This window comes from Dasypus novemcinctus, chromosome 18, assembly GCF_030445035.2.
Source record: "Dasypus novemcinctus isolate mDasNov1 chromosome 18, mDasNov1.1.hap2, whole genome shotgun sequence".
Classification (NCBI taxonomy): Eukaryota; Metazoa; Chordata; class Mammalia; order Cingulata; family Dasypodidae; genus Dasypus; species Dasypus novemcinctus.
The window spans coordinates 39,930,219-40,179,530 of record NC_080690.1 but is presented as its reverse complement, the minus strand read 5'-3'; the positions used below and the strand labels follow the sequence as shown (position 1 = coordinate 40,179,530).

Here is a 249,312-nt window from a genome sequence, read left to right as displayed (position 1 = left end):
CCAACCTGAGCTAAGTCCTGAGTCTGCCACTGACCCAAGCTCTCTGTGCCTCAATTTCCTTCTCTGTCGTGTGGGGGCTAATCAGCTCCCAACCGGTACCCAGCTCACCTACCTGTTGTAAGGATCAGATTAACTGATCTGACGGATGTCAAGTGCTCAGCACTGAGGCTGGTTCATAGTAGACCCTCAATGGCAGCCGTGGTTTTGAGAATCTGACCCCCCTAGGGCTTATGGGGAGGTGGTGCATGGCTGATGAAGGCTGCCAGGCCCCCGCCCCGGCTGCAGAACTCCCCTGCGGCAGCTGCCGCTGCTGGCAACTCACTCTACCCAGCCTGTTGCTTTTCCCTTCCAAGTTTGAAGGGGCCTCCATTCCTTCTAGACCTCACTCGTGGTGTGAACTTGGGTAAGTTCCGGCCCCTCACTGGGCCTCCAGTTCCATCTTTATCTAATGAGATTGCCTCTGGCTCTGCCAAGCTGTGCTTTAGGGTGGCAGCTCTGTGCCCTGAAAGAATGGGGCAGCGGGTGGGGTCCGGCAGCTTGCTAGCCTTCCCTGGGGTAGGGGTGGTGGATGAGCCGTGAATAACCTGCATCTGGGTCTGTCCTTGCCCCAAAGAATCCAACCCAGCCCCTGAACCCCAGGTTTGCTGAGGTGTCTCAACCACCATTTATGGACCATTTATGGACCACCTACTGTATGCTCCACCTCCCTCCGTAGAACAGCCCTGTACAGTTCAGTTATGTAGTTAAGTGACTTACCAAGGTCATGGTGGGGATAGAAACAAGTGACACCGGATCACGGGGCCAGCTGGGGAGGAATGCCTCCCTTTCCAGGAGCCTGTAGGCATTGCCCCATCCCACCCCATGACCCCAGGTAAGTTCAGGAAATGTGAGCAAAGTTGGGCTCTGGGAGACAGGCTATGGCCTGGCCCGAGGCCCCACATGCCTTGCCAGTTCCATTCACAGTGCTGATCACGTTTGTAATTATATACTCCTTATGCCTTTGATTATTTCATTAACATCTGTTTCTCCAAAGCACTATCTTGTTCACCAAAGATGATCTTGTAGTCCCAAAGGCCTAGTAGAGTACCCGATATGTTCTTGTCGTATTTGTTGAATGACTAAACAGCATATTCCTGTCTTCCCTCCACCCCACCCCAAGCTAGACTTCGTGTATCACCAGCTGTCAGCACCCAGTACGTCTTTGTGGATGGGATCTCCATAAACATGAAAGGGCAACGGAGCATCTCCTCTCAGGGGGCCCTGGACTCAGGCTCATTAGCAAGTTGATTCTGTCGCCAGAGTTGGGTAGCAGCAGTGGGGATGCTCAGGTGGTACAGAAGAAAGCGGCAGTGCCAACCTGGCCTGTGGGCTCCCGGCACGCTCCAGGAACAGAGGCCCTAAGTGACTGTGAGTGAGAGGCTCGGGTCTGCTGGCCACTTTAGCCACGGTCACCTGATTCCATTTCCTCTGACTCTGTCCTCAAAAAGTAGCATCTGATTGTGATTTGGCTCAGAAATTCCTGGCCGGCACATTCCAGCCTGGCCCATGTCTCTCTCCTTCCTTCCCTTCTCTTCCCTCTCTGAGCCTCAGTTTGCCTTTTGCTGGGGAGAAAGAATTTGGCATTTAAATATTTGACTCAGTCTTGCCGTACAATTTAATAACCAGAAGTCAGTGTCTGGGATCTGATCACCTCCAGGTGGCAGGTACCTGCCAAACTCAGTTTCTGGGCAAGATTTAGGCAGAGCAAAAGATGAGCCAAACTTGGCACTCCCACTCAGAGAGGTCTGCCCAAGCCCAGCTGGCCTTTCCTGGACCATGCCCATCCCACATCCTCCTCTGGATTCTTCATCCATCCTTTCTGATATTTGCTGAACTACGTGTCAGAAACCATGCTCAGACACAGTCCCTGTCCTCATGGACCTGTCTAGAGGGGGTCAGCTGTTACACAAAAATTACATTGTTGCCTACTGTGGTAATTTCTGGGGTAACAGGACAGGGAACAACAGGGGGCACATAACTGAGAGTAGGAGTCAGAGAGAGCGTCTCTAAGAAACCTCCCAACACGAGGAGTTAGCCAGGGGGAAAACTAGAGGGAACGGCTTGTGCAAAGGCCCTGAGGTGGGAGAGGGGCTGGTGGATGAGCCGGGGGAGGCCAGTGTGGCCGAGCACAGACAGCAAGGGGGAGGCTTGGGGGCCAGGCCGGAGAATGTGCTCCTTGCCCCCAGAGACACAACAGGCAGCTGGACGGGAAGCGGGGCAAGGATGGGATCTGGCTCTCTGACCTCTGTGTGAAAAAGGAATTGGAATCAGCAGCCCCGAGAGGGAGTTCTCCTGGAGGCCGTGAGGGTGGCCGGGCAGAGTAAAGCTTCCTGTGACCTCCTTACCCTGAAAAGTGCTAGAACCCACTTACTTGTCTACACCTGGGACCGGCCACACCTTCCGGGCTGCTGAATGACGTCTTCTGAAGCTGGGGAGGGAAGAGAAAGTAAAGCTGGGGAGAAGGAGAAGGAAAAGCCAGAGGGGGAGAGAGGCCTCAGCTTCCTGTCCTGGTAATTGGGGAGTTGGCGTGAGCAGAGGCGGAAGGAGTGGCTGATTATGTCCCTCTGCCGGCGGAGGGGAGAGACAGAGGCCCGAGCCTGACTTAAGTGGGGGGGATTTAAAAGGCCCCTATGTTCCCACTTTGTGCTTTGCTGCTAACAGACGGCCTGGGACCTTTGAAGTCGGGCTGGCCCAGTGGGGAGCACACTTCTGTGGAGACAAGATGCTAACGGGGGCGGGGGGCGGGGGGACAGGGGGGCGGCCGAAACTCTATTAGGCATGCTCTAGCAAAAAGAGAGGCAAATCCAATGATAATGTACATCTGTTTCAGGGAATTTATAAGCTTTGAACATTTTTTATGGGCAGATAAGTGGGTCCTTTTCTTACCATAACTTAGAACTTCAAAGCTGAGTGTGTGGATAATGCAAATTGCTGAAATATGAGATTCTCCCTACAAAGAGGTTTCCAAAAAAGACGAAGAAGAAGAAAGGAGGGGGAGAGAGAGAACGCAGGCTAATTGATGCCACAGTCTTTTATGTACATGGCAAAAACAGGACAGAAATTGATTTTTATGAAATAAGGAATTGATGGGAGAGATACAGAGGGGTGGGGGTGGGGAGGAAGCAGGTGGGGGAGGAGGGCGGGGGGCCGGGCAGGTCAGCCCCGGCTCTGGGGCAGGCCTGGGGAGCATGGCCCCCCCCCTCCAGGAGCCCTGATCCCTCATGGGGAAGAGAAGACAAATGGGCACAAGGGCACTCCAGAGTCACCCAGAGGTGTCAGTAAAGGTCTAGCCACGCTGGGGGAGTCAGGAAAGACTCCCCAAAGGAGGCGGGTGGAAAGGGGTGACCCAGTCGGCCGAAGGGAGGAGGAAGGGGCATTCCAGACGGCAGAACCTCTGGTTTAGGGAAAACCTGGAGCTGTGCCTTTGCCACCACCTCCCCCCCCCCCCCCCCCCCCCCCCCCCCCCCCCCCCCCCCCCCCGGCAACTAGCCTGTGAGCTGTCTGGGGCCAGGGACGTGGTAAGTGTGGAATAAATGCTTGCAGAATAGACAAGTGAATGAATGACGGTGAGAGTGTGAAAAGACAGCCAGATGGCATGGGGGCGCCATCGAAGTGGACAGTTCTAGTTACAAGGGAAGGTGGGCTGTTTCGGTCCTACTGGTTGACACCCAGCATTCTTTCTGCCCCCAGGTGTTTAGTCTAAGCCCATCGCAGGCAAGTCGTCCCCTTTCCCAACGATTGGTTCAGGAAAGGGCATGTGACCCTATTCTGGCCAAAGAGACCTAAGGCAAATCTGTTGAGGGGCTTCTTGAAAAAGTTCCCTTGCAAGACTGTGTCATGCCCTAGTGTGATGTCTGGTACAGTGACAGCCATATTGCTACCAGCCTGAGTTGAAGACAACTCCAAGAAGCAGAGCCCAGGCTCAGCAGTACCTGGCCCCGGGGGCAGTCATTGAGCTCCTACTGCGGGCACCTGACCACCGCCCCACACCTGCCCTCCAGTTGTTCGGCTTCTCTCAGGAGAAAATCCCCAGAGGATTTGAACGCTACTTGTTTCTTTCTTTCTATTTTTTTTAACATAGTGTTTTTTTTAAACCAAATCAATTTTATTGATACATATTAATAAAACATAATTTATCCAAAGTGTACAATCAGTGACATTTGATATAATCACATAGTTGTGCACTCATTATTTCAATTATTATTTTCATTATTTTCATAATAATAATGAACAAAAAACAGACAAGTAAATTCTTCACCTCTCAATCTGTTTCCCCTGCCTGTATATAGCTTAGTCGTTTCTTTTGAGGCCATCCTGGGAAACACTGGGGCAGTGAGACCCAGAAGGCAAGGAACAATGGGCAGTTGGAGGTTAATTCTGCTGGGAACGCTGGGGCCGAAGTGGCACACTCCTGAGAGCTCCCCCGTTGCCGAGCCGGTGAGCTGGGCTTACTCATTCTGCCCGTGGCAGGCACCGTGGAGGGCTGCTCCTGCACACAGCCAGAGCAAGCCCGGGGGCCGAGAGGGCTGCAGCAAAGAGTGGCAGGCACTGGCAGCTGGAAACTGGGCTGGTAGCGACAGAAAGGATTCATGCTGGGGCCACAGGGCGGGGGGGCTGGCAGCATATGCTCCTTGGGGGTTCCATTGCTGGCAGCTGAGAGCATCCTAATCCAGGCCAAGTGATCATGGGGGGCCATGAAGTGGAAGGAGAGGGGTTTGGACATTTTCTTGGGACTCCAGAAACTCTAAAGGTTTTGAGCAGGTGTTAAAATGACCATGAAACTGTTGAGGAGGTGCTTTTGGCAGCAGAATGCTGGGGAGGGGGTGGTTGTAGAGGGACACACCTGGGAAACTCACAGGAGGTCCAGGGCCTGCCTTCACCTGGCATTCTGCTGGTGTCTTGGGGGACTGCAGCACCTGCCCTGACCCTGGCCTCTGTTTCCTGACCCCTCCCATGCTGACACCTGCATCCTGATCACCTCTTTCTGCCCTACCCACGTGACAAAAGCCAACTCTGGAAAAAGTAGAGCGCTCAGGATTAAGGGCCCAATTCTCGCTATCCTCACCAAGCCATCGGTGATTTTCTTGTCCCTGAATCTGGTGGGCATTTCCAGAGCTCCCTTTCTTGACTGCTTACTGTTTTCATGGTGCTGACCACAGCCTCCCTTCCAGAACACCCTCCACCTTGGGTTCTGTGCACAGGCTGCTAATTGCATGTCTGTACTCATTCTGCCTTTCCTCCCTGGTAAAGAACATCTGGTTTTGAGTTCAAGAATAAAGACTCAGCCTAGGAAGTGCTATGCAGCAGCTTCTGGGAATCTTCCTTTAATGACAGCTTGTCTCTTCCCATCATCCTTTTTCTTTTCCAACCCTTCTTCCATTCTGCTACCTGGAAGGCAGATGTGCTAGCTGGAACTCTAGGCCCTTCTTGGACCATGAGGACAAGGACAACATGCTAGAGACGGTGGAGTACCTGAAGAAGCCTGTGTCCCCAAGAACTCAGAGGAAAGGGCCTCCATTCCAGGCTCGATGCCTACCTGTAGACAGTCCCACGAGGAAGAAATCAACACCTTGCTTGTTCCACCACTCCCACTTGCAGCCAAAGCCAATTCTAATAGAAATATAGTGAAGCTTCCTGACATCATACCCTGTGAGATTTTCTCTAGCCTCTCTGGACCAGTTTTAAGTCTGCTTTGCTTAATCCTCTTTTAAAAATGGTGACATGGAAACTGGATATCTGGGACCTCTCTGTGCTATCTTTGCCACTTCCTGTGGATCTGTAATTGTGGCATTGTTCAGATTTCAGTCCTGGCCCCCTGGTCTCCTCCATGGACCCCCTTCCTGGGGTCTCGTCCACCCACATGCCCCGATCACCACATCTAGGCTGCTGGCAAGGAGTTCCAACTACATTGCTGCCCAAACAAACTCATCAGTTCACCCCCCAAAGCTGGTGTCCAGCTGAGAAAGTGCAAGACGACCACCAAAAGCCCACGCCAGAAGCCCGGGAGCTGTCCTCGACTCCTTCCTCACCCCAAGGTCAATTACCCAGGCCCATCAGTTCTACATCCTAAATAGACTTCACCTCTGCCCGGCCCCTTCCTCCCAGCTGTCACTGCCCTAGAGGACAGTCCCTCAGCTATGCCTGACCTGGTGACAGTGCACCCTCACCCCCCGATCTGACCAGGCCACTTCCCTGCTGAAAACCCACCCCACTGCTCTCAGGACAGGGGCCAACTCCCAACCCAGGGTCCCAGGCCATCGGGGCTGCCTCTACCCCTCCCCGCCTCACCCCTTGTCACACCCTCCTTGCCTTAGTGCCCTGCTGCACTGCCCTCCCTGATGTGCCCTGGGCAGTGGAGGACTCCACTGGCCCTTACTTCCCAGAATGTTCCTTCTCGCTGCAAGGCCTGTTTGCACCCCCTCACCCTCTGACCCTAGGGCTTAGCCTCAGTTCCCCAGAGCAGAGCCTGAGATGCGGATTGGGCGAAGGTCACTGTTTGGTCAAACAATGCCAAGAAAAGGAGTCAGGGCCGGGGGATGGAGGCGCGAGGTGGCAAACCTACACAGGGGTGCACCGTCCACTCACGACTGGAGGCAGTGGGAACCAGTTCCTGGACCCTAGAGTGAGGCACAGAGCATCCTGGAGTGTCTGCCCACAGGACACGGGGCCTGGTCCACCTCTCAGGGGTGCCTGCGGGGGTGTTGCTGCCCCCTCGCCTCTGGGCTGCCCACTGCGCTCAGCAGGCTCCTGCGGGCCTGGGGAAGGCCCAGGGGCGGGTGGCAGGGGGCCGAGGGGCCATGGAGCTGCCGCTTCTGCCAGGATGAGGGGAGGCTGTGCTTGTGGCACTGTTTTGGCCTCCACGGCTGACAGCGCAGGGGGCCAGGGGATGTGGCTCACTGGCCACACACCTCCTCCCAGACCCGCTCCCCCAGGAGCCCACCTGAGCCCCGAGGTGGGGCCACGTGCCTGTCCTGGGCTTCAGCACGTGCCCACGTCACCATTCCTTGTCTGTCTTGCCCACTTGGCCGTAAACGTCTTTAAGTGATGGGGTGGTAGGGCTTAAACGAGACCATGGAAATAAAGTGGGAGCGGCAGGAAGAGAACTTATAGAGACGCTTTAAATTTATAGGGAGGTGGACCAGGACTTGAAGAGTCCAGACAGGCGTGTGGACCTGTGAGGCTGGGCGAGCAAGCCGCCGCTTCCTTGCTCTGGACCCTCTGAGACGCTTCGGCCCATATCCCACCTTCAGCCAAGTAACCCCGAAGCAAAGCACTGCCTCTTTAATCCTCACAGCAACTTACCAGGTGTGTTTTCCAGCCCGGTGAGGAAGCTAAGGCTCAGACGGGTTGTACACCTTGTTGAAGGCATTTGACTCAACTGGCTCCCAAAACTCGTGCCCTGCCACCTTCTCCCTCCTCCTCCCGCCCTCCCTCCCATTCCCCTCCTTCTTCCCTCCCTTCTCTGAGCATCTCCTGGACACCCCAGAAGCAGGGGAAGGGGTGAGCCTCTTATCCGCTCCCATTCCACTAGCCAAAGCGAGGCACTTGGCCAAGGCCAAAGGCAATGGGACAGGAGCACACTCCATGCCAGGGGCAAGGAAGGGAGAGAAAACGTGCTGGCCGGCAATGCCATCCGTCCTGTGTGGGTGCAGGGCGACGCCCACCCTCGGGGACTCAATCCAAGGCCCTATCGGGTTGCCCACTTGCTCTGCAGCCTTGAGGCAGTCCTTTCACCTTCCCGAGACTTGGCTTCCTCCCCCATATGACGGGGTTACTAAGAAATGCCCTAAGTCATTGATGGGCGTGAGCGCGAGAGTCATCTCCAAGGCCTTTGCTGGCAGCGGCAGCGAGTGGCGTGGAAGGCAATGACCGCCTTCGAGACCCAGCTCGATCCACTCTCAAGACAGCTGGACCAGGAGCAGTGGGCGGCGGCTGCCCAGCCTCACTTCCCCACCATCCCCAGGAACCACGAATGTTCTGACAACCCGGTGACTGCGAGCTCCTGAGGACTCTGGAGGTCCACAGGGACTCCTGCCTGACCGTGGGTGGGTGGGGGGCGTGGGGGAGGCCAGGCAGGCCATCCTGTAAACGGCCCGCCAAGCCCCACCCACCACCTGCCCCCCGCTACTGGGCGGCTTCAGGTGCAGGGATTATGAAAGGAGGGAATACAATTTCCCGTTAAAATAGAAGAGGCGATTAAGTTCACAAAGGAGCATTCTGCTGGTTTGAAAACTGTAATTAATAGGCATTAATTGTGTATGTGGAAGTTTAGCTTGGGCTCGGGAGCGGTCGTCACACAATGACCCTGCGCGCGCTGCCTGGCGAGGACGGAGCCCAGATGTTCCCCAAAGCCCCTAACGAGAGCGGTGCGAGGGGCTGCTGTCAGGATAAAAGATGCCACTTGCTGTTCTGCTCTTCCTTTAACGACATCCTTTCTGAGATGATGCTTATCATTTGGACTTTCATCTCCAGTTAAACAGCATATGGCCCCAGCTGATTAAAACCCCCTCCTGGTTTTAATCAGTGATTCAGGACCAGGTTTCTAATGGTGGCGGGGTGGCCTTGCAGGCCCCTTGGTGAGCTTTCCAACCACATCTAAGAAAGGGCAGGGTGGGAGCAGGGGGCAGAGGGGCTCGGAGCTGGCCCTGTCTCAGTAGCCGGTAGCAGGACATCTGCTACGGCCCTCCTGGAGCACCTGAGCAGGGAGGCAGCTCCAGGGGTGCCTCGGCGTCAGGTGGGGCTGACTCAAGGTGGTCGTCAGGGAACCAAGTTGGCTCAAGGCCAGGCCCAGCTCACCTTGGCCACGCTGGGAGGCGGGGCTCTCTGATGCCTTCCTTCTTGAGATGGTTCCTCCACCCTGGCAGAAAATGAGGGGCAGCTGAAGAGACTTGAGCACTACACGGACTGAGAGGGCTTGACTTCTGGCTCCACCCCTCACTGGCTGTGAGGTTTGGCAGCTTCACCAAGTCGACACTCACTTTTCTCATTATAAAATCAGGTGAACCCTGAGTCTACTATTATCCCATTGTACAGATGAGGAAACTAAGGCTGATTCCAGGGTCTAGGTCATTCTCTCTATCTTGCAAGCTCCTCAAAAGCCAGGATCATGCTTGTTCAGGTCACTGTGGTGGACCCAAGGCCGAGCCTCAGAGTCAACCGTCAGTAGGTGTTTGGTGAGGGAATAAGTGATTCCATGGGAGGTGGCAGGGAGGAGGCCAGGTAGGGAGCAGAGATTTCCACAGCTCACCAGCTCGCCAGGTGCTGCCCGCACGCCCCAGCCCTTCACAGCTCCATGGGCCCACGAGGCTGCAAGTGGAAGTGACCTTGGCAGAGGCATTTAAGAGCCAGCATCTGCCCTTCCTGTTCCTTTGCCCCAAAGCCCTGTGTTGAGATGGCAGAGCTGCCATCCAGAAGCAGCCTGCTGTGTTGAGATGCTGCATGGAAGGCAAATGCCCTGAGGTCACCCGGCTTTGTTTGGACTTTGTGAGACCAAGAAAGTGTTGTGTTAAGCCACTAAGCTTTCGGTCCTGATTGTCATCACCACACCACCCAGCCTAACCTGACTAATCCGACACAGAGTTATGGAACTGGAATTGGGGATCTGGAGGCATCCACACTTCATTGTCAGGCTAAAGTCACCTGGTCGGCCCCTGCCCATTACCCCCTTCCCTCCACATGCCAGGCCAGGCAGGCTGCTGGCTGGGGTCTCCTCGCGCAGGAAGGTGGGAGGAGGTGGAGGGTAGGTGTGGCTTGATGCAGGAGCTTCAGCTCACCGGACCCAGAGTCCATCCATTCCTCTCTCCCCGTTTTGGCTCCACTTCCTGATTCCTCTTGGGCCAGCTCCCTGGCAGCTCCCGGATGACCTCCCCACCTCACCGAGACCAGAGGGAAGGAGCGTCCTCTCTCGCCACAGGGCCCCATGATTGTTTCTCATTGGTTCTGACGGGGTCACATGCCCGTCTCTGAACCAATCACTGTGGCCAGGAGCACGCAAGCTTCCGATTGGCCAGGTTTGAGCCTCGCCCACCAGCGCCTTGGCGGGCGTCCACAGCTCCTGAACCACGTGGACGGAGGGTGGAGGAAGGGTGCATATCCTAAGGCAAAACTGGGGCGCTCCGCCCAGAAGATAGGGAAGTGCATGCTGGGAGGCCCACCCTACTGGTGTCGGCTGCGGGCGCCAAATTAGCAGCTTGCCTGGGGTCCCCTCCTCAGCCCCCGCCTCATCTCACAGCAACCCCCGGATCCTGAAGGCCGCCCAGCCCACGGCGCCCGAGATGCTCCTTCTTGCAGGGGAAGGGAAGGGGGCGCGGCCATGTCCTCATTAGTCTCTGACATCTCTTGTCACCTATCAGGGGAACAAGCAATTCCTTTGATCACAGCAAAAGGGGAAAGAGTATTTAAAACACGGCTTGTGAAGATTTGCTAAGCAGAAGGTGGGAAAGGCAGTCGGTGGCAGTTTTCAAAGCAGAAGCGTGATTCCAGTCACCCGGCTCGCCAGTCTGCCTGAGAACCGCTCGGAGGATGTTCTCTGAATGCCCGCGGCGTGGGCTTTTAAACAGGCGAGGAGCCTGGGGGTGGGCTGGTGGACTCCCGAGGGACCTGGGGGAAAGGGAGGGAAGCAGCAGCCCAGCCTTTGACTGAATCAGGCCTTTAAGGCTGAAGGCAGCCCTGGAAGGGCGCCCTGGGCTGGCAGTCCAGAAAACCGGCCTGATGCGTGACCCAGGCACCTGCCCTCCCTCTCCAGCCTCGGCATCCACTCTGCAGCTGAATTCTGGACCAGGATTCTGAACAGCCCTCCTTTCCTTTCCTCGGGACCGCCTTCACGATTTCTGCCGTATTCACTTCTGGCCAGGCTGTCATTTACCGAAAAAGCCTTTTTCCTAAGTTCAATGCATTTAATTTAAAAGGGAACATTTATGTCACCACCATAAAAAAAAGTGTCAGGTCCATAATAAGAAAAATAACCACACACTTAAAGACAAGCAACACTAAGTAGATACTACTGCCCCCTGTAAGCAGCAAGAGGAGGCCAGCACCCCCTTTGTTAGAAACAGAGTAGCAAGTGGGAGGTGTCAGGTTGAGCCAAGCACCCCTCCCAGCGCTGGCTGTGTGTGTGGGGGGGAAGGGGGCGGGTGGGAGCACTTTGCCCCCCAGGTGTGCCCTGGAGAGCGAGTGGGCTCCTCACACTGGTCCTGAGAGCAGGCCTGGAGTGAGGAGGGTGGCTGGGGCCTCACAGCCCCTCTTGGCTCCAGGAGTCTCCTGCTCCTGTCTCCAGCGTGTCTCCAGGGCCCCAGGGACAGCTGCAGGCCTCGCCGCCACTCCTCCTCCCTGCCAACCCCTCTCCTTAGGCTTGGGTGGGTCCTGGCCCCCCAGCTTCTAGGTGACTTGGTGGGGGAAGGACAGAGGGTCAGCTTCCTCCAAGGGGTGCCGGCACCATTCAGTGCTTGTCGATTGAGCTCCTTCAATCTCCCGGGTAGTAGGGCCTGCCTCATGATTTAGGAGGCCCAGTGCAAAACGAAAACGCGGGGCCCTCGTTAAAAAATCAAGCCGTTCAAGATGGTGGCGGTAGAGCGGTCAAGCAAGAGCCGTGACCTTCTGAGCAGTGGGTACTGTGCAGCTGTGCAGGCCACATGCCATGAAGCTGGCCCCACTGGACGCCCTTCCAGGGACCAAGGATGAGGCTGTGGATCAGTGTGTCGTGGGCCATGCCCAAAGGGCCTCGGCCTGGGCAGGGGAGACACAGTGAACAGACCCCAGACTCTTCTCTTAGTGGTAGGGGAAGAGGTGGGGTTTCGCCCCGAGGGGGAGACGTGTGGGGTGAGAAGGACCAGGCCACGGGAAGCGCTCCGAGCAGGCGGCCCAGTGCAAGCCTAGCCCTGGTGCCAGGGAGAGCTGAGATTTGGGGTGCTCGTGCCGCTGGAGGGGGCCCTGGGGCCTGAGGAGGTCTGTGCTGGCCAGTCTGCGGAGGAGAGCAGTTTGGGTTTTACGCCCCCCCGCCCCTGGGATCTGTGAGCTGGGAAGTGTGGGGTCCCAGTTATCGTTTTGGAGGGCCACTCTGGCTGCTGCGCGGCGAAGGGATTGAAGGAGACAAGTCGGGAGCAGGAGAGCAGTGAGGGAGACGTCACAGACACGGGGCGTCGGGGGGTCATGTGCTTGCAGCAGGTGGGATTGGGGAGGCTAAGAGAAGGGGTGGTGGGTGGCATTTGGTATTGTTTATGACTTCCAAAAATAGACATTGGGTTGTGTTTGTAAACTGGTCTGTTCCTCTGGGCGTATTAGCCTCAGAGCTTTCACTTTTACTTTATTAAATCAAGCGTAGGGCTTTTGTTTGACCACGTCTTTCTTTCGGGGGACTCAGTGTGAGTCCCCGCCTACAGCTAGCCTACAGCTGTGGCCTCTATAAACAGATGCTCAATCAAAGACAGGGAAGAAAACACACGGAGGGGAACACAGTTTAGTATGGACGCTGGAGCCCCGGGGAGAGAGCCGAGCCGTTTGCCTGATAGTTTGCAGCTGAAGAGACCAGAGCCCTGAGCAGCTGAGAAAGTCTGAGAAGGAACGAGCCCCGGGGAGAGATGAGCCCTATGCCAGCCTACAGCTGAGACCGGAAGGAGCGGGGACCACGGAGCGGGAGGAGGAAGAGGGAGGCTGAACCCTCACAGGCGCCGGCAGCCATCTTGCTCCAACATGTGGCAACAGACTTTGGTGAGGGAAGTAACTTATGCTTTATGCTTCTATCCCCGAATAAACACCCTTTGTAAACGCCAGCAGAGTCCTGGTAATTTGCATCAGCGCCCCTTTGGGTGACTAACACAGGTGGGATGTGGGGGCAGAACCAAAAGGATTCACAGAAGGACCCAGCTGTGGTGTCTGCTCATCATCCTCAGGTGGGGACCCACGTGCCCAGGGTGAGAGGAGGAAGCCCGCCCTTCTTGCCATCTAACGGGAAAGGATGCAGAAAGGGACCTACGCTCCAAGAGCGGCCAAGACGGGGGGCCACGGGACCCCTTGGCATGGGCAAGAGCTCGGCCACTGCGCATGAGGCTGGATAAACTGTTACTGGGTTCAAGTCCTGGAAACAGTGGTTATTTCACAAAATCCCAGGATGTCAAGTGGGCAAAGCGCCTTTGCATGCTACCTAGTACAACTCACTCACGTCCAAGGGGAGAAATCGAGGCCCTGTAAGTGGAGGGGCTGGCCCACGGGCAGCCAGGGCTTCAGTCCCACCCAAAATACATGGGCTGAGAGTCAGGGAGGCGAGGTTCCCCAAAGGAGAACTGGGGTGCTGTTCCCAGAAGGAAACAGGCAGGCAAAACCCAGAGGCTCCCAGTCCAGTGCTCCTTTCATGGCACCACCCTGCCTTTCCTTATTGCCCTGAGGAATGCTCTGGAGTATCTTACCACATCTGTAGACACCACAGCCTGCCCATCACCCCAGGAGGTGGAAGAGGTGTGAAGACATAGGAAAAGCTGCTTTAGGGATAGCTGCTCTGCAGGGAACTGGCCACACAAGGAAGAGAGAGGGAGGGCTGCACGGTGAGGTGAGGGTGAGGAGCCAAGGGAGGTGACCTTAGGAGGAAGGATCCAGGGTCCTAGTGGACCCCAAGCTATATGTGATAAGACCATAAAAGGGACCTTGAAATTTGATGACGAGACCGTTCTATCCTAGGAACTAGATGAGAAGCCAAGTGCACCATTTTGAAAAATGGATGCTAAACAAAAAACAAAACAAGATAGGTTTATGCCTGTCTTTTAGAATGAGTGTTTTTGTTGCTGAACATTGGGAACAGAAGAAAGAGCCTGGGCGTGGGGAAGGGGGAATGGTAGGCAGAAGATCTGAGTTCAAATCCTGGCTCTCCCACTCGTGTCCTGTAATCTTGAGATGCCTTCCCCATCAGCAGGGCTGTGCCACCACCGTGGTTCTCAAACAATGCTCCACAAACTCCGGGGGTGCCACCGAGGGCCTCAGGTGGGGTCCCCTGGCCTCCCAGCCAGAGCAGCATGGCTTTGGTCTCACTTAAGTGTTGGGTTTCTGTAGCAAATTACATTTGAAGAGAAGACTCTGTGGCTTAAAAAAAAAAGTCTTGGTCTGGATTAAGTCTGTGGTGCCCTCCAAACCAAGAATTCCAGGATTTTCCATCAGAACGCCAAACTCTGCCTGTTTAGAAGTTGTCACCAAGCATCCTTTCCACTGGTCGGTTCTTGTAAAGGGGCCTCTTGTTTATCCACGGGGACCACCCGTCTTCTGGGGCTTGATTGCTGCAGAGGATATCTTCACCCTGGGGCTGGGTGGCCCCAAGGGACAGGAGAGCCCAGAGGCTCGTGTCCTGAGGTTGAGGACAGTGCTCCGAGGGGCCACCTGGGGTGGGCAGGCAGGTTGGCACAGTGGGGGCAGTACTGGCTCTGAAGTCAGATTCCAGCTCTTCCTCTTCTAAGCCCTGACTGTGGCTGGTCAGCTCCCCTCTTTTCCTCCATTTCTTCACCTGTAAAATAGGAGCAAAAACAGCGTCCACTTTCTTGACCTTCAAGGATGACGGTGGACAGGATTGTAAAGTGCCGACCCTAGGGTGTGGCATGAGCACTCTGCAGACCAGGTGTTGGTAGCTTTGGTTGTCACGTGGATGTGGAAGCCGCTTGGAGCCTCAAAGAGAAACCATGGAAGGTGGATGTTTTGAGCAGCTTCTATTGAGCAGCTCCTTTCAGGAACCCTTCCAACCAGCCCCCAGACTCTGCAGCTGTCTGGGGTCTATGCATCAGTTAGCTATTTCTGTGTAACAAACAGCCCCAAAATTCAGTGGCTTTAAAACAACCATAATTTGTTATTACCGGTGTTCTTGAGTGCCGAGGCTGAGGGTTGGCTGGCTCACTGAGCTCTTGCATGTGTCTCATGCTGGCTGGCTGGCTGTCAGCTGATCTCAAGATTCTGCCCCATGGGCCTGTCACCCTCCAGCAGGATAGCCTGGGCGGGTTCTTCTCAGACCATCGGCAGTGCTCAAGAGCACGAGTATACATGCAGGCAGTCTCTTGAGGCCTGGGCTCTGAACCGGCACACTGTCCCCTCAGCCACATTGTATCCCCAAAGCAAGTGCTGCGGACAAGCCCAGACTCAAGGCACGGGGATGTGCACTCTGCCTCTCCAGGGAGAGGGGCTGCAAAGCTGCAAGGCAGACAGCATGGGCACAGGGAGGGCCGAAGAATGGGGGTCCCCTCCCAGTTGACCAGAGAACGAGGACTTTATCGAGGCACCTGGAAGGAGCTCCCCGCCCCGGTAGCTGATGGCTGCTCCTGATGATTCCTGGGGTCGGATCCCGATCGCCTTTTCTGATTTGTTCCTGGGATTAGGGAGAAAGTGTGGATTTGGAGCCAGAGCGCCATGCTACCGGGGTGAGGTCTTGCTCTGGGTTGTTCGCTCATCTGAGCCCTGGTGTCCTCCAAACGCCTCACCCCCACCCGGCGATCCCCTCACCCCCACCCCGCGATCCCCTCACCCCCACCCCGCGATCCTCTCCTGCGGGCTCAGCACCACCAGGCAGCACAGCCTGCCAGAAGCCTGGCGTTCGAAGTCTGGCCCTGAGTGCTGCAGAATAAATGTTGAATTCATATTTGCTGCATCCCTTCATTCTTACATTAAAATACTTCTATTTTGAAATATAACACATGCAGAAACGTGCATCACATACAAACAGCCCGGCTGAATAATTTATTACAAAAAATACCCCTGTAAACCATCACCCAAGAGTAAAAACTAGAGCATCCATCATCCATCTTCACTGGCCCCTGCCAATTCAACCCCTCTCCCTCCTCGAAGTAACACCCACTATCTGGACTTTCATAGATAAAAGTCTTTCCTTTTTTTTTTTTCACTGTTATCTAAATAAGCATCCTCGGGAAGCAGATGTGGCTCAAGCTACTGAACTCATGCCTACCACACTGGAGGTCCCAGGTTTGGGTCCCCAGTGTCCCCTAAAGAAGATAAGCAAGACAGCGAGCTGATGAGCCAGGCTGATGTAGCGAGATGAAGTAACAAGAGACACAAGGAGGAAAAACAGGAGAGACACAACAAAGCAGGGAGCGGAGGTGGCTCAAGCAATTAGGTATTTCCCTCCCACATGGGAGGTCCTGGGTTTGGTTCCCGATGCCTCCTAAAAAGAAAACGCACACACAGATAACAGACACAGCAAGTGCAAACAGCAAGGGGGTGGGGAGAATTAAATAAATTTTTTTTAAAAAGTGTCCCTAAACACTAGTTTCAGCTGTTCTTGAACTTCATTACATGGCCTCCTATGGGATGTACTCTTTTATATCTGGCTTCTTTCACTCAACCTTCTGCCTGTGAGATTCATCCACTTTGTAGTGTGCAAACGTAGCTTGTTTTCGTGACTGTATAATATTGTAACAGATGAAGCAACCACGATTTACCTCTCCATTTTCCTGCTGGTGCACCTGGGGTGGCTTCCAGCAGAGGCGTATTAAAGGGTATAGTCCTGGGAGTGGATGTGGCTCAAAGCTGTGGAACTCCTCCTTCCCACGTGGAAGGTCCCGGGTTCAATCCCTGGCCTGGTACGAAAAAAAAGGGAAAGTCCTACTCTGAATTCTGGGACACATCTTTTGGTGAAGGTGCTTGCATATCTATCTATCGCGGATACTCCTTAGAATGGGATTTTTGGGTCATCATAGGGTAGTTTATGTTCAGCTTTAACAGATGGTTCCTAACATTTTCCCAAGTGTTTTTACCAATTTACACGCTAACCGCAGGGGATGATATTTCTGTTTTCTTTGTCCTCCCACCCTACCTCCCTGGTTTCCTGGGCATCTGAGGTGAATTAAAAGGCAGTCAAGGGCGTGTCCACGGGATTCCTCCCCCTCCAATTCAGCCGGCACCTGGATGGGAACCCCAGCACCAAGCGGCCCCCAAGGATGGGAGGTGAGGCGCGTATCACCCAAACCTTCCCTCCTGGCAGGCCCCGCGGCAGGCCCCCCGCTGCCTTCTTCCCCAGGAGCCAGCCAGGTCAGCGTCTGACCAGAACGGGAGCAGTACCTGGTCCCACCCTGCTCCTGGGGGTTTGGGGTATCGTTTATTTTGGGGTGTCTTTATTTTTAAGAATCACGAGTTTCTCTTGCATGGAAGGGGGGGCAGGTGGCGGGCAGGTTTCCTTCCTCCCTTGTGGGGCCTCGGGGCTGCGGGAGGAGCAAGGGAGAGGGTGAGGTCCTGCACCCCAAGTGAGGGTCTCCCAGGGACCCCCAACAACTCTGAAGGGGGAAGGGCTATTAAAGAGGCAGCGAAGCCTCAGCCCTTTGCCAGCAAAGCTCTTTCTCCCCCCAGAATTATTTCAAACCCCTTTGTACGATTTTTCAACATCTTTTCATTTCACTCTTGGAGAAGTGCTTAATTTCCCTTCTGTTTCATTCCTTTCTCCTGCAAAATTGCCAAAAGATGGAAGGAGCCCAGGTGCCCATCAACTGATGAATGAATAAACAAATTGTGGTGTACATCCGCCATGGACTATCATGCAGCTGTAAGAAGAAATGAAGTCGTGAAGCATATGACAACATCGATGAATCTGGAGGACATTATGTTAAATGAAGCAAGCCAGACACAAAAGGACAAATACTGTATGATTGTGCTATTATGAAACAAATATATTGTGTGAACTCGTGGAGTTAATAATTAGAATACAGGTCTCGAGAAAATGGAATGAGAGTAGGGAATGGAAAGCTAAGGGTTAATCTGTGCAGAATTGTAAAAAGGTCGTAAATCTTTGGAAATGAATGGAAATGGTGAAAGCACACCACAGTGTTTGTAACTAGCAGAGCCATTACATGAGTATGACGGTGGTTGTAAGGGGAAGTGTAAGGACATGTATTTTACTAGAAGGAAAGCTGAAAAATGAAACTTGGGACCGTGTAATGTAGTGAAACTCAGGTGAAATATAAGTATGGGTAATATTGTATGTATGAGTCTGTTTTTACAAAATATAAATACAAATAAACTAGAGAGGTGGAAACAGAATAGCAGTTATGTATGGCAGGGGAAGCATAGAGAGATTGAGAGGTGATGAGGTTTTGTTTTTTGTTATTTGTTTATTATTATTACTGGAATAATGAAACTGCTCTAATAATTGAAGTGATGAATGCACAACTATGTGGTCACACCAAATACCATTGATTATACACTTTGGATGGATTTATGCTTTAATATGTATCAGTCAAATTGATTTGTTTAAAAAAAATTTAAATCTTATAATATGAAAAAAAAAAGCCGGCAAAGCTTTTAAAGCTGCCAATGCATCAGCGCCCTCCGGTGGCCACTTTTTTATTGCGCGAAGAGAACTTCCTAGCTGCCTCCTCCCTTCAGGAGCACCTGGGAAAAGGAAATAAGTATATCCATTATGTTCTTAATTATAGTAATAAAATATTAGAACCCAATAAAAACATAAAATTTTTGTTGGATTAAAATTATATTAGCCCTAAGACTATAATATATGTAGGCATACAAATTCTATATTGTAGAAATATATGAAACATGTTGTGGCATCTTCTTTTATATGCAAATCAAGTTAAAGGGGAATGGGAACAGAATGATCTCATCTTTGTAATGTACACATTTTTAGCACAGAAAAGTAAAGAATATGTTCAGGCCTTCATTATGACTTTCATGGTTTTGAGATATTTTTATATACATTTTATGACAGTTCTTTTAAAGTCAAATATATTATTGTTATATATTTTTTAAAAAGGGCAATAAAAATAGTCAATACAAATATTCGTCCTCATTAGTACTAAGGAAATGTACATGAAACAATGGGTAGCACTTTTCATCTACCACAATGGAAAATGTTTTAAAAATAAATGATGTGGAGAGTTCAAGGAAATGGGCAACTCTTTTAGCTGGAGAGAGAAAACTTCAATAATACGTATCAAAGCATTGAAAGCGTTCATAGCTTTTGATTCAGAAACCCCCTTGTTAGGAATCGACTTTAGAGTGCATAAAAAACCACCAAAAAGACATATGGATCAAAATGTTTTCTGCACTGTGGCCTATAATAAGGAAATTTTGGGTCTGCTAAAATAACTATGGCACTTACACCAGAACACAATGAAAGCATTAAAAATAACATGATTGAAGAATATTAACGTCATAAGCAAATGCTCATGATAGATAACTAAAATTTAAAGAGCGGATTACCAAGTAGTATGTTAAAGAACTATTTCTGTTGACGGCTGTCCTGGTGGATGAGTTAACTGTGGCTGCCTCGGTGAGGTGGAGGCTGCCCTCCCTGGGCTCTTCAGGAAGGAGATATGTGGATGTTTCTTACATAACCTACAGATCATGGCTGCTCACAAGAACCCAGGAGGAGGGTCTTCTAGGGTTGCCAAGAAGAGAATATATGAGCCTGGAACTGCTGCAGCCATCTTGTCACCATGAGGAGAGAAGACAAAGCAGAGCAAAGCCAAATTAAGAGTTGGAGGAAGTAAAGTATAGAAGAGAGCTACCCAAGGGTTGTCACCAAGGGTTTGAGTCTCTGGATCCAACTTTGCTTGAAGCTAGTCTCTTGCTGGACTTTTCAGTTCCCCCTTACCAGGTTAGCTTGGGTTTCTGTCACTTATAACCAAGAGGATCTGTATGCTCTAAAAACAAGCTTCCCAGCTCGTCCTCTTTAAAACAAACCCATTACTGGAGCTGGGCAATGACACAGATGTGGCATGCAAAGCATCTTACCATCAGGACCGTGGAGCCCTTCCCTTCAGAGGGCACAGCAGGGAGGGGGCATCCTGGACCTGGCCTCTTTCTGGGCCCAGACCTGTTCTGAGGGTCCCTGGGGACAGAGGAGATGGCTGCCTTTGACAAAGGCCATGTCAATCTCTTTCCTGCCTCAGGACTGCTCACCTCGGCCTGGAATGTTCTCCCATGGCCGGCTCCTTTGCATCCTCTGTGACTCTCTTAAACAGCACCTCCTCTGAGAAGAACCTCCCTCACCATCTGGCTGAGGAGATGGTTCTGCCCCAGGACCAGTCTCCAGTGAGTGACTCCCTTCTGCCTCACCATCTCTTCCAGGGCAGAGTCTGGTCTATCCCATTCATCGCCGTGCCCCCAGCCGTTTGCAGGGTCCGAGTGTTTTCATTTCCTCATTGCTAAAGCAAATACCATGCAATGGGTTGGCTCAACAACAGGTATTTATTGGCTCACAGTTTTGAGGTTAGGAGAAGTCCAAAATCAAGGTGTCACCAAGGTGATGATTTCTCCCAGAAGACCGTGGCACTCGGGGCTGCTTGTCAGCGATCCTTGGTTCTTGGCTTTTCTGTTGCGTGGCAGTGCACGCGGTGGCCTTCCCGGCTTCTCCTTCTCTTCCAGGCTCCGTTGACTTCCAGCTGCCGGCTGCTCCCTCCGTGTATCTCTGTGATTTTCACTCTGCTTACAAAGGACTCCCAGGATCCAGGTTAAAGCCCAACCTGCTTCATTTGAGCCCCCCTTAACTGAAGTAACATCTGGAAAAGATCTTATTTACAATGGATCCACACCCACAGGAATGGATTAAGTTTAAGGCCATGTTTTCTGGGGTACATAGCTCCAAGCAACCATTCTGGGACAGAGTAGAAGCATCATCAATATTTGCTTAATGAGAAAATGAGCTCAGGGATAGATAGATGGATAAGGCTGGTGTGAGGCCTCTTCTGGGTGCTGGCTGTGGGGAAGGGGCATTTCTTGCTCTCATTGGGAGGACACAGCTGGAGGGGATGGACACCCACCAGAGGACATGCAGCAGGTTAAGATTTTGATGGACCCAGAACATCCCTCCATCTGGGGGTCTTGCCTGATATCAGGGTGTGAAGTCAAGCACTCAAGCCTGTGTTACCACCTCCCAAAAGGGGTGCTGACAGCAAAGGAAGGTCCATCAAGGCCAGCACTAGGCCAGTAGCTCAGGAACTGGGGAGGGAGCAGGGCTTGAGGGATAAGCTCAGGAATATGGGGAGAGAGGACCATGGTGACAAAAGCAGGGAGCCAAGTTTCCAGCCTGTTTGGGGGAGACCCTGGAGGTCTGGGGTGATGCCCAGATGTCCTACCATATGGTCAGAAACTTATTTCCTTTGCAATATTTTGTAGTCCTTTTAAATCAAAGAGGTCTTGCCTTAATAAGAACAGGTCTCTGACACTTGTTTCTGTCTCTCTTCCCCTCTTTTTTTGTTTGTTGTTGCCAACTGATTTTTTTCAGTACTTTAGATTACATAAGTGTTACTTAAAAAATATGGGGGATTCCCATATGCCCCACTCCTTATCCCTCCCACACTTTCCCACATTAACAACACCCTTCATTAGCCTGGTACATTTGTTACAACTGAGGAACACATATTGGAGCATTGCTACTAAGCATGGATTATAGTTTACATTGTAGTTTACACTCTGTTCCACACAATTTTGTAACTTATGATAAAATATATAATGACCTGTATCCATTATTGCAACATCATTCAGGACAGTTCCAATGTCCTGAAAATGTCCCCATATTATACCTGTTTTTCCATTCCCTCCTCTAAGAACCTCCAGTGGCCACTGCCTCCACATCAATGATAAAAGTTCTTCCATTAGGGTGGCGGACTTGGCCCAGTGGTTAGGGTGTCCGTCTACCACATGGGAGGTCTGCAGTTCAAACCCTGGGCCTTCTTGACCAGTTTGGAGCTGGCCCATGCGCAGTGCTGATGCGCGCAAGGAGTGCCCTGCCATGCAGGGGTGTCCCCCGTGTAGGGGAGCCCCACGCGCAAGGATTGCGCCCCATAAGGAGAGCCACCCAACATGAAAGAAAGTGCAGCCTACCCAAGAATGGCACCGCACGCAAGGAGAGCTGACACAACAAAGAGAAACACAGATTCCTGTGCCACTCACAACAACAGAAGCGGACAAAGAAGACGCAGCAAATAGAAACAGAGAACAGACAACTAGGGTGGGGGGAGAAGGGAAGAGAAATAAATAAATAAATAAATCTTTAGAAAAAAGTTCTTCCATTGCTAGAATAACAATAAGTCTATTCTAGTCCATCGTTCATTCCCCAATCCTGAGACTTCTGGGATGGTGATGCCCACTCTGCTTCTAATTGAGAGGGGGCTTAGAAACCATAGGGCAGATGGATGTGACTATCTCATTTGCAGTTGCAGACTCTCTCTGTTCCTTGGGATGGGCATTGTCCATCCTCATCTTGTTAGTGAACCCAATGAACTGGAGAGTAGATATTTCATCTCTATTGAGATTTAGGGCCCAAGTGGCACATGGATAACCCAAAGATTTAATTCTCTTGGACATAAACCTACCAAGTCTAGTACTAGGTTCAAATAAAAGGGGCAGAAGAAACATGTGTAGGGAGTCCAACTCTGTCACATTGGGGAGCATTAACCTAGTATTATAAATTGCCTAAGAGTTATCTCTTGAGAACCTCCTTGTTACTCAAATGTGACCTCTCTCTAAGTCAAACTCGGCATATATGCAATTATCCTCCCCCAGCATGGGACACAACTCCTGGAGATGAGCCTCCCTGGCACCAAGGGATTATTACCAAGTGCCAACTAGCAATGCACCTGGAAAAAGACCTTGACCAAATGGGGAAAAGAGTAAATACAAGTGAGTTTTTATGGCTAAGAGATTTCAAAGTGAGTCAGGAGATCATTCCAGAGGTTACGCTTAGGCACATCTCAGCAGGATCTCATTGACTGCTATAGTAAATATTGCCCCAAATAGCATGGCTCCTGAGGGCTCTAAAGACATCTCTCTTCCTTTTAAAAAGGACCTGCAGGCACACACTCAGGCCTAACTCAGAGAAGATCTAGCAGGGATATAATGACAGCCAAGTTTTCCATGTGTTTATCTATATAGCTCCCTTCTAATCACAGCAAGGAATTCTGATTTTCCATTCGGGGTGGTAATATGAAATTTATTTTTCAAATAAATTTATATAATTAGGAGGAGATCCATAAAGGGAAAAGACAAGGAGGTGATAGAACAGACAGGCTCATGGTTGGACTCCCAAGGGAATAAGAGTGTGTGAATAAGAGTATGTGAGAAAGCAACTCTTTTGTTGCAAGAAGGGCAGGAAGTGTTAGGAGGAGTGCTTGGCTTACTTGGCTAGAGAGGCCCCATTGGGGACAAGTTGGGAGCCCACACACCTCCACTAGCAGGTGGAACTAGAACTTGTTTTGCTGCTCCAAGGCAGGGTCACAGTTAGGGTATGTCTGTCTGCTAGTGAGCACAGCTAAGAGCAGGCAAAATTCTGCCAGGCTGGCCAGCCCCTGCCCTGACCTCAACACTCACCCTGAACCTGAGCTGGGTGGCCTCTGAGCCTCCTGAAAATCAAACCCAGGATTTTCCCGCTTGCCCTGCTTACCAGAGCATGTTGCTGATTTTTTGTTTTTTGTTTTTTCTTTTTTGAGGTGGCTGGAGCTGGGGATTGAATGTGAGAACTTTTAAGTGGGAACCTGGTGCCCAACTATGGAACCATATCAGCTCCCCTGAGCTGACTTTTTCATTTGTTTGCTTGTTGTTTGTCTTTGTTTTCAGGAGGCACCAGGAACTGAGCCTGGGACCTTCCATGTGGGAAGCAGGTGCTCAACTACTTGAGCCACATCCACTCCCCACACGTTGCATTTTTGATATGGACGCCTTGGATCTGGTCCTGCTGCTGTCTGTCTCACTGGACAACGCTGAGCAAGTCACTGTCCCAGGCCTCAGTTTCCCCATCTGTAAACAGTGATGAGTGAAATGACCAGAGGACGAGGGACACTGTGGGGCTCAGGGAAGAAAATTTAGGCTCAGAGACAACCAGGTCTGGGCTTAATTTCATGCTCTGCCACTTGCTGAGCAAGCCACTTAACCTCTCGGGTACCTGCATCCTTGTCTAAAATGGAGTAGCAGCATCTCTGGAACTGAGCTGAACGGGCAGCAGTGAATTGAGCTCCCCCAACCCCACCAGTAGGTTCCAAAAGTACGGGGGGCTCTGATTCTTATCACACAGGTTGTTACAATATGGCTTTTCCGGTGTGGATGTGGAAGGTAAGAGATGCACCAGCATCTGTGGGTACAGGGCCCCATCCAAAGGGGAGGGAGGGCCACAGGATTCTGTGTCCAGCTGGCGGCAGGAAGTGGCAGCTGGGGCCGGGTTTCATTTGAACGAGCCCACCTTCACTCGGGTTGAGCTCCCAAGTGAGGTGACAGATGTGGCCATAACGCTGCACGGGACCCTGTGTGGGGGGTGGGGGGCACATGTGGAAGAGGGCTTCTGCGGGGAGAGGGGGAGGAACCCAGGGCAGCCTCTGGAATCGTCTCCAAGGCACATTCAAGTCAGCTTGACATAGGGCTTCTCGAACTTTAACCTGCAAAGCGGAATTGCCAGGGTGTGGGGGCTGGGATGCAGATCTTGCTAAAATGTAGATTCTGGTTCTGCTGGTCTGGGGTAAGACCCTGAATTCTGCATTTCTAAGGTCTGGGTGATGCAGATTCTTTGGTTCCTAGATCCCACTCCAAGCACCAAGGGCAGGTAGCCCAAACCTCTCCAAGGGCCCTGCTTTGGAGAAGTCAGGGCAAGAGGGTCCCAGTCCCAGCCATGCCCACCCCCAAGACCCCTGAAAACAGGGACTAAGTGATACAGGCAGGGTGGGATGGGGCCCAGGCAAGCAGGAAGGTGGGGCAGGCGGGGTGGGGCTGCAGTGGGCCACCAGGAAAGCTCCTGGAGGAGGGGGCTTGAGGAATTCAACGGCTTGCTCCAGAAATCTCAGAAAGGAGTGGGGCTCTTACGTGGGCAGCAAATGGGAGGAGCTAGGAGATGGCCATCATGGGTCACCCCAGGCCAGGGGAAGGGACACCATGTGCACGGCTGGAAGGAACACAGGCCAAGGCCATCCAAGGGGCTGGGCAGAGAGCTTTGAGTGGCATCTGGAAGAGGTGGGGTAGGCCCTAAAGCTGCCCTGGGTGGCCAGTCCTTTTCCAAGAAGCCAGAATAAGTTTATGACCTGGGCATTATGTGGGGAGCCAGCCCTTCTTCAGGGGGTGCTAACAGGTAACTCTCCAGGTGATTTTGTAGTCCCTTCCACCCAGATAGGTACTTTCTCCCTCCCTCCCCCCCACATACTAAACACAAACACACACACCATTATATATATGATTTTGAGACACGCATCTTTTTTGTGTGTTTTTTTCTCACATTTTGGTACCTCTGAACTCAGTGGCATCTTACAGTCCCCGCCGGCCTGGATGGATGGTGACTGCTTTCAGAGGGAATTGGCGTTTGTGGTGCCCAGCATCTGGGAGGCCTCCATTCAGGATCGCTTTAACACGACCTCTCTGCTTGAGGAGTTTGGAGCACACTGTATGTGTACAGACCCCAAGCCTGGGAGAGTACCAGCTTTGCAGAGCAAATACTCAGAGGAGATTTACCAGGCCTCTGCACAGTGTGTGGTGGGTTTATTCCTTGTTGGCCCTACCTTGAGGGGTCTAACAGTTTGGCGAACCAGCTTTTTGGTGGAATCTTCTGTTAAACTCCCCATCTTGGGCATTTGTTTTTATTTTCCCAGTGACTATTTTTGTTTGGTGCATCTTACAATTGATAGCATTTTAGATTTAACAAAATAGCTTGTTAAGTCAGTATGATCTGCTTCACCGGTACAAACAGAATCACAGCTTTTATTCTTCCATTGAACGCTTTAATTTCCCGTACATCCAATGTTTCAAGGAGTCCCAATCTCCCACCTGGGGTGTCCTTGTCCTGGAGTAAACTGAGAGACTTGAGGGCTCTCTCTGTCCGAAGGGTTCTAAACTCCTGTCCTGTTTCTAACCTCCAGGAGAGAGCTGACTAGGCCCTTCCTACACTTGCCACATGGTGCCACCACGGAACGGGTTCTGGTGCAGTTTGGTGAATGTTTGTTCACCGCTAGGGGTGGTCCCCTTGCTGAGCCCAAGATCCCTGCACAGGCCAAAGTGGGGCTCACATGAAGGTCCCAAGTTACAGCCTCTTTAGTTGACCTGATACGCTTGGCCACGTGGTCGGCATCGCAGTGGCTTGAGCCCCAACCAGCCTGTCCCGTCAGCTGCAGGTCGGGTGGTGAATTCAGGTCGCTGGGCCAGACTCCCCTTTGCCCTGCGGCCCTGCGTGTCCTGTCCCGACAGCAGACCTCACTGAAGGGCACCCTGGTCCTTCTGCGAGGTTCTATGAACACCGACCCTCAGAAGGCAAGGTGTCGTGGGTGCACTCTCCTCCCCAGAGGCCCCTCTGGGTACCCTGTTCCATCTCCTGCCAGGACTTTGTCTACATACCCAGGGAGGCCATTCAGGGGACAGTTCTCTTAGAAATGAACAGCTGCCCCTGGACAGTGTGCTATACGACCCTAACTAGAGAAATCACTGACAACCAGCTAAACATGCCTTGTACATAGACTCTTAGGCTATTACTGCTTGCTAGCCCAGGACCCTCCACCCTCCAAAGCATGAAGCAAAACCTCCACCCTGGGGCCCGGGGCAGGCTATCCTTGAGGAGCAATGTGAGAGCTTTGGTTTTGCCGAGTCGGGGGTGCATGCTGAACGGGAAGAGCTCAAGACTCAGGGTAATGGGTGAGGCTATTTGTTGGCAAAATGCAGGTGGCAGGAACAGAGAGGGAGAGTGGGAAAGGGGTGTCCCAGAGGAAGTGGAATTTGTTTTGTCGCTGAGGTGCAATGAAAACCTCTCCCCGCAGCTTCCCCCCAAAACACCAGTCAGATCAAGCGGGCTCTGCGGGGGTTCTGAGCGCTGGGTCTCTGGTCCTGCGGTATTGCACCAGTGCAAGCAGAGGTCCCCAAGGAGGCCCTGGCAGCACCCCGCCCACCACGGATAGGAAAACGGAGGAGCAGAGAAGGGGCTTGTCCACAATCACCCAGCAAGTGAGGGCCCCCAAAGGTTCGTCCTACTAAGAACGAAGCCCTAATGGCCCGCGGGGCAGGGGGCTTCCGCAGCGGGGCCGCCGCGCCCGCCAGGCGCGCTCAGTACAGGTATTCGCGGACCGTGAGCTCCTTCAGGGTGAAGCCCCGGGAGGCGGGCCTCTGCAGGCGGCTCTCCTCCAGTCTCTCCTGCAGCGACACGAAGTCCTTGCCCAGCGCGTAGGCCAGGCGCACCATGGCGTCCAGCAGCGGCGCGTAGTAGCGGTGGCCCTCCCGGGCCTGCAGGCGCTCCAGGGCGCGCTCGCCCGCCGCGAAGGCCTCCAGGGGGCGCTCGAGGTCGCGGTGGCACACCAGCATGGCGCACAGGGCCGGCACCACCGCCAGCGGGCAGTGGCGCGTCAGCTTCTCCTGCAGCGGCACCACGTGCCCCAGGCCGTCCAAGGCCTTGGCGTACTGCCCGGCCCGCAGGCAGCCGAAGGCCTCGCGCAGCTCGGGCCGCGTGAGGAAGTCGATGAACTCGCGCGAGCGGCGCACGCAGCGGATGGCGTAGAGCAGGCTCAGGTACTCCTTGAAGGCCAGCTTGCGCTCGCAGATCATCTCCTCCGTGAAGTTCCCCAGCAGGTGCTTCTTGGGGAAGACGATGTCTTCGATCTCTTCCCTGAAAGTCTTCAGGAGGCTCTTCTGGAGATTCTCGAAGTCTGAGTAGCGCCGTTCCAGCACGGCTTTGCTGTTGTCGAAGCTCCCGGTCTGGATGACGACGATTTGGTACAGCTAGGAGGCAAAGGGAGGGAGCCTTCGACTCCACCCTGACGGGCCCCGGCTGACAGAGGGCGCCCAGGCAGGTAAAGATAATGGTGATCATAGTTTAAAACAGACCCCGAAACTGGGTTATCGTTATCTGCAATTCTGTTTAAAATTGCTGTCAGAATCGGCTCAACTTTTAAAGACAAGTCATGATGAGTCAACCCGAGAATGACAAGCACAGTGGCTGGGAGGTGTCACTGGGGAGAGGGAGCCCACCACCGGAATGCAGGGAGATACACTTATATATAAATGTACACACACTCATTTGTTTTTGAAAGCATTAACAAGACAGAAAGAACAAGAGACAAGGTATGGAGCAGAAGATATGCCCCATAGTAGTGTTTGGTGGGGTTTTCGGTTTCTGGAATGAATGTTTAGTGTTTTTTATAAACAAAACAAAACAAAACAAAAAAACGGTTGAAAGTCCCCCAAAGACCACAGCTGTTCTGTTACAGCCCACCAAGACAAAAGGCATCCCAGGAAAGAACAGAAGAGGAAAAGCTAAAAGACTGGAGCCAGGTTTGGACAGGGGCAGTTTCCCCTATGATGGGTGCTCTTAGGATCATAGACAGCAAAAGGCTTTTTTTTTTTTTCTCCAGAAAATGTGGATGAGACTAGAAAGAAATGGAAGGAGGTAAGGAATTTTAACCCATAAAGGAAGGGAGAGAGGGTTGTGTGCACTCTTCTCCTACCCCATAGCCTCAGTATATAAGGAAAGAGGGGGAGAGGAGGATAAAGATTTTCAGTTGCATTGAATAGAGCTTTTAGATGAAGGGGAGGAGTAAAAGGCAAGTAAGGAAAAGGGTTTAAGAAACAACGACCCACATAGTAGCTGATTCCTGTAACCCAGCCTGCCAGTACGTGCTCACCTGAGGGAGGGCTGGGCAGCGTGGGGTTTGGGGTGGAGGGGAAGTGATGACTTCCCTAGAACCCTCAGAGGTGATGGTGAAATCTGGCAACTGAGGAGTAGAGAACCACCATCCACTCTTTCCACCAACCTGGGTCAGCTCTGTGCTTTGTAAGTGCTGAACACTTGGAAGATGGTTTTAGGGGATATCCTGGCAGGGATGCTCTACTGAAAGAAAATCATTCCTTTTCAATTCTCTTTTAACGGGGCTGAAGAAGACTGATTAAGGATGTGGACTGTGGAACCAGATGGCCTGGATATAATCGCAGCCCCACGGCTGAGCAACTGTGCGGTCCTGGATCCACAATTTCACCTCTCAGTTTTCTCATCTGTGAAATGAGGCTAGTTGTAGTTAGTATCCAATTGGGTGAGGATTGAATGAGTGAACGCACAGAAACTACTTGGACAGCCAGCCAGTGGCAGTGATTATTCTGTTCCTAATTAAGTGAGGGAGAATGGTCGAGTGTGGGCCTAATATAGTTTTGATGTGTTCCCCACACAACCTATAATTCCCTTCTTTTTATTTATTCCTTATCATTTTTTAAAAAGATACATGGATCACACAAAATGTTACATTAAAAAATATAAGTGGTTCTCATATACCCCACTCCCCACTCCTCCCACATCAACAACTTCTTTCATTGGTGTGGTACATTCATTGCATTTGATGAGTTCATTTTGGAGCACTGCTATACAGCGTGGATTATAGCTTATGTTGTAGTTTACACTCTCTCCCAGTCCATTCAGTGGGTTATGGCAGGATATATAATGTCCTGCATCTGTCCCTGCAATATCATTGAGGACAACTCCAAGTCCCGAAAATGCCCCCATATCACATCTCTTTTTCCCTCTCTCTGCCTTCAGCAAAGGAGTATAATTCCTTTCTAACAAAGAGAGCGGCCCATAGGCTCGGCTTTCCACCAGCCCTGGTAACCTGCTAGAATTTAAAAACAGCACTTAGCTTTCCTTGTGTTTAATTTTGTTGCCACCTTTTCTCTATGCCAGGTGATATTCGTTTTCCATGGAAGGGGTTTTTCTTTTAAATAAATAGAGTTAGTGTTTTGGTTTTTTTCCCCCAAAGTGATCCAATTTAAAGAAAAAAATTCAACAATAATGCAAATGGTATGGGGATATAACACGCGCTGTGGAGAAGGAACACAGGTGACTGACACTGAAAAACATGGGGTTAAATTATTTGTTGTTTCTTGAAGGTAGATTTTGTAGTCCCAACTGGCCTATTTCCTTTTTAGGATCGGGGACCATGACTTACAATCTTGAATCCCTAAGGTTCCTAGCCCAGTGCCAAGCACATGGTATGTGCTCAGGAAGTCTTGCTTTTTTGAGCATTTTCTCTAGAAGAACTCTATGAACCCATTTCACCACTGGGAAAGCTGAGCCCCGCACCCCCACCCCATCCCCACAAATTGCCCAGTGCCGGAAAAGAGGGGGCGAAAGGGGCTCCATCACTCCCAGTCTCAGCTCACCACAAACTTGGAGAGGTTTCTCTCCTCGATGCGGGCTGATGCAATCTCAAAGAGCAGTTTGACGTGCTTCCAGCGGCATTTCTCGTTCCGCCAGTACTCCTGCAGCTCCCGCGTGGTCATGCTGGAGTTGGGACTGGGACTGCTGGGGGCATCTGGAAAGACAGCAAGCTTAGGATCTGTACCAGGGCAGTGCCCTTTAGAGGCAAGGGCTTGGGAGATGGCTGGCTCTGCCTGGGGTGGGACATCAGGATCCCTGAAGAGTGGCGACTAACCCCCTAGGCCATCAGCCAGGCCTCTGTGTCCAAACTGGCTGAGTCTACCCCACCACTGACCACCCCGAATAGCCCATCATCGCAAAGTGGTTTCTTGGGTCTGAGGAGCAGTGCGGTTGTGCTGCATTGCCATTTACTGCCCACATATGGGCCACTGTGAAGCCCCAAGCTCCTGGTGGGCAGGGACGGTGGCTGGTTGGGCTCTGGTCCCCCGTAACACTGTCTTGGCGGTTATTGCAGAAACTCCTTGAGCATGCTCCAGGAGTGGAGGAGCCACAAGGATGTTCGTTCCTGGCCGGCCCCTGCCGACCTCTCTTTTCCCACCTACCCTGCTTTTTCTAGCCCGTCTTTTGCACAGGCCACTCTGTCTGCCTTGAATGCAACCCCATTCCCCTGCCTGGAAAACTCTAACACAGGGTTTCTTAAGCCTCTCTTGAGTGCGGAACACCTCTGGGACTTTTGGGACTCTTAGGATCCCTCCCTAGCAAAATGCACAAGTAATTTTGCCATTTTATTTAAAGGGCTGAGGGTACCAGAAGTCCTGCAAGGTCCAGCTATGTGCCACGTCTCTGGCCCCTTGGCATTCGAGTAAGAGCCTTCCATGTTGTTCCTGCAGCTTTCTTTGTGGCATTGCAACTCATTTTTCACTGATCTGTTTCCCCACCAAACTTGTTTTCCCAGTGCCCTCCATAGGATCTGGAACAGAGCAAGTACTCATGGGCACATCTTGAACGGCTCCAGGAGTGAACAAATGACAGAGTAGATTTGTTCCAGGAGATTCCGTCAGTGCCCAGCTATGCACTCTTGGCACTCACTGTTCCAGTACATGTGGCTGGCTTGGACCAGTACCTGCTACCCTCAGCCTGAGGACCTCAGCCATGGGAGCATCCCTTGGCCAATGAAGGATGGGACTTGGTGGGTAGGTAGCCTGGCTGCCTTGCTGCTTGGATGGCACAACCCAGAGATGTGCTATACAGTGTTGCAGTAATCTCTTCATCAACACCTTCACTGGCTTCCTGGCCTTCCCTTCCATGCTTCCCCACTCCTCTGACATGCCCCCTTGGATTATCTTCCAGATAATCAACTTGCACCCAAATCCTTATCTCATTGTTTCCTTTGGGTAACCCAAGTGAAGAGAGCTGCCCAGCTAAGACACAATTGCATGCATCGAAGTGACCCCCAGGTTTACTTCAAATGTCTTCAAACCTCTATCCCCTGACCATGCCCAGAGCCTCTGGCCCACCTAAGTGTCCTTCAGGTTCTGGAGGTGGGAGGTCTGGGCCAGCAGCTGAAGCTTCCTGCTGGGTCCATGCCGTGCACTGGGCTGGGGGACACTCCCTCCAGCAAGGGCTCCCAGGGTGCTCAGAACTTGCCATGATCCAAGGCTGCCAAGAGAGAGAGAAGTGAGTGCCCGTGCATGTTGGGACTCCAGGTGCTTCGTGGGGAGCTTAGGATCTATGTCCTACTCCCTGCTGGCAGGCAGAGGGGTGTGGCAACAGCTCCATGGCAGAGCCCTCCCTGCCGCCCAGCTGCTTGCCCAGCTGTTGGATTCTAAACGTGGATCTGCCCCTTTGCATCCAGCGTGGTGGGGAGAGCTGGCCGAGCACTCGACGACCAAGCAGAGCCTTGTTTTACTGTTAGGATCTTTATATTATCGGGTTGCTCCAAATTTTTTTTTGTTACATATTGTATGATTCCATTTATATAAATTGTAAGTATAAATCAGTTTATAAAGATGAAATTAGATTAGCAGTTATGGAGCGCTGGGGAAGGAATAAGGGGTATGGAGTTTTTTTTTTTTGGAGTAATGAAGTTGTTCTAAAATTTTTTGTGGTGATGAATGCAGAACATTGTGATTATACTAAAAGCCATTGATTATACACTTTGGATAGCTCATATGATATGTGAATATATCTCATTGATTATACACTTCTGATAGCTCATATGATATGTGAATATATCTTAATAAATAAGTAATAACCAGAACCAGCAGCTATGTACAGCAGAGAAAGCATAGATTGAGAGGTGAAGAATTTTCCTGTTTTTCTATTTTTTATTACTATTATTATTGAAATTTAAAAAATGCTCTAATGATTGAAGTGACAAATGCACAACTATGTGATTATACCAAATACCACTGATTGTACACTTTGGATGAACTGTGTGCTTTATTAATATGTATCAATAAAATTGATTGAAAAAAAGAAATATTTCTATTGAACCAAAAAGACAATTCTAGGAAATTACCAGAATATCTCATTAGATGGAAAGAAACTTTTCAGTAACTCTGTGTGTCTTCTTCAAGTCCCTTTTAAGGACTAAAATTTAACTGGATTGTTTAATTATTAAAAACAGAAGTACTACGTCACCTGTTTTTTGCCCCAGACTCTCCAAATGACAACATAAAGACACACCGAAAGGCTGATAATAGAGTTAGCTGGGACAATCAATGCAGCCACAGAACATCTAATACCTTTAAAATGTGGGCACAAGTATGATATCTGGAATTCTTGTCAAAGATCACACGTAGTCCAAGGGTTTTAGGCAAGGTTCTGCTCGTGCTGCTTTGAATTTATGAGGTCAATAAATCCTTTAGCATGAGCAGAAACCTGCTAGATACTGTTTCCACTGCCATTTACTATACAATTTAGACCTGGTTAGAGACTCTAGCAGCACCTGAAGCAGAGCTCCTGGCAGCCACTGTCCTTTACACCAAAGGCTATTTGGTTCCATTCTAGGATTGGCAAATCCTTGAGATATTTCACAATCCTAATGCATATTTCAGGTTATTAAACCAAGCAATATGCTGTCAAGGAACTAACTCCAAGTCAAAGCAAAAAAAGGCCTTATTGTGGAAAATAGAAAAAGCACTACTCAAAAAATTACTAAAAGAAATAAGATTATTCCCTCCCCCAGCCCCCTTTTCCCACTTGGTGGACCCAAGCTTGGTTTAATTTAATTTGTGGTTACCTCAGAATACAGCTAAAGGCTGAAATTATAAATCACAGCCCTACACAGATTATCTGAACACATCTTTAGAGGCATGTTCCAGTAAGTCTAATGTAGCCACAGCCTGCTACAGAGAGTGTCTTCAGGGTGGGGCACATAAATCTTTATCTTTTTTTAAAACATAGTTCCTCTGAATTTTAAGTGAGGTGATTTCAAACAAAGTTAATGGCTTCAGTGATTACTGGGAGAAAGATGTTGGCTTGTCCTAAAAAATGTCCCAAACCTCCATATTATATTAGATGTGTAGGTGAAATCTGTGTTTGGAGCAGGCAGAACATGGTATCATTCTTCTCTCCCTCTTTCTCTTTCTCCATCCATCCATCCATCCATCCATCCATCCATCCATCCATCCATCCATCCACCCACCCATGAACCCAGAGCTTAAAAGTCCAATTCCGCAGCCCAAGCCAGCTCCCTGCTGTTTTTCTCTGATGGGTTAGCTGGGAGCCACCCACTTAAAGAGGAGTGGGAGGGAGATAGTCATGCATGGGTGCATCCTTGGGGTCTTGGGCAGCTTCCTGCCCTTTTCCAGGCCTCAGTTTCCTCCTCTGTGACATGAGGAGAGCAATCCTGTCACTCTAAAAGCTCTTGGGGGACAACCATACATGGGTCCTGTGGACACCTCCCTGCCCTCTCCATGCCCTGCATGGCAAAGATTCTAGACTTTACAAGAGCTGAGTGCTGGTGCTCCCAGCCCCTCTCTCCCAGAGTTCTGTGTGCACGGACAGTCATTCTCCCACTCCTTCCCTCCTGGGGGCCCTGACCACAACCTCTCCTCCCAGGGCGCCGGCCATGCCTGGTCCTGCACTCTGAGCCCATGCTGCCATTCGCGGGAGGCTGGAGAGGACTTTGTCTCGGAGATGAGATTCCAAGAGAGTGGGGCAGAGCCCCCCGACTGCTCTGGGCGTCAGAAGACTCCAGATGGGCCTAGGATGAGCTGGTTGCCCCTGGTTGGGACAGGGATGCCCATCCCTGGACACTCTGAACCACCCCCCCCCACCCCCAAGGAATCCTTGCCAAGGGCGGGGCCTCTCGAGCACAAGTGGGTGTCAGAATCCCTTGGTGGAGGGCAATGGCAGGTGTGGGGAGGGAGTCTGGTTAAAAAGCAGGTTTCCTGCCTCCCGACACCAGAGAGTCTGCAGCTGGGCCCTGGATTCTGCATTTTTTTCACAAGTGCCCCAGGGCTTTGCTGGTACAGGGGTTCCCCATCACCACTTTTTGAGAAACACAGCCTGGTGGCTTATGCCCCAGGTCTAAGAGGGGTGGGAGATGTGTCTGGCATTTCAAAAGGAATGGAAGTGTTGGAAGGAAGATTCCTGCTCCCCCCTCTGCCCCCATGTCTAAGGAGACTCCCCCACCCCCAGGCTGTGACTGCCCTGCCACCAGCCTGCTCCGGCCTGCCCTGCGCCCACCAGGTAACGAGGGAGGGACACTGGCCACAGCTGACAGAGTCCAATGGAGCTGGGGAGTAAACACTGACCTGAGGTGCTGGGCCTTGCGCGTGTCCAGGGGTCTGGAAGGAGCATTACATGGCCCCTCAGCTCACCTTTCCAAGCTCCGGCAAGCAGTGGAGTAGCTGCCGCTTGGTTAAGTTCCCCGTTTGAAAACAGGAAATGGGCTGGCTGACGTGCTGCTGGCCGCTGAGCTTATTGGCTGGTGCGTGATGGTGGCTGGTCCCCGCTGGCAGGCAGCCCTGGGCACCCCTGCCTCCTGTGGCCGCCTGCAGGGGGGGCGGCCAGGCTGTCCTTCGGAGCCCGGGATAACGCCTGGCATTGGGGCAGCAGTCGCTAAAGCCATCAACATTCGTTATCCCACCTCTGAACTGTGTGAGATGGGGGCCATCACCCCCTATTGGCCGACGGGGAAACTGAGGCTAGGAGCACAGAGCTGGTGAGACTGAGAGCCGGTACCTGAAATGGAAGGGCAGTCAGACTCTCAGTTCTGTTTGGGTCTTTGCTCCGGTGAAGCTGGGTCCAACGCTACCTACAGGAAGTACCAGGGAAGCTGATCCCCTGGACAACGACATGATTTGCTGCCATCAGTATCCCTGACCTGTTGTTCAAGGGCAAGAGGCTGGGACAAGCAAAAGTCCCCACGTGTCTCTTCCCAACCACGATTTCGTCCTTCCCCATTGGGGGTGAAGAGAGTTCCGATTCTGGGGGTCTTTTCCTTGCTTTTCTTTATAAATGTATCACCTGTGACTACAGTCCCAAACAGGGGGGGTTATTTTGCTCCCTTTTGAATTTTATATAAATTGGGCCATACATACCGTTTGTATGCTTTGGTGTCTTGCTTCTTTCGTTCAATGTTATGTTTATAAGATTCACCAGCATTATCTGTGTAGCAAAGTTTGTTCATTTTTATTATGTAGCAGTCCATTGTTCGAATATATCACGATTTATACCCCCCGCCCTTTTTTTTCCCTCTTGATGCAAACATGGGTTGTTGCCGGGTTGGGCCGTCATAAGGAAAGCTGCTGGGAATGTCCTTCAGCACGGTCTTCTGAGGTGAAACTGCTGGGTCCTGAGTCTGAATGGCCTTGTCGGTACTAGAGTGTGCCAGGCCGTTTTCCCAGGTGACTGCCCCATCTTACGTTCCCACCAGCGGTGTGTGTACATCTGGGGGTTCCGTTTGCTCCACGTCCTCATCAACGCTTGGTTTTGCTGGCAATTTTAATTTTAGATGCTCTGCTGGGTATGTGGGTTTATCTCACTGGAGTTTTGATTTGCACTTCCCTAGTGACTAATGATGTGGAGTATCTTTTCATGTGTTTATTTGCCACCCTGATTTCCTCTTTTGTGAAGTGTCTAGTCAAGTTCATTGATCATTTTTGATTGGATTGTTTTCTTAATGATTTATAGGTGTCCTTGACATCTTCATTTGGGTTTTTATGCGTCTCAATATCCTATGATTTGGATTTGCACTCTCTCATGGGGTCTTTTTTTCCCCAAAGATTTATTTTTATTTATTTCTCTCCCCTTCTCCCCCATTGTCTGCTCTCTGTGTCCATTTGCTGTGTGTTCTTCTGTGTCTGCTTGCATTATCCAGTGGCACTGGGAAACTGCGTCTCTATTTGTTGTGTCATCTTGCTGCATTAGCCCTCCACCTGTGTGGCGCCACTCCTGGGCAGGCTGCGCTTTTTTCACGTGGTGCAGCTCTCCTTATGGGGCGCACTCCTTGCACATGGGGTACCCCTACTCCGGGTGCCCCTGCGTGGCATGACACTCCTTGCGCGCATCAGCACTGTGTGTGGGCCAGCTCACCACACGGGTCAGGAGGCCCCAGTGATTGAACCATGGACCCTCCATATGGTAGAGAGAGGGTGAGTAGAAGTTGTCACTGTAATGTATTCAGCTTTATGCACCTTTTCCTGTACAGTCAGTGCTGTACCTTGAGGTCATAGGAATTTCCCTTCACCTCTTTCTCTACAACCTCGTAGGAGGTTGCAAAGCTTAAGATGAATCAAGAGGTGAAAAGCATTTAGGACCATGCTGGTGCATAGCGAGCTCTGGACAAGTGCTCGTGATGAGTGTTTTTCTAAAACTTGGAGTGTTATGCCTTTCTCCTCTTGGGCTCTACAATGCACTGAGAGTGGGTTTTTGTATTGCGTGAGATTTATTTTTGTCCGCTGTGTTTACCTCTTGGCCGTATTTGTCAAAACCCTGCCCTCTCCTTAGCTCTGCAGGGCCTTCGATGTCCTCAGAAAAGAGTCCGGATATGAAAGCACGTGTTTAGGGGCAGAATCAAGGAGGATGACGAGAAGCGTGGGCCTCTGGGTGCTGGCCGGCGGGCCCCTCCACGGCAGGAGCTGGATGCGGTCAGCTTCTCATCGCATTGCCCCGCAGGGGCCCTGGCGTGGCGTGGAGGCGCGGGTTCGGCGAGCGGTGAGGCCGATCTCCCTCTCCGCTCTTCTCCTGGGCCATGCCCTTCAGCTTTCTGGTTTTCTCCTCCCCCCTTGGCCCTGGGACCCGGGAGATGCCAGGACAGACTCTGAGCCTTCTCTGCAGCCCTGGGCCTGGCGCGAGCCTCGGGCCCAGCGGACAGCGGCAAGGGGGGCAGTGCGTGGTCGCTGCCGCTTCCTCTTCTGCGGGCAGGAGACGCCCTGTGGAAAGCCCCTGCCGTGGAGAAGTCGTCTGGCCCGAATAGGAAGGACCGGGCCAGTGTGACTGGGAGACGCCGTGCTAGGCCGACTGCCAGGGGCCGCTCTGCTCCACAGCACAGAGCCCTCCACGGTGGCAGAGGGCAGGCGAGGGCGGGTGAGGGCCACTGCCACGGGGGTATGGGAGTGGGCAGGCCCCCGCTGCGCCCCTGGAACCAGGTCTTGAGGAGGGACAGTGAGGGCCACTGGGGAGTCAGGAAGGGGACACGCTGGCATCTCAGAGTCCCGGGCCTCTTCTAGCTTTCAAAATCAGAGCGTGTCTCCCCCTGCTGACCCAGTAGAGGCTTCCCACCCATTCAGAGTAAATCCCAACTCTAGCCTGGCCTGCGAGGCTCTGCGCGGCTCGCCTCCCTTCCTGGCCTCCTTTCTGCAGCTCTCCCAGCCTTGCTGCGCACCGGCCTTCCCGCACTGCTCTCTGTTGCTCAGATGTGCCTCAGGGCCTTTGCCCTTGCAGCTCCTTCAGCTGGGGAACCCTCCCCGTGGGCAGTCGTTTCTCTCCCTTCAGCTCGCAGCCTGTTGTCTCCACTCTGAGTGGCCTTCGCCCTGACACTCACTCTGTCAAGACCTATCATTGATCTGCTTATCGATTTATTGCCCGTCTACACACCATGATATCAGGGAGTACCTATTTTGGCATTCTATCTCCAGCACCTAGCACAGCCTGCTATGGAGTGGGAGCTCGGTAAGCATCTGCCGTGTGAGTGAGTGAATGAGTGGGTGTGTGGAGAGAAGGGGCCAGCCGAGTTTTGGCCCTGGCTAGTCCTGACTCGCTGTGTGATCTTGGGCTGGCCACTGACTCTCTCTGAATTTCTGTTTCCCTAATAGCAATAGGAGATTAAATGAAGGGCCTTCCTAGCACCAAAGCATGTGCTGACATGGAAGACCATCTGGGCTGATTCCACATGGGACTATGGGCATGCTTTTCCTTGGCAGCTCAAACATGGGGGCAGTGGTGGTCCAGGAAGGCTTCATGGAGGAGGAGGGCATTGAAGAATGGCTAAGGCCCCAACAAAAAGGGGTAGAGAAGCACCTGGGCTCAAGTCGAGCTCTATCATCTTGTAGCTGGGGACCTTAAGGAAATGATTAATCTCTTGGAACCTCAGTTTCCTCGTCTCAAGAGTGGTGGCAGGGAAGCAGACTTGGCCCAGTGGTTAGGGCGTCGGTCTACCACATGGGAGGTCTGTGGTTCAAACCCCGGGCCTCCTTGAACCATGTGCAGCTCGCCTATGTGCAGTGCTGATGCACGCAAGGAGTGCCGTGCCACGCAGGGGTGTCCCCACCCAGGGGAGCCCCACGCTCAAGGAGTGCGCCCCGTAAGAAGAGCCACCCAGCGGGAAAGAAAGTGCAGCCTGCCCAGGAATGGCACCGCCCACACGGAGAGCTGACACAACAAGATGACACAACAAAAAGAGATACAGATTCCCCTGCCGCTGACAACAACAGAAGCGGACAAAGAAGAAGATGCAGCAAATAGACACAGAGAACAGACAACCGGGGTGGGGGATGGGGGGGGAAGAGGAGATAAATAAATAAATAAATAAATAAATAAATAAATAAATGAAGAGTGTTGGCAAAGACTAGTACCTACTCCATAAAGGTGCTGCTAAGAATGGGTATACAGTGCCTGGCATACAGTAAGTGCTCAATATTTGCAAACTTATTCATATTGAGTTCCTGGTGCTTACTCTGTGCCAGGAATTGTGCCAAGTCCTCATCTATGTATCCCTTATGATGAGATCGAAGAAGCTGCCATTCCCACTTAACCATTAGGGAAACTGAGGCCAAGAGATGTTAAAAACTTGCCCAAGGGCATACAGTTAATAAGGGGCAGAGCTGGGGTTCAAATTTAGGGTGTCCTGTGTCCAAACCCCCTGCTGTTTCCCCTGTGGCCTCCCACCACGGCACACAGTGGGCAGAAGCACAGAGGTGGGGGGCCGAGCTGTCAGGGAGCTGGTGGAGCTGAGCGGGTGTGGAAGTAGGGGTGGTGGAGAAGCCATTCACTTATTCGCTCCTGGGGCCTGGTTGTGGAAGGGTTTGGGCTTTGGCCAGTGGGCGGCAAGGGAGAGGCCGGTTGAGAGCTGTGGAGAGCAGGGGACCAGCACGTCCAGGGCACCCACCTGTGTCAGCAGCAGGTGGCACCTCGCAGGGCCCTACTAGCCTGTGCCTGCAGGAGACAGTTCTAGCTCCTGAGACAGCCCTTGCGCATAGGCAGTGGGCAAACCTGTTCTTCCACCAGCCTCCCCACCCAGGAGAATTTTTAATGTCACAGCCGCCAAGAAGATGTCTCCCAAAGAGGAAAGTCTCAGGCCTGGGGACTCCTGGAGACTTTATCCCCTTGCCTCTCTGAGTGCTACCTGGCTGGTGCCCAGGCCAGGGCACTCAGGTACAGAAACGTCACCAGGGCGTCCCCATTGCCTGCCTTTGGCACAGGACCCTGCAGACAAGATTGAATAGCTGCTCCTTAACTTATTGAAAAGAAAGCTTTAAAAAAGTATTAGATAAGTAAGATATGCTTACTAGAAAATACAGGTTAGTAAAAGAGAATTTTAACAATCCACTTACAATCCAACCATACATTTTGAATGATAGTCTTTTGACTTTTCCAGTGCAGGTATTCACAGATTTTTATTACAGAAATAGGAGCATATCGCACAAAACACTTTTGCAACCAAACATTTTTGTATTCAGATAAAATTCATATGCTATAAAAGTCATCCTTTTAAAGTACACCATTCATTGTTTTGTAGTATATCCACAAGGCTGTGTAATCATCACCATTAACTCATTCCAAAACAATTCATCATCCCAAAAGAAACCCTGTACCCATTAGCAGTCACTCCCCCTTTCCCGCTCCCTCCAGCCTCATAGACTTTCTGGGTCATTTGTAAGTCTATGTTTAAGTTTTAGAGGAATTACCCAACTATTTTTCAAAAGAGGCTGCACCATTTGACATCCCACCAGCAATGTACGAGGTTTTTAATTTTTCCACATCATTGCCTACATCTATTATTGTCTGTGTTTTCACTACGGCCACCCAACTGGATGTGGACTGGCATTGCATGTACTTTTGATTTGTATTTCCCTAGTATCTAATGATGCTGAACATGTTTCCATGGGTTTATCGGCCATTTTTATATCTTTTTTGAGAATTTTCTATTCAAATCCTTTGCCAATTAAAAAAAATTGGGCTATTTGTCAAATATTGTTGAGTCATAAAAGTTCTTTATTCTAGCTATTAGACCTTTATCAGATATATGATTTGCAAATATTTTCTCTTATTCCATGGATGGTTATCTTTTGACTTTCTTGATAGTGTCTTTTGAAATACAAAGGTTTTTAGTTTTGATGAAGTCCAATTTGTCTATGTTTTTCTTTGGTTGCTTGTGCTTTAGGTGTCACATTGCCTAATCCAAGGTCACTAAGATTTACTCTTATTTTTTCTCCTAAGAATTTTGTAGTTTTGGCTCTTATATTTAAGTCCTCAATCCATATTAGTTAATTTCTATATGTGGTTTGAGGTGGGGGTCCAACTTCATTTTCTGGCATGTGGCTATCCAGTTATTCCAGCACCATGTAATGAAAAGACTACTCTTTCCCATTGAATATCTTGGCACCCTTTACAAAAACACATTTTAAAAAACTAACATTACATTATGGGCATCTTTCAGTGCTAATGAACGTATATCTATAACATCTTTAAAAAATAAACTTTTAAAAAAATAGAAATGATATAAAAGAAAATGCAAATATCATTAAATGTTTAGCTTGAAGGATTTTCACAAAGTTTTCACACCTGTGTAACTGCCACTCAGACCAAAATATAGAACATTCCTTGAACTCCCCAAGCCCCCTTCTCCTCTCAGTCACTGCCCCAGCACTAGCCTCTGTCCCGGCTCCTACCACTGGCTTAGGTCTGCCTGCTCTGACCTTTAAATAACTGGTATCAGATGGTGTGCATGCTTTCGTACATGGCTTCTTCTGCTCAACTTTATGTCTGTGAGAGTCATCCGTGTTTTTGCAGGTTGCAGTAGTTCATTCATTTGGCTTGGTTGTTAAAATTATAACATCAGTTTTAGGACATTCGCTCAAATACTTATTGCTTGCCAGGTCCCGTTCTAGGCCCTGGAATGAGGTAGTGAACAAGACAGAAAGGCCCCTATTCCCTTGGAGCTCAGGACCTAGTGGTGAGAGGCCAAGAAAATAAGTGGAATAAATAGTAGGTTATGTGGAGATAAGTGCTAGGGAGAAATATACCAAATAAAGCAGGAAAGGGTGGGGGGCTGGAGGGTGCGATTATGCCTAGGATAGCCAGGGAGGGCGTCACTGGGAAAGTCAGAGTTAAGCAAAGGCCTGAAAGAGGTGGAGGAGGGAGCCAGGTAGATTTTAGAGGAGGAGCATTCCAGGCAGGGAATGCAAAGGCCCAGAGGTGGTGGCAGGTCTGGCACATCCTGGGAACAGTCAGGAGGTCAGTGTGGCTGGAGCAGGGTAAGTGAGGATGGGAGGGGGGACTGGGAGGGCATAGGGGGCCAAATAGTGAAAGCAATTGGTTTTTACTCTAAAGGAGATGGCACCATTGGAAGGGTCTGAGTAGAGGAGGAACATAATTTGACTCTTACTCTTTAAAAAAAATTTTTTTAAATCTTCTCTTCCCTCCCCCTCCCCAGTTGTCTGCTCTCTGTGTCCATTCGCTGTGTGTTCTTCTGTGACCACTTCTATCCTTATCAGAGGCACCAGGAATCTGTGTTTCTTTTTGTTGCATCATCTTGTTGTGTCAGCTCTCTGTGTGGGCGGTGCCATTCCTGGGCAGGCTGAATGTCCTTTTGTGCTGGGCGGCTCTCCTTATGGGGTGCACTCCTTGCGCGTGGGGCTCCCCTATGTGAGGGACACCCCTGCATGGCAGGGCACTCCTTGCGCATGGGCCAGCTCCACACGGGTCAAGGAGGCCTGGGGTTTGAACTGCGGACCTCCCATGTGGTAGGCGGACGCCCTATCCATTGGGCCAAGTCCACTTCTCACTCTCACTCTTTTTAATGGACTCTGGCTGCTGTATTGAAGAAAGACTATAATTGGAATCATGGCACTCTTGCTTTAATCCAAATGATTTGGACCCAGGTGGTCACAATAGACATGATAAGAAGCAGTTGCCTTCTGGATAGACTTTGAGGTCAAGCTGAGCAATTTGCTCCTAGGTTGGAAGTAGGGGTATGAGAGAAGCCATGGCAATTGAGTTCTCCAGTTTCTGTCAATTTTCTTTTTTTTTTTTTAGAAATTTTTATTCTTGCCCCCATGGCTCCCTCATCTGTCTGCTTGTGGTCTCTATTCATTGTGTCTGCTCATTGGCTCGTTGTGCCAGCTTATTGTGTCAGCTCATCTTTAGGAGGCACTGGGAACTGAACCCGGGACCTCCCGTGAGGGAGGTGGGAGCCCAGCTGCTTGAACCACATCTGCTCCCCTCTGTCAGTTTTCTTAAGCCATCTCCTAGGACTGGACATTTAGGAGGTTTCCAGCCTTTCGCAGTTACAGGCAAGACTGGAATGAACATCCACGTGGGCAGATCTGCTCCCCGTCTGGAATGATTTCCTTGAGGGTAGATTCAATCCTTTGAAGGCAGCATTTCCCAGCCTCTGTGCTGTGCTCCACCTGTGCAGATATTTACCTGGGAGCAGTGCAGGCCAGTGGTTAGAACACACACGTTGGTGCCAGATACCTTGGTGGCAGATCCTGACTCTGCTGTCATCACTTTGAAATCTGGGACAGGGGAATGACCCTGTGCCTCAGTTTCCTCATCCGAAAATTAGGGATAATCATAGCCAATTCAGGGAAGTTGATGTGGCTCAACTGATAGAGTGTCCGTCTACCATATGGAGGGTCCAGGGTTCAATCCCCAGGGCCTTCTAACCTGTGTGGTGAGCTGGCCCATGCGCAGAGCTGCCCCACACAAGGAGTGCTGTGCCGTGCAGGGGCGCCTCTGTGTAGGGGTGCCACACGCGCAAGGAATGCTCCCCATAAGGAGAGTCACCCCGCGTGAAAAAAGCGCAGCCCGCCCGGGCGTGGCGCCCACACACTGAGAGCTGACGCAGCAAGATAATGCAACAAAAAAAAGGAGATGCAGTTTCCCAGTGCCACCAGATGATGCAAGCGGTCACAGAAGAGCACACAGCGAATGGACACAGAGAGCAGACAATGGGGGGGGGGGTAGGGGAGGGGAGAGAAATAAATAAAAATAAATCTTTTTTTAAAAAAAATAACCAATCACTCTTTGAACCTATGTAAAGCCCAGCACACAGTTCGTAAGATACAAATGTTTTCATTATTTTTCTTGAAATCAATTTCACATTAAAAACAAACAAACCCATATACAAGTGTTATAAAAGGAACATTTACAGGCATACCCAAAGTGGCAAAGCAGTGTCACTTGCTCTAAAGAATAGGAAATCAAAAAATAAATCTAATGAAAACGAAACGGCGCCATTCAGTTCTAGTTAGCTATTGCTGAGGCGCCAAGGAGATGCGCAGCGTTGGAGGGGGCGCTCTGATTGAGACTTCTCTCTTCAACCTGGAAGGATGGAGAGAAAGACCGAAACAGAAGAACTCAAAACACTGCCTTACTGGTTGTTACTCAACGCCCTGTACACCATCTAATGTGAAATCCATCACATTTCAGGGAACACCGTTGGTTCCCCGAAGAGGGCATTGCTTAACAAGGCACCAACAGTGTGCGTGTGTGTCTATGCTTGGGGGGGTGTGTCCCTGCTCAGCCCCTCCAGAGAGGGACACCCTCCGGGCCAGGGTCACCGGCCAAGGCCGTGCAGCCCAGCGGTGCGGGCAGCCCCGCCTCTGTCCTGCCGGCGCTCCCAGCGGGTCGCAGGCCTGGGCGAGCTCCTGCCCTCCCGGGGCGCGGGCGCTCGGGGCTGGCCGGGGGCGTGGCCAGCCGGGCAGGGGAGCGGCGCAGCGGGGCGGGGTGCCCGGCGGCGGGCCGGGGCGGGCCGGGGACACGGCGGGGCGGAGCGGGAGCGCGAGGTAGGCAGACCCGAGAGACGTGAACCCCGCCAGCGCCGCGATTCCGGGCGCCAGCGGCTCCGCGGTGAGTGCTTCCTCCGCGCGCGCAGACCCCCGGCGGCGGGGAGACCGTGGGCGACGAAGGCCCCGCCCCCGGCAGTCGGCCGCCAGACTTCACAGCCTTCTGACCAATCAGTTTGGGGAGGGTGTGCCTCGGTTTCCCCTGGGGGATCCCCGGGGCGTGTATTGGATACAGAAGAAAGGGGGAGTCTTGAGGTTGGGGAGCCCCTGGGGGTTGTGGCTACAGAGGATGGAGAGACTTGGGGGGCATGGGAAGGACTCAAGGGTCCTTCCCGAGGAACCCTTGAGATCCGGAGAAGGGAGGACTTGGGGGTCACAGGGGCACGGAGGCAGAACCTCCGGGCTGTGAGGTCCTGAGCCTCTGGGCTGGGAATTAAGAGACTAGACTTCTGGGGTCTCGGCAGGGGCCACTCCCTGCAGAGACCCTTCCTCCCTCTGGGCCTCAGTTTCCCCATCTTCACCATAACTGTGAGCGGGTGGGTGTATGTGAGAGAGTTGCCTGGCTGATCTCTAACCCCACCTTTGGCCCTGTCACTCTGATGGGAGCCCCCTGCTTCCAAGATTTCCCACTTCATCCCCCCCCCCCCCCCGCCCCCCAATTCGCTTGCTGGTTGAGCAGCTTTCTGGTCCTACATGCTCTCTGACAGACTCAAAAGGTGCCCCTAGACCACCTTGTGGTCTGGGAAGGAAGGAGATGTCAGGGCTCAGCACCGGGCTTGGGGACGAGCTTGACCTTCTACAAAGAAGTACCCTCTGCCCTTTCTTTTGCTCGGAGTTTTACCTTCCTTGAGAAGGGACAAGCTGGCTGAGGGCTGGCAGCTGGACCCTGGCTCTGAGCTGGCCCTTGCCTCTCTCCCCCTTTTAGGGCCCTTCGGCTTCTCCCTGCCTACGGCCTCAGTTTTCCCCAGGGGCTGTGGCCTGGCTTCTGGCAGTGCCCTTGTTCCATGGAGGGGAAAGCCCGCCCTGCCACCCCGCCCATGGCCCTTGGTGCAGACCAGGTGGCATCCCCACCGCCCCTGCTCCCCTGTCCCGATCACCTTGCTGTGGGGCTTCCCGGGGCACCCTGAGATTGCTGGATACTCAGGGCTCCTTTCCCTCGCTGCACATTGGGATCAGAGTCTGGAGGGACCCTCATCTAGCCCACCTCCCACCTAGTGCAGAATCCCTGCTAAGTGCTGGCCCGGCCTCTGCTGCATATGCCTGGTGACGGGGAGCTCATTACCTACAAGTCTGCCGCTTAATGTCCTGCCACTCTACACTTAGCTAAAATCTGTGGTCCCACTTCTGCAGAATAAATTTACTGCAGAGTAAATTCTTTTCTTTATTTGAAAAATCTTTATTGTTATGTTGGATGAGACACTGGGGATATAGCAATGAGGAAAACAGACAAAACTTCCTGCCCTCACAAGTTCAGATTCTAGAAAGGAGGCAGACAGCAATCAAATAATTGAATACAGAGTATGTGAGGTGGTGAGAAGTGCCACGAGAAGAATAAAGCTGGGAAGGGTGATGGGGGGCCTAGGGTGGGATATTGCACTTTTAAGTAGCAGAGTAAGGGAAGACCCCTCTGGCATAGGGACAACTAAGCAAAGCCTTGATGGAGTGAGAGGTGACCATGTCAATGTCTGGGGGAGGGAGAGTAGGTGCAAAGGTCCTGAGGCAGAAGCCAGTGTGGCTGGAGCAGGGGAATTCGTAGGAAGTGAATTTAGAGAGGTAAGGGGTGGGGAGGTGGGGTCCACTGTGTAGGGCCCTGAAGGCCACTGGGAGGGCTTTGGTTTTCGCAAAGTGCAATGGGAGCCCTTGGAGGGCCTTGCACAGAGGAGTCACTTGCTCTAACTTGGGATTTAACAAGCTCACCTGGTTGTGGGGTGGAGGAGAGATTGGGAGTGGGGGAGAAGGAAGGGACAAGTGAGGTCTATGGACCCACACTTGGACTTGGACCATGGCATAGAGATGATGAGCAATGATGAGAATTTCAGATTTGGGAGGTACTTTGAAGGTCAGGTGATAGGATTTGGGACGCGAGTAAAAGGGTGGGTTGGATCTGCTCCAAGGTTTTGGCCTGAGCATCTGGATGTTGGGAGGTGCTATCAGCTGAGATGGGAGCACCTGTGGAGGAGCTCTTTAGCCCCTCCTTTAGTTTGGTCTTGTACTTGGTAAGGTTGGGGTGCCTATTAGACACCCCATACCAAGATGTCCAGCAGGCCGCTGGGAAAAGTCAAGGTGGAAGGAGGAAGCAGGAAATGAAACGTGGGGTGTCATCATACACAGCAGCAGAGAAAGCCAGAAGAGTGGGGTGCTCGCTAAGAGAGGGAGTGATGGGAGGAGAGATGCGTGCCATGCTGCCCTCCTTCCCCCCGCCACCCGCCAGGCCCGGGGAAGAGCAGAGGGCTCTGAAGAGAAGGGGAAATAATGATGACAAATGCCTTTGGCAGAGGGAGCCAGACACTGCTGAGAACTGAGCAATGTAGAGTTGCTGATGACCTTGACAAAAGCAGTCAAGTGGTGGGGCAAAAGCCTGAGGCAGGGAAGGGGAGGTGGGACTGGGAGGCCACCTTGCAGGCAGCAGACAAGAATCTTGCTGTTAGAAGAGCCAAGAAACGGGATTGTAGCAGCAAGGGGATGGGGTCAAGAGAGGCTTTATTTTATTTTGTTTATTTTTTTGAGGTCCTGAGATTGAACCCAGGACCTCATGTGTGGGAGGCTGGCACTCAACCACTGAGCCGCATCGGCTCCTGAGTTGGCGCCCTCGCCTGTTTGCTTGTTGTTTGACTCATTGTTTGGCTCTTGTTTCCATGTTGTTTGTTTTATTCTTTAGGAGGCACTGGAACCGAACCTGGACCCTCCCACGTGGGAGGCAGGTGCTCAACTCCTTGGGTCACATCTGCTCCTGAGGCTTTATTTTTTTAAGAGGCGAGAAATGGCAGCGTGTCTGTGTGCTGATGGGAAATGGTGTCCTTGAGACAGAAACTTGGGGAAGGGCAGCGAGAATGGAGGGTGGCTGGGGGAGGGGATGGGGATGGCTGCAGCTTCCCTGGCCCTCCCTTCCTCTCCTGTCTGCACAAGCAGGGGCCCGGAGTGTCAACACGTCAGCACAGCAGTGGGCCCCAGGGAAAGCCGGGCCCACGCTGTGGTCTCTGGAAGGAAGGAGGTGCCAGGGCTCAGCACTGGGCTTGGGGACAAGCTTGATCTTCTGTTTCGGCAAAGAAGGACCCTCTGCCCTTCCCCTTGCACGGAGCTTCACCTTCCTTGAGGAAGAACAATAGAGACTCCAAAGTCATGTCTAAAGTAGATGAGCAAAGACAGTGGAGACAGACTGATTTAAGTCTGAGCAGGTGATAAAGTGCAAGGGGCAGGACTCTAGTGGTTATGAAATAGGTGAGGGATGAGCATCTGTTTTGTCTCTCTGTTTAAACTGAAGCAGGAGAAATCTAAGCTAACTGTCACAAGGAACTTCTCAAGCTGGTCAGTGAGGACAGCAAGGCCAGGTCCTCTTCCCTGGATGTTTGAGACGAGCCAGGATGCCTGCTTGAAGATGGCAGGATTCTCCCTCGGGGGTTTTCCCTGCCCTGAGGTTTCCAGAAGCTGGACTTTCCGGCTGCTGTGGGAGGACAGAGCAGCAGACTCATGGTTCAGGCCTGCCTCTGCCTCGTGGGCTCCGCGGAGCCCTGACCTCACTCGCCTGGGCATGTGTGGCTCAAGCCTCCATTGGGAAGGGCCCCTGCTTCCTCCTAGCGTGTTCCTAGGTGGGTGAGCCCATCTCTGGGTGTGCCTTGTGTCCCCAGTGGAGCTGCTGAGTGAGGGTCACGGCGCATACGCGACGTTTTGTGCCAGAACTGCCAAGAATGACCTGGCTCTGGGCGGCTGCTCGGCCAGCCCTGGCTTCCGGCCCATCTTGGCAGGCTTCCTCTGGAGGAGGGTCCATGGACAGATCCCGGCCTGCCTGTTCTGTGCCTCTTGGCCTCTGCCTTCCTGCTCGGGGCCTGCCCATGTGGGCCGGCCCTGCTTGCTCCACCAAGCCTAGTGCGCTTTGATGGTGGGCGGGGCGGTCCGGGCTCTCCCGATGCGGAGGAAAGAGCAGGTTTCCCTCCTCAGCCATCTTCTGGGTGCATGGAGCAGACGTCCTGCGCTTGCCCGCCAGGCCTGGGGCCGGATGGAGAGTGCTGCTCCCAAGGTGGGCAGACCTTCTCCCCGGGACGGAGCAGGGTCGTGGGCGGGGCTGGCGTTGCATCCTGCAGGTGTTTCCTTGGCTGTGAACCCGCAGCTCTTCCTACCCCTTCCCACCCTCTCCTGCCCCGTCCACACCCTCTTGACAGTGGGCACAGGGAGACCTGCCTGTCCAGGGAGAGCTATTTTAGCTTTTATGGCAGCCTCTGCAGTGGGGACGGCTTCCCTCCCAAGCTGTCAGACACACAGGCAGCCTTGCTGCCTCAGTTTCCCCATCTGGACAGCACCAGGCCTCTAGTCTGCATGTCAGCAGAGTTGGCGATTTTTCCTTTCTCTTACATTGGCTGGTGTATGCGGGAGGGCATGGAATGTTCCAGCCCCTCCCATCCCAGAGTGGCTTTTTGATTCGTGAACATTCCCACGGAACCTCCACTTTGGCTGGCTGTTGGCTGCCAGGATGGGTGAGACCCAGCTTCCTTCTGAGCCAAACAGGAAGAGAGACACATGTACAGCCAACAGGAAGGTGCAAACTCCCCAAGCCGCTGGCGTCTGGGGAGAAGGTGCAATTGTCTCAGAACATCCCTTTTGATAAAAGAAGCTGCTGTTCCTCTTGCTTTTTCCATCCCTACAGCTTTGCCTTTCCTTTTTTCTGGCCACTGCACTAGCCTCTTGTCCCCGGGGCCCCGTGGTAATCACACAATAAACCATGCTGAGATTTTCTCTGCTCTCTGGGGACCCTCCCAGGGCTTGAAGTTGGTCACTTTCCCTCAACTATCCAGAATCCTGAGCAAGCCAGGGACAGCAGCAGCAGCAGTGTAATGTGTAGTGGTGGGGGTGGGAGTGGAGTAAGGGCCTGAGGACGGGGCTGGGGGGCTGGAGGGCAGTGCTGACAGTGGACACTGCACCTGTAAGCTTCCAAACTGCTGAATTTGCATCATTCTTTTCCCTTTGCCTGGGTTGGATCTTTCTGGCTGCATTCTCGTCCAGCTTTGGGGTAACAGTGGTTTATGTGCACAGGAATGAACTGGGGGTTCATTCAGGGAATGCAAAGGTAAATCGTTAAAGGCATGCCTCGTGGAGTCACACTGCTTAAGCTCAGCGTCCTAGCTCCATCTCGTTGGGCTGAGTTCTTGAACAAGTCGCTCAGCTTCTCTGTGCCTCAGTTTCCTCATTCATAAAATGGGCTATGCATAGCATCTGGTCCAGAGTGGTTGGGAGGGCTAAAAGAATTCCCCCAGGAAAGCCCCTAGAATGGCTCCTGGCACGTCCTGGTGTGGACTTAACAAGTGTTAGCCACTGCTGGGTAGGGCTGCTCTGGCCAGGAACCAGTCGTCACGGAAGAACACTCTTGCCCTGCCTCAGAGAGAAGAGAACTTATTCCCACATCCCTTTGGGAGACTTTGTGCCTGATTTGATCTCAAGCCTTTTTTTTAAACTCCTTAAGCCAAGGATCAACCATGGTTATGGGAGTCTTGATTTAAATTCTGGTTACTTTGAATTCTCTCTGGGACTGGAAAGCGTCTGAGGGTGACTCAGGGCAGGTCTGAACTGCCCCCTGCCTGGCTTCTAGAGAAGTCTTTGAACTGACTTCACTTTCCTCCCCAGGATGTGCAATGTGCACCCAGGAGGGTTTCCAGGCACAGCGGAGCCAGCTGCTGGGACTACTGGTCTCAGGGTCCCTGGAGGGCTTTGAGAGCGTCCTGGACTGGCTGCTATCCTGGGAAGTACTCTCCCGAGAAGACTACGAGAGCCTCAGCCTTCTGGGCCAGCCCCTGTCCCTCTTGGCCAGGCGCCTCCTCGACACCGTCTGGAGCAAGGGTGCATGGGGCTGTGAGCAGCTCATCACAGCTGTCCAGGAGGCCCAGGCTGACAGCCGGAACCCTGAGCCACATGGCTGCTGGGACCCACACTCACCCCATGCAGCCCGTGAGCTGCAGAGTCACCGGCCAGCCATCATCAGGAGACTCTACGGCCACGTGGAAGGCGTGCTGGGCCTTGCCCAAGAGCAGGGCTTCATCAGCCAGTACGAGTGTGATGCAATCAGGCTGCCCATCTTTACATCATCCCAGCGGGTAAGGCAGTCCCACCTGGGGCAAATAATTCTCAGGAAGAGGGTGACTAGTCACAAGACTAGCCTTCCTACGGTCAGCCTTAAGGGTCAGGACAGGCCAGGGGATCACCCTAAAGAGCTACTGAGCAGGTAAAGGTTGCAACATCCCTCTTCTGATGAGAAGTGGCATCACGCAGTGGCTCAGGCTTTGGATTCTGGAGCCAGAATGATGTGGGTTTGTAGCCCACCCTGTGTAACTGAAGGCCTCTAGGCCACTTCTGCAACCCTGCTCTTGCCTGTCTCAATTTCCTCGATTGCGAAACATCGATAACAGTCATATCATAGCTGTCCTGTGTGGATTTGGGGAGAATCCACTGAGTTAATTGGTGTAATGCTCACATCGGAGCATGGCCCACGGTAAGCACTCATTAATATCACCATCTGCTGCTATCGTTCCTGTTGCAAGTGACCTTCAACACTTGCTCACTTTCATCACTGTCTGTTTTACATTAGCCACTCAACACATCATAACACTTTGTAATAGTAGATCTTCTTAACATTTAACATAGCACACCATGTACTAGTAGAGTATCAATGTCCACCTAGGATTTCTTATATGAAGTTGCATTTGTGTCAGTTCATGTAACTGCCCCTGAAACTGCAGAGATTACTTAGAGACCACAGGAACAGAAGAGTGTCTCTTGGGTGCTTTTTATACGTTGTTTTACTTTCCCCCAAACACATTTGATAAACATCAGTGATCCTCTGGCATCCTGTGATGCAGATGGAACAGGTATTAACATCCCACTTTAGATGGGCCCAGAGAAGTGGTTTAAGTTAGGTCACAGTATTAATGGAAGGGCTAGACTTGGACCTAGTGCCTCGATTCATTCATTCATCATAAATTTATTTGGCCAAACCCATGAGGGCCTACTATGTGCCAGGTTCTGTTTTAAAGCATTTTTGTACTCAGGGTGCCTGGCACATAGTAGGTACTTGATGAATATTTGTTCATTAAATAAATGACTCGTGAATGAATAAATGAATTGGAATTACATTGGAATATTAGAATGGGCTGGGTTTTTATTTTTATCTATTTTTTTAAAAATGTATTTTGTGTCCAAGTGAGTGGAGGTAAGCCTAAGTTGAGACTGCTAGAACAAACCAATTTATCATAAAGCCTGTTTGAAAGTTGGCTCAAGGTGGCTGTGTATTTACAGAGCAGATGTTGTATAGTCCCTGCTAATTGGTACACATGAAAACTACAGTTATTACTTGAGCACCATCCTCTAGCCTGTTAGAATCCTGACCTTGGTGTCTTTTATGATCTTTTGGAGGGATTGAATGAGCTCATGTGGGAAAGTTACAAGATTGTGTCTAGTTATTTTTGATCAGGTATTCAGCAGTGTGACCTGGTCCAGATACTCTGAAGGGGTTTAGAGAAGGTAGCCTAGATTCCTGGGGCCCAGAGGATACAGAATATGAATAGAGGAAGTATTTGAATGGGTGAAGAAAAGAAAATGAGAAAACTCATGGGGAAAATAGGAAATCATAATGAAAAACTGAGAATGTTCAGAACCAAACAATAAAGAGAACATAATTTATCAAAATGTATGGACTGCAGCTAAAGGAGTACAAAGAGGAAAATTTATAACCTTGGATGCTTATCTGAGAAAAAAGAAGAAAGGCTGAATTTTAGTGAGCTGAGAGTCCCCCTTAAGAAAGGGGGAAGTAGACAGAAAAAGCAAAGATTGAGAGCTGGGAGTAAGCTGAGTGGGTGGAAAGAATGGTGGACAAGAGCTCTGAGGACTGTAGGAGATTACAAGAGACTAGATTGCCTGAATTTGAATTTTTAGAATCCAGTTCTCTTTTGAGCTCTAGTATTCTGTGATTCTCTGATTTGTGGCCTTCCCTCTGTGGCTGAATTTCTGATTTAGTGGCTCTGCAGGTGACACTTGCGGTATATCCAACCAACATATCTTCCCAATCCAGAACTGCTTTGTACGTGCTCATAAATTGGCCTTTTAGTTTCCTATAAACAGGTGGGTGGCAAGAGCTGCAAGTTGGGGCTTGAAAACCATGGTGGAATGGAACAAAATGCAGGAGAAAGCACCAAATCCTAAAATACCCCTTGCTCCCATTTATTGAATGAGTGTCCACTAGGCACTGTTCAACCCAAACAGGCATGATCTCATTTAAGCTGCACAATGGTCTTCCCAGGTGTGTTCACTTAACAGTGAAGAACCTTCTCAAATCACCCATGCAGGGAGTAGCCCAGATAGAATTAGAGTCCAGGCCTGTTTGACTCCAAAGCTTGTGTTCCTCCCTCTCAGCCATGAAATGTGGGGCTTGGTGTGGTGATCTTGCTCAGTTGGTCCTAACAGTTGTTAGGAAACCCAAGGCTGGTAACACCAGCTGTAATACCAGCTGTCTGTCTGACTCATGCAATTGCTTAAGTTGATAGGGCTGGCATATCAGACTGAACTTAGAATTACTTGGCTTCCATCACAGTATAAACTTAAACATTTTTTAAAATTGGCAAATGTGCCAGGCCTACAGAAGAGTGTATTAATCTCATATGGATGGCTTAAACATATTCCCATTACCTGGGTTACCAGCACCAATGCCCTTCCTCTACTGACGCTGCTGGAGGTAAAAACTAGCCTGACTTTGGTGTTAATCATTCCTTTGCTTTTACGTTTTGTACCTTTTAAGATAAATTCCTAAACAATGAATTGTTTTATTTTGAAACACTCAGTAGCAAGGATAAACATAGCCTTGTAAGGACAGGGCAATCCAGCTGTTCTTAGATGCTGGTTCCCAGGCGCAGGAAAGCTGCCTCAGGGACATGGTCCTTCCTGGGAGTTTATAAGACCCCTTTCTGGAAGGTCAGTGGGCAAGGTCAGGAAACATAGGGCTCACGACAGTGGAGGATCTGGTAGGGCCAGTGTGAGTCAGAGGAGGTGGGCTGCTCTGTACATTCAGCTCTAAGCTTTCCAAAGGCTATTCCAGTATCCAGGAAGAGGTCAAGGCTAAACCCTTCTGTGGGGTGAAATGAGTGTCCTCAGCTGATCTAGGCAGCAAGTATTGAGAGAAGGAATGATTTTAGCCCTTGGTGAAGGTAAGTCCAATATAGATAAAAATCAGGGCCAGGATATCTGCCTGGATATCTAGAAGATAACCACCCTTACATGTCTGAGTCTTAAGTCACACTGTTCCCATCTGGACCAGTGACCCTTTTTTTGTGGTATTCAGCTATCATCTTGAGATTTCCCTTCATGGTCCTGTATACTGGATACTATGTCTTCCTCTTTCCTGGTTTTCTCCATTATGGGAAAGAATATTATCCAATAAATTCTTTAGAATGAGTCTAAGGAATTAAAATTTCTGAGCCCTTTTGTGTCTGAGAAGTTCCCTCATACTCGATTGATATTTTAGCTGGATATAGAATTCTGGGTTTTTGTGGAGCTGGCCCATGCACAGTGTTGATGCGCGCAAGGAGTGCCGTGCCACGTAGGAGTGTCACAGGGGAGCCCCACGCGCAAGGAGTGTGCCCCGTAAGGAGAGCCGCCCAGCACGAAATAAAGTGCAGCCTGCCCAGGGATGGTGCCGCACACACAGAGAGCTGACACAGCAAGATGATGCAACAAAAAGAAACACAGATACCCGTGCCGCTGACAACAACAGAAGCGGACAAAGAGGACGCAGCAAAATAGACACAGAGAACAGACAACTGGGGGCAGGGGAGAGAAATAAATAAATAAATAAATCTTAAAAAAAAAAAAAGGAATTCTGGGTTGGACAGCATTTTCCTCCATAATTTTGAGGGCATTACTCCATTATTTTCTCTCTTTCAGCATTGGTGCTGAGAATTCTGTAACCATTTTATATAAGTCTCTCTGGAAGCTTATAAAATTTTCTTTTGGTCTCTACACTTATGAAAGTTCACAATTATGTGCTTTGGTGCTCTTCCATTGTGCTGGGCACCCAATAGGCACTTTCAATCTGGAAACACATGTATATATGTTCTGGGAAATTTCCTTGATTAGTTTATTGATGATTTCTTCCTCTCCATTTTCTCTCCTCTCTCCTTATGGAACTATCATTGTTTGAATGTTAGTACTCCTGGACTCATCCTTTAATTTTCTTATGTTTCTCTATTTTTCATCTCTGTGTCTTTTTCGCTCTACTTTCTGTATGAACTTATCAACCTTATCTTTAAACTATTCTATTGAGTTTTTCATTTTTGCTCTCTTGCTTTTAATTTCCAAGAGCTATTTTTGAGTGTTCTTTTATTGCAGCATCCTTTCTTGTTTTATGTATGCAATGCCTCCTCTTAATTAAGGATTGAATTGTGAGGTTTTGGTTTTTTGGGTTTTTTTTTTTGTAATTTTTTTTTCACCATGCATAAACTTTTTGCCTATAAGTTGCTTCCCACTCCTCACACTTGCTTGGTCACTATCTCCTTTATTAGATGCTTTCTTTAGGTATGTGACAACCCTTGATTATCTTCTCATGATTGAAATCAAGACTTTAAGACTTTTTGGAAATGCTGATTCATAAACCGTTTTGACTCAGTACTGCTTATTTCCTTCAGAGGTATCTGATATGATGTCAAAGTCTTTTACAGATTCTGGAATGTACATTGTGTGATTTTTAGCTTTCTCCTTGCTGGGTTATGATTTGGTTTTCTGGGATCTTCTGAGTCCATTCTCATTCATACATTCTGCAAGTCCTCAAGCCATTTAGCAAGTCCTCTGTACCAGTCACTCTTCTAGGTGTAGGGGATACATCTGACAGGTGCTGGGATGCAACAAACAGAAATCCCTGTCCTGGAGAAGCTCACATTCCAGGGGGACAGGGGAGCGTAGACAATAAGCAAAAGGAAGCAAATTACAGAGCTGTTAAAAGGTGACAAGTGTTGTAGAGAATTAAAAAAGCAGGGCTTGAGGCTGGAGAGTTTGGGAGGGGATGGTAAGTGATTGCAATTTTAAATAGAGTGGTCAGTGTGATCTCACTGAGAAAGTGAAATCTGAGCAATGACTTGGAGGAGTTGAAGGGATTAGGTATCCAGAGAGCAGGGGGAAGGACATTCCAGATAGAGCAGGCAAAGGCCCAGGGGAGGGAGGGTCCCTGGTGTTTCCAAGAAGCAGGAGGCTGGTGAGCAAGGCTAATCAGAGAAGTGGCTGGAGTTCAGATGATTACACACAGGGGTTTCTGTCTGTCTTGGGCCTTGTGGGTTACAGCTGACCTTGAGCTTTTGCTCTGAGAAAATAAGGGAGGTGTTGGGATGCTTATAACATAAGGGTGGTATGATCTGACTTATTTTTAAAGGATTACATTGGCTGTGGTTTTGAGAATAGACTGTTGGGAATCAAGGAGCCCATTTAGGTGACCTTGGCAAGTTTTCCAGGTGAGCAGTCTAGGTGGCTCTACTCAGGATGGAAGTAGAGAAGGGGATGAGAAGTGGTGGGGCTCTGTAGCTGTGCCTCCAATGTGTTAGACACTGGCCACATGTGGCCATTGAGCATTTGGAACCTGGCTGGACCACATGGAAATTCTGTAAGTGCAAAATACGCACCAGATTTCAAAGACTTAGGTCAAAAGAATGTAAGATATCTCATTAACTTTTTATATGGATTACATGTCAAAATGATAATATTTCAGATAGATTGGGTTAAATAAAATATATGATATATGACAACACTATTTTGGATATACATTTGTGGATGGATTGCAGAGCAGGGACTTTACGGGTATCTCCAAAAACTGGGGACAGGGCAACTGAAAGAATGGGGTTGACATTAGCCAAGATGAAGAAGGCTGTAGCTTTAGGGGTGTGTGTGTATAGATTAGGAGTTTAGCTTTGGATATGTTAAGTTGGAGATGTTTATGAGACATCTAGTGGAGGTTGCAAGTAGGCAGTTATATGTACATGTTCAGAGGCACAGTCCCAGCTGGCAATGCAAATTTGAGAGTCATGAACAGAGATGGTATTTCAAACTGTGAGACTGGATGAAACCACTCCTCTTCCAGTTTCCAGCTTCCAGAATTGTGTTGCTGATTTCTCCTTTCTTGATCTCCCTGTCTTTGTAGGTTTATGTCCTTTTTTTTTTAACTTCACTGTTTCAGATTGGATGTGTGTTTGATGTACCATCTAATTCTGTACTAATTCTTTAAATTCATTTTGTTGTTCATCTGTTTTCCTACATTTTATCGAAGTAGAAGAGAGAGGTTTGTGAAACTGTATAACCAGTAGAAACCTTCATGCACTTTCCATCAGCCTTTCTGGAAAAATAATGGCTTTTGCTCTTCTCATAGGCAAGAAGGCTCCTCGATCTTGCCTCAGTGAAAGCCAATGGATTAGCTGCCTTTCTTCTCCGGCATGCTCAGGAGTTACCGGTCCCGACAGCCCTGCCTTTTGAAGGTATATGTGTGCTTTTCTCAATCAATCAGAAAGGGGGAAGAAGGCAGTGCAGAGTCACAGTTAAGAGCTAAAACTCCAGAGTGTGATGCACGTCAGGTAGAATCTGACTTACAGACTGCATGAGCCTCCTTGAAACCTGGTTTCCTCATTTTAAGGATATCACGACCTGCTTCACTGGGATGAATGTGGAAAATGCTAATTACTAGCTTTAGTTACTTTCTGCCCTACATAATGAGAATTGGAGCTACCCTGGACTGAGGGCTAACCATAGGTGTACTTTGCTATCCAAACCTGTTCTGAAAAGGTGTGGATATACTTTTTGAGATAAGGTGGTATCCCTTGACCTCCCCAGTTTAGCTACTCATTAGCAGAAACTCAAGAACCAAACGGATTTAGACAACAAGGTATTCCTCCGTGCTCACATCACCATCCACACTCAGGGCTGGGAGAGGCATGGATAGTGTATCACACTGGCACATAGCAAGCGTCCCTCCCTTTGCAACAACCCAGAAAGGTAGGTGCTGTTATCTCCACCTTATGATGTGGAAGCTGGGACAGGGGGTAAGTGATGAGATAAGGACTGACTTCAGACTGCCTGCACTCTGCTTTTCTCTTTTCTGGGGAGAAGAAATCTTCATTTGCAAAGAGAGGATGAAAACCTGGTGCTCTTTGAGTCTTGCTCCCAGCCACCCTGAGAAGGCTTACTCATGCATGGTCCTGGCCCATGAGTTTACCACCCAGGACCCTGTCCTCTGGACAGAGAGTGTGGCCGTGGGAGGGGTGCCCGTGGAAGGGGTGCCCGAGGAAGGGGTTCCTGTGAGAGGGGTGCCTAGGGAGGGGCCAGCTGGAAGCCTTGCTTGGTGCTTGGGCATGGGCAGGTGGAAGACATGCACTGTGCCCTCTAAGGACAGAGTGCGGGCTTCAGGACAGAATAGGGGGCACACAGCGCTGGGCACAGTGCCCGGCTTGGCCTTTGGTTAATGCAGCTGCTGATTTTACAGCACAGCTGGCCACTCGGGCATTGTAGCCTTGCACCATGGCACAAGTTTTCCCCACACTTCCAAAGGGGATGGTCGACGTGTGTTTATTTGTTTTTAAGATGAGAGATAATTGTTTTTTTTTTCCTGGAGAATGTTGGTGGTAGCTGGACAACCTGCATTGGAAATCAGAGTATTGGAGAGGAATGTAGGTATCTTATGATATCCTCCATTCAGTGTTCCTGGCATATCCAGGGGGAGCAGGAAAAGCAAAAATAATCATCAGCTCTCAGAACAAAAGAGGTGTTGCAAGTGGGGAGCATCTCCTTTTCATGACCCTAGAAATACAACTTCGATATGCTAACAGCACTATGTGAAAATTACCTGCTAGACTTAGGGATGGGAATTGACTTTGCCAGGTGTGCCCCAGATCAGTGCTTGGTTGGGGGCTGTAAGGCTGCGGGGGTGTCCCAGGCTCTGAGGTCTCACTACCCTGGGGCTCTGGACCAGTACTTCCCCATTTCCTGAAAGGGGAACTAAAGCCCAACACAGGAAGTGGTTTCCCCATGTTGGTATCAAGATGCTACAGCAAAAGCAGCAGCAGCCCTCCAGACACCCTGCCCTGGGTGCCTCTTGTGCAGAGGGCTGTGTGAAGCAGAATGGAACGTGGGAATGGGACCAGGACTCTCGCCCCAGGCCAGCCAGGGCTGGGCCAGTCACATGCCTAGCCTTCCTCAGTCCCAGCCCCTCTGGGGCCCCTTCTCTGTTCTGGGTGACTTGCAGGAGCTGCCGGGCTGCAGAGGGACCAACCCTAGGAGGACCCATAAGAGGCCAGCTGAGGGGGGAGCTCGAGAGCAAGGGGCTGGACTCTGTCCCTGCTCGCCCCCTCTCTGTGGGACTGTGGCGTCCCTTCACTCTCTGGGGATTCCTGAGAAGTCTCATGGCCCATTCCTGAGAAGTGAAGACTCAGCTAGATGTTGACGTCCTATCCGGGGGCCAGGCAGGCAGGGTAAATGGGTTGGGGCTGAGGTAAACAAGAGCGTTGGCAAACGGCGGTGACGCGCTCTGGGTGGAGGGGGGGGGGGTATGGCCAGAACTGACAATTTTTTTCCCCCAAGAGAAATTGAAATTAAGATTTTAAAAATAGGAAATCTCTAATTTTTTTAAAAGTTGCCCACTAATTGGAATTTTACAAAAATCCTATCTAGACCAAGTAAAGCCTGTCTCAGGATTGGAGTGGCCCATGGGCAGCCAGTTTGAGACCTGAGCTACCCAGCTTTCCTATTTGGCCTGTGCTTGGCAAGCTGGAACCTGCAGGAGACCTAGCACCTCTCAACCTGACATTGGAGACTCCTATTGCTGCTGTTGTTATGAGCTTAGTAATAGTATTTACTGCCTTGTTCTGATTACACTTACATTGATACTTAACCTTTAGATAATCCACCCACGTGCGTTCACTCCTGAATCTCCACTGTACTAGCTCTGTATTGCTGCTGTAACAAATGACCACAGACCGAGGGGCTTAAACACTGCAGACTTACCTCATGGTTCCGCAGGTGAGAGGCCCGACCCGGGTCTCACTGGGCTGAGATCAAGGTGGTGGCAGGCCTGTGATCTGGAGCTTTCTGGAAGCTCTGGAGCTTTCTGGAAGCTCTGTTTCCTTGCCCTTTCTGGCTTCTAAAGGTTGCCTGCTTTCCTTGACTTGTGTACTCCATTCCCATCTTCAAAGTCTGCATCCCATGGTGCCTCTTCCAAATTCACCTCTGCCTCTCGACTCCTGCCTCCCTCTTCCACTTTTAAGGACCCTTGTCTAACATCAGGCCCACTTGCATAAAGCAAGGTCACCTCTCCCCTCTTGAGGTCCATATTCCCAGGTTCTGGCATGATGATGGCATCTCTAAGAGGGGACAGTGTTCCACTAACCCCACCCACTGACAGTAAGGATAATAAACACCATCTCTTGGGAGCTTACCGCGTGTCAGAAGTTCTTCTAAGCTCTGTTTTACCTCATTTCCTCCTTCCAAGGCACGTACAGTCATTGTCCCCATTTTTCTAGAAAAGAAAACTGAAACGCAAAAATGTTAAGTGACTTTGCCCAAGCTGGTGGCAGAGCCAGGCTTCAAACTAAGGTGTGCGTGACTTCAGGAACAGGACTCATAAGCCCTTAACCCTGCCTCTTCCCTTTAGAAAGAGGCAGCTGAGGCTGAGCGGGGAAGGGACCTCTCTCAGATGCACGGTCAGGCCCCAGGCCCCAGGTCTTCTGACCCAAGCCTCCTCTTCTGCGGCAGTTCCTGATGTCGGCAACAAGAGCAGCCACAGCTAATGTCTTTTGAGCTCTTACTTCCTGTTGGACGCTGTGCAAAACGTTTGGCGTGCACCATCTGAGTAGTGAAAAAACCCTACGAGGTAGGCACCCACTTCTCCCACTTTACAGATGAGGAAACTGAGGCTCAGGAAGGCGCCATGACAGGCCTCCCCGTCCCACAGCTTGTGAGTGGAGAAGCACTCGCAGGCTGTCCTCCCCCAGGTTGCCTCACGATGCCCCAAGCAAGTCCCATCTTGACTCAGTTCCACCCTCATTTGCCTCTTCCTCTCTCCCCCAGCGGCCCCGTGTCAGAAGTACATGTCCAAGCTGAGGACCACAGTGGCGGCTCAGTCGCGCTTCCTGAGCACCTATGATGGGGCAGAGAATCTGTGCCTGGAGGACATATACACGGACAGTGTCCTGGGGGTCCGGACGGATGTCGGCTCGGCGGGCCCCCTGCAGAAGAGCCCTGCCACGCTGGGCCTGGGGGAGCTCTTCCACCCCCACGGCCACCTCAACGAAGACGCGGACACAGTGCTGGTGGTGGGCGAGGCGGGCAGCGGCAAGAGCACGCTCCTGCAGCGGCTGCACTCCCTGTGGGCTGCGGGTCGTGACTTCCAGGAATTTCTCTTCGTCTTCCCGTTCAGCTGCCGGCAGCTGCAGCGCCTGGACAGACCGCTCTCTGTCCGGACGCTGCTCTTTGAACACTGCTGCTCGCCTGACGTTGGCCAGCAGGACGTCTTGCGGTTCCTCCTCGACCACCCTGACCGTGTCCTGCTAACCTTCGACGGCTTGGACGAGTTCAGGTTCAGGTTCACTGATCGCGAGCGCCACTGCTCCCCCAACGACCCCACTTCCATCCAGAATCTGCTCTTCAACCTCCTGCAGGGCAACCTGCTCAAGGATGCCCGCAAGGTGCTGACGAGCCGGCCGGATGCGGTGTCGGCCCTGCTCAGGAGATACGTCCGTGCGGAGCTCAGCCTTGAGGGCTTCTCGGAGGAGGGCATTGAGATGTACATGCGGAAGCATCACCGGGAGCCCGGGGTGGCAGACTGCCTCCTCCGCCTGCTCAGAGCGACCTCAGCCCTGCGCGGCTTGTGCCGCCTTCCCGTCTTCTCGTGGATGGTGTCCAAATGCCACCGCGAACTGTTGCAGCCCGGCGGGGGCTCCCCCAAGACCACCACGGACATGTACCTGCTGATCCTACAGCATTTTCTGCTGCACTCCTCCTCGCCGGACCAGGCTGCCCATGGGCCGGGACCCGGCTTCCTTCGAGGCAGGCTCCCCTCCCTCCTGCACCTCGGCTGCCTGGCTCTCCGGGGCCTGGGCACGTGCTGCTATGTGTTCTCAGCCAAGCAGCTACAGGCAGCGCAGGTTGGCCCCGAAGACATTTCTCTTGGCTTCCTGGTGCCTGCCAAAGGCCAGGGTGTGCGGGGGGGCTCGGCGCCCCTGGAATTCTTGCACGTCACTTTCCAGTGCTTTTTTGCCGCCTTCTACCTCGTGCTAAGCGCTGACATGCCTCCCACCTCGCTCAGGCACCTCTTTGGTTGTCGCAGGCCCAGCAGCTCCCCACTGGCCAGACTGCTGCCCACGCTGTGCATCCAGCGCTCCGAGGGCCCAGAGGGCGGCGTGGCCGCTTGGCTGCGGGAGGCCGAGCCGCACAACCTGCAGATCACAGCGGCCTTCGTGGCCGGGCTGCTGTCCCGGGAGCACCGGAGCCTGCTGGCCGAGTGCCAGGCGTCTGGGAAGGCCCTGCTCCGGCGCCATGCTTGCGCCCGCTGGTATCTGGCCCGCAGCCTCCGCCAGCACTTCCACTCCATCCCACCGGCCGTGCCGGGGGAGGCCAAGAGCGTGCATGCCCTGCCAGGCTTCCTCTGGCTCATCCGGAGCCTGTACGAGATGCAGGAGGAACAGCTGGCCCGTGAAGCTGTGCGTGGGCTGAGTGTGGGGCACCTGAAGTTGACCTTCTGCGGCGTGGGCCCTGCCGAGTGCGCTGCCCTGGCCTTCGTGCTGCGGCACCTGCGGCGGCCCGTGGCCCTGCAGCTGGACTATAACTCCGTGGGCGACATCGGCGTGGAGCAGCTGCTGCCTTGCCTCGGGGTCTGCAAAGCTCTTTAGTGAGTGTTGCTGGGCGATGCCTGCTGTGCCTGCGGGAACACCCCTGTCGAGGTGCGGGCACGGGATCCCAAGTCTAGGAGCCAGCGGACCAGCCCAGGACCAGCTCAGCCACCCCCAACTCTGCGTCCCTTCCCCAGTCTGGGCCTTGGTTTCCCCATCTGTACCATATATAGTAACAAGGGCTAGAATTTACTGAACACATCTTATGTGCCAGCCACTGTGCTAATATGCCTCCCAGGCTTATCCCATTTAATCTCCACAGCCCTGGGTTATTATTATTCTCCCCCTTATACCCGATTTGAGGCTCAGAGAAGTGAAGTGTCTTGACCAGGGTCACACAGGAAATAGCAAAACTGGGACTCAAAAGCCACATCTTTCTGGTTAAAAGTTCCCCGCTCCCTACACACACGTAACCTGTGCTCTGTGGACGAGTTTCATAGAAGTCACATGCAAAGTTCTGTGTAACGCATATCCGTATTAGGATCCACCTGAAATCAGAGGTGATGTGTGCCTGATCAGAGGTATCAAAATTCCAATGAACTGGGGATCTCGGGACCCTGGGAGACAGGAAGCAGCTGCAGAGTTGCACCTGCCCTTGCCTTCCTTACGGGACACAGTGTCTGAACAAGATCTCGGCGGTCTGGCTGTTGTTTCCAGCCCCGTCTGACAATGTGTAGCTTGACCCTTTGGAATGTCTGCTGGGCCTCTCCTCACGTCTAGGGGCTGGCGAGGGCAGAGGGTGTGCCCAGGTCAGGCAACCAGCTCGCCACAGGCCCCCCCAGTTCCCTTCCAGCCCCTAAAGGGGATGTCCTGCTCCCTATTTATAAGCTCTGAGAAAGCAGAAGTTTTTGCTTAAAGTTAAAAATCTACTCAGTCTCCCAGGGTTTTGACCTTATTTGACCGTAAATAAGGGTCTTGCATTTCCTTAAATAAATTAGGATGTATACCTTCTCTGGGACAAAGTGGCAGGATTTTTTTCCTCCCTGGAGCAAACACTGAAAATCTTCTAGAAACTGCAGCAAACTTTGTAATCCCTGACGTAGAAATTGCCATCATGAGTCTGTAGATATAATATAATACATACAATACATTATATGTAGAATATTTTTTATAAGATATATAGCTAATATTATATGTAAGGTATTACATAATACATAACACAATATGACACAACATCACTCATCATATTATATCAAAGTCAGGATCTTGGAGGGAACAGATGACACACTGAAATTGGGTGATTTGAGGAGTTTTGTACAGGGACTGTTTCCAGAGATGTGGGCAGGAGTTAGAAGAGCAAAGAGGGAGGGGGCAGGGCCTGGGCTCATCACAGTGGGTGGGGTGGGGGGGGAGCACTTAGAATCCCGAGTGGAAGGTGTGGTGAGCTGGCCTTACGGGAGCTGTGGCTGTGGCAGCTGGCAGGGAGGGTCTTGGGGACACAGCCTGCCCTTACTCTTCTCCCCCGACTCCTGCCTCCTGCCAATGCCTTCCATGGGGCACCCGCTGATGTAGCCCCCTAATCAGTCTCCCAGCACAGCAAGCTATGACCAGAGCGCGGATCTGGGGGCAAACGGAAGTCACCGAGCACACGCTCAATTTCCCTGAGAACGAAGAGTCAGGATATTTTGACTTGAGAATCTTGAGACCTGTCTGTAGGGGCGGTTTTCCTGATAAAAATATGAATGTGCATTTTCCTGGGTAGTGGGAGTACTGCTTTTACCAGGTCCTCCAAGGGATCTTCAAAGCCCGAGAAGCCAGGATGAGCCTGGCAGGCCAGTCCATGCCTAGAATTCTTGGAAGGAGAATCTGTCTTGCCTGAGGCAGGTCACTTGACCCCGCAGTGTGCAGAAGGGGTGCACGGTGGAACCACAGGTCTGTATTTCAGAGCCGGGCGAGGATGGCTGGTTCTAGCTCATGGTGCTCAGATCAGAGTGTGTGCAAAGGGGCTTGAGGAAATGCAGATTCCTGGGCTTGCCCTCTGCAGTTCCTAGTCAGCCCAGGTTTGGGTGGGGGCCCAGGCATCTATTTTTAACAAACACCATTGAGTGGGTGAGGCTGCCACGAGTGGTCCAGAAGCCGTACTGTAAGAAGCAGTAGTCTGGGGGTCCCAGCTTGAGTTTCCATTAGCAGTTACAGTCCCTGACCACCTTCTATTGCTCAATTGCAACTGCAGTTGCCAACTCTGTGGCTGGGGAGAGGAGGATGCTATGTGGGTATTTCCTGTGTGCGTGACGGAGCATGGGGAGGGGGAGAGGGTGGGGAGAGAGCCTCTCCCCCAAGGCCAAGCTGCATCGTCACCACCTACACTGTTTCCATGCCAACCAAAATCCTCAGCCTCCAGGAAACCCCGTATGCAAGTGCCCCTGTATCGGTTTCTTTAGACCCTGCGTTTGGCTCTAGGGTGATGGCTACCCAGGTGTTTTGACTGCGACGCACAGTGGGTAGGAGAGAGAGAGAGAGAGGAGAGAGAGAGAAAGTAAGTGTGTGCGTGTGCATGTGTGCGAGTGCGTGTGCATGCGCGTGCACGCACATGTAGAACTGAAACCAAAGCATCAGGAAATGACTTTGGCTTATAAACGCTGATGTACTCAGCTCTGTTCTGTTGTTTCATTTCTTAAGACTCTGCCCAGGACCTTCAAAACTGATTTCTGACCCACGAATGGGTTACGGCCTGCAGTCTGGAAAACACTGCAATAGGGAGATGGGAAAAGACCATAAGGTTGACGGTGGGATTTGGAACCGGACCGCCTAGGCTCAAATCCCTCACCCACTGCAAAACCTTGGCAAAATCACTTCACTTGTCTGTGCCTCAGTTTCTCTCTTTGTAAAATGGACATCCAAATCATGGGATTGTTGGGAAGACTAAATAATGTGACTGCTTGTGATGTGCTTAGGACAGCTCGGGGCAGGTACAACGTTCCATAATGGCTGGTGATCTTGATGCTGGGTAGCTTTCCTCCTGTGCCAGGTGCTGACAGTGCTGTATGTGCGCTCTCTCTTTAAACCCTCTTTAGGCTACTGCTCTCTTAATATAGAGCAGGTTCCTAACGTTTTTTGTTCCATGGACCCCTTTGCCAATCAGGTGAAAACCATGGACCCCTTACTAAGTCCACATTATACTGTGTATTATTTAATAAATAAATTACACCTGCACCAACACATCCCCACAAGAATAAGGTTTTTTTTGAATTTCAATTCAAGCTTACCAACCTCTGGTTAAGAACCTCTGCTTTAGAGGCAGGGACCTGCAAATAGCTAGTAGGGAGTTGATCAGAATCAGCTTCCAGCTAAGGGTCTGCAGAACTGAGCTGTTGGCCTTCGAGCCAAGTCCTTCCAACCGAGGATCAGAATAATGTGGACAGTCATTAAAGAAATACAGGTCCCTGGACTCTACCCCACACATACTGAATTGCCATCTCCAGGAGATGGGCCTGAGAACCTGTATTTTAGAGAATGACCTTGCCATCAGGTGTGCTTTGGAAACTCTGGCCCAAGAGGAGTAGCAGAGGGGGCTTACCAGGCGGAGTCTGGCCCGCGGGAGTGATTTAAGGAGGGGTGCAGGGCTGGTCCCCGACCTGGTCTGCCATCTGCTCCCCTGGATGGGGTTACCACCATCCAGGGGTGGCCCTGACTAGTTCCTGCTGCACTTTTCCTATCATCAGCTCTCTCTAGTAAGTTCTCTTTTGCAGAGGTGGAGACAACTCCCAAGGAGTTCAGGGCTCCTCAGTAGGGGCTCTGGGTCTCCATGCCCTGGGCTGTCTCCACCAAGGTGTCCCAGCCCCGCACCCTGGCCGGGGACAGAGGGGGACCTCACTTCTCTGGGGTGCGTAGTCCTCGCAGCACTTCCCAGAAGCACACGGTGCTGGCACTTTGGGAAGGAGTGAAAGTTTCTTTGAGGTTTTATCTACTTTTTTCTCTTTCTGATCAGCAACATTTCATATTTACTTATTTTGTCTTTTTCAGCTTGCGAGATAACGATATCTCAGACCGAGGCATCTGCAAGCTCATCGAACATGCTCTTTCCTGCGAGCAGCTGCAGAAGTTGGCGTAAGTCAGACTGGCGTGGACAAGGGGCTCCGGGTCCCCCAGCCCCATCCAGGCCGCGCCCCCTGGGCATCTGTGGGTGAGTGATGGGTGGGGGAGGTTCAGTTTGCCTGGCGGGAGGGGGCAAAGTGATTCCCGTCCCGACAGAAGAAGCCGCTCTAGGTTTGGGCGGTCGCTGTCCTTTATGCTTTTCTTCATGTCTCTTGTCTTCTGGAACTTTCCAGTCTGTTCAACAACAGATTGACCGATGACTGTACACACTCCATGGCCAAGCTCCTTGCGTGCAAGAGGAACTTCCTGGCACTGAGGTGAGCCCAGGGCTGCCCTTGTTCCCTGGGAATGGCTCTCCCCACAGCTGAGTCAGTCTGGTCGAGTCTTGGCCCTGGCTTGGCCCGCCCTGGGCACTTGACTCCTCTGGAGCCACAAACCCTGGACTGGCTCTGCTGAGGGCCCCCTGCCCTTTGTCCTTTAGCCCCCAGGGCTGCAGAAGCATTTCCAGGCCCCCTTCCTTCCCTGGGCCTGGGGTGTCGCAAGCTCCTTGGGGTGACTGTGTTCCCTGGTGCACTTCAAGCCTTTGCCGCCGGGAGAGGCGCACACCAGTCACAACGGCTGTGACAGCCAGTTACTGGAACGCTCTCAAGGCCTTTCACTGCTGGGAGGGCGCTGGGTTTGCACCCCCGTGTGGGAAGTCTGCATTTCTGCTGCTCCAGAGCCTCCCAGCCTCCACTGCAATCTCTCTCCTACCTGAGACCATCAGATAGCGCTCAGGCTGCCCCTGGCTTGGTCTGGTTTCTCTTCCTGTCTGGGGTAGTCTTGCCTCCTGCAGTTTGCCAGGCAGGAAAAGAAGGCAGAGTGGAGACTTGCTTCCTCCCCTTCTTACCACCTACCGGGCTGGGGTTGGAAATACCATATTTAAATTGTTGGCCCAATAGCTCAGTCTCAGCTGGGGCTGCTAAGGCCAAGGCCCAAAGTGCGTTTTGTTCAAAGCACTCTATTCTGTCACCAAGTGTTCCCCTAGACTCAAAACCTGACAGAGGCTATGGCCAGACCTGGGCTGGACCATCCTCCCAGGGAGGCCCCTGTGGGACAGCAAGAGTGTCCTGGACCCAGAACCTGAGGCCTGAGTTTGAGGCTTATTTCAGTGTAGCCTTGTAGCTGAGAGAGAGCACAGGTTCAAGCCAGACTGCCTGAGGTTTGGGTCCTTTAGGTTTAAATCCAGGACCCCCCAGATCTTGGTTCAGGCAGCTTCTTAATGTCTCTGTGCCTCAATTTCCCTTGCTGTAAAATAGGGCTAGTAATAAATAGCTACCTCATAGGTTGTCGTGATGATTAAATGAGTTTAGATGCATAAAGAACTGGTGCAGTTCAGTCTAAACTTTATACAGTAGCTCAGGGGTTGACAGGGTGTGGGTAGTCTTGTAAGCTCTCTTGTTTGTGCTGGTGCCAAGCCACCCTCCAGGAAGCAGAGGCCAAGATGGGATGAGATGTGCAAGAGCTGTGTCGGGGAGAACAGGCGGGCAGCCGGGCTAGGGAAGCAGGGGTGGTGGGGGCTGGGAGTCCCATAAGACCAAGCGTGCTCTGACCCTTGTGAAGACAGGGGAGGAAGGAGGGTGGGGAGGAAGCACCTTGGGTTGAGCGCAGTTCTAAAGGGAGGGGAGCGCCGAGTCTCCCGGGAGTGGGCCTTCCCAGCCCTGTGTGCTCAGTCCCTGGCTGTGGGAAGCCTTGGGGAGCGGGCCTTGGGGCAAAGGCGGCCTTGGACTTCCCTTGCTGGGGTTGGAGGTCTGAGGGGGAGGCCTGTGGGGCACCTTCTGGTGGCTGTCATCCCGCTTCTCTAAGAGGATAATAATATCTGCCCTTTAGGTTTGCTGAGAGGCCGAAATGGCTTCAAGTCTGTGAAGCTCTTTGAAAAGATGAAAGGGGTTGTGGGTAAGAGTTCTGGGGACTTTTCTGAAGCTCTCCCAGAAGTCTGGATTTGGCTGCACCTGGTGCCACCCTCGCTGGGATTCCCCTGAGGGGGCTGCTTCCCTGTGGGGTGGCAGAGGGCCCTGCTGAAGGGCCCCGTGGGGCCCCTCCTCTCCTGTGGCCTGTCTGCCAGCTGCCCCGGGCTCTTTCCTGACAGGCCCCGGCTGCCTGCGTCCAGAAGAGGACCAGGCAGGCTGCTCTGCGGGGGGCATGCCGGGCTTGGCACCAGGAGGAAGGGGAGGGGGCACCGAGGGGCTGTGAGTCACCCTGACTCCCTGACCTCACCCTGCTGGGAAAGCCACCTCCCAGGACAGCTCCCTGCTGCACTCCAGCCGGAACCTGTCAAGCTGCTTTGCAAAACAGGCCCGCTCCCCTCTCCGGTCTGGTAAGCTTCCCTGAGCACAGCAGGCACGACACTGCCTGGTTAGATCTTGAGTCCTGGGAGGCCCTCTGTCCAGGACACCACCTCCCGCATCGCACCCCAGGCTCCGGAGCAGCGCGCCCTGGGCCTCCTGCCCTCAGCAGTGCTTTCCATCCTCTTCTGCCTTCCTTTCCAGGCTGGGCAATAACCACATCACGGCGGTGGGAGCCGCAGTGCTGGCCCAGGGCCTCAGAAGCAACTCCTCCCTCCAGTTCCTGGGGTAGGTTGGGCCCTGGGGCCCAGCAGGGAGGGATTTGGGGCTTTCCAGAACTTCCGGGCAGGTGGAACTCTCCAGACAGGAGCCCCCGGGGCTGCCTGGCATCCAGGGGGAGGGTGGGCCTGGGCTGCCTGTGCGCGCCTTCCCCTGGTAAGCAGGAAGTCAGGCTCGGGGAGGGCAGGACCCGTGAGCTGGTGACAGGGCGCCTCTGGTCCTCGGGGTGCCCAGGACGGGGCTTCTGGGTGTTGGCTGCACGCTGGAATCTCCTGGGGGAGTTTCTAAATGAGACCACTGCCTAGACCTCCCCTGGGGTGCAGGGCCCAGGCTTTGGTGGTTTTTTAAAAGCTCCCCAGAGATGTGCAGCCAAGCAGGAGAAGAGGAGAGGGAGCGGGCGGGACGGGGAACATCCCAAGACGGGAAGAGGCTCTCCCCAACCCTGCAGAGCCCTTGCTGGCTAGGCTGGGGCCTGGCGGGCGGGGGAGTGGGTCTGACCAGCGGAGAGGAGAGACCTCAGGGCCCCGGACCTCAGAGCGCCTGCCCCGTCCTGTCCTGACACACCTGGGTGTGATAAGAACTGGAGGTTTTCAAAGCCGAGGCTGCAGGAAGAGGGAATAACCTTAGGGTCCTAACCCATTTCACAGGCAGGCAAGTTGAGCCAGAAGCGAGTAGAAAGGTGCCCCAGAAACCGGCACCTTTTCAAGCTGCATTAGTCGCAGCAGAGCCTAGGATGAGGTGGCCACGCTCCCCGCTGAGGGCGCTCTCCTGCTGCAGTGCTCATCTTTCAAAACCCATTTATTAAGATACCTGCTGTGGAGCTCAAAACTCCAAACATTGCCATACACACTGTTCTGTAACTTGTTCTTGTAACTGATACAGGTTCTTGCAACTGATGCAAACTGTTTCATAATTTGCCCCCCCTTTTTTTTTTGGCTTAATATGAAATAAATATCTTGATGTCATTATGACATCACTAATTTATTATTTTTATTGTGGCGAAATATATATAACATAAAATTTACCATTTTAGCCCCTTTTAAGTGGTCACATCAGTGGCATTAATTACAGTAGCAATGTTGTGCAACCTTCACTGCTATCTATTTCCAAAACGTTTTCATCACCCAAACAGAACCTCTGTATCCATTAAGCAACCACTCCCCATTCCTCCCTCTTCTCGGCCCCTCATAACCTGTACTCTACTTTCTGTATCTATGAATGTGCTTAGTCTTGGTATTTCACCTAAGTGGAATCATACAATACTTGACCTTTCGTGTCTGGCTTCTTTCACTTTAGCATAATGTTTCAAGCCTCATCCACATCATAGCATTTATCAGAACTTCACTTTTTATGGCTGAATCATATTTCATTGTATGACTATGCCAGATTTTATTTATCCATTCATCTGTTGATGGACATTTGAGTTGCTCCCACTTTGTGGCTTTTGTGAATAATGTACGGTCCCATTTTTAAAAAGAATAACTGCATAGAATCCCACTGGTTGGATATCCATAATCTATTTAGCCAGTCCCCTGCTGATACACACTTACATTGTTTCCAGGACTTTTGCTATTATGATGTTGTATTTCCAGCACACAGAACAGTGTTGGTGTAGAGCAGGAGCTCAATAAATATTTACTGGGTGGGTGAAAGGGCAGTGACTATCCTTGCTCAGTTATCTTCACTCACCTGTGCACATACATGCCCAGGATAAATTCCTATGAGTAAAAGAGCTAAGTCAGGAGTCTGAGCTAGGTTCCACCTTTTTAAAAGGGATGTTTTTGTACTACAGCGGATCAGAGGGGAGCACCCAGAAGCTGAAGGAATTCGACACCAGGAAGGGATGGGTGATGCTAACTTCTTAAGTGAGAGATAAAGAACTAGCTTGTGGAAAAGAATAAGTCTTCTTCTGGGTGGTCCCAGAGGGTAGTTAAGGACTGGTGAGTGACAGTTACAGAAGGCAGATCTGAACTAAATGTCTGGAACAGTGTCTCCACCATCTGAGTTGCCACTAAGAGTGAGTTCCCCTGGGAGTATAGGCTGAGGTGGACCTCTGCTCTTCTCTAAGTATGTGATTTAAAGTCACAGAAAACTCTGAGTAAAGCTTGGCCATCCCACCAAAAAGATGGAGTCAGTTCCACTCTTCAGGGGGTACCACCTGCCTCTCAATATTACCCCCTAGCACTGGGTGGTCCTGCCCCTCTGGCTGGGGCTGCAGAAAGGAGGGGGCACAGTTAGCTCGTATCTAGAACAACCTTCACATATAGCAGGTTCTCTCTAACTAGCCTTTGACTCTGTTGGCCTTTTCAGGTTCTGGGGCAACAGGGTAGGTGACCAAGGAGCCCAGGCCTTGGCTGAAGTCTTGGGTGATCATCAGAGCTTGAAGTGGCTCAGGTAAGCTTCGGAGTCTGACCTGCGATCATCACAGGGGGAGCCAAGGGAGGGAGGGAGGAGCCTGGGCCAGGCTTGATGGTCTTTGAACTTCATTTTTCCTCCCTCTATGTTAGTCATCAGGAAGAGGAAAAAAGACCCCTGAGTCTTTCTGGATGACTTTGGAGATGGCCCTTTCCTTCTCAGGTTCTTGAGTCCTTATTTGTCAATTGAAGATATTGGGCTGAAGCAGATACATTTTATCTCAAGGACCCACTCCAATCCCTTAGTGGTGACTTCACAGTGCACCACGTTGGGAAGGATTCTGAGGCTGCATCTGGGCTCAACAAAGAAAGAGTTAATGAGTGATGGCTGAAATAGAGCAGGCTAGGAAAGTAGGATTATGGGTGCTATATGTTTTGCCACCCATAGGCTAGTTCATCTGTGAGTTCCTCTTGCTCTGACACCTTTTGTTCCATAATTATGTCCAGCCTGGTGGGAAACAACATTGGCAGCGTGGGTGCCCAAGCCTTAGCGCTGATGTTGGAAAGGAACATGGTGCTGGAGGAACTCTGGTGAGTACGGGCATTCCTTGCTCATGGCCTTTCCTGACTCTCTGACCTTATCCATGGGAGCAATTGTGTGGGTAAGGCAAAGGCGAGGGATCGATCAGTTGATTGTGTTTGGCTTTATATGTATTAGGTGGTGTGAAGGGCACGGTACCTGGCATATAGATGCAAGTTCTTTTTTATTTAATTGTACTTATTAGTTAGTTTGGTTACTGCCTCCATGTGTACCGACTCTGGGGTCAAGCAGATTAAGATGCATTCAAGTCCTGCCTGAGATTTTGGGCAGTTAAATAACCATCTCTGGATCTCAGGTTTCTCACTTGAAAAATGATGTAAGAATGCTTCCTCCTATGAAACGCTATTCTAAGAATTAAGCAAAGTGATGCCTATGAGGAACTGAGTATCTGCCAGTTTGTATAAGTCTCCATAAATGTTAAAGTAAAATAGTGGCAGTGTTACTAATGACTACTACTAAAGTAGCAGTAATAATAATGATGATGTTAGGTTTTTTGCAAGTGAATTTGAGTTTCTGGAAACACTGGGTATAAGAGTTGGGGTCACCTTGAAAGTTGGAATGACGTTTTGGGGGAGTTGAAAGATGAACCTTGAACTGTGCTTATGTTGACACAAGTTTTCCATCCTTCAGGCACTGCTAGTACAGTCTTCTTCTGGCATGTTCTGGGGAGTTCTAGATTATATCAGAAATATGAAATGCTGAATGCTTGATTTTTTCCAGGAAACAGAAAGGCACTGAAACATTTGAATGTTGCTGGTGAATGGATATGGTGAAGGGGCTTGGTGGTTGGCAGGGCTCCTGATTTGGCCAGCACATCATAAATCATATCTGGATTGTATTTTGCCATGTAGAATTCTCCTTGTTGTAAATCTATGAGTTAAGACTACATTAGGCTACAAGTGATAGAAAACCTCCATCTGCAGTGGTTTAAAACTGTACAGGGTTCACTTCTTTTGCGTGTAAGCATCTGAAGTAGGCAGCAGAGGGCTGGTATGGCAGCTACCCGAGGCCGGTTACCGCTTCTGTCTTTCTGTCTGTCCTGTCATCCTGTGGCCTTCATCCTCATGGTTAGTTGCCTCATGATCACAAGATGGCTGCCTACCTGCAGCACTACTTCTTAGTGTCCAGGAAGACAAAAGGCACAGGCCAGCTAGACCTTTCCCCTTTAAAGAGCATTCTAGCAGCCTCTTCTTTCAACTTCCCCTTATTTTTCAATGGCCTGGTTGCAGCAGAGGCTGGGAAATGTAGTTTTTCACCAGGCACTTGGCTTCTCCAAGCAGAACTGTCTTCCATTAATCAGGAAGAAAGGGAAATTGGATACTGGAAAGGAGGAAAGGAGGAGACTCATTATGTGGAGGAGCTCTGGGGTGAATTGTCTTGCAAGCAGTCCCTGGTATTAAGAACCCTCACACCCTACTTCGTATGATGCCTGAGTTTGGATTCTCAAATGTTGGAATTTCTATGTAGAGCAAGTGGGTTCATCTTAACTGTCGTCATCTTCCATAATGAATGTCATCGTATCAACCAGACTTTCTCTCTTGTTCTTGCCAGCCTGGAGGAGAACCATCTCCAAGATGAAGGTGTATGTTCCCTCGCCAAAGCACTTAAGAGAAATTCAAGCTTGAAAGTCCTGAAGTAAGGAGTTTGTAAGCAGAAGCCCACGAAGTAATGAATGGCCTTGGGAGCAAGTGGTTCTGAGTCAGAGATCTGGTTGGAGTCCCAGGCGGGGAAACTCACAGGCAAATCTTATATTGGTTTGGGTTCTCCCAAGTCCAGATCCTAAGACAGGGATTAAGTGCAAGGAATTTATTTCAAGGTGGTCCCAGGAACACTGGTGTGTTACGGGACCAGTTGTTATTGTGGATAACTGTGGCACAATCCTGGTGCGGACCTCTGGGAGCCAGAGGAGAGCATGAGGAAGCTGGGGTATTTCTCCTCCAACTGCCCTGCCATCATATGTTGAGGTGTGCCTGTAGGGACAGGAGCCCGGTGGCACTTCCAGCTTGCCCTGCCTGTGGCTGAGCATGCTCCTGTGGTCAGCAGGTGGAAAGGCCCTGGGGCAGAAACAAGCTTAGTGGTTTTCAGAACAGAAAGAGGACCTGTGTGGTTCAAAGGTGGTAGAGAGGGAGAGGGAGGGAAGCGGTATCTGGAGTGGGTCTTGGAGGCTTCTGAGCTAGGGGAAGCATTTGGGGTTTTATTCTAAGGGCATTGGGCTTTTTTGTTTATATATTTTTTATGAGCATTTATTTATTTTTTATTGTATTTTTTTGAAGATACATAGATCACAAAAAATGTTACCTTAAAAAATATAAGAGGTTCCCACATACCCCACACCTCACCCCTCCCACTCCTCCCATATCAACAACCTCTTTCATCATTGTGGCACATTCATTGCATTTAGTGAATACATTTTGGAGCACTGCTGTACCACACGGATAATAGTTTACATTGTAGTTTACACTTTCCTCCAGTACATTCAGTGGGTTATGGCAGGATATATAATGTCCAGCATCTGTCCCTGCAGTATCATTTAGGACAACTCCAAGTGCCAAAAATACCCCCACATCACATCTCTTGTTCCCTCTCCCTGCCCTTAGCAACTACCGTGGCTACTTTCTCCACCTCAATGCTACAGTTTCTTCCATTACTAGTCACAATAATTCTGTAGTAGAATACCAGTAAGTCCACTCTAATCCATATTTTATTCCTCCATCCTGTGGACCCTGGGACGGTGATGTCCACTCCACCTCTATATCGAGAGGGGCTTAGATCCCCCATGGATGATGGATGCGATTCTCCTACTTGGAGTTGTGGGCACTTGTGGTTTGGCACTGGATTTTAGTTAGGGGAGTAACATGATGTGATTTATATCATCAAAAGATCGTTCTTGCTGCACTGTGCAGAACGGACTGAAGAGAGGTGAAATGGAAGCAGGAGACCAGCCGGGGGTTCCTGCCATCTTCCAAGTGAGAGATGGAAGAGGCTTGGATCAGGCTGATGGCAGTGGGGAGACCTGGTAAAAGGGAATGGTGAAAAGGAGTGGCCGCTCCTGGGGAGCCTGCCTGATCCTGGGGCTCGAGAGCTGGGCAGCAGCAATGTTTCAGGGAAACTGATCTGAGGCCCACGGTGGCTTCCTCTGGTGGTGCTCAGTGGACAGGGACTGGTGGCACAAGGAGAGGGACAGCGGGTATGAGCAGGAGACCCTCTAGTGAGCACCACGGGCTTGAGCGTGTGCCCTCCAGGGCCTGCTCCACGCCAGCTGTGGCGCCAAAGGCCTCATTTCATGGGGACATCAGGGCACCATCAGGTGGCTCCTTTTGCTGGGGGAGGGGGTAGCATCTGCCCTGGCAAATGAAGATGCATGTGTTCAGACACAGGCAGACAGCTGCCTCTGGCGGGGAGCATCTGCTTTGCTGCCAGACCGCCATCCACTCTAGCAACGCTTATTTGCTGTTGCTGGGGCTAGGAAGTTGCCAACTGTTTGGGGAAAACACTTCCACTCGTCACTTGGGTGGCAATAAGCTGGGAGGCCCGGGCAGAGCCTGCATCTGTCTGTGCCAGGAAGCCAGACTTTGCACCCAGGGAGGCCAGGGTTGACCGGCCATGGGTGTGACATACTTGTCCTCCCTCACTGTCACACACTCAACAATTTGATGCCAATGATGGCAGGCAATGGTGGTGCAGGGTGGGGTAGGGTTGTCCTACACTACCTGGTCACCAGCCTTATAATTCAGCATCTCAGAACTATCTAGCCCCTGCACTATTTTGCCCTAAAAATTGAGATTCTGAAATATTGTGAGCAAACAACAATGAAAAATAGATGCCTGTGTCTTTCTTTTTCTAGGCATAGTCACTGCCAAGGGTTGATTAGGAGGGCACACTCTGGGGTCACCACTACTGGCTGTTCCTCCTTTGTGCATCTCTGTGCCCTCAAGTGCCAATGGGGATAAGAACTGAACTTTCCTCATTGGGTTGTGAGCGTGTCCTGATATAATATAGGCACAAGCCGGCATGTAGGAAGAGCTCATTGCCTATTGTTATCTGCATCTCCTTGGGGTCAACTTCTGATAAGTTTCTAAAATTGTGGAGGGAGGTGAAGAGATGTTGTGGAGGTGATCTGGAAGGCAAAGCTGTAAGCAAAAGGGCAGCACCTGTGGCTCTTCCCTGCTCCTCCTCCCCGTGCTTCTTCTCCCCTCCCTGCTCCCAACTTCAGATCTTCTCTCAGCTGTGTTCCCCGGCCACCAGGACCCTCAAATGAAAATAGTGTTAGTCAGTCATTACTTTCTTTCAGTGCCAAGTGCTTTACATATGCCAGTCTTTAATTTGTACACTCTAATAGGCACATTTTGCAGGTGAGGAAATCACAGCTAATTTACTGGAGATCCAAAAGGAAGTGATTTTGGTAGGATTTGAACCCAGAAAGTGTGGCATGAAAACACAGTACTCAACCATGGTACTATACCACCTTCTTAAGGTAGAACTTAGTTAATTAGACAGCCTAATCTGGGTGAACGGAAGGGAGAAGGGGTGCATTTCACTATTCAGGGAGCCTTTGCTGACCAGCTAGCTCACTGGGACTCGCAGCTGGTCTAGGGGCCAGGCACCTACCATGGATGGACTAGGCGAGCCATTTCCCAAAGCCTCCTTTAACTGGGCAGCCCCAGAGAAGAACTGCGCCTTCTTGAAGTAGCTCACCATTTCATCTTCCTCTCCAGGCTGTCCAACAACCGCGTCACCTACCTTGGGGCAGAAGCCCTCCTGCAGGCCCTTGAAAGGAATGATACTATCCTGGAAGTCTGGTAAGGCCCCTGGGCAGTCCTCTTCACCCTTCTGAACCTCAGTTTTCTAATCTGTAAAATGGGGTGAGAGGAGAAAGGAAGTTCAGAATTTCTAACATCCCAAATGATGGAAACAGGGCAATGGCTAAAGAACGAAAATAAGAGAAAAGAGCTCAGCTTCTGCCCTCCTGGGCTGGACATTCTGCCTTCACAGGCCAAGGATTCACCTTGGACCCTCTGCAGGTCTGGATGGAGGCTAACAGGGTGGGATTGCGGCACAGGGATCAAGTCTGAAAAGCCAGGTTCCTTTATATATTTGGAAAGAGCATTGACTCACAGCTTCAAAGGTTTGACCTCCTTGTTTCCAGGCTCTATCTCTCACACGGATGCTAAGTAGAAAGGTTTCCTTTGGTTGAACACATCATGAGCGACTGTCGCTGTATAGGTTTCAAGCACTGGGCTGACATTTTAATTTAATATTGAAAAATTAGATTTCATATAAAAATCTGTATTTCAGGGTTTTCTCAAAAGATCTGGCAATTCTGCCACCCCCTCCTCTCCTACGCAGGTGGGAAACCTGTTCTGCTGGGCGCAGACCCTTCCAGCCCATTGCCTTAGACCAGATCCCATTGGCTCCCGTGTGTGACCTGCCTTATAACGCCTGTGATTTTATCTAAGCTTGTGACTCCTGAAGACACAAACCTTGTCCCTCCCCTCAAAAGTCACATCAAGACAGCAAATGTATATATCAAATGCCAAACTTAAAAACAAAAACTAATAGAATTTCCAGGGGAGCCAGTATAGCTCAGTGGTTGAGCACTGACTTCCCACATATGAAGTCCCGGGTTCAATCCCCGGCCCTGGTACCTCAAAAGAAAGAAAAAAAAAAAAAATAGAACTTCCAAAAATCTGTCCTGTGAAGGAAAGATTTTCCTTTTTTGTACAATTATATAAGCTCTGTAACCTGGGAGATCAGGTCCTGGGCTGTGTGTGTGTGTATGTGTGTTAAACCATTGCACAGTCTGAAGAAATAGCACATTCTGTGCCCAGGGAGGGTGGAGGGGCAAGCTGGCATCAGATGGATATTTTAAGGGTTCTGATGTTATTTGCTGCCCTGTTTACAGAGCTTGGGAGGTTATCAGAACTTGCTCATTGCATTCTTGATAGATTCTGCTGTTGCCTTAAAAAGAATCGCTGTCCTTTGGGAATCTGTGGCCAGCTGGGTGTAGCGTGGACGGTCTCTCTGCAGAGTCACGGAGTCTTGTTCGTCATGCAGAATGACTCGTGAGCTGCCGTGGGTGGCAGAGAACAGAAACATCCCAGACTAACGTCCTAGGGGAGCTGCAGCTGGGCCCGCGGGTCGGACGTCCCAGGCCTGGGTTTAAAAGGTGGCAGCTTGCGTTTGAAAGCGCTGCTCTAATTTTGTCCTCCTCCTTTTATTGCCCTTTAGGCTCCGAGGGAACACTTTCTCTCCAGAGGAAATAGAGAAACTCAGCCACAGGGACAGCAGACTTTTGCTTTGATGTCTCCCGGCAACAACGTTCATCTCCGTTTGTTGATGAGCGAGCTCTGGGTTTGGGCCCTAAAGCTGGATTACATAAGGCAGCAACCCATTCAGTCTGAGCTCCCTCCTGCTGGGAGGACTGGAAGAAGTTTTCTGGGAACACCATAGGGTCACCTTTATTCTGGCAGAGAAAAGAGCATTAATGCGTTCCAGAACGGACTTTTCCCAAGCCTACTCTTGCCATCTTGTTTTTCCCAAGATTTGAACCACGGCAATTAAAAGAGGGGTGGCCCCCTTCCATAGCCAGGGGCTGGCCTCCTGCTGACATGTGCCAGTGGGACGCATGTATGTTAACTGGGTGCCTATTGGTATAAAGACCTGGACCACATGAAAGTCACCCTGACTCTTCCCACGATGAGGAGGGCATATGTAGGAAGTACCTTTCTGCTCGGCATTGGCCTCGTGGGTCATGCATTCAAATCATTCCCCACATCTGGCTCCCCCCACTTACCCTAGACCCCAGCACATGGCACTTCTTCTGGCAGAAGATGCTGCATTCTCAGCTTTCATAATTTTGCTTATAGTCCCTGCCATTGCCCCCCGCCAGAGGCAGGGCTATAATTTCCCCAGCTCTCCCTCCTGGTGTGTAACACAATGTTGGAAGGAGATACAGGACAGCCCATGTTTGTTCCCCAAGACAGTGCAGATGTGCAAGAAAAATATGGCTACACTACAGCTGGGATCACACGTGGATTTTATTTCCAGTGAAATCAATTACTCTTCACTTAAGCCTTTGAAAGTAGCTCCCCATTGAAATGCAGCTTTTAAGAATTAATCTGGCCTGGAATTTTTGAATAGCCCCACTAGACCTCTGGTTGATGCCTGTGAACTGAACTCTGATGATGTAATCATAAGAGATGGCCTGGTTTTATCTGTGCCAGAAGGCTTCAGGATATGTGGATTGAAAGTTTACAGGAGCAAAATCAGGCTCCATCTTAAATCTGTGTATCTTTCTGGAGTTTTAAAATGACGTATGTGGAAACCTTTGTAAACTGTCGGGTGCTATGCAAATGTTATTTTAACGATTATTATTTGTGAAAACTTGTTAATATTTATAAAAACACTTTGTTTTATGCTCCAAAGTGTATATTTTTATAGAAAACATGACCATGGAGGATAAGCTGTATTTAATCACCGAGGAGGAAAGTGTCAAATCATCAATGTTTATCTTCATTGTGACCAAACATTTGAAAAATAGTCCTGAAACTTGTCAAATATTAAAGCACAATTTTCTACTCAAAGGGCAGGGAGGAGCGAAGATCTTTTCAACCAGATAATTTATTACTTAAGGCCAAAGCAATGCTTAGAAATAGCCAGGTAATCAAAACACTTTTGCTTTGACTTAGAAAAGTCTAACCCAGCATGAAGTTTTAAGCTGGTCAGGAGTCTCACAGTGTCACCGTGCCCCTGAAAAGTCTGCAGCGAATGTGAAAGGGCCCCTGGGCCTCCTTGAATTCTCTCAAAGTGGCTCCAGGAGTTTTTAATAGGTAAAAGATAGAGAGGATTTGGGGATGGCTGTCCTCAGCAGCAGCCTTCTGGGCAGGCCCCGTTGAAATAATTCTTAGCTGCATTTAATGAGCAAGGGCTCAGGTGCTGCCCACCAGAGTGAAGTCCTGCTTCCTTGGAAGGTTCCGTGTATGCCTGGCTTGCTAAGTGCTGTGGCAGCTCCCTGGACGCCTCTGTGTGAACCCGTCTGCGGCTTTTCTTTGTGGCTGGCGTCACTGTCTGCCTAGACCTTTGCTTGCGGTGTATCAGATCAGGAGGAAGATGGAGACGGGCCTGCTTTCCCTGAGGGGTAAACACACCAGCCCATTTGCAGAGCACCCTCTTGGACTGGGAATTCATCCGGTAATTCCGTATGAACTAGTTATGTGATGACAGTCAGCGGATGAAACAAAACAGACATCTTTCCCATCCTCAGGATGTTTGAATGTAGAGGGAGAGGCAGGCAAAAACCAACTAAACTGAGAAACACAGAAACTAAGATCCCCGGTGGTGAATGCTAGGAAGGAAATCCACAGGGACCCAGAATAGAGGTGAGCCTTCTTCCGACTCGGGGTTGGTCAGAGATAAGGTCTCTGAGGAGGTGACCTCGCAACCTCGAAGTATGTAGTCAGCTGAATAATGGCCCCCAAAGTCACCCAGGTCCTAATCCCTGGAACCTGTGCATGTGATTTTATATGGCTGTATCGATCTCCCAAAGGGGTGCTGGTCCAAAGAACCAAAATCTGTTGGCTTTTATAAAAGGTATTTATTTGGGGTAAAAGCTTTCAACCCCAAGGCCATGCAAAGTCCATCTCAAGGTACCATCAAAGGTGCTTCCTCACCAAAGTCAGTTGCCAGGTTCCAGCCTTCCCCTGTCTGGGCTTCTACTCTCAGGCTCAAAGGCTCCACTTCTTCCTGATTTCAGCTGCAGGCTGGCACAGGGCTTGCCTCTCGTGCTTCCCGTATCAGCCATGGCTCTCTTCCCATGGGCAGCTGTAAACTATCGAGCAAATGGCTCATTCTGCCGAGGGCCCCAGCCTTATTTCTGTCACATGGCCAGATCAAAAATGACAGAGCTCTCTCTTCCTGTGTGACTATGTGAGTTTCCCTTTATATCAGGCCCAGCAAGGGGGCAGGGACTCAATCCGAGTCATGCCCTACTAATGTGGTCAAATAAAAAAAGACATAAAAGCAATCTTAACAGGTAATCTAAACAAGTCCCCTCAACTGAATTTAATACAATCAAAGGTTATCACACCCAGAGAATGGTTTACAAATATAAACTTTCTGTTTTGGGGATTCATAAGTAATCTCAAATTGCCACAGTGGCAAAAGAGAATTTGCATGTGGGCCCTATATGCTATCACTAGTGTCCTTACAAGAGCAAGGAGGGAAGTTTGACACAGAAGAAAAAAGGTGATATGACCAGTGAAGTGAGATGCTGTGCTACTGGCCTGGAAAAGGGAGGAAGGGGCCATGAGCCAAAGGATGCAGCGCTAGAAGCTGGAAAAGGCAAGGAAACAAATTCTCCCCTAGAACCTCCAGGGGCAACACGGTCCTGCCTGTTGGGACCTCTGGGCTCCAGGGCTGTAGGAGAATAAATTAGTTGTCTTAAGTGGAAGTGTGTTACAGCAGCCATAGGAAACTAACAGGGTATGTTTCAGACAAGGGTGTCACCAGATGGGTTTGGAGAAGCAGGAAGGGCCTAGTTGGCCGTGGTCTTGACCTTAAGAATAATGGTAAGCCACTAGTGAGTTCTATGCAGGGGAGATCCAATTAACTTACATTTAAAGAAGATCTCATTTGTTGCTAGAGGGGACTGGAGTGCAGAGAGTAAGGATGGAGGCAAGAGGAAATGGCGAGACCATCTAGGATCTATTGCAGGTGAGGGGTATTTGGCTGCCCTAAGGTGGTGCCAGTGGAAGTGGAGGAAAGAAGATGGGTTCCAGAGATATTCTGGAGATAGATTCCCAAGGGCTTATAGATGAATTGGGTGAGAAGGATGAGGGAATAAGAAGAAGCAATGAGGACGCCTGAATTTCTGACTTAAGTAACTTGGTGACTGCAAAAGACAGGTAGGAAACAGGTTTGGAAGCGGGAGTCGCTTTTGTTTTGGATTGTCAGGCTCGAAACACTTAAATGCAGAAGTCAAGTGGAGTCATCAAATTGTTGCATGAGTCAAGAGCCTGGAGGAGAGATCATGACCAGAAATATCAAAGTGGGCATCCACAGAATCAAAAGGGGAATTAAATCCTTGGACCTGGATGACATAACCTAGGGAGAGATGATGGAAAAAGAAGAGTTCAAGAGGGCCCTTGTAAGGGAGACCTTGATATATGATCACTGTCAGAGTTCAGAATGGGTAAAACATCCCGATGCCTTAGTTTGCCTGCGCTGCTATGACAAATACCAGACAATGGGTTGACTTAAACAACCGGAATTTATTGGCTCATGGTTTTGAGGCTTAGAAGATGTTCAAAACCAAGATATTGGCAAGGCTTGCTTTCTCCTTGAAGACTGTAGCATTTTGGCTTTCTTGGGGTTCCTTAGTTTGTATCTCTGCCTCCTATTGCAAGGACATGTCCTCTCCTTTCTTCTAGCTTCTGTGACTTCCGTGTTCTCTTTATAAATCCTCCAGTAATCTGGATTAAGACCCACCCTCATTCCACTGGGCCACATCTTAACTAAACATAATATCTTCAAGAGGCCCTATGGTTTCACACCCACAGGAATGTGGATTAGATTAAGAACATGTCTGTGTTGGGGTACATAATTCATTTGATCACACCTAATTAAAAAATCCAGCAGATATCACCAAAAACCTTTCTGGGCCTTTGTGGGTAACTAGGGAACTGGGAATCTTAATCTTAAGGTTTTCCAGTAGGGAGGTTGCCAGAAAGACGTGAGCTCAGGGCCAGTGGTTTACCCAGGCACAGGCAGATTCCAAATTTGTGGCTAAAAATACATCATTCTTATACAAAGAAAAGTATTAGAGCAGAATATTTTTTTTTCCCAAAGAGCCACGGAGTTTAATAATATTCCCCATCATCCTGGTGGGGGGTGGGGGAAGAGTGGGGTAGAAAGTCCATGGAAATTTTTTTTTTTCCACAGCACCAAAACAAGAAACTGAAATGAATACCTCCCACAGAAATGGGAGAGGTGGAATCATTTTCCAAGCAGCCGGGTTGAGCCAAGAGTTTTATTCCACCATGGCACTAACACCTCTCGGTGCCTCCCTCCCCGCGTGGTGAATGGCCAGCCCACTGTGTGCCACACAGAACTGTCAGGGCACCAACCCTGGCACTGCCCACAGTGGTGGGTGGGCGGCAGATACAGGTGAACCCCGAGGTCCACAATGAAACGCACTGGGACCCCCCTCCCCACCCCGGAGCCGTTTCCCTTGGAAAATTACCTGGGGGCGAGGCTGCGGCCGTGCAGCCTGGAAACCCAAGCTCTTTGGCCGGTGTTTCTTCAAGGTACCCTTTTTTTCTGCTCTCAATCCAATCCCCACCTAGTACCACTTCTAGAACAGTCCACAATTCCAATCCTGTAAGCTTCACCCCTCTCCCCATCACTTTCCCTGAAAATCCTTCTGCTCAGGAGTGCTGCATTCCTTTTTAATTTGGAACGACTTCTCTCTTCATATTTTTAGTTCCATGTCCCCCAACACATTTTCTCTACCTCTCCTCCTCAGCTGCTCTACCCACCTCCCCCCACCATGAGAAAAGGAGCTTCTCTGGGACCCCCCCTTGCCTGGATTACTGCATCCATCTCCTGACTTTCTCTTGCTCCTGCCCTTGACCTGAAGAGTCTTTTCTCTGCACAGCAGCCTGTTACAACCCAAATCACATCAGTTCCTGGTCTGATCTAAATCCTCCAGGACTTCCCACCTGGCACAGGGTAGATTAGATGCAGGTCTCACGCTGGCCTCACCTTTGCCACTCGCATCCCTGTACTCGGCCCTGCAGCCACCTTGGCTTCTTTGCTGTTCCTTGCCTCTGCTGAGCCCATTCCTGTCTCCAGACCTTGCTCCTGCCTATTCCCTCCTCCAGGGGAGTTGTCCTCTTCCCCTGGACAGCGGGCTCGCTCCTCACAGCCTTCAGGTTGTTGATCAAATGTCTCCTGGTGGAGGGTGTCCTTCTCTGGACATTCTACTGAAAATAGCAGCTCTGGCCACACTCTCCACCCTGCCCTGCCTTCTCAGCATCACCTCTCAGCCTGCCTGCCTGATGCACACTTGTGCCTTCATGGCCCATCTCCTTCAATAGGATGTCAGCACTGTGAGAATGGGGCCGAGCCTGCCTGGCTCCCTGCAGAGGCCTCAGACTCCCCTAAGGGAGGAAGGAGTCCTGAGACTCGGGACCATCCCTGGCACATCGACTGCTCAAAATGGAATTCCAGACATAGCACAAAGGCCCCAAAGGAGAGCATTAAACTCTGTCTTTTTCTCTCTCTGCATTTTTAATCATACATAGAAATCATTTGTCATTGATAATAGCAAATAGCTCAAGCGGGAGAGTGTGGATTTATGCTTGAGCTGGATTAGTTTAAAGATGATTAAAGTAATCCCTTTCATTTTATCAAAAAGAGCTTTTGGGTGACCAGAGTAAAAGCCCCCTCTGAACATTCAGGTTGCACCTGGAGGTGCCCCTCACTGAGCTGGGAAGACTCGACGTCTTGGCCACTGACGGAAACACTGCGCTGGCCACCGTGGAGATAGTTCCTGGGCAGTGTCCTCGCCCACATCCCCTTAGCAGGGGGCTTAGAGCTCGTTCTGATTGAGACTGGGGCAGGGTGCTGTGCTGCTGGTGCAGAGAGGAGTCCGGCAGGTCCTTTCACCCCCTTTGTCCTTTGCCACATACCTTTATTGCCTTAGATAATAAAATACCCTCTCTGTTCCTCAGTTTCCTTATCTGTCAGAGGGGTTACAGCCACGCCTGCTGTATTTGTTTTCTAAGGTTTTAGTAACAGTACTAAAAAGGTGGCTTAAAACAACATACATTTATTCTTTCACAGTTTTGGAGGCCAGAAGTCCAAAGTCAGGGTGTGGGCAGGGCCGGGCTCCCTCCGGGGCCCTTGGGCAGAATCGGGTCTTTGCCTTCTCCAGCTTCTGGTGGCTCCAGGCTTCCTTGGCCTCTGACTGCACAGCTCTACTCTCGGCCTCTGTCTTCCCATGGCCTTCTGCTCTCTCTGTGTCTCTCCTCTGGACACTCCCATAAGGACACTCGTTGCTGGATTTAGGGCCCCCTTGGATTATCCACGATGATCTTGTCTCACAATCCTTAACTTGCTCTTGCTGACATCTGCAAGGGCCCTTTGTACAAATAAGGCCCCATTCACAGGGCCAGGGGTTAGGGGAGGACATATATTTTTGGAGGCCACCATTCAAACCAACACGCCTCCCTCAAAGGATGCTTACGCTGATTTAATGAGGTGTCCTATGCAGGGTGATTAACAGACTTCATCATCAATTGCAAAGATAATCACTAATATTTACATAGGGCTTACTAAGTGCCAGGTTTTCGTGTATTAACTTTTTAACTCAAGTACATTAATTTAATTGAGAGTTTCTGCCCAATCTGCTCATGCTCAGCCTCCTGCCCACAGCTCAGAGATTCTCAGTGGACCTGTGAAATGGGTGCTGTGACACACCACCCATACCCACCCTCAGGACAGGAGGCCTGATTTCCCCAGCTACTAGGAGTGCTCCTGGCTGACAGCCCTTGACTGCCAGCTCTCTAGGGAGATGGCCTCAGTTGAAGAGAGTTGCATCATCCAAGGGGACACCCCACTTTCCAGGGGCAATTCCAATCTAGCACACATGGAATATAGAAGCTCGGTCTCTCATCCCAACTAGGGACAGTGCTGAAGGCCATCCCAGCTTCAGACCTCCCCTTGAGGTCAGCTGAGGCCTCACAGCCCAGCTTCTCCCTATGCCAATCCTGTTTCCCTCCTCTCCCTTCTTCAGGTGTTGACCTCAAGAGTACTCCCTAGGAAACCTCCTGTACACCTATCTCCATCTTGGATCTGCTTCCTGGGAAACTCAACCTGCTCTAGCATCTCTGGATTTGCCTTGCAGCACCCTGTCCTCCATCTTCTGGTAATGGCGCCCTGCCATTCTGTTGGGAAGCCAGCCCTCTCTCAATGTATGGGTGGAGGCCTGGGGGGGGGGGCTGTCAGCCAAGGTGTCCCTCCTCTCCCTGGCTAAGGAGAAGACATGTGACTCAAGCCTGACCAATTGGGTGCTTTCTCCTGGGAATGCCACCCTCACACCTGATTCATCCTGAAGGCAGTACCCTGAAGAGGTCACCATTGGTCATCCCATTAAAATCTCGGGTAATTCAGTTATTTCTTTGATTCTGCAATTTCCAAATATCCTTTAAATAAGCCCTCATTATGCATACCCTGTAGTCACTTCGTAAGCCATGTGGCTAGGGAGCTTCTTGGATTTGGGCAACATTCAGTGTCTCTACTCTCAAGACAAGGGTAAACAGTTCTTGCTCATTTAGTGGCATTCAATGAGCACCTAGTATCAGCAAGGGAGCTTTTCCTAGCTACCAGGCTCCCAAAATAGGAATTGTCATCTCCATTTAAATATTAAGAGACTGAGGGTCAGAGAAGTTGAATGACTGACTTACTGTTAGGAAGTAGCAGAACTAAGATTCAAACCCAGGTCTTACCTGCTATACTATATGGGCATTTATAAGATTCATGTCCCCAAGGTGCTCATTGCCTCTTTAGAGTTAGGGCAGCATATTTGGACTAGCCTCACTGCTATAGCAAACCCTCGAATTTCAGAGGCTTAACACAAACCCAGTTGACTTCTCACCAGTGTACAGTCCAGGAATTGTGGCGGTTCAGGATCCCACATTCTGCATTAGAAGAACTTTAGGGGGTTCACAGGATTGATGGGAAGGCTGTAGAGTTAGGTGGGCAGGAGCCATGGGAGGCTGAAAAAGCCCCTAGAAGCTGCATTTCCTGAGATGGGGAAGGCAGAAGGATCATAGTGGTGGTAGTGGTGGTGGTGGTCAGGGAGCAGAAATATTTGAAGTTTACTTTTGTCTGTATTAAGCAGAGATGTCGGATATATAAGACACAGGATTTGGTGAGGTCGAAGAAGGAGGTGGAAGCTTGTGGAAGCCATTTGGGGAGCTTGGGGCAGGTTCAAATTCATTGTCTTGACTAGCCTACTGAGAACATTTTGTTGAGTCCTCAAGAACTATGTGTTACCCTATTACTCCATGCCAGCCTTCTAGGAGTGTACTACCTCCTGGGGGAGAGATCCAATTAGATTCAATAGCTTTCCCTTGAGTTCCTGTGGTGTGTAAGAAGGTAGCTCTGCAAGCCCCTTTAGGATCACAGTTAGCCACAAGGCTCAAAGCCCTGCAGAGGTTTCCCATTGCTGCAGAGAGAAAGACCATCGCCTCGCCCTGGCTCCTGAGTCAGCAGCCCTTCTGTGCCTGCCTCTTTCAGTTCCTTCAAAATGCCATGCTCTTTCCTGTTCCCTTTGCTTGGAGAATTTCTTCTCACCCCCAACTGCCAGTTATCTTTCCTGCCCCATCTTAAAGATGACTTTTTCAAGCAGGCCTCCCTGCGTGCCCAACTACCTTTTATATGTGCTCAGAACTGTAAGTAAGTAGGTGGGCATGCACTCAGTTGCTTAAAGTCTGCCTTCCTTCCTGGAGGACAGGGGTGGCAGCTTTCTTATACACTGCTGTGCTTGGGCATCTGCTCAGTAACTCAATCATGAGTTGTGTGAACCTAGGGTCAGGCTGGGTGGAAAAGGCTATGGGATGGTGACCCATGGAAGGTGGGACCATCTGCAAAAGAGGCTGGACTTTGCCTGGGTCTTAAATGAGGGAAGAGCCCACGGGCATTTCCATTGGAAAACAGAGGTGGACAGGGCCCTTGGATTAGAATCAGAAGAATCAGGGACTCAGCTCATCGCCCTGGGGACCAGGAACAAGTGATTCTCCCTTTCTGGACCGTAATGTCCCATCTATAAAACGAAAGGCTGGTTTATCAAGGTCTGCAAATAAGAGCCTAGTGACACTCTCCTCATCCCATCCCCTGGTGGGCATCTCTCATCCTGTGAGTCTGAATATAGCTTCAGAATTGTTTTCGACACAGTGTTCTAGGCAGCCATTACTGAGTGATAGGAGCTGGAATTGAGATACTTCCTGAATGAAGTTCTCCGGATGAAGTCAGGCCCTGAGTGAGTATGTGTGACAGCAGGAATGAGCATGGTTATCTGACCACTGCTGGGGGGCAGGCGGGCGAGGAAGCCCTACCGAAGCAGAGGGCTCAGCAGCCCCAAATGCCACCATCAGAAAGAACATGAAGATGTTCTTGTCCAGGGTGGCAAACTCAAATGCCTTCAGGGACCATGAAACAAAGTAAATGAGAGGAGTGGTTGGTGGGGGGGAGGGGAGGAATAGGAAATGGTGGGGAGAGTGGCAAACTAGAGAAAGTGAAAGTGCTGCCTAAAAGCTTTCAAAATCTCTCCCACTCTATTTCTTCCTTTCCCTCCTTCTCCTCACTGGAGAATTAAACAAAACAATCTTCAGGCTGAATTTCACTTCAGGGCAGCCAGACTGTAACCTCTTTGTCTTGCCTGCTTTATCAGAGACTTTAGATCTGGAGGGAAGAGTCGTCCCCTAAGGTCCTGTCACAGGCCAGGACTGTTGATTCTCAGTGTATTGTTTTTTATTGCAGTGTGGCCAAGAAGCCTGGGAAATAGGGCTAGGGTGGACTAAGGAAGGACAAGAGTGGATTGCATTTTCAAATGAAAATGTCCATGTCATTCTGGGTGATTCTGGCAAGGCCTGTATGCCAATGCTGTTAGTAATCACTCATGTGACTTTTTATGTACTCATCCATTTAAACTCAGATTTTCAGAAACATGTCACTTTTCACTGGGGAAATTTGTGTCATGATTAAATACACCCACACACCCACACACACACACACCCCTCCTCCTCCCTCAGTATTAATCATCTTCTCCCTTAATTGGTACTTAAAGTGTCAACGGAGCAGGAATTAATTAACCGGAGTATCCAGCAAGCAAGGCATGCTACAAGGCTCTGGGACTGATTATAAAAAGCACTTCCTTAAATATTTTGAGCACATTGGGGGAATCAGATAGTTCCCTTCTAATTGAAGAGCCTTAACTACACCCGAGGTCCTGGCTCGTGGCCAGAGGTGCAGGGTTGAGTGGGGCGGCGCGTGGATAACCCTTCTTCACCACCCTCCAGGCCTCCCCGCCAAACTGGGGTAGGTGGCGACAGAGGTTCAGAGAGTGCAGGGGTCTTATGCTCTCTCTGAGGGGGAGAGGAGAGCTTTAACTTTTACTGAGTTCCAATTACGAATCAGGAAGTTTACACATGGTATTTCACGACAATCCTGTAAAACTAGTGGTAGTATTAGCTCCATTTTACAGAAATTGAGGCACAGCGCCCATGTCACAGCACTAAACTGAAGGCTCAAAAGATGCACGCTTAGGTCTGATTGTAAAGTTTTGCTCTTTCATGGAATCCCGGAATCCTATTCCTAACTCTCGTCTGGACCACTTCCTACCCCAGACCCAAACTCGGAGTCTGCAGGAGTTTTGACAGCTAAGTCACGAGCCCAGCCAGTAAATGGGAGGTGGAGCGCAGAGGAGCACAGCGCCCCGCCCGACTCCGGGATCAGCCAATGGTGGCGCGGCAGCCGCAGTCTTTCGTCCAATCCTCCAGAGGTCCCGCCCCCACCTCGCTCTCCTCCCCCTCCCTCCCCGCCTCTTTCCCTTTGGCTCCACCGAGCTTGACAGAGAGGAAAGTCCCTTTGGCCCGCGCCGGGTCGGCAGCCATTGGTGGAAGGTCTGTCACCGGGAGACCCAATCAGGATCTGCGCAGGGACGCAGCTCCGGTCGCGATTGGTTAGGGCGGCCGTTGCCCCCGTCCGCCCCCGCTGCCTTCCTCCCCTGGGCGGTTCGGAGGCGGGGCAGGTGGGGGCGGGCCCAGGTAGCAGGTTCGGCTGCGCGGGGGCCGCGCGTCGGAGGTAAATATTAGGGCGGTGGGTGTGGGGCGCCGGGGCCGGCCCGGGACCCGAGCTAGGGAAGCTGGGGAAGGGGAGACGCCCCGCCGCCCGAGGTGAGCGAGCGAGCGAGGGCGCAGGCGGCGGAACCGGCGAGCGGCGGGCGGCCCGGTCCCCGCCGCGCCCCTCCCCGGCCTCTCGGCGCCCCGAGCCTCCGCGGCGGCGTGGGGCCTGGGCGCCCGCCCGTCAGTTGCGCCGGCCCGGAGCCGGCTCGGCCCGCGGGAGCCGAGCCCGCTGACGTCAGCCCGGGCTTCCCCAGCCCCGGGGGCTTCCCCTGCCCTCGGCCTTCCCGGGGGTGCGCCCGGGTCGGGGGGAGGTGGTCGCCACCGCGGGGAGCTGCGGAGAGGAGAGGACTTGGGATGGGCGCCGCGCAGGACCCAGCCTCCCCCCGCGGCTGCGTTTCCCGGCGGGGAAACCGAGGCACGGGCCGCCGGCGGGCTCCCGACCGCCCCGGTTGGCGTCGCGGGTCCTGGGCTGTAATCTCACGCCTCTGCCGTGGGGCGTAGCGAGCGGCCGGTTTTGGGGTGTTCGTAGCGCCGGACCAGGAAGAGCAGCCGGGGTTCTGGCCTCGTTAATGGCGTGTTCTGTTTTTTCTTTCAGTTTCCCTCTTTCCAGAGTGAGGATGATTTTACGCAGCTGCCCGGAGTTCTTTAGTTGAGCTCTGTTGAGACAAGGTAGTCTTTCTTTTCTTGCGTTTTGGGCTTCTTTATCATATTAACGGTCTGTGGGGAAATTCGTGAAATGTTGAAGAAAGCTGGTGCTCTTGAGCGTGGGTCAGCGGCCCGGTTGTTCACGTACTTGGCATCTTTCCTCTTCCACCCCTTGGCAAGCCTGTGGCCTTTCCATCGGCACCCCCAGTTTATCCCTGCCCCCTTCCTCTCCCCAGACTTACCTGGAAAGTTGTATTCTTAGCTCAGCTAAGGAGGATTCCCTACATTGCTTTTGAATTCGGGCTAATTAGGGATCAAAATAAGATCGCTCATTTTCTAATTTATTGGTCCCCAGAGAAAAATCTGGGACTTGGAAGAGGAGGTTCATGCCTGGGTTGGTTTTCAGCACCCCCTCCAGCTCCAAGTGGAGTTAATGGCTCTGAGAATTTAGACTGTCATTCCCCCCTGAGTAGTGGATGGATTCGGACTAGGACAGTATTAGGAGCAAATAATTTGCTGGAAATTCTTATTGAGGTTCCTGTACTGTGAATATGGATGACACCCAGAACATTATCTAAGTTCTGCTGCTAAATTGTATAGTATGTTTGCAAAAAAGTTTCCTTTGGGTGTTAATTTTGTGAGGAGTTGATAAGACCCAAGATCTTACTATTTAAAGCAACAGCAGATATTAAGCAGCAGTGATTTATGTGGTTTGGCATGCCTTAACTGTGACTTTTGATTTAAGGACATTTTTAATACAAGAAGAGAGAAAGAAGTAATTATCCTATTCGTCAAACTATTAGTATTTTGTTCCTGATTTTCACACTGTGTTCTTAAATTTGTCTGGGATTTTCACATTGGTTATACAGAATTAATACTCATAACTGGTGTGAGGCTCTAGGAAGCCACTTTCAAATGAAACTTAGAACAACTTGTTTCATGATTCTGAAATTTTCCTTGTTTGTTCTTATATGTATAACAAGTAAGTGATATAAAAATTGACCATGACTTCGTTTATCCAGAGAATTAGTGAACTTTTAGGCAAAAATTTCTGACTCCTCAGCCTTTTTTGTCCTTTTTTTTTTTTTTTTTTTTAAACCCTGAAGAAGCTTTCAATCACATAAATGATTAGGACGAGGAAGTGGAATTTTGACTTTCACTGGTATCACTGAATTAGCCAAGTTATTCATTCATTTCCCATGTATTTAATGTTTATCATACATTAGATGCTGGTCTGGGCAGCAGAAATATAAAAATGAAGGACTCTGGGAATTCACAGTTTGAGAGGCTAGGCTTAACTCTAGTGGGGCAGCATTTTTCATTTTCTTTTTGACGTGAGTGTGCAGATGCAGGAGCCAAACTTTTTTTTACATTATAAATCCCAATTGTTTTCATATACAGAATAAAGGACTGTATACTTGTGTACTTATGTCACAAGTTAACCTACAAGGAATTTAAAACTGCCTTCTTCTCTTTTCTCATCAAAGAATCTCTATATTCATATTCTATAGCTGTTTAGGAATATAACAATTTGTTCTTTGAACGAGAGATATTCTTTCTGAATATGGTAATCATTCTAGCTATTTGGAGAGATTGGAAAAAGGCCCATGTGTCTTCTCTCTTTCGTATTCCCATTGACCTTCTTACCACTTTGCTGTTTATAATTAGGAGCAGTATTTTAGTATTGTAATTTTCCTCCTGATATAGATAGCCTCCTGTAGCTTGTAGAATGTCAGGGTATCACAGGAGATGCAAGAAGTTTGTGAATTAGATCTTTGTTTTCTTTTGTGAGGTTCTTTTGAACAGCATATAACCTGCTTACTTGAGAGTCAAAATGGCATCGTATCTTCTGGATAAGTTAACCATAGACATTTTTGTAGCTAATGCTGTTCATTTGTAGTTATCTATTGTCTTTTAGAACCTCGTAATGCTGATCTTTAATATTGTCATTTAAACTTATTTCTTGATCATCTTTCCATTTTGATTGGAAACTGATAAATGTTTATGCTTTTCGACTCTTGGTTTAACTATTTTTATCATAATACAATTAAATTCCCCTCTACTCAGAATCCAGGCATTAGAGTTTAGATAATTAGATATATTTTCAAGTTATCTTGCGTGTTGTCAAAAGAAAGCCCTGTTCAATTTGGATTTAGGGTTAAATATATTATTTTATTCCATCTTTTTGGTCCTCTTCAGTCAGTACTTTCACTAATTACAAGGATATTCATTAACACGCAACTTTCCAGCCTGAAAATGAAATAAGTAATGTAGTATTTAGATGAGTCATTTATCATATATTTGCACTCAAAGTGAAGTATAATATTAGAGATATTAGAAATAATAAGAGAATACAAATGAAAATTCTCCTTTCACCCCGCCGCTGCCCTTCCCCTGTTTTTGGAGTTTGAATATGCTGCTTTTTCCTTGTAGTATCTTACTGCTCCTATGACCTTTACTTTAAAAAGCTGAGTGAAAATGGGGTGAGTCTTGTTGAAGGCAGACATCATATCTTAAACATTCTGTATTTTTAAGTGTCTGACAAGGTCCTGAGCACATAAAATTACTAAACAAACAATTAAAGACACATATCCTGGTTAAAAAGGACTTAGTTACAATGTGTTACAATGTGATTGAAATCTTTGCTTCCCTAGAGTCTTGGGTACAGTTTTTACTGCTTGGGTTTCTTAAGACTTCATATATGAACTGTTGTGCATATCCCAGGGATAGAAGAATGTTGGCATTACGTTCATTTCTACAGTGGGAGGAAAGTCCCTGCCATGATACCAGTGTGTTGGGAGGATTAATATACATTAAATTTATTGTCTTGCATACCTCTAGACTTGAGCCATAAAGTCCCTCATTTAACTTTCTCTATCAGTTACAGTGAAGAGAATCAATTTTTAATATGCTTCTTTCTAAAAGGAAAGACCACATCCTTTTTGCTTTTAGATAATGCTTTTTAAATATTTAATAACTATTGCTTTGGCTCCTTGCATTGTTTAACATGATCCATCCTGCTGATGAGTCTGAGCTCACTCCCACTTGTGCTAATGCAAGTGAGAAAAAAAAGTCAACACTCCTGCTGAAGCTCCCTTTAAAATATGGTACTTGATGATATTGTTAAACTGCCCACAACCTTTTTTATTAAAACCAAAGTAATTATAGCAAATAATTTATTTACTATAGACTCTTAAGGGATTTGCAAAACAAAACACTTTTGCAATCAGATTTACTTAGAATATAGTGTCCAAATGCATTATATTTAGTAATTTAGTTTTGTCTTAGTATTATTTCATTAGCACTAGTGGTTTTTATTTTAAATTATCATATGAATCCATTGAGCTGGAGAACCAAGTAGAGTAGGAGTTGTTTGCATATAATAGTTAAGATTCAAGGAAGTTCTTTTATATAATATTTGAAGATAATCATTTTTAGGAATTATTTTTTACATAATTTCTTTTCAACATAATAGTAGAATTGTCATACCTTTTTTTTTGCCAAGAAAGTTTAAATTACATTTTAAAGAGAACTGAAGTAATAGTTCACTTGTTTGGAAATTGCTTTTTGACCATCTCAGCCTTCCCACAGCAACCAAAATAATGTCTAAGCAATAAGGCTTATGCACCTTATGCCTAAAAAACTTTCCCATTTATGTACTCCTCTTTTTGTTATTGTTTTCTTTGCTCTTTTTTTTTTCTTTTTTAACATACAAAGATATTTTATCATCTGTCTTCTCAGCACTGATTAAAAGCAGTAAGTTGGGAAGCAGCAAGGCCACAAAAGGAGTCAGTGCACACTGCAGGAAACCACAGAAAATGGCTGAGTGCAAGGGAAACTGCAGACTGTAAATCTATAGAAAGCAGACACTAGAGCTTGGAAGGCATAGTGTAAAGCCCTTTCACAGAGTAACATATGACCTTGCATATTGAGAGTCACACATAATTTTTATTCATAATGGTAATTCAGTGATCAAGAAAGTAATAAGGCCATTTCCTTGTTGAAAAATGTTGACATTTAAAAAAGGTTTTTGTCAAAAATAACAAACAGTTCATTTTGGTACTTTATAAGAATAGAGTCAGTTAAGGGGCTGGCTAACTGCTTGGTAGCCCTTATAAGAGATTCAGAAAATTAACTCCATTATTCATATTGTGTCAAGATAGGGGCTTCCACAGGTGTTTTACATAAGTGGCAAATAGATAAACTGATCCCATTCGTACTGAAGTGGACAGTGCCCTCAACTGGAATGATAACAAACACGTTATAAAGCAAGAATAGAAAAAAGAGAGAAAGAGAACCTTTTTATACTAGCCTCTGCCCTTGCCCTCATTAAATATTGCAGAGATATTTCAATAATGTTGGCTTGAAGGAGAATGAAACTATTCGCTTGTCTTGGGTAATCCATATGCCTCATTTTGGCTCATAGAGGGACAGGCAAAACCTTTATCATATGGAATACCTTATTATCCAGCAATGATTTCTAAAAGAAATGTTTCTTTGTGTATAGATTTGCCACATTGTTTAATCATTAAGTTAAATGATTAAACTTAAAATTTGGTTCTTTAGTTTTAGGAGTATTTACTTTTTATTGCAAGAATAGAATAGATAAATATGCTAGTGCTGTCAATCTGTGGTGTTATCGAGAATGATGTAAATGGATACCTCTCCCTCCAAGATGAGTGAAATAAGTACGGTATTTAGAAACCAGATAGCCACTGTAACAGGCACTAATAGGAACTGTTGTTTTCAGCAAAAACATTTAAAGAAATGTCCATTTGAATTACAGTGTATAGTTTCAATTGTCCAAATAGGAATGAGAATGAGGCTTCCTTGTAAAAGATTATTCTTGTAAATCTTTAAATGAAAAACTTAAGGCTGAAAAAGAAATCGTCTTCTGTCTATTCTTTCCCAGAATACATAGTTAAAATTATAGTATGAAATATATTATATTTGACTGCAAATATATCTCCTTGTTACTTAGTCCAAGTTTTACAAAATTGATCTTTTTAGATATCTTTGGTAAAATCACTTTACGCTATCTAATATTTGTGATTTTAAGGAATTGAATGATGGCTGATTCATGTGACTAACAGTATGCCTATTTAAGGATATAATATACAAGGTTAAGGAAATGTTAATGAAACAGCAGTAAAGTGTTCCATTGTCAAAATATGACAGGCAGATAAACAAATGGTGGTCAACATCTCAGAATTTGATCTCGTGATGTTTTTATTGATAAAAGATGTTTAACAACCTGGATGCAAAGAATAACTTTTTACCTCAACTATGGGTACAGAAATAATAGTCTTTTCTGATTTTATAAGACTTATGTGTATTTTGCTGAAATCCAGCTGCCTATCTCTTCTGGTGAGGCAGAATCCATTAAAAATGTTACTTTTAAAGTTTAAAAATATAAAAATTTGAATGTAATGTAAGGTTATCCTTTAAGGTTTTTACAAATTTCAGTTTATCAAACTTAGTGCCTTGGAAAGAAACTTTGTATTGTCTCTGAAGGTACTTCACAATTGGATTTCCTACTTATCTCTGATATCTGTTATTTACAATAGATACACGTGATGTCTTTTAGCCCTTTTAAATATTTCTGGAAATATTTCATTAGCATGTGTGATTTTACCAGTTGAATGAGAGTTTTTAAAGTCTTTAACCTTAAGTTTAGGTCATGTAGAATGAAGCCTAAAATTTCTTTGTGCTTGTCCTCTAGGCGTTTTGATTTGCTATCTTTTTACAGCATGGACACCAAATTGCTTAAAACAGGCTTTGGGACTGCCAGTGAATTTATCTATTGCGGTTTTACGACAAACTTAGTAGTTCCCCTTTTTTTGAGTTAATATTTTTAAGTTAATACCACAATGAGTTCAGGCTTATGGAGCCAAGAAAAAGTTACTTCATCTTATTGGGAAGAGCGGATTTTTTATTTGCTCCTTCAAGAATGCAGTGTTACAGACAAACAGACACAAAAGCTGCTTAAAGTACCAAAGGGGAGTATAGGACAGTATATCCAAGATCGTTCTTTGGGGCATTCAAGAATTCCTTCTGCAAAAGGCAAGAAAAATCAGATTGGATTAAAAATATTAGAGCAACCTCATGCAGTTCTCTTTGTGGATGAAAAGGATGTTGTAGAAATAAATGAAAAATTCACAGAGCTACTTTTGGCCATTACCAATTGTGAGGAGAGGTTCAGCCTGTTTAAAAACAGAAACAGACTAAGTAAAGGCCTCGAAATAGCTGTGGGCTGCCCTGTGAAAGTACAGCTGAGATCTGGGGAAGAAAAATTTCCTGGAGTTGTGCGCTTCAGAGGACCCTTATTAGCAGAGAGGACAGTGTCGGGGATATTCTTTGGAGTAGAATTGCTGGTAAGTTTGATGAACCATTTTGTAATGTGTAGTGGGCTTTTAGTGTGTGTGTGGATGTGCATGTGTGTGTATTTGTAGGCTTAGAGCTTTTTCCCCTTTTAAGTACAAAGTAAGTTTTCACAGAAGTCTTCTGTAATTTTTAATATTCATAATTCCTAGGATTTTCTTATCAATGATGAATTGAGATGATGCAAAAGAATGCATTGAAACCTTTTTTTTAACTGCTTACTGTGGTGGCATAGATAAATAGATCACAGTTTTTGGAGACTTTCTTGTCTTAAAAATTTTTAACATTGTGTCTATTAGAAAATGAATTCCACCTGATTGTGAGCTAATTAATCACTTAGTACAATTATTAATTATCTTGTGACATCATCTATGGGTTTCGCAGCTTTTCTTAATGTTTGCAATTAAATGATAATTTGGATATAAGATTTTTAAAATAATAAGTTGGAGCAATTTAAACCTGTTTTCAGTTGTCACTGATCATATATGTGGAACTTATATTGGAATTTAATATTTTTTTTGAAAAGAGACCCAGGAACTCTGTGATATGTTTCCAAACTTAATATTAATTTCCAGAACTTAAAAAATACCAATTGCATTTTGGCATTCTTGCAAATATATCTTCATGCCTTGTTTGCTTACTTCTCAACTTAATTTTTTAAAAAGCAGTGATTATAAACAATTGGGGATTTGAATCCTACTGTGCCATTTACTGGCTGAGTTACCAAGTTAACTTAACCAACTGACTTAATTTCTCAAAATCTGCTTCCTCATCTGTAAAAGGGTGATATCAGTACCCAACTTGCAAATTTTTTGGTGATGTATTGATGCAGGGTTTTAGCACAGTGGCTAGCACTTAAAAATTACTCAATAAATAGAACTAATGTTTCTGTTATTTTAAAGGAAATTGTTCTTTCTATAACAAAGTTATTGTTCAAACAACAGTGTAGTATCCAGCTCAGCTCTGTCACAAATGGAATTATGATTTTTATTTTTGCTTAATAGAGTTTTTGAAAGTTTCCTTATAAGGTAATTTTATTTTAGCATCAGATATAGCTACTTCTTCCTTTTTTTTTTTTTTTACATTCTAAACCCTATAGCAGTTGATAATAATTATATTTCTTATTTGTATCATTTAGAATTTTTCTGGAATGATCCCTGGGTAATTCCTTCCCCCTCTCCCCTTTTTAAAAACTAGGAAGAAGGTCGTGGCCAAGGTTTTACTGATGGAATATATCAAGGGAAACAGCTTTTTCAGTGTGATGAAGACTGTGGTGTGTTTGTTGCGTTGGACAAGCTGGAAATCATAGAAGATGATGACAATGGATTGGAAAATGATTATGCAGGTCCAGTGGACACAATGCAAGTTGAACTCCCCCCTTTGGAAATAAACTCCAGAGTTTCTCTGAAGGTTGGAGAAACTACAGAATCTGGAACAGTTATATTCTGTGATCTTTTGCCAGGAAAAGAAAACTTAGGATATTTTGTTGGTGTGGACATGGTAAGACAATTCTGGATTATGTTATCTTTTCAATATTTCTATTAAACTTATAAGCAATTTAGGTACAAATGAATTCTTTGAATATTTACAATGGACTAATTTGGAATAATTTAAAGAACATGTTCTAATTTACCTTTTGTAAAGGAACATTGAAATGGAGCAGGAGTCCTGATAAAGAATTATATTTACTGTTTTTCTCCAGTTTGAATAAACTGGAAAATGTTTTCAACCTTCAAACTTACCATGTGATAGCTGACCAGTATCCAGGGAAAAAATGCCCAAATATATTAAGCGCTGTCTTATCTTCTTTATTTTGAAAGGTTTTCTTTTCTTTTGTACTCTCTTTCTTTCTGTAATACTTTGAAAATTTTTATTGGATGTGATCTTATGTTAATGAATAATGTAAAAACTATTTAAGGAAAGTGCCTGAGTATAGGAAAAGCATATTGCTTTGGAGAAATAGGAAATTTGAGTATTCTTTTCAGGTATCACTTATTTTTAATGTTACCTTACAATCCTACTTGTTAATGATGAATACCTTCCAATATGGCAAGTTGAATTATACCCATGACATTAAGAGAAGGAGAAGAAAAAGGCTGAGAACATATTTAACATAGATTGAAAATATGGACAAGAATTTGTTAAGATGTACAGAAATTATTAAACAGAAGAATGAGTTAGCAGGAGAGGATGTGAGTCATAGACTCTCAAACCCATTAAGAGCATTTTTATATATTCAGGTACACTTTTTGGTTGGTAGGCTATGGATTTTCTAGCATAAGTTTCTGCCATCCTCTGCTTGATTATTTCAACTAGGAAATTCTATTTGATATCCATATTTAATTATGAAACAAACATTTACTGAACACTTACTATGTGCAAAGTTAGAGCCAGAGTGAAATGTGGGTACCTCAGAAAAGTTAAAACAAGCACCCCTTTAAGCTAATATTCTTTCAATATTGATATTTGTTTAGAGGCGAGATTGTGGGCTGACTAGGTTAAGGTTGGAGAAGGAGGACCACCGGTCACTAGGTTCAGCTCAGGCCCCAAAGTTGGGCAAAGCCATTCAGGCCTTTCCCTCCTTAGATGGCAGTCTAGGGGTCATCCTTTTTACTGAGCACATGCTCCCTAAAGGTTTGCCCCACCAGCTTCTCCCCCTGCCTCCCCTCCATCCCCCAGTCAGCTTGGGTAAGCATTTGTTCCAAACACTTCGAATATTCTCCTGGAAAGGAAAGTACTGGCAAATGCAATTTTCTTCATCATCTTCTGTTTCCAGGGCTATTTTTGTATCTTGTACAGATTGGTGCTCAGGGCAGTTGCCTGACTGGCCCATTTTTTAAATCTAGCTCCATGCACAGCCCTAGGCTAGTTGGTGCTACATGGAAATATAAAATAATGAAATAGAAAAGTCTCCCTTTGAAGACATTATTGCATAGTGATAAAATGACAGAAGAGCAAATTAAAACATTAAAAAATAGACTTATGTACAGAGGGGCAAACAGGAATTCAAACGGAATATTGAAGTGCTGAAGGATTGTAAAGGAGTGATGAGAGTGAGTTAGGGTTAATTGGGGCAGATTTCTGGATGAGATAATGTTTTATTAATAAATTACCTAATATTTATACATTATTAGAAAAAATAGTATTTCTCTAAAACATTATTTTTCTAAAACTTAGATGGTCAGTATTACATAGACTTGCATTTATTGTCCAGTAAAATATGAAAAACACTCTGGATTCCTTGCTCATATGTGGATTTACTGTGACTTAAATTATTCTTGCATCTCCTTTTTCAAAAATAACAATAATATAAAAGAGAAGTCTTTGTTACTGTGGCAATTCTAACACATCATCCTTTGTTTTCTTTTGTTTTCTTTTAGGCAAGATAGCTAAAATTTACCAATGTAAAATGTTTTGGAGGCTCTTTTTATGGAAAATACAGATTTTCATATTTACAATTTATTGAGGGTTTTAAAGTTTATTATTTAATTTCTAGGACAATCCTATTGGCAATTGGGATGGAAGATTTAATGGAGTACAGCTCTGTAGTTTTGCAAGTGTTGAAAGTACACTTCTCTTGCATATCAATGATATCATCCCAGGTATGTTTTCTATATATTTATGTATTTATAGGGCAGAATTCTAAGATATACTTTGTCATGAGGACATAAATATAAGCTGCAAGATGGACTTTTGGAACTTGGCTTTTATATTGCAGAATTGTTACTAAGTAAACTATCATTTCACCCCCCAATGCAAACAGTACTTAAAGATTTGTATTTGCAAAAGTATGTGAGTGTGGGTGGGGTTACATTTATACATTTTCACTTTTTCATCATCTGTCCATTCTAAGGGAAAAATCCTTTCTGATAGTTAGAAGGGTCAGAGAATATAATAAACTGCTGCTTGTTTGAGTGAGAGCCTGGTTTAAATTGGAAGGCTTCTAATTAGAAAATGTCTAATTTGACAGTGTTGAATTTCATGACTGATCTGGCTTCATGAGTCTGTATCAGATACAGATCACTTGAGTTTACATCTTATGAAAAAAATTGTGTGCAATCTTCTCTTTTGCCTCTAACAAGTAGTAACTGATAGCTGCTGTCAGGTAATTGACAAATACCGATTGATAGTGACATTAACAGTGCCATCTCCCTGCTGTTGATAGAGTTACTGATTATAGGTTAGGACAGTTGTTAGTGTGGTAATAATAAAACTAACAGAGGCAATCAGAGGTGACGATTCTTATTAAGCATTATGCAACTATGAATAAAAGGTCAGGAAGATTGTAGGTAGATTGTAGCCAGGAATGTACTTAATCCTGAATTAGGTGACTTGTACTTTTTTACATTCTTTATATAGCTCTTTTTTAAAAGACTTATTTTTATTTATTCCCTCTCCCCCCTCTCCCCTGCAGGTTGTCTGCTCTCTATGTCCATTCACTGTGTGTTCTTCTGTATCTGCTTGCATTTTTGTCAGCGCACCGGCAATCTGTGTCTCTTTTTGTTGCATCATTTTGCTGCATCAGCTCTGTGTGTGTGTGGCGCCACTCCTGGACAGGCTGTGCTTTTTTCGCGTGGGGCGCCTTTCCTTACAGGGCGCACTCCTTGTGCGTGGGGCTCTCCTATGCAGGGGACACCCCTGGATGGCATGGCACTCCTTATGCGCATCAGCACTGTGCATGGGCCAGCTCACCACACAGGTCAGGAGGCCCTGGGGTTTGAACCCTGGACCTCCCATGTGGTAGGCGGATGCTCTATCAGTTGAGCCAAATCCACTTCCTTATATAGCTCTTAATTATCCCCTTCTTGCTGATAAAAAACCTGGTCTTAGCTAGGTTTAGATTGCCCAAGATCAAAATAAGTAGCCAGAATTCAAATCTAGACCTATCTGATTATGCTCACTCTTTTCAGTACCTCCCTTCCCCCAATTCTGTTGTATGCTTTGGATGTAAAGACTTGCATAGAAAACCATACTTTTCAGCTTCACCTGTATGCTTGGGAATACTGTTTCAATGGAGATACATTTTGATTTTTACTATACCAAGGGTCACAACCCAACAGGCAAACTTAACTTTTTGTGTGTGAGCTTCTAGTTTTTTTTCATTATTGCTAATTTTGGCACAGAACACGTTTGAGTTCTTCATGGGTCATTTTAGATTCTCAGCTGCTGCTTTTGTAAAAATGAAGGGATAATACTAGATGATCCTTAAGGTTCTCTGTCACCTGCACTATTTAGCCTTCCTGTTTCCCTGTTGGCTTGGCAAGTAATAAACACTTGTTTTGCTGAGTTAAATACATTCTACTTTACTTTTAGCATTATAATAAGGGTATGTTAATTTAGTAGGAGGTATGGGATTCAAATTATAGCTTTATTTCATTTTGCTTTATAAAAGTCTAACAAACTTGCTTTTCTTGATTTCTTAAAGATTAGTTTTTTTTTTTTTAATTTTATTGTGGTAACATATTTAGAAACATAAAACATAAAAATTTTAATCCTTTTTAGATGTACAATTAGTGGCATTAATTGTGTTTATAATATTATGCTACCATCTCTACCGTTTACTACCAAAACTTTTTCATCACCCCAAATAGAAACTCTGTACCCATTAAGTAGTAACTGCCATTTTCCCCATCTACCCCCAGCTCTTGGTGATTTCTATTCTACCTTCTGACTCTATGAATTTGCTAATTCTACATATTTCATGTAAGTGGAATCATTGTCCTTTTGTCTCTGGCTTATTTCACTTAACATGTTTTCAAGGTTCATTCATATTGTAGCATTTTTAGGATTTCATTCCTTTTTATGGCTGAATAATATTCCATTGTATTTTCTTTATCCATTCATCTGTTGACAGACACTTGAGTTCTTTCTACCTTTTGGCTATTGTGAGTAGTACTACTATGAAGATTGGGGTACAAGTGTCTGTTTGAGTCCCTGTTTTCAATTCTTTTGGTGGGATTGCCAGGTCGTATATCAATACTGTATATAACTTAGAGAAGCTGCCAAACTGTTTTCCTCAACAATTGCTCCACTTAACATTCCCACCAGCAGTGCACGAGGGTTTCAATTTCTCCACATCCTTACCAATACCTATTATTTTCTGGTGTTTAAAATAATAGCCATCCTAGTGGGTGTGAAGTGGTATCTCATTGTGGTTTTGATTTGCATTTCCCTAATGGCTAATGATGTTGAGCATCTTTACTTTTGCTTTTAGCCATTTGTATATCTTCTATGGAGAAATGCCTGTTCAACTCCTTTGCCAATGCTTTAATTGATTGTCTTTTTGTTGTTGCATTCTAGGAGTTCTTTATATATTCTGGGTATTAAACCCTTATCAGGTTATCTTTTTCCTTTTTTCATTTTGTCCTTTGCACAGAAGTTTTTCATTTTGATGAAGTCTGAGTTACCTATTTTTTCTTTTGTTGTTCATGCTTAATTGCTAAATCCAGGGTCATGAAAATTTTCTTGTATATTTTAAGTGTTTTATGGTTTTAGTTCTTATATTTAGGCCATTGATTAATTTTTAGTTAATTTTTGTATATGGTATATTGTAGGGATACAACCTCCTTCTTTTTTTTTTTTTTTTTTTTTTTTTTTTTTTTAAAGATTTATTTATTTATTTAATTTCCCCCCCTCCCCTGGTTGTCTGTTCTTGGTGTCTATTTGCTGCGTCTTGTTTCTTTGTCTGCTTCTGTTGTCGTCAGCGGCACGGGAAGTGTGGGCGGCGCCATTCCTGGGCAGGCTGCTCTTTCTTTTCACGCTGGGCGGCTTTCCTCACGGGCGCACTCCTTGCACGTGGGGCTCCCCCACGCGGGGGACACCCTTGCGTGGCACGGCACTCCTTGCGCGCATCAGCACTGCGCATGGCCAGCTCCACACGGGTCAAGGAGGCCCGGGGTTTGAACCGCGGACCTCCCATATGGTAGACGGACGCCCTAACCACTGGGCCAAAGTCCGTTTCCCAACCTCCTTCTTTTGCAGGTGTATTGTAGCAGTTTGATATAATTGATGAATTCCAAAAAGAAATATTGGATTATGCTTATAATCTCATTGGTACCTGGGCATGGCTGAGTTATGATTAGGGCATTGCGTCCCCAGCCCTTGGTGGGTGGGGACTCACAGATAAAAGGCATGGTAAAGAACAGAGTTGGGGATTTCTGATGTTAGAGTTTGATGCTGAAGACCCAGGAAGTCAGCACCCAGAGGAAAGAGAAGCCAGCACCAGGAAGGAAGGAACCTTGGACCCAGAGAAAAGCAAGCCCCAGAAACATAGGAACCCAGGAAGCCTGAACCCTCGCAGATGTCGTCAGCCGTCTTGCTCCAAATAGACTTTGGTGAGGGAAGTAACTTATACTTTATGGACTGGTATCTGTAAGCTCCTACCCCAAATAAATACCCTTTATAAAAACCAACCAATTTCTGGTATTTTGCATCAGCACCCCTTTGGCTGACTAATACAGGTATATACCGTTTTTCCAGCACCATTTTTGGAAGAGCCCATTCTTTCCCTGTTTAATGTATTCGGCACTCTTTTCAAATGATATTCATTCCAATATCATTAAGCCCTTACTTAGTTACTCTTTTAAGTACTTTTGATACAGTGGGAAGCAGAACAGATAAAAATTCCTCCCAAATGGAGTTTTCATTTTAGTGAGTGAAGACAGACAATAAATTAGTCAAATATATGATCAGTTAATGGTAATAGGATGGAGAATGATAGAAAAGGTAAGGGAGGAGGGAGTGCTGGGTTGGGGAGATTAAAACAGATTTTATTGTGGTAACATAGATCATACAGTTATCATTTTAACCAGTTTCGAGTATGCAATTTAGTGGCATTAGTTACAGTTGCAATGTGCTACCATCACACCTTCTATAAACAAAACTTTTTCATCATCTCAAACAGAAACTCTGTATCTATTCAGCAATAACTCCCATTCTTCCTCCTCAGGGAGGGGAGATTTTTCCATTTTATATAGAATAATACTTAAAGCTTCTCTGATATGATGACATTTGAGCTCCTGACATGAAAGAAATTTGGGAGTAAGCCATGTGGATTCTGAGGGAGGACCTGAGACCGAAGCCAGCTTGGCTTGTTTTAGGAATAACATGGAGGCCACTGTGGCTGGAGCAGACTGGACGAGGGAGAGTATGCTAGGAGAGGTAGGGGGAGCTGGAACAGATAGGGCCAAGTGGGCTGTCCTATGGATTCTTGGCTTTTGTGTGAGGAAGACAGGAAACTATAGGTGTGTTTTGGCAAAGGACATCTTGCCCTAACTTCCATTTTAAAACAGTCACTATGGCTGCATGTTAAGAACAGATTAGATAGAGGGCAGAAACAGGGAGACCAAGAAGGCTGGAGACTGCTGCAATCAATAGCTTGGCTTGGGTGGAACAGTGAAATCAGTGAGAAGTGAATGGATTTGGAATATAATTTAAAGAGACATAACACGGTTTGCAGATGATTCGGGATTTGAGTGAAAACAAGAGAGGAATCCAGGATGACTTCAAGGTTTTGGGACTGAGCAGCTGGAAGGCTGTAATGCTCCTTATTGAGAGACAACAGGAGGAACAGGTGTTGGGAGAAGGTTGGAAATCAGGACTTTTAGCTTTGAATGCATTAGGATTGAGCTGCCTATTAAACAATTTCATTTGAATGCTTATGTTAATATTATAGAAGTCTTCATTGATCTTTAGACATTTTACTGAAATTTTTCATATTTAAGTCTTTTCATTGTGAAATGTATTTGCAAAGAAGTGTATAAAAACAAAGCTTAAGAATAATAATGAACAGTCATGTACTTAACAACCAAGTTAAGCAATAAGAGTATTATCGGTACCTTCGAAGTCACCTGTGTGCTTTCCCCCCATTATCGTTGTACTCTGCACTAGACGTAACCACTGTTCTAATTTTTTTTTTCCATTATTTCCTGGCTTTTCTCTATAGATTTTTAAAAAATATTTGTTTTAGGTGGTATAGGAGTTTGATCCCAGGACCTCATACATGGGAAGCAGGTACTCCACCACTGAGCTATATCTGCTCCCTAATGAGAATTGTTTTTTTCATTTGTTTTGTTTGTTTGTTTTTAGGAGGTAATGGGCATCGAACTTGTGATCTCATATGTGGGAAGCAGGTGCTCAACCATTTGAGCTACATCCACTCCCCTTCACTTTATAGTTTTATCATATATTTATGTCTAAACAATATATTGTTTAGCCTATTTTGAACTTAATATAAATAGAATCATACCTAATGTGTTGTTTAATTACTGCTTCATTTACTCAAACTGTATTTTGAGATTCTTTCCTGTGGATGAGGATATCAATAGTTCATTCACTTTCGCTGCTGTTAATGTATTTTACTGTGTGACTGTTCCACAATTTAATGACCCATTCTGGCTGTTAATGGACCTTTGGGTTATTTTGACACTCGATATTGGTTAAAATATATCTTATGGGTAATTATGAGTAATCTATTTTTAAAATCTTAATGTTTAAACTAAAATTTTAAGTATTTCATTTCAAAATTTTCAAATATACAGAAAAGTTGAAAGAATTTGATACTGAGTATCCCTGTATCCACCACCTAGATTCTACACTTAACATTTAACTGTATTTGTTTATCATGTAGCTATCATCCCTCTTGATTCATTAATCCATCTTCCTATTTTATACACTTTTCAAAGTAAGTTACAGACTTCAGTACATACTTCAGCATGTACATTATTAACTAGAGATAAGTATTTAGGTCTTTTGTTCTTCTGAGATAAAAGATATATGTGTAATAAAATGATCAAATCATAAGTGTATCATTTGATGACTTTTGACTAATGCATATACCCAACCTCCATCAAGTAATTAAAATAATAAGAAATACATCCACATACCTCAAATCCAAACAATAAAAAATATGCAGTGAAATATCTTATATCTAGTTTCCATTCTCACCCTCTTCATGCCAATTGACCCTTACTCTATCCTTGACTTAACTGAAAACTATTTTTATTAATTTCTTCTTTTATATCTTTCCAAAGTTTCTTTATACAGTGCAAGTATGTATTCTTATTCCCCTTTCCCCTGTTATACAAAGAGCATCATACTACATACACTGTTCTGAAACTTGCTTTATTCTCTTATCTTTATATATTGAAGCTCTTTGTATATCTAAATAGAGAAATGCTTCTTATTTCTTATAGTGCATAACTTTTCATTATATTATTTAACCAGTTTCTTATTGATGGACATTTGGGTTGTTTCTAATTTTTTGCTTCTACAAACAACGCTTAATGGCCTTCTACATAAATGTTTTCCACGTATACTAGCAGATCTATAGGATAAATTATTAGAAGTGGGATTGTTTGGTAAAAGGATGCAATTTAATTATTCTAGGTATTGTTAAATTGCTTTCAATAGAAGAGATAATGATTATATTTCCACCAGGACAATATGAGGATAATTTATCTTATAGCTTTATCATGAGAGTGTGTTACATTTTTCACCTCTAAGCTGGGAAAAAAATACTATTTCAGCATGGTTTTAATTTGCAAGTCTATGATGAGTGAGATTGAACACCTTTTCATATTGACTAAGGGCAATTTGTATTTCTCTTTCTGTGAACTCTTAGTCATGTCTTTTTTCAATTTTTTTTAGTTGGGTTGCTGGTCTTTTTTTCTTACTGATTTCTTCTTCATGTTCGATAAACTTTGTTTGTGATATGACTTGCAAGTATTCCCTACTTCCTTCCCATCCCCATTTGTCATTTGACTTCTAACTTTACTTTTGTTTTTACTTTTTTTTTTTTTTTTGCCGTGCAGGTTTGTTTTTTGATTTTTGATATAGTTGAATTTATCAGTTTTATTTTAATGGCTTCTGAATTTTGAGTCATTCTAAAGTATAAGGGGATTTCCTTAAGTTTTCTTTTAGTACTCCTATGATTTTATTTTTAAATTTTTATCTGATGGCTTCGTTTTTTTTTACATACGTATCTTTGATCCATTTTCATTTTATCCTGGGGTGTGGAGTGAAATATGCTTCCAATTTAGGGTTTTTTTCTCCAAACGCTTACCCATTTATACCAACAATATTTATTAAAAGTCTATTTTTTTCATGCTGATTTGAGATGTCACTTTTATCATACTAAATTCTCACACATACTCCCATGTTTTTGGACTTTCCATTCTGTTCTGTTCTATCTACTCTTGCTTCAGATTTTTAATGATTTTTAAATGATATTGTAATATTTTAATACTATACCCTTTCACTGTGGTTTTGAGTTTTTCTGGGTATTCTCCTACAATACCTTCCACTGATTTACCATGCCTGCTGTATATAAGTCAAGTTTCCACAAATGTATGTATGGATTTCTTTCTGAGCTGAGCAGTGTTCTTTCTATTCATTAATGCCTCTCAGTCTTCATGGTCATAGCTTTAGAAGATGTCTTGATAGCTGTGAATGTACATTTCCCCTCTTATTCCTTTTTTAAAAATAATGAGCGTTTTGACTATTCTTGGCCCTTGGTGCGTCCACATAAATTTAGCAGTCAGCTTGTCAAGATTTAGATTGGAATTGCAGTTAATCCGTAGAACAGTTTGAGGAGAACTAACATTTCTGTTACAATGAAGTTTTCCATGCATGAACATTATATATTTTTTCATTTATTTAATCTCCTTTCAGTAAAATTTTATAATTTTCTCCATGAAGAGCTTGCATATGTTCTGAGGTATTTTTAATTAGAAATATTATTGACTTTAAAAAAAGCTTTATTGAGATATAATTCACTTACCATAGAATTCAGTCATTTAAAGTGTACAATTCAGTATATTTTGCCACATTTGTATATATGTACAGACATTATCCTCACCTCAAAAAGAAATCCTGGGAAAGCAGACATGGCTCAACTGATAGAGCATCCGTCTACCATGTGAAGGGTCCAGGGTTCAATACCCAGGGCCTCCTGACCTGTGTGGTAAGCTAGCCCATGCACAGTGCTACTGCCATGTGCAAGGAGTGCCGTGCCACGCGGGGCATCCCTGTGTAGGGGTGCCCCATGTGCAAGGAGTGTGCCCCGCAAAGGAGAGCCACCCCGTGTGAAAAAAGTGCAGCCGCTCAGGAGTGGCGCTGCACACACGGAGAGCTGATCCAGCAAGATGATGCAACAAAAAAGAGACCCAGTTTCCCAGTGCTGAAGGATAATGCAAGTGGACACAGAAGAACACACAGAGAATGGACACAGAGAGTAGACAATGGTGGGGTGGGGGTGGGGGTGGGGGGGGAAGGAATAAATAAAATAAAATCTTTTAAAAAAAAAATCCTGTTCTTTTTAGCTATAACCTCATATACCCCTTCATTTGCTCCAGTCCTAAGTAACCACTAATTTACTTTCTGTCTTTATAGATTTCCCTGTTCTGAACATTTAATATAAATGGAATCATATAATATGTGGCCTTTTGTGACTAGTTTCTTTTACTTAGCATGATATTTTCAAGGTTTATTTATCTTGTAGCATACATCAATACTTTATTCCTTTTTATCGCCAAATAATATTCCATTGTAGGGATATGCCATATTTTGTTTATCTGTTCATCAGGGTAAATGTTTGGGTCATTGACAGACATTCGGGTAATTTCCAGTTTTTAGCTATTATGAATAATGCTGCTGTGAACATTCAGGTACAGGTGCTTGTGTTGGACTTATGTTTTCATTTCTTTTGGGCATATACCTGGAAGTGAAATTGCCAGATCAAATGGCCACTCCATGCTTAACCCTTTGAGGAACCACCAGACTTTTCTAAAGCAGATATACCATTTGACATCCCCACCAGCAGTGTATGAAGGTTCCAGTTTCTCTGCATCCTCGCTAACATTTTTTTTCCATTTTAAAAATAATAGCCAACTGTGTGTGAAGTGGTATCTCAATTGACTTTTGTTAACCGATTTTTGTAAGAACGATTGTTAAAATAAAATCTCTCATTCTCAAGTTAACTGTAGATGCTTTTTTGGTAACCAGGCATATCATCTGCAAATAATAACAGTTTTATTTTTTCCTTCTAATCCTTTTATCTTTTATAGTTAAAAAGGGTTTCTTATCTTATGTCCAAAATAGAACCTTTAAAATCCTTGTCTAATTTCTACATCTGAATCATCTCTGAATGGAATCTTTTGATGCTGTTTTTTTGCTTGAGAATGGATCACAATTAATTATTTTTTATATGTTGAGCAATTTTTTATTTCATCCCTGTGCAGCTGTTACATTTTTCCAAAAGTTTGACTTCCTTCCATAATCAGCTTGCTTTTGTTCACTCTCCTTCTTTTGTCCGCTCTCCAGTGCCTTCAAGTAGTTGTTGTTTTGTATTTTATCAAAGTTTATATCTATTATCTGCAGATAATAGATGGTCTGGTAGGTCTGAAATGGTCTGGTAGGAGTTTACTCCATTATAGCAGTTGTATTTTAATATGTATATTGGAATATAGGGAGCATTTATTCAAGAAAAGCGGGACATTTCCTTGGGTAGATATGATGTTGCTTATGATTAGATATTATTTTTATATTTTTTTGGTGGTTTGAAATATGTAACTACTGGATTTCTCTTTCAGTCTTTTTTTTTTTTTTTTGCTAGCAGAAAATTTTCTCAAGAGGTTCATTTTAGGTCTATGCCAGTAGTTCTTAACCTGGTATGATTTTTGTCCCTAGTAAACAGTTGGCAATGTCTGGAGACATTTTTGATTGTCACAAGTGAACGGGCATGCTACTGGCATCTAGGGGGTAGACACTGGGGATGCTGTTAAGCATTCTACAATGCAAAGGGCAGTTCTTGTCAACAAACAATTATCTGGTTCAAAATGTCAGTCTTGCTGAGATTGAGAAACCCTGTCCTAAGCATATTCTGGAAGTTATGCTAATTTTACATGTTCACTTGTTGGATGGCTAAGGGGAATCTCTTGTAAGATAAATTTTCTTTTAATATTTGTGTATTCCTGCAGGGATAACCAATTCTGCGCTAATATTGTTTCTTCAAAACTGTGTACTTAAAATGTAATTTAACTTGCCTTACCAAATCAAATATGTATGTGGATTTCCTTTTTTATTTTACTTTATTTTATTTATTTTATTTGTGTGTGTGTAATTTCCAAGGGGTACTTTTTTTTTTAAGCAACCAATGAAGTTTACTTTATTCATTGATAAGAGGGCAGATCTACATTTCCTTCTTTTAACTTAATTCCACTAAACATGAATTTAGAACTTTCATTGTCTTAAAGATTTAATAAATAATTTATTTAATTGGTATCTATAAAGGTAGGGAGATTATACCTAAGGTAAGTAAAATTGAAACCATTATAGTTTACTCCAGGAATGTTCTTTTTCCTTCCTTTACAGGAGGTTTAAACTTCTTTTCTTTAATAAAATTCTAAAACTAAATAATCTTAAAAGTATCCTGAAAGCTAGGTTCTGCAATATATTACAATTATTTACTTTGTTTTAATTATGATTTAGAAAAGATTTTTCCATAGCTTTCAAGGAGTTTTCCTTTATTTTGGAAATTTGGTAATAGGATTAATAACCAGCCTTATTTTAAGGCTGTTAAATGTTTAAATTGGGGAACTACAGCACAAACTGATTCTTAATTCCCCAGTTTTAATCTGTCACATTTGGCCCCTCTCTCAGGACTATGGCAAAGAGAAGATCTTGAGGGCTGGGAAGATTAAGGGCTAAGGAAAATCTTTCCCAATTCCCAAATGCCCCACTCCCTCCCCTTTCCACACTTTCCCACATTAACATCCCTCATTAGTGTGGTACATTTGTTACAACTGATGAACACATATTGGAGCACTGCCACTAAATGTGGATTGTAGTTTATAATATAGTTTAAATTCTATCCCGCATAATTTTTTAAGTTATGACCGGGTATATAATGGCCTGTATCGGACATTGCAACATCTTTGAGCACAATTCCAATGTCTTGAAAATGCTCCCAAATTACATCCATTTTTCCTTCTCCCTCCCATAAGAACCTCCGGTGGCCACTGCCTCCACATCAATGATAAAAGTTCTTCCATTACTAGAATCACAATAAGTCTGTGGTAGAATAACAATAAGTCTACTGTAGTCCATCATTCATTACCCAATCATGAGGTTTCAAGGATGGTGATGCCCACTCTGTCTCTAATTGAGAGGGGACTCAGATCCCAAGGGGCAGATGAATGGGACTATTTTCTTATAGTTGTAGACTCTCTCTCTTCCTTGGAATGGTTGTTTTCCATTTATCATCTCCTTATCAGTTATCCTTGGTGAGTCGAATGAACTGGAGAGTAGGTGTTGCAACTCTGCTGAGTTTCACAGCCCAACTGGCACATGGAAAGCCCAAAAGTATAAGTCTCTTGGACATAAACCTATCAACTCTATTACTAACTATAGTTTCAAATAGAATTGGCAGAAAAGCCATGGGTAGGGAAACCTCAACTGGGTCCAACTTTGTTACGATGGGGAGCATAAATTCCAAAGCAGGACCCACCGACAGGGACCCAACTCCTGACATGTCTTCAGAGCCCTCAGGAGCCCAGATATTTGAGACAGTGTTTACTGTGGAAGGCAATGAGATCCTGCTGAGACGTGCATAAATGTAACCTCTAGAAAGACCACCCGGCTTACTTTGAAGTCTCTTAACCATATAAACTCATTTGTCTTTACCCTTTCCCCCTTTTAGTCAATGCCTTTTTCCAGTTGAATTGCTAGTTGGTGCCTGGTAGCAATCCCTCAATGCAAGAGAGCCTCATCCCCAGGAGGCATGTCCCACGCCTCGGGGATGGTAGGCCGTTAAATGTTGAGTTTGGCTTAGAGAGAGGGCCACAACTGAGCAATAAGGAGGCTCTCAGGATGAATCTCTTAGGCGGACTTGGCCCAGTGGCTAGGGCGTCCGTCTACCACATGGGAGGTCTGTGGTTCAAACCCTGGGCCTCCTTGACCCGTGTGGAGCTGGCCCATGCACGGTACTGATGCGCACAAGGAGTGCCCTGCCACGCAGGGGTGTTCCCCGCGTAGGGGAGCCCCACGCACAATGAGTGCGTCCCGTAAGGAGAGCTGCCCAGCGCAAAAGAAAGTGCAGCCTGCCCAGGAATGGCGCCGCATACACGGAGAGCTGACACAACAAGATGACGCAACAAAAAGAATACAGATTCCCATGCCGCTGACAACAACAGAAGCAGACAAAGAAGACGCAGCAATAGACACAGAGAACAGACAACTGGGGTGGGGGGGTGGGGAGGGGAGAGAAATAAATAAATAAATAAATCTTAAAAAAAATACTAAGCTAAGTTTCAATTTCAAAAGTAAAGGTTCAAGCTTATCATCCAGTCTCTAGCTCTCTATGACAGCTTGGTTTGCTTCTTTCATATCAGAGAGGTCATGTAGTATTTGTCCTGTAGTGCCTGGCTTGCTTCACTCAACATAAGGGCCTCAAGATCCATTCATGTTATCCCATGTGTTTGTACTATATTCCTTCTTGAATACTGAGTAGTATTCCATTGTATGAATATATCACATTTTGTTTATCCATTCATCTGTTGATGGACATTTGGCTTGAACTCACTGACCAAGGGGTACTTTTGAAGGATCCAAACCTTACTGCATTTTAGATTGAGTGTAGCCATCCTTTCTACCTACCTTACTTGAATTCCTTTGATTTTTGGATTTTTGAAACTGAATACAATTCATTATATAGAGTTAATTAGGAGACTAGGGAAATCATTAATTTTGTATTATGATTTAGGAAAGAAAAAGATACCTGAACTATGAAGTTAGCTTATATATAATTGATTATGTTTTTCTCAGGAAGGAATAGTCTGTTGTAGAATAAAGATTTGGAGTGCTTTTCTTTCTCTTTTTTTGCACTCTAGAACTGTATTTCTGTATATTTTTCCCACATCTCAATTTGGTTTGAAATGTAAATTATCTTGGGTTCTGCAGTAGCACTTAAAAAGGAAGAGAGAAGAAGAGAAAAGAAAAAAAAAGAAAAAGCTACAGTTTTTCTGTTTTTTTTCTGTGATGGAATTGTATGTACCCTACTAAGGAATTCCTCCTTAGTAGGATTTATTTTCAAAAACTTTTATAATTATGTTTTTATTTAAATATTGGCATAAGTTTAAATGAAAATGAGTTACATATATCCCTTTTGGGGATCTGTTGTCAGGCAGACTTTGATCTTCCAGATCAGTGGCTGCGATTGTCTTTATTGCTGACTCCCAGAGCTGTGAAGAGAAAGGAAAAGGGTTTTTTTTTTTCCTTGTAAGCTTGATTTTCATAAACCCTGAATAGATGATGATTAAGAATGATTCCAGCTTTTTTAACACAATACACAAATTATACTTATTTTCCAACAAAATGCATGAAAATAGATTTTAAAAATTACAGTTGTCTAAATTAAAATTAATTTAGTTAATTTGAATGAGTCTTCATCAGTATTTTATGTCATCATTAACACCATTTTCTTGAAGGGAAAAAAAGTCATAGCATCCTTTAGTTCCTTAGTTTCTTTTTCTTGCCCAATTACTTTCATTTGTAGGAAAAATTAATATTTCCAGCATTTAAGAAAGATTCATTTTGAAGCAGTTGAACAGTTGGTGAGAGTAGGAAAGATTTTTTCCCCAGTCAATTGCTTGTTACAGTTGGCTTCTGAAGGATACCTTTTACTAAAAGAATCTTAAACCTTTTATAAAACTTTTTCCTTTTCATTTCTGATTTAAATGCATAAAAATTCTAACATATCTTTTTGACATTATATTCAGGTGTTTGAAGCTGTCATGATGAAACATATAGATTAATACTGCCCTTTCTGCTTTTTCTAATCCAGTCTGGGTCTTCATTTGTAATTGTGTGAGTTGGGAGTGTAATGCTAACTTTTTTAGAACATGCAATAATTCACATCCACAAAGAATTTTAAAAAGGCACGTAATGAGAGCTTTCCATTTGGTTCTTCTTTATATCTTCTATTTCTTTGCCAAGACTTTCTCTGTTTTTACTGAGGCTTCCTATATTTTTTCTTTGTTTCAAGCTGTTCATAATTGCTCATTGAAGCATTTTCATCATGGCTGCATTCAATCTTTGTCAGATAATTCTAACATCTCTCATCTCAATGTTGGCATCAATTGATTGTCTTTTCAAATCCAGTTTGGATCTTCCTAGTTCTTGGTACCATGAGTGATTTTCAATGGAAACTTGGGCATTTTAAGTATATGTTCTGAGAGTCTGACTTTTATTTAAACTTACTGTTTTAGCTGGCTCTCTTTGACTTTGCTTTGGCAGGGGAAGGGGGAACTCCACTTCCTTACTGCCAAGTGGAAGTAGAAGTCGAGATTTCGTCACTTGGCCTCTTTTGACACCTGAGGGGTGGGAGGTTCTCCTTGTTATGTGGGGCCATGTGTGACTTCTGGCTTCCCACCTGGTTTCCACTGATACAGTGATAGATGTGTCCATGTCATTGCTTGGCTATTATTATTATTATTGTAATCATAATTACTTATGGTGATGATGATAATTACTTATGTGATGAGGAGTCCTCATCCCATCAGACCTCCTCTAGCACCACCTCAGCGGGAATTGGGAGGGGGAAATTTAGGGTCCTCACATGTTCATCACTGATGCCTGGGGGTGTGGGGACTTTGCTTTTAACTGGCCTGACTCCCTACTTGGCCTCCCCTGACATCATCCCAGTTAGCGTGTTGGGCCATGTTGTTACAGCCTCCTGAGGATGGATGTCTAGGATCCCCACTTGGACAACACTGCTGGCATGGATGGGATTGGGCCACAGTTTTTTCTGTGGTGTTTGGTTAAAGAAGAGAAGTTATTGTCTGAAAGTTTTCTGCTTTGCTAGGCTGCCCCTATCCTAGTCCTTTGGCTAGTGGGGCTTTCTTTTATTTATTTATTTATTTTTAATTTTTAAATTTAATTTTGATTTTATTTTAATTTTTTAAAGATACTTGAATTACATAAATGATACATAAAAAATGTAGGGGATTCCCATATTCCCCAATCCCTACCCCTCCCATATTAACAACATCCTTTATTAGTGTGGTACATTTGTTACAATTAATGAACGCATGTTAGAGCATTGCCACTAGTGTGGATTATAGTTTCAACTCTCTCCTACACAATTTTATAAGTTATGACAAGATATATAATGGCCTGTATCTGTCATTGCAACATCATTCAGGACAATTCCAATGTCACAAAAATGCCCCCATATTACACCTATTTTTCCCCTCTCCCTCCACCCTTAGAACCTCTGGTGGTCACTGCCTCCACATCAATGACAAAAGTTCTTCCATTGCTAGAATAACAGTAAGCCTATAGTAGAATAATACTAAGTCTACTCTAATGCGTCATTCATTCTCCAATCCTGAGGATTCTGCAATGGTGATGCCCACTCCACCTCTAATTGAGAGGGGTCTTAGATCCCATGGGACAGATGGATGGGATTACCTTGCTTGCAGTTGTAGATTCTCCCTGTTTCTTGGGGTGGTCATTGCCCATCATCATCTCCTTGTTAGTTGTCCTGGGTGAATCCAATGAACTGGAGAGTAGGTGTTGCAACTCTGTTGAGAGTTAGAGCCTGATTGGCACATGGAAAGCCCAAAGATTTAAGTCTCTTGGACATAGACTTGTCAACTCTATTACTATCTATAGGTTCAAATATAAGGGGCAGAAGAGCCATGTGTAGGGAAACCACATCTGAGTTCAACTCTGTCACACTAGGGAGCATAAATTCCAAAGTAGGGCCGACTGACAGGGCGCCAAACTCCTAAGCTGTCAGCACTGTCCATAGTTTCTCGATGTCTCCAGAGCCCTCAGGAGCCCTGCTATTTGAGACAATATTTACTGTGGCAGTCAATGAGATCCTGCTGAGACGTCTGTAAGCATAACCTCTGAAATGACCCCCACACACACTTTGAAGTCTCTTAGCCATATTAACTCATTTGTCTTTACCCTTTCCACCTTTTGGTCAAGGTCTTTTTTCACTTGCATTGCTAGTTGATGCTTGGTAGTAATCCCTTGGTGCCAGCGAGGCTCATCCCCAGGAGTCATGTCCCATGCTGGAGGGAAGATAATGCATTTATATGCTGAGTTTGGCTTAGAGGTCACTTTTGAGCAACAAGGAGGCTCTTAGGAGGTAACTCTTAGGCAACCTGTAATACTAGGCTAAATTTCAATTTCATAAGAAAAGGTTCGTAAGTACAGTTATTAATATTTAGGGCCTGCCAGTGGTCCATCCTTCTTCACTCGTCACTGCCCCTGTACTCGGGGGATTCTTACTGTTCTCTTAGAGAATGTGGCAGAACTCCCCAGGGTGGGAATCAGTTATTCTTTTGGTTATTGTGTGGATCTCCACCCACCATGACAATGCCTCATGAACACTTGAACTCTTTCATATATGCCCTATAGGTATGCTCCAAGCGAAGCTCCTCCCATCCATCTTCCATCACTGACACCTGGCACCAGTAGTCCTCCCCTGCCACAGTTGTATTGGTGGGGCTTTCTTTTGTCTTTGCCCATTGGTATTTCCAGGTTGCTGACTGTTTGAACTCTAAATTAGGGATATAAATGAAGCAAAAAGAAAAACCAGGGAACTTACTGCCATGGCCTTCCACAGTTCCTGAGCTCTCTGACTAGTCTGCTTTCTTCTCTCTACCTTTCAGTCTTCTTATATTTGGTTTTTAGTTGTACTTAGTGGAAGGAATAGGGAAAGGTATGTCTACTATTCAGTCTTCCCAGAAGGGGAAGTTGCACCTTCCTTTTGAAGTTAACAATAGAGCTTAGTGATCATGTCATGTAGTACATAAATTGCCTACTTAATCTTTTATTTAAATTGTTGTACTTTATATCATATTATGAATGTATAATGCATTTTTTCACCAGTCCCCTATGCATGGGCATTTAGGTTCAGTCTTTTGCTTTTATAAACAGTGCTTCGGTGAATAACTTCATATGTGTGTGTCAATGTGCATGTGTGTTAGTAGAGCTAAAAGATAACTTCCTAGAGTAAAACTGCTGGGTTTTGATAGATAATGCTAAATGGCTTTCCACAGAATTTCATTGTTTATCTGAATCTTCCTGAAATGTTGTCTGTATAGGCAGGACACCTTTTCATATAAGACAATTAGGGCCCTGAAAAAAAAGGGTATTTTTGGGCACTAGACTCAGTATGCAATTCTTATGTTGTTTTTATGGGACCTTCCTGTGTTTCTAATTGTCTAAAATACAAAGAAAGTGAGGTTCAAACACATCTTCTTGTCTGTTTTGATCAGCAGTCCAACCCTGTAGAGAGTTTTGGATAGTTGCTATGTATCATATGTTCAGTATCAAGTTTTATAAACCTTATTCTACCCAAGTAAACTTACATTTTCACAAGATTTCTGTATCAATATTAAATTCTCTCAAGTCTGAATTATGCTCTCGTGGCTAATGAGGTTAAGCAGTGTCTATCAGTTAAGCATTTTCTCTCAATTTAATGAGTCATTCAAATTCATAGACATTTCTTTTGGTTTGATTGTTACTGTTTACCAATTAATTCCAGCCTAAGATTCACCAAGTGATTTTTATTTTTCTTGATTAAATTAACAAGGCTGACATTGAAGTAACTTCATTTTTGAAAATAGTCGTGTTGTCTGTATAAGATGTAAATTTTGTAGTCTGGTTTCTTTTGTACAACATAATGTCCCTGTTTATCAGTACTTTAGTCTTTCTTTATTGCTATGCAGTATCCCACTGTATGAATAGACCACAATTCGTCTATCCTTTCACCCATGTAGTGGATTGTTTCCAGCTTTTGGCTGTTAAGAATAAGGCTGCTATGTGCATTTTTGTACATGCTGTTTGATGGGCATATCATGCTCTCTCTTCTAATATTTCTTCATTGGGATTGCTTTAATCTCACAAAATTTTCTGCTGAACATACTCCTTACCTTGCTTACTTTCCCTTATCTATTATACCTATTCCCGAGGTGGCAATCTCTTAAAATTCATTTAAGAAGGCCTCGGTTCATTATCCAAATGTTTTGGGATCATGAACATAGTTGGGACAAAATAACAAGAACTATTTGGTACATGATATTTGTACCAAGGGTAACTTAGATAAGGTATAGAATCCTTTGTCTACATAAAATTGTGCCTATTCCTCAAACTTGATACTTGAAACCTACAAGGCAAAGCCATTGGCAGACATAATCACAGTTCCTCCAGCTCACATGCCCAACCAATCTTTGACACCCTCACTGACCATCACCAGCAGTGCTGCCACCCAGCCCATTCATTTGGCCCTCTGGTTACTGCCTTAGTTAACAAAGGTGAGACCATTTGCTGTGACGGTTATAACTGTTATAGGCTATGTACATGTGAATATCTTTTTTAAGTGGACTTTTATGCTAGTTAATTACTGTGAATAGTGGAAGTTATTTTTCTTTTGTCAGTGTATCTTATATTATTTCGGAACTTTTGCCAGTGACTAAGTTTTTCCTCCACAGTAGCTGTCATATGGGATGTTGATATTTGGAGAAATCTGAATGTGGTAACATTGTAAAATTATTAGTAAATAGCTTTTCTCTTAATAAATCACTTGATTAAAACCATGGGTTCAGTATGATTTTGATTTAAAATAATATTCTATTTGATCATATTCTGAGAAGTTTGTTATGTTTAGTTTAACAATGCATTATTCCCTTCCCTGAAAAAAAGTCATTTGTATGTAATTAATTCAGGATGATTTCCTTTATTTTTTTAATGGCCCTTTCCTTGTATTAAAAATATAAAATTTTCCCTATTTTTTTCTTTCTGTCCTCAAAAATCCACTATGGATGATATTTTTGCTGATACCCAGCTTTATCAGGTATGAATCCTTGTGTCATGTTTGGACTCCACAGATGTGTTGTGAAATTTTTCAGGGAAAAACGTTCTGGAATGATTTTTCTACATTTGCCTGAACAGTATTTGTAAACATCTTATGAAAATTACTGGACTTTCAGGTTTAGCTTGGTCTTTGTATCAAAAACATGTTTGACAAACTTATTAGACCTATATCTCAAAAAAGAGGTTTGAGTGCTTTCTTAAAAATATTATTGTTCTTCTTGGCCTTCTGCATCATTAATCTGTCTATAATTTTCTGTGTTTTGCCTGTTCATTGTGTATGTTTGTATGTACCTGTGTTATTAAAATATATGTGTGTGTGTATATATGTATATCCACATGTTTTAGAAAACTGATACATAATTTAACCACTAAACAGCTTTTTCCAAACCGTGTTCTATGAAATATATTAATCTGAGATAATAAGTTGGAGTGGCACAAAAAATGTGAACAAATGAATTTACCAAATCCTTCTAAGAGAGTCATAATCCACCTTATTGTATTAAAGGTTTTGAGTGTTCTATAGTAAAGAAATCTGTTCATATTTGTTTAGCCAGCATTTTCTAGAAATATTTGAGTGTGGAATACTTCATAATACACAGAGTTTTTCTGGGAATACTGATTTGAAAATACTGCAAAAAAACCCCACAAAACTATGAATAAGACATTCTTTGTAGTCTTTAAAAACATTTAAAAAATTTGGGTACCAGTGATAAAATATTCAGGAGGTTAAAGCATTTTGCTGAATTGTTTTTTGGGAGTGTATTTTCTTGTAGGAATTACATTTTCTTAAACAGCTTTTTTTTTTCTTTACGAATTTGAAGCATTATCTCTTTTAGTACCTTTGAGGGCCTTGAAGAATTTGTTAAATTACTGTGAAAATGCTGTTCTTTTTTGTTTGTTTGTTTGAAATAGGTTTTGTTGTTGTCGTTACTATTGCCATTCTTTGCTCAATTGTTTCTCTTTTATAAGAATTTGCTTTTATCTTTAAAAACATGTTTGCTGTTTCAGATAGCATGACACAGGAAAGGAGGCCTCCCAAATTTGCTTTTATGTCAAGAGGTGTTGGGGACAAAGGTTCATCCAGTCATAATAAACCAAAGGCTACAGGTATGGATTAATAGAATATAATCCTGAGTTATCTTTACATGATGTCTCATTTGCCATAGAATTTAAAAAGGCTAGAAGGTATTATTCCTTTAACTAATAGGTAGACTTTCTTTTTTCAAATACTTTTCGTAGTTAAACTAAAAATTGTGTATCGATACTATTAAGTTAAGCCAAGAGTTCCAGCCTTTTTTAGGTGATGTAAAGTTACCTGTGAGGACTGTTGGTCCATAATCAGTTGGGTGTTGAAACCTCCTATTTGTAGCATTTGTATATATAGTTTAGAGTTGCAAATGTATAAAATAATTATATATGGACAATATTATATAGACTAAAATGTATTAGTGATTATTTGGATTTTTCTAATTATTAATAGAACTGGCATAAATTAAATTCCAAATTGCTCAGGAAAAAATTTTATCTCTCTTCCAGAAACTCCCTCACAATACATGTGGAGTTCTGAGTTATATTTTTGTTAGCTTCCACATACTTTACAGATTTATAAGGTGTTAGTTATACAGTTCATTTAAAAAGCTGTGAGAATTTTTGTTAACTAAGATGGGAGGGTTAAGAGAAGAATATTTTTTCCTCAGATATGTAGTGAATTAAAATATTTTGGCTTATTTAAAAGGAAATTGTACTTTAAAATATATTTGTGTGGCTTGGACCCTAGGGGACTTATATGTAATTAATCAAGATGTGTATGCAGTAGTATTTTTAGTTTTACCCTGTAGGTCTATATAGGATAATTCAAACTTGCTACTCTCACTTACATATAAATAGCTTAAAAATTGTCTTAAGACGTATTATGTGAATTGTGTTGTAGCAGATCTTAGTTACAGGAATATAGTATAAAGCTACCTGCATTAAACTTTTAAAAATATCAGATCTTTGGGTTCTAGAGCCCAGCATGTCCTTTTAATTAGTACTGAGGCAGGGTAATGTTGTGAAATGCCTATGACACAGCTACACTAACTCTTTCTCATGGTTAATAGATCTAATATATAATGAATAATAATGCTTCACTTTTCCAAAGATATGAAGAAATTAAGCAGGGAATTGGATGACAAACAATGCCAAAATGTTTAAATCTTAAGTTGTTTTGAACTTAATTTTGTATATGACATTTGAAGATTACCTTCTTCTGAAAGGAATGGTTTTAAAATTATAGGTCAAATTTGTAAACTAACAGTTCATTAAATGAAATTGAGGAAATAAGCTTTATTCAGAAATAGGCTGTAGTATATGAAATGATATTTAAAGGTAGTTTGCCAAAAAAAAAAAAGAATAGACTTTTCTTTTTTTTTACTCCTATTCTTCTCCTTTACTGTTGGTCTGAAGAATCTTTTTGACATTACCAAAATGGTAACCAAAATTTTAAAAGCTGAAAATAGCAATAAAATATATTGGATTTGTATCCATCTATTGGGTGTGTAAATGATTGTTGATACAATGTTCATATTAATTTTTCTTATTTAAGAAAACTTTTTTTCATTATACTGACTTTATTTTAAAAGGGAACTTTTTTTGTTCCATAGGATCTACCTCAGACCCTGGAAATAGAAACAGATCTGAATTATTTTATACCTTAAATGGGTCTTCGGTTGACTCACAACCACAATCCAAATCAAAAAATACATGGTACATTGATGAAGGTAATTTAAAATTTGTGTTCTTTATAGTAATGATTTTATTCTTCTTTTAACTCACCAGAATTAATGGCCTTTTCACCAATATTTGTAGTTTTCAGAAACAGGGCAGACCATTCTTTACAGATATTGCTGAACTAAAATATTGTAGTCAATTTGAATTGTACTGCTAAGAATAATAAAATATTTAAAAACATATTAGTATCTTATTCTCTTAACTGAGGGTAGGCAATCTCTAGAGTAAATTGAAGCAATTAAAGACATTTCTGCCTGTGACTTCTTTAAAAGTCACTTCTTTAAAGTACTCCCTTTAAAAAAAACAAAACTCTACCTTTCTTTGGTTTCTGGGACATCAATTTCTCCTGGGTTGCTCTTTTCTTTGTTCATCATTTCATCAAATATTTATTGAATGTTTACTATGTGCCAGGATTCTTATAGGTACCCAAGTTATACTGGTAAGAAAAACAAACATGGTCCTTACCTTTCTTGAGTTTGTGGTCAAGTTGTTAAGATAGAAATTAATCAGTCAATCACAAAAGAAAGTTTAATATTGCAATTGTGATAATGCAATGAAGGTGAGGCATGATGTTATGAAAGCATATTAGAAGATAATTTTCCTAAGGGACTCAGAGATGTTTCTCTGAGGAAATGACATGAGCTTAGATTGATTGGAGGAATAGGAGATGACAAACTGAAAAGGGAAGAGAAGAGCATTTTAGGCAGAGGGACTAGCATATATTAAGTCTAGTAGAAAAATGGAGGCTGTTGTTTGTCAAGAAATAAAAAGAGGCCAGAGTAGTTAGAACAGAGAAAGAGGCATAATGTTTTATGAGATGAGACTGGAAAGTCAAACAGGGCCAGATTGTATAGAACTTGGTGTGCCCTATTAAAAAGAAATGGAGAACAAGACAGGGGTACCTGCTTTCACTACTGCTGTTCAGTATTGTACTGGAAGTTCTAGTGAGAGCAGTTAGGTAAGAAAAAGAAAAAGGCATCTATATTATAAAGGAAGAGGTAAAACTGTTCACAGATGACATGATCTTTTATATGAAATACCCCAACAAATCCACAAGAAAGTACTAGAGCTAATAAATGAATTTAGCAAAGTGCATTGTACAAGAGTAACATGCAAAAATAATTTTATTTCTGTACACCAGCAACGAAAAATCCATATGGAAATTAAAGAAAGCAATTCCAGTTACAATAACATCTAAAATAATAAAATATCTAGGAATAAATTTAACCAAGGAAATAGAAGACTTGTACACTGAGAACTTCAAAACACTGCTGAAAGAAATTAAAGAAGACAAATAAATGATAAGATAGTCCATGTTTATGGATTGGAAGACTTAATATTGTCACAATGTCAATACTACCCAAAGCAATTTACAGATTTAACCCAATTCCTGTGAAAATACCAGCAGCCTCTTTTGTTTTTTCAGAAATGGAAAAGGTGATCCTAAAAATTCATAGGGAATTTCAAGGGGCCCTGAATGACCAAATCAATCTTGAAAAAGAAGAAAGTGAAAAAACTTACAGAATGGGAGAAAGTATTTGTAAATCATATACCAGATATAGGTTTATTATCTAGACTATATAAAGAGCTCCTGCAATTCAGTAACAAAAAGAGAGCTACCCAGTTAAAACATGGGCAAAGAACTTGAGTGGACATTTTTTTTTTCCCAAAGAAAATACACAAATGGCCAATAAGTACATGAAAAGATGCTAGTATTATTGGTCATCAGGGAAATGCATATCAAAACCACAATGAGATACTACTTCATGCTCTCCTGCCCCACCTCACTCTGCCTTGTCCACCTGCCAGGTGCTTGGGGTCTCAGGACCGAGGCCACCTGGGCTTCATGGACAGGAAGTCTGGTCCTTGTGCTGCAGTGGGCTGGGAGTTGGGCAGGGCTGGGGCAGTGGGGGTGGGGACGGGGCTTGCCCCAGCCCCCTACAGAGACACTAAGATGCAGTCTCCAGGAGAGGCCAAGGCTGCATGATAAAACACAAATAACCTTTAAAAAAAAAAAAAAAAAAAGAGAAAAAGACATTAGCTGCTGTGAGGGTTATTATTAAAATTAAAAACAAAAACAGAAAATAAATGTTGGCGAGGATGTGGAGACCCTGGAACATTGTTGGTGGGAATGTAAAATGGTGCAGCCACTGTGGGAGACTGGTGGTTCCTCAAGTTAAACATGGAATTATCATATGACTCAGCAATTCTTCTTTTAGGAATATACCCCAAAGAATTGAAAACAGAGACTCAAATAAATATTTGTATACCAGTGTTCATAGCAGCATTATTCACAATAGCCAAAAAATGGAAACAACCCAAGTGGATATCTACAATGGGATGTTATTCAGCTATTAAAAGGAATGAAGTGCTACAACATGGATGAATCTTTTTTTTTTTTTTTTAAGATTTATTTTTATTTATTTAATTCCCCTCCCCTCCCCCAGTTGTCTGTTTTCTGTGTCTTTTTGCTGCGCCTTGTTTCTTTTGTCGGCTACTGTTGTAGTCAGCAGCACGGGAAGTGTGGGCGGCGCCATTCCTCAGCAGGCTGCTCCCTCCTTTGCGCTGGGCGGCTCTCCTTATGGGTGCACTCCCTGCGCGTGGGGCTCCCCTACGCGGGGACACCCCTGTGTGGCAGGGCACTCCTTGCGCGCATCAGCACTGCGCATGGGCCAGCTCCACACGGGTCAAGGAGGCCCGGGGCTTGAACCGCGGACCTCCCATGTGGTAGACGGACGCCCTAACCACTGGGCCAAAGTCCGTTTCCCCCAACATGGATGAATCTTGAAGGCATTATGTTGAGTGAAATAAGCCAGATGTAAAAGGACAAATTGCATGATTCCTCTTACATAAAACATATAAAATAAGCAAATCAATAGAGAAAGAATGTAGTTTAGAGGTTACCCAGGGCTAGGTTGTGGTGGGGAGGAGGAATGGAGAATTATTGTTTAATAACAGTTTCTCTTTGAAGTAATAAAGAAGTCTTTATAATGGATGGTTGTGATGGTAGCACAACATTGTGCTTGTAATTGTTTCCACTGATATGTACACTTAGGAATGGTTAAGATGGGAAATTTTGCCTGTATATGTATTACCACAATAAAAAAGCTATGTGTGAAGGAAAAAGAAAAGGAAATGAGAAGCCATTTGCCTTTTGAAAAGATTATTCTAGCTGCAGGACAATTAATTAAAGCAGGACCATGTGATGCAAGTATACCACTTATAGATTACATTAGCTAGAACAAGTCCTGGTGGGGAAATGGAGAGAAGTGGATAGATATAAGATATTTAGGAAGTAAATTGACAGGATTTAAAAATAGGTTGAAAGTAAGCGTTGAAGGAGAGATGTCAGGAATAACTCCTGGTTTCTGACTTGTATACTTGAATGGCAATGGAGAAAGATTATGGAGTTCATTTAGAAAATGTTGAATTGGAAGGGCCTTTTAAAATTCCTAGAGGCTATTTATTATGTAAGCAGTTGGACATACATATCTGGAGCATAGAAGAGAAGTAAGAGCTGGGGAATTAATTTACTAGTTGTCTGCATATATGTGATAATTAAAGTCATATGAACAATATCACCTAAAGAAAGAGTATAGGAGTGAGAATGGGTGTTAAGACTGAGAGCTTGGGAAACGGACTTTGGCCCAGTGGTTAGGGCGTCCGACTACCACATGGGAGGTCCGCGGTTCAAGCCCCGGGCCTCCCGGTGTGGAGCTGGCCTGTGCGCAGTGCTGATGCGCGCAAGGAGTGCCCTGCCATGCAGGGGTGTCCCCCGCGTAGGGGAGCCCCACGCGCAGGGAGTGCACCCATAAGGAGAGCCGCCCAGCGCGAAGGAGGGAGCAGCCTGCCGAGGAATGGCGCCGCCCACACTTCCCGTGCCGCTGACGACAACAGAAGTGGACAAAGAAACAAGACGCAGCAAAAAGACGCAGAAAACAGACAACCGGGGGAGGGGAGGGGAATTAAATAAATAAAAATAAATCTTTAAAAAAAAAAAAAAAAGACTGAGAGCTTAATCACAGCTGGGGTGAGTGAGGGGAAGCTAAGTCTTACAAGGAGACAGAAAAAGTGACCAGAAGGATTTGGGGAATACCAGGAGACTGTTGGGTCAGGAATGCCAAAGGGAGAGTTGGCAGCAGTGTTGAATGCTCTTGAGAGGGCAAGACACCTGAAAATCACACAGTGGCGTTGGATTTAGCCACCCTGAAGTCATTGGTGACCATGGTGAGTTCAGATTTGGTGGAGGAATTTGGCCAGAGGCCAAAATGGAGTGGTGTGAGGAAATGGAGACGTGGGTCCAGTTCTTAGGGTAGACTTCCTCTTTCTCTTTCATTAGTCACAGCCGGTTGTCACCGAGTCCTCTGGATTACCTCCTTTTCAGTATCGTAAGAATCTTTCCCCTCATCTTCTTTTCTGTAACCAGTACCTTGGTTCAGATAATTTGTTTGTTCCTGCCTGGATTGACATAGATAGTGGCCTGTAACTGCTATCTCTGACTCATGTTCCTTTTAAATTGATTCTGAATAGTAATAATTATCATCATCATCTCATCATTATAGCTAACATTTCTTCACCACTTAACTACATGTCAGGCATTTTGCTAAGTATTTTATACACAGGATTTTATTTTATCCCCATAACTTCCTGGGGGTAGGTATTTTATTTTCTCTTTTGTTACAGAAGTTAAACAACTTGCCCAATAGTGGAGCCAGTATTCCAGTATTCCAGTCCAGATCTGTTTGACACCAGAGCTCAAGCTCTTAACGACTACCCTGTTTCTCTTCGCATTACTACCAGTGATTTTGGTGAAGACATATTTACCTAATAGCTATTAATGTTTCCTTAGCCCCTTAAAAATAAAAATACAAATTCCTTCATTTGGCATATTGGACTCTTGATAACATGACCTCTTACTTGTCTCTGTCATTTCCCCCTGAAACCTCTGTTCCAGCCATAGTGATTGGAGCCATTCTTGGAACATGCCATGATTTCTCTTTTTTTGTAAATATCATCCCTGCTGCCTGAAAATCCTTCTTCCTATTCCCCCTAATTCATAGTCAGACTTACTTCTTTTCATCTCATAAATCTCAGTGTTGGGTATTGGTTTATCCAGAAAGCTTTTCCTTTCCTCTCCCACTTCTCCACTATCTATGAAGGTTAGTTTCTTCCTTACAGTTTGATTGACTTGCCTGTCTCCTCTGACACACTTAAATTCCTGGTGCTTAGCTTGGATTTAGTAAATGTGTGCAAGTTAAATGAAGGTAAGAATGGAGGAGTGCTGTACAATTCTATAGTGACCTTTTAGCTTTCATATGGATTCAGTTATAGGCTAAAACTTGTCCACAGATATAACAATAAAAATCTGCTGTTAGAAAAATCAGGGTTATAGCTGCACATGGGAATACATTGAGTAAGCTCTCTTTGTTTTTGTCTCTCAATGACTTCATTCCTGAAGCTAGTCTCTGGGTGGTTATTGCGAAGATGGGCAGTCAGGGCTTTTGATCTTTGAATTCTCCCTGACAAAGAGCAGAAGACTTATTTAAGTGATACTTCACCAGGAGCTCCTGACTCCTGATAGACAGCTTTTATTAAGATGTGGCTTGGATGTTTTTGACATCTGTTTTCTAAAAATTCTGCAGAATGCCAAAACACCAAGAGACTGGCATGTTTTTTGGTGACTCACCATCCTTTTGGCCTGTAGATGTGTACAGATGTGCTCTTTTGCCCTCTCATTACTGGCAGATTTGCTAATGCAAATGTGCAATAATATAATTTGTATTCAGGAGGCCTTCATCCTTAAATTAGAAAATAGAGGTTATTTAGTTGTAAAAGAACATTACTGCTCTAATTAATTGCACTTATATATTTAAAAGTTTTTCTCTACAACTCTGGGTTCATTTATCCATCCTTTATTTTTTTGAGTATTTTCCTGTGCTAGAGGCTATACCAATGATTCCATAATCAACCATGATAAAGACTGATTAATGAGATTCCTGTTTTTATGGTGCATGTATTCTACTTGGTATGATAGACAATAAATTCTATTCTACTTGGTATGATAGACAGTAAATTCACGAACTAGATTGTGACATGCGCAATGAAGGGAGTGAACAACCTCATAGGAACTGGTGGGAAGAGAGCTTCCCGAGGGTGGTTGGTTCAAAACTCTTTGAGGTAAGAATATTTGGGCCAAGATCTGGAGAGAAAGAGGTTGGGAAGCGCATTCCAGGCAGTAGAAATGGTAAGGGCAGGGACCCTGATGTGAGAAAAGTGTATTTGAGAAACAGGAAGTAGACCAGAGTGAACAAAGAAAAGAGGTGTGAAATGAGTTTGGATGGGTAGGTAAGAACTGGATCGTACAGGGCCTTGTCGTTCTTGGTAAGAATTGTAGTGTTTATTCTAAGAATACTGGAAACCTGTTTAAAAGGTTTTAAACAGGAGAATGAAAGAAGATCACATAAGGTCTCTACATTTTAAAAATATCTCACTACTTGTTGAATGGGGAATAGATTGGAAAGGAGCAAGAAGTGAGGTAGAGAAGCCAGGTAAGAGACTGCTTTTGGTCTTAGAGAGTGGGAGATGATGATGGAGGTTAAGAGAAGTGGATCAATTTGGGATGTGTTTTGGAAGTAGAACCAACAGAACTTGCTTTGTGGTTGGACCTGGGGTAGTCATAGTTTTGGGAATGAAAAGAATAGTTTTTAAAAATTGAGATGAAATATTATTACAAAAGAATCTTAAATGTATATGATATAAAGTACAGTAAGGTATAAAGTACAGTGAACACCCATGTCATCACTGCCCACTTCAAGAACATTACTTTGAAGTCCCCTAGGGTGCCCATCCCTTGTGCCCTCTCTTCACTATATCCTCAGAGCTAACGTCATCTTTAATTTAGTTATCATTCTCTTGCTTTTTATTATAGTTTTGTCACCTATGTTTATATATCTAAACAGTTCTGTGTGGTTTCGAGCTTTATGTACATGGAATCAGACTGTATTTATTGTGGCACCCTCCATATTATGTTCTTATGATTCATCCAAGTTTTGTAGTATATGGTTGTAAATTACTTATTTTCACTGCTGTACAGAATTCCATTGTATGAATACACCACAGTTTATCCACTTGACCATTGATGGACATTGAATCGTTTTTATTTTCTTGCTATTATTAACAGCTCTGCTATTAATATTCGTACACATTTTTAGGGTATGTAATTAGAAGTGGAATTACTGAGTCATGGGATATACTTACCTTTCCCTTTAATAAGAAATACCAAACTGTTTCCCAAAGTAGTTACAATCGGTTTGCACTCTCATCATCATTGTATTGGGGTATTAGTTCCTCTTCATCCTTACCAACAGTTAATATTGTAAGATCTTTAATTTTTGAAGTGATAGACGGGTTTTGACTTTAATTTATTTGTTTACTAGTGAGGGCAAGCATCTTTTCATGGATGTGCCAATGATTTGGGTTTCTTCTACGAATTGCCTTTTCAAGTCTTTTGTCCATTTTTTTGTAGTTGTGTGTACTTGTTTTTTTGTTTTTTTTTTAAAGATTTATTTATTTATTTACTTCCCCCCCCCCTCCCCCGGTTGTCTGTTCTCTGTGTCTATTTGCTGCGTCTTGTTTCTTTGGCGGCTTCTGTTGTCAGCGGCACGGGAAGTGTGGGCGGCGCCATTCCTGGGCAGGCTGCTCTTTCTTTTCACGCTGGGCGGCTTTCCTCACGGGCACACTCCTTGCGCATGGGGCTCCCCCATGCGGGGGACACCCTTACGTGGCACGGCACTCCTTGCGTGCATCAGCACTGCGCATGGCCAGCTCCACACGGGTCAAGGAGGCCCGGGGTTTGAACCGCGGCCCTCCCATGTGGTAGACGGAAGCCCTAACCACTGGGCCAAAGTCCGTTTCCCTGTACTTGTTTTATCTTATTGGTTTATAGACCTTCAAATTCTAACCCTTTGTCAGCTACGTGTATTGCTGATATTTTCTTGTTGTTTGTGGCTCACATTTTCATTCTTGTTATAAGTACAAGAACTTCTTAAATTCTGTGATCATATTTGTCAATATTTTCTTTATGATTTGTGTTTTTTTGTTTAAGAAATAGCTCCCCTGAGGTCATAAAGAATATTCTTTTATACTGTCTTCTAAAAGTTTTGCCTTTCGCATTTGTCTTTTTGGGGGGATGGTGTTGGTGGAAATTTCTGTTTTAATGGATGAAGAAAAAAGAAAATTTATCTCTTTTAAATGGTTAGACTACATAGGAAATATATTCAGAAAAGTAACTTATTTGAAAAATTCACACAAACGGAGAATTATTTGAGTCTCTGACTAAAAGTATCATCAATACAACACAAAATTCAAATCAATTTCACTCATTGTTTTCCTAGAAATATTATTAAGTATAAATTTAATTAAATAGTCTTGGGGATATTGCTTCTGTAAAATGAAAAATATGATTGGCACAGGAGAGGTTATGAACAATTCTGGTTAGGAAACATGCAGAATATATTTCTGTACACTACATCATGTTGATTGAGCTCTGAATATCTGTTCTGCATGTGTATGTGCATGCAAGTATGTGTGAGTATGTGAGTGTGTGTGCATATGTATGTGTATATATATGTCTTGAAAGTCCATACATTGTGCTGTATTTTAAATTATTTCAGAAATTTAAAAAAATATCTGTATGATAATGATTTATGGTCAGGCAGAACATTTGGTAACAGTAACAATCTAAGTAAAACCAACATACTGCTATGTGTACCTCAAGTTTCCTGAAGTTCCCCTGTGGCCATTTAAAATACAATAGTCAAGTAAAACAGTATGTAAACTAAACCAAGCATCTTTTATGCTAATCAGTACTTCTAAATTGAAGTAATTATATGTTATCACTTTCAAAATTATATAATAAACTTTATTTTTCACGTTTGTTTTTAAGTCACCTGGAATTGATGTTTGCATTGGGTATGAGGCAGAAGTTCACTTTAATTTTTTTTAACATGTGGATAACCAATGACCTTGATACTATTTATTAAAAGGTCTTTCCTTTCTCTGCTGATCAGTAATGCTTGCCTGACAACTTTATTAGTAATTTTAAGAAAACTTTGACTTTGGTTCTTTTTATTGTGTGTGTGTTTTTCTCTGTTTTCTGTTTCTGTGTTCTGGCTTTGATCCTCTTTGTTGCTATGTTTGTTTTCTCTTTATTAATTTCTGTTTTTGTGTCCAGTCTTTCCTCTAACCTATGTTTTTGGAAGTTATTCTGTTCTTCTGACTTTCTAAGGTGAATGCTAAGTTCATTAATATTTTTTTTAATTTTTATTTTTTTAAAGATAGATTGCATAAACGTTACATAAAAAATATAGGGGATTCCCACATGGTTTGCATTCCACATTTCCCACACTTTACCACATTAACAACTTCCCTCATTAGTGTGGTACATTCATTGTAATTGATGAACACATTTTGGAGCATTGCCACTAAGCATGGTTTACTATTTAATTTTAATTTTTTTCTAGAGTAAACCTTTACATTTATATATTTCCTTGAAAGCATTACCTTATCTGTGTTCCATAAGTTTTCTTTTTTCCTTTGTTTCTTTTTCTTTCTCTTTCTCTTTTTTCCCTTCTTGTTTTAATTTATATTACCATTTCTTCTTTGATCCATTAGTTACTTAGAAGTATGTTTCTTAATATATTTTTTTTACTGACTTCTAACTTGATTGTATTGTTGACAAAGTGTATATAATCTGTACAATACCAGTTAGTAATATATATTTTTTGGCTTGAACAGTTGGGTGCCATTTTTCTGAGGTAGAAAAATTTAGAGATGGAGAATAGGATCAATAACACTATTTTGGAGATATTGTTTGAGATGCCTACAAGAAACCTAGTAGAGATGCCAGGCAGGTGGTTAGAGTGGCCTCATATATTTTAAGAGATGTAGGGCATATTGAATATTCTTGAATATTCTAATTAGGAATTTTTTTTTATAGTTGCTGAAGATCCTGCAAAATCACTTACAGAGATATCTCCAGACTTTGGACATTCTTCACCACCACTGCAGCCTCCTTCCATGAACTCATTATCCAATGAGAACAGGTTTCACTCTTTACCATTTAGTCTGACGAAGATGCCCAATACCAATGGAAGTATTGGCCACAGTCCACTTTCTCTGTCAGTTCAGTCTGTGATGGGAGAGCTAAATAATGCACCTGTCCAAGAAAGCCCACCCTTGGCCATGTGTTCTGGTAACTCACATGGTCTGGAAGTAGGCTCACTGGCTGAAGTTAAGGAGAACCCTCCTTTCTATGGAGTAATCCGTTGGATTGGTCAGCCACCAGGACTCAATGATGTGCTAGCTGGACTGGAACTGGTAATTTAATTTGACCTAAAAAAAATGCAATTTTTTTTCTGTCTTGGATTTTGTGCAGATTGTTCCCTATCGTATGTTAATTTGCTAAATGCTGTATATGTCAAAAAAGCCATCACTAGAGAAAAAATTTCACTACCATATTGACTACCTTCTCTTTAGCACACATCAAGCTTCTGACCTACTTGTTTCTAATGTTAGTTGACTGTGCTTAAGTATGATAATTGACTTTTAGTATTATTTAGGATTATTTCATTAAACAGAATACAATAAGGAAAGCAAATCTATTTTCAGCTATCTTTTTCTTTCTCAGCCTTCCTCCCTTAATCAATTCTAATGTTTATATCATTGGCTTTAAAACTAATCCCCATTTTTAGAGATCTTTTGAGATCTTTGGTAGAGGCAAAGATTTTAGCAGAGCATTTTGTTGTACATTTTATTATCCGGAGAAAAGATTTTAAGTACATTTCCTTTGTTTAAATATATTTTTTGTATTGTTTGTTTCTACGCTAATGGATACTATTTTTCTTTTGGGACTGGTTGTTAGAATAGCCTCCCCTACACCCAGGTTTTAATACTTGTAAAACAAGGAAATGGTGCAGGAAAATCAGTTAACCTGAGAAAGTTAACTGATTTTCTGATTTCTTTTAGGTTTCTGAAAGAAAATATGTTGAGGACTTCATGCTGGATTAAGAAATTAATTTCTTAAATCATTAGCTATGGACTGAAGCACTGATTTATTAATGGAGCTCCCAGTACAGGACTGAAGAGGGAATTCTGAGAAAGGATAAACTAAAAAAAGATCTTAGAAACTTTAGCTCTTTGTATGTTATCGCTGCAGGATGAATCTGGATATGTTTCTTTTGCAGGAAGATGAATGTGCAGGCTGCACAGATGGGACCTTTAAGGGAACTCGCTATTTCACCTGTGCCCTGAAGAAGGCGCTGTTTGTTAAACTGAAGAGCTGCCGACCTGATTCCAGGTTTGCTTCGCTGCAGCCGGTTTCCAATCAGATTGAACGCTGTAACTCTTTAGGTACTTGGATGCCTTTCAGTTATTTACCAGTCTTGAATGACTCTAGTTCTAATCTCATATCATTTTTGCCGTAGGTGGTAGTGACATGTTTAAATACGTTTCTTGGCAATGTCCATCTAGCTGTTATAAATCAGTAAAAGTTATTAGGTGGTATATAAGAAAAGTACAGGGGTTTCATTGTTCATCATTATCTTGAGAAAGGAAATAAAAATATTAATCAGGAAAAGTGGGACTTCAGAAATAAAAAAGTGAGATTTATTTTCTCTTCCTTTTGACTATAGCCATTTAATTTTCAACAATACTGGAGGTAGGAATCGAAATGTGGCCCCTTTTTTGGGCACTGACTTCCACCTTTTAATGAATTGGTTATGTGCACTAGTAAGCATCCTCTTATCAAGAAATCAGCATTATTAGATTGATTGAGGAAGGACAGATCTCCTCATCACTTGGGGCGGTTTCCTGATACTTTAAGCCCTTTCCTGTGTTGCATAATAGTGTTGAGGCATCTTAGGGGTTAAGCAGATGTAAATAATAAAGCGATCTTTATGAAAATCATTTTATTACAGTTGAAATAGTACTTTGGGATTTTTTTTTTCTTTTCAAGTTTGAAAATAAAGCATCTTAAGACAAATAATGAAATATTTGGGGAAATATTTTACTTGAGATGCTTTTTATACATTACTTAATACTCTAGAGTATTTTTTAAATTGTGGAGGAAGTAAGGTTGAAAATAGTAGCACTATTTACAAGCCAAGCTGAATAACAGTTAACCAAAGCCTACCTTTAGCATAGTTTTAAGTGGAGAAATTTTGTATTACAATACCAAAATATATTTTTAAATACATATTATAATAGTTTAAAAGAACTCTTTTCATTTTTATCTTTTAAGCATTTGGAGGCTACTTAAGTGAAGTAGTAGAAGAAAATACTCCACCAAAAATGGAAAAAGAAGGTTTAGAGATAATGATTGGAAAGAAGAAAGGTATCCAGGGTCATTATAATTCTTGTTACCTAGACTCAACCTTATTCTGGTAAGTTTAAAATCAACATATTAGGTTTAGACAGTACCACAGGGGAAGGGACTTATATATACTTACATATATATAAAATCAACATATTAGGTTTAGACATTACCATGGGGGAGGGGACTTATATAGTATGTGCATGTGTGTGGGGCAGTGTATGTATGTCTGTATATGAAAGAAGCTGCTAACTGAGTAGAGAAACTGGATGACTGAGGATCAGGAAAGAAAAGGACATTTACTTTTCATATCCTCCTTGGAAGATATTGAATGTTGTCCCATGTGCCTGTATCCAGAAAATTAAATTAATAATAGCGCAGCAAATGCTAAAAAAGAGGTGAATGGTGGTAGTGTAGCAAGAGGAACAGATATATATTGAGGGTACCTGGGAAATCATGGAACTGAAGAGAATAATCAAAACACCTTTGTGCATATATCAAAGCACAGGACTTGCAATAAACCATTGACTGGTGTGTGCGGTGTATGTTTTAGTAGGTAGAGGCAGTCATAACACTACTTACATTAAAGAATTGTTTTCATTAGAAACACTGTTACCCTTGTATGTGTAGTTTATTCGAAAGTGGAATAACTTAACATGGCAAGAAACCTGAGACTCTGAAAACTGAACCAAATACGTTGCTGGTTAAATTGAGTGTAACCTCCTAGTTCTGGATAGCCATTTCATAAGAATTAGGAAATAAATATGTGGTGTTAATATTTTAAAAGTGGGGGCAGAATAAACATGATGGGCCTTTTTTTTTTTTTTTTAACAGAATACAAAAGCATGCCTTACAGCATTGATACAATATTCTTTGGATTTCCTGATAAAAATATGTAGTCACCAAAGTTTCTTTTTCTTGGGTACTAGCAAGTATCTGCTTTAGTCACTCACAAGTTAATTTTGGTAAAAAAATTTAGATTCTTGCCAGGGGATGTGGGGAAAGAGAAGGATGACATCCAGAGCAGTTATGCTGGCTATCTGTGTCTGTTTTCTGTTTGCCTTGGGAAGTGGTTTCCAAACCTCCTCCACCAGTTGTCTGTTTGTCTCAAAACTGAGTTTGTCTCAGTTTTGTAGGTCCTCTTTCAACTTTTGCAAAGAAGTTTTCTTTTCTTAAAGTAACGGCTGTCATATTTTTATCCGTTAACACCCTTACTGTATAGCTTGCAATCTTTACATTAGTGTTCTCCAAACCTGGAAGCTTCCAAGGCCCCGATGAGTGAACCATGGGAATCTTAAGGGGCATTGGGTACTTGTGTTAATGAAGAAACACAAATCTCTTGTTATTTGTTCTCCAGACTTTGCTTTTTTCTTTTCAGATTCTTGCTAGAATCTCTTTTTCAAAAAATCATATAGTTATAACATGAGGAAAACTATTCTTTTTGTCTTGTAGCTTATTTGCTTTTAGTTCTGTTCTGGACACTGTGTTGCTTAGACCCAAAGAAAAGAATGACGTAGAATATTACAGCGAAACTCAAGAACTACTGAGGACAGAAATTGTTAATCCTCTGCGAATGTAAGTGGAACTTATTATAATATTTTGCCTTTAGATGTCCTATTTGCTGCTTTTTTGCACAGTAATTAACTTATGCCTTGTGTGAAGAGGTGAAAATTAGTTCTCTTGAAGTGTTTAATTTTTTAAATCTTTGATCCTTCTTCCTTTGTTTAATTTCTTAAACCTGGCCAAGGGGTAGTACATAGTGTATGTCATAAAATGATCTAAATGATTTGGTGGAGAACACTACAATGTAGCAATTGCAGTAGGTTTAGAAAAGCTGATACTCTACTTGAAATTCTTATCTTCTTAAATAGTTTATTCCAACACTGGCCTTAACAGTAATCATGTTTATTAGTCAAACTGGTGCAGTCTGGCTTCTTAAGCTCAATTTTTATCTGAAAGAAAAAGACCAAGGAAAAATTTTAATTTATAGGCTAGTTTTAAACATCTATATTCGAAACACAGAATATGTATTCACACATTTCTTGATCAAAGGAATATATTTAGGCCTTCCTCCACCTCCTTTAAAAAGGTGACTTTTTTTTTCATTTCCTAGTTTTGGCCACAGGAAACAATTTGTAATGGTACAAACACAAGTGACAGGGGATATATAGTAAAGATATTTGATAAGTGGTAGTGGTAATGTATGATACTGTCACATTATAAAATTTAAACTATGAAGAATTAGAAGATGTTTGTTAGGTTGTAGAAGATGTTTGTTCACTCAGGTATATATGGAACAAACTACATAATTTAAAGTTCTTGTTGAGATAAATTTAAATTCTGTGACTTACTTTCCTTATTAACAAAATAAAAAATAGTTTGTTAGAGCAATTTTGGAGAGCTTGAAACTAATTCCTAAGTGGAAAAACTTGCTGTTGCTAGCAAGTAAAATCCTAAGTATTCCTTCCCAAATGCTTTTATCAAGAAGATATTTAGGCTGAACCAGAAATCACTGTAATGTGACCTTAATAAGAGCAAAGTTGCAAATCAAGGTGAATTTTATATTTGACTATATTCAATTGTGTACTACGTACTAGAAAATAATCATATCCTAAAGGCTGCAAGTAATTCAGGGAAGTATTATTGGAAAAGGAAACAGAAAGAAACATGTCATTGTTATTTTTCATTAAATATAGGTAATATCATTTTACTTAGTATTGTATTTATATTTTTCTTTTTAAAAGTCTTATATGTCTATACCTTGAGAATACAAAATAATAGAGCCTACAAAATTTAAATATACAATAAAGAGTGACAAAAAAGAGGTAAGTTGCTATCTCAGAGGCTAGAAAAAGATGATTAAAATATTGTTACATTTTTCTTACAAAAAGAATAGTTTGATATAATACTTTGACCAGAAATCCCATAATACTCAAAAATACTGAGCATTCAGAATGGCCCATTATATGACATGACGAAGAAAGTAAACTATAAGAGAATAAATATCCTCATTTGTATCTTTTGTTTTTCCTTAAAACCTGAAATCATCAAAATAATGGTAATTTTTACATCTCAGATAATTATGAACCTTGATTTTAACATGCATTTTTTTGGTCCCATGCAAATTTTTAAACATACTGTCTGTTTTTCCCCCATGTACTTGGTACTAGAAAAGGATAGGGCACATCAGGAACTCTGAGGCATGTTACCATTTCCTTCCTTCTTTCCAAAATACCATTAAGTCCACTAATAAACATTCTTTGGATGCTGTTGTCTAACAGTTAAAAATCATGGTTGGTCACATTTTGTCACCCTGCCCACAGTGAGAAACTTGTCAGATGCCCTGCTGATATCAGATTATCCCCTGTGTCCATAGCATTCATATCTGCGTTATAGCTGACTGGTTTTCTTTGGTACTGAAACCTCTGCCTTCACCACTGCGAGCTTCTCAAGGCAGAAAACCTATCTTTTTTCTCCTATTCAATTTTGCATTCCCAGTGGTAACAGGTTAGATTACCATTTAAATGGTACATGCTCAGTATGTGTTGGCTGCAAAGATTTAATGAATGAAGCCATTTTAGAATTAGAATTATGTCAAGGATTGACGTTAAACTTACTGAATGCTTCCTATATTCAGACAAAGATGGGAGAAAAAGTCATAATTGTGGATGACTGGTTGATTGCAAATTTTGGATTTTGGATTTCTTACCAGTTCTCTTTCTTTTTCCCCTTGGTAGGTATTTCAACCTTTAGTATTAAAAGGCCTTTCTCTCAAAATTGTTGGTTTTATAAAAAGTAAATGCTTTAATTTCTTAAGCAGCTAATCTTTAAAAACCAGTCATGAAGAACTATTTTAAAAATAGTTTTTCTTGTATTTGTATAAGACAATTATTTTTAAGCTGTAATAGTGCCTGGGATAATTATGGTTCTAGATCTTTAGTTTTCCAAACTTCAAGAAGCCTGTAATTTTATTCTTCAAAATAATTGTCTGTTCAATTGATTTATGACATGCTGGAGTTGTACAAATAAATGTATGATTATCAAAATGTGTTACATAATTTATTATATATGCCAGTATCAATTAACTATTAGTTTTTACTGATCTAGATATGGATATGTGTGTGCCACAAAAATTATGAAACTGAGGAAGATACTTGAAAAAGTTGAGGCTGCATCAGGATTTACCTCTGAAGAAAAAGGTGACTGTCAGAAAAATTAACTAGAAAGTGTATGCCAAATTTTTGGCTAAAATGTGTGTATATAGTTTTGGGGTTTTATTTTAAATTAGGGATTTCTTTTAATGTGAGGTATAATTTTCTCCCCTCTTTGTAAATGCTTTCTTCTAAAAATGAATGATGATGTAGAAAAATGAATCCCTTTAAGAAGGTGGCTGGTTCTAGAATATTAACTGAATAAAAAATTTTTTCCCTTCCATACAGTAATGGTAATTTTGAGTTGCTTTATTTCAGTAGTGAAGGGTTGTGTTGAGCCATCCCAATTTTCCTGCTTAGTGTTCCTTGTTATAAAGGGAGCTACAAACTGGCTGACTGGGGTGAAGGTTATGGTTAAAGAGTAGTGTTTTAGTCTATTTATACCTAATGGATTCCTCAGAGATTGAACTCTTGACTGAAATTGTTAGCAGCATGTTTTAACTAACTGTAATATTTAGAGGTTTGATAATTATCAAAATAGCAGGAAAAAAACAAGGTCATCCTTCAGATTTTATTCTATTTATCCAAATACCCTTCAAAGAAATTAAAATGATATCACTATGAGTGAATTATTTATACCCTTTCAAATTCATTAAAGTTACAATAAAATTAAAATATAATACTTTATAGTAATCTTTAAATGTTCTTTTGTATTTTTCTTTAGTCAGAAAATGAAATAATATTGATTATGAAATTGAACTCAATATATAAATATGACTGGCATAAATAAAAACCAGAATGATTTTTAAGTTTATCTGTTAACTTATTTGGTTTTTTATTTTCTCCTAGATCCTGAAGAATTCTTGAATATTCTGTTTCATCATATTTTAAGGGTAGAACCACTGTTAAAAATAAGGTAAATTTTAAATTGTTAGAAGGATTGGAAAAATAGTTCTCATTTCCACTGCCATCATTCATTAGAAATAATTTCACCAGTGATTACTTAATATTGTGTTTGTTTAGGGACCTTAATTTGCTGGGTAAATGTAATGCAAATTAGCTTTAAAACATTATTCTGTCCAGAGTTCCATACTTAACTTGAAGAATGAATCCAATGTAAATTTGTACTTTTAATTTTAACTCTAGTAATAAATATTATTGCAAATCATTTCTTACAGAACTGTATATAAATATTTTTGTAACTAGGATGATGAACTCTTTAAAGAAGCTTATTCTAACCTGATCAAACACTGTGAAAATGCTGCTTTTGTAAACCTAGTACTCAATTTACCTTTAAATTTGCTTTCTTGTTCTCAGTTTTATAACTTGGGCTTCTCCTCTCCACTTTGGGAGAAAGCCTTGAATATAATGCAGTAAAATTCTTAGTGAGATGTTTTGGTGGCTGAAGTTTCCATATCATTTAAATAGTTACAGTCTAAATGCTGACTCTTTTTACATTTTAACCTGGCTTTCTCTGTTGAAAATCTTGCTCAAATAGCATGTACTTCCCTAAAACCCAATCACAAACAATTCCTCTTACTCATCTCTGTGATGCCATTGAAATTGATAGATGAGAAGGAAGGAAGGAAAGACAATTTCACAATTATAGTTTGATATGTTTTCAAAGTTTTAATTAATGAAATAAGACACACTATATAAACATGAGATGGTAATAGTTATATATATGCCTAGCAAATCCTAGAAAATTGTCTAGAAACTACTAGACTTAAGAGAAAAGTTTATATTTTGGCTGTGTAAAAAAAAAAACCATGGAAAAAATCAATAGTAATTGTGTATGCCTTCCAGCAAATATGAAAAGGGGATAATTTCATACTTCATAAAAATATAAAATTCCAAGAAATCAATTTTATTGATTTAGGTTTTTGAAAAAGACTTGCTGTACAGATTTGAAAAGTGATTTGATTGATTCATGAGAATTATTATGGTAAGAAGGTAAGAAGACTAAAAATTTTAAAGATGTTAATTTTTCATGTTAACTCACCTATAAGCAAGATCTTAACACAAGTTTTTTGTAATTCGGTAAAGCAGTTTGAGAGTTCTCCAAAAGATGAATTGGGAGGTGATAGTGAAGATTTTTTAAAAAAAGTTTTACTAGCTGTAAATGCAGATCAGGAGACATTGAAACAGTGTGACACTGTACAAAATTAGAATTATGGATCAATATTACCAAATAGAAGTCCCAGAAATTGAATGAACTATATGTAATATTTTGGTATCTTATATGTCAGCTTTTAAACACAAGTGGTCATGAAAGATATATTTAATAAATGAGGTAGGAAAATCTAGCAGGCATTTCAGGAGAAAAATGTCAGTTTTGTTTTTAATCTTGAAGAGATAGATTCCAGATCATTAAAACAATTGTTTTCATCCTGTTTTCCTCCTACCCCAACACATCTAAGGGATGTGTTACATTCCCAGTAATAACATGGGATGAACTAGTACTACAGTGAGTCCATAGTTTGTATTAGGTGTATTTTCCCCCATATACCACCCTATTATTAATACCTTGTACAGACTTAAATCTCAATATTAAAGATGCACAGAAATCCTGAGCTGAAAGAACAGGATGAAATTACCACCCAGAGAATCTTGGTGAGACTTATACAGGATGTACTTTAGAAAAACAAAAACTGAATTTAGAATAAAGGAGTAGAATACTAGAAATGAGGAGGTGAGAAATTGGTAAAGTAGGTAAATTAAGCATTCACCTTGAAAAACCAATAACAATGAAGGTAATACTAATAATAAGGATTAATTTTATTGGAGGTACAGTGTTCTAAGATCTTAGGGATGAGACTAGAGATGGTGATTTACTCAGGCTTGCTCAAGTCACATACATGTGGTAGGAGATTAAAGATAATGAGCAAAAGAGTACTATAGGATATATTCTTTCTAGATGAAAAAAGGGATTAAAGGAAATAAGGACAATATCGCCCATCTCATAGGAAGCAGGAAAGAAGAGAAAAAGAAGCAAAGAAAATGTATGGAAAATTAAAAATACCCAAAAAATAAAAAAGGCAGACATAAACCCAAATGTGTAAACAATCATAATAAACGTAAATGGGTTAAACAAAGAACCTGAGACTTATACTTGACCTAACATTTGATGGAAGTATTCTTTTTCGTTACCTGAATCTGACTGCATCCTTCTGTCTCCTTCAAACTAATATAAGTTGAGTTACATTCAAATTATGAATGGGGTATGAGGATATTCTTCCCCATTTAGGAATGTGGAGTCTACTGGTGGGTTTGGTAAGCACTGACTCCAGCCCCTCACCCTTTAGATGCTGAGGATGGCACTTTTGCTAACATGACCCTAGTTTGTATGTTTCTCTAATCTCCCTTAAAGTTTGAATTGACAGAATTTTAAGTACAAACTTTACTAAAGTTTTAATTCTTTTCAATGGTTTGTTAAACAAATTAAACCTCTAGAAAAATGGAAACATTTGTACAATGAACTTCCATAGACCCGTCACCTAGATTCTACCATTAACACTTTACTATACCTGTTTTGTTAACCTGTGGATCCACCTGCCCATCCCTCTATCCATTCATTCATCAGTTGATCTTATCTTTTAATGTACTTCAAAGTTGTAAACATTAGTCCAAAGTTCTAATTTTTGATATTGTGAAACTATATAACACACAAAATACCAACTTTATAACAAAAAAAAAATTTTGTAATTCCACTTTTTAAAAGTAATACTTAGGTCCATAGGTTGTATTAGTGATACTGGAAGGTAAGGAAGTTGGTAAAATATCTGAAATACCATTTTCTGTGTACAATTTCTACCGTTTGTTTGTTTGTTTTTAGCAATAAAATAGCTTTGTCAGCCCTCAGGTTAGTAACTGGTTCTAAAATTATCTGGCATTAAAAATACTCAGAAATAACAGAATACTCAAAATTTGTGTTTTCTAACCAGGTAAATATGTGAGATCTGTAAGTTAATTACAATTCCTTAGAGCCAGAAACTATTGATAGAAGTCAGTAGCACTTGCAGGGATAGTCAGCCTGCCTTCATCCTGTGTTACCCAGGGGTGCTGAGCCAGTGTTACCTGGGAGAATTAAAACTGGAAGGCATTGCCAAGACATTCCTTAGTCAGTTTGATAAACCTTTTTAGAACATTAAAATTCTGGAAACCATCTAGAATGTAGAATACAGGGCATGCTCTGCTTACTTGTTGTCTCTTATTTATTTATTTATTTTTATTTTTAGGAGGTGCCAGGGATTGAACCCAGGACCTCATTTGTACATGGAAAACAGATGCTCAATCACTCCCCAGTGAGAACTGGTTTTTTCATTTGTTTGGTTTTTTTTTAGGAGGTACCAGGGATCAAATCCAGGACCTCAGTCCATGGGAAGGAGGCACTCAACCGCTTGAGCTACATCTGCTCCCCTCTCTTATTCTTTATCTATATGTTTACCATGTGTCAGTGGGAAACACTAAAATCCTTTAAATAAAATACATGGCTTAACCCACACTATTTATTGAATAATCCCCTGCACCCTTTTTTTGGAGTTTCAGTGAGTTAGGGGAATTTTCACATTGTATTACTGAGTACCTCGCATTAAAGAAGATGGTTTGGGCATTCTTGCTACATGGATATATCATATCTATATTGCTTTCCATAGTGTTGGATAAGAAGTTTAGTGGCTACCCATTGTCATCTGGGTCATAAAGCCAATATTATACAAATCTATGAGTGTTTATATCTTCTCTTTAGATATTCATTTTCTTGTAAAGTTAATGCAGCATTTGTATCCTTCTGTCCTTTGATTTTCCTTACTAGAAACTGTAATCCAAATTGTACAGTTTTGTACAATGGCACCAGCTTTGTTGAGATTCTTGTATGTGTGTGGCTTAATGACCAGCTAATTATGCTGGGATTTCAGCCTTCTAAAACTTTAGTACTGGGGCTCAAGGGGTTGCTGTTCCCTCTTCCCAATTCCTCTGCCCCATTGTGTGTCTTCTCTGTCTTCAGTTCTGGTTCTCTTTTCTTAGTTTTTCTAGTTGGGTTCCCTTCAGTGACCTCTCTCCCTTGCCATTGTTATTTCTAATTGTTGCAGCTACTGACCTCTACTACTTTCTTTTTCAGTTTCCTGTCTTATTTTTTTCTGTTACCTATTCTTTTTCTAGGGTTTTTGATTTTCACAGAAAAATGCTGGCGTTTTATAGTCATCAACAACCAATTAAAATATTCATATAATGTAATCTTAAGGGTTTTTTTTTTTTTGGTTATTATTTTTATTGTTGCATGTTCTCATGAATTTTCTGCTTTGTTACCAATAAGTTTTGTAGGCATTTGTTTATTTCAGGGTGATTTCAATTTATAAACTGCTCTGGGGAGCTGAGGGTTTCTGATGGTTGGTGTCTGAATTGCTGAGGTTTCATTATGTAAACTATATTCATATTTTTCCTTGACAAAAACTTTAAATCTGGAAATGTAAAATGAGCAACCATTGTGAAAAGCAATATGGGTGTTCTTCAAAAAGTTAAATATGGAATTACTGTATGACTTGGCAATTCCTCTTCTAGGTATATTTCCAAAGAGAGTTAAAACAAGGTCTCAAACAGATATTTGTACATCAGTGTTTATAGCAGCATCATTCACAATAGCCAAAAGGTGGAAACAGTCCAAGTGTCCATCACCAAATGAATGGATAAACAAAATATGGTACATACGCACAATGGATTATTTGGCCATAAGAATGAATGAGGTATAAGACATGCTGCAACATGGAAGAAACCAGAAGACATAATGCTCAGTGAAATAAGCAAGGCACATAAGCACAAATATTATATGATACTACTTATAAGAGATGACTAGAAATAGTAAATTTGCAGGGATAGAAAGCAGATTAGAAGTTACCAAGGGAAAGGAGAGTGTTAAATTTGTTTTGAAATCTTGATATAAATCTATATATAACATTCCAAATCTATGCTCAGAAATTCTGCTAAAAAGGGAAATAATAAAACTTAAAGATTATCAATCCTTTTGGAAGAGTTCATCTTTAAAATTACGGCATTTTATAGTAAAATATTTAGAAGGGAAATGTTCCCTGTAAAAGATAACACTGAATATACCAGGCACTTGCTTGGTATTTGTTGAGTAAATGAGTGACCATCGGAAAAGGCAGCACGCTTTAGGGGAAACAGGAGTAAGTGATTGTTGGGCTCCTGGGTTCTCCTCCTAGCTCTCTTTTGACTTGATGATCCTTTCCTGGAATTTAGGACCTTCATTTTATAAATGAAAAGTTTGGACTAGAAAGTCTCTAAAAGTCTGTCCCTTTCAGACATAAAAATTTTTCTTTCTTCCTATTTCAAGCATTAAATTCAGTTTGTTGCTTTCTAGTGGTAGTGATTTCATATAAAATCAAGTGAACTACTTGATTTTAGCTTCTGGCTATTATTGTTCACACAGTGCTTCTTGATTGCTGATGTTATTCCATTATTCTTCACTTGACCACTAAAGAAATTTTTCAATATAAAAAATAAAGCAAGAAATCATTTTTAAGGTCTTTTGCTTAAGTATATTCAATTATTTAGTGTAAACCATTGTCTTTTCATCCTGTTCTGACTCTCCAGAATTCTACCATCAACTTCATAGTTGTTCTGTTCTCAAATACTACTAGAGCAACTTCAAATTTTGATTAAGCATTTAAAAAAATTATATTATTTTTGTTCTTCATTATTTTAGATCAGCAGGCCAAAAAGTACAAGACTGTTACTTCTATCAAATTTTTATGGAAAAAAATGAGAAAGTTGGAGTTCCTACAATCCAGCAGTTGTTAGAATGGTCTTTTATCAACAGTAACCTGAAATTTGCAGAGGTTAGTGATAATTATTTGCTGTATTTTGTATGTATGTTTTAAGGATTTTTAACACTGCTGTGGATTCCAAAACTATTAATTTTTACTAACTGAGAATAGTTTGAAACACATTAAGAAAACACAAATAGAAAAAAAAATAATGTGTAGTGTTTCAACTTTGTCCTTGTAGAAAATACCAGAGAATTAAGGTAAAATTTTTTGGATTTTTGGTGTTGAAGAAAAAAACCAAGCTAGTTTGTAGCTTAAAAGCCTTTAGGTAATTTAAAGCAAAAGGAAGATTTATATTTTTTAAAAGAACTGCCATCTCTTTTTATTATGTGAATTAAGTATTTAACATTTTATCCAAGTATGCTATCTAAATATATCCAAATAGAAGCTTTATTTTTCCCCCTTCAATAAGAGATAAAATGTCAATAAATTTGCTTATATTGGTTTGTTAATGAACAAGTGATATACTTTTCTTTTACTGTCTACTAAGGCCCTTCACAATTTCAGTAATATATGCTTATGGTTTATTTTTATTATATTTATTTCTGAAGGAATGGTTGGTAACACCCTAACAGTCATAGTTATTTATTTGCTGAAATATAAGGAATAGTGTTGTTCAGTGATGACAGTTTCTGCACTATTCTTGCAAAACCAATTTCTCCAAAATTTTTACTAAATATCAACCTAGAGTAGAATGTTGCTTTAGATAGCCATTATAATATTTGAGGGCCAAGATTATATAACATGCTGACCTCTAGCTATCAGTGTGTCCATATGATAATAGGTTTCTTGAAGACATGTGACATCTTGCTGTTCTATCTCGTGACTCTTTTTTTTTTTTTAATTTTTTAATTCATTTTGTAAAAATATTACATTAAAAAATATGAGGTCTCATTCAACCCCACCACCCCCACCCCACCACTCCCCACCCCAGCAACACTCACTCCCATCATCATGACATATCCATTGCATTTGGTAAGTATATCTCTGGGCATCGCTGCACCTCATGGTCAGTGGTCCACATCATAGCCCATACTCTCCCACGTTCCATCCAGTGGGCCCTGGGAGGATCGACAATGTCCGGTAATTGTCCCTGAAGCACCACCCAGGACAACTCCAAGTCCTGAAAACGCCTCCACATCTCATCTCTTCCTCCCATTCCCCATACCCATCAGCCACCATGGCCACTTTTCCCACACCAATGCCACATTTTCTCTGTGGACCTTGGATTGGTTGTGTCCATTGCACCTCTATGTCAAGAGGAGCCTTAGATTCCACATGCCACCTCTATGTCAAGAGGAGCCTTAGATTCCACATGGATACTGGATGCAGTCCTCCTGCTTTCAGTTGTAGGCACTCTAGGCTCCATGGTGTGGTGGTTGACATTCTTCAACTCCATGTTAGCTGAGTGGGGTAAGTCCAATAAATCAGAGTGTAGGAGTTGAAGTCTGTTGAGGCTCAGGGCCTGGCTATCATGTTGTCAGTCCAGAGATTCAAATCCCCTAGATATATCTTAAACCCCCGCACCATCTACAATTCCAGTAAAGTAGCATGAAAGCCTTGTGAAAAGAGATCCCATCTGTGTCCAGCTCCATCATGCAGAAATACCAGCTCCAAAGAAGGGCCAACTGACATGGCAGTGAACCCCATCTGCCATGACCCTAGAACCTGTGGGTCTCTTTAGCCCTCAAAAGAACCAATACCTGGGGTTGTATCTACTTTATCTGTCTCTGAGACTCTGCTCAGGTGTGCATAAGGGCAATCCTTCTGACATCCTCCAGACTCTTTTTTAGAGACTCATAGCCATATAAACTCATTTGTCCTCTCCATTTCCCCCTTAATTTAGGTCAAACAGCATTTTTAACTCCTGTTATTATATGTAGACAGGGATATTCTGCTCGTCCGTGTTGAACCTTTAATTCAAGGTCATTTTCTAGTTGCGTCATCAGTTGGTACTTGGTAGTGATCCCTTGGTGCCAGAGAGGCTCATCCCCGGGTGTCATGTCCCACGCTGGGGGGAAGGCATTGCATTTACATGCTGAGTTTGGCTTCGAGACTGGCCACATTTGAGTAACATGAAGGCTGTCAGGAGGAAACTCCTAGGCACAGTGCTGCTCTAGGCCTTGTTCTTATTTCAGGCATATAGGCTCACAAGCATAGCCATTAGTATCAGGGGCTCACTGTTGGACCCTCATTCCTTCCTGGTCCTTACCGTTGCACCTGGGGGACTGCCGCTGCTCCCCTAGGGACCACGACAGAGCACCCCCGGCCAGGAACCCAGTACCCCCCCCAGCTGTAGTTTTTAATTGTTGCCACTATGAGTATATCCAAACATTACCATGCACCCTGGACATATGCCTTTTGTAGCTCCCTGTCAACCATATATCACCTGTCAATAACATCCTATACCAGTATTCCTCCACTGCCATTGTTGAACCACTCTGTGATCCAAAACTTCCTGAAAAGTGAAGCCCAATATAATGTCAGGATCCCTTACTAGTAAAATGGAATATAGTGATGGGTTTAAAGGTTAGATATAGAATACGTATTGATTTGGAAAAATTCTACATCCTATCTTTTTCTTTTCTTTTTTCCTAATTATTAAGCTTCTCTTCACAAGAGCCCTAGATCACAGTAATTCATATATACAATATACAGTACTCCCACACATCCACCATAAAACCTTTTTCCCTTCCACAGCGATATTCTTATAACTTATTCATATCATATTTACTGAAACTGATATACAGACTCTGAGACAATAGCTTTCAAACAAGGTGACATCTGTGCTTACATTGTGGTCCATACTTTAGGATATACAGTTTTCTGAATTTTTAGTTATCCTATGTTTCACATTATGGTTTACATTATTAGTTTATCATCCCCTATATGTTTATGGTGTAATATTACATGTTTTATATCCATCCTTGTGTACTCTCATGAAACTCCTCTTGACTCTTTACATTACATTTGGATTATGTTTTAAAGTCTATCAACATTATGACTAAGATCACTACATGGCTTGACAGCCATGACTGTTTCAGTTTTGGAGAGAAAACATTTTTACAACTTTGATTCTAAAAATATTTATCTTTTTTTAGGCACCATCATGTCTGATTATTCAGATGCCTCGATTTGGAAAAGACTTTAAACTATTTAAAAAAATTTTTCCTTCTCTGGAATTAAATATAACAGATTTACTTGAAGACAGTAAGTATAAGATTTTTTAGTTTGATTTGTTTGTTTTTTAGAAGTAGACCATCAGGTCTTTCTTATTCACTGGGAGAGTATATAACTGGATACAATTTTTCTAAAAGGCAGTTTAGTATCTGAAGAGCCTTGGAATATTGTCAGTAATTTTACTTCTAGAAATTTATTCTCAGAAACTAATCAGAGATACAAATAAATATTTTATATGTATATTGTCACATGATTAATAAATTATAAGTAATCTAAATGTTAACAAGAGAATAGTTAAATGAATTATGGTATATCTGTACAATGAAACTGTTGCCATTAAATTCGTCTGTTTGGAAAGCCAATGTATGTGAAAATGGTCATGATACAATGTTAAGTGAAAAGTTAAGTACACTGATATTTTCTATAATAGGAGTTTTAAAATATACACATGTGTACACATGTATGCATACATGTGCAGATATAAAATTATTGGAGAAAGTACACAATGATATTGATAGTGATTATCTCTTGCTAATTGGAATTGTAGATTTTTCAGTGTTTTTCTTTATACTTTCTTTGAATTTTTCAACAATGGACATTCTTTACTTTTATAATCAGGGGTAAGCACCCTAGACTATGTTATTTTAAAATAGTCAGTTGGTCAGAGAAAATGTCTTTAAAGATATACTGAATCCAAGGAAATTGCCAACTTTAGGTTTATGGGGATGAGGAGGAGGGGTGGACCGTTTTGAGTTCATGAACATTATTCTTTCTAAAGCATAACTTTTCTTGCTGATCTTCTGAATGAAAAAAATGCATTTTTAAAGGCAACTTAACCTCTTTCCACCATTTTAGCTCCCAGGCAGTGCCGGATATGTGGAGGACTTGCAATGTATGAGTGTAGGGAATGCTATGATGATCCTGACATCTCAGCTGGAAAAATCAAACAGTTTTGTAAAATCTGCAACAATCAAGTAAGTTTGACTTCTCTTAATGGATGTTCACTTGTAGAGCAGTAGATTATATGTCATTGAAAATAGATTTCAGGTTTTGGCGAGTTTTGAAAAATCAGTTAACTTGAAAAAATTCATAATAAATTGTTATTATTTAGCTTCTTCTGACTATTTGTTAGATATCTATGAAGTCTTATAAGGAATGTGCTAAACTAGAGTAAGTGAAGTCCATTGACTTGAAACCCCTTGGCTCAGTAACTGCTTTCTTTTCATGTTCCATTTTAGGTCCATCTTCATCCCAAGAGGTTAAATCATAAATATAACCCAGTGTCACTTCCCAAAGATTTGCCTGACTGGGACTGGAGACATGGCTGCATACCCTGTCAGAAAATGGAGTTGTTTGCTGTTCTCTGCATAGAAACAAGCCACTATGTTGCTTTCGTGAAATATGGGAAAGATGCCTCTGCCTGGCTCTTCTTTGATAGCATGGCTGATCGGGATGGTATTTCAAAAACCTTTCTTCTGCATTGTGGCAGTGTTTTAGTTTATAGTGGGTTGGTTCATTGTGGGATAGCCTTTTCTGCACAATAAGATATTTTGTTAGAAAATTCAGAAGATCTTAAATCTTGAAATGCATTAACCACCCTCCTACCAAAATTGAGGAATACTGTTGTTTTGATATTTTGACATGCATATACAGTTTGTTACCAAGAAAAAATACTCCCCAAATTCTTATTTTAAGATTGAGAGATTTTCTTTTCAGATTTTTTATCTTTTATTTTCAGGCTCCTCTCATTTTCTGGATAAGCCCTATCTGCTGTTTATTGGTGCCAAGCTCTCTGGGAAGTCCATTCAGTCATTATGCCTAAATCTTTGAAATACCCTATAAGATAGGAGTCATTCCTGGTTTTTGCTTATTAAAGCTGAGTTTGAAGGGGTGGAAGGTCACATACCTGATGTCAAATTCAGTCTTTCTGACCTTAGACCTTACGTATTTTTATGCTAAACTATGTCATATTCCTAACAACAAAACTAAGAACAGAAGTAAATATCCTCTTTGGAAACATAAGCCTCTTCTGCATTTAATATATTTCTACCTGAAATGGCAAATATATTACATACACTTCCCAGGTTATTTTCTAGAAGGGTTAGTCATTTATTTCACAAACATTTAATGAGTGCGCGTGAAGTGCCAGGGACTGTGGTTGTCAAAACAGCTACCCCTCTGCATTTATGGAGTTTACAGATGAGGACCAGCCCTAGGAAATGTTGCGAAGTATGATTTCCCACATTCCTCCCTTCTTCTAGCGCATTTTTCCTTTAAGCACCTTCTCAAACGTGAATCCCCACAGTCTTCTACTGTGGCCTTCTTGTAGCCTAGGACATCCTCTTGTGGTAGCCTCTTCACCAGAGGCCCATGCGCTAGACAAGGATTCTCAGCCTTTCAGCTCTCAGCCACTTGAAGCACAGTCCTACCTGTAAGTGTGCCCCACCCCAGTTGACATTTGCATCGAATGGTATAACTCAACACATGGAAATTTCAGATGTTTGGAAAGCCAGTGGGAGAGCTAAACTGGAAGGGCCTTTCCTGGAATCCCTAAAACCGTACTATGGCGTTGTTCATAGTTTGATGATAGTTCAAGCAAATCTTGCTATAGATGTGCAAAGAAATTTTTTTTTTTTTAATTTAGGGAAATATGTTAGTGTTGATTTTACTAGCTCTGCTCTAAATTGACCAATCCCATGGTAAATTGGGATGCTTGTGTCTGGGAGGGAATGTGGAAAGGTGAAGTATTGAATGTCGTGTGTGTATGTGTGTATAACATTATTCCCCAAGTGAATGCAGAGAGCAGCCTGAAAGGTAGGTTTTGGGCTTTTCTCAGGACGTTTCTTTTCACTAATTTGTTCACTGCTGGCCCTGGAATCCTTTCAGAAATCAAGAAATGAGAAAATTGTCAACACTTTAAAAGAGGTCTTAACTTCTAGAAATCAGAAGTAAAGTGTGGTCTTTCAGATCCTTTACTAAATCATGGTTAAAGATTAAAGATTTGCTTTGGTATGGGTCAGGGCAGCAAATAAGATTTTGGAATTTTGCCCTCTAAAAAGAGCTCTTCTTTCTCCTAGGTGGTCAGAATGGCTTCAACATTCCTCAGGTTACCCCATGCCCAGAAGTAGGCGAGTACTTGAAAATGTCTCTGGAAGATCTGCATTCCTTGGACTCCAGAAGAATCCAAGGATGTGCACGGAGACTTCTTTGTGATGCATATATGTGCATGTACCAGAGTCCAACAATGAGTTTATATAAATGAATCTGGAGAGGTGAAGAAACTGGATGCAAAATTTCAGTGTTGCATTTACTGAGCTGGCAGTTTTGCTCAACGTCCATTGCCGGCAATGGATGTCTTCTGTGGCGATAATCCTTCAGAAAAGGATTCCTGTGTTTAAAAACAAATTGCTTTTGTGTTACTGAAGTATTTAATAAGAAGCATTTTGCACTCTAGAAAGTATGTTTGTGTTGGTTTTTTAAGAAGTCTAAATGAAGTTATTAATACCTGAAGCTTTAAGTTAAGTGCATTGATCATATGATATTTTTGGAAGCATAAAATTTTAATTGTGATAGTTTAAAACCTTTTAGTCCATTGCAAATGTAAATAAATGTGTCTTCTTTATGGACCAAGGATATGAAATCATTTTTCCTTTGTAGCTAATGGCTGCCTCGAGGAAGAAATAATTTGGTTTTATTAAGAGTCTACTTTCAATCCAGTTATTAAAGTTGTACTGAGTTTGATTTGTTAACCCTCTCCTAGAAGTGCTGGCTCCCGCATGTCTGCAACCTGCTGAGTTTCTGTGTTTCTGCAGTAGTGGTCAGAAAAACACGTTACTTCCCTTACTGCTGGTGTTTTCTATTTGTTCTGGTTTTGAGATATCTGAGTGATTCTGTCAGAAAATGTCCTTTTTTGGGTGTAATTTCCCTGGGGGAATTAGGGTATTCAGCGGTTGAAGTTCTTTGTTCACAGTATTATCTGTCAGCTAACAGGTTTTTTTTTTTAAATAGCGTTCTCTATTTTGTGGAACTGGGCAGAGAAAATTTTATAAAAGGGGTAGGGTGATAAGTATAATAATATATTCCCACTCAAATATATGGTCCATAAGAAAAGTAATTCGGCATATAAAATTACTCATTAAAATTTTCCTGAAAAGATGTATTAGCTATCTAACTTCTACTATTTTAAATAAGACTGTCCAGAATTTACATTTGTTCAGTTAGCCTGTACCCTTGCTAAATTCGGTTTAGTTTCACTGGAAATAATGACAGTTCTGAATCAGATATTTTACTGAAATGTTATCAGCAGCTTCATCCTCTTCTTGATTAATAAATAGGAAATGGATGTTTTCTTAGCCAATATCCATAGTGTGTGTGTAGACCACAGTGGACATTGTAGAGTAGAACTATAGATTATAAATGTCAGTGCTGTAGGCTGTGTATTCTCTGAGTGTTGTTTTGTGGTATTTTTGTCTTTCTGGAATGACTTCCTAACTCTGCAGACAGACAGAAAAGTTGTCATATGCAAAGAACATATGACTTGATAAACTAATGTCAAAAAATTGGAAAGAATCTTCACAAACCCTGCAATTCTTTTTTTTGAAAGGACTCTTACCCTTTGATTTTATCATTCTATTTTGCTAATATTTATTACCTTTGTAAATCATAAGGAGGCACAAAAATTCTTTCATTTTATAATTTTTCCACTTTTGAAATGAAAGCATATCCAGTTTGCGTGAGGTGTTGTACTGCAGAGTCCTTGGGTTGGGGAGGTGAGATGATCTCAGATCAAGGGGCTGAGGGTGAGGCGCCCTGGCTGAAGAGCTGGCCCTGCCGCCATCCATCTTGAGTGCAAGAAGAGGCCTGGGATGCAAGATGGCTACAGTCTCTTCTCATTCTGACCATCTAGAAGTCCTGTCATCGTCATTTAGATAATGTGTTAAATAAGTAAATGGATAAATAAGATTATCAATGCGATTGTTAGTTGTTGTTTTTGTTTTTGCTACTAGGCCTGGGAACATGGGACCTTGTATGTGGGAAGCCGGCACTCAACCACTGATCCACATTGGCTCTCCTGAGTTGGCTTTTTCATGTTTGCTTGTTGCTTGTTTTTAGGAGGCACCAGGGACCAAACCCAGGACTTCCTATGTGGGAAGCAGGCACTCAACTGCTTGAGCCACATCCACTCCTTTTCGATCTGATTTAAAAAGTTTATCTGGAGGAATGATTAGGAATCTGTGAATAGGTAAAACTGGATTCAACTGTGTTTTTGTGTGTGTGTCTGTGTGTTATTTTGTTTTTGTTTTTAAAGAAAAGACAATTCATTTTCTATAAGAATTAAAACAAAATGTCAGTTGAGGGAAGGCTTGCCTGTCTAAGCCTCTTGGTGGCAGGAGATTTGAAGAAGTGTTTGCATGCATGCCTGGTTTCGAATGGTGTATAGAGACTTTTTCAAGTGGTAGAGTCAGTCCTCAGCCATAAATTACTTCTAGCAACAGTTTCTTGGAGTAGAGCTTTACATCCTTTTAATGTTGCTTTTGAGGGAGGGAGTTCTCCTAAGGGATGCAAGGGGCCAAGTCTGGTGATGCCTGTTGGAGGTGTGGCTCCTTCCCTGCTTCTGAGCACCATGAAACCAGCAGGAAAGGTTTCTTCCCATCCCGGACCATTCCCTCTGGCCTCCTCCTTGCTCCTTGCACTGGCAGAACCTGGACTGTCACCTGCACATCATCAGGGCTGGGCTGCATGGCATTAGTGGCTGATGTTCCTGTTTATTTTTTAAACTTAAATTTTCTTTAATGTTTAATGTTCTAACCAAAATCTCTGAACAAGATGACAGTTTAGTAGAATGATCTTATTTTTGACATGGTTCATGATTCATAGCTACAAACAGAAAAAATAACAACTCATGTTTCTCCCACCTCCAAATCAAAACACACGGGGTGTGCATGTATGTGCATGTACATGTGTGTGCACACATGTGCATGCCTTCATATATATGGAGAGAGCCAGACCGTGGGAAACTAAAAGCTAAATGTGTTCAGGCCCTCACCATCAATTTTATAAATGAGTTTGACTCCATCCACAAAAGAATGTTTTGTTAGACTGGAGAATACATTGAAAATCAAAAGAAACAATAACAAAAAGTTGCTAAGGATTGGCTCCTTAGACTAGTTTAGGATTTTTCTCATTTATATTTGCTAAATGTGGTAGGTAAATGGCCAGATTCATCCTATCCCTTGAATTTTTAAAATTTTTCAGGTAATTCAGGATCAAAGGGAAGATAGTGATTGAACTTATGGAACTTATGCTGGCATTCACGTTCTTGGTTTGAACATGGTATCTTCATAAATAGAAGTGTTCCTCCCCTCCTCAGCTCGATCTCGATGTCCAGCTACATGGTTTTACATCATCTCAGATGGTCATAGACAGAGATGTGAGTGGAGAATATGGTATTGGGCCTTAGCTGAATGTCTGCTAACCAACAAGTATTTATTGGACATTTATTAGGTAACTAGGATTGTGTCAGAAGGAATATGAGAATGGTCCCTTCCCTCAAACAACTTACTACCTAATTTCAGCAACAGAATAACTTGTTCCTGAAGTATTGTTTACCCTACATGGAAGGGTGACAGGTCTGGGGGAAAGCTCTGGGAGGAGTATGGTATAGCAGAAAAGTTGTGGACTAGGGGACAGGAGACCTGGGTTTTCTAGCCCTTTCTGTTGCTTGCTCTGTAGCTGTGGACAAGCTTTTGACTTCTTTAGGTCTTAGTTTCCTCCTTGGTATAAGGAGAGGACTGGGCTATGAGATTTAACGGGAAAAAATGAAAACATCTGGGTTCTAGGCCATAACTGCTGGATCTGACTCTCCATGAATGGGGCTTAGGAAGAAGCAACACCAGGTGAACCTGGCGAGCAGCTGTTTTTGATAACCACTGAAAAAGATTTTGAAGATTCCTTCTCTTTCTGTGATTGTGTGGTCATATAATGTTATTGTGTTAATCATTCTATATAAATATGGGTAATTGGGCATTTACCATATTTTTCATCTGTGTTTACATATGAATTTATATAAGAAATACATTTTAGTATATGTACCTCAACCTACTCTTTCCTTGAGGTTATGGCAGTCTTTGAAAAAGAAGATAATTCTTAAGAATATGTTTCATGTTATTTACCTGAACATTTTCCTTCCATTTTATTTCTTTAGTGGAAATTGAGTGTCTGGGAAGCAAAGAAATCGGAAAGCAAAATTGTCATTCAAAGTTAAAGAAAAAAATACATTGTGTCTTACTATCTGCTACTTTATGATGAACATTTAAAACTTAATGAGAAGATTATTCTCTGGAGTAACAGGTCCTTTTGTCATAAAGTAAGATATCCTTGTTGAAGCAGGTGGGCCATAAGGCCTGTAAATTCGACCACCTTCTCTCAGGTTCAGTGATGTTAGCACACCCGCAGTTCTCTGTCAATGGAAGTATTTGACTCCCCAAGGCAAAGTGGGGGATGGGGGGGATGCTAAAATGGAAACTAGCACGCAGAAGGGGGTGGAGGAAGAAGGAAGGTCAACTGCTTAAAGCCCCTGTGGTACAGGGGCCACAGGAAAGCCGGTTTCTGTGGCTCCCACAGGCTGGCGTCTCTCTTCAGAGACTAGGACTGCTGAGTGAGGCTTCCTGCAGGAAGTTAGCATTAGACTTGTCCAGTCTCCTTTCAGGTGTTTTCTGCGGGGGAGGGGAAAGAGAGAGAGGGAGAGAGGAAGGGAGGGAGGGAGAGGGAGGATAGAAAAAGAGACCTTTTACTCTAAATGTTGGAGAAGCTGAAGCGTTTCTCTTGAGGCAGAAAGCAGTGGTAAAATGTTAACCAGCAAATGTGGCCGAGGATGGTGAAAAGTGGTAAAGAAGTACAGTCCTTTTCTGAGCATAGCAAACCTCAGTATTGATAGCCAGGTCATGCAAGAACCCCATCTGATTTCCTGGCTCTCTTGGCTCTCACCCTATTTTAAATTCATCATTTCCTTCTATAGCTTGCATGAGGTCGCAGGAAAGGGCCACTTACCAAGGGGATTAACCTTTAAGTGCCACAGCTTCAGACATTTTTCTTGTGAGTTTGAACTGTACATTTTTGCTTTTTACTTTTTTTAGATGGATTGTTTTGGAGACTCAACTGTCCTTGATTTTATTTTATTATATGGCCTAATACTGTGGAATTTTGACTCCAGAAAGTCTTAGTATCATGTCATAAATATTAATTAAAAAAAAAAAAATCCCATTTGAAACTTCCCAGGGCAGTTGTGCTATCAGTAGATTGGTAAAATGGAGCACATTTTGTACTGCATTTCCCATTTCTGGTAACTTGTTCAACATTTTAAAAATTTATTTTTTGCCTGAAGAGCATCCTGTATTTATGAAAACATTCTTTAAAAATAACATCACATAAAATGTCCCTTTACTAAATTGGATTTAGCCTTAATTTTATTAAATTTTGTAGAGATGAATGAAGTGCTGCTGTGGAAAGAAATGTACTATATAACTATTTCTGTATCATTAAAATTAAATTTTTATGGTTCTTTTACCTTGATTTCTTTGAGGAGGGGCCTTGGGTTATTATGGGAAAATTGGAATTGGTCTTTACAATATATGAGGTTGTTGCTGTGGTGCGAGGTAAGAGGTTCCTATGGAAAAATGATGTACCTGGACAGACTGTTTCTTTGTACTTCAGCCAAATTTACAGTTCTTTCAGAAGCAACCTCACACTTAGCCTGTTCTGGAATGCATGCCACGGCTCTCCGGGTTGCTTCCTGGCGTAATGGTTCTGTGGGGTTTTTTTGATCCTGCTTGGCATTTCCAAGCTCTGATTTGAAATGATGCTTAGTCTGAACCACCAGTCTCTAAACCACTCAACCAGAAAGTACATTATTTCATCATTGGCAAACATGGCACAAAGCTCTTAACTATAGAGTAGTGTGCCCTTGTCTCCTACATTTGCCAAGGAGACAATTAGATGCTTTCCTTTTCTGTAGCACCCAAAGAAATTACACGATGCTATATGGAATGGACATTTTTCCTTTAGTCTTTGTTCAGAGAACAGGTAAAACAAGTCTTCCTCTGGAATTCCTCAGAATTTAAGGCAGTAAAGTTGGTAATATTGGTATTAGTATATTCAAGAATTCAAGAACTTTCCTGTTTCCAAAACCAATAGCTGAATGAACATTCTGGCCTTGTCTAAACTATGCCATTTGAACAGCACTGAGATTTCCCTCAGATTCAAGGTTTTGCCTACTTTTTAGTAGATACCATTCTTTCTGACTCAGGTATATTAATGTGACAGCTATACTTGTGTCCCCTGAGGATCTGGAGAGTCAAGTGAAAGGACACACTTGCTGAGGAGAGCTGGCCTGGAGAAAAAGGCACTGTGGGCCCACCTGGGGCTTCTCCTTCCTGGAATGGCTGAGACCCCTTGTCCTGCATTGACACCTGAAGAAGAGGGGTGTACTGCTCAGAATAGGGGTTCCCAGCCCTGGCTGTACATTGAATTCACATATGAAGACTTTAAAGTGATCCTAAGGCCTGGGAATCTCCAAAGACAGGGCTAGGTGATTGGAATTTGCCTAAGCTCTTTAGGTTATTCTAATATGTGCAGAACCCCTTGTCAGAAAGAGTGGAGTTATTTGTAGGAGACATAATCTCCATGTCATTCCACTCTATGCTCTTCTGAAAGACAGGATTGTGGACTTGGACAAGCTCCAAAGGAGAAGTAGGCAATCTACGGTAGAGCGACTGGTCCAGCCTCTTTAGGAGAAGCCGTGGAAGTGGATGTTGGACCTGCTCCAGGGACAGATATCACTATCTAGAGAGGACTTGAATAAAGACATCCTTAAAGTGGTCTGATAAAATGCTGTTTTCTCTATTGAGGGAAATACTTCAAGGCGTGTGTGGACTCCAGGTGTTATAAATTTTAGATGTCATAAACACAAAAACTCCCAGGCTGATTCTGTAAGAAGGAAGAAGAGTTCTTGGGAAGGGGTTCAGTATTGGAGCAGCATGTAAATTCCACCCCCGCCCCCCTCCCCCCCAACCTTGCACTGAAGGTCTTACCTGACCTGGCTGAGCAGAGCAGGAGTGTGTGTGGGGGGTGGACAGACAGTTTGGTGTGGGTTGTCAATTTTGTTAGAATGTTTTGGAGTACTGAATTTTATTGGGGTGGGGGTGAGGAGGGGGGTGAAGGATTGCCATGCCCTCCTGTTGGCGTAATGAAGGGAGCAGACACTGAATTGGGCAGCATAACGTACGGTCATGCACCCAGCAGCCAGCTTCATCACAAAAATGCAACTTGAATTTGCAAGGTATGTCTGCTATTAGGAAGAGACCACTGTCTAGGAGTTAAGGAAAGCTCTCCAATTACAAAGAACACCCTGAATCTGTCTTTTTTTTTTTTTTTTTTTTTTTTTTTTTAATTTTTTTATTTTTTATTGACTTTGTAATAATATTACATTAAAAATATATATGTGAGGTCCCATTCAACCCCACCCCCCCACCCCCCCTCTCCCCCCCCCCCCAACAACACTCGTTCCCATCATCATGACACATCCATTGGATTTGGTAAGTACATCTTTGGGCACCTCTGCACCTCATATACATTGGTTCACATCATGGCCCATACTCTCCTCTATTCCATCATGTAGGCCCTGTGAGGATTTACAATGTCCAGTGATTACCTCTGAAGCACCATCCAGGGCAGCTCCATGTCCCGAAGACGCCTCCACCTCTCATCTCTTCCTGCCTTTCCCCATACCCTTTGTCCATTATGTCCACTTTTCCCAATCCAATGCCACCTCTTCTATGTGGACACTGGATTGGTTGTGTCCATTGCACCTTTATGTCAAGAGGAGGCTCAGATTCCACCTGGATGCTGGATGCAATCCTCCCATTTTCAGTTGTAATCACTCTAGGCTCCATGGTGTGATGGTTGTCCTTCTTCACCTCCATCTTAGCTGAGTGTGGTAAGTCCAATAAATCAGATTGTAGGTGCTGGAGTCTGTTGAGGCTCAGGATCTGGCTATCACATTGTCAGTCCAGAGATTCAAATCCCCTAAATATATCTTAAACCCCAACATTAACTGCACCTCCAGCACATTAGCATGAAAGTCTTATGAAGGGAGATCCCATCTGAGTCCAGATTCATCACACATAAACACCATTTCCAAAGAGGGGCCATCTGCCCTGGTAGTTAACCCCATCGGCCATGACCATAACTCCCATGGGTCTCTTTAGCCCTCAAAGGAACCAATATCTGGGGGTTGTATCTGCTTTATCTGTCTCTCTGACTCTGCTCGTTTGTGCATGAGGGCAAACCTTCTGCCAGCCTCCAGACTCTTTTTTAGAAACTCGTAGCCATATAAACTCATTTCTCCTTTCCATTTCCCCCTTACTTTAGGTCAAACAGCATTTTAAAGTCATGGTATTTTATGTAGACATGGATATTCTGCTGATCCGCATTGAACCTTCCATATAAGGTCATTTTCCAGTTGCATCATCAGTTGGTAGTTGATAGTGGTCCCTCGTTGCCAGGGAGGCTCATCCCCGGGTGTCATGTCCCACGCTGGGGGGAAGGCATTGCATTTACATGCTGAGTTTGGCTTCGAGACTGGCCACATTTGAGTAACATGAAGGCTGACAGAAGGGAATTCCCAGGCACAAAGTTGCTCTAGGCCTTGTTATTATTTTGGGTTTATCAGCTCACAAGCATAGTCATTAGTATCAGGGGCTCACTGTTGAACCCTCACTCCCTCCCGGTCCCCACCACTGTACCTGGGAGACTGTCGCTGCTCCCCTAGGGACCACGACAGAGCACCACTGGCCGGGAACCCAGTACCCCCCCTACTGTGGTTTTTAATTGTTGCCACTATGAGTATATCCAAACATTACCATGCACCCTGGACATATGTTCTGTACAGCTGCCTGTCAGTCATATATCATCTGTCATTGGTATCCCATACCAGTATCCCTCCATTGCCATTGTTGAAACACTCTGTGATCCAGAACTCCCCGAAATTTGAAGCCCAATATAATGTCATGGTCCCTTACTAGGGAATGGCATATAGCGATGAGTTTAAAGGATAGATAAAGAACTTGGATAAAGTTAGATAAAGAACTTAGATAAAGAATGTTGACTTGAAAAAATTCCACATCCTATTTCCCCCCCCCCCCCCCCAATTATTCAGCTTTTCTTCACAGGAGTCCTAGACCACAGCAATGTATATATATAATATACAGCACTCCCACACATCCACCAGAAAACCTTTTCCCTTCCACAGTGATACTCTTACTCCCTATTCATATCATATTTACTTAAAGTGATGTACAGAGTCTGAGACATTAGCTTTCTAACAAGGTGACATCTGTATTTACATTATGGTGCATACTTTAGGATACACAGTTCTTTACATTTTTAGTTATCCTATGTTTTACATTATGGTTTACATTATCAGTCTGTCATCTCCTATATGTTATGGTGTAATATTACATGTTTTATATCCATCCTTGTGTACTCTCAAGAAACTCCTCTCTTACCCCCCATTTACTTTGGTTCCACACATTTAACGTCCATTTTCCCTTCCACCTTAGTGCCCTCAGTGATAGCCAACCTCCGTTTCCTGAGGAGCCACTTCCAGAGATAGATGGAATAGTGTTCAGGGCCTAACTTGCTCAACTGCCCCAATGCCCTGGGAGCCACCCTTTCTCTCGAGGGATACAGTTCCCTCTATTGGATGGCATTAGTCCTCCCCAGGATGTGGGTCCACCCCCACTCTCACTACTTGGGTTTCTACCCCATGGTGTCACCCACTCTGGCAGAATGAGCATTTAGACATTCCCCAGGAGCCTGTCCTGCATCAGACCCTCCCCTCCGAGCATTCTAAACAGGTAACCCTCTTTATTATATTTTGATATGATTTTCTCGGCATTTTACTCTCCACCAACACCTGACCCTCTCCTGGTTCGTATGCTACCCCTCCCTCCCCCCACTTTTGGGCAACGTTACCCACCCGTCCCTCCCCAGCCACCCTCAAACCCGCAAAGCCCCAAGCAAAGGCAACCCCTTGCCCCCCTTTTATCTCTTCTTTGTGTTCATACTTACCACCATCTCGTCTTAAATTCCACCCCTGCAGACATCGGCTCATATCCTTCCTCCACCCTCCGATTTCCTGCAAGCCTATCGTTCAGTCTCTTGCTATCTAGGGCAGCTTGTTTATTTCATATCATTGAGGTCATGTAGTATTTGTCCTTCAATGTCTGGGTTGCTTCACTCAACATAAGGTTCTCAAGATTCATCCATGTTATCACATGTGTTTGTAGTGTGTTTGTTCTTACAGCCGAGTAGTATTCCATTGTGTGTATATACCACATTTTATTGATCCACTCGTCTGTTGATGGGCATTTGGGTTGATTCCAACTTTTGGCAATAGTGAACAATGCTGCTATGAACATTGGTGTACATATATTGGTTTGTGTTCTTGTTTTCAGTTCTGCTGGGTATATTCCCAGCAGTGGTATTGCTGGGTCATATGGCAAATCTATGGCTAGTTGTTTGAGAAACCGCCATACTGTTCTCCAGAATGGTTGGATCCTTCTGCATTCCCACCAGCAGTGGATGAGTGTTCCCCTTCCTTCACATCCTCTCCAGCACTTGTATTCTTCTGTTTTTTTCATAGCTGCCAATCTTATGGGTGTAAGATGGTATCTCATTGTGGTTTTGATTTGCATTTCCCTGATAGCTAGAGATTTGGAGCATTTTTTCATGTGCTTTCTTGCCATTTGTATTTCTTCTTCGGAGAAGTGTCTGTTTAAGTCTTTTTCCCATTTTTTAAATGGATTGTTTATCTTTTTATTTTCAAGATGTAGGAGTTCTTTATATATGCAAGTTATAAGTTTCTTATCAGATATATGATTGCCAAATATTTTCTCCCACTGTGTGGGCTCCCTTTTTACTTTCTTGACAAACTCCTTTGAGGTGCAGAAGGCTTTAATTTTGAGGAAGTCCCATTTATCTATTAGTTCTTTTGCTGCTCGTGCTTTTGGTGAGATATTCATAAATCCATTACCTATTACAAGGTCCTGTAGATGTTTCCCTACACTGCTTTCTAAGGTTTTTATGGTCTTGGCTCTTATATTTAGGTCTTTGATCCATCTTGAGTTGATCTTTGTATAAGGTGTGAGATGGTAATCCTCTTTCATTCTTCTACATATGGCTATCCAGTTCTCCAGACACCATTTGTTGAATAGGCCACTCTCTCCCAGTTGAGAGGGTTTGGTGGCTTTATCGAATATTATGTGGTTGTATATGTGAGGTTCTATATCAGAGCTTTCAATTCGATTCCATTGGTCTATATGTCTCTCCTTATGCCAATACCATGCTGTTTTCACCACCGTAGCTTTATAGTATGTTTTGAAGTCAGGTAGTGTGATTCCTCCAATTTCGTTTTTCTTTTTCAGTATGTCTTTGGCTATTCGGGGTCTCTTTCCTTTCCAAATAAATTTCATAGTTAGTTTTTCTAGTTCCTTAAAGAAGGCTGCATTGATTTTTATTGGGATTGCATTGAATGTGTAGATCAATTTTGGTAGGATAGACATCTTAATAATGTTCAGTCTTCCTATCCATGAACAAGGAATAGTCTTCCATTTATTTAGGTCTTCTTTGATTTCCTTGAACAATCTTGTATAGTTCTCAGTGTATAAGTTCTTTACCTCTTTAGTTAAATTTATTCCTAAGTATTCGATTTTTTTATTTACTATTGTGAATGGTATTTGTTTCTTGATTTCCTCCTGATCTTGCTCATTATTGGTGTACAGAAATGCTACTGATTTTTGCGCATTGATCTTATAACCTGCGACTTTACTAAACTCATTTATGAGTTCTAGAATCTTCGTTGTAGATCTCTCAGGGTTTTCTATGTATAGGATCATGTCATCTGCAAATAATGAAATTTTGACTTCTTCCTTTCCAATTTGAATGCCTTTTATTTCTGGTTCTTGCCTCAGTGCTCGAGCAAGTACTTCTAAGACAATGTTAAATAGGAGCGGCGACAGTGGGCATCCTTGTCTTGTTCCTGAGTTTAGAGGGAAGGAGTCTAGGATTTCTCCATTGTAAACAATATTGGCTTTAGGTTTTTCATATATACTCTTTATCATGTTCAAAAAATTTCCTTGTATTCCAATCATTTGGAGTGTTTTTATCAAGAAAGGGTGCTGTATTTTGTCAAATGCTTTTTCTGCATCAATAGATATAATCATGTGATTTTTTTCCTTCAATCTGTTTATATGGTGTATTACGTTGATTGATTTTCTTATGTTGAACCATCCTTGCATACCTGGGATGAATCCCACTTGGTCGTGGTGTATAATTCGTTTAATGTGTTGTTGAATACGATTAGCAAGTATTTTGTTAAGTATTTTTGCGTCTAGGTTCATTAGAGAAATTGGTCTGTAATTTTCCTTTCTTGTGATGTCTTTGTTTGGCTTTGGTACTAGGGTAATGTTGGCATCATAGAAGGAGTTGGGTAATGTTCTTTCTGTTTCGATGGTTTGGAATAGTTTCAGCAGGATTGGTGTCAGTTCTTTCCGGAATGTTTTATAGAATTCACCTGTGAAGCCATCTGGCCCTGGGCTCTTCTTAGTTGGGAGATTTTTAATAACTGATTCTATCTCTCTGCTTGTGATTGGTTTGTTAAGATCATCAATTTCTTCTTTTGTCAATATGGGCTGTTTATGTGTTTCTAGGAATTTGTCCATTTCCTCTAGATTGTCATTTTTGTTGGAATATAGTTTTTCAAAATATCCTCTTATGATAGTCTTTATTTCTGTGGGGTCAGTGGTGATATCGCCTTTCTCATTTCTTATTTTGTGTATTTGCATCTTCTCTCTTTTTTTCTTTGTTAGTGTTGCTAAAGGTTTGTCAATTTTGTTAATCTTCTCAAAAAACCAGCTCTTGGTCTTGTTTATCTGTTCAAGTGCTTTCTTATTTTCTATTTCATTTAGTTCTGCTCTTATCTTTGTTATTTCCTTCCTTCTTCTTCCTGTTGGGTTACTTTGTTGTTGTTTTTCTAATTCCTTCAAATGTGCAGTTAGTTCTTCAATTTTTGCTCTTTCTTCTTTTTTGATATATGAATTTATGGCTATAAACTTCCCTCTCAGTACTGCTTTTGCTGCATCCCATAAATTTTGGTATGTTGTGTTATCATTATCATTTGTTTCAAGGTAGTCATTGATTTCTTTTGAGATTTCCTCTTTGACCCACTGTTTTTCTAAGAGTGTGTTGTTTAATTTCCAAATCGTGGTGTGAAATCTGGGCTTCTTTCCCTTGCAAATCTCCAGCTTGACTCCACTGTGGTCAGAGATAATGTTTTGTATGATTTCAATCTTTCTGAATTCGTTCAGCCTTTCTTTGTGGCCTAGCATATGATCTATCTTGGAGAATGATCCATGTGCGCTTGAGAAAAATGTATATCCTGCTGTGTTTGGGTGTAGCGATCTATATATGTCTATTAGATCGAGCTCCTCTAATATACTATTCAGATGTTTTGTGTCTTTGGTGATTCTCTTTTGAGATGTTCTGTCCAGAATTGATAGTGGTGTATTAAAATCCCCCACTATAATTGTAGATGTATCTATTCTTTCACTTAGTTTTTCCAGCGTTTGCCTGACGTATTTAGAGGCACCCTTGTTAGGGGCATAGATATTTATGATTGTTCGATCTTCTTGACAGATTTTCCCTTTGACTAAAATGTAGTATCCTTCTTTGTCTCTCACAATTGTTTCACATTTAAAGTCTATTTTGTCTGATATTAATATAGCTACTCCTGCCTTTTTTTGGTTATTGTTAGCTTGTATGATTGTTTTCCAGCCTTTCACTTTCAATCTCCATGCGTCTCTGGGTCTAAGATGTGTCTCTTGTAGACAGCATATGGATGGGTCATATTTCCTTATCCAGTGTCCCAGTCTGAATCTTTTGATAGGTGAGTTTAATCCATTGACATTCAGTGTTATTACTATCAAGGAATTATTTGTGTTAGCCATATTTTGATTGGATTTGTGTTTGTCATATTTTGTTTGTATATTTTTTTTGTCTTTTTTGTTGTTGTTGTTGGTCTTATACTCTCCTCCAACTTTGCCTTTCCTGTTTTTTCCTTTCTTCCTGCAGAACTCCCTTTAGAATTTCTTGAAGGGGAGGTTTCTTGTTGGTATACTCTTTCAGTTTCTGTTTGTCTGTGAATATTTTGAACTCTCCATCATGTTTGAATGCTAGTTTAGCTGGATAGAGTATTCTTGGTTGGAAATTTTTTTCCTTTAGTACCTTGACTATATCATACCACTGTCTTCTTGCCTCCATGGTTTCAGAAGAAAAATCAGCACTTAATCTAATTGAGCTTCCCTTGTATGTGATGGTTTTCTTTTCTCTTGCTGCTTTTAGGATCTTCTCTTTGTCTTGAGCATTGGATAATTTGACAAGTATATGTCTTGGGGTGGGCCTGTTGGGGTTTATGACTTGTGGAGTGCGCTGTGCTTCTTGGATATGTACATCTGTCTCTTTCAGTAGATTTGGGAAGTTTTCAGTCATTATTTCCTGCAACACTCTTTCTGACCCCTTTCCCTTCTCTTCACCTTCTGGAATGCCTATAATACGTATGTTTGAGCGTTTTGCATTGTCATTCAGGTCCCTAAATCCTAATTGGATTTTTTCTATCTTCTTATTGACCCCTTCTACTATCTGTTTGATTTCTGATGTACTGTCTTCCACATCACTAATTCTCTGCTCTGTCTCTTCTAGTCTGCTGATATTTGCTGCAAGTGTATTTTTGATTTCTTGAACTGTGGTGTTCATTCCCATCATATCTGTTATGTTTTTGCGTATGTCTGCAATTTCCCCTCCAAGTGATGTCTTCATGTTGTTAACCTCTTTCATTACTGCATCAATTTTGTCGGTGATAAATGTTCTGAGATCTTTCATTGCTTGTGCCAAGTTTTGCTCCCCTTCGTGATTATTGGTTTGTTGATTGGATTCAGCCATGTTTTCCTGATTATTGGTTTGGTTCGTAGATTTTTGTTGCTTTCTGGTCATCTCTTTATTTTGACGAATTTAATCAGTTCCTTAGCTTCTTTGTCTGCTCTTGGAGGTTAATTAGTTGTTATTTTTGCACAGGTGTTATATCTTCTCTTTGTCACTTTTATCTTCTTATTCTAGTTACTTGTTGTTGGTTAAGTTCACTTTAGAGGAAAGTATTAGTGTTGGGGAAAGGCAATTGTGTAAGCAAGGGAAAAGTGTAAAGTTGTATTGGTGATGTATGTTAATAAAGCAGGAATATGAGATCTGGAAGGATGGAGGTTAGATTCATGTAGATTGTATAGAGTTATAGCTGTAGGTAGAGTACCTTTTATGAAGTTGATGACTGAATTTGGGAGGAATATGGTATGAACTACACAGCTATTGTTTTCATGAGAGAGGGAAAAAGAAAAGAAAGGTAATAGTTTCAAGAGTGGATAATAGACAGAAAACAGAACAAAGGTATTAGAAATTAAGAGTTAGACACTTTGTGGATCAAAGAACGGGAGGTGGGGGGTGGAATATAGGAGAGACAGTAGATGATAGTGGATATCAAGATGCAGGGGAAGGGGGATAGTGTAGGTAGCCTAAATCAGTTCACACAGAAATGAGGCAGTGGAGGATGGGAAAACCCAGCAAATGTGAGGTGTTCCCTGTAGCACCTATTGTATACTTGAATTAAAGTAAAAATAAGTGGAAGATGAGGGACAAGAGGGAAAGAGAAAACCGAAAAAAAACAAAACAACAACAACAAAAAAAACAAACCAAGAAGGGAATCCTCTGCAGGTAGCTGGGATCTCCGTGTATATTTCACAGACGAATCCTCTCTGTTACCTCCCCTCCAAATCGATGTCCAGACACCTCCGGACCAGCAAAAATCCCGAAACAATCCGGTCCCAAAGAGTCTCCAACGCCACCCAGCCGATTCCCTGCAGAAGACTCTAACAGGGATGTTCACTCAGCCGCCATCTTGCCCCCTCCCTGAATCTGTCTTAAATACTGCCTTTTCCAAAGTAAATAGCTTGAGGTTGCCCTGGCATTTGAAGAGTTGGAGAGGAAGTTGACTTGGCTAGGGTGCCTTTTAGAGTTCCTCTCCTCCCTCCCTCCCCATTTTGGGACTCTTTGAATGTGGCCTTGGATCTAAAGCTGGTGGCAGGCAGCGTCCCTCATCCTGTGGAATGGATGAGGTCAGGCCTGGGGCTGGGAGGCATGGCTGCTTAGCTCTGTCTTCTCCGGGGCCAGGCTGCTCGGTGGGGAGTGGCACGGTGGGGTTAAGATAGCCGGATATATATATATTCTAAACAAATGCGTGCTTTCCTGTTTCTGGACAGCTTTGCAAACTTTAAACTGTTTTGTTTAGATATGTTCCCAAACAGTGCCCCGTAGGCCACACATTGGGGTTGGGGTGGACAGCTGCAGGACAGAAAGCCTACAGGCAGTTTTGGGGTTCTTTTCAGAGGTCACCTCTTCAAAGACACCTTCACCATCCACATTAGTCAGTGGTGTGCCGGGCAATACCTAACAATCAGCCTTCTGATTTTATTAATGGCTGTGTTTAAGAATGGGCTCTCAATATTCCTGACAATTTAACAATGGGCTGTTGGGAGCTGGGAGGAGCCAGCTCCAGTGTATATCTGACATCCTTTAAAATGCACCTGCTGGCACTTTTAAGGCCCTGCCCTCTTCATTTTTTCAGAGAACTTATCCCTTACCTAATGGTTTGTTGTGGTCTCTTTGTTCTAGCAGCAGGGACTTTCTCTAATTCCTTCAACTCTGTTTCCTCAGCCCCCTGAACAGTGCCTGGCACATAGTGGGTGCTCAGTTATTTGCTGAATGAAAGAAGGAATGTCTTTTACGCCTAGAGGCCATCCCGGTCACAGCTGTTTCTTTTGAGGACATATTAGAGATCCAAGCCTCTGGTTCCCCAATGCTGTGTTTCTTCCAGAAGGGGAAACATCGAGAAACTTCCTTTATAAAGTCATTATGAACTTGAAATGAAACCATATTTATAAAGTGCTTATTCAGTGCCTGGCACTAAGTGAGGCCTCAATGAATGGTAGCCACTAGAGGTAGCAGCAGTAGTGGTACCATAATCATGAACTTGAGAGACAGTTTGAAGGTAAAATCAAAATCTCTCCACATCTTTTCTCTTGCCATGATTTCATTTTCAGCTCGTGCTTTCAAGTCTTTAGATTGCTTTACAAGATTTTTTTCCTAGGCAGCTTGTCCTTCTGAGTGCAGCAGTGCCATCTTGTGACCAGCCTGTGTTATGGCAATGACCTAGATCTTCCCAACTAGCCGCCAGATCCCAGGTTTGGGAGGCAGCAGGTGATTTTTGAAAGCAAGTTTTGAAATTAGTCTAAGACTACATACTAGATTACAGATTATATCCAGGAGGGTTTACGTTTCCCCTCTGACATTCTGGGTCAGCTGGTGAGCGTTGGGCATTTCTGCTTGGGATTGTCCTTGTGTCGATCTCCATCTATCCTGCTGGAGCTTTCAGCATCCTTTTACAAATGGGATTTAAAATGAGCTAGTGCCATCTGCTGGGAGAATGCCATAAGGTCGGTTGTGATGTCTTCCGTTTCAGCCCTGCAGAGAGAATTACGAATCAATGGCTTTCTGAGAAGGAAACAGCTAAATGGTAGGACCCTGATGTCACAGCCCTCAATTGGCATTTATTTCTCTCTTCCTCAGAAACAGTCTTCTGCAGGGAGGAGGCGTGGGAGAAGACCGTCAGTGTGTGTCCAATAGCTCCTGTACTGTCTCGTCAGGGTTCCCATGTAAAGATCAACCACACTCTTAGCAGTGTTTCCCAACCTGCTCAGCACACCACCTGCCTCCAAGACATCCGGGGAGCCTCGAGCCTGCAGGCTCCGAGACCCTGCACAAAGCCTAGGTTTACACCCTCTGAGTGGGGCCCTGGGATCTGCATTTTGACAAGCCCTCCCCTCTGCCCCATGCCAGAGAATCCCATTCACACTAAGGTTTGAGAACCTCTGCCCCAGACCCTGCCATTGTGGAAAAGACTTTTTTTTCAGTAGAATCCAGAGGGGGAGGTGAGATTAGGGCTTGCATAAACTGCTTTTCCCGTGAGGGAGGGGCGGGGCTCCCCTTGCACAGCCATGGCGCCCATCTGTGCTCCCTTTGCAGTGTGGATTAATGCCAACAGACCCAACGCCCTCGGCCTGGTGCCTGGCACACCCTTGGCGTTCCTACAGGTCACTCACTCTGCTGTCTGTGGGAGTCTGGGTGGGGGCTCCCCAGCCCTCCCCCCACTCCCACTCCTGCTCTGCTCAGCCAGGCCAGGGAAGACCTTTTCACACTTCCAAACCCTTGCCCGTCCTGTCGCTTTGGTTCCCGTTCTTCATGAGCAGAGCTCTTCCAAGCAGGACTCATCTTAAAGAAAGCACGATGCTGTCTTGGGAAGATTCTGGAACGGGGAGTCCCCATCTTCCTGGGTGGCCTCTCTGAGCCTCAGTCTCTCCATCTGTAATACAGTGGGTTTGGACTAGAGTCTCCACGGTCCCATCTGGCTCCAACACTCAGGGACGAAGTTGCTTCGTAAGAACCCTCCTCGTGCGGTATGACTGGGATTTTAGTGTTTGGGTCTGGTGTGTTCGCAGAGCCCTGTCTCCCTCCCCCCCAAACTGCTGACCTCTCTTCCTTTGGTTCTTCAGTCCCTGTCCCCTAAACTATTGTACACAAATTAATATGAGTCACGTGGTTGCTCAAATGTGTGCTTATTTCTCAAAAGCCTTGACATTTGATATGCTTTACACCAGTGATTCTTTTGCTAGGAAGATTTTCTAAGGGAATAATAACCACAGATGTGCCCCAAACTAGCTGTGAGATGACAGACAGCATGTTTATAACAGGGACAAACTTAAATGTGTAGGACCTTGACCGGTTACAGTATAGCTAGACTGTGGAGTGCTCTGAAGCCTTTGAATAATCTTCAAAAACAACATTTTTAATGACATGAGCAAAGGTTCACAATATATTAGGTAAAAAACTGGGTTATGATACTTAAGTATAAAATAGATTTGATTTTGTTTTTAAAAGGTATATGTGATTGCATGAAAAAGTTTGTTAGCAGTGATTATGCTGACCTCGATCCAGAGGATTTGCATGTTCCCGGGTTGTTGGGACTTTGGAGGTGTTTTTCATGGAGGCCATTTGGCATTTCTTGAAGGAAGAGGAAGCCCATCTCTGGGCAGTCCTGGGAAGACGAAGACTGTGTCTGGGGAAGGGGAGGGCTGGGGGTCCCTGTGGCTGTGTCCCTGGAGATCAGACGGCTTTTACAACCCCCAGGGAGCCAGGGAACTGCAGCTGGCCCCGGAGGGGGAGGCACGGAGGACTTACCACATCAAAGGTGTGGGCGGGGCGAGGGGGGAAACCAGCTATTCCCAGACCCAGGAGCACTATTCAACGGAGACTGCACAAACCGTCAGGCTCACCCTGGGGAGACTGAGGCAGCTGTCAGCTGTGAGGTGATGAAGGACGAGAACTCCGTCCCTCTGGCTTGGTGTGGCCGGTAGGCTCAGCCGGTGGCGCGCTGGCCTTTTCCACGCTGTCCAAAGAGCAGCAGCCTGAGGACCGCTTAGACTCTTCACGCTCATTGTGTGAGGCAGCCAGAAGGGAGAGTTTCATTCCCATTTTACAGGTGGAGAAACTGAGGCCAAAGCGGCAGGTGATTGGACAGAAGTTACCGCAGCCAGGTTTCTCTGGTGCTCTCCAGAGCCGGCTGAGCAGTCAGTGAAGGAAGGAGGCTGCTCCAGCCCCCAGGTCCTTCCCTCTCCCCCGGGGGCACCCTGGACGGAAAGTCTAGCAGGCCCCCTTGTTCTCCTCTTTCCTCTTGAGCAGCAGGTGAGGGGAGAGCTCTTGAGGGCTGGAGGGGCGCTGGGCAAAGGGGGGGACGTCCCACTGGGGAGAAGTGAGCTCCCAAGCCGGGCAGCTGGTCTGTTGTACTGCGGGGAGCCCCAGAGGGGGCCGGCAGAGGAATGGGGCGGGCTCTGGTGTCAGCCCCCCACCCCACGCCCCGCTCCTTCCTGCGGTGCTCACAGAAGCCCAGGGCGGCAGGGCGGGAGGAGCACTCAATCCAACGCTGCTCAAGGAGTGGGTGGTAACCTGAGTAATGGGTCATGAAATCAACGCACTGGGTCATCACATACAGCAGACGCACCATCACCCACGTTTGTATGAACATGTGAGTGAACTACAGTAGGAGAGATCAGCGAGCGCCGCAGACTATCAGATAAGTGGGGTCTGTGACACTGTCAGTTATACCTACACAGAATGTAAGAAAAACAAAATTCTTACCCTATGCTGTGGTTCAAAAGTTTCAAAACCCCAGATCTACTAAAAAAACAAAAAACACAATAGAAAAAAAAAAAAAAGAAAACAGCCCAAATTTATTTTGCCCCTCACTCACTGTGCAATGGGGACACTGAGCACTGAGGCCCAGGCGGGGGAAGGGACCTGCTCAAGGTCACACAGGGCCTGGCAGCACCAGTTCTGGAAACCGGGTGCCCGGCCAAGCCCCCGCCCTCTCCTGCTCAGTGACCCGGCCACGGTGCCCTGGAAAGGCCTAGAAAAGTGCTAACCTAAACTGGTCAGAGGCTTGTTCTCCTGAGATGGAGGTGAGAGCTCGGTGGGCACTGGGGGCCCCGTCTCTTGGCTCACTACCCCAGAAATCTTGCTGGGGAGCGGCAGGCTACTGGGTGGGCCCTGCACCCCCTTCCTGGGCTGCTCTGCATCTCCTCCCTGCACGGCCGTTTCCGCAGCCTCAGTTCTCAGCAGCAAGCCTGCTGGCCCTCTGCGCTAGAAGTCAGGGCCACGTGTCCCCGGCAGGATTGCGGAGGGGACCCTGGGGACGACCGCAGCCCATCCCTTGCTTCTGGAGGGAGGCTGTGGGGTGACACCAGCGCGGGCTGAGCGTGGGCGCGACGAGGAGACTGCCCCACGGATGTCCCCCCAGTCCACTCACAGCCGGGCCTGCCCAGTGACTATAAAAAATGTGAACTTATTGCTAGCATTTTAAAATCAGGAGGTTTCACATAAAATTTGGATTTCTGGCTTCTTTGGAAAAAGATTCCTTTCCAGGCTCAGAGGGGAGGCCCCTCTGGCATCTCTAGGGCTTTCCATGTGTAGCCACAACTCTTCTCCCCTCTTTGGGGTTGGCTTTCTTCTCTGGGAGAGGCACGTGCTCTGGAGCTGGCAGCCCCCACGCCAGTGGCCCCTCTGCTCAGCTGTGGCTGCCCCTGTGTCCTGGGACCATCCGGAGGTTCAGTGAATCCACAGCGCCCCGGCCTGGCCCACTGCCCAGCACAGGCTGGGGTCAGCTCCCGGGCCATGAGCCTGGGGCACTGGGGCAGGGGTGGGGCAGAAGGGCTGCGAGGGGTCTGCAGGGTGGAGGAGGCACAGGCTCGGTGGGGGGCAGCCACAGGGTCTTGACAGCTGGGAGAACTGTCCTGCCCTGAGTAAGGCAGGTCTGCTCCCTGGGGCTCAGTTTCCCCACTTGGTGAACATCAGACCTTGGGGTAGGTGCTTCAAGTATATGAACCTGTGAAGGGTGAAATCACCCCCAATTCACTGAGGAGGATACTGAGGCCCCAGCAGAGCAGTGGGTCTTGAACTCAGGATGGCCAGGCTCCAGAGGCCCAGGCTTGGCTCTGAAATGGGAGTGGAGTGGTTGGCCGAGGAGTTCCCTGGGCCCTTCTGCTGTCCCTCTGGAGATGCCCAGAGCTGTGCAGGCAAGGACAGGTAAGGGCCAGGTGGAGGCTGGACCCCGTCTGATGTTCCTTGGGTTCGGCCTGGCTCTGAAGCCCATGGGCCAGCTCAAGGCAGGAGCGTGTACCGTTGGCCCTGCCCAGGAGGGCAGCCCAGAGCAAGCAGAAAGGGCTCGGGTTTTACCTCGGGATCCCTGTGGCCTCTGCTGCCGGCGTGTGGCTCGTTGTCACGTGCTCTGCAAAGACGGGGTGCCCGCTGGGGAGCGGACAGCGACCTGCGTGGGAGAGCCTGGGTTTCCTCTACCCTCCCCTCTTTCTGCATTGGAGAGTGAGGTCGACCTCACCACAGCGCACTCCGTGTACAGCCCTGAGTTTTACTTCCCTACACCATGGAGCATCGCGTGGGCCAATTTACGGGCCCATCCGGGTGCCTCGGCAGGTGCGTGTGCCCCGCCCTGGCAGGGCCCCCCAGACCCAGGGATAACCACTATTTTGACTTCTATCCACACGGATTCGTTCACCAGGTTTGGGCCTCCAGTGTAAAGGGACTCACTGATCATTTGCACAGAGTGGCCAGCTTCTCTCACTCAATGGTGTCCATGACTTTCATTCATGATGTTGCGTATTTCAGCGGTTCTCTCATTTCTACTTAGTATGCTGTTACATAGACATGTAACATACATTTGTCCCCCACTGACAGACATTTGGGTTGTTTCCAGTCTTGGGCTATCATGAATGGCATGAACATGCCTTCTGTGCACTTATGTAAGTGGGTGGAATCATGGGTCACGGGATGAGTTGTGTGTTTGGCTTGAGCAGATCCTGTCAGATCATTTTCCAGAGTGGTTTTCCAATGGTCATTAGGCCAGCTTTAAGAGGTATAATTTACATACAGCAAAATGCTGGCAGTTTACGGGAACAGTTGAATGAGTTTTGACAAACTCTCTTCTCACTTTAAAGTTCAGTAACTTCTAGTAATTACGGTCAATTCAAGGTGAGTGTGTGTGAATGCATGTGCCTGTGGCTGTGTGTGTCACTGCATGTGCAGTGTATAAATGCGGGAGTGTTGGTGCATGCATATGTGAGTGTGTGTGTCCTTTGAGCTGGATGGACCCGTGCCTGCAGTGCTTGCTGGGCCATTCCTAAGTTGCAGGGGGATTCCAAAGTCCATCAGACATGCGCTCTGCAGCCGGAGGGGCCTGTCTGTAGCTCTTGATTTGACCGCATCCCTCTGTAATCACCAACCTGCCACTTCCTGTCTCAGACATGACATCCCAGAAGAAAATACTTTAACATAGTTATGAAGGGGTCAGGGCTTTCTCTATAAAAACACCATTCTTGTCGTTTTGCTGCATGGCAGAAAAAGGCCCACGACTCCCCCCCAGAGCTTCCAGCAGCTGCTCCATCCCAAGCTGCCCCCCAGCTAGATCCCCAAAGACTCCTCGTACTTCGCGACACTTTCTGTGCGTCTGTCCTGGGATGCCCCCACCTTGGCCACTCCCGGTGACTCATGTCACACTGCGTGGCCTCAGGTCATTTTCCATGGCATTTCCAAGTGGAATGTTCTTCTATGACTATGGTATTGTGGTTGTCAGCATTTCCTCTTCCAGCCTCTCCCGCATCCACATGCCAGAGAAGGGTCAGAATGTCCCAAACCCAACCTGAAGAAGCCGGGCTCAGCGGGACTGAGCTGGTTGTTTTCAACAGCAAACTTCCAGTGACATTGGTCCAACCTCCCCCTGAAATTTCAGGACAGCCTGACTCACTGCAAAGACTGTCCCCCCTCTCCAGGCCTCTCCCTGTCCTTAGCAGGGGCAGTGCCCCTCCCCATGGGCCTCCACCCGGGCCGAGGTGCTCTGTGACCTCAGGCACACCTGGGCTGCTGGCACCTTGGTAACACGACACACCTTGGCAAGACTGTCTCTCTGGGCCCCAGTTTCCCCACTTACAAAATGAGGCACCCAGACCACGGCTTTCCAACTCATCTGCGTACAGGGGCCAGGCAGGTAACATAAGGGTAGGAAGAGGGCTGGCTGGTGTGGGAGAAGGGAGCAGAGAAGCAGGCCCAGGATTGCTAGGCAGACTGCATTTGGTAGAACGGATGCTCCGATTTTTCAAGCAAAGCCAGACATTTCCAGGAGAAGTAAAATCTCCCAGTTTGTAAAAGTCTGACAAAAATACAGTTCTTTTTAAGACTGTCAAGGCCTCCATTGTGCACGCCAGGGCTGAGTCCGTCTGTCCTGGCCCCTCTACTCTGTCCTCTGAGTCTACATTCCTTACATCTGGGCCACGGGCTGGTGGCGGCAAGGTGGGTTCCAGACGGTCCCGGGCTTGACTGTCACTCCCCCTCCGCAGCAGCCAGCTGTCATGTCATGGGCACCCTTTGTAGCATGATCAGCTTCCTTTTGGGGCGCCTGAGCTGGCATATCAATTTTTGATCAGATTGTTTTTTGAATGTGTTGACTGTCATGAATAACGGGGCAAAGGGCGCCAGCATTGTGTCTTTAACTATAACTGTTCCAATTAATTATGGGTTTAATTAGCATACATCGGGAGCAGCCCTGGAAAATAATACTTCATGGGTTACAGATGCTCTGGCAGCTGTAACATGAAGTGTGATACCGGGCTAGGGTGGAGATAGTTATTAATAAATTACTCCCATTGTCAGAGACCCTTATTTATACAAATTAGCAGGGGATACATAATCAACTTTAACTGTATAATTTATAATAATTGATTTCATTTTGACTGACCACTAGTCGCTTACCAAATAACCTCAGAAGAAAAATTGCCCTATTAGGGTAAGTTTAATCCTAAACATAGCTAATGAATCCTATTACTTTAAGGTCATATTTGAAGCTTTTGTTAATTGTCAGAACCATTTTAAATTGATTAGAGCTAAATTAAATCAATGTAATGTTTAGAAAAACAATATTTCTAATGGATGAGGCCAGGCTGACCTCGAATAAACATATTTATCAACCGATTCTTGGTGACGAGAAGGGGAACAGCTGGGGCCATAATTCACATTTGTCTATAATATAGGAAATGTCACCAGGCAATTAGTTATGTCAGGTAATGAATGGGGAGCGTAGGGACTCCCCTCTGGCAGCTGGGGTGAGTGGGGGCAGAATGTTCTGGACACGAGCGGCTGTTCACCTGCTGCTGGGTCCTTTCCCCCCACCCGAAGCCCAGTGCTCCCCAGCTCCCACAATGGCCCACTTCCCATTGCTCACTTCTGCCCCTGGCCCCGTGTGGTGCCTGCCCCAGCCTCCTTCAGGCACCCCGGCCTTTCTCCAGGATCTGGGGTGCTGCCCTCTGCCCCAGATTTCCCTCAGGCTTCCCTCAGGCATCACTTCCTCAGAGAGGCCTTCTCTGAGCCCGCAGACTCCATCAAATTCCCAAATATGGGCTCTTGGGACAACAGGCTACCCATCCCAGGTGGCGTTTCACATCTGTGGGACGATCTGATGGCCGTCTGGCTTCCCACCAAGTACAGTTTTGTGGGAGCCCGTCCGTTGCTTTTGCTCAGCATTGGGTCCTGGATTCTGACCGAAAAGAGGAACTCTGCGAAGACTTGCTGAATGGGGGAAGGAAAGAGTGAGACCGGACCAATACTGCACTGCTCGGCAAGTTCTGGCTGGAAGAAGGCTACCATCTACGGCTTTTTGAACATTTATCAAAGGCCAAATGCTTTCTGTACAGTATATACATGATGTCAGCTAATTCTTATGACCTTCCCAAAAGGCAGGCACAGGTACCTACATTTTACAAAGGAAAGAAATTCTCCCAAGATGGCCCAGCTTAGAGCCAGGATTCAGACTCAGGTCCAGGGGAATTCAAAGCCCTTTCCTGGGCCTTCATCTGGTCAGGAGGGCTTCCTGCAGGAGGTGGTATGGGGGCCTTGAAACGTTGGGTCTCCAGAAAGGCCCCGGGCTGGAGGTTCTGGGCTAAATCCCAAAAGAACAAGATCAGGTAGGGAAGAGCTGACGTGCAGGAGAGGAAGGAGATGGTTCATTTCAGTGGCCACCTGCTGTGCTGCATCTCTAACCCGAGAGAGGTGGGCAGTGGGGGATTCTGGACTTCTGGACCTGGTGTGTGCGAGTCCTTCCCGGGAAACGTATTCGCCATGTTAACTTGGGTGGTTAACTCTGGCCTCAGTTTCTAGGGCTGTGAAATGAGCTCCCATAGCATTACCCCCATGAGAGAAGGAACTGGCTCAGACCGAGCTCGCTCAGTGCACTGAGAGACAGCCCATCCTCGGTGTCGCCTCTGCCTCCCTCACCCCGGCAGGCAGATGCTGACCGCAGGCCAATGGATTAGGTGCAGGGGACGCGGGTCCCTCACTTTCCCCAGCCTCTGTTTGGGACCCTGGGTGTAGAAAGAAGAGGCTGGCAGCCTGGCATCTTCAGAGAAAGACTCTCCAATAGACCAGGTGGCCAGAATAGGACGGGTATCCGGGGAGATGGCTTCGAGCATCGGCTGGTCTACCTTCCCTGAATAGTTTTCAGGTGCCTCTCTGTTCATCGCTGAGGAAGTCAAGGCAGCAGCTTCCCGAGCTTCGTGAGCCCCTCCTCAGATGGGAAAACTAAGGCCCAGAGCTAGGGTCCAGCTTGTCCCGGGCAGCAGAGCCAGTGGTGGGCTCGACCACCAGCCAGGCTTCCCGCCTCCCACCCCGAGCCCTGCCCGTTCTGCCCCCGGCCTCTCCAGCCTGCCAGGGCTTCCGCTCCTCCCAGGCCCACCCTGTGCCCCCTCTCCTGGTTACAGGAACTGATGGGGGGGAAGTGACTGTGGAAAAACATAACCCTGCCCACTCCCCAGCAAGGCAGGTGCTATGTCCCCCAGAGCGTGCCAGGGGCCACCACAGCGCATGTTCGCCAAGTGCCCTGGATGCGCCAAGTGGCTTTCTAAATGCTTTCAAGATACCGTCTCAAGAATCCTCACCAAAACGTGGAGCAGGAAACACTTTTCAAATGGTGATCATCCCATTTTATAGATGTTTAAACTGAGGCCCTGGGAGGTAAGCCTCTTGCTCCAGGTGACACAGCTTGTTGGGGACAGAGCTGGGTCTTGGTGTCCTCACTCTGCGTCTGAGCTCATCATCACTGCTCGATACTCTCTTCTCTGGGGTGGCATCAAGGGCCCCGGTCTGGCGATAATTACTGATAATCTCAAGCAACTCTATCCCTGATTACAGGCTCCTTAAATGACTGGACTTTCATCTTTAAAAATCATTAAAAATACCCCACAAAACCACATATAACCAAAACTGGGATATTTGAGTAACAAAATAAATAGTGATGGTATTGGATTATAACCCAGAGAATAATACAAATATCATGAGTTCATAGTGATGCAAATAAATAATTGGGTAAATAAATAAATGGAGAAGGGATGGATCTTCCTTACCAAAAAACCACAAATAATATAGAGAGAGGCTTGCCCCATCTGGGAGAAAGAGCTTAATTCCCCTCCCCTAAAATGTAGGCCAGACTTAGTGACTTGTTTCCAAAGAACAGAGTATGGAGAAGGAAAAATAGTAACTTCACAATGGAGAAAACCGGCAGATGCTGCCTTAACAATAGACCAAGGTTACATCAACGCTAGGGCATACTGCTAGCACGTACCCCTCATGGGGTATGGGAAGGGTCCCCGCCCTGTGGCATTCTTCCCCCAAAACCTAGAACTATAGTGAAATCATGAGAAAACATCAGACAAACTTAAATTTGTCTGACCAGTATTTTTCAGAAGTGTCATGTCATTAAAAAAAGGAAAGTCTGAGAAGCTGTCACATCCTGGAGAAGATGAAGGAGCAACGTGGGATTGGGAATGGGACCTTGAACAGAAAAAGGACATTTGTATAAAAATTGATGAAATCTGGGTGTAATCTTATAGTTCAGTGATTAGTAGTGTATCTGTTAATTTCTTAGTTTTGGCAAATGTACCATGATTATAATCTAAAATTATTCCAAAATTTAAAAAATAAGAAAAAAACCCCTAATATAACCATATGGTTTTAAAAAAATAGATGTCAAATAGTATAAAAACGAAAAGCAAACATACCCCGCACCCCCTGCCTCCCAGTTCCCAATTCCCTTTCCTGGAATTAAACACTTTTACCACTTGATTTCCTTCCAGAAACATCCTTCCGTGAACAGGCATAATCAAGCACCCACCACCCTGTTTCTTGAACCCTCCGCATTTGGTTTTATGCTTTGCTTTTTTCACTGAACAGTGTAACTTGGAGAAGGTTAGGTAGGAGCTGTCCGCATTTCTGTCCACAGCTGCTGAAGGTTCTTTTCTCTGTGCCCTAATTTATTTAGCCAGTTGGATTGTTTCAGGACTGTAGCATCTTCCTCCTCTTCCTTCTTTTTTTTTTTTAAATTATTTTTATTTTTAAAGGATTGGTGTACAGCAAGCGAACACCTGCTTTTCCAGGTGCTTTGCTCTGTCCTCAGCTCTCCCGGGCTGTCCTGAAAGCCTGCCCAGGGCCCAGTGGTTACTGAAGGAAGCGCGTTTCTTGGCGGGCGAGGCCCGGCAGGCAGGCCCGCGTCCCGGGAGGAAGCACCGTGGCCTCCCGCAGCAGAGCTGGGGGCGGGGCGGCCTCGGCCGAGTCCTGCCCGTCCTGAGCCCCCGCCCCGCGCCTGCGCCCGGCGCCTGGCAGCCCTGCCTCCATCTGTGTCTCTGGCCAAGGAGGGTCACTTTGATCACCGTACTCCAGGGGCAGAGAAAGTTGGGTCCTGACATTTCCTGGCCGGGGCGGGAGGGCGTGGGGAGCGGGGGTGGATAGAAAGCAGCCCTTTCCAGGTCCCCGCAGGCTCTGCAGGCCGCGGCCCGCCAGCGCAGGCCGCCGTGGGGGCGCGAGGGGCGTGCGTGGGGTCTCCGCCTCCGAGGAAGTGTGCACCGTGTGTGCGTGGAGCGCGCAGACTCGAGGCCCGCGTGGGGTGTGGAAATAAATGTGAAAAGTTGCCTTTTTATTAATTTTTTTAAACAGGAGCTTGCACAGAAGATCTGGATTCCCCGGCTTTTCTCGAAAAATATTGGACGAGTTGGCCGGGGTCACGGCTGAGGACCCCCGCGCCGGGCCTGCACTGCGTTTCCCACCGGTCCCCTCTCTCCCCCGACGCCGCCGTGCGCTGGAGGGATCTGAGGTTGCCGCGGACCCCTCCCATGGAGGAAGTGGTGCCCATGTGCCGATTCCCAGAAAAGGTTTCGACACAGCTGCCTTATTTTAAGAGTAAGGAACTCAGTCCTCTGCTCAGCGGGGCGCAGAGCAGTGACGGTTTCTGGGCGCTGACTCTGTGCCAGGCCCCGTATAAGGCTCTTTGGAGACACCCATTTAATTCTTTTTTTTTTTTTTTTAATTTATTTCTCTCCCTCCCCCCCGCCCCCAGTTGTCTGCTCTCTGTGTCCATTCACTGTGTGTTCTTCTGTGACCGCTTCCATCCTTACCAGCGACACCGGGAATCTGTGTTTCTTGTTGCGTCATCTTGCTGTGTCAGCTCTCCATGTGTACGGCGCCGTTCGTGGACAGGCTGCGCTTGAACATTACCCTGGGTGGGTTCTACTTCCATTATAAGGATGGGAAGGCAGAGGCTGAGGAAGATGATGTGCCCAGGCACTTTCCAAATTGGTTTGATCAGAAGAACCACTAAGGGCTTTGCTAAAAAGTACAGCCTCCCGGCCTCTCCCCCACAGCCAGGAGGTCTGGACGGAGCCCAGGGGACTGGGTGTTATGCCAAGCGCTCTCCTATGACAAGCACTCTCCGTGCTTCTTATAACCCCCGGCAAGTTTTGAATATGCTCCGCTGTAGCCCTGCCTCTCTACCTGTGGGCCTCAGGTTCTAGTTAGGGCTGCGGGCTTGGTCCCAGCCCCTGGCTGCAGTCACTATGGCTTTCAAAACCTGAAAATAAAGCAGGCAGAGTTCTGGACCCAGAGAGAGAGAGGAGAGCTGCTACAGAGGCACCAAGGCCACCTCCACGTAGACCCGGTATACGCATTTCCAGCGTTTTTACCTCATTTGTTTCCTTTTTGACTTAGCGCATCTTTGACCAGCTCGAGTCCGCGAGCGTCTGACTGAAGGTCAAGAGTGACTTCTTGCAGCCCCACAGCGAGTCCATCTCTGCCGCAGGTGTGCTGAATGTGGGAGGCCTACTGCGGTGTTCTCCCTGTTTATCTGACGTTGCACAAGCAGAGTGCAGGGAGCTAGTTGAATCTGTTGCATGGGTGCAGATGGAACCCCCTCTGTGAAGGACCTGCAGGGCCCAAAGGTCCCCACCCTGATGGGTCAGCTGGCAAAGCAGGACGCAGGCTCCCAGGTGCCCCTACCGCCCTCACAGCACCCTGCGTCTGTGTCCTCTCCACATACGCCCCTACATGGGCAGGGTCAGCTCAGGGCTGCATGCCTGACGTCTGGAACAGTCTCTGGCCCTTAGATGACCCTCAATAAGTACTTTTTTTTTGAGAAATGAATGAATGAGTCAATGAATGAATCAATGAATGATGGAGAGTGTGAACTGTGTGACGTTTGGATGAATCTCAAACCTGGGCTGAGCTCTGTGTGGGGAGTGGGTGGGCCTTGCAGAGCGAGGAGGTTTGCTAGGGGGCTTGATGAGAACCTCTCCATCCCCAAGCTCTCCCCCCGCCCCCCACCCCCGCCCCAATATTGGGCAGCCCCTCTCTCATCAGGCTTCCATTGCCAGATAACCTGGTCTTGCTGAGATGTTAATGGGTAATTCTGGTTTCCTGCCAGGAGATGAGTTTGCATTTTAGAGGGCTTTGGCTTTTTAGAGGCACCTTCTATTGTGTGAGTTGAGAGGACTGGGGGTAGATTTGAAGAAGTGGAAACCTTGATTCTTTTTTCCAGGTGCCACTAGACCGGTTAAGAAACTACAACTAGATAAAACTTGGTCCTAATAATAGAGTAATAGTATTTTACTCAATTCTCATTTGGTATTCATAGCAATTCTATGAACCTGGGAACCCTTACCACCATTTTATGGCTGAGGAGGCTGAGGTGCAGAGAAATGAACTACTTGACTACTTTCCCACATTCCTTGCTGATAGATAAATGGTGGAGCTGAAACTCCTTAGCCAGGTCTACTTGACTTCAAAGTTAGTGTGGTTAACGGTCCTGCTACAGAGGGTATTTTAGGCCCCCAGAAGAGGGAAGACTAATTTTTTCAGACCTGAGTGGCTTTAGAAATCATTTCAGTTTGGCCAAATGAGTTAAAGTTAGCTCGCTTTCTTCTCAGGGAAATGTAATGAAGACCTAGGTAAGGGCTGACCTATGCATTGCTGTTCTACTCATCCTACTCCCATGGCAGACATCACTAATGGATCACAAAACTCTTTTTTTATTTCCACAGCTGACATCAATAACAGATAATGGAATTCTGTCTCTTTTTTTTTCACTGAGCCTGGCTTTGGCCTCAGAATCCTTCTAAACACAGGTCTCCTCCATTTACTGTAAACTTAGGATAAATTGTATGGTATATGAATATATCTCAATAAAACACCTTTAAAAAACAAAAAACAAAACAAAAAAACCACAGGTCTCCTGGCACCCAGTCCTGCTCTCTTTGTTGCCTCTGACTGAGGCCTTACTCTGCTTCTTGTTACCTTTACTGTGTTTTGCTCAATTCTGTTCTCCCTACTTGGAATGCCTTGCAGCCCAAATCTGGTGTCTACTTTCTCCCCCAAAACACTGATTTTTCCCTGAGAGAAGAGCTCAATTGTTTACATCAAATAAAGGGGACGGGCAGGTGGAGACTTGTGGGGAGGGTAAATCCTCATGGTCCTTTGTCATCCACTGTGCTGGCACCTGGTACTCACCTATGTATCCCACTTACTGACCTGTTTACCTATAGAAAGATGAGAACTTCTTTTAGACAGAAAAAGACAACCAGCTTTGCCTTTGAAGGAGGACTTTGGATTCTTCCTGGAATGGGTTGACAGCAGATGGACTCACCCCAGGGCTCAGTGACATGCCTTCAGGGCATAGAGATCCAGCAGTTGTGCCTTTTAAGACCAGGTCTTCCCTGGTTCCAAGAAATGGGAAGCTCAGTTTTTGGCTCCCTAATGCCTAGCGATACAGTTTTAGTATTAGATGGAGATATTTCCTGATTGACTATGGGAGGAGAGATGGAAAAGTAGGAGGGGCCACAAGTAGAGCCTGGGTGACAATTTTATTAACATAAGAGCAGTTAAGACTCTGGTGCAAACTCTGCCCCTATGAGGCCCATAGGAGGTCCACAAAGGGAGCTGCATTTTCTGTGCGGGTCACTGCCTCCTAAGGTCTGGGGCCCTACTTGGGACAGGGCTTCTCTGGGTTTGCTCTCTGCCGTATGGGATCCTGGCTTGGCTTCAGATGAGGGTCTTCCTGAGAGCACACAGGAAAACACAGCTACAGGGGAGCCTAAGGGGTGTCGGGGCAGTGGGGGTTGTTGGTGGGAAGTTAGGGAGAAAGGGAGAAAGTAGCTGGAGCCCTACAGCCTGGGCTCGCCAAGAGTGCAGTGCTGTCCAGGTGGGGTGGGTGCTGACCAGAGAAGGTTTGGGATGGGTGCTGGAAGTCCTCCAGGTTGCTTGGGTCCGAGCCCTCCGCAGGCAGGGGGCTACGAATTCTGTGAGGTGCTTGGTGTCAGCCACAAACCTGGAAGTCTGCTTGAAATCCTCTTGGAAGACCTGGGAGGGGTAAGTCCTAAAGCAGTTACAATTCAGTGCTGTCTTTCTTTCATAAATCATATCCATGATGCAGGGCTGGCTACATCTGAATATGTAAGAACAAATTTCTATCATATTTTCTCCTAATTTTATGGTTGCCTTGCCCACACCTATTTCAACAAAAAAATTTTTTTTTCTTTTTTCAGCTCCCTTGACTGTTTGCTCATTGTTTTCTCATTGTCTACTCATTGTCTACTCATTGTTTTTACTTGTTGTCTGCTCATTGCTTTTGCTTGTTTTCTGCTTGTTTGTTTATTTCTTTTGGAGGCACCAGAAACTGAACCTAGGTCTTCCTATGTGGGAGGTGGGCACTCAATTGCTTGAGCCACATCCACTCTCCTCAAAAAAAATTTTTAAAGCTAATTACCATTATGGAGTTTTCCTCAAATTTTATTATGCATTGGTGGAATAATATCTAGTTAATATTACAGAAACACATTAACCCTAACCTACGTTAACCCCAAACTAATTTTAATCCTATCTAGTTTAACCCTGACCTAACCTAAATATAACTCTAATTTAAGCTTAATCTAAACAAATTTAACACTAACACTAAACTACCCTTCTTAACCTAATCCTGGTTCTAAGATTGTCATTCTTTTTAACTCAACCATTGTAGTAGGTATGTAGTGGTATCTCTTTGTGGTTTTAATTTGCATTTCTCCAGTGACTAATGATATTGAGCCTTTTTTAATGTGTTTATTTGCCATCTATATATCTTCCTTGGTATAGTAGCTGCTCAAAATTTTTTTGCCTGCCTTTAATTTTATTTTTAAAAATTTTTTATTTTTTGAAATTTATTTTTTGAAAAACATAAATATTACATAAAAATATAGGGGATTCCTATATGCCCCACTCCCCACACTGCCCACCTTTACCCACATTAACAACATCTTTCATTAGTGTGGTACATTCATTGCAATTGATGAACACATTTTGGAGTTATTGCCAGTAAGCATGGATTATAGTTTACACTGTAGTTTACACTCTCTCCCACACAGTTCTGTGTGTTATGGCAAGATATATAATGGCCTGTATCTGTCATTGCGGTGTCATTCAGGACAATTCCCAAGTTCTGGAAATGCCCCTGTATTATACCTGTTTTCTCTCTCCCTGACCTCAGAACCTCGAGTGGCCACTGCCTCTACGTCAATGATATAAGTTCTTCCATTGCTAAAATCACAATAAGTCTATAGTAAAATAGCAATAAGTCCACTCGAGCCATACTTCATTCCCCAATCCTGAGGATTCTGGGATAGTGATGCCCACTCCACCTCTAATTGAGAGGGGGTTTCAGTCCCATATGGCCATTGGATGGGATTCTCTTACTTGCACTTATAGACTCTCTTGGTTCCTTGGTGTGATGGTTGTCCATCCTTACCTCCTTGTTAATTGTCCTGAGTGAGTCCAATGAACTGGAGAGTAGGTGTTGCAACTCCATTGAGGCTCAGGGCCCAGCTGGCACATGGATAGCCCAAAGATTCAAGCCTCTTGGATGTATACCTATCAATTCCAGCACCAATTATGGTTCCAATAGAAGGGACAGAAGAGCCATGTGTAGGGAAACCACAACTGAATCCTATTCTGCCACACTGGGGAGCACAAACACCAAAGTAGGGCCCACTGTCATGGTGCCAAATTCATGAGCTATTTGCCCTGCCATAGTGCCTGGTTGTCTCCAGAGCACTCAGGAGCCCCACTATTTGGGGTAGTGTCTAATTTGGCAGTCAATGAGATTCTGCTGAGGTGCATAAGCGTAACCTCTGGAATGACCTCTCAATTCACTTTGAAGTCTCTTAGCCACATAAACTCATTTGTGTTTACCTTTTCCCCATTTTGGTCAAGGTCTTTTCCCAGTTGCATTGCTAGTTGGTGCTTGGTAGTAATCCCTCAGTGCCTGGGAGGCTCATCCCTGGGAGTCATGTCCCAAACTAGGGGGGAAGTTATTGCATTTATATGCTGAGTTTGGCTAAGAGAGAGGCCACATTTGAGCAACAAGGAGGCTCTCAGGAGGTAATGTTTAGGCACTCTATAATACCAGGCTAAGTTTCAATTTCAAGAGTAAAGTTTCATAAGCACTGTCATTAATATCAAGGGCCCATCAATGAATCATCCTCCTTCACTAGCCATTGCCTCTGTACTTGGGAGATTCTTACTGTTCCATTAGAGAATGTGGCAGAATTCCCCAGGATGGGAATTCAAAATTCTTTCAGCTATTGTGTGAATCTCCACTCACTGTGAAAATGCCCCATGAACATTTGAACACATTTATATGCCTTATAGTTATGCTCAGGTGACCCTCTTCCTATGTACCCCACTTCACTGAAACCCCACATAAATGGCCCTCCCCTACCACAGTTATAACCCTTCTGTGACCCAAAACATTTTCAAAAGTGATCCAATTCATTATATTAGCCTTCATTGTTGAAGAAGTTTTGGACCACAGTGAGGTTCAACTACGGCTGGGGAGGAACACTGGTGTGGGGTGTTATTGATGGGGGACACATGGGTGGGAGGGAGCTATCCAGGGCATGTATATAGGGGACATAAAAATGTTCTATAAATGTTAGGTATTTTCATAGTAGTTACAGTTACAAACGTCAACTGAGGGAGTGCTGAATTCCTACCCAGTGGAGCTCTGTTACACTCCCCAGTGGAACAGCAATAATCCCCCAAGTGCAAAAGCAAAGAGCAACAAAGAAGGATGGTCCAATAATGAGCCTTTGATACTGATGACTATGCTTATGAGCCTGTGTGCCTGAAATATGCACTAGGCCTAGAGCTGCAGGGTGCCTAAGAGTTACCTCCTGAGAGCCTCCATGATGCTCAAATGTGGCCCCTCTCTAAGCTAAATTCAGCATGTAAATGCATTACCTTTCTCCCAGCATTGGACATGACTCCCAGGGATGAGCCTCCCTGATACTGAGGGATTACTAATCACTAACTGGTGATGCAACTAGAAAGAGACCATGAATAAAAGGGTCAACTCAGACCAGCAGAATATCTCAGCCTACATATAGGATCATGTGTTAACAACTGCTTTTTGACCTTGAATAAAAGGGGGAAATGGCAAAGATAAATGAGTTTATATGGCTAAGAGGCTGAAAAAAGAATTGGGAGGTCATCAGAGGGGTCATGCTTATGCACACCTCAGCAGGACCCCAGAAAAAGTCAAAGTAGATACAACCTTAGAAACTGGTTCTCCTGAAGGCTATGGAGACCCACAGGGTATATGGTCATCACAGATGGATTTGGAGTTCTGTGCCATGTCTGAGGACCCTACTTTGGAATTTGTGCTCCTGAGTGTGATGGAGCTAGACTCAGTGTAACCTTTCTACACAAGGCTCTTCTGTCAGTTTTACTGAACCTGTGGTTGGCACTAGGGATGGTGTATACTTAGGAGATTTGACTCTCTGGACTGCCCATGTGCAAGCTGGGCCCTGAGCTTCAGCAGAGTTGCAACTCCTACCCTCTGGTTTGTTGGACTTACCCAGGTCAGCTAACAGGGAGGTGATGATGGTTAACCACCACACCAGGGAATCAAGAGTGCCTACAACTGCAAGCAGAAGAATTGCATCCATCATCCATGTGGAATCTAAGCCCCCTCTTTTTTTTTTTAAAGATTTATTTATTTATTTCTCTTCCCTTCCTGCCCCCCACCCCGGCTGTCTGTTCTCTGTGTCTATTTGCTGCGTCTTTTTCTTTGTCCGCTTCTGTTGTTGTCAGCAGCACGGAATCTGTGTCTCTTTTTTGTTGAGTAATCTTGTTGTGTCAGCTCTCCGTGTTTGCGGTGCCATTCTTAGGCAGGCTGCACTTTCTTTTGCGCTAGGCAGCTCTCCTTACAGGGCGCACTCCTTGAGCGTGGGGCTCTCCTATGCGGGGGACACCCATGCGTGGCTCTGCACTCCTTGCGCGCATCAGTACTGCACGTGGGCCAGCTGCACACGGGTCAAGGAGGCCTGGGATTTGAACCACGGACCTCCCATGTGGTAGACGGATGCCCTAACCACTGGGCCAAGCCCGTTTCCCTCTTAAGTTTTTAAATGTAACATTCCTTGTAATCTATTAACTTTAATAAAAAAGTGTTAAATAAAAATAAATTTTAAAAATTTAAAACATGAAGCCAATAAAATAGCCGAATACAATTAATAAGAAAATGAGATAATAATGATAGTTTTAAGTATTAGAAATAAAATACAAAAAAATTAAAAATTAAAAAAATTTGGGATAATAAAAAATAATGAAAAATATTTTTAAAAGTTTTTGACATTTTATCTTTCATCACTGTAAGATCTGTTGTCCTGTATGTACAGTGATGAGTTCTTCCATTTATTCACCCAATGTCTTACATTTTTAGTTTTGTCTTCAAAGAAGTTTTAGGTCACAGCAAAGTCATGTACAGAATATAGGGGACTCCCATATATCCAACATCCTCCCTCTTTTCCCTCTTCCCCTATTAATAACACTTTATATGTGGATGGTACATTTGTTACAAGTGATGTACAAATATTGAAACATAGCTATCAACCATGATCAATAGTTTACACTATGGTTTACATTTTGGATCATACACTTTTATAAATTTTGATGAAACTTAACATGGCCTGTATCCATCTTTGCAAGATCATGTAGAACACTTCCACTTCCCTCAAAATGCCACTTGTTCCATCTATTCTGTTCCTCCCTTCCCCTCCCCTCAGGACCCACGGCAACCACCAGGCTTCACTCTTTGCAGGACCAGATTCATAGTTACTTGCAACAACACTGAGGACTTGACACACGGGTCTGTCCTCCCTTATTGAGCACCAGCCATGCTCTTGAGAGACTCCCACCCCTCTAGGTGAGATCATAGTGGGCCTCCCCAGGATAGGAGTCCAACACCTTCCCGCTCATTATGTGGGTCTCCACCCACTGATATAACATACTATGTCAAGATGAATACTCACACACTCCCTAGAAGCCTGCCCCAGGTGTGCTCTGTCCCAAATGCCCTCCACATCCAATGCTCTAAACTAGTAACCCTACATTGCCCTATTGCCAAAAGAGCATTCCCAATATTGTAGTTTCAACCATGTACACACCAATCCCCAGTGTTCACCTGCTCCCTCCCCCAACCCTCCCCCTAGTTCAATGGACAGTCCAACGCCCCCTTCACACCCTCTCCCTGTGACATACCTGCACCATCTAACCCAATAGTATCACTGTACCCTTGTCATTCCCCTCCACTGCATAGCTACAAACTTCTACCTTATCATAGATTTTGCCCATATGGGCATTTTGCCTATTTTTAAAATTGGATTCTTTGTCTTCTTGTTGAGTTGTAAAAGTTCTTTATATATTCTAGATAAAAGTCTTTCCAGGATCTCTCAATATTTTCTTTGAATATTGCCCCCCACCCTAGAAGTCTTTTTAGACACATTTTCCCTATTGTCTCCCCTCATGAAATTTAATAACAGATATATACTCAGATATATGTTTGTGTATTGTAGCTCTTTGGAAGACCACAATCCATGGTAATATCTAAGATTTTCACTCCCAACAAACCAATTTTTGCCCCCATGGGGATGGTATGCCTTTGTTAAGTATGCATACTTTTACCAGATATGTGTTTTGCAAATACTTGCTCCCAGATTTTGCCTGACCTTTTCATTTTCTTAATAATAGCTTTTTCAGAGTAGAGTTTTTAGTTTTGATGGAGTCCAACTTATCAATTACTTCTTTTACAGTTTGAACTTTTTTGTTTTTTACCTAAGAATTCTTTGTCTCAATGCAGGTCACAAACATTTTCTCCTGTTTTCTTCTAGAAGTTTTGCATTTTTAGCTCTTACATTTAGGTTCATGATTCTTTTTAAGTTACTTTAAAAAAAAAAAGATTTTATTTTATTTATTATCGCTCCCCCTCCCCGCCATTGTTTGTGGTCACTTTCTATTCTCTGTGTCCAGTTATTGTGTGCTATCTGTGTCTGCTCGTCTTCTCTTTCGGAGGCACTGGGCCCAGGAACCTCCTATGTGGAAGAGAGGTGCTCAGTCACCTGAGCCTCCTCATCTCCCTGGTTTGTTGTGTCTCTCACAGTCTTTCCTCTTTGTGTCTCTTTGTTGCATCATCTTCTTGTGTCAGCTCACTGTGTCTGCATGCCTCACCAGTTCGCCTTCTCCAGGGGGCACCAGGATCTGAACCTGGGACCTCCCATGCGGTAGGTAGAAGCCCAATCACTTGAGCCACATCTGCTTCCCTCAAGTTACTTTTTTGTATGTGGCATGAGATAAGGGTCAAGGTTCTTCTTTTTTCATATGGATGCCCAGTTTTTCCAGCACCCTTTGTTGAAAATACTATCATTTCTCTATTCAATTACCTTGGCCTCTCATCAAAAGTAAATTGATGGTGTATGTATCGGTCTATTTCTGGATCTATTCTGTTCCATTGATCTATGTCATTACCATGCATATACCACAGTCTTGGTTACTGTAGCTTTATCATAAGTCTGAAATTACTATGTCATAGGAGTCCTCCAGCTGTGCTTTTCTTCCTCAAAATTGTTTTGCCTTTTTCAGGTCCTTCATTTTCCATATGAATTTTAGAATCAGCTTGACAATTTCCATAGAAAGCCTGCTAGAATTTTGATTGGGATCACATTGAGTCTATAGATAAATTTTGGGAGAAATGACTTTTTAACAGTAGTGAATCTTTTGATCCATGAACATCGTATAGCTCTCCATTGCTTTTTAAAAATATTTATTTATCTCCCCCACCCCCCGCCTTGTTGTTTGTGCTTGCTGTCTGCTCTCTGTGTCTGTTCATTGTGTTCTCATCTTCTTTTTTCTAAGGAGGCACTGGGAACTGAACCTGGAACCTCCCATGTGGAAGGGAGGTGCCTAATCTCTCTCCCTGCTTATTGTATCTCTCATTGTGTTTTCCTCCTTGTGTCTCTTCATTATGTCAAATTATTGTGTCAGCACACCACACCAGCCTGTCTCATCAGTGTGCTGTCTTGCTTGTCTTCTTTAGGAGGCATCAGAAACTGAACCCAGGACCTCCTATGTGGTAGACAGACACCCAACTGCTTTAGCCATATCCGCTTCCCTCTGTTGATTTTTTAAAAAATTTAAAAATTTTTATGGAAGTATATCATTCATACATGAACACACATAAACAATAAGTTTATAGTAAAGACTGCAAACTTACAAAATAAACATATATTACATCACATAGGGGTCTCATACATCACGCCTCCATCAACTCTTTGCATTGGTATGAAACATTTGTTACAAACTATGCAAGAGCATCATCAAAATATTACTGCCAACTATAGTCCTTATCTTACATTTGGTGTATTTTCCCCCAACCCATACTATTTTTTAAAAATGTATTTTTGTTACAGATATTGTGAACTTGCAAAACAATCATAGAGATGTGTAGATTTCCCATACAAGTCCACACCCTATTGGAATATTTGTTACATATTATGAGATAATATCATCAGACTATTACCACCAATCATGGTCCATAGCATACATTCGGCACACTTTTTCCATACACCTCCGTTATCAACACAGTACAGTTTGGCATTGATGCAAGAATATTATAGTATTGCTGTTAACCACAATCTATAGGTCACACCAATTGTAGTTTTCCCATGTTTCTCCATATTCCCATCACCCTGCAATAGTGATGTGTATTTGCTCTAGCTCACAGAAGGACTCTCTTGCATTTGTACCCTTAACCACAATTCTCAATGGCTTCTGGGTTCACTGTGTTATTCAGTCCCTAGATTATTCTTTAGCTTTCTTTCTATTGACACGTACTTCCTCAGACTTTCTTTTTCAGTCACAATCCCATTTATAAACCAGTTGCTGCTCACTATAATGTGTTACTATCAACTCTATCCATCTCCACACTTTTACAGTCAAGTTAATTAAAACTTCTGCGTACATTAAGCATCCATAGTTCTTCTCAACCCTCCTCTTATCTCTTTATAACCTATAGAGGTTTTAATGCCATGTGTTTATTATTTGTATTTAGTTCATATTAATGAGACCATGAAATATTTGTCCTTTTGTGTCTGGCTTACTTCACTTAGTATAGTGTCTTCAAGACTCATCCATATTATCACATATGTCCCAATTTCATTTCTTCTTATTGCAGTATAGTATTCCATCATATGTATATATCACATTTTGTTTATCTGTTCACTGGTGGATGGACACTTGGGTTGTTTTCATCTTTTGGTAATTGTGAACAACGTTGCTATGAACATTGGTGTGCAGATGTCTGTTCATGTCATAGTTTTTAGTTCTTCTGGATATATTCCTAGTAGAGAAATTGCTGGATCATATGGAAGTTCTATATTTAGCTTCCTGAGGAACTGCTGAACTGTCTTCCATAGAGTCTGCACCATTTTACATTCCCTCCAACAGGAAGGAGTGTTCCTATTTCTTCACATCCTCTTCAGCACTTATTGTTGTCTGTTTTTAAAATAATAGCCATTCTATGTGGTGTTAGATGATATCTCATTGTTTTAATTTGCATTTCCCTAATAGCTAGTGATATGGAACATTTTTTCATGTGCTTTTTGGCCGTTTGTATTTCCTCTTTGGAGAAATGTCTATTTAAATCTTCTGCCCATTTTTAAATTGGATTGCTTTCTCTTTTATTGTTGAGTTGTATGATCTCTTTATATAGAATGCAAATCAAACCCTTATTGGATAAGTGATTTCCAAATATTTTCTCCCATCATCTAGGCTGCCTTTTCACCTTCTTGATGCAGTCCTTTGAATCACAGAAATGTTTAAGTTTGAGGAGGTCTCATTTATCCATGTTTTCTTTTGTTGCTCATGCTTTTAGTATAAGGTTTAAGAATCCTCCAACTACCACTAGGTCTTGAAAATGTTTCCCTACATTTTCTTCTAGGAGCTTTATTGAATTTCCTTTTATATTTAGGTCTTTGATCCATTTTGAGTTAATTTTTGTATAAGGTATGAGCTAGGGGTCTTCTTTCTTTCTTTTGGCTATGGATATCCAGTTCTCCCAACACCATTTGTTGAATAAACTGTTCTGCTCCAACTGGGGTGGCTTGACAGGCTCATTAAAAATCACTTGGCTATAGATGTGAGGGTCTGTTTCTGAACCATCAGTTTGGTTCCACTGGCCTATGTGTCTACCTTTATGCCAATACCATGCTGTTTTTACCACTGTGCTAGGTAATATGATTTAAAGACTGGAAGTGAGATTCCTCCAACTTCACTTTTCCTTTTTAAGATGTTTCTGGCTATTCAGGCCTCTTACCTTTCCAGATAAATTTGATAATTGTGTTTTCCATTTGCTTAAAAAATGCTGGTGGAATTTTTATTGGGATTGCATTGAATCTGTGTATCAATTTGGGTAGAATTGACACCGGTGATATTTCCTCCAATTATTTAGGTCTTTTTTGATTTCTTTTAACAATGCATTATAGTTTTCTGAATACAAGTGCTTTGCATCCTTGGTTAAGTTTATTCCTAAATATTTCATTCTTTTAGTTGCTATTGTAAATGGAATTTTTTTTCCTGACTTCCTCCTCAGATTGTGGATTATTAGTGTATAGAAATGCCACTGATTTTTGTGTAATGATCTTGTATCCTGACACTCTATTGAAATCATTTATTAGCTCTAGCAGCTTTGCCATAGATTTTTCAGGATTTTCTAGATATACAATCATATAACCTACAAAATAGTGAAAGTTTTAATTCTTCCTTTCCAATTTGGATGCCTTTTATTTCTTTTTCTTGCCAAATTGCTCTAGCTAGAACCTCTAGAACTATATTGAACAACAATGGTGACAGTGGGCATCCTTGTCTTGTCCCTGATCTCAACAGTAAAGCTTTTAGTTTTTCACCATTGAGTACAATGTTAGTTGTGGGGTTTTCATATATGTCCTTTATCATGTTGAGAAAATTTCCTTCAATTCCTATTTTTTGTAGTATTTTTTATCAAGAAAGGATGCTGTATTTTGTCAAATGCTTTTTCTGTGTCAATTGATAAGATCATGTGATTTTTCTCCTTTGATTTATTAATGGGGTGTATTATGTTGATTGATTTTCTTGTGTTGAACCAGTCTTGCATGCCTGGTATAAAACCCACTTGATCATGATGGATAATTCTTTTAGTGTTTGTTGGATTCAATTAGCAAGCATTTTATTGAGGATTTTTGCATCTGTATCCATTAGAGAAATGGGTCTGTAATTTTCTTTTTTTTGTAATATCTTTATCTGGCTTTGGTATTACAGTGATATTGACTTCATAGAACGTGTTTGGTAGCATTCCTTCTTGTTGAATTTTTTGGAAGAGCTTGAGTAAGATTGATATTAAATCTTCTTTGAATGCTTGATAGAATTCCCCTGTGAAACCATCTGGTCCTGGGCTTTTCATTTTGGGAAGCTGTTTGATGACTGTTTCAATCTCTTTACTTGTAATTGGTTTGTTGAGGTCTTCTATATCTTCTAGTATCAGTGTAGGTTGTTTGTACATTCCTAGGAACTTTTCCATTTCATCTACATTGTCTAGTTTTTTTAGCATAAAGTTGTTCATAGTATCCTCTTATGATCTCCCTTATTTCTGCAGCATCAGTAGTAAGGTTCCCCTTTTCATTTTTATTTCATTTATTTGCATCTTCTCTCTTTTTTTCTTAGTCTATCTAAGGGTTTGTTGATTTTTATAATCATTCTGAAGAACAAAACTTCTGGTTTTGCAAAATTTCTCTATTTCTTTGTTCTCAATTTCATTTATTTCTGCCCTGATCATTGCTATTTCTTTCCTTCTACTTCCTTTAGGATTAGCTTGCTGTTCTTTTCCTAGTTTCTCCAGCTGTGTATTTAGGTCAATCATTTTAGCTCTTTCTTCTTTTTTAATGTAAGCATTAAGGGCTATATATTTTCCTCTCAACACTGCCTTCAGAGCATCCCATAGGTTCTGATATGTTGTATTCTCATTGTCATTTGTCTCAAGATATTTATTGATTTCTCTTAAAATTTTTTCTTTGACCCACTGATTATTAAAGAGTGTGTTGTTTAATCTCCATATGTATGTGAATTTTCCCTTTATTTGCTGCTTGTTGATTCCCAGCTTTACTCCATTATGACCAGAGAAAGTGCTTTGTATAATCTCAATTTTGTTGAATTTATTGCGATCTACTTTGTGTCCCAACATATGGTTTATCCTGGAGGAAGATCCATGAGTACTTGAAAAGAATGTATATCCTGCTGTTTTGGGGTGCAATGTTCTCTATATGTCTATTAGGTTTAGTCCATTTATCATATTATTTAAGCTGTTTCTTTACTGATCTTCGGCCCAGATGTTCTATCCAATGCTGAGAGTGGTATATTGAAGTCTCCAACTATTATTGTAGAGATGTCTATTTCTCCCTTCAGTTTTGCCAGTGTTTACCTCATGTATCTTGGGACATCCTGGTTAGGTGCATATATATTTATGATTGTTATTTCTTCCTGGTGAATCATCCCTTTTATTAATATGTAATGTCCTTCCTTGTCTCTAATAACAGTTTTGCTTTTAAAGTCTGTATCATCTGATATAAGTATAGCTACCCCAGCTTTTTTTTGGTTACTGCATGCATGGAATATCTTTTTCCAACCTTTCACTTTCAATTTATTGGTATCTTTGGGTCTAAGGTGAGTCTCTTGCAGACAACATATAGATGGCTTATATTTTCTGATCCATTCTCCCAGTCTGTGTCTTTTGTTTGGGGAGTTTAATCCATTAACTTCCAATGTTATTACTGTAAAGGCAGTTCTTATTTCATCCATTTTGATCTTTGCAATTTGTCTGTCATTTTATATTTGACACTTTTAGTTACTGTTACTATACAGTTGTCATTTCTAGACTCTCTTCCAGGCCTCTCTCTCCTGTCTTTTCTTTTCAGGCTGTAACACTCCCTTTAGTATTTCCTGCAAAGCTGGTCTTTTCATTATAAAGTCTCTCTGTTTCTCGTTATCTGTAAATATTCTAATCTCACCCTTATTTTTAAAAGATAATCTTGCTGGGTATAAAATCCTTGGCTGGCAGTTTTACTCCTGCAGTATCTTAAATATATCATACCCTTGCCTTCTTGCCTCCATGGTTTCTGATGGGAAATTGGCACTTAATCTTATTGGATATCCCTTATATTTTATGCATTGCTTTTCTCTTGCTGCTTTCAGAACTCTCTCTTTGTCTCTGGCATTTTACATTCTGATTAGTATGTGTCTCAGAGTTGGTCTATTTGGATTTATTCAGATGGGAGTACATTGTGCTTCTTGGAAAGGGATATCTATGCCCTTCAATAAGGTTGGGAAATTTTCCACCATTATTTCTTCAGATATTCTTTCTGCCCCTTTTCCCTTCTCTTCTCCTTCTGGGAAACCCATGCCATGTATGTTTGCACATCTCTTGCTGTCATTTGGTTTCCTGAGAACCTGTTCAATTTTTTCCATTCTATTCTTCATCTCTTCTTTTGTTTGTTCACTTTTGGAGGCCATGTCTTCAAGCTTGCCGATCCTTTCTTCTGCTTCCTCAAATCTGCTGTTATATGCCTCCAGTGTATTTTAAATTTCATTTATTGCACCTTTCATTCCCATAAGGTCTGCTGTTTTTCTATGTCTGCCTTCAAATTCTTCTTTGTGCCCGTCCAATGTCTTCTTTTTTTTTTTTTAATTCATTTTTTAAAAAAATATTACATTCAAAAAATATGAAGTCCCATTCAACCCCACAGCCCCCACCCCCCACTCCCCCCACAGCAACACTCTCTCCCATCGTCATGACACATCCATTGCACCTGGTAAGTACATCTCTGGGCATCGCTGCACCCCATAGTCAATGGTCCACATCATAGCCCACACTCTCCCACGTTCCATCCAGTGGACCCTGGGGAGATCTACAATGTCCCGTAGTTGTCCATGAAGCACCACCCAGGACAACTCCAAGTCCCGAAAACGCCTCCCCATCTCATCTCTTCCTCCCATTCCCCACACCCAGCAGCCACCATGGCCACCCTTCCCACACCAATGCCACATTTTCTCTGTGGACATTGGATTGGTTGTGTCCATTGCACATCTATGTCAAGTGGGGGCTTAGATTCCACATGGATACTGGATGCAATCCTCCTGCTTTCAGTTGTAGGCACTCTAGGCTCCATGCTGTGGTGGTTGACCTTCTTCAACTCCATGTTAGCTGAGTGGGGTAAGTCCAATAAGTCAGAGTGTAGGAGCTGAAGTCTGTTGAGGCTCAGGGCCTAGCTATCATATTGTCAGTCCAGAGATTCAAATTCCCTAAACATATCTTAAACCCCAACACCAACTACAATTCCAGTAAAGTAGCATGAAAGTCTTGTGAAAAGAGATCCCATCTGAGTCCAATTCCATCATGCAGAAACACCAGCTCCAAAGAAGGGCCATCTGACATGGCAGTGAACCCCATCTGCCATGACCATAGAACCCGTGGGTCTCTTTATCCCTCAAAAGAACCAATATCTGGGGTTGTATCTACTTTATCTGTCTCTGAGACTCTGCTCAGGTGTGCATAAGGGCAATCCTTCTGACAACCTCCAGACTCTTTTTTAGAGACTCATAGCCATATAAACTCATTTCTCCTTTTCATTTCCCCCTTACATTAGGTCAAACAGTATTTTAAAGTCATGTTATTATATGTAGACAGGGATATTCTGCTGATCCGCATTGAACCTTTAATTCAAGATCATTTTCTAGTTGCATCTTCAGCTGGTATTTGGTAGTGATCCCTTGGTGCCAGGGAGGCTCATCCCCGGGTGTCATGTCCCACGCTGGGGGGAATGCACTGCATCTACATGCTGAGTTTGGCTTCGAGACTGGCCACATTTGAGTAACATGAAGGCTGTTAGGAGGAAACTCCCAGGCACAATGCTGCTATAGGCCTTGTTCTTATTGCAGGTGTATAGGCTCACAAGCATAGTCATTAGTATCAGGAGCCCACTGTTGGACCCTCATTCCTTCCTGGTTCTTACCGTTGCACCTGGGGGACTGTTGCTGCTCCCCTAGGGACCACGACAGAGCCCCCCCGGCCAGTAACCCAGTACCCCCCCAATTGTTGTTTTTAATTGTTTCCACTATGAGTATATCTAAACATTACCATGCACCCTGGACATATGCCCTGTATAACTCCCTGTCAACCATATATAGCCTGTCAATAACATCCCATACCAGTATTCCTCCACCGCCATTGTTGAACCACTCTGTGATCCAAAACTTCCTGTAAAGTGAATCCCAATATAATGTCAGGTTCCCTTACTAGTAAAATGGAATATAGCGATGAGTTTAAAGGTTAGATCTAGAGTACATATTGATTTGGAAAAATTTCTACATCCTATCTTTTTCTTTTCTTTTTTCCTAATTATTGAGCTGCTCTTCACAAGAGTCTTAGATCACAGTAATTCATATATACAATATACAATACTCCCACACATCCACCATAAAACCAACGTCTTCTTAATATCCTTAATCTCTTTAGCCATCTCATTGAACTTATTAAGGAGATTTGCTTGAATATCTAAGATTAGTTGTCTCAACTCCTTTATGTCATCTGCAGGCTTATCTTGTTCCTTTAATTGGGCCATCTCTTCCTGTTTCTTAGTATGAATAGTAATTTTTTGTTGGTGTTTCTGCATTTGTCTTGCTAGATGTATTTATTCTGGGTGCAGTTTCTCCCTTTAACTTAGGGATTTTTTCATCTTTTCTCCCTTGCTCATTGTGTAGTAGGAGCCAAGGATGCAGTAGGTGGTGTAAACTATGGAGGTTGAGGCTGCCCACGTTGTCCCAGGAAGTGATGAAGCTTCCCAACTTTCTCCTCTGTCAGAGGTAGGGACAGATCTGTAGCCATGTATAATAATCCCAGTTGGGCACTAGACTGTCTGTAGTCACCCAGAGGCAATGATGAAGCATCATACCCTTTCCTCCCCTACCTTAGGCAGGGATGGAGCTATAGTTTTGTCAGCAATCTATGCTGTGTGGGCCCAAAATGACCACAGTTGCTCGGTTAAACTGATGTATCACCAGACCCTCTCCCTGCTGAATGGAACCTCTGGAGTGCCCAACAATCTAATCTCTGTGGACCAAATATGCCTGCAGTTGCCCTGAGAGACTTAGGGAATACTGTCTCTTCTGCCTTTTAGGGAGTGGGAAAAGAACGACAAATGCTCAACAGTTCAGTCCTACAGGCAGAAAGTACCCACCATTGCCTAGAGAGGCTGAGGAAGCACCAGCTCCCTCCTATCCTATTGGGTGGTATGGGTGGTTCTATGGGTGCCCAACAGTTCAGTCCCTTTAGGCCGAGAATACCTGCTGTTGCCTGGAGAGGTTGAGGAAACACTAGCCCCCTTCTATCCTCTCAAGGCATGGGGTTGGATCCACAGGCACCTGACAGTTCAGTCCCTGTTGGTTGAAAGTACCCAGTGTTGTCCAGAGAGGCTGTGGAGACACCAGACACCTCCTATCTTATTGGGTGTGGGGGTGGATTCATAGGCATCCAATAGTACAGGCCATGCAGGCTAAAGGTCTGCTGTTTCCCAAAAAGGCTGTGGAAAGACCTGTCCCCTTCTTTCCTATTGGGGGATGAGGGTGGTTTTGCAAGTACCCACCAGACCAGGCTGTGTGGGCCAAAAGCACCTACAGTTACCCAGAGAGGCTAGGAAAACACAGTTCATCTCTTGTCCTATTGGGGATGGGGGTGGAGCCACAGGTGTCCAACAGTCAGGCTTGTGCAGACCAAAACTGTTGCCCTGAGAGGTTGAGGCAACACCAGCCCCCTCCTATCCTGTGTGGGGGCAGAGGTGGAGATGGGCTCAAAGGCACTCAACAAATCTGTGTGAGCTGAAAACTCCTGCCATTGCCTGGAGAGGCCAAGGATACCCAACTCCTCTCCTATTCTCTTGGGGTGCAGGGATGCAGTCCCAGGTATCTGACTATTCAGCCTCTGCCAGCGGAGAGCACCTGCAGTTGCCTGGAGAGCCTGGTGCAGGTCCCATCAGCTACCTTTCTGCTGGAGGTGGGGCTGGAGCCTAGGCTAGGGCTGCAGTCCAATCTTGGTGGAAAGAAGCCAGTTCCTAACTTCACTGGATTTCAGTAAGCCCAGCTCCCCCTCATGCCGGGGGCAGAGTCAAAATGGTGGCTACTGGACTTCCCCGCTTGAACACACTCAGGCCCCAGCTGTCTCTAAGATTATACTTTAGCCAGCTGAGCCCACTAATCAGTGGCTGAGGTCAGTGGATATCTGTCTCTTCCTCCACCATTTATGGGAAATGGAGCTTCCAACTCCAGCCACCGAAGATATCCTAAGGCGGCTTGCGCCCCTAGAGTAGGATGGGCACCAGCCTCTGTGGGCATGGCTTGCAGGTTCCCAGAGAGGTGGTGCAGGTCCGCCCAGCTTCCTTCCTGCCAGATGTGGGACTGGGGTTTAGGCTAGACCTGCAATTCAACCTGGGTGGAAGGAAGTCGGTCCTTATAAGCACTGCGATTTTCAGACAGTGCGTTGTGCCCAGGGTGGAGTCAGAATGGTGGCCACCAGCTTCCCTCTGACCTGGACAGGCTCAAGATTTAGTTGTTCCTAGGATTCTACTTCTGCCTGCCAAATCCACTAATCAGTACCTGAAGTCGGTGCCACACTGTGTCTTCCTCCTGTTTTTATTGGGGGAAATGGAAATTTCAACCCCAACCACGGAACAGCTCCCAAGGCAGTTTGCATGCCAGGGGCGCTGATCTCTGTGGCATGGAGTGCTCTACTCACGATTCCTCTGTGCAGATGGTAGTCTCCTCCTTTCACATGTCAAGTGTGTTGCAGGATACTCCTGTGGTCTCCTGGGTCCTCCAAAAGGTGCTTTAGGTAGTACTGGGTGACCACCAACTGCCCTGTTTAAGGAGCTGACTCCAGGAGCTCTTTACTCTAGCATCATCTTGGTTTCACCCCCCCTCCATTGATTTTTGTATTAAATTTTTTTCCCTTTCAGCAGAGTTTTATAGTTTTCAAAATACAAATAATGCAAATACATTGTTGGATTTTCCATATTTATTTCATGTTTTTGAAACTATTGTAAATTGTGTTCTTTTCCAGGGCATAGGAATTTAATTTTTTTTAATGTTGATCTTATATCCTGTGAAAATGTTACATTCTCATATTAGTTCTATTAGTTTTTTGGTAGATTCCTTGGGATCTTTTTAATGTAGACGATAATATTGTCTGTGAAACAAGTCAGTTTTATTTCTTCCTTTAGAATCTGTATGATTTTAATTTCTTTTTCTTTCCTTATTACCCTGGCTAGAACCTCCAGCACAATGCTCAATGAAAGTGGTGAGAGTGAGCATTATTTGAAGCTCTGAGCTCTGTTGTTAGATCTACCAAGATCATTTAATCTTGCTTTATTATTCTGTTGATGTAGTGAATTTACATATTTTTGAATATTAATTCAAGCTTGCAATTCTGGGATAAACCCCATTTGATCATGATGTAGAATATATACTTTTATTTTATTTATTTTATTTTTTGCATAAATTTTGTTTATTTTTTCTTCTTCTTTATTTTCTTTTAAATTTTACATTCAAAAAATATGAGGTCCCCATATATCCCCCACCCCACTCATGCCACCCCTTCCACATCAACAAACTCTTCCATCATTGTGGCACATCCACTGTACCTGGTGAATACATTCTGGAGCACCGCTGCACCACATGGAGTGGTCCACATTGTAGTCCACACTCTCCCCCAGTCTACCCAGTGGGCCATGACAGGACACACAACGTCCGGCATCCATCCCTGCAACACCACCTAGGACAACTCCAAATCCTGAAAATGCCCCCACACCATATCTCGTCTTCCCTCTCCCAACCATCAGCAGCCACCGTGGCCACCCTCTCCATATCACTACTACAATTTCTTCCCTTACTAATCACAATAGTTCCCCAGCAGAACACCAGTAAGTCCACTCTAATCCATACTCTATTCCTCCATCTTGTGGACCTGGGATGGCTATGTCCAGTCCCCCTCTACATCAAGAGGGGGTTTAGATTCCACATGGATGATGGATGCAATTCTCCTGCTTGCAGCTGTAGGCACTCTTGGCTCCCAGGTGTGGTGGTTGATCCCTGTCAGCTGGCCAGGGTAAGTCCAAGAAACCAGAGGGTAGGAGCTGCAAGTCTGCTGAGGCCCAGGGCCTGGCCATCACATGGACAGTTCAGAGATTCATGTCTCTGTGTATACACCAACCCAAACGCCAACCACAGGTCCAGTAAAAGTAACAGAAGAGGCATACATAGAAAGGTTATATCTGAGTCCAACTCCATCACACTCAGGAACACAAACTCCAAAGTAGGGCCAACTGACATGGCCCTGAACTCCAGAGCCATCTGCCTTGACCATAGAACTTGTGGGTCGCTGCAGCCCTCAGGAGAACCAGCACCTGGGTTTCCATCTACCTTGACTGTCTCTGGTGCCCTGCTGAGGCATGCATAAGCATCACCCCCTGATGACCTCCCTACTCTTTTTTGGAGACTCGTAGCCATATCTATATTTAAAATATGTTTATTGCTGAATTGTATTTGCTCATATTTTGTTAGGGATTTTTGAGTCTGTATTCATGAGGGTATTGTGCCATAGTTTTCTTTTCTTATAATATCTTTGGTTTTGGTATCAGAGTAACGCTAGCTTCATAAAATAAATTGAAAAGTATTGTCTTCAGTTTTAAACTATGAATTTAATTTTTTAAGGGAACCTTATCTATTTCTTTCTCAAATGAGCTTTGGTAGTGTGTGTGTTTTAAGGCATCCATCCATTTCATCTATGCTATCAAAGTTATTGGCAAAAAGTTATTTGTTATAGCCCCTTTTTATCATTTTAATTTTCATAGGATCTGTAGTTATGTCCCCGCTTTCATTCCTGATACTTGTAATTTATGTTCTGCTTTTTTTCCTCGATGTGTCTGTCTAGGAGTTTATCAATTTTATTGCTCTCTTCAAAGAATGAGCTTTTTATTTCTTTATTTTCTCTATTTTTTTTCTCTTTTCTATTTTATTGATTTCTGTCCTAATTATTATTTCCTTTCTTCTACTTTGGTTTTTATTTATTCTTCTTTTTCTAGTTTCTTCATGTGGAAGCACAAATCATTGATTTGAGACCCTTTTTCTTTTTCTTACATAAAGTTTAATGCTATAAATTTCCCTTTAACACTGCTTTAGCTGTGGCTTACAAATTTTGATATCCTGTGTTTTTATTTTCATTCAATTAAGAAATATTTTCTATTTCCCTTGGACTTTATTCCAAGGGCCCTGGTGACCTATTGAGGTTATCTATATTCAACACAGGCACAAAAGTGGGGAAAAGACCAAGCCAGATGAATCTGTATTCCCTGCTCCCCTTTCAATCAGAAGTCCACCCAACAGACTTCCCTTAGAAGGAAACAAGACTAGAAGGAGGAAGATCACATGAGAGATGACATCATAGTAGTCATGTTGTTCTTTTGGAAGGGGAACAAACGGAAACAAATCCCACTGGAATTTGAGAATTATTTAGGAGGTGATGTCAATGGGACTTAGAACCCTCATAGGAGGGATAGAAGGAAGGGTCAAAGAAGATAAAGGTTTTGCTTAGGCCTCTTATAAGGCTATGGAGGTGGAAAATAATAAGGTCAATTTTTGATATGGTGAGTCTGGAGTACCTGTGGGGCAGCCCCACAGAGAATGCCCCTATGTGGGTCTGGAGCTCAGGAGAGAAGTTGGGGCTGGAGATGAAAATAAGCATTAAGGGCGTCATTAGCTCATGAGTGGGGAGGTAGAGAGGAGAAGAGGGTCCAGGGGCAAACTCTAAGAACCACAGATGCAGAGGGGTTGGTCAGGCAAGGAAAGATCCCCAAAAGGAGAACTGAGAAGAAGAGGCCAAGAGAAAGATGCCAGGAAAGCAAAGTATCTGAGAGGCTTCTTTTTAGAGGTAGCATTTTCCCCCCTTTCATTAATTTTGCTTTCACATAAATACCTGCAGTATTTTCAATTATTGAACCCAACTGCTTACTCCTCAGTCATCGTATTATATATCCACACCCTACTTTGACCTTGTGGTGGTCAGGGTATACTTACCTGCCCCTTGATTTGGGGTTTGACCATGCGTGGTGGCTCGGAGTTGTGTACCCTTAATCTTAATTCATTCCTGTGGATGTGAACCCATTGTAACTAGGTGCTTTTGATGAGGTTGAGGTGTGGCCCAACTGAATCAGGATGAGTCTTAATCTTATTAAAGGAGAAGGTCACAGAGAGAGAAGACACAGAGGGCAGCCAGAAGCTGTGAGTCAATGGAACTCTGGAGAGAAAGGAGAACATGCTGCTATGTGCATTGCCATGTGACAGAAAAGCCAAGGACCAAGGATCGCTGGCAGCCAGTCCCAGAACGCCACAGTCTCTGGGAGAAAGCATTGCTTTGATGATGCCTTGATAGTTCACGTTTCCCAGTCTCAAAAATGTGAGCCACACCTTAGAGAATGGCCATTATAAAATTTTTTTTTTAAAAACCCAAAATAAAAAAATACAAATGCTGGTGAGGATGTAGAGAAATAGGAACACTCCTTCACTGTTGGTGAGAGTAGAGCAGTGCAGCTTCTGTGGAGGAGACAGTTTGGCTGTACCTCAAGAAGCTGAATACAGAACTGCTGTATGAGCCAGCGATTGTTTTACTAGAAGTACATTCAGAAGAACTGAAACAGGATCATGAGCTGACATTTACATACTGATGTTCATAGCAGCATTATTCACAATTGCTAAAATATGGAAGCAGCCAAAGTGTCCATCAACTGATGAGTGGATAAACAAACTGTGGTATAAACATACAATGGAATACTATTCAGCTGTAAGAAGAAATAAAACCCAGATGCATAAGACAACATGGATGAACCTTGAGGATATTATGTTGAGTGAAATAAGCCAGATACAAAAGGACAAGTGTTGTATGATCTTGCTAATGTGAACTAAATATGATGAGTAAACTCACGGAGGTAAACTCTAAAATATAGATTACTAGGAAATAGAATGTGAGTTGAAAATGGGAGCTGATGCTTAATGCATGTAGAATTTTAAATAAGGTTTGTTGTAAAAGTGTGGAAATGAATAGAGCTGATGGTAACACATTATAGTGAGTATAACTAACACTGCTGATTTATAAATAAGATTGTGGCTGAAAGGGGTAGTCTGCGGATGTAAATGTCAATTGCAAGGAAACTAGAGAATAATTTAGAGTATGTATAATAGTGATTTTAGTGGTGGATGAAGATTGTGGCTAGTAGTGTAAATATATGAATTTTTTCTTTTACAAAGTATTAAAAATGGTGATACATGGGAAAATTACAACTAATGTAACTTATGGATGTTAGTAATATAATTTTTTATAGCAATGGCAAAGGTGATACATAAATTTTAAAAGATAACTATAGGGCGGTCTAAGAGGGTATGGGATTTTTACTTTTGGAGTAATGAAAACATTCTAAAATAAGAGCCACTGAGTGTATCTTTTAATAGATTATATGAAACTTGGGACTATATAACACAGGGAATCTGATGGACTGTGGGTAACAGGACAAATGTGAGAACGTTCTCTCACAAACTATAACAAATATATAATACTAATACAGGGTATTAATAATTGGGTAAGTGGGGGGAAATACACACAAATGTAAGATTTGGGCTATGGTTAGTAGTAATATTTTTTACGGTGTTCTTTCATAGTATGTTTTAATGAATATTTCACAAAACTGCAAGGCGTTGGTGGTGGCGTAACGTATGGGAGACCTGTATGATAATATGCATGTTTGTTTTGTAAGTTCACAACTTTTACTATACACTTTTTGTTTATGTATGTCCATGTATGAACGATATACTTCAATAAAATTTTATTTTAAAAAAACCCATGAGCCAATACATTCCCATTGTATAAGCCAATCCATTGTATGGCATTTGTTTCAGCATATAGGAAACTAGAACACAATGTGATTTGCATAGCCAATGGGCTATTAGTGGGCATGATAAGAGCAGATGTTTGAAATGGTCTCACATGTTTAGGCTTGTTTTCTTGTGCTTCTGCTACTATCTTGAAAAGAATATTCCCTGAACAGTGATTACTCATTCAGCCTGGGACCCAGAATAATACATGTGGCAAAGAGCTGCCATAATTAACCCAAAGACCAGTTGTCTGAAGCAGAGCACCCAGCCACTCCACAGACCTGTGTGAGAATAAACGATCTTGTTTTAGGCCACTGACCTTTGGAATCAGTTTTTGTTACGCAGCATTACTGTGGCAGTAGCTACCTAATATATCGACTAAGTGAATAGTAACTAAACAATACAGAAATACACAGAGTAAAGAGTGGAAGTCCTCCCTCATACCTCCCTCTCTCTTGCCACCCATGTTCTTCCTTTCCCTGGCGTGGCATTTAACTGGTGTTTATCCTTCCAGATCTTTCCTGTACATTTGTATATTCACAGGAACATAGACACGATGAGTTCTGAGATAATAATCATACTGTTGTCCTGCCTTCCTTCCCAGCTTCAGAACTAAACAAGATAAACATGCAGGATTCAGATGGAGAGCAAAAGAATGTTTAAACTTGACCTAGAAAGGACAAGGGAAATGTTCACAAGAGGGTTAATATTTACATTGGGAAATTTTTTATTATTTTTTCCCACCTTTAGGTGAAATATAGTGAAGCCTGCTTTACTTAATATTCAGAGTGTCCCCTTCTGGCAGCCAAGTTGGACTTGAGGACAATCATCCAGAGGTGAAGAAAAAGATAGGATTTGGGGTGGCTGAGTAAGGGATTGGGGAGAATGAGGAGGTAGAGAGAGAGAGAGAGAGAGAGAGAGAGAGAGTAAGAGAGCAAGAACAAGCACCCTGGGAATGATTTCATCTGATGGATGAGGGCCCATGTTTACCTCTAGACTAGTCAAGTACCCCAGAGAAGTCATGTCTGAGCTACATCCAGCCTGCAGACCATGAATGGGTTGAATTCAACGTTTGGACATTCTCTAGGATTCCATGAGTGTGCTTGCCCTCATGAAGAGTTTTGCCTTAGATGATGCCAGTTACTTTTCTAAAATAAGATAAATTATTCTCATGTTAAATTTAGATTTATTTAGTTTTAAAATATTTAACATATTGAAATTGTATTATATGTAGGACTTTCCTACTTGCTGTTTTACTTGACAATCCAGCTCTGAGTTCTTGCCATGCCAGGACACAGAGCTTTCTTTTATTTCTTCTTTTAAACTACTGCAAATTATTCTTCAGTATGCAAAATATTTAACTCCTCTCCTTTATTTGGATATTTTCCAGTTTTTCACAAACTATAAATAATGCTACCAAGAACAGTCTTTTACAAGAGTCTTTGCATATGGGGGCTCTAGTTCAGAAGCTGGAAGAGAAAGTTGCTGGATCAGAGGGCGTGCACATTTAAAATCTTAGTAGTTGTCATAAAACTGCCCTCCAAACAGTGAAGGAGTTATCCATATCCCATTTCTTTATCATCACTGACTATAATAAATATTTAAAATTTTCCATCTAATTGAGAAAATAAGACATCCTGTCCAAATTTGCATTTCCTTGATATGTAATGAAATTGAACATCTTTTCATTGGCTTACTGGTCATTTGTATTTCTCATCCTGTGAAATGCTTGTTTGTCCTTATTCTTCCATTTTTTTTCCCCCATTGGGTTATCTTTTTATTGTTTTGAGGATTCACAGGAACTTTTTATATATCCTGGATACTAATCCTTTGTCAGCTACATCTGGTGCAAATATTCTCCTCTAGGCTGGGTCTTTTTACTTTATTTAACCTGTCTTTTATTGTTCAGAACTATTTTTATTTTTATGCAGTCGATTTGTCAATCTTTCCCTTTTTTTCTTCTGGGTTTTTAATCTGCTTTAACAATCCTTCTGCACCCAAGATTATAGAACTCTGTGAGGGATTCCCCAGCTGCCGAGCCTGAGGCAGGTGTAATTGATTTATTGATAAGAGCTCTTTGGAGAAACCCTGTAAGGGAAGGAGGGAAGCAGGAAAGAAGAGAGAGCCTAGCTGGGAGGTGGTCTCAGGTAAAGTCTAAAGCTGCCTGTTGCAGGTGGGGGAAGTTGAGTGGAGTATAAAATCTGGAGCATAAATCTCGCCAACTGGTTGTTCGTGCTCTGGGTGAAGGAGCAGGAGGGGGCTCATCACCTCCTGCAGAGGAGGATCCCCACAGCCCAGAGGCAATTCTCCAGAGAAGGGAGGCAGCTGTGAGCTGTGAGCAGCGCTTCTCACAGCAGCTGGAGGATGCATGCACCTTCGGGGAAAGAGGATCTGCCTGGGAGACCAACAGCATCTGCTCTAATCCAGCCCCACACCACTCAGATCCACCTGCTTCTCACATTAAGCGCCATTATCTAGGCACAGCTTCTCCAGGTCCTGTGGTCAGCCGTGGTGACTTACAAGAGGAGGGTCAGTGGGAGAAACTGCTGCAGCTGGTCCCTAAGCTCCACCTGAAGCTCATCTTCTCCCTTCTCCTCTGTGAGTGGTAGATGACCTTCACCCCCTGGCTGGACCTCCGTTGCTCTGGGTGGCTTGTGGTGGGTGGTGAGTGACTCAAACCTGCCTGGGAGATCTGAGCCCCTAGCTCTGTGCCTTTCCCAGGCTGTAGGTGCGGTACTTTCCCACCTACAGTTAAAAGCTTGGCATGGAAGAACCTTGCTCAATGGATGCCCTAGGTCCCAAACATAGCCCTGCCTACCCCATTATGCACCAGCCATTCATCCTCATGATGGACAGGGTCATTACCACTGCCAGCACGGCAGCTGCTTCTGTCCTGAGGAGGAGCTCAAAATGACCAGGCAGCAGCCATGCACTGCAAGATTTAGTAAAAGTGTAACCCACTGTTGGGGACCAGAGCCTGAGGTTGTGGGGGTGGACAGCTCAGCTTCCCCAGGTGAGTCTCCAGGATGACAGGCAGGGAGCAGGGCCACTTCCACTTCCACCCTGGCTTCTTGGGCCCAGGCATGTGACCTGGTGATGACATGGCACCATATAATGGCGACTGATTTTAGGCCCCCTTCTGAGGACAGTGTCTCATTCTCGCAGGGTGTCATCACCAAACTGGCACATCAGCTACCTCTTTAAGGGGCTGTTCTGTGGCTTTACCAGTCCGGCAGCTTCTGGGTGGTGTGTGTAGGACGTGTGCATCCCAGGATGCTGAGGATCAAGTCATGCCCAGCACAAAAGGCACATTCAGGTCTTAAGCCCCATCCTGTGGGTGTGGGTGGACCCACTGTAAAGAGGACCTTGAAGACCTTAATCTCAGGGTGCACCCAAAGTGAATGGGGCTGGGCCTTAATCCAACATAGCTTAAGTCCTTATATACAAAGGAATTCAGACATGGAAGAAAAAATCCACGGGGAGGAAGCTGGAAGGCTGGAGTCAGTGGGAGCCAAGGGACACAAGGACCGTCAGCCAGTCAGAACATTACCCCAGGGAGGACACCCGCCTTCCAGCCTCCAAAACTGTGTGACAACAATTTCCCATTGTTCAAGCCAGACCACTGTGTGGTCTTCGTCATACCCGATGGGAAACTAAGTCACGAGATCATGCCTGCAGGCCCACCTCTTTTGCTGTAAAGCAGGTCCTTGGCTTGACACGTTATATGAGATTCCATGTCAATGTGTTGGACACTGTGGACCTTGCTTAGGGTGCTGACGAGTCCCTGATGGCAGGAAATAGCCAGCATTTGCATCATTCCTGGCCAGGCAAATCGCTGCCCTTTCTAGTATAGAGGTGGTCCAAGGTAAGCCACTTGTCACTGACTGGCTAGTTGGTCTCCTCCTCAAGGGATGTTGCCACAAGGGAGCTCGGCCTTGTCACTGCTGTTGACAGGCCACACATTTAGCCATGCAGTTATTTCAACTGGGTGAGAGGAAGCCCCAACTGCCGGGCCCATGTACAGCCTCCCTCTTTGCTGCCGTGTCTTCCTTGTTCATGAGGCTGTTGTACCAGCACGGGGGTGACTGAATTCAGAGCTGGTTTTGGCACCACCTGGTGGAGTCGTTCTGGACTTGTGGTCATTTGCTGCCTGTTCTAGTTTGCTAAAGCTGCTCAAAAAAATAAATGGGTTGGCTTTAACTATGAGAATGTATTAGCTTCCAAGCTTACAGTTTCGAGGCTGAGAAAAAGATCCAAATCAAGGCATCATCAGGTGATGCTTTCTCCCTGAGCACCAGCTCCCAGTGATCCCGACTCCTCTGTCACATGGCCAGGCATGTGGCAGCATCTGCTGGGCTCTCCCTTCTCTTCTGGGTTTCGTTGATTCATCTTCTGGCTTCCGTGGCATTTTCTTCTCTTCACCTGAATTTCATTTTCTTATAAAGGACTCCAGTAAGAGGATTAAGACCCACCATGCCTGAGGTGAGTCACATCTTAAGTTAAGGTTCTACCTCAATGGGTCCACACCCACAGGAATGGGTTACCTTGAAGAACACACTTTTCTTGGGGGACATAACCATAAACCATCCCACGGCCTCGGGTGTGCCTTACCGTACGCACTGCCATGGGTCTGTCCACACGCCTTTCCACTCTGGACCCCGAGTCTTGTTCCCTCCAGATCCCGGTCCAGTCGGCTGGGCCGGCCCCCGCTACCTCTGAGCCTGTGTGCACCTTTGCCTCAGGCCACGCTCTGTCCACACCAAGCGGAGACCGATTCAACCTCTGAGGATCCCCCGACGCTGCTGTCTGCGGGATTTAGGAGCACAGGCTCGATCGAAGGCATCCATGACAGGAAAATCCTGGGAGGGAGGAAACTAAGCAGGGTAAGGAAGGGCGAAGAGCAGAGCAAGGCTGCAACCTCAAGTCCACTCTTGGTCTGAGGCACGGTGTGGTGACAGCTCTGAGGCCCACACCACACCGTGGAACTGTCCCTCCTCGAGACCAGGGTCCGTCGTGCCATCCCCATCAGACCGCCGTCGGGGGTGGGGGGGGCTGCTCTCAGTGTATGTGAGAGTGTGCATATACGAGTGTGTGCATTACCCTCCGGGGCAGGGGGCAGCTCTGAGCCATTATCAGCCCAATTTCCAGCACCTGTGGCGCAGGAGGGGGCCCTGGGAGGGGGCTGACAGCACCCTGAAAGCCCCACTGTCGTTCAAGCAAGCAAAATTCAAGGCCTCGTGCTGGGTGGTGTGATGGAGTCCAGGAACGCACACCCCTACAATCGTGGTAGGGACTTTTAAAAAAAACGTTTCTGCCATTTTAAAGTACATGCACTCCTAACGCCCCCAAATCATTTTATCACATGCATTCTCTAGTCCAGAGTTATTGGTGTTTTGTTTTCATACAAACTCTAGTATTGCTACCAACTCTTTAATGATTGCTTGGATGACGTTGTTAAAATATTTAGGAAACATTTTAAATCGTGAAAGCATTTACTGGTAATGATCACAGACATTTGTCACCACACACTGTCACGAGTGGTGGGAGAAGCAACAGCACAGGTTCCGTAATACTGACAAGGGAGAGCAGTCCTTTTCACTGACGGCAGAGACACCGCCCTGTGGCACTAACGTAAATCTAGTTTATGGCTTACTTAGCCCACTATTTTAAAAACTACAAAATTCTTGATGAGTTGTTTTAATTTGGGGGAGGATTTCAAGTTTTATACATGATATGGAAATGTTATTATCTTTATATTACATGACTTTACAAAGTTACACCATTCAAATTCACATCAAATACAATATGCGGTACCTTCTAATATTTTTCTAGGCTTGTCTTTTATATTAGGTACTTAATCCAGTAGTTTTAGTTTTGTATAGACTGTGAAGTAGGGATCTGGTCTCCTACCCCTCCCCGCCCCCATGGATAGTTAGTTGTCTCAATTTCATGTATTGAAAATCTACCATTTCCCCAATTTTTCCTTTATACACAAACCCATTTCTAATTTCAATTCTCTTTCATTGGTTTCTTTGCCTAGTCCAAACAAAGCCATGCTCTCTTAAATGCTTTATGGTCTATTTTAATATTTGGTAGGAAAAATTGTTCTTTTTCAAACTCTTCTTGGCTGTTCTCTTGCATTTTCTTTTTCAAAGGAATTTTAGCATCAGCTTGACCAGTTCCATAAAAATTCCTGTAGGGATAGTGGTTGGGATGGTATTGAATTTATAGTATAATCTGAGGGGATTTGACATCTTAACAATATTGAGTGTTTCCATCCAGGTCCATGGTTATGTCTTTCCATTTATTTAGGTCTTCTTTTTATGTCCCACAGTAAATTTTTATAGTTTTCTTCACATAGGTTCTGAACATTTCCTGGTAGGTTTATTCCGAGGTATTTTTTATTTTTTGGTTTCACTGTGAATGAGTCTGGAGAGTTTCTGGGATTGTACTTAAGTCCTGACAGAATTCTCTAAGCTTGGATGAAAAGACATGTTTCTATCACTTCCTTGCTCGAGAGCAAAGTTAGCCGTGCTTCCACTGTGGCAAATCAGAGGGTAAAACTGCCCGCAGAAGTGGGGGCACTTTCTCTGGTGTGCAGTGCTTGGGTTTTGACCTGGGGTTAAAAGCTGAGGCATGGTGGATGGGTGCGGGTGGGCTCCACTGGTTCCAGTGAAAATGGATTCTGAACACGGTTGTTTAGACGAATTTCCCTGCCGATTGCACCACTGCCTGCTCTTCCTGTTCGTTTACTTCAAAGCAAGGTTACTCTGGAGCTTCTCTTACTTTCTCAGTAGCTCTGCGGTGGCTTGGGCTGTGGTTTCCTAGGCTCCTGCCAACCCCATCCCATCTGCTTTCCATCTGCCAGGAATTGTGAACAAGTTCTTGTTTTCCCAGGATGGTTATGGATTCACTCTCTTTCTCTTTTAGGGTTTTGGGGCAGGATGACAAGTATCCCTGGGCTGTCATCCTGCTCCAATTATTGTGAGTGTGCTTTTTTGTTCTAAAGTCAGCAGAGTCTTAGGTATGTTTCTATGGTGATGCAGGGGCAGCAGAGAGGGGAAAGCTGAAGATGCAGCAAAGAGGCGGTAATGGATTAACAGATGCAGTGTGGCCCCTTGGGAAGCATGAAGGGATGGGCTCAAAGGTTGGGGGGTGGGGCTGGCTTTAGACAGGAGGACGGGTGGGGGACGGACACAGACCTAGGTGCATTCGAGGCTTGCAGGTAGAAAATGGTCAGCATCCTCGTTTGCTCCTTCTCTGTTCTTGGTGAAGTAGGACGTGGGGTTATCGTGGCCAGACGGCAAGGGTTAAAGAGAGAGAGGAGAAACTTTGGAGTTATCGTTGGTGAGCATGCATAGGAGGGCTGCTTGGGGAAACGGAGGCACCCTGGGTCACGCGGCGGGCCAGCCCTCAGGCCAGGTGACTGTCCCGAGGAGAGGCAGTTCGGCCAGTCCCGAGAACTCTCCACCACTCACCCCGTCTCAGAAGGCCTGGGTTCCTGCCCTCACTCTGCCATTAGAAGCCACGCGACACGGGGGCAATTGTTCACCTTTCTGAGCCTCTTGTTCAGTGATACTGACCTCACAGGATGGCTGTGAATAACCCGTTGTGAACGACACGGGGTTGCGGCAGGAGCGGATGTTCAGCTGGGAGACTTAGGGCCACATCATTTCTTTCTAGTAGCTAAAAACATTGCCGAGGTAAACTCTGGGGAGAGAGAGAGATTGAAATGCATAGGTACTGTCATCCTACCGTTCAGTTGGGAAGCTGGCCCTAATTCACACCCCATTTTGGGTCCCTTCCCCCCAATTCCTTGGTGCCCGCCCCCCTAACTTCATCATGTCCAATCCCTCTCTCTTCCTCTGCTCACAGTTAAGGATGTGATTTTTTTGAACCATTTCATAGACACTTGGGTCTGGAAAGGACACAGAGGGTCGTTCAGCTCATACCGATGCTCAAGTCACTGCAGGCCCTCGCCCCCAGCTTCTCTGGGGAAACCTCTGGGGCTGGGTTCCTTTGGGAGTTAAGCCCAGCACATTCGGCTCCGCCCCGTTGTCAACAGAATTTCTGGCACTTGGGAAGGTGGAGCTGTTGGAGATCCAGCGGCTTCTTCCCGTGGGTTCTTCAGACAGCTGCAGATTCTACCTGCCCCCAGAGCTACGCGTGGGTCTGCGGGGGTGCCCGGGCCTGAAGCCACACGCCCTTGTCTGCTTTGTGTGCATATACCCTTATCCACAGAGATGTTTTTCTCACTGTAGTTTTAAGTCTGGAGAGCCCCGCGGAAGAAACTTCCCAGGCAAGTCTTCAAGCATTGCCAGCTGTGGCTGCGCCTTGCTCCTAGAAAGCAGGAGCCGGTTCCAACAGGAGGGGGATTAAGCAGCAGGGGAAGCAGGGTTTTGGAGGCACAATCTGCCTTTCCGCTGCCTGGACCGTCAGCTCTGAGCCAGGGCTGCGTCTCTGCACCAAACCCCGCCACTGGATGGAACATTCTGGAACTTCTCAAGAGCAAACAGAAACTTGGGGAGGTGAGACCTGCGCCCAGTGGGGGCGAGTTTAAGAACCTCAATGGATGACTCGTTCTTTTCCAAAATTCCTCTTTTCCCCTTATTTAATTTTTTCCCAGAAAACGTGTGATTTTATAAGCTTTTCTCTGCATGTATTAAACAAATTGCACAGCTGAATAGCTTTTCTTAAAACCTGGACATTCACCAAAAAGAAGTTTGCCAGCACAGACAATTAAGCTTTCTTCTTTGAACAATGGAGTGACTGACTGGCACATTTGAAATGCAAGCGTGTTTTTTTATTCCACTGTTCATCCTTCAAGCTGATAAACAGCAACAATGGGAAACAGCTGGGACAGGAAAACATTTGAGTTTGTATTTTCAAAGCAAGCAAGAAAGAAACCCGTCAGCGTGGGCCAGATCCAGTCTTCCGCCTGAGGGCGAGCCGGCATTTGGGGAGGGAAAAATACTATACATATTTCTAATCAAACATTACATATTTATTAATGTGCAGCTGGTGCATTGTATTCTGTGGGTTGGGGGTGGGGGTTTCTTCCCCCACCCCCACACCACCCGCCTTGTTCCTCTAATGTGTCTTGTCTGGCAGGCTGGTATTGTTCCGTAAGTGACATTACTTTACAAGAACCCGGAGCGGCTCAGATTAAACGGGAGTCATGGAGACAATTGCTTTCCGAGCAGCTTGGGTCTCTGTGACCGAGGAGCCACTGGAGCCTCAGTTTCCCTTTTGGGAGGTATCTTTGGGCAGGTACACCTGGGATACTGTATGTGGGGAAGCCCCCAGCGCCTTCCCTGCCGCTGCCTCACCATGCATGGGTCCTTCTCTGAAGGCCACGGCCTCTTTGCCACCTGCCTGTGGAGTAAATTTATTTTGATGCTTATGAGATTGGACTCGTCATGCATTTGATCGGGAGCAAGGGGTGGATCTGTTCATTAGGTGGGGAGGCTCACCTTGTCAATTTCCATCGGGCGCTGGCACAAGCGATCACTTTATCATCATTTGTCGGCAGCCTCGACAGGATTTCCCCAGCGTTGACTCCTCCTGGGCCCAGCTGTCATAACTTCATTGGCTTTATGGGAGCAGCTGAGCTCCCCTAGGTAATTGTCTAATATATCTACTTTGCCTTAATACTGGTAATACGTTAAGTGTAAAAGACCACGGGAACCAGGCTAAAACATCACCCACCAGACGTGCTGCACCCTCGTGCGACAATCCAGCCCCACCCTAAACTCTAGTCCCCATCCATCTTTAGAAATGCTGTTATACTGAGTAAGGGAGGGAATTTCTCTCTTACAGCACTGAAAAATTGAAGCTGGGTCTTCAGCTTCCCACTGATCTTTTGGCCCCAAAGAATGTCTCAGGGGAACGTGGAACAGCTTGTGGGGAGGGCCTTGGGGGAACTTGGCTGCTGGGGCCCAGCTCTGGCAGGACTGTTGGGTCTTTGGGCCTCAGTCTTCCAATCTGTTCAGTCTGATGCACACTGGGACCAGACAACCATAGCGATGAATGAGTGGGCTGGGTGGGGACTGCGGCAAACCTCAGTGGGCAGGTCCTATTCACTTGTAGCTGAATGTCACCTTGGGCAAATATAGCCACAGCAGACCTAGAGATTTGGATATTTCCAGAAAACTGGAATTCTGAATTTTTATGGCAATTTTTACTATTGACACTGAATTTGAGAAAATGTCATGCTGGCTTTGATTTATCATTATTATTGTTTTGCTATTAGTGATAGCTCACATTACTGCATGCTTTCCAGGTTCCAGGCACCGTTTGTTCAGGTTTCATACTCAGAGCAACTCTATAAGGCAGGTACAGATGTTATCCCCATTTCATGGGTGGGGAAATGGAGGCACAGGGAAGTAACTTGCCCAAGACTATGCTTACTGTTCAATTAATCAGGCAAGTTACTTCCAGACACTTAGATTATTGATGAGGGACTCTGGGCTTGTGTGGGAAATATGGCTTGTGTCTGAAGATAGATTTCCTGGCAAAAGGCCAACTTATTTCAGTGTTCCATTTAGGAGAAAAAAAACCAAAAAACTATGCTGCCCTTTAAAAAAAAAAAAAGTTTTCTGAAATTTCCCACCTCTATATTACCACTATCCTTCAAAACCATATCTTTTTCCTTAAGTATCAGGGAATCACCATGTTGATTACCAAGTTCTGGGGCAGGAATAAAGTTGACTTGGGATTTTAAAAATTTATCGCAATATACTTCTTTTAGCTCCCACTTAGGTTTACTAAGCTGTATGAAAACTCTAGCTCTCTGCTCCACTCCCCATAATTTAGTGCTTTGGGCTCCTGACAGGACACTTACCTGAAACTTATTAGATCCTTGATAAACATTTGTGGGATGAAAAATTTGAATGTAGGCTTTGGGGTACATGTGTTTGTTTGTTTTTTTGGCCACTGAGATTAATATTTTCCCATGTTTGTCTCTGGCTGTCGTTCTTTGCACATACCCACATAGACGAATACACACAAGTGTGCAAACATGTATGCATGGGTCAACATATGTGCACATGCTTACATGTAGTTTGGCACACATGCAGGTAGACAAACGTGGTTCAGCACAACTGCACACAGGTGGTTCAATGTGTGTGCGTTCAACACATGCATGTACACATATACATGTTGCTCAACGCCTGTTCAACACACATGCACACAGTACATGTAATTCACTGTGCATGTGTTTTGTGCATAATGTAGTTGAACTCACAAATGCAGATGCTCACAAGTGGTTGAACACATGCATGTGCACTCACTCACCTGTGGTCCAGATTCACCTGCAGGACGGGGCTTTCATCATTGTATCCCTGGTGATCCTGAATCCTGCCCCAGGCTTAGAAGTGATGAAATGAGTTTCTTTCTGTATTAGTCAGCCAAAGGGGTGCTGATGCAAAACACCAGAAATCTGCTAGGCATTATAAAGGGTATTTATTTGGGGTAGGAATTTACAGTTACCAGACCATAAAGCATAAGTTACTTCCCTCACCAAAGTCTGTTTCCACATGTTGGAGCAAGATGGCTGCCGACATCTGTGAGGGTTCAGGCTTTCTGGGTTCCTCTGGGCTCAGCTCCTCTGTCTCTGCCACAAGGTGTGCTGTAGACTATGAGGCTCTCCAGGCTTTGCCTCTTTCCACAAGGTCAGCTGTAGACTATCAGGTGAACGGCTCTTTCTCTTTACCAGGGACTCCAGCTTAAGACTTCAGCATCAAACTCCAACATCAGAAACTGGCAACTGTCCTTAGCCATGCCTTTTATCTGTAAGTCCCTACCCACCAAGGGGTGGGACTCAATGGCCTAACGACGTGGCCCAATTAAAGCCCTAATCATAACTCAATCAGGCCCAGGTACAGATCAGATTACAAACATAATCCAATATTTATTTTTGGAATTCATAACCATATCAAACTGCTACACTTTCCCTCTGGCAAGAGGAAGAAGGATGGGGAGCTGTTTTAGTTCCTCTCTTGAACCAGGAAATGTGGCTACCCCAGTGAATGTTCGACATTGATCCATACCCAACATTGGCAGGAGGGGGTGCATACTAGTTAATGGTCAGGGGTAGCTCTTCCCAGAAGAACCTTCATCTGGGCACAATTCCATCATTGAGTTCCAACCAGGCAGGTCGCAGAGGAAGGGCAACACCTTCCAGGTGTGCTAGGGGCTGTCAACCCTACAGAGCATGATGTGTGTGCAAGAATGTGTGTTTACCCATCTGATGCCATGGGTGCTGGCAGATGTGCGTAAGTAAATAGGAGGCCCTCTGGGAAGGAAGGCAAGGTGCCCTCCATGCACCTGCCCAGGTGCAATGGCATTCTCCACTGGCTTGACTGGGTGCCCACCAGTACCAGGGAAGAGCAGCCTCCTGTGGAAGGGGCCCACCTTCCTGTAAGCGCCCCATTCAAGAGGCAGACACCAATGCTCCTTCCAGAAAGGCGTCAGCTCCCCCAGGGGAAGCCGATGGCTGTCGGAGCCCTGTGCCACGGAGGCCACTAATTTTTACTGGGTTCCCATTTTGTTGTGGGGACTTTCTGGAAGTCCTGACTTGTGGGAAAGAAGTGGACCAGGGGCAGCGCTTCAGGCAGGGTAGCAGCAGATTCTGGTTAGGGGGCATGTATTGAAGCCTGCATCCCTGAGCCCACACATTTATCTAGGACTTTGGACTGAGTTAGTGGCAGCTGTGGGGGTGGGGGTGGGCGCCTTTCCCTTGGAGGGGCTGGGAAAGAGAATGGTCAGTTCAGAGAATAACTGAGGATAATAATAATTGTCAGTAATGTGAATCGCACACTATACCCCTTCCTGGGCTAGGTGCTTTCCTGAATCTGACTGTGGTTCTATGAGTTGAGATCTTTAATATCTAGGTCTATTTCTCAGATACTGTGACTGAGGCTCAGAGAGGTTAAGTCAACCCATGCATGTAGGTGCCGGAGTTTCTGAACCCAAGGCTATTTGACTCCAAAGCCCCTTTCTGTCCATAGAGACAACTTCCTACACCCCGCCCCATCCTTCCAGTACCAGCCCTTGTTGCTGTTTCCTGGTACCTAAGTCGGGGGTGGGAGAAAACTGCTCTGGTCCAGAAAGCCAGAGCTGTCCTCCACTGCCTGGGGAGAGCGAGCTCAGGCTTTTCCAATACTTTGGCATTTCTGGGCCAAGAGAAGTTGGGAGCGGCCTCTGACTGCCGTTGCGGCGTTCAAGGTTATCCAGATAGTGGGACCGCGCGCCTCTCCTGCACCGCAGCGTGGCGCGCATGCGGAAGCAGCGCCGGCCGGCAGGGCGCGCAGATAAGGTCTGCAGGCGCGAGCCGCGGGTTGTTCTCGTATTATCACGGGCTTCCTTAAGCCGGATGAATATGTAAATCTCTCCCCACTGCCTCCTTGTGCCGCAGTCCTGGGGGCCGCCTCCGCCGCAGCAATTCCGAGAGTAAAATTGATTAATATTTGTTTTCAAAATGACACCCGGTGATGTATGGGCCCTTTTACAACTTAAATTAATACTTTAAAGAGATGAATGGTCTCTACAGAGGGTGTTAAAGTTCAAGCCCGGGGAATTTGCATATTTATATTACAGCCAACTGATAGTAATTGTGGGACGGTTTGTAATGCTGTTCGTTTGTCATTTTCAGCGGGGTGCGCTTCAGCCTGGGACCTCATTAACTCCCCAAGCCACCGCCCCTCCGCCCTGTAGGACGCGGGCTTGGCGGCAGGGCGGGGAGGGTCTGTCCAGGGCGCCTGCTTTGGGGAGCAAAGCCACGTGGGCAGGGGTGAGGACAGGCGCCTTGAGCCCATAGCCCCCCACATCCTGTTTGTCAGTAACCCCCTCCCCAATATTTTCCATCGCTCACCCAGATGAGAGCAGAGCATTAGACTCAGCACTGCCTCCTTTCAAGCCTTGCCTCCATCTAAATTGAGATGTCCCCGAAGGAGAGCCAGAGACAAGGGTTTGAGGGCAGATACTTTCTTTCCGGACCTGACCCCAGAAAGCAGAGAGAAGGCAGGCAATTAAAAAGTACCTTATCGAGCAGGTGACACCATGGGCACCTGGAATGCAGTAACTGGGGTGCAGGTGCTGGGGAATTCTGGGAGACAGTATGGGGCACACATTGGGGTTGTCATTGGCAGAGGGCTGCTCTTGGGGGGAAGCCCTGGCGGGAGGCAGGACTACACTTGGGGGCTAGTGGCCTGCAGGTGGGAATGGTGAGGGTGGGAGAAGTGGGCCAGAGTCTCCTAACTTGCCTCCCTGCTTCTGTCCTGGCCTCTTTCCCCCCTGCCCCCCAGCACACTCACCCGTTGGCAACCAGGCTGATCCTTTTGAAACATAAATCAAGTCTGGTCATAACCTGCTCAAAATCCTCCCTGGCTCCCCTTTCCCTTGGAGTACAAACCTCTCTGTCCTCGTCTACTCCTCCAAGCTTTGCTCACTCCACTGCAGCCACATGGGACTTCTTGCTGTTCCTAGAATACTCCAAGCATGCTCCTGCCCTAGGGTCTTTGCATGCCCTGTTCTTGTTGCCTGGAAACCCCTCTCCCTTTAGATCCTGACTCAGAAGTCACCTTCTTGGAGAGCAGATGTGGCTCAAGTGCTCAAGGTGGTTGAGCATGTGCTTCCACACGGGAAGGTCATGGGTTCAGTTTCTGGTGCCTCCTAAAAAATACAAGTCACCTTTTCCATGAGTCTTTCCTTGCCCCCTTTAGTTACTATTTCAACACCTTACCAGCACCCCCACCCTCCCTCCCTGCTTCTTTTATTCTTCACAGTCCTTCCTATTATCCAACATACAATATATCTATTTATCCTATATATTGTTTGTCTCCCCCTGTGGAACGTAAGCTCCATGAGGACAGGGACTTGTCTGTTCTTGGCCGCAGTGGCCCTGTCACCTAGAACAGCCCCTGGGGTATAGTAGACACTCCGTAAATGTGTGTTGAGCGAATGAAAAAAGGACCCAGCAGGGAGTGTGTGGCGGCGCCCCCTCGCTGGCAGGCAGGACCCACTCCATGAGTGTGTGACCTTAGCTTGAAAGGAGGCAGTGCTGAGTCTAATGCTCTGCTCTCACCATCGTGTAATTCTTAACCACTTTTGAATAAGAAGCTCTGCCTTTTCATTTTGCACTAGGCCCCACAAATGATGGAGCCAGTCCCACTGGCCGGGTGACCAGAGGGTTAATCCATTCTACAGCTGCTAAGCTCTGGGTCTGGGTAGGAACTTTGCAAGGAGTATCCAGCCAGTGTTGCCACCAGTCTTGGTGATCTGCTTCTAGGACAGGGGTCCTTAACCTTTTTGTTCCATGGACCCCTTTGCCAGTCAAATGAAAACCATGGACCCCTTACTAAGTCCACACTAAACTGTGTACTATTGAATAAATATATCATACCTGCACCAACATATCCCCACAAGAATAAATTTTTCAATTTTAGTTTAAGCTCAAGGACCCCTGCTCTAGGAGGTGTTGGGAGGACAGAAGAGCTTGGCACTGAGTCCTTGAATATGAGTAACTTGCTCTGCTTAAAAGCAGAGGTTCTTTATTTCTCAGATGCATGGACTTCACACAAGCACGTGTGTCAGACATACATGTACGGGCACACACAGGGGCACCTGCACCTTTTGACAGATGGATTGCAAAATTGACCCCAGTTCTCCACTCTCCCTGTGTTCAGGGCATTGTGATTTTGCAGTCCCTCTACCAAGAAGGGGAGCCTTTATTTCCCCAGTCCTTGAACTTCTGACTTTTTTGGCCAATGGAATATAGAAGAAGGGATGGTGTCAGCTCTGAACCCAGGCTTCAGGGGCCTTGTACATTTCTGCTCTCTGCTGCCTGGAGTTGTATCCCTATCATGAGAACAGCCTGGGATAGCTTGCTGGGAGATGAGAGACCACGTGGAGGAGGGAAGAGTCAGCCAGGTTGTCCTGGCTGAGATCCTGGCCAGGAGCCCAGGAGAGATGAGCCTAACTGCCAGCCAGGTTGCAGCAGAGATCAGCCTTCTGATGCAGCCTGGCTTGGATCAGAAGGGCTTCCTGTTTGACTTGTAGGTGTGTGGATGGTCATCAATAACTGTTAGATGAGCCACTGCATTTGCGGGTAGTCTGGTGTAAGTCATTATCATAGCGCACCCATGATAAGGCACATGAACAAGCAAGTGGTCAATATACACATCCATGCAGAGCTGTCTCAGACTTGCAATGGATTGAGTGGGCAGAGGAGGGAGCCAAGAGCGGCTGAGGGAGGTGGGATTTGAGCCTCTACTCGGTTGTTAAAGCAATCAGGTCTAAGTGGAAGAAGCATAGGGTGTGCTATTAACCCCATCCTGTTTACGATGGGGTCCTCTGGACAGAGGGAGAGGGGCTGCTTCCTGCCAGAGGGGTTGGTGTTATTTCACCCTGGGGGAGGGTGTGATGCCACTGGGGGGGTGGGGCTCAGGGGGGCTCCTAATCTCTCCCTCAGAGATCCAAGCATGGAAAGACAGACCAGGGTCTGAAAAGCCTGGAGTAGGCAGGGTGGAGGCGCGGGAGCGGCTGTGACATATGACTCAGAGCTGGGCAGTCCTACCCCTGAGAGTCCTCTTGGCCACACTCAGGCTGGCTGAGCCAAGCCTCAGAGGGGAGGTCCTGGGTGAGGCTACCCATGTAACCAACCTGGGGATGGTGGGCACACACACACGGGCACACACACACATTCACTCATTCACTCATACACATCGACACACCCATACCTACCCACACTCACACGCATGCGCTCACACTCTCACTCTCAGACACCACACACATGCACTCTACCCATACTCACACACATACACACATACACAGAGCATGAGTAGGATAGAAGGCAGATGGTACTTTTAAAATATATTTTTGATTTTGAAAAATATCAAGCCTACAATACATGCCTGTTTAGTTTCTCCTAGTGTCTTAGTTTGCCACAGGGCTGCTAATACAAAGTACCAGAAATGGGTTGGCATTTATAATGGGAATTTTATAAGGGAAAATCCTATAGTTCTGAGACTGTGAAATGTCCAAATCAAAGCACCATCAGAGATGCTTTCTCACCAAAGGCCTATGGCTCCTCTTTTCAGCCTCAGATCTGCTCTATGGGCCCAGCCTCTTGGGGACTTTGTGCTTGAGTCCTTCTCTCACACGGCTGGGTAAAAATGACACAGCTCCCTTTTCTATGTGTCCTCTTTCTCTCTGTGTCTCTATTTATATAAGACCCAGCAAAAACGGTGGAGACCAAGCTAGGTCATGCCTCACCTGACATAGTCCAATTAAAAGCCCTAAAGCAATCTATCAAGTGATCTAATCTAAGGCCCCTCAACTAAATTTAATCCAATCAAAGGACCTCACACCCACAGAAATGGATTAGTTAAAAAACAATCTCTTTTTGGGATTTTCCAAATTCAAACTGTCACACCTAGCTTCACTAATTATCAGCATTTTGCATATTTGCTTTCTCTTATATGCACATAATACTATTATAAGAAGAGTGTGGCTGTCATGGCCCTTCAAACCTATAGAGTTCAGAGAATATCCAATAATGAGAACTTTCTTCTATAAATATGATTGTACAGTGATCAAATTTAGGAAAGTTAGCACTGACACAATGCTGTTATCTAATATATAGTCCATATTCAGATTTTACCAGTAGTCTCAGTAAAGTCCTTTGTAGCATTTTTTCCCCAAGTTCAGCATCTAGCTGAGATCAAGGATTGCATTTATAGATGTGTCAGGTCCTCTTTGGTCTCCTTTAATCTAGAACTTCACCTCTCCTGCCCCCCCTCCCTTTTTTGTCTTCATAACATTGATATTGTGGAGTTGTTTGGGTTGGAATTCAGGTCAGTTGCTTTGTAGAATGCTGCTCAATTTAAGTTTGTCTGATGGTTTTCTCCTGGTGATATTCAGGTTATTTAGTGTTTATGGAAGCTATTAATGCAGGTTGCTAAATATTTCTGGCCCCCTTACTTGCAGAAGTTTGGTAGAACTGCACTTCCAACCTCCGTGAAGGTGGGTTCATGGAGCTAGCCAATGAGGTATTCTGCAGAAATTATGGGTGTTAGTTCCTAGGCCAGAGCATTTAACTGCAGGTAGATGACTCCCCTGAGCTCTCTTGGTCTCTAGCACAATAACCAGCAACTTTTGAGATGGGGCCTGCTTCACTGTCTGAAGTCTTTAAGTAACACTAAGAAACAGTCTCCTCCCCTTCCCCACCCAACCCGCAGTGACCAGTAATAGGAGTAGGAAATCAAACTTGGTTGGCTTAAGCCACTGAGATGGTGGGCGTGTTGGTTACTGCCATGTAACCTGGTGTTGTGGATGGAACTGTGTCCCCCAAAAAGACATATTCAAGTCCCAACCCCTGGTGCGGTGAATGGTAACTTTTTAATAGATTGGATCTTTGAAGAAGTTCCTAGTCAAGGTTAAGGCCAAACTGGATTAGGGTGGATCCTAATCCAATAAGACTGGTGTCCTTGCTAGGAGAGGAAATTTGGACACACAGAGAGAACTGGCCATGTGACGGGACACAAGTTTAGGAGCATCATGGGCTGCCTGCCATCCAGTGGCAGCATGGTCCTGCCAATGCCTTGATTCAGACTTCTAGCCTCCAGAACCGTGTTGAATCCACTAGCTGTGGTTCTTGGCTACGGGAGCCCTCAGAAACTATGACAGCCAGTTTATCCTAATAAAACAATGAGACCTGCATGTTGGACATCCTCACTATCATTATTTTTTTCCTTTTCTTAAGCATTTTTTTTTCAATTTTATTGATACATATTAATAAAGCATAAATCCATCCAAAGAGTACAATCAGTGGTATTCGGTGTAATCACGTATTTGTGCATTAATCATCCCAAACACTCCCAGAGCACTTTCATTATTCCAATAATAATAATAAAAACAAAACAAATAAATAAAGCTCATCACCTCTCAATCTCTCTTTGCCTTACCTGGTGTACCTAGCTGTTGTTCTTTTTCCTTTTTTTTTCTAGTATATTTGTATTTATATTTTGTAAAGTCAGGTTTACATGTGCATATTTGTGTTTTACATGAGGTTTTACTGTCTTATACAATCCCATGTTACAGTTTTTAGCTTTCCTTCTAATAATATACATGACCTTAGACTTTCCTTTATCACCAGTCATACCCATACAATAGCACTGCTATTTACAAACACCGTGATATGCCTTAACAATTTCTATTCATTTCTAAAGATTTACAAACAGCCTTTTTAACAATTCTGCACAGATTAACCCTCAGCTTTCCATTTGCTATCCTCCTATTTTTTGGTGACCTATATTCTAATTATTAAAGCCATGGTTTTACACAGTATGTTTAATTCATAATAGAACAATCATACAGTACTTGTCCTTTTGTGTCTGGCTTGCTTCACTCAACATAATGTCTTCCAGATTCACCCATGTTGTCATATGCTTCATGACTTCCTTTCTTCTTACTGCTTGCATAATATTCCATTGTGTGAATACATCACAATTTGTTTATCCATTCATTAGTTGATGGACACCTGGGTTGTTTACAACTTTTTTTTTTTTAAGATCTATTTATTTATTTATTTATTTCTGTCCCTTTCTCCCCCCCCCCACCCCGATTGTCTGTTTTCTGTGTCTATTTACTGCGTCTTTGTCCGCTTCCATTATTGTCAGCGTTATGGGAATCTGTGTTTCTTTTTGTTGCATCATCTTGTTGTGTCAGCTCTCCGTGTGGGCGGCACCATTCCTGGGCAGGCTGCACTTTCTTTGGCGCTGCGTGGCTCTCCTTACGGGGCGCACTCCTTGCGTGTCGGGCTCCCCTAGGCGGGGGACACCCCTGCGTGACAGGGCACTCCTTGCGCACATCAGCACTGCGCATGGGCCAGCTCCACATGGGTCATGGAGGCCCAGGGTTTGAACCGTGGATCTCTCCTGTGGTAGACGGACGCCCTAACCACTGGGCCAAGCCTGCCACCCTGTTTCCAAGTTTTGACAACCATGAATACTGCTGCTATGAATATCAGTGTGCAGATGTCTGTTCGTGTTACTGCTCTCAGTTCTTCTGACTATATACTCAGCAGTGGTATTGCTGGGTCACATGGCAAGTCTATATTCAACTTCCTTAGGAAGTGCCAAACAGTCTTCCACAGTGGCTGTACCATTCTACATTCCCACAAACAGTAAATAAGCGTTCCTACCTCTCTACTTCCTCCCCAACAGTTACAGTTTTACAACTTTTTAATAGTGGCCAGTCTAATAGGTGAGAAATGAAATATTTCATTGTAGTTTTGATTTGCATTTCCCTAATTGCTAGGGATGTTGAACATTTCTTTCATGTGTTTCTTCGCCACTTAGATTTCTTCTTTGGACAATTGTCTTTTCCCATTTTTTAATTGGGTAATTTGTCTTTTTATTGTTGAGCTGTATAATCTCTTTGTATATTATAGATATTAAACCCTTATTGGATATGTGCTTGCCAAATATTTTCTCCTGTTGAGTTGGCTGCCTTTTTACCCTTCAGACATAGTCCTTAGAGGTATAAAAGTGTTTAATTTTTGGGAGGTCCCACTTATCTACTTTTCTTTTGTTGCTTGTGCTTTGCGTCTAAGCTTTAAGAAAGTACTACCTACCATAAGATCTTGAAGATGTTTTCCTACATTTTCTTCTAGGAGTTTTATAGTTGTTGCTTTTATAGTTGTTGCTTGATCCATTTTGAGTTAATTTTTTTATAAGGTATGAGTTAGGGATCTTCTTTCTTTCTTTTGGACATGGCTATCCAGTTTTCCCAGCACCATTTGTACAATAGACTCTTCTGGCCCAGCTGGGGGGCTTGGCTGCCTTGTCAAAAATCACTTGACCGTAGATGTGAGAGTCAATTTCTGAGTTCTCAATTTGGTTCCATTGGTCAACGTGTCTGTCTTTACGCTAGTATCATGCTGTTTTTACCACTGTAGCTAGGTAATATGTTTTAAAGTCCAGAAGTGAGAGTCCTTCAACTTTATTCTTCTTTTTAAGGATCTTTTTGGCTATTCGGGGACATTTACCCTTCCAAATAAATTAGAAAATTAGTTTTTCTACTTCTGCAAAAAAAGGCTGTTGGGATTTTTATTGGTATTGCATTGAATTTGTAAATCAATTTGTGCAGAATTGACATCTTAACAATATTTAGTCTTCCACTCTATGAACATGGAATGTCCTTCCATTTATTTGTCGTCTTTGTTTTTTTTTAGGAATATTTTGTAGTTTTCTGAATACAGGTCTTTTATATCCTTGGTTAAGTTTATTCCTAAATAACTGATTGTGTTTTTTTAGTTGCTATTATAAATGGAATATTTTCCTGATTTCCTTCTCAGATTGCACATCAGTAATGCATAGAAACACTATTGATTTTTGCATGTTAATCTTGTGTCCCACCTCTTTGCTGAGCTCTCCTATTAGCTCTAGTAGCTTTGTTGTGGATTTTTCAGGAAATTCAAGATATGGGATCATATCATCAGCAAATAGTGAAAGTTTTACTTCTTCCTATTTGGGTGCTTTTATTTCTTTATCTAGCCTAATTGCTCTAGCTAGAACTTCTAGCACAATATTGAATAACAGTGGTGACAGTGGGCATCCTTGTCTTGTCCTCATCTCATCGGGGAAGCTTTCAGTCTTTCACCATTGAGTACTATGCTAGCTGTAGGTTTTGCATATTTGCTATTTGCCAAATTGAGAAAACTTCCTTCTATTCCTAGTTTTTGCAGTGTTTTTATCAAGAAAGGGTACTGTATTTTGTCAAATGCCTTTTCTGCATCAATTGAGAGGATCATATGATTTTTCTTCTTCAATTTACCAGTGTAGTTTATTACACTAATTGATTTTCTTGTATTGAACTACCCTTGCATACCTGGAATAAAACCCACTTGATTGTGGTGTATAATTCTTTTAATGCACTTTTGGATTCTGTTTGCATGCATTTTGTTGAGGACTTTTGCATCTATATTCAGTAGAGATATTGGTCTATAATTTTCTTTTTTTGTAGTATTTTTATCTGGTTTTGGTATTAGGGTGATGTGGACTTCATGGAATGAGTTTGGCAGTGTTCCTTCCTGTTCAGTTTTTTTAAAGAGCTTGAACAAGATTGGTATAGATCGTTTTTGAATGATTAGTAAAATTTACCTGTGAAGCCATCTGGTCCAGGCTTTTCATCGTTGGGAGGTTTTGATAATTGTTTCAGTCTTTTCATTTGTGATTGGTTTGTTGAGACCTTCTATTTTTCCTAGGGTCAGTGTAGGTGGTTTGTGTTTCTAGGAATTTGTCCATCTCCTGTATATTGTCTCGTTTTCTCGCATACAGTTGTTCAAAGTATCCTCTTATGATCTCTCTTATTTCTGCAGGGTCAGTGGTAATGTCCCCCTCTCATTTCTGATTTTATTTACTCAGGTCTTCTCTCTTTTTTTGTTATGCTAGCTAAGCAGTTGTTGATTTTGTTGATCTTCCTGAAGAACCAACTTTTGGTTTTGTTGATTCTCTCTATTGTTTTTTGTCCTTCTCTGATCCTTACTATTTCTTTCTTTTGGTTTGGTTTGGGATTAGTTTACTGTTCTTTTTCTAGTTCCTCCAGGTGTGCAGTTAGATCTTCAACTTTAGCTCTTCTTTTTTAATGTAAGCATTGAGGGCTATAAATTTTCCTCTCAGTACTGCATTTGCAGTGTCCCCTAGGTTTTGATATGTTGCACTCTCATTTTCATTTATGTCAAGATATTTGCTGAATTCTCTTGCAATTTCTTCTTTGGCCCACTGATTATTTAAGAGTGTGTTGTTTAATCTCCATATATTTATGAATTTTCCTTTTTTCCATCCATTATTGATTTCCAGCTTCATTCTGCTATGATCAGAGAATGTGTTTTGTATAATTTCAATCTTTTTAAATTTATTGAGCCATGTATTGTGACCCAATACCTGGTCTATCTTGGAGAAGGATCCATGAGCACTTGAAAAGAAAGTATATCCTGCTGTTTTGGGGTACAAAGCTCTACAGATGTCTGTTAGGTCTAGTTCACTTATCATACTATTCAAGCTGTCTGTTTCTTTATCTTCTGTCCAGATGTTCTATCCAATACTGAGAGTGGTGTATTGAAGTCTCCAAGTATTATTGTAGAAACATCTATTTCTCCTTTCAGTTTTGCCACTCTGTGCCTCATGTATCTTGGGGCATTCAGGTTATAAATATTTAGTATGGTCATGTCTTCTTGGTGAATTGCCCCTTTTATTAATATATAATGACCTTCTTCATCCCTTATAACAGTTTTGGGTTTGAAATCTATTTTGTCTGATATTAGTATCACTACTCCAGCTCTTTTTTATTACTTTTTGCATGAAATATCTTTTTCTGACCCCTCACTTTTATTTATTTATTTATTTATTTTAAAGATTTATTATTTATTTCTTTCCACTTCCCCCACCCTCCCACCCAGTTGTCTGCTCTCTGTGTCCAGTTGCCGTGTGTTCTTCTGTGACCACTTCCATCCTTATCAGCGGCACCGGGAATCTGTGTTTCTTTTTGTTGCGTCATCTTGTTGTGTCAGCTCTCCATGTGTGCGGCACCATTCTTGGGCAGGCTGCACTTTCTTTCACGCTGGGTGGCTCTCCTTATGGGGCATACTCCTTGCACATGGCGTTCCTTGCGCACATCAGCACTGCACATGGGCCAGCTCCGTGTGGGTCAAGGAGGCCCTGGATTTGAACGGCGGACCTCCCATGTGGTAGGCAGATGCCCTATCCATTGGGCCAAGTCCGCTTCCCTAACCTCTCACTTTTAAATTGGTTGTGTCCTTATGTATGAGGTGGGTCTCTTGTAGACAGCTCATATTTTTTTATACATTCTATCAGTCTATGTCTTTTGATTGGGGAGTTTAATCCATTAACATTCAATGTCATTACTGTAAAGATATTACTTAATTCATCCATTTTGTCCTTCAGCTATCTGTTGTCATATAGTCTGTTTTGTTATCCTTTAGTTTACCCTTCCCAATATTCTTCATTTCTAAATTCTTCTCCAAATCTCTCATCCTTGTTTTTTCCTTTCAGGCTGCAGAACCCCCTTTAATATCTCTTGTAAATCTGATCTTTTGGTAACATATTCTATATATTTTGTCTGTGAAGACTTTGAACTCACCCTCATTTTAGAAGGACAGCTTTGCCAGATACAGAATTCTTCGTTGGCATTTTTTCTCTTTCAGTACCTTACATACATCATACCACTTTCTTCTTGCCTCCATGGTTTCTGGTGAGATGTCAGCACTTAATCTTATCAGGTTTCCTTTGTATGTGAGGCTTTGCTTTTCTCTTGCTGCTTTCAGAATCCTTTCTTTATCTCTGATATTTGTCATTCTGAATAGTAGGTGTCTCAGGGTAGGTCTATTAGAATTTATTCTGTTTGGGGTGTGTTGTCCTTCTTAGATATTGATATCTATCTATGTCCTTCATAATGGTTGGGAAGTTTCCAGTCATTATTTCGTCAAATATTCTTTCTGCCCCTTTTCCATTCTCTTCTCCTTTTGGAACACCAATAACATGAATGTTTGTTGTGTTTCACAATTTACTGAGACTCAGTTCCATTTTTTCCATTCTCTTTTCTTTCTGTTCTCCTATCTTTACCAGTTCAGATGTCCTGTCTTTGAAATCACTAATTTTATCTTCAGGCAATTCAAATTTGCTCTTATATGCCTCTAATGTTTTTTCAATATTATCCATCATGTCTTTCATTCCCATAAGATCTGTTAGTTTTCTTTGTAGGCTCTCAAATTGTTCTTCATGCTCTCCCAGTGTCTTCTTAATATCCTTTATTTCTTTATTCATATTTTCTTTAAATTCTTTGAAGTGATTTAAAGAGAGTTGTGTGATTATCACTGATTAATTGTCTTAAATCTTGTATCCTTTCAGAATATTTGGCTTGCTCTTTTGGCTGGGCCATCTATTCCTACTTCCTAGTATGACTTGTAATTTTTTGCTGCTGTCTAGGCATCTGAATATGTTGGTGACTTTACATTGATGGCCAATTTCTCTCTCTTGTCTATTGTTTCTTTTTTTTTCTCCCACAGCTCTTCTTTAATATTTGGTTCAATTTATTCTAAGTCTTTAAATTTGCCTAGCTTACGTTTTCAAAATTGGGATAGGAACTCACTAGTAAATTGCAAATTTTTCTCTCAGGGGTTGGCGCCTGAGAAGTTTTTGTCCATGTAATTTCCAGACCTGTCAGCAGATGGTGCTAGTCAGTGCACCTTTCCATGGAGGTGTTTCATTCTCAGCTTTCCTGTGTTCCTATGTTCAATCTCCAGAACAGAGATTCAAAGCAGGTTCTGCTGGCTGAATTCACTGAATAAAAGCACCCTGACCTTCCCTCCCTTTTCCTTTGAAATAGCGACAGAGAGGAAGAGGTCTGTTCCCTTCTCAGTCAGCTGTAGTGAGCCAGGGGTATTACCTCAGCTTAATTCTTTGTGGTGGGGCTGGGGACGTCTGGGCTGCCATGGGGCCTTGGTAAGTCATGTTTGTCCTTTCGGCTTTTTCATCTCTCTTTCCCTCACCCCCCTGGGAATTGTGTAGCACTGTCCTGGTCTACTGACCCCAAAGCAGGTCCCTCTTACAGTTCTTGGTTCTTTCTCTACTGTTTTTGAGAGAGCGTTCAGCTCTGCCTGTTACTCCTTCGCCATCTTCCTACAATCCTCCATCATCATTATTAATGTGACGATCATGTTAGGGTCTGTCTTTCTGTCCTCCATCCCTGTATGTGAGTTTCCCAGGCACAGGGTCTGTGTCTTTAGGTCTCTGGGATCCTAAAATCTCAGTTCAGAGGCAGGCACAGCCTTGGTGTTCTGTGGTCCATGCGTTGGAAGCAATCATTTAAATGTCACTGGAGAAATCTGAGTTACATGTGTCTTTCGTGGCTTGGCTTTGAGCTCTGTTTTTTGATTGCATTAATGATATCATACCAATAATCATAAAAATAAAAGGGGAAAAAAAGGCATCTATAATTCCTCCAAAATTAAGGGCTCATCCTTGCTCCCCTTTGCCTGTCCTCATGAATGCATCCAGCTTTGCAGTTGCATTCTAAGTCAGATACCACTTTGTATCCTGCTTTTTTCTCCATTTAAAGTACTATCAGATGGCACTTGCACATGACAGCATATTGTTAGGCCATAAGAAAGAATGAAGTTCTGAGATCTGTTGCAATAAGGAAGAACCTTGAACACCTTATGCTCAGTGAAATAAGCCAGGCATGTCGGGACAAATATGCGTGATGTCCCTTATGAGTTATCTAGAAATAGGAAGTTTGCAGAGACAGAATGCAGAATAGAGGCTATCAAGGGATGGGAGGAGGGGGGAAGGGGAAAGTTTTTGCCTGGTGGGTATAAAATGTGCTTTTTATTTACTTTTTTGTAAATAAAAAGTAATGTAAAAAATACACCCACAACACATAATAATTGAGGAAACATTGAAAACACTTCCCATCTATTCTTGAGGTAGGGAGTTCTCAAGATACCTGCTCTCACAATTATATTCAACATAGTCTTTTTCATAAATGGCACCAGATAACATGGTCTGTGCATCTGGAAAGCGTAGTTACATTTACATATATTTTCTACTTTATTTATAGGCACAGACCATTGAAAATTTGTTCTGAGTAATTTTTCTGTTAATACCAGAAAACACATCCACAAGGCGAGTTATTGCTTCTTTTCCTGGTTTGCGGGAATTTGCTGAGGAAAAAAATACTGGCGCACCTGTTTCCACAGAGGTTGTGACACCTTCTTTCAGAGGCTGCGTAGATTCCGTGGAGTTGGTGATCCCCTCGTGGCTTAGAAGGAACTCTGATTTTCTGGACGTCTGAACATTTTCTGGCTCCTTGTTGTTTTAGCCAACACTGCCACGAACATCTGACCACGGAGCTGTCCTCTCCCATCCCCCGTGTCTTAGGGAGGAGTGCCCCAAGGTGCTTCCAGCCCGCTGGCGTGCAGACAGCATTCTAGCTGCCCGGTCGTTCCACACGCCCCCTTGAGGAAAAGGTAATGGGGTCATTGAAGGCCTGCTTCAGTCACTAAGTGGTTTAGCAATGTTGGAAAGAAAGTTCTGCCACTTGTAAGCTTGCCCTTTTCTCCGAGCTAGCTTCCCATGTCAAACCCTGCACCAAATCAGTCCTGGGCTTTGCTTTTCCTTGTTTCCATCGGGAGCTACGGTGGACCCGGCACTGGGCCAAGCCCAGAATAATGCCGTGTTGTGCCCTGAATTTACCCCACACTTTGCTTTCTCAAAGCGCAGCCCCTTCTCTTCGTCCCCACCGCCAGCGTCAGCAGACGGCATTTTCCTTGGGACGCTGTCATGAAGCTTTTATCTTTTTACGGGAATTAGCCTGCATGGGTCACTGGCCAGGGAACAACCGAGTTGCTGGCGCTGGGGGCGCTGGGTGGTGGGGAGGCCTCCTGTGTCCCAGCAGAAGAGCCAGCCAGCCTACCTCGTGGCGTGTGACGTCCTCAGCGGGAAGGTGATGTGTGGAAGCGCAGCGTGGGGTCCCCGGGGAAAGGGCGAGGCTGGGCCTGCCTCCCCCACACCACAGGAGCACTCGAGTTCAGGGCCTGCGTCTGTCTGTCCTGCTATTGGCAGTGTCCCCAGCGCCCAGCCCAGGGCTAGAGCAGGCGCCCAGGGACTGACTGTGGCTCGCTGAGTGATGGGGGAGTCTGAGGAAGAGCGAGGGGAGGATGTGGAAAGGGATTTGCAGCAGGGCTCCCGTTCAGGAACGGGGTGTCTGGGGGGTCTTGGTTTCAGGTCCACTTGGGGCTGCATGCACAGATCATTCATTCATTCATTCATTCATTCATTCACTCAGCATGTACCACTGAGTGTCAAACAAGTACCAAGCTCCATGTGAGGCCAAAGTCCAGCCCCTATGGCGCTGACCTTCTCATGGGGGACAGACATTAACCAAGGCAATTAAAAATTCAACTCAGAGCACATCAGGTTCCTTCTCCCTTTCGTCACTCCTTTTTTTGGTTGTTGTTGTGTTTCTGTTTGTTTTTAAAAAATTATACAAGAAAAACGTAAATACATTTGCCCTGTAAGAAATTCATACAAGACAGAAATAGTGTAGCGAGCACGTCACTCTCCGCGCAGGCTGAGGGTGGACCCTTCCAGGCCTTTCTCTGTGCATTTAGAGCCACATGGATATACATCACATTTGGGTTTTTCTTCCAACACAGATGTCATTATGCTCAGTGTATCGCTCTTGCTTTTTTTAAAAAAATCACTCAGCTATATTTTAAGGACCTCCCTTCCATGTTAGAACATGCAGCCCCACTCCTTTCGTGTGAAATGCTGCGAGGGATTTCAGAGTTTGCGTGTCCTGCCATAGATTTGCTCCTCCTCCGCTGGGGACCTTCCATCTGTTTCCAGCTTGTTGCAATTACAGCTCAGGGATGCTGCCGTGAACATCCTCGCGGACGTCGTGGTGGGCCTGGAAGCGTGTTTCTGTAGGATGGAGACTGGAAGGGGGAGGCTGGGTCCAGTGTAGGAGCAAATTACAGTTTGATAGAGGTGGCAAAGTTGTCCTCCAAACAGGCTGCTCTGGTTGCTGCTTCAGAGGGCTGAGCAGGCCTGTTTGCCCCAAGCCCTGCTGGCCTGGGGCTCTTCAGGCCCCTGTGGGCCATCCTGCTGCCTTGGCCTTGCCTCTCTGAGGTCGGCGTCTAGGAGGGCCAGTGCTGCTAACAGGTTTGCTGTGCCCTGAGAGCTCTCCTGGCTCAGGTGTACCTCACAGCGTTGGCAGGGCCTTCAGAGGCCATGCAGTCCCACCCGCTCACTATTGGGGTGGGGAAACTGAGTCCCAGTGAGGAGCCCGGACTTCTCCCAATGCACAGCAGGTTAAAGGTGGGCAGGAACAAGAACGCAGATCTCCTCTCTCTGGGGAGAACTGTGATCCCTCTTAGGGCAAGCCCTGGATAAGCCATGCAGTTTAATTTTTCATGAGGCAGCTGAAGACAATGGCTGGCGGCACAGGCCCCAGAGTCAGATGGCCTGGGGTGCGTGATTTGGGGTGAGTTGCTTAACTCCTCTGAACCTCAGTATCTTCATTTGTAAAATAATGGGTCTAATAATAGCACCTGCCTTGGGGCTTGTTGTGCAGCCTGAATGAATGAGTTCATACGTGGGAATGACATGTTAGAGCAGAGCCTGGCGCACGGGAAGTTGTACTCATTCATCTTGGCCCTGGTGGGAAAACCCTGTTCATTCATTAGCATTTCTTGACACTGTGTCATGCGCCGTGTGGGGCACGGCCATCAGAGGGCTTCCTTAAGAGTGAGGAGGGACGGGCATTTCCAGCAGAACCTTCAGGAGCTCCTCAGACCATCCTTTGGAGAGTTTATTGTTCAGGGCTTCCTGCTCCAGGGCTGGGTCCAGATGTTGGGGGGTGGGGGGCACTTGAAGTGTCTGTTGGCTCTGCCATCCCCCTCGGGCCATTAGAGGGCATCCTTTATCCTTCTTGCCCAGATCATCTTGCGCTCCTGAAGGAAGGCAGGAGGAGACTGGTCTCTGCCCTGCTGCATCCCCTTTGCCCTCCCTGCCTCCTGCTTCTCTCCCTATATCTGGTCCCCTTTTTTTCCCCTCCTTTGGCTCTTCCAATCCCCACCTGGCATTCCTCTCTCTTCCCTGCCCAGGTTCTCCCCCACCTCTGCTTGTAAAGCCCTCCTTTCCCTTTAGACCCTCTGTCTAAGCCAGGGAAGTTGCCCCTTGGCCATACTCTACACTAGATTATATAAAGAGTTTTTCTCCAAATATGAGCTCGATGGGTCATTAGGGTCGGCTGCAGCTGGAGTCATATGCCCCACTGAGTGTCCAGGTGGTCCCTGAGTCCCTGCGGGCATGACCCCACTTGGGCACGGTGTCTCTGTTTACGTGATGGTGAATCAGCGCCTGGACTCCTCTGTGGAGAGGGTCTTGGAAGATCCTATTTAGGTGTGGCCAAATTTATCAGGGTGGCTTGAACTTGTATGACCTTATAAGGAGAGTATTTGGAGCAGGAAATGTAGAAGCCAGAAACTGGAAGATGCCCAAAGCCAGAGAAGTCCACAGGAAGGAGACCAAGGACATTACCTTGTGCCAGAGAATGACCCTCACCAGAACGCTCCCGACCCCGGGGAGAAAGGGTGGCCTCGTGACACCTTGAGGAAGACGCCCAGCTTTCCAGCCCATGAGACGAGAAACCCCTCTCATTTAAGCCAACCCATTGTGCAGTATTTGTCATAGCAGCCTGGCAAACTAAGACAGGCGCTTCACCCACATGCGCAAAATAGTTCTGTTTTCAAATTAGGTTAGGCAATTCTGTAACAAAAAGGTTAAATCGGCTTCTTCGCTGCAGGGCTTTTCAGGGTCTTTCCTATTCCAGCGTGCCCTGGAATTCTCCAAGAAGGATGTCTAATTTGCTGCATTTCCAAAACTCAGTTAAATGTGGATCCCACCTTTTCTAGAGCATCTCCTGGGATTGATTTTCCAGAGAAAACGCTTGGGGAAATACTGGACTAGGTGAGTAAGGAAGCTGCCCCCGGCAGACGAGCCTGGGCACCAGGCTGCACTGAAGGGCTGGTGTCCCCATTCCACATGGAAGTCAGGAGGCTTCCTGGAGCCCAGCCCTTCAGCAGCACAGGGCGCACCATCTGTCTCCCCTTTCTGACCACACCTGAGGCCTGGGCTGGTCCTTCTCTGTCATGCTAGTTAGAGGTTTCTTGGGTAGGGCTGGATCGCTCCCTTGCCCTCCCACCCAGGTTCCCTGCAGGGCTGGGCATGGACCTTACATGCCTGGGGTTCAGCTGGGGAGCCTCCAGGTCTCCTGCTCATGGCTGCACCCATTGAGCCTCTACCGGGCCCTGTGCCCTGCACTCTCCATGGCCTATCTCAGTGGATGCTCGTGACCCAGTGAAGGAGGTGCTTTATTATCCCATTTTTCAACTGAGGAAACCAGAGCCCCCCCCGTCTCTCTTGTGGCGGCTAAGGGGTGGTGGTGGGGTTTGAACCAGGGGTTATCTGAATCCAGATCCTGCCCTATACAGTAGGGATCTGAGGCCAGCCTCTGTGATCCCCATGCCCAGCCCAGCCTCATGCCCTTCCCGAGCCAGACTCCTGAACTCCTGCAAGCCTGCTGTTCTCCTCGTCCCCAAGTGCCATCCCTGCCTCTGCCCTGGAAGGTACCCTTCAAGCTCCAGCTCAGGTGTCCCTTCCTCTGTGTAGCTTCTGCATTTACCTGGACAGCCTTAGAAGGCACCATGTCAACGGGGAAGGGCCCTGCACATTGCAGGCAGACACTTCTGAGTTCAAGTCCCAGCTCGGCTGCTTCCAAGCTGGGTGTCCACAGCAAGATCTGGAAGCCCCTTGACCCTCGGTTTCCCTGTCTGTAAAACAGGGTAGTTGTGGTGAGCAAATGTGATAATATATTAAAACAGAGATCACAGTAGCCTACACATGGTAGCTGTTCAACATGCTTGCAAGTGTTTGTTGATTGACTCTCAGACTGAGGTGGCCTGAACTGTCTGACCTTCCTCCACCTCTAACTTCTGAAAATACCCACACAGTTCAGATCAGGCATCTTGGCCCTTACGTGTCACTATGGCTTGGAGAAATTATCAGCCATCCCCTGGGAGGGGCACCAAAGCATCTTGGCAAATATCTTCCCAAGTGGCTGGGGAGACAGGACGGACTGACACTGGCTAGCTGGGACCTTGTACATCTGTTCTCTCATCTGACCCCTCAGTAACCTGGTGAGATGGGGTCATTTTCACCCTTTGGACAAAAGCGGAAACTCTGGGGTGGAAGCAAGAACTAATTCCAGAACAGAAGCTTTCGATGACCCTTCATGATCACAATGAATGGGCAGATAGATTTCAATTTCTCCTTTTTATTTCAAATACTATAACAAATATCCTACTCCCATCCCTCAGCTGTTAACCTTTTTCATCTTTGCTTATAGTTTTTTTTTCCCTTCAATGAAATAAGACATTATGCATAAAGCTAAAGGTCATTTAACCTCTTCCTTTGCCATCTCCTAAGAGACCACCATTCTCACTGATGTGATTTGCCTTCTAGGCAGACCATTTTTTAAAAAACTTTAATAAATGTAAACAGGTATGTGTAGTGTACACTGTTATTTTGCATTTTTGTTTTTAATCTTTTACACAAATATTTACATGGGTACATGAATTTGGAATTTTTAGGTCATTATTTTACAAAAATGGAATCATTTTATACGACTTTTCTGCTGCTTGCTTTTCTTACTTATCAGTATCTGAGGAAATCCCTCTAAGTCTGGCAGAGCTCTCATGCATTCTGTGTAAAGGCTGCCAAACACGGATGTTAGTCATTGATTTGCCTTTGGAGGGGCATGGCTTTATTAAATCCAGTGCCTTGCCACAGTGAGCAATTGTGTGGCAAGCATATTCATATCCTTAAGTAACAGTGTTTTTATTTCCATATGATACATTCCCAGGAGAGAGGAGTGCAGGTCAGAGAATAAAGTGTATTGTCACATTATAACCACTGTTGCCCAGTGCACTCCACAGAGCCTGAAATAATTTCCATTTTCCCCAGGTTTGAATAAGATCACCCATTTTCCTACAGCTTTCTGGCAGTAAGTGGTATCACCTTGCTTTCCATTTTTTGCCACTCTGATGGATGAAAAATATCTTTTTATGTCTATTTTCATATCCCTGAGTTTGAACATATATTTTCATATAGTCAGTTGTCATTTTGGATTTGCTCTTCTGTGGTTTTTTTATTCATGGCCTTTCTTCACTTTTAAAATTAAAAATAAAATTTCTTCTATTTGTAACAGCTCATTAGTATATCAGAAACATTAACCATCTGTTTTCTGTATTACTAATATTTTACCAAATCTATTTTTCTAAGTTGACTTTGTTCATGTTACTTGTTGCTTTTCAAAAGTTTTGACATATGTTTTATTATTTTTTTAAAAGATTTATTTATTCATTTATTTCTCTCTCCTTCCCTCTCCCACCCTGGTTGTCTGTTCTCTGTGTCTATTTGCTGCATCTTCTTTGTCCCCTTCTGTTGTTGTGAGCGGCACGGGAATCTGTGTTTCTTTTTTTGCATCATCTTGTTGTGTCAGCTCTCTGTGTGTGTGGCGCCATTCTTAGACAGGCTGCACTTTCTTTCGTGCTGGGTGGCTGTCCTTACGGGGCGTACTCCTTGCGTGTGGGGCTCCCCTACATGGGGGACACCCCTGCGTGGCAGGGCACTCTTTGCGCGCATCAGCACTGCACATGGGCCAGTTGCACACGGGTCAAGGAGGCCCAGGGTTTGAACCACAGACCTCCCATGTGGTAGACGGACGCCCTAACCACTGGGCCAAGTCCGCTGCCAGTTTTGACATTTAAATCATCAAGATTTTTTATTTATTATTTTTAACTTTTAAATTTTTTAAAAAGATACTTAGATTATCATAAATAATATAGGGAATTCCCATTTGCCCTGCTTCCCACACCTCCCATATTTCCCACATTAACAACACCCTTCATTAGTGAGGTAAATTCATTGCAATTGATGAACCCATTTTGGAGCATTGCCACTAAGCGTGGCTTAAAGTTTACATTGTAGTTCACACTCTCTCCCACCCAATTCTGTAGGTTAGGACCAGATTTATAATGGCCTGTAGCTGTCATTGCAGTGTCATTCAGGACAATTCCCAAGTCCCCCAAATGCCCCTGTATTACCCCTGTTCTTCCCTCTCCCTGCCCTCAGAACCTCCAGAGGCCACTGCCTCCACATCAATGATATACTTTCTTCCATTGCTAGAATCATAGTAAGTCTATAGTAGAATACCAGTCAGTCTACTCTAGTCCATTGTTCATTCCGCAATCCTGAGGATTCTGGGTTGGTGATATCCTCTAATTGAGAGGGGGCTGTGATCCCATCGTGCTGATGGATGGGACTCTCTTGCTTGCAATTGTAACATCAAGATTTTTTTTGATGATTGAAGCATCTTCAGAGCTTTGGGGTTTCTAAACGTTTTTAAGAAAATCTCCTATATTTTTGGAGTGGTTGAAAAGAACAATGAAGTAGTGTACGCTGGGTTTGTTCATAAAACTGTCAGTAGCTACCAATCCACTTTGTTGTGTTAGGGCCAATTCAAAAACAGTTATGACGATGACGGTGATGATAATTCACTCTGTAAATATTTATTCAGGCCTAACTGGTTATAAGGTTCCATCATAAACACCATGTATGTATTATTTCATTCACTCCTCTATGTGGTGGGACATTATTATCTCCAATTTATAGATAGGAAAACTGAGGCACAGAGAGGTTCAGTAGCTCTCCCTAGATTACACAGAAAGTGGGTAGCAGAGCTGGCGGTCAAACCCTTGCCCTTGCTTTAACCCATGCTCACAACCACTGGGTGTTGAGCCCCAGAGGAGGTTGGGGTCTGCACATGCCCAGAAACAGACTGGCAGAAAACTGGTCTAATGGCGGGGGAGGAACCCACGGGGTGGTCAGTGTGGGCTCTTCAGAAAGGGCTGCCCTTCCTGGGGATATAAACTGCACTTAGGATGGGGGTGGACTCCACTAACCCCAGATCAGCTCTGAACTCTGACCTGGGACAGCTCTTGGCTTGATGGACCCCGAGGCAGAGGTGGTGGCCGGGGGCATGCCATTTGAGCCTGAGGACCGTTCATGTGCCAGCAAGATCAATCCCACCCCCTGGACGGCCAGCAACCCACACCTACCTTGTTGGTGATATTTGCGGCACTCCTTTGAGGGTGTACAGGGGAATGGGCTCTGCTTCTGAGCAGAAAAGCAACTGGAAAGTTTCTTTTCTGCTGGGCTGTGGCTATTAATTTTTAGAGGAGAAGCCTTTCCTCTGGCAGCATGAGAGATTTGGGCTAGATGTTGTGAAGGACCTCCAGGAAGTGAAACATTCTATGGCACATTCAAGGGGAGAGCTAAAAGGAGTAAAAGGAGTTCTGTTTGCTGGAGGTTGTGCAACAGGGTAAGATCTTGTTACCTGGAGGCAGAAGGATGGATGAAATGACCTTTCCAGAGTTTTTCTGGGTCCTTGAGAATGATCCAGAAGAGAGAAGTTATGGTTACTTAGAAGGATCATGTTTTCTTCCTCATCAAGACTGAACAGGGAAGTATATTTGGTTCAACTGACAGAGCATCCGCCTACCACATGGGAGGTCCAGGGTTCAAACCCCGGGCCTCCTGACCCGTGTGGAGCTGGCCCATGAGCAGTGCTGATGTGCACAAGTGAGGTTGCGGCTCGCTGGGTGAGGAGTCCGCAGAGGGGCCGCAGGCAAGTAACGACGAGGGGAAGAACCCACATGGAGACGAGGCTGATGGCGCAGGTCTGATTTAATGAGGAAGTGCTTGACAATATAAGCCCGAGGGAACGGGGGTGGGGCTAGCATGGGGTGAGAGCGGATTGGTGCGCATGGGCAGAATACCCTTATATGGCCAGGAGATGCAGCGCTGCAGACTAGTGGGTGGAGACGGGGCAGAGGTGGGCCGGCGAGGGGGCGTAGCCGGGGGCAACGTGAGGGCGGAGTCACCCGTACCAGGCGGAGGGCGTAGTCACCCATTCCCGCCACCCCTCCCGGGCAGCTGTGGCACCTTACAGCTGCCCCGGGCTGGCCACAGAGGTTAACCATACCTCGGCCTGCTTCCTCTCCTCACACAAGGAGTGCCCTGCCACGCAGGGGTGTCCCCCGCGTAGGGGAGCCCCATGCGCAAGGAGTGCGCCCCGTAAGGAGAGCCGCCCAGCACGGAAGAAAGTGCAGCCTGCCCAGGAATGGCGCTGCCCACATGGAGAGATGACACAATAAGATGATGCAACAAGAAGAAACATAGATTCCCGTGCCACTGACAACAACAGAAGCAGACAAAGAAGAACACACAGCAAATAGACACAGAGAACAGACAACTGGGGTGGGGGTGGGGGGAAGGGGAGAGAAATAAATAAATAAATCATAAAAAAAAAAAAAAGAAACACAGATTCCTGGGCTGCGACAAGAATGCCCAAATGCAGAGATGGCGACAGGCTCTGGATGGATGCTGGAAGAGGCCAGGCTGCTTGGGCTTGCTCTCCTGGGGCAGCGCCTTTCTGTCTTTCACTGCTGAGCACAGGGAGAAGGACACCGAGCTGTGTCGGGCTCGCCTCTAGACTCCAACCTCGACCTCTGGCAGGCTGTTCTGTATGGCATGAAGATTCTCAGGCCAAAGAAAGGGCAGGGAGATGGGGTTTGCTGAGGGAGGGCTCTGGGTGCCGGGCCCGGGACTCCTCTGACAACAGGTTGTTTAGCCTCACCTGCCCTCCCTGAGATGGGTGTTGCTGTTACCATTTAAAAATACACATTCATTTGTGTTACTGTTGCAGATATAATGCTTGCTCCTTGTAAGAAGGTTAAACAACCCATAGACAGATAATATAAAGTAAAAAGTTAAATTCCCACCTTCCATTCCAGCTCTTCTCCCTGCCCCTCCATACCCCTCCCCCCGTGGTAACCATCTCTCTAAAGTTTCCACAGTATAGTTCTTACAGCTCCTGTAGGTCAGAAGTCCAGCTGGCTTGGCTAAGTTTCTGCTTAGTCTTTCAAGACTGAAATCAAGGTGACGACAGGGCTGCGTCCCATTTTGGAGGCTCTAGAGGAGAATCCATTTCCTTGCTCGTGCGGGTTGCCGGCAGAATTCAGGTCCTCGCAGTTGTAGGATGGAGGTCCCTATTTCCTTGCTGGCCGTCAGCTTATAAGGCCACCCACGTTCCTTGGCGGGAGGCCCCGTTGCTCCATTTTTAAACCCAGCCACAGCGGGTTGATCCCTCTCATGTTGGAATCTCTCCTGCCTCTTCCTGGGTGATTCGACCGGGCCCACCGGGATAACCCATGCTCGCCTTCCCATCCCTTTAATGGCGTCTGCAGGGTCCCTTTGCCATGTAATGTCATTAGTCACAGGTTCCAGGGATTAGGGCGTCTTTGGGGAGGGGCGGCATTCTTCTGCCCCCCACAGCGCAGGGCCTGGAACCCCAGGAGGCTCGCTCCGCGCGTGTCTGCTGGTCGATGCCGGCTGCCGGCTGTGGCCCGAGCTGGGCAGCCAGCGGGAGCACCTCGTGGAGCCTGGCCTGCCCTCCGCCACCGACCTGGGCTCCCAGGGTGGAGCGAGAGAGCCTGAGCGCAGGTAGAAGCTGCATCCTTCTTAGGCCCTGGCCTTGACCATTAGGCAGCATCGCTTCTCCCTGGGGCGCGTCCAGGGGAGTGGGGGAACAGACACCGATTCTTGGCGGGAAGTGATCGTGGTCTTCAAGAGTGGGTAGGACTGAAAGTAGATTGGAAAATCCAGTCCACCCCACCCTCCTAGATAGGAATGATAATAATAAACGCTAACATTTGCTAAATTCTTACGGAGTGCCAGGCTGAGTTCTAAGCATTCTACCTGCATTATCTTGTTTTAATGCTCCAAAACTCTACGCTCTAATACTATCATTATTCACATTTGTGGATATGAAAACTGAAACATAGAAAGGGACTTAGAGAGACTTCAGTGACTTGCCAGATTGGGGGAACTGGATCTCTGCGGAAGTAGAACTGGGAATGGGAGGAGCTGGGCTCGGGGAAGTAAGGGGAGGACACGTGCTGGGAGGGGCCAGGGACTCGAGTGGTGGGGAAGTCCCTGGCAGTCCTGCCTTGCAGCAGGGCTTTGAGGGAAGGATCAGCTTTGGGGGGAAGAGTGTTGTCTGAGCGAAGAGAAGTTTGGGACTTTGGGGACAAGTAGAGGGCTATAGAGGTCTGCTGGGGAACTGGGGAGCTATGACAGGTGTGAGAGCAGGGCCGAGAGCAAGAAGGGCTTTTCTGCTTTGGAGGGGGAAGTACTTGGAGGAGGGACAGCAGCTGAGGTGGGCTGGACCCCTGGCAGGTCTGAAGCTCCACCTTTATCTCCAAGCAGGCTCCGCCCCGCGCTCTCTTTTCCTCTGTCCTAGAGGGAGGAAAGCTTGGTGGCCCCTGAAGTCCCCACAGAGACCACCTGAAGGCTGGCTGGGTAGTGGACCAGCAGGAAAATGCACCATGTCCTGGCTGCCCACGCCAGCCCCGTGGGCCTCCCTCCCCTGCTCGCTGGAGACTCGCCCGCTGTGTTCTGGGATATGCCACAGCTGCGTGCCCCCACCCAGGTTCTGCATGGTGGTCTCTCTCCTCTTTGTCTCTGACTCTCCATTTTCCTCTCCAGCTCTCATCAGGGCCCTTTCCCTTCCCTTGTGTCTCCAAGTGTCTCTACCCTAAGTCTGAGACCCTTTTACTGATAAGGAAACGGAGGACCCAATCTGGGTCTCTGGCCTCTTCAAGAAAGTTGACTTCAGGAATTTAGGGCCTTCTGCTCTCAGCCTGAGAACCGTTCAGTGGAAGCTCAGTTCCTGCTGGGCTGGTGCTGGGCCAGAGAGGAGCCACGTGCACCCCAAGGAGCTGGGAGCCAGGTTCCTGGGTCAAGGCCCTGCCACTTACTACCTATATCACCTTGGGTAAGTTACTTAATTTCTCTATTCCTCAGTTTCCTTATCTGCAAAATGAGAGTAATAAAAGTATCTGCCTAGTTCTATTTGAGGATTAAGTGGGATATTGCTTGTAAATTTCATGGGATGGTTTTTGGCCCCAAGCAAGAGCTCTAAGTATTTGTGTATAAAAATAATTCCTTAATACCCAGCAGAGCCCAGTGGCTCAGAGCATTGGCTTGGGAGTGGGAGGCACAGAAACCACTCCACTTCTTCACTGTGTGATCTCAGGCAGGTTATTTAACCTTAATTTCCTTATCTGCAAAATGGCAACAAGCCATTGAGCTGGCATAAGGATCAAATGAGACCATGCAGCTCAAGGGCCTAGCACATAGTGAGTGCTCAATAAACAGCCCCATGGGGATCCTCTTCTACTGCAGGTCAAGTCCAGGAAGAGCCTGTGGTGCCTTGGTCAGAGGAGGATGGGGTGGCAGTGGGAGGGTCTGCTTGGAGTGTCAGGGATGGTCCTGATGGAGCCTCGTCAAGACTGCCGACGGGCGCGGGGGCCCTGGGGACCTGCTCCCTGAGTGCCACCCTGGACCACACAGCCCCTCGCCTTCCACTGGGACAGCTGAGCCAGGGGCCGGGAACCGGGGCCGGTGGGGGCACTTGGGGCCTCTGCTCCCTGCCCCGGGTTCCCCACCCCCATGGTCTCCATCGCCTTGCTCTTGCCCTCAGACTCCAACCAGAAGGCCCGGAGCTGCCAGAGACCTTCGTGGCTTGTCCCTGTCAGGCCAGCCCACAACCTCGTCCTTGTCCTCAGACCCCACTCCTGGGTAGAGAACCCTGGCACCGAAAGTGGCCTCTAGGTATCTGTCCCTCATGGCCCCCATTTCTCTCTTCTGATAGCTGCTCCCCACCCCAAACCCCCACCCCCCCACGGGGATTCTGGTACAGCTGTCAATCAAGGGACGGTCTCTTCACCCCTGGGAAGGTCACGTGATTCCAGCCAGTTACTCAGCATACCTCACCCACATGGAGACAGCAATTGGCCCAGAGCTGTGCATGTGGCACAAGGAGGGCCAATCAGAGTTCCTCCAGGGGAGCTGGCTAAGGCTTCTGGGAGAGGGAGGAACCTCTGAAATCACGGGATGTAAGACATCTTTCTCACCACCTTGGAACAAGCCGATACAGGGGAGAGGCCAACCAAGGACAGGTTCTCGAGGATGTAGTTTGAACATCTGGATCCAGCTATGCCTGAAGATGTGTTGGTCTCCCGGTTAAGTGTGCCCTTCGGTTCTCTTTTTCCTTGAGCAGGTTTGAATTGAGTCTTTATTTGCAGCCCAGAGTCCTGACGAACCTACTTGTTGCGTCCTTTATTCTCCTGCCCATTGTATCCTGGGCAGCTCCCTTCACAGCCTTCCTCTCTCCTCTCCTGACGCTTTACTGCGAAGCTTTTAATCTACATCTTACTCAGAGTCACCACGAGTAGGGGAGAAGAGGAGGGAGAGGAAGACAGAGTGGAAGGAGGGAGGCAGAAGTGTGCCTGGGAAACCAGGGGCAGCAGAAGGGAAGGCCCATTGCTGCAACCCCAGGTCTTTACACAGCCCCATAGCTGACAAGCCACCCCATACCCACTACCCTCCCACAGAGTCCCCCAAGCCACTTGTCATCAGCCCGCTTACGTTAGAGAGGAGAAATTGAGGCACGGAGAGGTTGAGAGTCTTGTTCAAGGTCACATAGCTGGGATGTGGCAGAACTGGGACTAGAATCTCATCTTTTGTCTTTTTTTCTAGGGCTGTCCTCACAAAACCTGAGTGTCAGAGGGGCAGGGCCCTCGTGATGCTCCTCCTTATACAAAAGAGAACCCGGAGGCCCAGGTGGGAAGAGCCTCGGGCTTGGTCTCCCCACAGGATGCTGATTTATGGCCTGGGCAGGCACAGGTGTGAGTGTGCACACTCACAGGTACACACGGGTGTGCCTGTTCCCTCCCTGGCCGAGGGTGGCTTCCAGGGTGGGGCCCAGCGCCGTTGCCCAGCGCCGTCGCCCCTTCCCGCCTGGCCGCTCCCAGAGGCCTCCACTTTCCCTCCCAGCCTTGTTTCCCAGCCATTACCCATGTCTCTGAATAATGCGCATCTGCCACTATTTCCTGATTCATCAGTTTTCGACATTATCCATTGACTTTCTGCTATGATAGATGAGGATTTAGCTCTCGCGCCGCCCTCCGCTCCCCGCAGCCTCTCATCAATTTTCAGCGCTTCCAGTGGTTACCTTGATAACTTTGAGGACGACACCTTCCCCTCAGTTTGCTGGTCCAGCGGCGACAGCACGAGCTCTCGCAGCTTCTGAAGCCCCTCGCGGTAAACCGGCGCTGGAGGCCCTGCCTCCCGCAGCTCCACGAGCCCCTCTCCTCCCACAGAGTCTCGAGGCTGCCAAGAGGAGCCATCTCGCCCTTCCCCAGGGCCTCGCCCTCGGGCCCCGGGCCCTCTCCTGTTGCTTGTCCCCCTCCTGTGTTCTCCCCACAGCCCAACTCTGCCAGGGGAGGGAGGTGCCAGCTGGGCCCGAAATCCTGTGGCTTCTTTCGGGTCCTTGGCCTGACTGTCAACTGTTGCCCCCCCCACCACCACCACCATCAGCACTTTCAAATAGAAATGTGTCCGCGGGACTTCTTCTTATGATTATGAAATTGTCCATCTTCATTAGGTCATTGAAAAAAAAAAAAGACAAAACCAAAACACCAAAGCTTGACAGCGATTTGACAAGTGTCAGCAGCCAAAGCCAGAGTGCGGCCCCTGCATTTGAGATCACTTACCTCCTTTCCCCTTTACCTTTAAAGTATGAACAATGGGGCCTTTTGTGGGGTTTGTCGCTTCTGCGGGGCCCCTCTGAGTCACGGCATATTTTTATGTGCTCAGTAATATACAGTGTGAGTCATTCTCCAACTTGGGGGTATTTTGGGACTTGAACTGTTTTACTTACAATTGCAGGGAAAAAAATCAAATATTACAGAGGTGATAAAAAATACAGCAAATTCATATGACCTGAGTCAGTGTGCGTACCATTCCGGGGCTGGGGAGAGGACTGGGCATGAAGTCATTGTGAAGGGTTCTTTGCGGAGGGCCGAGCCTGACCCATTTTTGCTGAAGTCAGACAAGGGGGGGACAATGGCAGCCCCAAGAAATCTTCTCACGCCGAAGGAGGACGGTCCTGGCCTCTCGATGCAGTTCCCCAGCCTGGGGAGGTGCGGCAGGCGAGCGTCGCCCCATGGCACCTGCTTCTTCAAGTTTCTCTGGTCTTTTCTGGACAGAGCTGTGCTGTGGCGAGAAGGGGGTCGAGGGAAGGGGCTGGAGGGATGGTGCTGGAGGTGCCCTCCAGTTCTGCTTGCAGTGGGTCCCAGCAGAGCCCCCTCCTCAAGGAGCTGGGGGCTTACGCGGTTAGGGCCAACTGGTGACAGGGCTGAGGTGGGTGCATTTGCTGTGGCAAAATTTATGGAGCCATGAAGGGATGCTGAGTGGACCCATGGGCCTTCACAGTAATGGGGAGATTGAGTCATGATACCGGAGGTGCTGGCCTGACAGGTTATATGTCATGGGGTGACCCCCCAAACTGGGATGCATGCTACCTGCCCTCATCTCAATGGCCCCTGACCTTGGACAGGCCACTTCCCCCTGGTGGGCCTCAGTCTCCCCACCTGTAATGTGGGACTAGATGACGAGCAAGGCGTGGCCCAGGTACCAGGGGTTCCGGCACTAATTGCATTCCGAGCACATGTCTACCTCTCGGAGCTGCGGGGCCTGTCTCTTTCTATTAGTTTAACAAGCCCTGGTATTAATGAGATTGCTCTATAATTGAACCTTTTCACGGGTCCCTCGGTAATGAAATTATG

General features: G+C 45.0%; 3 protein-coding genes and 1 long non-coding RNA gene across 9 annotated transcripts; 2 read left to right on the top strand and 2 right to left on the bottom strand.

The window, feature by feature from the left end:
- Window positions 1-8,262: 8,262 nt before the first annotated feature.
- On the bottom strand, window positions 8,263-9,946 carry LOC131274250 (uncharacterized). The gene is made up of 3 exons (XR_009181460.1): window positions 9,813-9,946; window positions 8,836-8,896; window positions 8,263-8,418 (listed from the first exon to the last, which is right to left on the bottom strand). It is a non-coding gene; the product is annotated as an uncharacterized lncRNA (long non-coding RNA).
- Window positions 9,947-25,177: 15,231 nt separating this feature from the next.
- SNX20 (sorting nexin 20) lies at window positions 25,178-34,993 on the bottom strand. The gene is made up of 4 exons (XM_058280033.1): window positions 34,882-34,993; window positions 31,636-31,777; window positions 30,121-30,272; window positions 25,178-27,696 (listed from the first exon to the last, which is right to left on the bottom strand). Exons 2-4 carry the CDS (start codon window positions 31,766-31,768, stop codon window positions 27,028-27,030), a joined length of 954 nt encoding a protein of 317 aa, XP_058136016.1. The 5' UTR covers window positions 31,769-31,777; window positions 34,882-34,993; the 3' UTR covers window positions 25,178-27,027.
- Window positions 34,994-44,554: 9,561 nt separating this feature from the next.
- Window positions 44,555-86,169, top strand: NOD2 (nucleotide binding oligomerization domain containing 2). Of its 3 annotated transcripts, none has more exons than XM_004450428.4 (12): window positions 44,555-44,644; window positions 50,413-50,879; window positions 57,179-57,284; window positions 60,865-62,683; window positions 66,648-66,731; window positions 66,953-67,036; window positions 69,248-69,331; window positions 71,633-71,716; window positions 72,184-72,267; window positions 73,829-73,912; window positions 76,993-77,076; window positions 78,506-79,694. In XM_004450428.4, the coding sequence occupies exons 2-12, from the start codon at window positions 50,421-50,423 to the stop codon at window positions 78,576-78,578; spliced, it is 3,045 nt and encodes a 1,014-aa protein (XP_004450485.2). In that variant the 5' UTR covers window positions 44,555-44,644; window positions 50,413-50,420; the 3' UTR covers window positions 78,579-79,694. The 3 variants fall into 3 exon arrangements, with proteins under 3 accessions (XP_004450485.2, XP_004450484.2, XP_004450483.2); XM_004450427.5 differs by lacking the exons at window positions 44,555-44,644; window positions 78,506-79,694 and adding exons at window positions 48,699-48,814; window positions 86,073-86,169; XM_004450426.4 differs by lacking the exon at window positions 44,555-44,644 and adding an exon at window positions 48,699-48,814.
- Window positions 86,170-89,965: 3,796 nt separating this feature from the next.
- CYLD (CYLD lysine 63 deubiquitinase) lies at window positions 89,966-157,967 on the top strand. 4 transcript variants are annotated; one of them, XM_004450422.5, is made up of 18 exons: window positions 89,966-90,142; window positions 90,779-90,852; window positions 96,551-97,202; window positions 98,407-98,709; window positions 100,706-100,811; window positions 121,105-121,203; window positions 122,739-122,855; window positions 132,863-133,242; window positions 134,109-134,274; window positions 135,164-135,305; window positions 136,688-136,810; window positions 139,343-139,434; window positions 140,236-140,302; window positions 146,108-146,240; window positions 149,330-149,438; window positions 150,264-150,382; window positions 150,647-150,863; window positions 152,486-157,967. In XM_004450422.5, the coding sequence occupies exons 3-18, from the start codon at window positions 96,699-96,701 to the stop codon at window positions 152,668-152,670; spliced, it is 2,862 nt and encodes a 953-aa protein (XP_004450479.1). In that variant the 5' UTR covers window positions 89,966-90,142; window positions 90,779-90,852; window positions 96,551-96,698; the 3' UTR covers window positions 152,671-157,967. The 4 variants fall into 4 exon arrangements, with proteins under 4 accessions (XP_004450479.1, XP_058136013.1, XP_058136014.1 ...); XM_004450423.5 differs by having other exon boundaries at window positions 90,129-90,234; XM_058280030.2 differs by lacking the exon at window positions 96,551-97,202 and having other exon boundaries at window positions 90,033-90,142.
- Window positions 157,968-249,312: the final 91,345 nt, after the last annotated feature.

Bases quoted from the DNA above. Each gene is read 5' to 3' on its own strand.
- NOD2 (XM_004450426.4), top strand. From the start codon at position 48,751: ATGGAGCAGACGTCCTGCGCTTGCCCGCCAGGCCTGGGGCCGGATGGA. The intron at 50,880-57,178 runs GTAAGGCAGTCC...CTCTTCTCATAG, and splicing joins TCTTTACATCATCCCAGCGG to GCAAGAAGGCTCCTCGATCT. The intron at 67,037-69,247 runs GTGAGCCCAGGG...CTTCCTTTCCAG, and splicing joins AGGAACTTCCTGGCACTGAG to GCTGGGCAATAACCACATCA.
- SNX20 (XM_058280033.1), bottom strand. From the start codon at position 31,768: ATGGCAAGTTCTGAGCACCCTGGGAGCCCTTGCTGGAGGGAGTGTCCC. The intron at 30,273-31,635 runs GTGGGCCAGAGG...CTGTCTTTCCAG, and splicing joins AGAACCTGAAGGACACTTAG to ATGCCCCCAGCAGTCCCAGT. The intron at 27,697-30,120 runs GTGAGCTGAGAC...TTTGCCTCCTAG, and splicing joins GAAACCTCTCCAAGTTTGTG to CTGTACCAAATCGTCGTCAT.
- CYLD (XM_004450422.5), top strand. From the start codon at position 96,699: ATGAGTTCAGGCTTATGGAGCCAAGAAAAAGTTACTTCATCTTATTGG. The intron at 135,306-136,687 runs GTAAGTTTAAAA...TTTGTCTTGTAG, and splicing joins CTAGACTCAACCTTATTCTG to CTTATTTGCTTTTAGTTCTG. The intron at 150,383-150,646 runs GTAAGTTTGACT...GTTCCATTTTAG, and splicing joins GTAAAATCTGCAACAATCAA to GTCCATCTTCATCCCAAGAG.